Source organism: Idiotropiscis lumnitzeri, chromosome 13, assembly GCF_059441095.1.
Source record: "Idiotropiscis lumnitzeri isolate Australia: NSW breed Sydney's pygmy pipehorse chromosome 13, RoL_Ilum_1.0, whole genome shotgun sequence".
Classification (NCBI taxonomy): domain Eukaryota; kingdom Metazoa; phylum Chordata; class Actinopteri; order Syngnathiformes; family Syngnathidae; genus Idiotropiscis; species Idiotropiscis lumnitzeri.
This window is the reverse complement of record NC_142403.1, coordinates 18,033,856-18,277,573: the sequence shown is the minus strand read 5'-3', so window position 1 is coordinate 18,277,573 and position 243,718 is coordinate 18,033,856. Positions and strand designations below refer to the sequence as shown.

Below are 243,718 nucleotides of genomic sequence, written 5' to 3'. Positions count from 1 at the left end.
ACCTGACTGGATTTAATGTTCGTCATTATGTGATACTTGCGGTGAGCTAAGTATCTTTTCAAGGTGTCACTTGGTGTAGAGTTTGAGAACACTTGTTGTTGGTTATTATTATTTTTCATTATTATTCATGCATTGTGAAACACTGCAAGTGGTGGGAAACCCCATCTCTTCCCTCACTCTGCTGGAGCTTTGTGGGATTTCAAACAAAAAATGGTACATTTGAGTAAGACAGTTTTGTTAAAAAATCCCAATGAAATATTTTGGTGCAGAAGGAACTGGTCAGCCACAAATGTAACCGCGTGCAGATTTAATTTCCACCGATTAAACTGCTTTGTCAGCTCTGTTTTATTTATGGCCACAGTTATGGCTCATTTGGGAAGATAATACAGTATGTTGTGTTTTTATGCAGATGAACAGAAGACACTTGTGAGTTTCAGCAATCTTCAAGTTTTTATTTGTTTACAAAGATTGCAATTTCATATAGTCCTTCCTTTAATAAGTAGAAAACCACTTTTTTGTTGTCATTTTGTTTTTTAAAAGAATTAGTCAAAAGGCACAAATTTTACAATATATACATTTGGATCTAAATTATAAATATATAGAAAACAAAAGCAAAAAACCCAGAATAAAAGTGCTGAACACAGTTTCTTTTTTACTCGTATTTTTTACAGAAAAAATAGACTTTGTTTAAAAATACATACAATCAGTAGCATGTTTTTGTGTTATTTTTTTTTGTTGATGTTAGCAATAAATTATTTGAGTGATTTGTAGAATATGCAAACAGTGGAGAAACATGGAAGGATGGTGACAGTATACAAATCCATCAAACAAAGACCAGAAGAAACACAACACGCCAAAGCTTGACGAAGTGGGACGGTCACGTGACGCCATTCTCAATGCAACGTGACAACCTACGGGTAAAACCACGTAAAAAGCAAGGGGGCCCGAGAAAGGTCCACATGCGGTGTAACGCTGCAAGCTAGTTTTGTTTGACGTAGACAATTCATGATCTCTGTGTCCTTTATCACTGGATTAAATACAGTCAAATTCCACATTGCGTGACGTATTTTCGAGAAGTAGTAAGAGAAAACCCTTGGAAAAAGCTTACGGAATGTTCCCACTTTGGAATATTTGGAAAAATTAAGTATTTGGGATGCTATTTAACCCTCCTGTTGTGTCACGGCGCAAATCTTTCCATGAAAAAATATGTTGTTTTCAAACACAACTTGCTCAGTTTGTCTTTTTCGGGTATTTTATTAGTTTTAAGATTTTTTTTTTAATTAGCAAAAAAAAAAAAAAAAAAAAAAACTCATGTTGCAGAAACCTCACTCCCTTGCATTAGATGTGCACATTAAATCCATTTCTTTTCTCCGGCATGTCGTCATTAGACATTACGGAACACCACGGACTACTTGCCAGCCAACTACAAGCGACCATTCAACGGACAATTTCGAGTCTTCAGTGAACCTATCATGCATGTTTGTGGAATGTGAGACGGGAAAAGCAAAGTGAGAAGAGGCAAACTCCAGAGATAGGAACCCAGAACCTCTCCACTTTGAGGCAGAAATGCTAACTACGAGTCCAATAAATTAAGTGCGGATCATCATTTCGGCTCCAATTTTTACATAACAGGAGGGTTAAAAATGAAAGTGTGACATGTTGACAAACCACTGGAAATAACGACACGCTGACCTAAGAAGGCTTGAACATTGTCCAATCACAAAACAGCCTCACGCAGCGGATGGAGAATCTACAGCCCGCCGGCCCAAATCTTGTCATTGCCTCCTATGTTTTCAGAAATGTAATACATGGTTCAAAATAGAGAAATCATAAAGCAGAAAGTTTCCCCAGCCCTTAAACATAAAACCACCAATATGAACAAATGGTACATACAAGTCCAAACGCGTTGGTTTAAGCACTGCTATACGGGGGAAAAATATTTCTCGTGTAACCCTCGCCCGTCCACCGACCTTTTTTATTTATTTCTTCCTGAGATTGTTGAATGGTAACTTTAGGGCAACAAAACACTTTGGTATCTCTCTGAGGAAGGGGGGGGGGGGAACCAACCAGCTCCATGAAGGACAATGAACAGAAATCAATCCAAACACAAGACAGTGCAAACATATTTGGTGGTGGATTTGAATAGAATTTGTCTTCCCTGACCAAACGTTTTGACTCTTCTGAAAGGACAAGCAGAAGAACACAGTTAAATATCCCTTAAATATAAATAACAATATTCTTATCACGACTACGATATAAAGGTGGTATGCAACCAAACGACAGCGAGGAGATTCGCACGTCCGCACGAGAGTAAACAATACTTGGTCCGCCGCGTTCACGGCCGACTTTTCTTTCCTGTTTTTATTGCTTCGACCGAGCCATGTGCACCAGCAGACATCAACGGCAAAGCCGAGCAAAGCGACACCATTCAAACACACGCAATTTCAAACGAAAAGATGCTGGGGGCGGGCGGCCACACGGAATTACACCCGTTTGTGATAATCAAGAAACTTTGACTTGACGCAACCTGACAAGACAGGATTAGCCGCACTTGTCGCTCATTTTCCACTGCCTGTGAAAGCTCCCATTTTGTTGGATGGATACCAGGCTTAAAAGTCAAAATCTTTCTTTACAATTTTTGATTCTTGGCGCTCCCACTACACTAAACACGGCATTATGGTAAATATTAAGTTTGTGTCATATTAATTAAGCAGAACAATTCACCCATTTTATCCATCTCAGAGGCCGGCCATATTGTCATTGATTCCCAGTTGTCAAGTCAAGTCAATTTTATTTGTATAGCCCTTAATCACAGACAGTCTCAAAGGGCTTTACATAGCCACAATCGACATCCCCGATCTTAACCCCCAGGAGGGCAAGGAAAAACTCACAAAACCTCATTAGGGGAAAAGTGAGAAACCTTGAGAAGGGACCACAGATGGGGGAATCCCCCTTCCAGGATGACCAGGCTGCAATGGATGCCACCTGGGCAACATTTGACACATACAATGATGCTATGCAATAATAGATGAGATAATAGAAGAGTCAATTGAATGAAGTGCTGCAGGAAGATGACTTCAGTGGAGTGGGTCCTCATCCAGGGCCGTAATATCCATGGCAGCATATCCGAAGATGAGCCTTCGATCTTGTAGATCTTGTTGCTCAGGGCTCAGGTAAGGACCAATCACAGCTAACTTGTTTTCTGGCTTTGCTCATGTGACAATCGGCACTCTGATATCATTTTCAGCAAGTGGCAGTTCAATGCAAACTGGCTGCCCTGAGATGGATAAAAACGGGGATCTTTCGGTTTCATTCATATTCCTCAAATGCAATATTGTTCAGAATGTCGTGTTTAGATGAGTGGGGCCGCATAAAACTTTTTGCGGTGATTTTTGGACCTGACTAACCCTCTGGGATGTTAAATTGGTGCAAAATTCAGCATTTTCCCACTTTCTTAAACGGACCTCATGCCAAACGGACGCAACCGGAATATTCTCTCTACTGAAGTACTGTCCGCAAATTCTTGGCCTACGGTGCAGCTCGGAAGCAAGGATGCCGTCACTGATACTAACAAATGGAGCGACTTTAGTCACTGTAATTTTGCGACGCCTGGACGAGGGTGCATTTACAGATACTGAAATACAGGAGGGGGGGTGCTATTCGACTAATTTCACAGAAATATGAATTCAAGTCTACAATTTTGTTTTAAGTTTGACCAGAGCGGTGTTTCGTTTGAGACAACAACAAAAAAAAGGACACGTTTACTTAATGACCCAAACTAACTGACATTGCCGCACATACACACATATGGAATTATACAACAAGACCAAAAGCACTTGAGACTTTCCTGAGCAATTTAAAGTCTAACCAGGAGTCAAATCTCTCTGTATCGTCAGTTTAAAAATTTAAAAAAAAAAAAAAAAAAAAGGATATTTTTGGATACCTTCTGCTCACACTGCTTGTTGGTGTTGTTGCAAGCCACACACACGCACACACACAAAAACGCACACACAATTGAGGCTTCACGGACGCCTCTCCTTGGAACCCGCCACCAGCATAGTGTAACACGAAGGGACGAAAAAGGTTAAATACAAATATACCATATTTAAATTAAAATACAAATCTATACATTAGGCTACATGGATTTTTTTTTTTTCGTTTTTGTTTTTAAAGACTGCATTTATAGATTTTCAGAAAGGCACTGTTTTGCAGACTGCTGCTTTCCCTCTCCACTTCTTCCTCGAACTCAAACAAACGAAAGGAGAGAGGAACGTGACGTCGGGGGGGGAATAAACGGACAAAAAGGAGGCATTTCACGGTTTTGTCAGCTTTGATTTCTTCCTCTTGTATATTCCAGTTTGTTGCCACTTAGTGCCTCGCTCGAATGAAGCAATTATCATGATAATAATAAAAAAAAAGATTCCAGCGTCGAATCAGTTAAAGGACCTTTTTTCCGTTTTGTTTCGACAGCTCCAGAAGAGTTCCGTAAAGTCACGTTTGCGTTACAGCTGCCGTGGAGGACACACGATGGAGTGCGTGAATCCGAGACTGGGAGCAGGCGATGGCTACGGGTGGGTCGAGAGAAGACTGTGACCAGGACAGGCAGTGACGTTGACTAGAAGGTCCCCGAACAGAAGCGGAGGACGCGTGCTAAAAAAAAAAATCTGCTTCCGCACACAAAAACTGAGAGGACGTTAAAGCGTCAGTCTTGCTGGCGGTAGTGAATGACGGACTTGCGGTCGGGCCCGGCCGCCTGGAGCATGCTGTTCAGAGCCTCGCGCACGTCCAGAGCCCCTGAGCTGCAGTGGCCGTTGGGCAGGGGGAGCGAGTCCGACTGGGGCAGGAGATAGTTGGGGAAGCGAGAGGGGGCGAAGTGAGAGGAAGAGGACGAAGATGCGGGGTGGGAGAAGAGCGAGCTTTGGACGAGCGAGGAGGTGGACGTGGAGCTGGATGATGTGGAGGACGAAGGGCTGGCTTTCTGCGTGGGCATCTGCGGCGAGAGGGGCAGGTCGAAGAGATCCAGCAAGTCCTGGTGGTTGTTTCTCAGGTGGTTGTGGTTCAGAGACGAAGGAGGAGGCGGTGGCGGCGGTAGCTGAGCGGCCGTCTGCGAGATGAGCGCCTCCAAGTTGAAGTCGTCGGCGAACGCTCCGGCCGGTGCCGTCAGGCCGTCCAGAGCCAGCCCGGCCTCGGTGCTGTCCGGAGAGGGCGACGGCGAGCTGACGGTCAGGTCCAAGATCTCCTCTTGGGCCTTCTGGGAAGACATGCGAGCCGTCTGGTGGACGGGGAGGGGCTGCGGGAAGTGGGATAAGAAGGACTGAGGGTAAAACTGGGAGAAGTTGGAGCCGTGGACGATCGCGTTGCGCGCCGCCGCCTGCTTGGATGCGTTGGACTTGCCAGCCCAGCCGCTCGGTGTCACTTGAGGAGTTGTCCTCGGTAAAGACCGCAGACCCTGACCTTGTGGGTGCTGCTGTTGCAAGACGGCCTGCATCCCCTGCAGCTGAGACATGCCTGACACCTGCGTCTTTTGCAGCGGGTTCAGTTTCTGCTTAAAGAGCAGCGAATGGGCCAGGGATTGGTTGGGCATGGCTTTCTGGCTGAACAAATTGGCCAGCAGGTGCTTGTGGTCCTGCTCCATCTTACGCTTATGCTCCTCGGCCAGGCGCTGCTCCATGGCTTGCTTCTCGCGCTCCTTGCGCCTCCGCTTCACCTCCTCGTCCATTTGCAAGAGCTCCTCGCGCACCCGGGCCACACAGTTCTCTGGGATCTTGATGCCTGTGACAGTGAGGATTTGTTAAAGCGGGGGATTTTGAACTTTGAACAACAAAATAACGGGACAATAAGTGTCTGGATTCTGGAGAGAATATCATACGCATTAAACAGAACAAGAAACAGGAAATGAATAAACCTGCTGTAAGGTGTACACCAGTTGGAGGGAGTGGCTTATTTATGGTTATAAGGATATTAATACGTTATGAAATATTTATAATTCATCAGCCATGAGTTTTAACTTTGACGTCTGCACAAGAAATTTTCTCTCTTTGCTTTGAGACAAGAAAATAGTTGCGATACACAATACAAATTTAAGACAAAAAATTGTTTCGATAAAAAGAAAATTCATTATTAATTATTTTGTCATGTTTTTATTGTTTAAAAACAATGCTTGAAGTCCATGTGATTAAAAAAAATCTCCACAATATTAGAAAGTTGCTCCTCAAATGAAGTCATGCATTTGCAAAACAACGCTAATATTCATGGTCTTATTTCAGCCTGGGGGAAAAAAAAAAAAATCCCCAAATTGTTCAGAGCTCCCAAACATCAGAAGAATGCAATTTGTAACTATCACTCGCACTCACCGACTTGCTTGTTGTGCTGCTTGGTTTTGAGGCGAACAATCTGCAGGATGCTGGAGCTGGTGATGTCCGACACCACGTCGGACACACGCTTCCAAACCCGCAGCAGAGCGCCGCACAACATGTGGTACTGGCGGAGGCGCATGCCCTGGAAGCACTCCTGGCCTTCCTCCACCTTCTTGCATTTGCCGTTCCTGCGCAGAGGCCACGGGGACCGTTACGTGCACGCAACCATCCGTCTCTCAAGCCAGTCACTCCTGACCTTTTTGCATTTTTAACCTCCAATGGAAAAAAACTGTTTACACTTGCATGGATTATATTTGAGCTTGCATTATTGTTGTTTTTAAGTGAACTCCAAAATGTTGGTCCTCATTTCTTAATGACTAATGTTTAGAGTGTGTCTTAAAATCCTAAAGGAAGACACCTGCCAGGACAAACTCCACCATGGGATCCCATTAAGTGTCAGTCTACATCAAGAGTATTCCCAAAGGTAGTGTATCTGTGTTCCTAGTTACCAGTTGGCATGGCTACACTTCTTCAAGGAGAAGCTGAACTGGCTTTCCCAACAGTCCTTGGCCTCGTCTGGAGTCACCTGGAGAAGGGAAGAGATCCACATTGTCATATCATCATTGCACAATTTCTAAAAATAAAAACCCAAAGAAAACAATTAGATTTTTCTAAATTTGTATCACATTGGAATCCTATGTCTGTATTGCAATGTGCCTCCCTGACCACAAGGGGGCAACTAGGAGCAATAAAAATATAATTTGGCTGTGCACAATGTGGAAAGTTGAAATCCAGATTTACTTTGGAGTACTCTGATACCAAGTACTGATACTTGATAATGTCATTGTGTCTTGCAATTGTGATGAAAATATGTTTAATTCAAATGTTGGTCAAAATACACAAAACAAATTTCTCATTGCAGAACACAATAAAAAAAAAAACATTTTAAAATGCGCACACTTCACCCTGTGTAGCCAGTATCAGCATTTTAGTGCACGCCATTTCACTAAGGCCAACTAGGCTTCTCATTAGTCCCCTGAATGCTGTGTCAAATGTAGAATATTGAGGAAATGTTATGGAGATTTACAGTCCCACAAAAAGGGAGGTTTCCAGGTTATTTAGTTGATGTTTTGTACCTGAGGTGTGCGTCTGCAAAGGTTTTGTGTGATCTCTGTAAATGAGTGTCATTCATAAAAATATCATAAAAATCACACACACCTTCCGATAGCGTTGCTGTAGGTTTTCAAGACTTTCGGGGTGTGTCTGTTTGCCGATGTTGGGCTTGTAGACGATAAAGTTCTTGCCTCTCCCTTGCTCGGCGAGCAGCACGCATGGCTGGCTACCTCGTAGCTGAAAAGCAACACAAGTGGTCAATTTTACAAGTCGAGACATCTTCTTTGGCATTTTATGATATACAAGCTCACCTTCTGGGACAAGTAGAAGCCCTCGTCAGCACCAGTGAGACCGAGAAATCTGTTGTTAGCTTCATCCCAAGGCATACCTCGGTCCACACTGATCTGTAGTGAAAAAAAAAATAGACTTGCATTGAGTTAATAGCGCCCCACTCTTTAATTGCTGAACAATCTGCTTGTCACGTGGGTCACTCTCTCTATTCCCCCTCGCTTGAGCGCAACGCCAAGACGCTTAGTGCCGTTTAGCGCTGATAACTAACAGTTTTGCCTGCAACCCAAAGCAAAGCAGTTGTCAAAAACCTCAGAGATCACGTCGTTCATAAGTCGACGAACTACTGTATCCATATCTCACTCCCCCCCCCCAAAAAAAACAATCGCTCGGCTCAGATGGAAAATCAGCATCAAGACATATCGACAACGACAATCCACTCGTTGTGCGGCTCCTACCTTGTAAAGAACCACCTGGCCATCCTGAGGGTTTCCCACTGTCATAAAAATCTCCTGCTTCTCCTCGTAAATCTCATCATTACCTGGAGCCAGATCTGTTGGCGACATGAAAGAAAGGAACCAAAATATGAGACGAGGACTTTTTATTATTATTATTTTTTTTTTAGTATTTAGAAGCTCAAGAGCGCACCCAAGATGCCCATGTCATATTTGCCCTCCTTCTTGTCCTTCTCAATTAGGTAGTCAAAATTGTCCGTGAAGTACTGGAAGAGATGGTTCTGTTTGTGGACCTCGAGGCCCAGTATGCGGTTTAGGAATTTGGTAATGCTGCAGTCTGGAAATAATCCAAAACAGAAAATCAAAGTCAAATGACAAGCTTGAATGAAGGTGGCTCCTTCAGCGTGCCTACGACTGACCTTTCTCTGTGCTGATGCCAAAGCGTGACTCCCGACAGAAAATGCCCACATCCATCATTCCGTGCTTCATATCTAACAAAGGGAAAAATAGTTAAAACATGTTGAGCTTTGTGTTGTGTTGCATGTTGATGAACACCGACCACATACCTCTGAAGAACATGGCATCACCTCCAGGGTAACCTTTGGGTACAGGCACCTTGTTCTCTATGTGCCCCAGGATTGCTTTGGTGATTTTATCCAGAGCCTTGGTACCATACTACAATCAAAGAGCGCATATTGATTGATCCTATGTGCTACATTACAATGAATGTGACAAAACAAGATTATAGGACAGGAGACATACTTAACTCATTCACTACTAGCTGAGTTAAAAAAGCAAAAAAATGGATCTGTGACGTCTTTCGCCGTCAATGGTATAAATAATAAATATAATAAATGAAATTTGCCTCTGCATGATGGGAAAATGAAGACCGAACAAATCCACATGACATGATTTCCAATGGGAAAAGTGTTGGGCCACGAGAACAATTTGGAAGCCAAAAAACCTCACGGAAGGAATACTGTTCCACTTTGGAGGTTCGACTCTACTGTAATGTGACGTGAACTAAGCAATAAAAATCGTGTTCCCACTTGAGTATGAGATTATAACTTCCACGCATCCTGAACCTACCTTGTTTTCAAAGTTGTACTTGCTCAAGTCTCTGGTTTCAGTCGCTCTTCTGTCTCCATGCGTTAACGCACCCTGCAAAGAGGCCGAGCGTTAACTTTTTTTTGCTAGCATTAGCATTCTCCAACAAATTACAGGAAGACCATCAGGATTTGGAAGTACAAGCGCACCACAAAATGATCTCAGGCCACAATTTGAAGTGAGATCACAACTTTCATGGGACACAGTTACCGAAAAAGTATTTTTACTGTGTCGCATTATCTTGTGGTTTACGTCTTGTGACATTTATGAGTGTTATGATAGTGACTTGACATAGTTGTTTTTAGTCGCTATGCACCCACAGAACATTTTTCTTTTGTTATGATACGATTCATAATTTTAAAGCATGTTAAAGATAACAGTCAGAAGTGAGACAGAGAGTCCTCTAATGTCGTTTTTCCATTCCGCGTTCATATCCACTGTGCAGGAGGTGACGGTCGGCAACGACAGTCTGCTATTATCCAAATAATGGATGTCTTCATTGCTGATCTGGAATCGGCAAAGAGTGGTCGGTTGTAGACTGTGTGCTTGTGAGTAAACATTTCACCAACTGAGCGCAAGGAACGTGGGATGTGACCCACGGATTTACCGAACACGCTTGGCAAACACAGCTGTGGCTTCCTGGAAGGGACGTTCCCGCAAGCCCACCCCCTTGTGTGTCTTTGCATGCTGGAAATAAATGGCTTGTCGCTCAAGTGCATCATGGAAAGTGAACATCGCTTCGTGAATTATCCCGACAAGGGAAATGAGAAAAAAAAAAACCTTGAGAGTCGAAGTCTGGATTTACATTGCCAGGTGATTATTTTCTCCGACTGATTTGGTCTAATGACGTGCATGCTCCAGTGACCCACATTTGATAACACAACGTTGATAGTTACTCAACACCGAAAACATCCTGCCTGGGCCAAATATAGCAGTTGTTTACATACGGCATCATGCACAGACAACACAAAAGGAAAATTATAAGTAATACATACAGGCTGTCCTCGGGTTACGAATGAGTTCCATCCCTGCGCTGGTGACCTAATCCAAATTTCGGCTAAATCAAAATAAACACTTTAATTGTTCTGACCCCCATAGGCAGGTATACACTTTCTTTTTTTTTTTTTTTTTAAATGAAACAATATAATTTATTACAAATTATTTTGTGGCCTTCCAAGCTCCTTCCAACCGCTTATCTAATGTGTCAATTTACATGTCACTTTGACCCGTCTGATTAAAATCTGACCTTTATCCATATTTGTAAGAGGCCTGATTTTATCAACGTTATCCAATGCCATGATGCCTATCTAAATTGCTCCGCATGGGAGCAAAAAATTGGAATTGTGACTTGTTGTGTAAATTCAGCCCCAAGCAAGGAACAGAAAGCACAGGCGACAAGGCTCAAGTGGCACACTGCAATCGCAAACCTCTCTTGCGCAATGAGACGACAAGGAGGAAACATAGGATTTTCCAATGACGCAGCTGAATATGTATCAGTGCAACACATGCACATGCACATGCGCACACACACACACACACACACGCACGCACGCACGCACGCAACCAGAAAATTTACCAGGCTTTCGAGTCTCTTTGCCACGATGGAGGCAAAACGTCTCTCGCCGGCTAGCTCTGAGATGAGGAAGATGTACTCTGGAGCTGTCACTTGATTGGACCGATGGGTACGGCCTGAAAAACAAAATCCAACCATGAGGAATTACCAGACTATTTCCAAGAACTGTGCAGAGTCACCGTTTACTGACTTGGAATTTACCAAACGTCCATGTTTGTGGAGTGTGGGAGCTTCTCTTTCCGAAGGCCATTGTACTCGTGTTCTTTTTATTATTATTATTATGATTTTTGTTTCAGATTATGTAACTTCTGATCATTTGTGGGCTTTTAATAACATTTCTTCTAAGGTTTCATTTGTTTTTAGAACTGCATGGTCAAATGGTCCCAAAAGCCACATGGCCCCCCCGTCCCTGTTTTAAACCAAGACCATCTGCTTTATTGACGTTTTCTGGAGTCAGATTTTCAGTCAAAGGCTCGTCATACACACACACACACACACCCCCACAATCATAGAAGCTCAGAGACAGATAAGCGCTGCTCATGGAAATAATTAATTGAGCCGTTTGCACAACAATGGCTGCACACAATAAATCCATTAGAGACTTACAACACACAATGATGCACAATGGACAGAGCGGGCAGATCTTCTGTCTGTCTAATTGAACCACTTCATGTCCCTAATAAACAGTTAAATGAAAAATGAACAGTCCTGCAGCGTGAGATAAATGAAAGCATTTATCTTGCATTGTGTTAGCCAACAAAAACACAGCCGGCTCAAGCAGAAGAGGCCAGTGGTGGCCACAATTGAAGTCAACTTGGACTCACCAAACTGCTGAATGGCCCTGTCTGCGCTCCAAGGTAGCTCCAATGTCATGTGGACGCGCCGCCGCTGGTTTTTCACCCTCTTGTCCGCCTGCAGGGAAATTCCCGAGCTGGCTGCCTCGGAGATGATGGCCACCAACTTGGGTGAGAGAAAGACTTGGATTACATCGTGTAAAGTATAACATCGTTGACCCCCCCGACTAGGAAGAGCAATGGTATACCAGTTTGAGTTTGAGTGCGAGTCACTCTATTCTAACTTAATGGACAGTTCACACAACAATGGAGATATCGTAAATACGAAGAGTGCATCAACTAGAAATGTTAGTATTGGATTGCAACATGAAAACAGGGCTCAGAATATGCACGCCGCTGTATATGAACACCCTCTTTCCTCAAATAGAAGCACTCACTCTCAATAGACACGATGCCACAAGTATCCTTGTAGCTTTGTGAGTCATCCAATTAAATACAAACACCTCCTGCAAATAGATCATCACTTTTCCCATCAAGAAAATAAACTTCTGTTCACACAAAGACACAAGAGTCACTTTGAACCCGTTTGCTAACAAAAACGGCAGCACCTACACACTCAAAGATTTCACATTTCCGGTGCAGTTGTAAAGATGACTTTAAGACACACCGTAGCCTGTCATGTTTGGCCCACAGTATTGTGCGATTAACTTGTTCTGCTCATGCTGCCTCCATTCTTGCTGTTTCAATGCGCTTCCTACAGCTACAGTGTAATACATTCCTTCCGGCTTCGATAAAAGTAGTTTTAAAAAATTTCAAGAATAAGCGCAAATGAAACTGACCTTCTCCCCACTCATGAAGCGGTCCTTCTCCTTGATGTTGATGTGGTCGATGGTGAGGCCCTGCTCAGCGCGTGACTCGTAACGGACGCTGCCGTCAGGACGCCGCACCACGCGACCCTTACGCCCGGTCATCTGTTTGACGAGGATTAAAAAGACATGTTAAACGGAATTATTTTCATTCTAAATTTGCTACATGTTTCAGGCTCCCACCTCTGAGACTTCACTGGGCCCGCCGAACTTGTCGATGAGCTCGTCCAGGGTGTTGAGAGGTAGTTCTTTTCCCAGTTGTGATATCTTGTTGAGAAGATCCTGCTTCATCTCCTCTATCCTGACTGCAAATCCACAGGGGAGAATGTGAGACATTGTGCCGAGTGTCATTTCACCACAACAACAACAACAAAAACACTCACCAGTGTGGCAGCTCGTGTGGTTGACAAAGATGACATCATCGTTATCCAGCAGAGAGTCCGGAGACGAGTTGGAATCGGTGTCCATGCCGTCTGAGTCAGTGCTGCTGTCGTCGCTGTTGATGCTGATGATGCCGCCGCTGTCCACCGTGTGCTTGGGTACCTTTGGATGGCGACCTCGAGGTTTACCTGAAGATTACACGAGTGGGATATTATAGCAAGGGAATGCTTTTAAATAAGGTGATTTTCAGAGGCTAAGCAGATACAAACTGAACACTTTTGCAGACTTTGGAGGTCAATTACATCATGAATTTTGACCAAATTATCCATTTTGGGCATTTGGCTTTACTGGTTCCCCTCGAACACATTCACATCATTCATCATTTACACAGTTGACTGTCTTCCGCGATACAATTGTGGGAACAAAAGTGGGCTTACGTTTTCTCTTATTCCCCGGCGCCTTCTCTCTCCGCTGCTTCTCAGAAGGGAAATGTTTGGTAACAAGAGACTGGAATACTCCCCTAAAGGGAAGACAGTGAGGCTATTAGAGGCCACAAAGCAGATCAAGATTCATTCCTCGTTTGTCAGGTGCTGGCAGGTAGATGAACATATCGTGTGGTATTTGGATACAATCTGCTCAAGGGGGTGAGAGGTTGGTGACACATGTAAAAATATATTTAATAAACAAATCATATGGGCTCACTCACTCTGCAGCAGAGACAAATCTGTCAAGATGACCATCGTTCTCGTCCAGAACTTCCCTGGTGCGCGACTCCCCAGTAGACTGCAGGCCAATAACGATGCACTGTCGGCGAGTAACAAACATGCATCAACAAAAATTTAAAACATCCATTTTCTGAAGACTTATACCAGCTTAATTTGAGCAAGACTGGGTCCATCTCTGACTGGTCATCGATCGGGTACGTTTTAAAATATGCACGTTCACAACTATGGGCGATTTAGAGTCTTCACTGAATCTAACATGCATGTTTTTTGGAATGTGTGAGGGAGCCAGAGTGAGAGGAAATACAGGCAAAAATGGAAAACCTTTTTTTTTTTTTTTTTTAAATCGGCCAGCGCCAATATGTGCATTTTTTCCTCTTGTCTGAATCTCATCTGGTCATTTCCACACTGTGCGCAAACTTGATGACTCGGCGTTCCACTGCGATTTATGCTGACCTTTCCTGCCTCCAGCTCTTTCTTGGCCAACTCCACCAGGCAGCGGACCTTGGCAGCTATACAGAGGTATTTGAAAAAGCGCTGGTGAGACGACCAGAACTGGCCCCACAGGGACTTCCTGCTGACCAGCCCCAGCTCGTCGGCGGCGCGCATGAAGACTTGCAGTGCCTCCGCCCACTAAAGGAAGAAATACCGTTAAGTCAAATCGGCATTCATGGACGTGATGACGACATTGGGCTGTGACGCTCACCAGTTTGGCGGCTTTATTGTAGACCAGCTTGAAGTCGCTGTCCAGTTCGATCTCTTCAATGCGGAACGACACCCCTGAGAAGCTCAGCTGCCTGGCTATGTACATCCCGCTCACTTTCATATCCATGGCAACAATCTCCATGGCGCCCACACCTCTGTGTATGAATAGCATATATAAGTGCATCGGAAAAATTTTTACATTATTAAAATCAAGTTATTTCAGTAGTACTATTCAAAACGAAAACTCATATTGAGTCACTGCACACAGAGTCAAATAGTTTACGCTGCACAAAAAAATCCAAAATTCAACGTAAAAAAAGAAAAAAATGAACATGACAGAAAAAAATGAAGAAATGTAGAAATGAGGTAAGAATTTGCCATCTGAGAAGTGTTCCTGTAAGTGTTTAATGAATCTTTATGTTCCTAAACATTAAAATATTGAACTTCTCTACGGTATTCTAATTTACTGAGAACTCCGTTGCTAATCAAAACAGCACCACCTACAGGGCAACCAAACGATGGACAGCATCGTGGCTAACCGCACATCCTTACGTGTGAATTTGAACACGCAAACTATGAACAGGGCGCAGTTGACTAAATAAAAGAACACCCCCGCCTCGGCCACAACATGAGGAAATAGACGGTATTTTACAAGAACAGAAAACCCTCATGATTTATGAGTCATTTCAAGACGTCAGACACCGCAAACCTCTTCTCGATGGCGTGCAGGAAGTCGTCAAAGGCCCTGAAAGGCGTGCCCTCACCCCAGATACCCAAGCGGCTCATGTAGATCATGTTCTTTGGCTCAGAGGCACCTGCGGTGAGCAGATAGTACAAAACAAAAAAAAAAAGTCTTGTTTTGAGTTGTGACATTGGATCATCCAAAGTCAAATGCCAGAAAAGGGGACAAACTTTATGGGAAAAAAAATTGATAACCACAGAAAATGAAAGTGACTGTGACATTGGAAAGGGTGCGATATAATGCTGCTACGATTAATCAAATATCAATTACACAAATACGTGACCTGCCTGTGCAGCATGAGCGTTATGTCCACATAGTTGACCGATCATGTTTTCATTTTTAATTTGAATATCTTGAAAATGCTCGTTATCGATACGTTACCCAGGCCTAATGCCAAGTACGCATTTAAACCACAAACCACAAAAGTGTGACGCAGACAGAGGAACCACAAGGACACCATTCTGCTCATTTAACATTATTTCTTACGGCAAAATTTGCCACTTGGAAATCAAGCAATGTCACGGAACATATTGTGTTCCACTGTGCCATTGTATTGCCTGTGTGCTTATGTACCTGTGGCACTGGCATAAACCACTCTGGCCCGTGGCAGCTCGTTTTGCAGATCAAGCACCGCCTTGCCCATCTTTGTTGACGTGGCATTCTTGGCTTTGTGGCATTCATCAAAAATAATCTGTGAGGAGGGGAATGCAGGTCAAGGGAAACAACACAGGGAAGCACAGGGGTGTGTGTGTGTGTGTGTGTGTCAACCGCACACTGGAAGTGGAAGAGGAATGTGTGTGTCATCTGGAAAATGAAAGGATACAACTCCGTCAAAATCCGACTTGCACCAGTCCAGGATCTGTTTAATCCGCGTGCGGTGCTGCCCTCCCGCCTGGCTCTCGCCAATCAGCGCAGAGTAGGTCGCAAAGAGGACTCCTTCTGAGGTAGCTGTGTCTCCATACTTTGTCTGCAAACACAGTCACACGCTTTTGCTCGGTTCCATTCCACTGCATGGACTTTCTTCTCCATGAACACCTGCACTCACTTTGTTTAAGGCATGCACAGGAATAGTCGGTGCATCTATGTCTTTGAGATCTCGCTCTGCATCAAATTTCAGGTCATTGGATATGCTGAACCTGCGGGCAGGAACAGTAGCATTAGTTATTCAGTGTGTATAGCTGGACAGAACAAGCACAAGCGCATGCAAATCAGGTGATGTCCGTGTGCATGAATTTCATGCCGGCCGGCCGAACGGCTGACTGAGTGGTGAGCTCACATCCTGTTGGGGCTGCGCTGCATGCAAAGGCTACAATTAAGATGGCATTAGACTGAGTCACGGCTCATCTTGGAGATTTCACTACAAGCAAACAGTAGCAAAGAAGGCCAAAAACAAAATGTATGCCCATCTGAGATGCTCGTCAGAGGAGCCATCCCTTTAAATCGTGATTTCAAATAGTTCTTATCTCATTTTAAACTCCAGCTTCACGTGGCATGAATTGAAACATGTACTAATTGCGATTGCGCCAAAAATGCATTTGTGCAAATGAAGACCTGCCCCACATTTGAAGGCAAACATCCCAAGACCACACATGGGGAGTTTACGACTCTATACGCTATGCTAATGCGGTAGTAAAGTCATTACAGTAACTATTTGCATGGAAAGCATTTGCAGGCTCTAAATGTACACCAATCAAATGGAAAAACAGTAAATCTTTCATTTCATTTTTCCTATCCTGCATCAAAAACAGTGGCAAAAAAAAAAAAAACACACATTCGAGTTTCTCATGTGGGCCCTAGGGGAGAATTAATGTCTGACCCCGTTCTGCATTAATAGCCAGCTAATCGACAGTCGTTAATTCTAGGTAGTCTACCATTACTAATAAACCTCATCAGAGAGCGGTTACTCACCAGAGTGATTTTTTCCTTCCCTTAAGGTAGTTTTCCAGGATGATTCCCGCAACAGTACGTCCCTTTCCCACACCGGCCCCATCTCCAATCAGGAAGCCTGCTCGCTGGTTGTTTTGTAGGATGACCTCGTGTTGCTGACCATACAAAAAGAGAGACAGGTCGCTCATTGCTGTGAAAGGGAAGACTGCCGTGTGTGTGTGTGTGTGTGTGTGTGTGTGTACCTGACAGGCGTAGATGATGGCTTCTAGCTGCAGGGCGGACAGCAGGCCGCTGTTAATGGTCGACTGGGGTATTGACAGAGTGTAGGTGATGTCCGGAGGAGGGACACTGGACAGCGTGTTGGTCTCCACCACTATGTCGGGATGCGAAATTCCGATAGTGGCTGAAGAGGAGAAAGGAAGAAATGCACTTTGACTGAACACAGTGTACGGTCACATTTTGCCGTCGAGCGCAGTGAGTGACCTACATTTGGAAGGTCTGTACTCAGCATACGTGTCGACATGGCCCAGTTCCTCTGAATCCTCTTCCTCTGCTTCTTCCTCCTCCTCCGGGGGTGACTGGGTTCTTTGAGTCTGGCAACACCAAAGATAACATTCAACAGAAGCCAAATGTGGCACACTTTAGGCAGTTCCGTTTATTGCCTACGTGAGGTTAGAAAAAGGAAGGTTAGTAGCCAAACAGGTAAGCACGCCACAATCAAGAGAGTCACAGAGATAACGTGACAACACAGCAATGGAAATTGGAGTAAAAAAATAAAATCAATAAATGAATTTTTTTGCTGGGGATGCAGTATTTGTTATGTATGGTAAAGTATTAAGGAGACACTGAAAATAAAAAAAATTTAGAAATAAAGAAAAATAAGTTATATTTCAAAAATTATGTTATGTTCAGGCAAAAGACAAAATTACGCATATAAAGTGGCAAGTTTATCCAGATGGGATGAGGAAAAAAGTCAAAAGTCAATAGTGCAGTTATTTTACGACCAAAAATATATACTAGCAAGAGAAAGAAGGCGCAAAATCAACGCGATGAAAATAAAATTGCAATGTCTACTGTTACTATAATAAAGCTGTGAAGTTACTAAATTGTGAGAGTAAAGTTATTTTATGACCAAAAATACATCAAAGAATAAAGCTGTACTGTTGAGCAAAAAAAAGTCATCCAGCTACAAGTATATAGACACGTTGGGCCAACAAAATAAACAGGAAAAGTAAGCATCATACGAATCTAATTGTAATGTTTAAATTTTTTCCCCTTATAAAATTCAGATTTTTCCCAAATATCTACTTAAAATTTCAACCAATTATTCTAATCGTATTTTGTCTTTATTCTTACAATAGGACGACTTTATTCTTAACCGCATCATTTTTCCTTTTCAATTTGTGGCAGTCGGTGTATTTGCAAAGAGTATGCAATGCTTACATCATCTGTGCTAATACAAAATGCTAAAATGAAAAAAACGATGGATGAGAGTCATCCTGTTGGCCTCCCACAAGAAGACTAAAATCGTCTGATATTGATACTTGGCTGGCAATTTTGTGCTCAAATAAAACCACTCATGGTACGGCGGACACTGCGTCACACTTAATCTGCATGGGTGCACATTTGAGAGCAGCCACTCAAAGAGGTGCACACTCAGAGAAAGAGAGCATTAGTTGAAGGGGATACATCGGATTGGTTGCGGCTACCTGAAATCCTCCTAACGGTGGCGTGCTGATTATAGCCGTTATATCATCCAAACTGGCCAAACCCTGAAACCTGCTGGAGCCTTTTAGCTGTCAACAAAAACATTTAAATAAAGAAACACAAACTCAATTGGATGGGGGAAAAAAACAAATGAAAACCATGGCAGGCTACTTATGAAGGCGTTCACTTAGGAAAAATGCAATTTGTGGTGTGCCTGGCAGGTGATTGGCAGGAATAACAAAGGCACGTCAAACATGAGCAATGAAATGAAGACGCAAAGCACAAATCAACGACTACAATCTACTGACCTCCAGCTGGCTCTGTGCTGGTGTGGTGGTGGCAGTGGTGCTCGTGCTGACGTCCCAGAGCGTGGGCACCGTGTCCAGGTGGTCGGTGCTGATGAAGGACTGGGCGTCGGCATACTCTGACAGTGAGTCGGCCGGGGAGGAGAACAGGGAATTGGTGGAGAGGTCATCGATGCAGGACAGATCCTGTGCGTGGAGAAGAGGATTTCTTGAGTTTGCGCATTAATTAACGGAACACCCTCTTCATATGTCATAGGCGTGAATACAAAATGATGGACCTCAGCAGAGGACAACGAGCACGATTAGGGAGTTTGAACAACATTTCAGAAGACGAGCACAATATACATTATACAACTTGTTTGCAACGATCTAAGAGAGTAAGCGTGCCTACAACCGGTGAAATGAATATTATTGATTTGCTCTGGTGGCAGATTCCAAGATTTACTCGCATGACTAACGTTAGCTTGTCCTGCTTTGATGTGACTTCAAAAAGTGGCGGAAATCAGAGAAGTAGCCACTCATTTTCTGACAAATAAGTATTTTCTTTGCAATACATTTTGATATTATTCGTAAAAAAACGGATTACTCAAAATGTTTACAAATAAATATATTGAGTTCAATGGAAAAAGTTGGCTTCACCAAAAATTTGAATATTTTTGCTCACATTATCGAAACAGCATTGAAAATGAGAATCTTCTCTCAATTGCCTTATCTGAATAAATAAAGGACAAATAACACAACAGGCAAGCCCATGTCATTATCAAGAGCTTCCTGTTGTCTGTGTCTTCAAAGGATAAGCGGTTTTGTTTTGATTAATTTCTATCCACACACTGGTTAACCTTTCACAGTTGTAGGACATGTTGGAATGCTGAAATTTTTATTAATACACTGCATGCATAGTAAATTAAAGATCGTTGTAGTTCCTTTTGTACACTTCTGGGAAATGACAACAGGAATGTGTTTGAAAGCAGCTTCTTAAAAGGTTACGCTTGCAGTAATCTAGTGTCCTACATTTCACGGCGACGCAGTCCAGATTATAAACGTGATCTCCGCCGTCCAAGAAACCTACGGGCATCATTGTGACGCTCTTTCAACAATATGCTCGACTAATTACCACCGCGCATTACTCAACAGTTCCGCAGAAGATGTCTGACAGGCGAGAGAGGACGAGACGCAGGGGGCTATTCATGCCAACATGACTACATGAGGAGGGAATGGGCACAGGCGAGGGTGGTAAACACACAAACACACGGGTGTTATTTTTGTGCTCTGATGTTGCAGAAGTGACTTGCTGACCGCAGCGTGGAAGCACCGCCATCGTTGTTCGCTCTCTTTGTAAGAGTATATTCACATCTTGGGGGCAAGATCGGGCATGCAAAACAGGCTCAACTGAGTTGTACTCGTTTGTGGCTGGCTGCCTTAAGGGGGATGGAGGGGTGCATGTTCCTGCACAGGGGTGGGGGATCGGCACTTTACTTTCTACAACCTCTCTCATCAGCTTTGAGTCTTCATTATCCCATTTCATTCCTGAGCTGGTCTGGCTGCAACAAATGAGTAAAAACAAAACAAAACAAAAAAAACACCTCACCACCAAAGGTTTCATTTTGCAGAGGCGCCATGGTGGAAGCACACAGATAAGAAGCACTTTAAAAGGAGGAAAACAGGACACATTTTTCTTAAACAGCGGCGAGAAGGCCTTTGTTTACCGCAGGCGCAGTTACTGGAGGGGCTCTTCTGTCAATGTCACAGGATGATAAACGGTGGGGCGCAAGATACATTTTGGTATTTCCTCCCACTCGAATGACTCCAGTTTTAAAGTCAAATAATTTGTAGCTTCACTCCCATTTTCGGGATAAACGTGCCTCAAAAGTCAACAATTCAAAGCTGTCAAACAATTCTTAATAGCGTCGCCTGCAACTTCAAGGAGGAAGTCGTCTGGATGCTCCGTATACGAGGCGTGGGCAAACTACGGCCCGGGGGCCACATGCGGCCCATTAAATGTTTTAATCCGGCCCGCTGAATTGAAAAGAATTAAATGAATAAATCTTGCTAATGTTTTATTTTCTAAATACTGTGGTGTGTCAAAGACATATATTTTGTTGAAATGCTTTTGTTCACTTTCATTTAAAATGAAATTTTCTCAGATGAGGTGAGGTCACCAATTTGTGTTGGCAATGCTTTCACAGTTCACTTTACATTGTTTGAGGGAATTCAGAATAACTAGAAGCAATTTTTCATCTGAGTTATAACTAAAAATGTGAAATGTGGGTTGGAGCAACCATCCTGCGTAAGCAATGCGAGAAAAGTGTGTCGGGCTCGTGCTAAAGCGAGACACCTCCGAGCTCAGCGCCATGCTAATCGAGTTGTCAAGCGGAGCGGAACAGAGGCTGCAGTGTTAGTTGTCCAGCGGCAGACGTGTACCCGGAGCCGGTTCATCTATTCCCAAAACTGGGCCCTGCCGCACAGAGATAAGGCTCGAATTCCAACCGCTCTGATGCTAATCTGGCTCCTTCTGCAGCACACAGCCAACGCATCCATGCAACCGCTAATCCTGCCTCACTCTGTCTTCTTAATCCAAATTACATTTTTTTTTTTAAAGCCACACATCATGCATGTTTCTGCAAGTGTCTCTTTCCAAAATGGCTTCCAGGAGATGACGTACATCTTCACAGAAGGGCATGTGAAGGCTTATGCTTTTCCTGTCATTTCTCCACCCATGTGCTATTCAACAAAAGTAGCCTTTCACATCCTTCACTTTTGCCCCGCTTTCCCAACGCAGTCACACGTCTTCTTTTCCCCTCAGCGCTTGGGCAATCTTTTGATCAAATGAACGTAATGTGACAAGCAAGTTGCTGTGCTGCACGCAGAGGCTGTAAATTACAGCACTTGTGTGCCTTGGGATGAATGAGAGGAGGCGCATATCATTAGCAAGCAATCTGTCCAATGCTGTGGATACCAGCGGAATTAATTCATGGAAAAATGTTTCAAGCAAACTTAACACACTTTGCTAATGCAACATGAAAATGCAATAATGTGCGACTGTCAGGAAGCTGTCCAGCTGTTCTGCATATAAAAACAGCAAAGTCATTGCTTATCACATGACCGTAATGATACGGACCAGCACGAGCATACGAGGAAGTCCACACATACAAATATAAGCACGTCTGCAGCTAAACTTTTTCTAAGCAGGGATCCTGCTAAGTAGCCATAGCAGAAGATGCAGAATTTATTCACCTTTGCTTTTTACACCAAACTCAAATACACATTGGGCCAAAAAGTAAAACTTGCCCAAAGCCACAGGCCAGCATTTATTTTTTTTTAAATAAACAATATAAATGTTATTTTTTATTGAATTTTTTTTATTAGTGGTTTTATCAATGTAATACAAAGTTTAGTTTTTAAAATTACTTTTATCATTTTGAATGTTACTATTATCATATAGAACGTAAAATGATATCGTAGTCACTTGTTGTCGGACCAAAACAAATAAGATTTTGTTCTGGTCCAATGAACCAAGGTTGAGCGTTTTGGCCATAATTTGCAACAAAACACCATGACCACAGTGGTGGCCGCATCATGTCTTAGGACTGTTGTTTTTTAGCTGGACCTGGGGCCTTAGACCCAATGGAGGGAATTATGAATAGTCTGAAAATGCAGTTAGTGTACGAGCCAGCTCGCAACTACTGTCGGTTCGAACCCAGGTCACCACTGGGTCACTGTCTTGGAAGTTGAGCTAAAAGCCCGAGTGGCCAACTCAGCAGCCAGCGCCGTCAATGAAGTGATGTTTTTCTAACACAAACCCATGCAGTGCAAGGCAAGCTCACGTCAGTTCCACTCCCATTTAAGGCGAGAAGAAATGTGATTGGTTAATTCTGACTCCAGACACATGCCAGTCATAAGAAGATGGTGTGCACACTTTTGCAGCCACATTTGGTGCGATTGTGAGTGTGAATGGTTGTCTGACTATGTGTGCCTTTGCGATTGGCTGGTAACCAGTTCAGAGTGTGCCCCACTTACTGTCTGAAATAAAATAAAATAAAAATGGAGAAGTGGAGAAGTCATTTATTTCTACGGCCCCTCTCATAACAACCTGACATTTGAACAGGGATGTGTATACTTTTTTCTTTGATATCCACTATATAGAAAACAGTGACCGAGGAAAAATTGACCAGACTAATTAAACCTTTCAAACTGGTTGTAATCCCCCCCTGCCTTTGGGGGTTCTATCAAATTCTAGGGATGACACCTGTGTGTAAGAGAATGCCAAGTGTGAAATTTAACACCTGACACTCACTCTTTCTGTGTGGTTGCGTTAAAAGCAATTTGTCACTACTCAGCAAGCGTGCGAGATGCCATGTCGCTGTGTAAAGGCAAACACCCCAGTTGTGTACATATTCCGCTTTCGCTGAGTTCTGTGCAAAAAAAGTCATGAGGATCAATACCAGGTCGAAGAGCTATTAGACATGCTTTAAAGCAACAAGACTTTTGAGCGACACTAGGTAAACAAAGAAGTTGACAGAACAGTCAGGATCGAAATATAACAAAAACTAGACACAAATCAAAGCTGGGAGGACGGAGAGTCAAAAGAGGTAAGAGGGCGGGATTGTTCGAGATTAAAACGTGCACCGTTGGTTGAGGCATCCAAAGTAAATTAGGTTTGCTTTCCTGCCAGCTACATTTGAGATACGCCGACTACGTTGAAAATGCAAGGAGGCAAGAACTCTGGTATTTGTTCACTGGCCACATTGCGGTGAATTTCAGAGCGCATACAAGACGGGCCACGCTCAGGGCTTCCCCCGCCTACGCGTTGCACGCTTGCTTGCATTTTCCAAGGCAGAGAACTCAAACAAGAGACGTCACCAGTCCAAAGTCTTCCCATTTTCCCCATCCCTAAACTTCACATGTGTGCCTTTCTGTTGATCTTGGATTTGGCTTCCAGCCCAGTTCCTCAGCAGGACGAGGAGCAAATACTTGAGCTGTCAGTGAGAACGATGTCACTGTTGTTTGCAGTGTAAGCAGCCGTCCTGCATGTCAATATCTAAATGGTGTGTGAGTGAAGCGGACAAACTGAGGGTTATGACTTCAGCTTCTCCTAACGCTCAGCTGAGTGAAACAAGCCGTATTCCGCGCTCAGCTGTTGACCTCGTCACCGCAGTCAACATAATGGAGCGGGAGCGTCCCCGTGGAAGTTCACGGGGTACGTCTGGGGACACCAACTGTGCAAATGTGTTTCAGCTTATTTTCTGATCAAGAAAATGATAAATATGGCTGTGTCTTTTTTTCTGTAAAATACAATATAAACTATATAGTACTGTATGACAAATCAGTCGATTTCGACAGTGCCGCTTGGAGTGCGGTGGACATAAAGCTGACACCATAAATATAAGAAATGTAAATGAAAAGTAGGGACAAAAAGGATCGCGCTATGAAACAAGAAAGAAAGGATGGCCGTGCATCTGAGTTGTGGCCATGAGGAAGTCCACAAATGCCGTGACCATTAGTTGGCAATCACGGGGGTTTTGTTTTCAGTTTGAATCATGTGTGCAAAGTCGTCACATGCGTCTAGACAAGCTCTTGTAAAACGTAAGGGAATAAAAAATATAAAGTGTCACAGTTCACATGGGCCATTTGCTTCACATGGGAGGCAAGCTGGAATTGATCATGAGAAGAAAGAAGTAATAAACCTCAACATTCACATTTTAGGTGGACTGAATGAGGCGCATCAACCATTTGAATTCTTAAACAATTTGCGACACTTAATGCGTTTTATCAGCAGTACACAAATAATCCCGCTCCTTTATACTCTCCCCCCTATTGGATTGGCCACCGGTGCACGACTCATCAATTGTTGTCTATTCACTTCCAGTAAGCTGCATGAAGAGGTCACGGTTGACGTTTAACCAGAAAACCAGGAAACTGACAATCGTGCTACGTCTCCAGCTTTCGGGACTTCCTGCTAATATGAAATACAGCAGAGATGACTCAAGGCTAAATCCAGGTAATTAATGATGCTGACAGTGCAAAGGGAAATCAGAACACACAAGCGAGTGCTACTTCAAATGACATGATATCGGGTTCTCGCTTTTCCTGGAATAGAATGCGTGAGACAAGCAGCCATTTGTCATGAGTGGAGCACTGGACTACGTGTGGACTCAGTCCCGAGTCCAGGGTCAACCCGAAAACTGTTTTTCAATACCGAAACGGACAAGTGAGTGCTACTTAGCTTGACATAATATCAGGTTGTTGCTTTTACTGGAATGGAATACATGACAAGTGGGTGAAGTGTGGAGTATGACTTCCCTCAATGGTCAACTTAGAAAAATTGCGTTACCATCTTTCTTTATATGACTTTTTTGTGATCAAAGGTGACATACTACAGTCAGTTTCCCGTGCAAACACATCCTAAATAAGCAATCAAATGCAATTGGCGGGCTGACAGACGTGTGGGATGACCGCAGCTGTGACAAGAGCATTTTCACCCTTACGAAGTAGTCGAAGACGTGCCCCCATCAAACAGCAGACAATGTTCCGCGTTGAATCTCAAATTTTCTTGAGAGAGCAGCTCTCTCACAACTTGAATTTATTGAAATATGTCACATACGCACAAGAATCTGTGAAGCGCGCTGAGTTACCTTGTGTGTGTGTGAAACGCGCTATATAAACAAAGCCTTGCCTTAATAAAGAACAAAGATGACACAACTCCCAAAAACTTTTTTTTTTGCCAAGGATTTGGGTCTGCTTGACTGATGATCAATACAAATTCCATCCATCAATTTTCGACAAAGTTTTTCCCGTTCGTAGCTGGGACCTATCAAAACTGACTCGTGGCAAAAGGCGAACGACACTCTGGACTGGTCACAGTGTGGCAAATCAACCCACGCAACTTGCAAAGAGGTCAGGCGTGTATACCAATCATAAATTAAACTATATCCTTAGTGACTTTCACCAATAAAATACATTACCGCGTTTTCTCAGGCAAGCCGATAAACCCACTTTGGGTCCCGACCCGCAATTTGCAAAACTCTGCTAACGATTAATTGAAGACAAAACAAGTAAATCGTACAAATACCTTGGGAAGTGGCCGTCCCAGCTGTGAATACAATTTAGTCCAGAACTGCATGAGCGACATGGGTCCAAAATCGGCTTGAAGGGGAGGGGGATAGACACACACTCAGACACACACTCCTGCTTCACCTTGGAGCGCTGAGACCAAGAGCCTGATCCATGGGCTTCTAATCACCTTACAGCCTTTGGGACCCGCTCAGTCCTTTCACGGCTCCTCTCCGTTTGAACACAACACATCTGCCTACGCTGGAGGTGACGCTCTGGTCAATGAGCACCACCCAGGTCTAGAAAAAGGCCGCTAGGGTATTGACGCTGAGTGATATGTCATGGTGGTTGTGCACTAATAGTTCCTCAAAGAGGTGGCCTGAGAGCCAGTGAGGGAGCAGAGGAGGGGAGGGCCGAGGGAGGGAGTAAAGGAGGAGGAGTTTTCAGGAAATGATGCTTTTGTTGGTAAGTGACTACAGTTACCGGCAGTCAGACCCATTTTACTGTACATGGTGTAACTCAACCGCATTTGTAGTGTAAACAGAATTGCGCTCTAAAACCGGCCACTCCTTGCACACCACCGTGAACTGCAATATTTAATTGGCCTGCAACACACATTTTTATAACAGTTATTATATTTAGAAAACTAATGCGCTTGCCCCCCCCCCTTTTTTCCCCCCGTTACAGCTCACTATTGAGACCTCGACAGCTTCTAAAGTTAAATCCCTTGGGCTTTGAACCATAATCAAACCCAAGTGTGATAACCAGAGAACCAAAAATTGTACCCTTTGACCGAAAAGTACCTGGCTGCTCAGCAAAATATCAGCAATGCAATTATTTAGACAAAATGTATTTTACCCTGCAGATAACATAAATACAGACACTATACACGACCCAACCTATCAACATTAACTCCAGACAATATTTTTTTAAAATGCCTTTTGCCATCGACGGGTGAGGAATTTTATTCAGTAAATAGCTGAATTAGTATGGTGATTTATTTCTGTTCAATCTTGTCAGTCAGTTGAGCGCGTTAAAATGTTCCCGACTACAATGCCTGCAGTGATGCACATTTATTTGTAGATTTGTCCTGACGGGAAAAACTGGTTTGAAATTTAACTCATTCTCTGCCAGCTATTTTGAAAGCAGAGCTCCCAATGTTGCCATCTGATCTTCTAAGACCCACAGATTATTGCGTTTGGGGACAATATTAGCACCAAAGCTATCAAAATGAAATCGAGACTTTTTTCTTTCACTTTCAGTTCTTTAGTAAACAGTAATCACCAACATGATTGAGTTTAACTGAAAACACCCGGCTTTTGCAGACACTTTTTTTGTGGAAAGAAACAAGTGAATTTGACGCTAATATTCTTCCTTTGGTGACGCCTCAAAGTAAAACAAAAAAAGACTGCGAAAGCGTTTTGATGGCAAAATATTAATTAATTTACAGACAGGCACCGTGTGGCTTTTTTCCACGGTGGTTATCCTTCACTCCAAGAACTGAGTCATCTTTTCTCACAATGGTGAACATGTTCCACGACCTACCGCAACACCTACTGTTATACCACACATCTACTGTACATACTTCAAGCGTGAGGTACCTAAACTTGTCCAAGTTCCAATGTATTGTCATTTCTCTCTCTTGTAACAGACACGACTAGCCAAGACTCGCCTCCCAATCTTAACCTTCGACTCAAAAGTGGTGCTGTTGTCAAATCCAAAGCGATACAAGGCTGGCTTCGACAGTGGTCTGTTAGTCTCTGTTCGAGTAGATATACAAGGTTGCAGATGCAGCAGTTTAAACTCGTCTGTTCATTTTGCACTAGAGGTGAGAATATCAAATGTTTTGGCAACAAAAAGTAAAACCGCAAAAGATGACAACATTTCACCGCATGCAGGTGGAACACCAGGTAAATACGGATATCTTGATGTGCTTTTCTGAGTCAAAACATTTATTTGTGCATGAAGAACATGCACATTTTTATCCAGAGGGAGGTTCTTTTACTTGAATCCAAGGCTGTCATGCCAAAAAAAAAAGAAGCATGATCATCTGTTGGTAAAAGTATTCCACAACAAGCAGCTCAAAAACCACACTAACTCTTCTGGTTTGTGAAAACAGAACATTGAGATATATTAAGAAAAAAAAAACAATTTGTTTCCATTGCTAGTGAGACAAATGGGGTCCATTTGCACCCCCAGCTTCCAGGAATCCATGATATCACATCAGGATAATAAACAGTAATATCCATCTTTGTGAGACTGAAACGGAGAAAAGACTCTCATAGACAGAGCGGCGCCTGTCCATGGTGTCATCATATAAGTGGGAATCCTCTGCCGAATGTGTGTGCGTGCGCCTGTAGTAATCAAAGTGGCACCAGAGAGGCTTGGGTATGAATCATGAGCACTCAAACGCAAACTTTTAGCTTAGAAGGCTAACGGAAGAAACAAACTTGGCTTGGTCATTGCTGCAAAAGAACCTCCTTGCTCCAGCCATTCGAATGATCAGACATGCATAGCGAGATGTCAAACGCTTTTGTGGCCCCCCCCATTCCTCCACCCCTCGTGGGTTTGCCGTGCTACATTTGACCAAATAAAATGTTCTCCAAATTGCCCCACCTGTGGGGTGTTTGTCTGCACAGTATTTAAATCCCAGTGGTCAACTTTATTCCTCCTCATTTTTTATTAATGTGCTCTAGTTCACATTTTTTGACATTTTTGCGTCGGACACTAGAATCGACAATTCCTGTCATTCGACATTACATGAATGCAAATGCAAACGTCACGTGCCATGGTTGAGTCAGGTCTGTGCATCGATCAAAGCTTGTCACGTTGACTGCCGCCACTCTATCCGTAAACGAGATAGCATTAGACAGCGGCAGAAGCTGATGTTTATCAGTACATCTGAAATAAAGATGTCAAACGTGATCGAGCGCCCCGCTTTCGGCAAAATGTATTTTTAAGGAGAGTTGGGGAACCTTTTTCCCTGTAAGTGCCCAGCACGCAAGCAGTCTACCGGCTACAGTAGCACTCAACCTCGTTGCACTGATAGTTTGACGGGCGAGATTTATGAAGTTCGGTTAGCAAAAAAGGATCTTATTTTGCCTTGCAACAATAATAAATGTTAATTGTATTCAGATTACAAACTGTAATACACTAGCAGAGACAGCAGCGGAATTACAGATTCCTGTCATCCTCTGTCACAATTCCAGGTCAAACCACTTGAGACTTCTCGGTTTTTAAACGTTTAAAATGATCTTGATTTCTGGCTGAGTTTAAGTGTAGAAGAATGTCAAATTACAGTGTTGACATGTGTGGACATGCGCTGTGGTTGTCTAGACAACACAAGGCTTTAATCAGTGGGCTCTATGGTACATTAGGCAAGGTGAATGATTACACACATACACACAGAGGAGGAAGACAGGATGAAAAGCCGAGATCCCTCCCTCTGATAAGTGCGGGAGACGCTGTTTTTTTTTTTTTTGTACTTCTTGCCATTCACCAACCTGGGAGAAATCGCCATTTCTGGGGAGGTTGAGGCAGGAGAAATCCATGTCTGAGAACGTAGAGTACATGTCAAGGTGGACATCCGGGGTAGTGGCGGTGGTAGCGCTGCTGCTGTTCAAGTGGTATTGCCTGAAGTGAGAGAAAAAGAGAGAGAGAGATGTAATGCATATTTATCCATTTTTTTACTGCTCCATACTGGAAAAGTCTGTGAAAATGTAGAGAGGAACCTAGAATCAAACACGGAATTCAATTTCAAATTTGTAACCACATTTTTCTGGCCAAGTGAGCCTTAAATTCAGACCAACAGATCTCAGCAGAGCTTTTATTTTTGTTTAAAATTTTTCACAGCTAAGCTGCAGTTATTTTTCTCAAAGTTTTTTTTTTTAATTAATTCCTCCACACGTCTTGACATCTATGAGCCTGATGCTTGATGAAAGTTTTAGGTTTTCTTCCTAAGTATGATTTCAGTCACCATATCAAGTTGTTTTTGAGACGGATTATAGAAAATTAATGTACAGACATTCTTAGCAAATAACGTCCTGTTCCCTATTCCTGTTCTAGCATGGCTAAAATGTTTCGAAAAATTAGGGAATTAAAAAATGCACAGAACATTATTTCCTCAGTGAAAATCTGTTCTGAAATAAACTTGGAAGTCAACTGGCATGCATTCTAGACGTTTCACTTCTATAATTCTCCTGTGAACCGGCCACCAACCCAAGATAATTCTACTTCATTGCGTGAGTGCAGCTCATTATATCGTTATGAGCCTCAGTGCTTTGAAAAAGGCAAATACCGCACACACCCAAACACCAAAAGCAAACCTTTGTTCAGGTGGAACCGTTGTAGCGCACAGCTACTTTGCTTGTCTGCCAGAGCTCAGAGCTCAGTAGGGCTGAGCTCTGCCAATGCTATTTGTAGGATTTGTCTTGTTGTCCCCAAGTAAGGGTCAGAGATCACGTGAAAGTTTAACACATTCGAACAGTGGAAGATAAGAAAAAAAAATACAAATGTGTTGATGATTGTGCATGTCGCTGCTGATTCGGTACAAAAAGGTCAGGGCCGACCAAAACTACGGATTGGGTTGAAAAGATCAATGGACGAGCAACCCACAAATGTCCTGACAAGTGTTTGCTTTCAAGCAATTGATGAAATAAAATAAATGGAAACATTTTCCCAAATTGGAGATCCCCTTCCTGGCCCTTAAAGCCATCACATGACATACAGTACAATTTGACAAGTCATTCTGGCCCAACGCATGCAACTTGGCAATCCGAGGAGTCCTCAGTGAGTGGCACATAACATTTTTTGCACCAATTTGCACAGTCAAAGTGGGGACTCGTTGTGCCAAAATTACTTTGCGAGGCATTTGTTTTCAGCGTGGCGTGCAGGCGCTTACAAACTCCACTTGGTTATTTGTGGCGCCCGCCATAAGCTGCAGGGACAACGGCAGGATGGTGCAAACGTTCCGAGCAGCTGGTTTGGCCATGAACAAGCTTTTGGAGGGGGCATCGCGGCAGTACATTAGATTCCGTTGGTCGATGGCTTACTGTCCTTTGCTAAGTGCAGTGCGAAAACAGCTTAGGACTTCAAACATTTCACTTCATCCTCACATTTCAGTGCATGGTGCTTACCAAAATGTTATCACACACTAAAACGGTCAGACATGCTTAACTGGTTTGGCTGCTGGTAAACAAGTTAGCCAAGAGACTGGTCTGCCGTAGCATGTCTAGACACAGTCAATTTTGATACTATTTTCCTTATGGTGTTGTGGCACTGCACCGGGACAGAACTGGAAGTGGCCTGGTAACTTTTCCCCTTGTTTGGAAGCCAAGTAGGCTGCACATCAGCAATACGGATTTGTCACCGATTAAAATGAAACATTCTGCTTAGAATATGTTCACGAGCAGAACAGATTAGACTGTGGGGGACTTTTAGGTACGAGTGTACTAAGAACACCTTTAGTACTGCAAAATATTCATTTACTCATTTCTGCATGGCACGACGGGGTTACACTTCACTGGAGGTCTACAGTAACAATGTCGCTTGATATTATGTAACTGTGAGCCGTCTCTTCCTTCCAGCCAGCACAATTATGAAATGCGAAACCCGCATGTTATCAACAGGTTGCAATTATCCATCGAGTCTGGCTGCGGGCAGTGTCAACAAGTGAGACGAGTATCCGGCATACCTTGATTCACTTCCATCAAACATGGGCTGTTACAAAACCGTGTTTTGTTAACAAACCCCTTCAGAACGGAGTACAAAAAGTTAGTGTTTGGAAGCACTGAGGGGGGAAATAAAATTCTAAAAAGATTCATTTATCCTCCTGTGAGATTATCTAATGCACAATAGATATATCGATATTGCAATAATGGTGGATGGAAATGTATGCTTCAGTCTGAATTTGACCATTCAGATGCAAATTAAAATACACATCGCCGCCCAATAGTTGAAGATTATCGAGGTAAGAACACATTGAGCTTGCTTATTTTGCGGCATGAAGAAAAAATGTACGTCTTTCATGAAATAATAAAAATGTCATTTTCTTAGCTATGTGTTAAATATCGCAGTAATATTAATATCGCTATAGTCAACATCCATATCGCATGTTTTTCCAATATCGTGCCGCCCTAAACATTCTTCTAGTAAGCTATCTTTAATTTCTGTACTTATTTTTTTTTAAATGTTGTATTTGTAACCATGAAAAGCACACTGAGTTACCTCGAGTATGAAATGCACTGTGCAACCAACGCTGCCTTGCCTTGCCTTACAGTGTATGGATTACTTTCAAGTCACCTGTCCTGACAAGTCGCATCCACCTGATCAGCAGAGTTGTGATGCGTACGGAGAGAGTGCAGCGTACACAGGCTGTCTTGTGCTCACGCACATACATCCTTTGACAATCACCTCTAATTCAGTTATGAGGTCATAAAGTCCAAAGACATTGTCAGATTAAAGACGGTCTCAAGCAAAACCTGGACAACACCTCTGGTCGCCTGGACTTACTTGGACTGACGAACACGCATTAATGACACAATAACGATCTGAAAATTGTCCTTCATTTAGATTTATTTTTGCGTCACTAAACTAAATCAAAATGAAATAAATGGTGGCCAGTCCAAGAGTGACAACAGTTTTGGGGTACCTTCTGTAAGTGGAAAACTCGAACAGCAAACTAAAACTGTGTTACATGCAGTTTATACACAATTCATGTCTTAAATTAAATCACGTTTCCCGTTCCATTGGTTGTGGTTGCCATGGCAACAACAACATTCACAGAATATTCACATGTCCAAGGTCTGGCCGACAGCTTGGTGGCATATTCTAAAAAGCTTTTGACACGACATTCGCATCGGTAACAGATTTAAACTCGCTAAACTGCTTGGAAACACATTTCATTTGAGAGGAGAAAAAAAAACCAAATGGGCTGGTGCAGCAACGTGGAGACTACGGCATAAAAACACAGCAGCATCCAGAGCCAAGACGCGTCACCGGGACAAGTAGTGCGTGGACATGTTTGTCATTTCTAGCCTTGCCTTGTCAAGTTTTAAGGATGCGGCCATGGCAAACTACCTGGGCCAATAGGCGAGCAGACAAAATGGCATGAATAAAAAAAAAAAAACTTACTGGTTTCCAGATTGCATAGGGCAGTGCACGCTGTATCCAGCCTGCTGAGAGAAGGACCTCCAAGAGCCAGAGGAAGCAAAGAGGGAACTCTAAAAATAAATAAATAAAGAAGCTCATGTACAGAAACAACAGGCGATGACGAGGGGCATATAAGATGTACCTCCATGTTTGAGGAGGCTAAAGAGAACAAGCTGGTGTCCAGCTGAGGGCCTTCCGGATGCAGGTAGTTCTCCCCGTCCATGGCCAGCGCTGAGGGGAGGGTTGGCATCAGACTGGAGTTGCAAACATGACCACGAGATGCTTTCTGTAACGGCCCAAACTGCCAACCCTGCTGCTGGCTGTATCCCAGATCGCACCTCTAGCACGGAAAAACACTCTCCATGACCTGTAAAAAGACAAAAACGGAGTTCCACATGTTTCCAGCGTTTCAGAGCATTTTGGCTGAACTACAGACTATTTAAGTTCTGTGACAAGTTGTTTGATTCTAGCGTTTTCCTTTCTTCGGTAATAACATGAGAGAACAGTGACTTTGACGTTAATATATATATTTTTTTTAAATGTGTGACACTTTCAAAAAGTGCATGAGTTAAGTCTATTTCATTAATATGACATAAAAATGGCAAAATAATTTCTTCAGAAATACAACTAAAAAATGCGCCGAGAGCAACGCTGACTCACCGCATGGCTTGAGTTGAATGTCTTTTTTTTTGTTTTACATGCGAATTACTTTTTCACTCCATGAACTATATTTTCTTCTCACAATTGTCACACATACTTTCAACTCCTGAATGTGACACATACTCCTTATCCCATAAATGTACACACACTGTTCAAGTGTCATGTGCCGAAACTCCTCCGACCTCAACAGTGTTGGCATTTCTCTCCCTCGTAATCGACGTGACAAGCCAACATCCTCCCATTTTAGCCCCTCGTCTTTTTCTTCTACTCAAAACCTGTGCACATTTCAGATCCAAAGTGATGCAATGCCCATCAACGGGGATCTGGTAGTCATCACAGTGGTTTACAAACCTACCTGATGAAAAACGCACTTGAACAATGCAGCACATTGGACAAAATAATTAGTGCATGTGCGTCACAGTTGAAATGTTCTCGGTTCAGGCACTCCTGTGTTAAGTTTACATGTCCTCCCGCACTCCAAGAACACGTATGTTCGGTTCTATGAAGACAATGCGTGCGGACGTCAGTATGTGCCCTGCGATTGGCTGGTGACCGATCCAGAGTGGATAAGTGCTACAAATAGACACAAAGCATATAAAGTTCTATACATGACTGTTCAAATGGCAGGTTTTTGCAATTTTCAATCCAAAGGTAGCCATTTAACAACAAAAAATTCTCTTCAACTCAAAATGTGGTCATCCGGCGTATGAATAATTTTGAGCTAAAGTGTGTGTCGACTCAGAGCAGTCTTCTGGTTTATATTCAGAGTCGCTTCTTAAAACAGCCTGAAGCATAACAGACTCCTTTTGATCCCCCTCAGCAATGACAGCCTACAAATCTCAACCAGTTTGACAGATGAATCAATCCAATCTCGCCGTACTCTCCAATGTCTACGGTTTGGCTACACCCCCCCCGCCACCACCCTCATCACGCGTGTCACCGTACACCCTCCCCCATCTTGCTACTTTACTTTGCGCTCTTGCAACGGTGTGTCCCATGCGTCTGGGTGTTCACTGGGGACAAAGCTAGGGTAATAAACCTTAATAGAGTTCACGAGGGTAGAAATAAGAGGGCCTTTGTCTGTCTTAGAGCGTGTGTGTGTGCGTGCATGAGAGAGACCCAAAATGTTCACCGTGCACACAGGGAGGCCATTTTACTTTCAGGTTTGCAAAGGCCAAAAATGGAAACAAGGTAACATAAGTGAGCAATATTCCCTTTTTTTTTTTTTTTTAGCGAATCATTCATTTAATACAGAAATATATGATATGTATCTCACCGGGCATCTATTAGATATCCTCATGCATTCTGTTATTCAATATAAAATCAGGTGCACACATTTTTGGACATTGACACACTTTTCAGTATTTTATTAGTCATTATTCAACAAATTAAAATGAGTCCAAAACAAATGATTGAATTCTTTTTTCAATCATTAATTTGACCAATAGCTTTTATAAGTCAATTTATTAATTAAGGGGGATCTTTTTGAGAAGTTAATATGTTAAAAAAAAAAAAGACACACTTGAAATAATGTGGTTGCACAATTTCTTCTATAACTGGCACGAAGCCGTGTTAATAATTAACCAATCACATTCAAACTCATGATAAATGGGAGTCAGGACACACCTGCCAGTGTTTAAAGTACCTCTGATTAATCCCAAATTAATTTCAGATGTTCTAGTGGGCATTTCCTGACATTTCTTTTTGTAGAGAAAGCCTGAAGGTGATTGTGCTAATGTAACAGATGCCAGCTTGCGATAGGGACCAGGGTGGCCTGCAACTACAACAAATCTGCGTAGAATTGATGGCCATTAAAATGCAAAAGGGGAAGGCGTTATTACAAATAATAAGAAAAAAATGCGACTACGTAAATTTCTTTATTTTGAAACTAATCCAGTGGACCGCCACGCACCATGGCGGTGCGACTTTAGTATTTGAGCTACAGTGAGTTTGCTCACCTTTGAAAAATGAATAGTGGTGAATTACAGCGCCTCATTCTGCCTTTGTGCAAACAGTACTGTCATTGCCAGTAAACGCCAAGCTTTTTCCGCCTTAACGGGAGGAAAAATGCGGAAACGAGGTCAAATTTGGGATGCAAGAGACAGTGAGAGTGCGTAAGGCATTTAAATGCTGGGTCTTCTGCTCCAACTTGAGTCGCTGGAATCTCAGCGTTAAACGAAGCTAGCAACGTGATCAATATTGATCATTTAAAGACTGACCCCAGATATTCTGGTCCCATAAACCCCCCACAGCTGTTGACCTCCGCATGCACGCATAGAAGGAAGAGGGAGGCGGTGGGGAGCGTTATCAGTAGGAGGATGGGCGCTGGCGCTAGGGCGGATAGACCAACAGAAAATGAAACATTAATAACGAAAACACGGCCACGGAGGCACAGAGGAGTCAAGGAGCTCATTCAACCAAAAACTAGCAAGCTCATTATTCATTTCAGAACCTGTAGGGTTATTTTTAAACGGGACAACGGAAACCAGTTACACGACCTATCTTTTAAATCTGTTTATTACCACAGTTCTGTATAACCCTCTCCCGAGTCCGACCCCCCCCCTCCCCTCAACTCTCAATCCCTCGCTCTCTCTGGGTGGCCTGAATCTAAGATGCGTTCAGGGAGATTAGGTGAATAACACCACTGTAAAATCTTTCGACACTATAATACAAAGAATTGCTGAAATGAATCGCAGCCACATTTGAGACCATTTGCTGCATGTTCGATAGAGAGAAGCCGCTTCTGCCACTTCCAAAACACGAGACGCATATTGTGTGTCTTTATAGCATCCAAAATGTGCTTGTGCGCTGGTGGTCCGAGTCAGCGTCAAAGGCTGCCAGTGCACATGGAGATCATCCGGGGAAGTGTGACTTCCTTAAGCTGCTAAATGTGTGTTCGTGTGTGTGCGTGTTTGAGACTGCGCTTGTCCGTGTGCATGTGTGTGATTAATCAGTCTATCGTTACTGCACATTAACTGATAGCAGAGCTAACATTTGAGCCACAAGGAATTTTCCCCAAAGGCCCATGTCATATCCTCTCTGGTTTTAACTTCACACACATTCAGTCGACTTGCATGAAAACTGAAACGCTGGTTCTTGTGTAATCCAGATAGACAGAGAAAGCCATGATGACAAAATGACCCCCTTTCGCAGGGGTAAAAATAAAAGTGCAGGCTGTCTCGCGGCCGTGCCTCTAGAAAAGGCACCACAAAGGATTCGTAATGTGCAAAAGAAAAGAGTGGAACCACCAGACATTTGTCACGATCATTGTCAACCAAATATAAGTCAAAGTAACATCTACCTTTGTTGACTTTAAACATTGTTGCAGAAAAATCAAATGTACTTAACCACTAATTAGATGAGCGCTAACCATTTCATGGCAAGCGTGCAAGCAGTTTACATCGTTACTCTTTCTTGACAAACAACACAGGGACTCAAATGCATTACACAACAAAAAGTTGTTAACGTCGCCTGAGACTCTCGTCTATTCAAAAGAAATGGGACCAAAATAAGTAGAAAGCTACCATGAAATAAATCTTTAACAGTACTTTCAACACCAAATAAAGACCATCTTTTATCTTTATCTGCTTAGTCATCCACATGACGACTGACGACCATCTCCAACGATTATGAAACACTCACCAACCCTGGGCAAAATTAGTTCTCTTCCATTTTTAAAGAGTTCACATAATCAGTGGTAACTTTTGGTGGTGTGGCAAAAAGAATCAATTCTTTAATACTTTCACCTCCAGGATCCCTTGCCATACTCTAGCCAACAGCAGAACCCAGAATGATCTTTTGGATCCATTTTAAATCCATCCAGTTGCACAGTACCAGTAAAAATGGAACACCATCATAAACCGAGTACCCCCTGTATTTCCTCCAAGACACAATTGGCTTCCGTCACATTCCAGCATCTTTCTTCACTGACAAAAAAAAAACTATTTACCGCTAAACACATTGGCCATTCATCACTAATCTGCATGTCCGTCAGCATCGGTGGTAATCAGGTTAGAATTTATCAGGGACCCAGCTGTCTTCCTGCGCGGCTGCAAGAGGGCCATTAGCTGGTTATGATGGGCCCGTACCCGATGGATTCATTAGCTGCTGTGATGAAATATTCATAAAAGGAACCGGTGACTTCCCAGGAAGACGCAGGGCTCCGTCATGCAAAAACACTCTACATTATTCATCGACACAAAAGGCATCTATTTGCCTCGGAGCAAACACGCATGCACGTGCTATTAGGCGGAACGGCATCGGCAGCCCAACTACAGGAACCACCTTCACGAGGTGTTGGGCCCATAGAAGAGTTCCTGGCAACAACGAGATGCAATTGGCCCGAATTATCTCGTTGCTCAACAACAACAGCATCGGCGGGAGAACAGGTACGATCAAAAACTCATCTGTCCGGGATTGAATAGTTCCACAACGGTATTGGCCACAGATGAGCATATCACACAGTGAAGTATAAATAATTGATCACGGCAGCGACTTACCCCCATTAGATTGTCGTCAATTACACCGAGTGGCACTTCCGCCAAGCTGATGAACCCACCAACACACGGGAACGAGTGAGCTATTGCAGTGATTCAGATCCTTGAGAGGGCTCTTAATTTACCTCTTGTGGTGCATAAAACTGAGTTGCATGTGATCCAAGATGGCTGCACAGCGCTGGGTCAATAGAGAGACCAAGGGTGAATGAGAAAAGTAAATAATGGTTTGTAGTGGATCAATGGCGTGTTTTTTACGTCTACAACTATCGCCCCACAACGTGTAGATGAAAGCCTTGCGGGATCAAAAGGGAAAAGCGTCCAATTAGCAGTCACTTTGTTCCGTTTTTGTAACGCCCAAAAGGTAAACACAGGCCAGTCTGCTTAGGAATTTAGCAACAGCATGACAGCTTGCTTCATGGACAACACAAAATTACATTTGTCAATTCTGAAAAGTGGAAAATAATCTGCACTTTATGATCTTCTCTGAGGTTGACCGATCAATTGATCGGGATCGGTCGGGATCAGCGCCGATCTCCCTAATTTTGGGTGATCATTGATTGGCTGATCCCTTTGAATAAAACCAATCTTTTCACCGATCTCATTTCCCTTGTCCCCATGTTAGGCTTTTTGAAGCTCGCGGATCGGACAGAAAATTGTGCAAATTTAAGTTGCATAATTCAATTTAAGTTAGGGGGCTACCATGCGCCTTCATAAAAAAATGTTTCTGATTTAATTTTGACTTCTTTCTACACATTGGTGTATGCAACTGCAGTATATTAGTCTGTGTGGGAAAAAGGAATCACATTTCAGTCCTAAATTATACTTACAGAACAGGAAATGGTCATGACAAAGCAAAGACACAAAATTCTTCGGCAAAATCAAAAGTAAAACAAAAGGTTCTCTGCCAAATCAGCTGCGCTTTCTTAAGTGAATAGTCTCCAAGGCACAGACCAGAATCACCTTCTGGGCATTTAATCATTTAAAACTTTGTTAATACGTTGCCTATAAAGTTAAGAGAAGGCTTTATATCCACAGATTATGTCTAATTTAATTAGTGCCAAAGGGAAATTGGAGGCGCTGGACTGGAATGTGTCCAACCTCAGAACTTCCAAAGTGTGTGCTACAAAATGCACATGCGTGAAGTCAGTCACCTTTGGCGGGTTGTAACGTAAACAGAGTTAAAAAGGTCGGCATGGCGGGCGTTAACGTGTTCCAAACGTGAGCACAATTACAGGTATGTAAAAATTGCCTGGCCTATATTTTTCCACTTGAGCGACGACAGTCAGCAGAGGCGTGTTAACGACATAAAATATTGGGAATGCTAATGACGGAAATTTGGCTTGTCGGGAACAAATGAAATCACAAGCGCATTATTCTTCCATCAGGACTAAAGACTGGAATGTCATGATTCTGTTTGACGCGTTCTTTAAATAAAAATGACAGAAGATGCCACTGGAGATATTCTGACATTGTTGGACCACTCAAGACGCATGTCTCAGCAGACACTTTTCTTTTCACAACCCAACCCCGCGTCTACGCCACAATCCCCACCCCTCTTCCATTCATCGCTACGGAGCCTGACGAGCTATTACGAGTCTATTTTTATCCCGTCCGTTCCCGCTTGTTGATCCAGGCGTGTATTGCTGGTTGTTGCCGCTCAACCCGTGAGACACTGACACCTTCGCAGAGATTGTCGTTGACTGAGGGCTGCGTGGCTTCTCACACTCACTATTCACCCTCTCTCAGCTGTTTTTTTTTTCTTCCGCAGGGGCTCCTTCTCAAGACTACTAGCATAGCATGAGAGTTAATGCCCTGCTTTGGAATTCATGTCTAGGTCAGTAGTTCGCAAACTATTTAAACCTGGAATCGCCTCAAAAAATACTTAGCTCTCCAAGTATCACCATAATGAACAAGATTAAAATACAGTAGCATAGTGTTTTTCAAAAAATGGTCAGTGGTTTTATGGCTAAAATGTACATGTAATATTATTGTGCGCAAACTGTTACATTGGTCACAGTTAGACTATTATAAAAAAGTTGATTTGGTGTGAGTACCCCTTTAAGTCAAAGCCCTGACTACTTTAAAATGACTGGTTTGGTGCCAAGAAACGATGTGCGTTGAAGTGGGGGGTCACACATAGACGCTCGATCGGGGTACAAGGCGCTCTCCAATTGATGTTATTTTGAGACCTATCATTGTACACAACTCTACGGCTCAAAATAGAGCTAACAAACACAAATATACTTCTGATATTATAAATGTGTAAGATATCAATTATTTTACTTTTGACCTTATGAGCGCCTCATTCTGGCTGACATAACTGAATCATTTGCGGCTTTAGGGATGTGAGCAAACCGTGTAGCTCTTCACTGTACTATTATTTTCTCACTTGACACTTCATAATTTATCTGTTAGTTAGTTCATTTTTCGGCTTTAACGTAGTTCCAGACAGAACTCTTTGAAAACTACTGCATCTAGCGTTTGGCAACGCAATATTAGCTTAGCAGTTAGCATCAACTGCTCGTGCTCTCTCTCTCTCTCTCTCTGTCTCTCTCTCTCTCTCTCTCTCACTCGTAGCTTGTGCCTCAGTGTGTGTTAGTTGCCAAGTATTCCCCCCAGCTTGCGATTAGCAGCTCGGAGCTGATTGCTTTGCATGACCTGTCGCGGGTACCTCGCCCTGTCTGACTGGTGAGCTTGGCTGGATTTTGATTTTAAAACTAAATAAATTGTTCAGCTCTAGGATGCCGTATGGAACCTAAACACCAAGCATGGCCGACAACAGTGCGGATATTTTACAGCTTGACTTTTACGGAAGACAACAAATAATTCATTCACTTCCCATGCCCTAATATACACAAAGGGATGATAACTGAGGAGAAGGAACACAGTGTGCACTCATCCACTAACGTAGATGCAATATTAATCTCGAGATTTCCTTTGTGGGTGACTCATTGCTGTCTTTTCATGGAAGGATCTTGACACTTTTGTTCCCAGGAAAGCCTTGGCTGATACGCCGGTGAACGCCAATGTCATAGCAGAGAGTCGGGTCGTTCTAAAATGCTATCATAAAGACCACTTTGTTTTGCCTAAAACAGAGCAACTTCATTTTCCACCAACAACCGCTGGTCCTTTCACAGTTTTCTAACCATTCAATAATCCATTATATGCTTGCTTGCTTATGAGTTTCCCGGAAAGCAGGAATGCATTTCCAATCGCTGTGTTACACTAGACCACATTTGTTTCACCCACCCACTAATCAAACCAGAGGTCATCAATGAGATTTATCACTGCTAACAATTGGCTGGCTGGCGTAAGAAAGGGGGGGGGGCGGATGGCTGGATCACAATAGTCAAAAGAGGGGCATGAGCCAAACCTAAACCATGGATCACCACAGATTGTTTTGCCAAAAAAGTGAGCTCCATAACAAACAGACGCTCCTGTGGATTCTCTCTGAGTGCTGAACATCATTTGAATATAAAATTTGGATTTATGCGATCAGGGTTTTTGGGGTTGATCAGCGGGTTAGAGAAAGCCGATAAATCACTGATTTGATCAGAGTATCTTTTCAAACAACTTGTATATTTCCATTTGGCTTATTCATGAATACCAGTTTGAAAAAAAAACAAAAAAACTGCCTGGGTGAAGAGAATCTTAACAAGTGTCATAAAGATCATCAAGCTGAAGAATCAACGTCAACAAACGAGCATTCCGAGAAAACTTTTTGGCGCGGTCAAAGAACAATTACAGGTTCTCTTTTTTGCAATAATTATCGTAAATGTAAACTGCATTTTCTTGTTTAGAAACAATGCAGTGTGTTTCACAAAGCCTGGTTTGTTAAAAATGAATCAGTACGAATTTCAACTTTGTCAACTTCAAAATAAAAGCCCGCCAAGGCAATTGCATTGATGTCCACGTATTATTTGGAAGGCTTTTATTTTGAAGTTGGCCGTCACAGCGCGTTGTCAGTGTTTCCGTATGAGCAAGTGTTGCTGCAGCTGGCTTGACTTGCCTTTCTGCCGGTGCAAAACAAACGGTCTCCCAAGGCAGAAAAAAAAAATCTTGGAGCATTTCTTTTTTTAATCGAGGTACCCGAGCTACTCGAGAACTAGTTTCATCCCTGGTAGTAACACACTATTAATGCACTAAGTATTAGTATGATTATAAGCATGCTACCTAAGCCATCGCCGGAGGGGTAAATAAAAGTTGCTTGATGTTAGCATTTGACCATGCAATGTAGTATTTCTATTTCCAATATTCCCCATGGGAAATTTGTTATTTTGCACTATCAATAGCTCTATGTGGAGGCCCCTCAAGAGTTCCTATAAAAAAAAAAAAAAAAATGCAGATCATTTCCGTGTGTCAAGGCATCATTTTTTTCATCCTCCAGCTGAGGGACAAAAGGTATAAACAAAAGCACTTTGCAAGCATGCAACTTGTATTACATATTTAAAACGACATGAAGATGAAATTTGCTTCACACGACTTTGCATCAGTGCGCTAGTGGACTCGACAAAAAAAAAGAAAAGTCAAAGAACTATTGGTGAAATGTGGTTTTCGCCAGCAAGATGAAAAGGTAGATGTGGTTCAAACGGGGTGTGACAGCAAGTGACACAAAGGCCATTGACCAAGTCACCCGGGTTAATTCAAAAGAAACATTCTCAATATAATGCACACAGACAAGGGAAATGGATATGACAACTCCCAGTAAGACTCTGCCAAGACTTGCATGAATCTTGCCTGGATTGGGAAAAAAATAAGTAGACGAGAGTTTTCGGTTCAATGATGTATTACTGCCAAAATTCCAATGTGCTTTTCTCGCAACAGGATCGAGGAATAGTCTTACCAATTTGAGATTCACATACTCAGTATTTTTTTCTGTACAACCCAACTAACAAGATACCGTTCAAACTCGCGGGTCCTTCCAATGTGCCTTTAAGCCGCAGTAATATTAGTCGTTTGAGGCAAGCGACTTCAATAGAAAAGAAGCTGGCGGAGTAATTTCAAGTTATTTTGGCAGCCTTATTTACAGGCTAGGGCACGATAAATTAAACCATCCAATATTTTTTTTTCTCAGCTGCTTGTCTCCTCCGCCTTCTTCTTAAAATGAGAAGAGTCAGTGATTTCTTTTGCAGCAATGTAAGATACTTATTGTCGAGCTGCGGTCTAAGAAGAGGCAATCGCTTTTTTTTTTCCCGGTAGGCTGCTACGTCAGCATTCAAAACATAGGAACGCAACCAAACAGTCATTTCATGTTACCGCGCGAATCTTTTACAGTGAGTGCAGTGTGAAAAAGGTTTTACGCTGGTTGACTTGTGAAACAACATACATGCCGGCGTCCTTGCACTCCTGTTGCATTTTTTTCCCTACATCAAACAGGTATTTGTCTTTAAGGTAAAGTTAGATGAGTTGGAATGACATTATTTGGGGATTGTAGTTTGGAGTGTATTCAGTGTTTGAACTATTAATATGTTTAAAATAGGACTGGCAAAATTAAAGCGTTAACTCAAGATTATTCTTTTTTTTTTAATTCAAGTGATTAAATATTTAAATTCAGTTAACTCTGGTTTTTTTACTCCAAAAATAACTTGCTTATCTTGCAAAGCGAAATTCAAACACGGTACCATATTAGCTGTACATCTTTGGCATGTCATATCAGAACAAAACACCCTGTTTAAGTTACCACTAGGATCTTGCAAACCAATCGTGCTGGAGTGTGGCGCTTACAACTCAAAGTACTGTATAAGTTTTGACAAATGTTTCTATGAAAAATTCCCGTTAAGATTACCTTGAATTCAAAGATCACAGTTCATGTTTCGTAATTTTACATTAATTACGATAGTATTCAAGTAATTACCGGTTAAAAGCTTCCCAAAAAATAGTAGAAAAAAATGCGATTAATCGCAATGATTTACGAAATTGTTTGCGATTAATTAATTAAAAAAATAATCGATTGACAGCACGAGTTAAAAATACAGGCTGAAGTGGCGTCAACTACTCACGAATTTGCGCTATTCGCGTCCGGGCTAGGTTCCGAACACCAACGAAAAAAAGCAAGGTGTCCGCCTTACTTTTCAGCCATTTAAAGTCATTTCAACTATGTTTGATCACAACTCGAAAAGCAAGTGTGTTGATGGAAAAATGTGTTGAAATGTCCTACAAGTCCCTCGAAGTCATTTTCACTCGATCGTCGTCGGAGTGAACCGAAAATGAAGACATCTGTGAGAAGTGAGCCACATCTGTTTCCACACAGCACAAAGGAAGGCAGCTCGAGCTATACATTACAGTGTCACTCTATCGGCGCTGCTAGCTTGCCGAACGACAGAATCAGCCACTTAAATATACGTCAATACTCGTGACTATACGTCACGGCAAGTACATTTGTTTAGAATTTTCACGGTGCGGCCGGCAAAACGTCGAATAATGTCTTTTGGATGCGACTAATACAAACCGAACCAGTGCTAATTACTAGCTTGTGTTAGCATAGCTTGTAGCCGAATTGAGTAGCCTACGTTAGATTGTGTACGGAGATTAACACAATAAAATAACGATAATGTTCGTCATAATGTGCAGGATTTGGATTGGTCTTTATTTGTTTTCTCCAGTTGTCATTTTAGTGTAAGTTAGTGGGGGAAAAGCTTGTCCAAAAATAGCATTTATTTAGCAAATCGGCGTTATGCGCGGCTGTTACGACGTAGTAAGCGGAGCTAACGTATTAGACAGCCACCGCTCGATGTCAGGTCACAAGTAACGCGAAGAGTGTGAATACATCCCACTGATAAGACAATGTATCGTTATATTAGATACATAACTCGATGTCAATAACATGCGCACCAAGAAGAGGCTACCGAGGACTCATCTTGATCCAAGGCAGCTGCCGATGTGTCGCCTGCGCTTTCAGGCATAATTCTCGCATTCTACTCACCTTTTCGTCGCCTTTGCTTCGTCCCAGTCCGAACTCCGACCAAGTGGGCAAATGCCAAGCCGCGACCGACGTCAAATCGAAGAAAATGGGGAATTTTATCCAACTTATTCGCCGCTACTTGTGTTCTCTACTTCCTGATTGAGAGCCATTTTGAATGGGGGGGGGATATAATTCCGTTCGTGACGTCACGATAATGCCAAAACTGTGAACAGCTCGGGGGAAAGTCAAATGGAGTACAAATAAGAAAAAAGACTTCATAATTTATATAAACTACACACAACTGTGAGATATTAAAACCAAAAAAGAAAGAAATGGGAGAAAATGTTTAAAAGAAACGATGATAGGAGTGCACCATGACATTTTGGGCAATCAATTCAATTAAATTAAAATTACAACATAGTGGAAGAGTTTATTATAAATTTAATAAAAAAAAAACCACACCAGTTTGTCTTCATTTTCCCGTTATCAGACAAGTGGTTATTTCCCTTCTACTTGCATGACAGTGAATGACATTATCCATCCATTTTCTTTACATATCTTGCCCTCTTATGATTGTTGTTCCAGACTCCCGTTTAACGTCATCAGTCGCAGGGCACAATCAAAAGATAACCGAGACTTACAACAATTCATAGTCACATTTATGGTCAACTTTGAATCTCCTATTAACCCAATGATATGTTTTTTAAAATGTGGGAAGAAACAGGAGAAACTGCATGGAGAAAACCAATGCAAGCAACGGGAGAACATGCAAACTACATAAGCGAGCGGAGTGGAGAGAAAAGAGTATTAATACTTAAATGACTTCTTATGAGCAATTGTTTTGGAGTCTGAATTTTTCGCAACTTCCGCAGGACGTTTGGCATGCACTTTTTATTCCTAACAACATGGCTGCTGAGAGGTATTAGCAGTATTGCGACATTGTCTAAAAAACAGATAACGTTAGTAGAATAATTTTTCACATTGTTTTCAAGACTGTTGGAGGCAGTCACAAAGTCAACTGCACAAAATACTGCCAAATATAGACCTATGTTGGAAATCTTTGTCCCAAGGTATGTGTTTACAAGCAGGAACTATTTTGTCAAACTTGCCTTGCCTCACCTTTACAACTCTACATTAGAAAAGGAGGAGAGAGCTGGAGGATGAGCTACGATACTCGTCGACAAAAGCCAATATCAGCCTACAGCCATGCAGTTTGATGACTCACTTTATATTATTGAATCACAAAAATAAGTAAAACGATAATTATGGATACATTTATCAACCAAAGCGATTTTCTAGTATTTTTTTTTTTTCAAAAGAAAGCCCTTCTTTTCACGATGACCGTATATTAAATAAAGATGCGCTGTCCCGATTTGGCATCATTGGTCCGTCCCACATTATTGAACAGTGCTGGAAGAGCTCCAGTTGTTTCCAGCAAACACACACACACCCCCGCACACGCACACGCACACCCCTACACGCGCACGCACACACACACACACATGAACACACGCACAGCTTTCCTGGTAGCCCCCCCTTTTCTCAGAGAAAAGAGACTGGTGGGAAGCACACCCACAAACAAATTATGAGAGTTTGTGTTTTTCCAAAAAAATGACTAATGTTCTTTGTTGTTATTGTTGATTAAAAAAGACATCACCAATTAGAGGCTTCTTTGCACAGGTGGTCAATCATTCCCTACTTAAAAACGTAATTAATTCTACAAGGTTTCTATTATTACAATTCTTTTCAGAAGACTTAGGCACATTTTTTTTTATAACTATTGACTATTTTTGCAAACCTCTTCACACAAGAATTTTTTTTCCAAAGCGGCAAAACAATGCAGTTTTCTTGCAAAAGTAAAAAAAAAATTGCTTTCTTTGTGCACAACGTAGGCTGTGTAAGTTTGAAACTTTGTTTGTCTGTGTCAAAGCAACCCACCCCTCCGAATTAAAATAATTACAAATTCACCTCCTCCTTCTCTCCCTTTTGCATCTTCATCATTTGAGAGATAATAGTACAAATTATGCAATAAGAATCATTGTTCGAGTTTGAGCGTTCAGGAAAAAAAAAGTTTTAATTCGCAGGTGGAATCACAAAAAACAATGTGACGTCTCCAACAACTTGACTGATTTCTATGACGTTTGCTGCCATCTAGTGTTCCATTTGAGTACTAACACGTGCGCCTTTACTTTCCTTCTCTCCTTAAATCAAATTGAACTGAAAAAGGAAAGTTCTCCTTGTCAAGGTCATTTAAATGTCAGTTACGGTATGTATTGGAAACGTTAGCATCTGCTCAGTCAAATTAATTTCTCTCTGCAAATGATGTGGTAGCACAGTGGCTGGTGGTTCGCATGTCTTGTCGAGCCACTACTCTACTACTCACAGAGGAAGTACTGCTCAAAGTCAGGCTTTTGCGGGGAAACAGCTTAGATAAACCTTTAAGCAACTGATATCCGAACACAAACGAAGCAGCAACACATTTAGACATTCAATAAAACAGCACTCAGTCACTTATTCTTTTTCCTCAGCAATGAGATGAGGCATCCGTACTGTATAGATATCCACATATTGGGTATCTGGCTGTGTGTCTTATGCTGCCCCCAAGTGGCCAAGGTGAGAAGCATCACAATGAAGCAAATTGTGACAAAAAGCATTTCATCATTTTTACTTCTATTCAATTATGTTAATGTTTTTTTTTATAAAGGTAGAATATTATGGACTGCTATTTTGTATTTTTTTTTATTATCAGGATTGTCTGCAAAAGATCAATGGCGTTTCCAATAATTTCAACGGGGAAAGATGATTTGAGAAACTTGCACAGTATCACCAGGCACAGCAGTTCTAAGAGTTCAGTAACTTCTCAGTTTTATGGGACTCGTTTTTCATCTCATTTTCCTATTTGCTATTGCCTTTACCCTTCTGTGGTGGCATCACATTAAAAAAAAAAGAGAAAGAAAAACGAAAATGTGATTACTTTGAGAGCGATTCCAATTTTGGTTGACCGTTCCACTGTGAAGAACTTAAGTATGGAGTCAGCCTCTTTGCTGAAACGACTTATGCAAAACTCTGACCTGATCAAAATTGCACAAGTTTTGTCCACCAAAGCCTCTTTGTCTTTTTTTTTCTCCAGTAAAGGCCAAGCCAGTCTGAAGTTTCATTAATCCTCACCGAGAGCAGCCACGCGGTAAGAGCCTACACAGCTTTAACTCATTTTAATATTCTGCTCTGTGATTTTTCTCTAAATACAGTGCACGCAAATTGATCGGCATTGTTGTCAAATTGGTCAACTCTTTGTTTCTCTATCGATCTTGTACAGTTCATTTCCACGCCGCTGCGGGTTGCGCCTGGGAGTCAGAGCCGTGCGGCTTTTTGAACTTGAAGCAATGGAGACGTTTGTCTTTTTGTTTTCCTTTTCCGCCCTTGGCATTCTGTACTGCATGAACGCCGTTCCTGCGCTCCAAGAGTAAGTCGTGTTCTCTATCGATTTTCTGCTCGTGATTGGCACCGAGTATAGTTACTTATTTTATGGTATACAACGGTAAAATTATATACAATTTGAAGGAAATAAAAATAGGAAATAAAAAAAAACAGTACATAAATAATAATTTCATTTAAAATGTAGACCGAAATATTTTTTTAATCAAACAGTTTTGAAAGATTAACAACTTATTTATTGGACGAAGAATAAAATATCTAATAATTAAATCCATTTATTATACAATTATAATTCCAGCAATACCCATAAAAGACCGCTCTGTAAGATTTTTGGTACTTTTTATTTTACTATTATTGTATTCATCAAGGCGGCACGGTGGCCGACTGGTGAGAGACAGCATCGGGCGTGGGTTCGATCCCGGCTCCGGCCATCCTGTGTGGAGTTTGCATGTTCTCCCCGTGCTTGTGTGGGTTTCCTCCGGGTACTCCGGTTTCCTCCCACATTCCAAAAACATGCATGGCAGGCCGATTGAACACTCGAAATTGCCCCAAAGGTATGAGTGTGAGCGCGGATGGTTGTTTGTTTTTTTGTGTGCCCTGCAATTGGCTGGCAACCAGTTCAGGGTGTCCCCCGCCTACTGCCCAAAGACAGCTGGGATAGGCTCCAGCACCCCCCGCGACCCGCGTGAGGAGAAGCGGTACAGATGATGGATGGATGGATGAATGTATTCATTAATTTATAAATATGTTAATGCTAATTAAATAGAGCTGAAAGTAGAATTGCGAATTTGAGCTCAAAAGTGATTTATTCACTTTCATTTGGGACAATTTGTTTGGCGCATATTCATTCTTGGAACCGGATCGTGTCAGATTCTGGCTTTCCCGTAGAATTAGAAGAAGGTTTAATACTGTCCTATTTTGTGAAAGTTTGTTTTACCTCCACTAGGGGACACTTTGAGATCAAAACTGGAGCGCTCAGTGCTCTGGCAGACCAGCTTTCCACCCAGGGGTGCGCAGGCAAAGCTTTGTGCTCAAGCACCACATTTGAGTTTGCAAACAGACAGTTGCTCGTAAATGAGGTCAAATGTGAAATTTATTTAAATTCAAACAAAATGTTTTTCGAATTTAAAATTCCCCTTTTTTTCCAATAAATTTCCTTAAAATAATTAACTTTAAATATTTAATAAAAATATGTAAAGAAAATAAAATAAATACATGGAGATAACGTTTGTTTGTTCACGTAAATATGACGAAATTTAATTACTATTCATGGGTGCCCAAACATGATTATGGGTGGGTCACCTGTAAATTACATTTTTACATTTTTATCCCCTCCAAATTGCTAACAAATATCACAAGATTCCTATGTATGCAAAGTACGGCCCAGGGGCCAAAAACGGCCCACTGAATCCTTAAATCAGGACCACCAACATTATCGTGTAAAAGTTGAGCCCTGTTGTTGCATGATAGTCATTTTTCCTTCCTGAAATGTATTCATCAAAATATCCAATGCGTCTGAAATTTTCATTTCAGGTATTAGTCAAACAGCCGCGAGGCAATTAGCATTTGACAGCTTTGACTTTGCTGTTTTTGTCCTCCTATTCCCTTGCCCATGGCTCACCAACTGACTTTGCGGCAGTGTTGCAAAACTGCCACCTGGGGAAAAAAAAAAGTTTGTTTCTCTTCCTGACTGCAGTTGAGTGGCAGTTTGAGAAGCTTTATGCCTATCACACTGCACCAACACGTAACGCAATTTACACTCGTTTCTCGAACCAGGATCTGTTCTTGACAAGCCGGACGACGGAAGGTGCGTTAGTGCCAAAACTTAAGAAAAACGAGCAGATTTACCCGCAAACAAGAGGAAAAGTCTACCAGGAGGGCTGTTCTGGAGCTTTGCAACAACGAAAGCCCGATTCAGCAGATGCTTCAGAGGGTGATGAAGCATTCCCCATGGCGACTTTGGGTTGCTTCAAAGGCTTCAAGCATAAAACATGTGCTGGGCTCTTCTCACTCTCTGCAATGTGCGCATAAAAGTTTCTGTTCCCTGCCGCATTTGTAAAGTTGTACCGGAAGCCAGTTTAGGCACTGATGCAGTTAGCCGTTGCCCGCTCGACTTCCTCTCCCAAGCTCTCAGTTGATTGATTAAGCCCTTCATAAATCAAACGTTTGCGTTAACAAGCAGCGTACTGGTGCAGCGTGGAGCAGGCAGTCATCAAACGATGAAATGCTGCAGAATTTAACGAGGTAGCGACGCTGCGGTGGATGCGAGAGCGCGACAAGGGTCAGCGCTGTGAATCGGATGCTTGTGTGGTGATAGACTGCTTTTATAATGGTAAATGTTGGACTCGATCCTGTTCTCACTCAACATTGCTACGCTCATTATAGACCTTTTTCCTCTGGCATGCCGTGCTTTTCGCACCTGGGCCTTCAGTGAAGTCCTTGAATAAATCCAGCTCATAATACCGTCATTTATGACACCACGGATGGACAAATAATATATAGAAAGACACTTACACACTACTGAGTGAGTGTTGGACTACCAAGCTTCTCTTGAAAGGTCCGACTTGAAAATGTCCTCGCAAGTGCATCTGCAATTAAATCCACACTTTTCCCTCCTTCGGCCAGTGTGGTTTAAAAAAGCAAGCATATATTTTAGATTTTCGAACGGTCACCAGTTACGACTTCTGGCTGTGTAGATTCCGCATAGCGCAGCCGCCTTACGAGTGAGTATCCAATCACAAGCTGCGTCCATCGCCTTCAGCGTAAGGCCAGCGAGAAGGCTCACTGTAACCAAATCGTGATCTGATTGGCTATCGCAACTGTCGGTCACATCTGACTGCCCTTTGAGACACAGAACAGACGCTCGCATGATTGTATCTGGACGAATTGTGCACGCTACTGGAATTGTGAAATCTGCCTGGCAACACGAGCAAGCGGAATTCTGATTGGATAAAAACTCTCACCTAAAAATAAAACACTAGGATATAATATGACATCAGTGTGAAGAACATGATAATTTTTTCTTGATTATGTTAGGCCAGCAGAGAAGGCCTTGACCGCCCACTGCCTATTTTATGCTTGAGCCATATTGGATTGAGCAGCCACAATGGAGTCACATTCTACTTTCCTTACATTTCAATAAGACACATTTCATCAGAAAAAAACAAAGAAAAAGCAAAAATGACTTGGCTCATTCTGAAATGTGCTCTGAGCTGAAGTTTTTGTGTCAGGCAGAACGCATCAACAGTGACCCTTCTGCTATTGACGCGTTATACGGACCGGGCCGATGCCAATTATAATTGCGCCGAGGAGGAAATTATTCTTTTTACGTGTTGGAGGTTTTTCAAGAATTGTGGGGCTTAAACAACAATGATGACATTTGTAATAGGTGTCAATTATACGCAATTTTTCACTGTGCACGGGCAGGGCCCGTTGTATGCAATTATAATGCATAAATATTTGTGTTTCTACAGACCGTACGTGATTCTCGTGATTGGCATTGCCGTACTGGTTCTGGTCTTCATTTTCTACCTCCTCATCACTCGCGGCAACCCACCCAAAGACGCCCTGTTCTTTGGTAATCTCACTGTCGATTATTTCTTGCTTTACTTGCAAATGTGTTTGACTGCAGAAGTTAATTAAATCCTTCGCAATGAGTTTGGGCCAAGCGCCGACGCCAGCGCGAAAAAAAAAAAAAAAAAAAAAAAAAAGCAAGGGATTTTTCAGTTTCGCAACTTTGTGTGAAAACAACGACGGTAATTGCATTCTGTGTGATTGCACCTGATACGCTGAAAGCTGCTTACGCTCGTCTGGCTCGGGCAGCTTAGCGCGACTGTTCTGTGACACGGCTGACCCAAAGTCTCAAGGAATTCACAGTATTTAGAAAATAAAACATTAAAAAGTTTGATTCATTTAATCTTTTTCAAGTTCGGCGGGCCGGATTAAATCGTTTAACGGCCCACATGTGGCCGTAGTTTGCCCACACCTGACCTAGATAAGGTCCATTCACAGTCAAATCTAAGGACAATTTAGAGCATGCCCAAAGGACATAGTTGATTTTCTTTTTTTTTTAAATAGATCAGGTCACTCGTAGAGGAAATCAAAAAAAAAAAAAATAAATAAATAAAATGTGTTTGTATATTGTTTTCAAATAGTAAAATAATTGTCAATATCCCATATTGTTTTTTATTTTAATATAATCAATTAACTCATTGTATTATCGAATAAAATAAGACAGAATCTCCAACGGCACTTTAAGATCATTCATCCCAGGGGTGTTTGATGGGCTTTAAGCCAGGGTTCTTCTACAACAAATTCCTCTAATTGTGCCTTTATTGAGCATTGTGGATATTTCTGGAAACAGACAAGGGTGAAAAGCGATGTTTGTGTCATGTCTGACGCCGTTGTCCAATAATGGAGGCAAAGCCGAGACAGGTTCTCTGTGGCGATAGGGATCCATAATCCCCATATCGTAGTTGTCTGATTGCCAGAGATATAGTGGTTTGCCACAAGGATTACGGGGATGTTTGTACATCTCAACCATGATATGCGTGTTTTTGTCCTGCCATCTTAACTTGTGAGTGCGCCCCGAGGAGGATGTGCTACAGCCGTTTTGTTGTGTGGTATCGAAACCCAGCAGGGCCACGACATAATACCTCAGACAGAGACACTCATGGAGATTCTGTCACCGTTCTATGAATGTACGAGAACTGCAGGCATATTCAGTTTATAAAAAGGTACTATTACTTGGGAAGTGATTAAGTAGTTCACTCCCCACCACCCACATTTTATGCTACAGACATATTTTGAAATATCCACGTTTTGCCCTTATAACGACAACGTGAAAACTGCTTTTTTAATTAAAAAATAAAATAAAATAATATATATATATATATTATTTGAACATTTTTACAGCCTCTCTCTGCATAACCCATGCTCACTCACGGCTGACAATGAGGCGCTCTAAAACAGCTCAAATAAAATTGGGCCTAAAACGGAACCTTGCAGTCCACCACAGGCAAGGGTAGAAGTGGCTGAGCAGTGGTTGCTCATGGTCACTGCAGATGTGAGGAAGAGTAAAACCAACTCCGTGCAGCTTCTCTGATCCCCAGCCAGTGTTTAAGACGATCGATTAAAACGGTGTGGTGAAAACTTTCCAAATGCACTCTACATAATTTGCAGTCCGTGACCCGATGACCGATGACACCGTAATATCCACAGCAACGCGTCATTATCGAGGAACTCTCTAAATTCTGTATTCAAACTTTTGGAGGATGGTGCTTAGTAATATTTCATCAATTGCCAGTCGTTCCTGATTTGTCCCTCGCTCTTTCACGAGTAGCGGTACACACTTTTTGTGTAACGTAACGTGGGGAAAGTGCAACTCATTTGTCATGTTGTGACATGTTGGGAAATTGCTTTCCCGTAGAGGAAGGCATTACGCGTATTCTAGGCCATGGGATGAGACCGACGCTTTGCTCTTATTCTGAAAAAAAAAAAAAAAAGAAAAAAGAATCTGTTCATAAACGATTATTTAATGGCCTTTCTTTCAACTCACTCCAAAAGAGACTAAAGAAGAAGCCCGCGGCCTTTCAGCTGAGGCAAGCTCTTTGGAATGTTTTGTTTACCGCGTTCAGGATGCAAACGCGCCTTCAGCCACGTCTCCGCACTCAAGGCTTAATTTATAATGAACACCTTTGTATAACGCAATCATTAGCCTCTCAGAGATGAAGGCTAGCAGCAAGAATTTCACCCTTTACCAAACTGAAGTTCCTTTTTCATCTGTCATCATAAAATGAAAACGCCTTTAAAGGGGAGGTCAAGTCAAAACATTTCTTTTCAATATGATCTGACCTCGCCGCTAGTCTCAAGCAAACAGTATTGTGATTGATATTGCAGTTGTTTGGTGGCATTGGTGGTTCAGTGGTAGAATTCTCGCCTGCCACGTGGGAGGTCGGGGTTCGATTCCCAGCCAATGCAAAGACGCTTATTTTTGCAAATTTCCCCACTGTGGGACGAATAAAGGCCATATTTATGTTGAGCAAAATTTATTCAATATAAAAGCCTGATGGGAACGCAATAAAGCCCATTCCGATCAAGACTTTATTTCAAGCGAGAGGGGTGGTTTACGTCGACTGATAGTCTAATCGGGGTACATGAAAACACTTATTCCGAAAGATATTATTCAGTGTTATTCACTTTCATTTCATAATATCTGGTCCAATACTTGAAAAGCGGGGGGCTTCAAACAAAAGGTACTTTTTCCTGAGTTGTTTTGACACATTGAGATGAAAAATGTCATCAACAAAAACAAAGGAATTGACCTCGTCGTTACAATACTTCTGGACGGGAGGGTTTAAACGTTAGATATTGTTAACATTGTATCTCTTAGTAATAGTAGTTGCGCGTGTGATTCAGAGACAAAATGCAGCGTTTGCAATCTTCTTACCGTTTGTGTCCTTTTGCAGTTTTTGCAGAATTTTCCTTCACGTGTGTTATTGACCTGACCAGCGCCTTGGAATACGATGGCGTCATCTCCGGCTTTATGGCGTTCTATCGCAAGACAGTAGGTTTCCCCGGTGCCTTGAAAATTATTAAATATATTTGAACAACAAATAATCGATATTGCCTGGGTATGCGTGTGTTTGAGGGGGAGCCTTACCTGGGCACGGCCTTTGGCATCATGATGTGTTACTGGGATGGAATCGCTCATTTTATCATGTATCTTGTCATGATAGGCAAGATCATGGACAGGTGGGTGTCACTTCGGAGCGCAAATGCCGTAACTCTTCACATCTGTTGAAAAAAATATATCGTGTATTAGTGATAGACCGATTATCGGCCGGATCGATTATCGGGGGCGATATTTGCCATTTTGTCTTGTCTCTCTCTCTCGTTCTGCTGTGCTGGTGGCCCTGCCTGCAGAAGCAGATTGGCCCGCCCACAGCACCATCTGATTGGTTCCTTCTTGCAGACAATCAGCATAAATCTGCCTGTTTGCTTCTTCACCTCGAAATTTTAATAAATGTCACTCGACTACATCTCACAATTAATCGAAAACTATTTGCCGTAGTAAACTTTTTGTTGGACTTTTAAAATTAAGTTTTCTATTTTCCACGATCTCAAAAAGCTTTTAACACAAGCTTAAAGGCATTTAAACGAAGTTTGATGACGGGATCTCAAACCTTGGAACGCAGTTTTTTTTTTTTTTATCATGGAGTTGATGTGAGAAGCGTCACAGTTGTGTGTGCTCTCAGGAAAGGGTACCGCACACTGGGCTTGTTCTGGGCCGGCTCGCTGTGCGCCAACATGAGCGTGTTCATCACCGGCATCGTGGCAGGTGAGTCTCAGCCCACGCTCCCTTAATGACACATCTTGGGTCAGTCTCGACATCCCCGCTGTCGCGTACCATCAGCATCTTTGTGACCTCCCGCCAGGGAAATACGGCGCGGAGATCCGTCCGGCCTTCTGGCTCAACTTCCTCTTTCTGGTGATGCCCGCGTGGGGAGCCGTCACACTGTTCACTCGGCCCAAGGACAGGCCGCTGATTGGCGGATATCACGTGAGCGAGGTGAAGCGACGGCTGCTGAGAACTTTCACCCCGTTGTGACGCTGTGCCGGTGTCGCTCGAACCGCAGGCTCAGCATGCGCAGACCATGAAGCTCATCTGGCGTCCGTTGGATCTGATGTTAGTTCTTCTCCTGCTCGCCGCCATCGCCTTTACGGTCCTCCGAGGCCTGGTGAGACAAGTCCAAAGTCACAAAGTAGAGATACTGGTGTTCAAGAAAGACACCGGCAAATAAAGTATTGATTCAACTCCTGTTGTAAGAGTAAAGTGTACAGTTTGTTTTGAAGCTTCGGGTTTAATTGCTGCAAGAGTGCATGTAACCCGTTGGCCTTTGCGTTAATCAGTTGCCGAGACTTAGCTCTCACTTTCAAAAATGCTTTTTGTGGTCGTCGTTGTTCTCCCCTTCCAATGTAGGTGGCGTTGGACTCCCCACTAGGAGCGTGTTCCTTCTACGGGAAACATTACGAGCCCTACTTGCGGGATCCGGTGGGCTACCCCAGAGTGATGGTGAGTCCCAATTAACTGACTAACTTTATTCACCTTTCTTTCAACACGGTGGTATCGTTGTCATTCCATCAGCCTTCCTGTGTGCGATGTTCATATTCTCTTTAGACAACAAACTCGTATAAACCCCAAAATGTACTATTTAATACACAAGCGCCCTTATTGGTTTTGTGCTCCACTGATTAGAGAGACCGTTTTATCAATCCGGATACAACGCACGCATCTGTGTATGCACTGCGTCTTTGCTTTGTTTCGCACAGATAAGCCTTTATTTATGCAACACTTTCCCCCTTTTGATTTCCTCCCAGTGACCCGTTGCGCGGGTTGATTGTGTGTGCATATGTGTCAAAAGGTTATCCAAATAGGTTGTCCTCACGCAATTGATCAGACGCTGCGTGTGCATGCTGAGAGCTTGATAAGCCAATCCTTCACACGAAGACACCCCCCACGCGCCACCCTCTCAACGCCCCCTCCCCGTCAGCGAGGCAAGGGAAGACGTGTGTGCGGCATTTGAACATGGCACGCTCAAATGGAGTCACACGCAAGCCAATCTAATAAAAAAAATAATTCTGTGTGAATTTACTCAAAGTACATTAACCGTTACGAAAACAGAAGGACTAACGAAACGAGCAGTGATAATACGATAGTTGTAAACATTTAATCAACTTATCTCTGAACACAAACAGTGGCAACGTCCGTGAAATCAGACTTAACATTCTGCAGCTTAGTTGCACACAAAAGGTTCTTGTGTGTTTTGTAAAAACTGCGCGTAGTATGTCTTTATGTGTTATACTGCCCCCTGGTGGCTCAGGCGCACAGACGAGAAGGAGAAGCACAATAACCGCATGAAATCATGACCGCCTAATTGTGTCATTTTTTTTACATTCTATTCAATTATTCTGTTTTATAAAGTGTAGTAGTTCAGATAAAAAACATGTTACAAATATTTATTTAGGTTTGTGTTTTTGGGGCGCTGGAACGAATTAATGGCTTTTCCATTCATTTCAACGGGGCTGGACGATTTGAGCTGTAAGAGCTTTGAGTGAAGAGCCTCAAAAAATTGTTAATTACAATGTAATAAAACTCCTCACTAATATGTTTATTATTGATGCGTCAAATGTAATTTTTATTATATGCGACAGCCCTCTGGAAAATTGACCCCGGGCAGCAGTTTGGACACCCCTGTCTTAGCCAGTACCCCTGTTTGTTTTAATAGATGCTGCACATGTTCTTCTACGGACTACCGCTGCTGGCAGCGTTCGTTTACGGTCTCCTCAAGCCAGGCTGCACATGGATGCCTGACTGGGCTGTTTTCTTTTCAGGGGCAATGATCCAGGTACTACCACAAGCTCAATAAGATCACTCTGATGAGGTGAACTCAACTCTACCTTCTGCTGCTTTTTTTTTTTTTTTTTTTACAGTGCCAATGGGCTCACGTTGGGGGGTCCCTCCACCCTCGCACAAAACCCCCATTTCGCATCCAGAGCAACGTGTTCTGGCCGGTGCTGGCAGCCAATTTGCTCTACGCTATCATTCCTCTCCTTTTGGTTTTGCGTGTGCGCAGTAACCCATATTTTTTCCTGAGGGTCGCCCCCTTCCCTGGACAAACAGGCCTGCCAAACAGCGAGGAGAAAGATACCAAGTACAAAAACAAATAGTTCAAATATGGGACGACTTCACTTGAAAGCCAATATAAATAAAATTATTTTCACTACTTCTGGAATGTCTTGGATTTATTAAAAAACTAAATTTCATGTCAACAATCACAGAATGTTTACCTCAGCATCTAGCGACTTAGCTGGCTAGCTCCCAAACAACAAATTATTCATCTAGCGAACTAAATAAAAATATTTAAAAAGCTAGATAGAATGATAGATAGCCCGGTAAATGAGTAGGTTAATTTTAAACACGGTGTGGTACACACACAGTGAGAGAGAGATCCGTTGAGCGGATGACGGAGCGAGTTGCCCGGAGTTGTGATCAGTTTTGGCCAACAGATCTGTTTTGTAAGAATAAAAACAAGAATTGAATGGCAGTCTGATGTGAGTCTTCTGAAGATGCTATGTTATTTTCTAACCACAGATAGCAGATCATAAAGGTCGTACCTTAGTATATAGCTAGCTAGCTTCTGTAACTCTCTAATTAGCTAGCTAGCAAACTTGGTAGGCATGTAGGTAAATTTCATTTAGACGGCTACACAACTCCTGTTTGTCTCTACCCCAAAAAAGAAAATGTCCATGTTTCTTTTTTTTCTTTAGCTAGCTAGCTTAATTCAACTTATAGCTAGCTAGCCAACACACTAACTTTAGCGAACTAGCTACAGATCAATCCTTTGTTACTGTACATCAAAAATCTATGCAAAACACTGAATTTTTTTTAAATACATTGAAAAGAAACTCACAAAATGTGGAGTTTTTTTGTTGGACGGTGTTGACTTGCAAAAGCCTTGATACACATTACAATAGCAGCCAATGTCTGGGTACAAAGCAGCCCCCCCCCCTACTGTGCCTGGTGTCTCATCCAGTATGTGTGCACATTTCATCCTTTCCTCTCCATTTTCTCTTTTCTCCACACTCTTTATGTGGGCGGCTTGCTTAATGATTTCATCATCGCCTTTTGAAAAATGCATCAAACGAGCGACAGTGGATCTCTGGATGTCTTTGTGTGCGCAAACAAACACGCTCAATTGACCAGCAAGCCGAGAGGAAAATGTCGCGTTTGTGTGTTGGAGTATTTCACACTGTGAGCACGACTCATTGTCGCTATGAAAGGCGAAAGAAAAAGGAGATTATGAGCACAACCTGAAATGAGATTGACAAAGCTTTTCCGCAAGGTGAAATGATGACGTCGCTGTGCCTCAAGTTCACACTTTTTAAGTGCAATAAAAGAAACTCTGCTTGACTAAAAGACATCGATCCAAGACTTTCACATTAGCATTACCAGATGGAACAGGTGGCGGTGCATGATTGCTGGAAGGCAGCTCATTTGTTGGATGCAGACACGGAGCATGGCAAGGCTGGTGAAGAAGACGGAAGGAAACCAAAATAAACAATTTACAGAGCAGTGCTTCTCAATTATTTTCTATTACGCCCCCCCCAGCACATAAAAACAACAATTCGTGCCCCCACCCGACCACCCACTCACCGCAGAGTGAAAATATAAATAACAGCATTTTTGTTGCAAAACAAACCTACATCTAAGAGTCAATACTCGTTGCGCACAATTGGCAATGAGAGCGCCACTGCCAACTAGTGGAATGGAGGTGCAATTACACCATTATTGTAGTACGCCGGAAAAAAAGGCACGTTCCCACACACCGTATAGTACAACAAGTGGACGTCTGCGCGACTATACGGCGTGCGAACCCCGAGAAACACCAGCGGACTATCTTAATGATGCAACACGTCTGTTTATTGACTATGATGTGCACATCAAGTAGTCGTGGTTAGTTAACTCGGCCCCCCTGCGGGCCTGTCTTCATATTCAGCAGCTAATGGGCACATAAAGAGCGCAGACCTCCAGCACTGAAGCGCCGCACCGGACGTTCCGACAGCCCGCTTAGCCGCTGAATGTTGTTGTGAAGAGGAGTCTGACCTGGAGTCAAGTGAGACATCAATTTACATGGGAGGCTTATCTCCCCGGCCATCCATCATCAAGAAAACACCAAAGTGAAACCGTACGGCTGCACTCATCTTCAGGAAGTGTCAAGTCTTGATATGCATTGCTAAATAGAATGATCTTAAATGCGTCTCGAGCCATTATGGGTCGGAAATGACTTATTACAAATATATGGGCAAAAACTATGTCATAATATATATATATATTCATTTATTTTTTAATGCCTGAGTCTAGTTGGAGTGAGCACGCACAGTTTGCAGCCATCTTTCATCATGGATAATGACTACAAGACAGTGGATCAATATGAGTGTTCAATCGTGGGAAAGATTACGGTCATGTCTGTGTTCACTTTTGTGATGTCACAGACCGTGAGGCCATTCGGATTCAGATCAGGATGCATTTATTCAGCCCTGAGTGGGCCGCAGTCCCATCTGTGTGCTTTTTTTATCCTCAGGTTCTTTCATTTTCATTCCCACAGAGGGTTTCTTCATGCCGCTCGCCGCCCTCAGGATCGTTAGATCAAACAAATGCGAAATATGGGACGCAAGGACACAGCCCCCTCTTCACTACTGGTAAAGTTTTGTGTCGTCTCCTCTGCTAACAAGTCTTTACACCAACTTTTACTGACTTAACCCTTTTATCTGACAAGGAACCATATTTAACGGAATAAGTGGGTGTCCAAAACTCTTTGAAGGGGGCTTGTTAAAGTTAATATGCGATGGAAAATGCTGTTGTATAATACAGTCAAATAAATCCTTTCGAACGCTGCAGAAAATGAGCCATGTCTTTGCTGGGGAGAGACGGTAAGCAAACCCCGTTGCGACAAACACACTAAACTGGATGGTTGACAATAGAAAAAAAAAAAAAAAAAGCGTCGAAATTAGGCCAAAATGGGCATTGTCTTGACGTTGGCACGGGGGGAAATGGGCGGGGATCTATGAAAGAGGGGGCACGCCAACCTTGTTGTGTATTGAAAGGTGTGTGTGCGTGTGTGTGTTCGTGTGGCTTAAAATGAATGGGGAAAAGCTGGTCGATAATAAAAGGAATCCTTCAAAGCGTTGAAAAAAAAAAAAAAAAAAAGGCATTGTTTGACTTTAGCGTAGAGGACGCTGTGGTGAGAGGGTGCGCCAACCCCCGGTTGGAATTTGCAAGAGAGGGAAACACATGAACACAGCTAAAAAAAAAAAAAAAAAAAAAGCCTTTAAAAAAAAAAAAAGGGTAATGTTTTGACTTTGTGGCGGCAGGAGGGGTGCGTCAATAATGTAGAAAATCGATATACGGCGCCGAGAAATAACAATGATGAAGTATTTGATTTAATCGTTCGACTCGTTAGGATTCAGGTGAGGCACTGCTGCCTCTGTCTTGACTGACCGCACGTTTCTTGTTCACTGCATTCTGGCCTGCTACACCTGCATTTAAGCATCGCTTTAAAAAAAAAACAAAAAAACCTTCAATCGATTGTCTGCACCTTCCCCAGTGTGGTCATTATTGCCATGGCGGTGCGAGTGGGCCAGTAGGTCGTCTTGCTGGAAGGTATTTACACAATATCTTCGGGGGCGGCGCTGAGAAGGGGGCGAAGCCAATACGAGACAATATTATTGTCCCTCCGTGATAGCAAACGGTTTCTTAAACAAGCGTAAAAATAAATATGCTCGCAAACGGGATTTTTTTAGGTTCTGTTCTTCTTAAGGAGACACTGCCGAGCGGTTTGGTTTCCGTCACATCGGACGTTTTAGAAAGCTCACATCGATACATTTTTTTTTGAAAAGCACGTTTGAGCTCCTCTTTTTTGAGCCAGACTGGCAGCACCAGGAGGCCGGCGTTAATGATGGGGTACCCAGTGATCGGCCTGGCGGACTACATGGGAGGGAAAAAGTCCAAAATGCCTGACAGGTTTTGCCAGCGCCAAACGTAATTGGCAGCATCCGGGTTTCTCAACTTTGTGAGCATCCTGTACAATATTTGAACAAGACGCATTATCAGGCATGGCTAGGGGGCGCTAGAGCCACATCAGAAATCTGTTTAGCCCCAGTTAAGGCACTCCAGGATTTTATAACGCTCTGAAATATATTTATGGATTCTTTTCTCAGTTGCACTAAGTATTGGTCAAGCCCACATTTAGCCCCGGGAGTGAAAAATAAAAAGCTGGGGCTGTGCATGCTCATTTTTCTAATTGACACAAACCTGTAATACTATTCATGAGGAGGAAGCAGCAAACACTTCTTAAAAGTGAGCAGTGAGATGAAGACATTTAGGTTGGACTTGACAAAATTGTTACTATTTCCCTCACATACTCCTAAACGACATTGCTGGTCTGGTGATTGTGCTACAAATGTCACGTGCGGTGACATTTAACACAAGAGTGTGTGTTTGCAATAGCGCAAACAATTTCCTTGCAAAAAAAACAAGCACTCGTTTGTCAACAAGGTGCTCGCTGTGAGCTATGAAACAAAACAAAAGCAGGTGCACAAATTGCTTCGCTGAAATCCACGGCAAATGCAAAAATCACTCAAGGTATGGTTTGCCCCCCCCCCCCCCAATCGAGATGTGAGGCTTCAAAATCAAGGAAATAAGAAAAAAAAAATTAAGAGATAATCAAGCTTTCTCTTCTTCGTTGTTTTCCATGCTGGCGCTCAGGTTCGTGTACGGTGGGGGAGGAGCTACTCACGTGCATCACCAGGCTTCGATGTAACCCCCCCACCTCCGCCCCACACCCTCCTAAAAAAATAAATAAAAAATAGGAAATGGTGGAGAAAATAAAAAGTTCTACGCTACAGTATGTCTCCGCAATTCAGTACTAAATAGTTCTCAGACTTTGCACGTTTTCATGGCCTATAAAAGAAAAGATTCCATTGTTAAAATCCTCCCCCAAAATAATAAAAATATTTGCGTTTGCTACGCCAGCGCACAGCAGCGTGTGAGCAAGCTGAGTCACAAAAACTCCGGGATGACCTCGGTGATCAAAGTTGTCGGCTTTCAATGATTTGTCTTGACTGTGTGAACTTGGATTCGCTGCCACTAAATTAGTCAGCAAAGTCCTTCTTGGTGCACTTTGTCATGCATAATTTAAGGAGGCTGTCTGCACTTCAAATAATTTGGATGTTTTTTTTGTTTTTTTTTGCAAATGCTGATTTAATGTGCCGGTTAAAAGGCAAAGTCCATCTTCTGAGAGAGCAACATGTCGCCCCCTCATTATTTTCGATATTTAAATAAGTGCAAGCCCATGCTGACAATTTTAACAAGCAAGAAAAAAAAGCACTCTTTTATTTATTGATTGATATGCAAACTCCGCCTTCAATTCCCTGCACACGATTAGATGACAACCACAAGCAGACTAAAATTTGCGTCAACATTTATTTTTTTCTGTTAGCTAAATTTCTCCAGAGAATTTTCCGATCAATCCAGTTTCTCCTGACATGCAGTACACTGTGTTGACATCCAACAGTGACATTGTTTATTATACTTTGAAAAACATGCACAAATAAAAGAACTGGAGATGGGAAAATGAAGCTTCAAAATTTGCTTCATGAACCAGTTGTTGTATTTTTGAGTCCTCTAGATGGCACTGTTGTTTTAAATAACGGGTTTAAAAAATGGCAAGTCAGTGCGCTTTCAGCCCAATGTTGATCCAAGAGTGCCATCTAGAGGAGTCCAAAAATACTACAACTGGTTCATGAAGCAGATTTGAAGCTTCATTTATCCATCACTGAACAAAACCTCAGGTCACCAAGTTTTCAGCTTAAGGAGGTTCTGCTTGGTCTGACCGCAATGACATTTCTCCTCCATCCTGCCTTGCTGCTCCTTCTCCATGCGACCAGAGAAGCCTAAAATGACTGTTTAAAGTAAAAAAAAATGAGACTGGGGGTGGACCTGAAGCACGGAAGCACCTGGAGGCATTCACGCTCGGGTGGACAAGGGAAAGCGCCACTCACATCTTTGGTCGTGAGCAAAGTTGGACACGTTATGAAGCGCTCAGGCGTGCGCGTTGACCACACGTGCTGGAGGCAACAGCCATCAATGTGCAAAATTGTTTTCATTATGCACCTCACAGAGGCAGGCTGCCGTTTTATTATTTTTTTTTTTGCATTTTCCTACTGCACTGGATATCAATGCAGCCACATTATTTAATACCAGCAACCCTAATTGCGACAGAAAATGGCTGGGTGTCTACTTCAAGAAATAAATGCCCCCGCAACAAATTGACACTTTTCTTTTGACACACAAGTATAAAGAATAACAGGCTAGGTCACTCCAGAAAATAGTGAGGGGGATGATAGTTGCAATGAGTGACAGTGTACCTAATTGCAGCAATCCACTGCCTTCGCTTGCGTCGGTCTTAAAAGTCACCAGGGGATAAATTCAAGTTTCGGTTACTGCTCTGAGGCGGCCATTTTGCTGGATCGCTCAAACGTCTGCAAAATGATCAGAGAAGAAGAAAAGCCTGTGCATAAATATGTTAAAATTCAACTCAGTGATTGCATGCGATCTCACCATTACCGCAACTGCGCAAACAAACAGATGCCATATCTATACAACATTAGCTGGCGGGAAATAGCTTTTGAAATTGCCCCATCTCCCCGAATGATCCTTTCTGATGTGCTCTGTAATTGGCCCGGCCGGGAATGCTGCTGGTGACACATTTCATGCATGCGAAGCAGTTGGTTTGAGGAGAGAGCTAATTGGCTAAATTGCAAGCGCTTCCCCCAGCAGGGGGCAAGGACGTTTGCCGTAGAAGACTTTAACTTTTGTGTCGCACGCTCGCTCTCACTGACGTTGTCATGTTGACCGCCGGGCCTGTTCAACCGATTCCAGATTGGATCAGGAGAGGATAAAAGAGAGGTTAATGAAACTTGACGCGTTTGTGTTTGGAGGGGATGAGGTGGACAAAGTGCAAGAAGCACACAACACACAAGTGGAAGGCAGCAAAGGTGTTATTGGATCAACAAAGAACAAGAACCATTGTGGAAAGGGAGAGGGGGACGGCTAGAATCTTAGAATCTAGACATCTGCATGACAAATGTATTGAAGTACTTTTTTTTTCAGAGTGTAAAAAAGACCAGGACAGCACAAAATGTATTAAAAAAAAGTTTATATGAATTTACCTTGTTGGAGGTAGGTTAATGGTGTGAATCCGGTTATCAGCCACGATGTTAGCAACTCCTTTTTTCACCTAAAAAAAACAAAACAAAACAATCGTGTACCGTACGAAAAATAGTTGAGTCCACTCATCATTCCAGTCAAATCAGACGTAGATGTAAATATGTCGATACAACACACTGCTTTGGAGCTGTGTACGGTGGATTCTAACGTCTACGCCGTGCGACCTTTGAACGAAATCTCTCCCTTGTAACGCGACTGCCACATTGACATAGGGCTCTGCTGCTGATAATTCGATATCGATATGTATTGCGATAGTTAGGTGATCGATATCAATAGGAAATGGTATCGATAAATTATTAATCCCCCCCCCCCAGAAAAAGCAGGTTCGACCCATCACGGCCCAACTCGTCATCAAAACTCCCCCTCCCTGAGCCTCAAACAAGGCGGCTTGTTTAAATAAAGGTGTATTTAATTTATACTGAACAGAGTGTTTGACTTTTTTTCTAGTTCATTTTAAAGGTTAAATTTTACATTTTAAAATAAAACAAATCGGAATTCAGGCCTTTTCCCTTTTTTATTTTCAATAGTCACAAAATAATAATAATAATAAAAAAAAACCAAATAATAATAATAATTTGATATATTATCGATATCAACCGATAAAGTTTCCAGCCATATCACCCAGCCTTGCATTGACACACTTTTTAGCCTGCTCTAGTCTACTGTTACTTTATCTATAACGAAAAAGCAGCCCATGCCGGAAACACATGACAGGTTTCTGGCTGTCAACGCCAGGCTTAGTGCAAGGACGCCAAATACTGTGTCCTCTCTTTTTTTTTTTTTTTTTTTTTTTTTATAAATCTCGTTGAACTTTGACGGCATCATTAGCAGATAATGCAGGAGATCCCCATTGATTTGCAGACGCTGTCAAAAGGAGTCGACAATCGACTGCAGAACAAGGTTACAAACAAGGAGCCAATGAAATGATCTGTTCATTCACATCACCTCATCTTTTAACCACTTGAGTGCTGATTTAATCAAGAAATTCATTTACAATCTTCGCAGCGCTGACTTGTGCCTGTCTGGCGTTCCTGCCAACAAAAAGACTTTGGCTCACAAATGGATTCTTTCTAGCAGCAACAAGAATGAGAATCTGAGAATAACATTTCTTACTGCTTCCTGCTAGTGAGCTCAAATTGGATTTTTGTCCATAAGACGAAAAAACAGCATCGAGTGAATATGATTAGTGCACACGATTGAAGTCATGATTCAACTGCCAGCCATTTTCAAAACAGATTTTCCCATATTGCCAGTCGCTGTCGCGCATTTTGACTGCTCATTCGTGTTTTATGGCAAAAAAAAAACACATGTGAGCAATACTTTGAATAGTATTTTCTTAAAAAGGCAATGAGAAGAATATAGGAGCAGATTTCAATTTTTTTTCATCTCTATACAAAACTCATCTCTGGCTGATGGCATGAAGGCCGCCGAGGTTGCAACCGTGGGCGTAAACTCACAAAACAACCATTTGTCTAGTCCTTCCTCTCACCTTAAGACCCCGCTCCTCTTTCTGCATTACCATGGCAACATGGGAACTGCCCCCCTTCCGTCCGTAACCTCTCTTTAAGCCTGCAGCCACAAGCAACTGAAAGAAACTTGTTTGTATTATTTATATCTGGCTGGCAGTGAATATTTTCACTCAATCCAGCACGTAGAGGTCAAAACAGGCCAGGGATTGATACACGACACCTGAAAAGTATTTGTAGCGCTTCACTTTTTCCACATTTCAAGTTACAGCCTCATTTTGAAATGGATTCAGTAATGTTTTTCTCATAATTGTACTCCAAGCTGGGTGCCCAACTCCCTCACGTCCCAAGCCGCCACCAAAACATGTTATTCTGTAATGAGTGATTTTGTTATACTATTTACAAGTAGAGTTTTACCATTGCCCCCAAAAAACTAACAAAACATTTCTTACTGGGAAATTTAAATCACACTGAATTATAGTTGCACCTTCCTCGCAAACAAAAACAAGAGAAATAAACAAAGCAGTTTCTGACTACTTCACGTTGAGAGTATGTTACAAACATTTCAGAAAGGTGTGACCGGTTGGAAGGAGAAAGAGCTTTATCCTGGTGCCCTGCTTTTGCCATGAAGCTTAAATTTGAGCTCAGGTGCATTTTGTTCATACATGAAACGTTTCTCCAGCTTTATTGTATATGATTTACAAAAGGGCACATATTTATATTAAGCTCCCAACGTTTACGCTGCATTTCAGAGCACAACCTGCCATGGCGTTAAATGAATTTCCAGATGCATTTTCCAGTGAAAGAAAAACAAATCGCAACACATTTTTCCCCGCAAAGGAATCTATTTAAAATGTTGCTTTCATAAAGCCTTCATAGTCCTCAGTCCTTATGGTTTCGATAAAAATGTATTTATGCAGTTGATTATTCATAGCGTACTAAGCAACAAGAAATAATACTACTCACCTGATGACCGCCGAACGGCTTTTGTTGTCAAGCTTCTCGTCATTTCCCCGATAGTCGTGAGCATGACACGTTTGGCTACATGCTAACTGTGTTAGCATCTGCTTGGCGAATGTTTTTTTTTTTTTGAATGGTGATTAATTGTATCGCATCCAACAATTTCCTTCAGATCTTGTCACACTTTCAAAAATACCCGACTGACATAATGGAGGTGTGCTGGATAAAAATGTGAAGTTTGTTGCGAGGCATCTCAGGTCATTTCTTGCTAGCCGTCGGCCATTATCCTTTCGAGCATCGACGTTAGCAACCACGTGACAAAATTAGCGATACCATTTTCTGATCTCAAAACACTTTGAACAGGACTAAAATTTAAGTAAAAGTACTCGCCCTGTAAATACAGAACTGGAGGAAATAGTTTGAACGTAGTTTGATAGTATGCAATTTAAGAAATTCTTGGTCACCATTGTTGACGCCGATGCAAGTTTAAATACTGTTCGTTTTCCATTATCCTTTGAGCTAGAAGCTATTTACGTTATCATCTCTTAATTGAAATTAACTACTAGTAAATGTGATTTATTTCTGTTTATTGAAAGGTATTGCTCATATTGCATTGAGAAGCGCAATCTTTTCCATCTCACTATGTTTTAAAAGCAAAACATTGGATGCTCTGTATCATCCACTAGACTGGCCGTGAATACACTTTTCAGCTTGCATTAGTTTACAAGCTTGCAAATGTTCTTGTTTCCAGTGGCCTCGGGCTTAAAAAGTTGGAGCGTGTTAAGATTTTTCTTCAGAGTGTAAACATAAAATCACGACGACAACAACACTGCCAGAGCCAAGTAACAGATCCAAAGAAGGGTTTTCTTTAATGATTGTTTGGCTGGAAAAGAAGAAAATACAATGGTAGGACTGCAATTCATGAGGACACGCCAATAAATATGAATAAATACTCACACAAACACACTTAACGGGCTCCACTCTTGCATTTTCAGCTTGTTTCTTAAAAAAAATAAAATAAATGGAGGCTGATGAGCCACATACGGTTTTAAAAAACAAGTATATTTACATGGCAAAAATTATTTTACCCCTTCGCACAAATGTATTTATTCAATGCTGTTATTTCATCAAATTAATGATATAGTCTGTAAATGAATGTCATTTTCTTACACAAATTGTAATGTAACGACTTTGCCTTCATAACCTTAAAAAAACTTTTGTGTTTTGTTAAAAAAAAAGCCATTTTCCTCCTAATAGGGATCAATTCTCATCACATTTATGACTATTACTGTCAAACTAAATTCTTGAAAGTAAATTCATGGTGTAGTTTTCATAGATTTGACTCATTTTTCCTCTTTATCATGGTGACTGTACTCACATCAATTTCCCTCCGAATTATACAAACGAATTCTTTGCAGTTACTAATCCTAATTTGGAACTATTATAATTAACATGCCCCTCTCTGCGTGTGGGCAAAAAAAAAAAAAAGATGTAAAAAGATACACGATTTCACCATAATTGTAATCTTCTCATGCCTCCTCTCTGACTCACAATCAGCTCTTTATGTTGAATTGCACGAAGAAGGCTTGTCTTCTCAGAAATCAACTTGGCTTGAATAAAAAAAATGCTTGTGGTGGCCCAACAACGAGTGGCTGGATTGACTTGGGCGGCCTTTCAGCCGCCGCACGTCTGTCAAACGGTCACGCCGCACGGTGCTTGCAGATAATCCGCCTTGTTAATTAAACACGTAGAGATTAATTAAAATGATAGGAGGTGAGAGGGAGCAGCCAGGATTCTCGGTGCACATTCTCTGAACTTCTCGCTGCCAAGGTGAGAAGAGATGGAGCAACCTTTTGGTCGTGTACCCGGGCGGCACAAAGTAGGGCGGAGCTAAAGCTGCTGCGAGTTGATTGGCCGACAGAGAATTGAGAAATAATACGATGGAAATTAATTGGGAGTATTTCATCTACCAAAGGTGTATTGCTTAGTTGACAGTTTTTGTTAACTGGACGGAACATGCCTTTTGGTACTCTTTGGAACCAAAATTTGAAGCTTGGTGGAAACAAACTTTTGGTATCCGCGGAAACATTTTTGGCGCACTTCCTCCTCTTGACATCCAAACCAAACTGTAACCCTTGGTGGAAAACAGGCTCCAAGCGATGTCACAGCGTGCTCAAGTGTATTCTTGTGTCTGCTGAGCACCAGAGATTAAAAATAAGTGAAAGGTGGGTAAAAAAAAGAGACTATGAGAAGAGGATAAGAAGCAAGAAAGGGAAAAAAAAAAAGAGTTAACTGTCAGGAACGGGGGGAGCAAAATGCTTCTTGTATCTTTGCCTTTAGAGTCAGCTGAGTGAGTAGTCTACATCTACGCGCACGCGCGCACACACACACACACACACACACCAACACACGCAGTCGCTTCTTTCACACTGGAACAAACTGCAAAATTGCCATGGCAGAGCTTTCACACAGAGATGGCATCCCGCAAAACGACAATTAGATGAGGTCAGACCCACTGCTTGGCGTGACGTCAAAAATACTTATCGGGATGGAGACATTAAAACACAAGAACATGTGATGGGGGGAAACTGCGACTTTCACAGGAAGAAGTTTGTAGCTTAACGTCCGGATTTTTGCATTTCATCACTGTCCTGTGCAAAACACATAAACCCAATTTAAGATTTTTTTTACATTTTCACGTTAATGTGATGTCTGTAATGCGGAAATCCCATTCACGGAAAAATAAGAAAAATTAGGAAAAAAATGGACAGTTTTTCACAGGACAGCGACAATTTCCTAATTTCATCTGAAAATGTCACAGGACAGTAGTGCCAAGGACATGTCTAAAAAGGAAAGCGAATAGTCAAAAGCCGCTAGTAATCATCACTCAATGTTAAAAGGTTTGTAATTGTCCATAAATGCCAAAAGACGGCAGCAAGTCACTACATGAAGCCCTTCAATTCACTTCAACATAGTTCATTGGCACCAAAATGCCACAAGATGGCGCCAAAGCCCTGATGCAAGCAGCAAAAATCAGATTATCACACTCCTAAAGGTTTGCAATTCCCAAAAGATGCAACAAGATGGCGGCAAAGCACTACATGAAGTCCCTCAAATGACTTCAACATCGTACCTTGGCACAAGGATGCCAGAAAATGGAATACAATGTTTAGATACTTCACAGGGCTTTGGCCTGAGCATAAAAAGAGAGAATTAGTGAATTTGAGGCGAAACCGTCGTTTGCGAATATGCGAGGAAAACAATGCACAGTAATTGTTCCAAGCAAGTATTTTATGATGATATGACTTAGAGATGATCTTTGTATTTAGGGGAGGAGCTAAATTTAGCATGGCTTGTTACGGACAGTCTTCTTCGGATATACGTTGTTTTTTTTCCCCATTTATATCAAAGTGGATTATTGTAAGATGCATTTGGAATTCTGTTGAACAAGTTGACAATCATAGTTTGCAGTAACTTTTCTGCAATTTTCCCGCCTTGGACAATATGGATGACAAACATGTGATGGACCTGAATCACACACAAGAAAACACCAAATAGTAAACCTAGAAAGCCAAGAAAAAAAAAAAAAGGAATCCTATTTACAATTTGTTCTCAAGCGAGTGTGAGTGACAAGAAAATCGGGAGAAAAGGAACGTAAAAAGAGATACGAATGGAGCGGCTATCGTCCCGGCTATTGTCCCGGAATTTCTGATGATACAGTGGGATTCCAGTGTCGGCATAGGCTGAGGGAGAAGGGGGAGTAAGAAATAGGAAGAAGACACATGAAGGAATGAGAGGAGGAGAGAACGACAGATGTTTCTTTTTTTTTTTTTTTGCTCCTCTTTTGGTTCAGAAGTGGCCTTGCGCAAGGCCGTGATCGGCGCCGTGGTGGCCGCCAATTCGGTGGCCGTGCCGCTTGTGCTTTCTGCGCTCCCGTCTGCCCTTGTGGTGGTGGTTGTGGTGGTGGCGCCGGTACCGGTGGGCCTGTCGGGCTGCTGGGGGGGAGAACAGAGACACCGAAGTCGGGATCAACTTTCAAATGGAAAACAAATGCAGTGTACATAAAAATATATTTTAACGTATTGTATACTGGACACACAGTCCCCTCCAAAAGTATTGGAACGGCAAATTCAATTCCTTTGTAATCTATTTTGGGGGATACTGAATTGTACACTGGATTTAAGGTCAAAGGATGACAATGAGACAAAAGTAAAAAATTCCAGCTTTTAATTACCATAATTTTCGGACTATAAAACCAATATATGAAACGCAACAGCTCAATAAATAAATTTTAAAAAATTAAAAAATTGTGAATGCACATAAAGGTGCATACACAAATTCTTAAAACAGTGCCTTTTAACACGGCAATAACTTTGCGGATTAAAACAGAACTGACCTAAGAGAATTTTTCCCCCCGCGTATTTTCAGAACTATAGAGCGCCCCTAGTGGTGAAAGAAAAATCCACGGAAAATCTGCACCGTTGTATTAGCCGCATGGTTCAAAATCGAGGAAAAAAAGTAGTGGCTTATAGTCTGGAAAATACAATAATTTTATTTATAAAACATAGAAATTAATACCAAGCCTAGTTGGGAATCCTAACTGAGTTTTTTCAAAAGCCTGAAAAAACACATTAGGGGGCAACAAGTTTTAAGTCGAGCAGTGTTGTGTAAAGGTCAAAAGAAACGTTTTTTTTTTGTTTTTTGTTTTCCCGCAGTGCACTCAGGGAACATTTGTTTCATTAACGGTGCTAGTCAAGAGCTACCCACTCATAAGCTTCCTCCCAAGCTGGACTGCCAAATGTCCTCCTTGTTCCTTCCTGGATGCTGCCAACAAACAAATGCTGTCTGCAATCAATGATAAGAACATTATAACTCTGGGCCGTAGAATTAAAAAAAAAAAAAGATAAAGTGCCACTGGAAAAGCAATCTTATTCACTTTTCGTGTTTTTTTCATCAGAGAAATGACATTCGGGTGGAATAGTTATGCACGTATCAAGCCTTTATCTCTCCTCTGAAGAGCAATCATTGTTATGCTGAAAGGTTATGAAGTGAAGAATGTCATTTAGAAACATATTTGGAACAACATTGTTTATTTGAAAAGAAATAAGGTGCATGGAATATGTTCCATTGAGATGAAATCTTTTGATGACTGTTTCTACGGGCAACCACTAATAAAAATGTACGTTTTTTTTTCCCCCTCCCTGAGATGGAGGAGCAAAACGACGCTTACTGTAGCTCTGACCTTAAAGCGTTTTATATAGCGGTCTATTTTACAGTACACGCTTCATTTTTATTTGGTCGCAATCAGAAAGAACTGCCAGTAGTAGTTTGCCTTTGATGGACCACAAAATATTCCTAAACGGCTGCTTCAAACCAAAACGACACTTGTTTGTTTTACAGCGTGACCTTTTTTTTGACACATTTGGCCAACTCACGATAGAGATACCGACAAAATTTCACGTTGCTCGGTAGAACTGCCTTCGGGGGATATTTTAGTATTTTATTTTTAAGGAAAATGATTGAGTGGTGCCTTCTGGAAAAGTACAAACACAAACAAGTTTGAACGATGAACACGAAATCAGGTGGACACGTCTTTGATGACAGGACGTGTGAAGAAATGTCTTCTAATCATTAAGTTCAGAGGTTGCGGCGAGACTGGAGTTGCACAAGCAAAATGAAAGTCAAAGTCAATAAATGTTACGCAATAGCCCCCCCCCCCAAAAAAAAATAAAAACTCACATTTTGTGCAGATAATTTTTGGTTCGTCCCACTTGCCGTTGGCACGACACTTTGTGGTTGGTACGTGGCGCTGCTGGAAGCCGTCGGCACACTGGTAGCGCACCGTGGAGTGGATGTCATAGTGAGAGCGCTTCCGGCCAATCACGAAAGCATTATCCACTTGCGGTGGGGCACCGCACAGCACTGGAGAAGCAAAAAAAAAAAAAAAAAAAAAAAACTGATGACGTGAAAGCCACGCCCACTTGTGCCAATCGTTTTAACCAGACAAGTAAAAAAAAAAAAGGGATCTTTGACGTCTTTAGCCGTCAATGGCAGTAAATGAGTTCATGGTACAATGGCATTTACTGTCATGTTTGTAAATGTCACATTGTGAAGAAAATCGCTAATCAAATCGAAAAATCGTAAAACAATCGTTCATCCCGACTACACAATTTACCAAATCCCACCAATACGTCTTTTGCATCTAGACGTTCAGAGGTTCCAGAAGTCAGTCCAGTAATACTGGTCCAAACAGGACTTCTAAACACGTCCAATTAACAATTTTGTTAAACAAAAATAGGCAGCGACAGCACAAACTCTTACCTGGAATAGTCGAATGCCGATCCTAATGATTATTCTTCATCATTTCACAATTCACTCGAAATATCGACTTTGCACCAGTCTCCGCCTAATTTTATGAGAGAATCTCCAGCTGTCGTCGTCTGAAAACCTCGTTAAGAGACGTGGCAAGGGGAAACCAATAAGTCTGATTAAATGTGCGGCTCGACGTTTGAAGTTTAAACGCGTTACATAGAGAAAAGAGCGCGACGGCTCACCCGCTCGCGACGCAAATAAAAATGCTGAAGAGTTGGCTTTCGATAAAGCTCACCTTGTTGCATTCTTGAAAGATTTCGAACAGCGTAGGGAAAAGTATTGAGGTGCGGATAAGGGGAAATGTCATTTAAATGACTTATGACGGGACTTGTGTAATAGCGAATCTTGCCCGAAGGGTGGAAGCGCGCTCGAGTGTATCTTGATTTCTCAAAGAGGGATCATAACAATTTATTTTCTAAAATACTCGGGAGGACTCTGCTTGATCTTCGCAGGCGTTCCAGACGCTCTCGAGACAGGCTCACTTGTTTAAAACTGCGCAGGAGCGGAACATATGCTAACATTTAATTGCACACTCGAGATGCTTTTCAGTTCCTTGACAGTTTCCTTGAGGGTTTTTTTTTTGTTCCTATTCATGTTGCGTTTACACCGAAATGTGAATGGTGCTCTCATACTTTTTGTGACCTTGACTATAATGACGTCATAATTCCGACAGAGTTTGTTTCAACAAACACACCCGTTTCCGCGTTCCCTCCTGGGGGGTTAAGATGAGGGGATGGCGTTGATATTTGCTAACTGTGAAGCCAATTGATACTTTTTTGCCGATAAAAGACTTTCTAAATAAATTTGACTTGACTTGGCGTTGAGTGAATAATGGCTTTCCCCTCCGCGTACGCGAACAAAAACACGAGCGATATCATCAGTCTTATCCGCCTGTTGTTGCTATGATACAACTGCGGCTTGAGAGAGGTGGCTACATTTCTCATGAAATATCAGATTATTTTTCTTATCTTTCCTTGTGCAGTGTTGACGAAGCTGTCACGTCGTGTGCTTCCGCATTCAACGTAACCTCGACGATATCCGTTGGAAAGACTTGACATGATTTAGAAAGTGAACAGTTGACAGTCGTTCTTTTGGGTCTTCCTTTACAACCCGTGCAATGGTTTATCGCTGTTGTGGTGGCTACAGACCATGGGTGTCAAACATAGGGCCCGCGGGCCAGATCTGGCTCGCAAACGGGTCTAATCTGGTCCGCGGGCAGATTTGTTAAAGTATAAAAATAAGTACGGCCCCACTGAATAAACAGCCGCCAAACTCACCAAATGGACAATTTTAGTAAGTAAGATGCATCTGTAAATTGAATTCAATGGATTTTCACCATCACCTCAGATCTTTTTAATATGTAACGTACAATTCAATGAGGCGGTCAATCCGTAAACCTTTCTTTCAAAGTGTTATTCTTGATATTTACAAGAAATCCTCAATTGAGTAGAGAAAGTTGAAAGTGGAATTGTTTCAAGTAACTTTAAAAAATTCTGTGTTCTTACCACAAACATTTACAGACCTCTCCACTTTCATCCTAAATATAAAATATCTGGATAACACGCTTCTGTTTCTTCGTGACCGACAGAGAATGTGCCCTTGGAGTACTTTAACGAGAGGATGCTCAGCATGGAGCCGGCGAGCGGCGCCATTAATTCAACATGTTGGCGCAGGCTTAGTGGGAGCGAAGAGAAGCTTTGTGGGAAGATCAAATTAATTGATTACTGTCTACTCGAATCAAAGCCTCGTGGACGGAGAACGAGGCCGCCACTTTCTGTTCTGCTTCTCACCTGTTCCCTTTTTGCAGACGTAGGGCAGATTGTAGTTGCACGGCACGTCGTTCCATTTGCCGTTCTCGTGAGCGATCATCACCACGCAGTCCTCGCCGCCCGCGAAGAAGTTGTCAGGCTGGTTCGAGCGCCAGTTCTCGTATTGCTGCAAAGAAATGTTGACGCTTCGACTTGATAATGCAACTTAATTTGGCTGATTGTGTGACTAACAACGGCAAAGAGCATACCAGGTCCATCTTGTCGGTCCACTGAAAGTCATCTTCCACTGTGCGATCATTTAAGCCGATCCAGGTGTTGTCGTGACTGATACCTGAGCAAGAAAAGCAAAAACAAAAACATTCGTTTTCTTAATCTTATTTAGAAGATTTATTATTAGATATTGGTTTTACTTTGGTAAATACACGGCGTCTGTGTATTTAAGACTTTTTAAAGCCACTTTCATTAAATTTATGATGATTGAGAGTCGGCGAGCTTGGATCTTAAAATAATTCAATTCGATCATTTTAGACTAAGCAGAATTCTATGGAGCCTTTTTATGTTATGGCGCTTTGATTTTATTCGGGACACATTTCATCTGAGTATACTTGGCATCTGTCCCCAAAGCACTTTTTGGCCTTCGACTGTGAAGGATGCAATAAAAATGAATTTGATTCCTTACTTATACTACATGCAGCTTGCAGGTCGCAGCAAGGTATTAAAACTGCAATTTGCAGTATTTTGCCCCCAAATATCTTTACGATACAAATGACATACACGCCGACCTCTCATAACACCCCCCCATTAGCAAATTTGTCTTCAGTGCGATGCTGAGGGGGGCACCTGTGACCCTGGGAAACATGTTTTTCCCCCCGCCCTACTACAATAAAGTGTAATTGCACATCCACCCCACTAGTTGGCAGTGGCGCTCTCCTTGTGAGTATTAACTCTTCTGTGTAGGTTTGTTTTGAAACAAAAATGCTATTATTTATAGTTCAGAATCAGAATCAGAAATCCCTTTATTGTCATTGTACTCAAATTTTCTTCTTGCTGGGGGGGTGTCATATAAAATAATTGAGAAGCACTGAGTTACAATAAACCTTGATTATGAATATGTTCCGCTTTAATTTATTATTATTTTTTTTTTTGCAAGCGTCATCTTGTTCAGTGTCGTAAAGCTGGCTTAGCATTGCTAATGCTGTTTTGTTGAAGCTGAATATGCGTTCGCGGAGACTATTTACCATGAATACCCACTTTCAGAGTCACGTGACATCATGAATGGCCACAGCAAACTTTCCCTTTAAGATCCCGTGGGCCATCTTAAATGATGCGGTGGGCCAAATTCGGCCCAATTGCCTTGAGTTTGACAAATTGCAAAGAACCCATCAGGCCGCGTAGCATAGTGCTCACACGTTCCTTCTTTATTCATAATCCCCCACCCCCGAGTGCCATGACTTTTTTTTTTTTGTTTACGCGTGAAAGCAAAAATGTCAGCGGTGACGTTCCATGCGGGCGGAGGGTTAATCCCATTGTGCGCCGTCTCCACATCACGCTGCATCTGATTAGCATCATCAGCGGGCGCATTAATCTTCCTAATGACGCTGATCTCCTTATTGCAGGGGTGGAGACGTCTCGTCTTGAGGCGATTAAATGCTTTTTATTTTGTTTGTGTCGAAGAACTCGCGAGGGAGATTGGCCCACGACACGTACGGGGACTTTTCTTTCGGTTTGGAAAACGGAGCGAAAAATGTGCCGGTTGCGCTTGTATTGTAGCCGATGTGCAAACAATATCGATTTGCTTTGCACAAAGGAAATCAGCTCACCTGTTCCCAGGCCAATCGCGCTGACACCGAACATGACGGCAGATTACACGCCGTGTCATAAACGCTTACATCGGCGCCAAAGGGGCTGCGAGCACGCCGCTCGAGATGTTTATTCAAGAATGATTGAAGATGGGAGCAAAGAAAAAGGACATGGGCAAACAACAAACTGTAGACGATAAGACATTTTGTTCATGTATCAATTAGGAGAGGAGATGTTAATGTCATTAGGATTGCTCTGAGGGGGACGCGGTGCAGAAATTTCTGGTGAATTTCCAAAAGGTTTGGAATAAATTTCCATGGGAATTTAAGAAAGGTACTTTGGGAAGGAATATTGTAAATTGGGAATTATTAATTAGTGTTCCATTCAAGATACAGTTTAAGTCAAGTTAATTCAAGATTTTTTAAGAATTTTTCCATTTTAAATAAAATTTAAGATTAATTTTACAATGTTCCCAATGACCGTTTTATTTTTAATATTAATTTATTTGGCCGTTTAACTCATTTTATCCCAGCTATTTTCACGAGAGGAAACACAATTTTGACTGATTTTGCAAGGTCTACAGAATATTGTGTTCTAAAGATGGAGCTAAGACACAAAAAAAAAAAAAAAAAAAGGACAAGGACGTATAAATGCGTCTTTGGGAGGCGGGGACTACAATTTTGAAAACGTATATATACGTCTTATGTGTCATGATACGCGTCGGGCATGACAGCCTTTTGTTATTGTTTTCGTCACCTCCCTGCCATGTGTCTTTTGTTATTGTTTTCGTCACCTCCCTGCCATGTGCTTTGTGTTATTGTTTTCATTCTCACCAGCCACGCACCTGTTCCCAGTTCACGATCACACACCTGCTCCCCATCTGCTCCCCTGATTACCGGACTATTTATACCTCCCATGCCCTCAACCCAGTGTCGGGTCATTATCCTGTTTGGCTCCCTGTTGCTGCACCACGGACTCTCACAACTCGCGTTTCGTTCCTGTTATTGCTCGTGTCATCATTCCCTGTCCGCCTGGTTCGTTCCCGTCTCGTTTTTGTTGCCTTTTGTTGTTGATTTGTCCACGCCCCGTTGTTTGTCCCTGCTGAGAGTGGCAATAAATTCCCTTAACCCTATCCACCTCCTGCCTCCTCGCCTTTTGGGTCCACCTCCTCATCGCCGCAAGGCGATATCTTGACAGAATGACCCGACCACGAAAAAAGGACCCAGCGAGGGGCTCGCGGCGGCGTCATGGACACCGCCGCACGGACCCCCCCCACCAACCCGCCGAACAGCTCAGCGCCACGTCTGCCTCGTTACCAGCTTACCCCGCTTACGAGGACGAGCTCGCAAGGGTCGCCTACCTGATGGACTCCCGCCGCACTGAGCTGAGTGAAAAACTGGCCCAGATAGCGGAGCGGGTGGCCTCAATAGCGGGGAAGGGCGCCGCCGAGGCACCACCCCGGGAGACTCTCCAGGAGCTGACCGCTCAGATCGCGGCGCTGGAGGATCAGACGGTGGAGAGCATGAGGCAGTATTATTCGCTGCAGGCACAGCTGGCTGACCTAAAGCAGGCTGAAAAGGTTCACGCCTCCATGCCAGCTGCAACCACCCACGTAGCCTCCCCGTCAGCTGCCCACACCATGCAGCCTCCAGTGCCGGTCCCTCATCAGACGCTGCCTCCAGAGCCCCACTCCGACTCCCCGCCAGCTGCTGAGCCCCGTCCCGGCTCCTCGACAGCTGATGAGCCCCGTTCCGGCTCCCCGCCAGCTGTTGAGTCCCGTCCCGACTCCCTGCCAGCTGCTGAGACCCGTCCCGGTTCCCCGCCAGCTGCTGAGCCCTGTCCCGGCTCTCCGCCAGCTGTTGAGTCCCGTCCCGACTCCCTGCCAGCTGCTGAGCCCTGCCACGGCTCCCCGCCAGCTGCTGAGTCCCTTCCCGGCTCCCCGCCAGCCGCAGCGTCCCTTCCCGGCTGCCCGCCAGCCGCAGCGTCCCTTCCCGGCTGCCCGCCAGCGGCTGAGTCCCTTCCCGGCTCCCCGCCAGCCGCAGCGTCCCTTCCCGGCTGCCCCCCAGCCGCAGCGTCCCATCCCGGCTCCTCGCCAGCTGCTGAACCCTTTCCCGGCTCCCCGCCAGCTGCCGAGCCCCTTCCCGGCTCCCCGCCAGCTGCCGAGCCCCTTCCCGGCTCCCCGCCAGCTGCCGAGCCCCGTCCCGGCGCTCTGCCCGCTGCTGAGCCCCGTCTCGGCTCCCCGCTAGCTGCCGAGCCCCGTTCCGGCTCCCCGCTAGCTGCCGAGCCCCGTTCCGGCTCCCCGCCAGCTGCCGAGCCCCTTCCCGGCTCCCCGCCAGCTGCCGAGCCCCGTTCCGGCTCCACGCCAGCGGATGAGTCAAGTGCCGGCTCCCCGCCAGCAGATGAGTCCTGTTCCGGCTCCTCCCCAGCTGTTGAGTCCCGTCCGGACTTCCTGCCAGCTGCTGAACCCCGTTCCGGCTCCCCGCCAGTTGATACGCCCCGTCCCGGCTCACCCCAAGCTGGGGGGGCCCGTTCTGGCCTCCCGAGAGCTGCTGACCCCCCCTCCGGCGCCTCGCCAGCGTCACAAGTCCCTGTTCCGGCGGAGCACGTCGTGCGTCCGCTACAAGTCCCTGTTCCGGCGGAGCACGCCGTGCGTCCGCCACAAGTCCCTGTTCTGGCGGAGCACGTCCTGCGTCCGCCACCAGCCCCTGTTCCGGCGGAGCACGCCCTGCGTCCGCCACAAGTCCCTGTTCCGGCGGAGCACGCCCTGCGCCCGCCACCAGTCCCTATTCCGGCGGAGCACGCCCTGCGTCCGCCACAAGTTCCTGTTCTGGCGGAGCACGTCCTGCGTCCGCCACAAGTCCCTGTTCCGGCGGAGCACGCCCTGCGCCCGCCACAAGTCCCTGGTCCGGCGGAGCACGCCCTGCGTCCGCCACCAGTCCCTGTTCCGGCGGAGCACGTCCTGCGTCCGCCACAAGTCCCTGTTCTGGCGGGGCACGTCCTGCGTCCGCCACCAGCCCCTGTTCCGGCGGAGCACTCCAGGCGTCCGCCACAGGTCCCTGTTCCGGCGGAGCACGCCCTGCGTCCGCCACAAGTCTCTGTTCCGGCGGAGCACGCCACGCGTCCGCCACAAGTCCCTGTTCTGGCGGAGCACGTTCTGCGTCCGCCACCAGTCCGGGCTCCGGCGGAGCATGCTCTGCGTCCGCCACCAGTCCCTGTTCCGGCGGAGCACGTCCTGCGTCCGCTACCAGTCACTGTCCCCGCTGCACCTGGCCCGCCGCTGCTCCAAGTCCCGGCCTCTGGTGCGGCCGGCCCCCGGCCGCTCCAAATCCCTCCATTGGCGGCGCCAGATGGTCCGCCGCCACCCCAATTCCCTGTCCCGGCGGCGCCCGAGGACACGCCATCGCTTCCCGTCGCTGCCTCGGCGGTGCTCGACGATCCCCCGTCGCCCCAAGCTCCTGCACCGGTGGTGGAGGACGACACGCCGCCGCCTCTCGCCTCTGCCCCGGCGGTGCCAGATGAACCACCGTCCCTTCTCGCCTCCGTGTCGGCGGCGTCCGACGATCCACTACAGATCCAGATTCCTGCCTCGGCGGTGGACGATGACCAGCCGCCGCCTGCCGCCCTTGCCTCGGCGGCATCCGACGAACCGCCACCACTCCACGTTCCTGTCCCGGCGGGGCTTGACAACCAGCCGCCGCTCCACTTTCCTGTCTCTGCAGGGTTCGAGGACCAGCCGCCATGCCACGTTCCTGTCTCGGCGGGGTTCGACGACCAGCCGCCGCTCCACGTTCCGGTCTCGGCGGGGTTCGAGGACCAGCCGCCGCTCCACGTTCCTGTCTCGGCGGGGTTCGAGGACCAGCCGCCGCTCCACGTTCCTGTCTCGGCGGGGTTCGAGGACCAGCCGCCGCTCCACGTTCCTGTCTCGGCGGGGTTCGAGGACCAGCCGCCGCTCCACGTTCCTGTCTCGGCGGGGTTCGAGGACCAGCCGCCGCTCCACGTTCCTGTCTCGGAGTGGTTCGACGACCAGCCGCCGCCGCCGCTCCACGTTCCTGTCTCGGCGGGGTTCGACAACCAGCCGCCGCTCCATGTTCCGGTCTCGGCGGGGTTCGACGACCAGCCGCCGCACCAAGTGCCTGCCTCGACGGCGGTCGACGTCCCACCGCCACGTCTCGTCCCGGCTCCGGCGGGGTCCGGCGTTCCACCATGCCTCGTCTCCGTCTCGGCGGCGTCCGACGTCCCGCCATCGCTCCAAGTTCCTGCCTCGGCTGCGCCCGCCTCAACGCCGGTCCAAGCTCCGTCCTCTGCAGCACCCAGCGTCCCGCCGCCGCCCCTCGTCTCAGCCCCATCAGCGGACTCAAGGTGGAGTTCGGGTCGTCCCGGACGTCCGCCTGAATGGCCCCATCGGGACGCACTGGTCTGGCCACCCGCACGGCCCCCTGAAGGGCCACGAAAGGACTCGCTGGTCTGGCCCCCCGGGCATCCGCCAGACCGGCCTCGATCACGGGTCGTTGACCCACCTCCCGACCCCTTCCGCCCACCCTTGTTTTTGGGACATGGTTTTTTCTTTTTTGTTATTCTTGGGGACGGCTGGAATCCATCCCTTGAGGGGGGGTACTGTCATGATACGCGTCGGGCATGACAGCCTTTTGTTATTGTTTTCGTCACCTCCCTGCCATGTGTCTTTTGTTATTGTTTTCGTCACCTCCCTGCCATGTGCTTTGTGTTATTGTTTTCATTCTCACCAGCCACGCACCTGTTCCCAGTTCACGATCACACACCTGCTCCCCATCTGCTCCCCTGATTACCGGACTATTTATACCTCCCATGCCCTCAACCCAGTGTCGGGTCATTATCCTGTTTGGCTCCCTGTTGCTGCACCACGGACTCTCACAACTCGCGTTTCGTTCCTGTTATTGCTCGTGTCATCATTCCCTGTCCGCCTGGTTCGTTCCCGTCTCGTTTTTGTTGCCTTTTGTTGTTGATTTGTCCACGCCCCGTTGTTTGTCCCTGCTGAGAGTGGCAATAAATTCCCTTAACCCTATCCACCTCCTGCCTCCTCGCCTTTTGGGTCCACCTCCTCATCGCCGCAAGGCGATATCTTGACAGAATGGATTGAATGGGTTAAAACTATTTCGAATCATAAAATCCTTTAACATTTTATAAGGCTTTTGAAAGAGTGATGTAAGACATTTTACTGCCAGTTGCCCTCAACATCGCACCGCGCCCTCCCAGGGCCCCCCCCCCCACTTTTTGAGAAGCACTGGGTTAAAAGCAACTGTCACTGTCAAACAAGTATTTTGTATGTGTTGATGTCTGCTCATTATCTAATGGCTAGATGCCGTTTCACTGAGGCACGCGGAGGAGCGCGCTGCCAAGTGGCCGCATTAGATTCCGCTCACTAGTTTCGTCCTGATGATTCCAATCAGTGACATTTAGAGGGCAGCGGCACTTGAAAGCGGCCCAACTACCCTGGAATGCAAAGCAGCTTTCGCCAAACCGATCCGACTCAATTTGGACTCTCGCGCTCACCTCCGATGAAGTTCTGCTCGACCGGGCTGTGGATGCTGGCCAGGTGGCCGCTGTGTTCTCTGCAGTCTTTCTCGGCGTCCTCCCACGTGTGCCGCCGGCTGAAGTAACGGTAGCAGTGGCCGTGGAACTTCCGCCACGCGTGCTCGCAGCCTTCCGTGTCTGCCGGGGGGGGGCACACGACGAGAAAATCATTTCAAAATCATTTCTGCCATGAATCTGACCGAATGAATTACCTCACACACCTGCTAAAAAAAACCCAAAAATACAAAACAAGACTTGTTAAAATGCAAACAAAGGACAAAGGGTGAATGTCGCCATGTGGGGACTCTTGTGTCCAACTCTCACGGCATTTTAAAGGAATGAACTTTTGACTGAAGTCCATGATTGAAGTCGGTTATGACCACTCCCACAACAACGCAGCCTTCCCTCTCACAATTCTGTTGGCCGGCGCTCGTCAGTGAATTGACCAACATCGGATTTAACGCTTCCACACAGAAATACGCCATGGAGCGCAAAATGTTATCACGTTGAAGTGCTATTTTTGCAAGGCTGTGAAAAAAATGATTCTCCCTCTGATTGTTTATTTCTTTGACGCGGTGGTGTCAAATCTATCAAATAAGAGGCGCAAGATGGGACCAGAGACAGGTGATTTTTTTTTTTCATTCATCATAATTAAAATGTTCTATTGTTGATACAAAAACAAAAACATGTGTATTTTTTTTTTAAAATAGCAAACTGACCCTTTTCAAGATTACCTTCCACTTGTAATACTTTGATCTCTCTGGTGGCCTGTTGACGCAGAAAACTAGACGGGCCTGAAGAATCAATGCCTCACACGCTTCTCGACATGACCAAATGGTAGCAAAAGCAAGCAAATATAGCAAGAAGACAGGAAAAGAAAAAAAAAGAGACGAGAAAAGAGGAAAAGGAAGATCAAGCAGCATGTTTCCTTCCCCCTCAGATCTCTGGCTTAGTCTCCGCTGATTTCTTCTCTCTCTCGTTGACAAGAGGCAGCCTCAGAGCTCCACATCACATCAACCTCTTCAAATATTTAGACATTATTCAACTTGTCTTCTTTTTTTTCCCTGTCTTCTCTGTCACGCTGCGAGGAGAAGCCAGCTCATCAATAATATTCACAAAAAATTTAAACCACCCCCCCAAAAAAATTGATGGGCTCATTTATCTGCACCACTTGTAGGACCGTTTTTTTTTTTTTTTTTTTTAAAGGAACGTACAATTCAAAATTAATTTATTTTCATTCTATTAGGGAGTGCATAAAACATTAAAGGGATAAATATAAATGGTATCCGACTCCCTGAAAAATAAGTTTTTGAAGAATTATGTTACCAGAAATCAGTCAGTGTTGGTGCCGATATCAGCCACCGATACTTTCATCGAGTCAGGTTGCTTCAGCAGTAGTTAGCGCTATACTATGTCGGTGAATTATCATTTGCAATAGAAAGAAAGGCTCTATGTTCAATTTTTTTGTCATTGTGTTCAATTAAATTTTATATGGCAAAAGTACGAGAGGAATCAGCATTTTATTTGACTTGAACGGGACAAGTGATGCATTTGTTTCACGATTTCAAAGTTCCCAAGCGGCCACTTAGACCTTTCCGACCCTTCGAGCAACAAATTTTCAAAATAAAGTGACTAGCAACAAAGCTTGGTAGTTGTCTTTTTGAGTTTTTTTCTTCTTCATGATACATTTTTTTTGACAAGTGAAAATCACGGTTCATCTTCCTGCCCACCCATGCCACCTGGGCAGCATCACATTTTTTATCTTTCCAACGGATTTCCCCACTCCAAAGCCATTTTAAAGCCTCTTGAATGAAATCTGTCAAAAGTTGATGACTTGGCGCTAAATGCTAAAGCGTTTGTTTGCCTTTGGTTTTGTAGTCCGTGCTCTCGCGACCAAAACAAACGCAGACTCGTTAGCATGGGGCAAACAGGAAAAGCGAGCTGACGTTCACGGGAACATTCCAAATTTGAATGGGATGTACGTGCGGGAATTATTTGTGAAGTTGAGAGCCTGGGAAGAGTTTTCAGACAGCTGGATAAATTCTCACATCATCTGTGTCCGTCCAGAGGCATCGAGCGGCACTCGAAAGTGAAACATTCCATTGCACGCTTTGATTCAGTTAACTGCTTCCGTAAAATATTTAGCACACAAATTAATCGGTTGATTAATTAAAAAATGTATAATGCATAAAATAACATTTACGCCTGCCATAATGCATTTCAATGGGTCTTAATTACCATTGGCGGGCCGACGTGGTCCAAATATACTGACTGGGAGGGGAGTGACAAAAAAAATAAAAATAAAAAACTCATTTATATCTATGCAATTTTAACATATTTTCGACTCATGTGTCTATTTTGAGGAATGGAATGCATTTATTTAAGACTTATAAGGAACACTGTCACACAGGATTATCATATTGGGGAGACCACCCGACGCCGCATAATTCCTGCTTCATTAAAATCGGTGTGACGGCATACTTGATGGCTTCTCTGCCAACTTCGCCAATACATGCTCGCTTCAGGCTACAGTCAAAATGGAAAAAAATGAAAAATAAACCTCACATGCTAGAAAATATGGAGTTGGGATTTATAAGAAATGTTGGCAAGGAGGAGCAGCATCGATAGGGACATTGCGTTGATTCCATACCTCCAGATTAATGAGACAAATCTTTTGAACGCAGCCTTTTTCGTTACAGCTAAAAAAAAGAAAGAAAAGAAATGCAACGATTTGCTCTGTTGCCATTGTTACCTTTCTCACACGTGGCGCCGCTGTAGCTGGGCAAACACAAACACACAAAAGAGTTGATCTCGTCGATGCAGGTTCCTCCATTGCGGCAAGGGTTCGACTGGCAGTCATCAACATCTGGAGGACGGACACACAGAGAGAAGGAGGTCAAGTTGAGGTGAAGTAACAGGATACATACGAAAGCACCAGCACGATTCCGACAGTGACTTTTCAAACGACCTGCCGACCAGAGGAAAAAAACAAACACGAGATAAAGTGCGCAAAAGATTAGTGAAAGCGTCCGGAAAGAAACAACTTCTAATTAAAGCCAATCGATTGCACGTCATCAGGAATGCATTCAAGCGCGTCGTGATAATTGCAAGAGCAAAGGGAAGAGTAGACAACGTGAAGAGGTAGTGCCAGCTGGACGTCCGTGGATTTCTCATCTGGCACATATAACAGCACCAATGTGCGCCATGAAAGGCAGCAAGCATTGGTGGTTCAGTGGTAGAATTCTCGCCTGCCACGCGGGAGGCCCGGGTTCGATTCCCGGCCAATGCAAGAACATTTTTTTTTGTTACTTTTCTGGTTCAATTATGCAAAACCCGCTGTAACATCTGCCAAAATCCTACTTGTGGCGTCTCAAAAGAAGTTACGCACATAGTCGTTTCTTGGTGAGAGAGAATAAGGTGGTTACTGCTCCCTGGTGCACTAGCAGTGACGGCCCTAGTTCTTACTACATCTGGCCATATAATTATGTATTTATGATTTCCAGCATGCATTGGTGGTTCAGTGGTAGAATTCTCGCCTGCCACGCGGTTCGATTCCCAGCCAATGCAATAGTAGTTTTTTTTTGTTTTATACTTTTTGGTCAACATTTTAGGTTGCTGAGTCAGCTGTGAAACTAATCTCTTTTTTTTATTTGTATTTGTATATATTGAATATCTTATCTGTGAGCCTGTCTCCCATCCATGCTAATTCTCATCTTGTCAAAACTTGCGCATCGGTACTAGGCTGTCGGGACTTGCATACAGATGTGCAAACAGATTTGTGAGCATTGGTGGTTCAGTGGTAGAATTCTCGCCTGCCACGCGGGAGGCCCGGTTTCGATTCCCGGCCAATGCAACAATTGTTTTGTTAAGGGTATTTTTTTGTACATACTTTTTGGCCACATGTTAGATTCCCGAGTCGTCTGTGAAACTATTATTTATGTAATTGTATGAATTGAATAGCACCCCTGTGGGCTTGTTTCATGCCATGCCATTTTTAAATCGGTACTAGGCTGTACAGAGTCGTACACATATGCAGATGCAGATGTGTGAGCATTGGTGGTTCAGTGGTAGAATTCTCGCCTGCCACGCGGGAGGCCCGGGTTCGATTCCCGGCCAATGCAAAAGTCCTTTTAATTTTTTTGGGCGCCGCTTTCGGTTACTGGAATTTCAGCTGCGAAACTATTCTTTATTTGTATGTATTAAATTGGTCGAGTGTGGGTCTGTACATGTAGCTTTCATCAATCTGTCGCTCAACCCGCCTGCTACCCGGAGACTGCTGGGATAGGCTCTTCTTAAAAAAAAACTCTTGCAAATAAACACATTTTACAAATAGCATCGCTGCAAGGAAGTCGCCAGCTCTTCCATTCCTCCCACCAAGCCAGCGGAAAAGCAACGCTCGGCGGCCTTGCCCCCAGTCGACAAGCTTGTAAAAAGAGTCTAGAATAAAAAGGTAAACAGCTCCTTCTCCCTTGCCTTCATAAGTGAGACCTCGACCTTAATCAGCAATTTCACAGCTCTGGCTCCTGGTGGCTTTAGCCAGCACTTTCACGGTCCAGGTACAAACTCAGTAAACATTCAAGACAAGCAATCGATGCTTTGGATGAGTACCGCTGTGCATCATGGTACTTTATTTGGCAGTAATAGCTTTTTTTTAATATACATTTCTAAATACAAACCTCTATACAAAAAAAAACAAGCTTTTAAAGAAAGCGGGGGCTGTTGAACAAATGGGCTATTCCCGTGCCATAAATATTCACCCCAATGAAATCTAATTTGTTGTCTGCTTTGACGTGAAAATGGTGGTCATTTCCACTGTGAGTTCTAAGCGGTTCATTCCTTTCAGCAATGTTTCTCCCCATGTTACATGTCAAAACATCTTAAGAAACATCATAGGAAAATTGCTGCCATTTGCCTGCCCCTCAGCAAGGACACTTTTTTGAAAGTGCTCAACTCAAGAAAATGGTCTTCCCATTTCATGATTACATGATTACATGTTATCCAGACATGGGAATTTAGTAGGAATTGATTTATTTAACGTTAGCAGCATTAGACTTATCTGCCCCCGCCCTTTTAAAATCATTTCATGGACTGGCTAATTAATATAAAGAAAAAAAAATGAGCCCATGGAGTTGCTGCCCACACACCAGGTGTGATATTAAACAACCAAGTACAATTTTGTTTGTTGTTTTATGTCTGAAAATGTGTCCATAAGATTGACAGCGATAGTAGATAGCTAACCAGCTAGATAGACAGATGCAGCTTGGTAAAAATAAAAAAAAAATGCCATCGGAATGAAAATACACTCTAATCCAGTGCTTCAATTATTTTTCTGTCACGCACCTCCCTATCAAAAACAAAACAATTCACGCCCCCCCACCCCACCACTCACTCTGCGCCACAACTATAAAAGCATTTTAGCAACAAAACAAACCGACACCGAAGAGTTAATACTCGCTGCGCACAATGGGCAAGGAGAGCGCCACTGCCAACTAGTGGAGTGGAGGTGCAATTACACGTTATAGTAGTACGGCGGGGAAAAAAGTATGTTCCCCAGGGTTACACACCCACCACTCAGAAACGCACTGCGCCCCCCCCAGGGTGGCAGACATTGTCGACGTACATTAAAAAAATAAAAATAAATTAAAAAAAACATTTTCCCCTCATATTTCGCATTCAATAAATACTTCTGGAAAGTCTGCCATGTTAACCACCAGTCTAGCATTACAAAGAGGAGCTTTTTAAGTGAGCAATATAGTGACGTCCTCAAAGGTCCATTCTTTTTTTCTTTCTTTTTTTGGGGGCAAGGGGTGACGGTAAACGTTTGAGTAGACTAAGACAAATGACCAGCACTGAGGTGACAGCTAAGTGACAGCACTTAACGATTGACAGCTCACCAGCCATTTTATAAAAGCGTACGTGTCAGCTTGACATCTCAGTGGACCCTCCGCCGCCCACCTCCCTCGCCGAAAAAAAAAATGGGAGCATTTAAATGGGAAATCTGATACTGTGAATGTTTGAAAGAAAGAAATCAGTTCAAAGAAACTTCTGACTACCGTCTTTGAGTTTTTGAAGGAGACTTCTAAAGCAAGTCTATTTCTGTCCCGGGCGTTAAGTGCTTCGGAAAATAGTGAATAGCCGTCACAAAGAGGGGGGGGGGGGAGCACTTCATTAGGATGAGGAGCATTAAAGGAGTGAGTGGAAAATGAGATAAAGAGGGACATTAATGGGGAAAATGTGGACGTTTAGGCAGGCCACACGTTTGCTGACAAGGACAAAGGGATATATGTTAATAGCAGCTCATTACTGTCTCATTCGGTGTCATGGCGCATCATAATTGTGTTGATTAAGTACTTCGTGGAGTTTGTTCACGTCTTATCCAGCTCGCGTTTATGAAGCTGGAACTGCGAAAATGTACCCGGATACCATGCAGGATGCTTCTGCTTTGAAGGAAGTGCTTCTCAATTATTTTCTGTCTCCCATTCTCAGGTGGTTACTTTTTATTGCATTTTTCATTGACATTTTATGCCATGAAAAAGTGCTACAAATATTGGAAGTAAATGTATTATTATGTTTATATAATATTTTATACATATTTATTATATATTTATTTAAAAAAAAATATTTTAATGCAATGTCTAATTGTAATTCGAAATATGATCGCATGTAGGCAAAAAGCGCATAAATATTATGAGCAATGCTTACCGGCCGACGACCAATCTCGAAACAAGCTGCTTGCCGAAGTGGCAGAGTCACATCAGAACCCATCCGGCTCACGTTATGATCTGGCAAATTTCTTTTGTCTTTGTTATGATGACATTAAAGGCCAACTGAATACTGTAAGTCCAAATTTGGCCAGCAGATGGCAGTATTCAACCTTATACACACCAATCAAGACTAAACATATTTTTGATGAATTCCAAATCTTGTTCTCGTGAATTCTTTCGTTCACCTCAATTGATGATATAATTAAAAAAAAAGTTTTAACCTGTTTGATGTGTAACTGGCTTCATAGTTGATCAAAAATAGCGTTGTAGAGTATGTTGTTGTATGTGAGTAGCGCCTGGTGCCTCCAGCTGTGTCGGGATGCAGGTGGATTAGAAAAGGATGAGGATGGACCAGGAAGAAGAAGACAAAAGGAGCAGCCAAAGGCTTTACGACGCTCTCGTGAGAGCTCAGCGCAATGCCGATCAATCAATGTGAGAAACCCCCCCCCCCCCCAAAAAAAACTCTTTGATGCTTTGTGTGTGTGATGGAAATTGAAGCGGATGTCTCAAGCCTTCAAAGATGAACTGGGACGAACAAGATGTCTCCTCACTGCTATTCTCAACCTCCAAATCGGAATAATATTCTTGCGAGCCAGAAAATGCTCTGCGAAATGACGCCGTCTCACTAATCACATTTATTTTCACATGGACCCCGACACAAAATCAGTTAACAAAAAGGTCATGAAAAAGAATACACAATGTAGCCTTCACTTCTACGGTTTAGAAAAATCTATTTATTGGTTCTGTCAAGCGATTAATTTTTTTAACTAGTTAATCACAAAAAACTCCATGATTAATTACGATAAATTTTATATTTTGTGTGAAGCTTGTAACAGATATTTACTTGACTTTACTTGAAGTATATTTAATTCAAAGACTGTTCTAATAGTTTTCTTTGATTTTTGAATACGATCTAAACGCAGACATCTTTGCATTTTTATTTTCTTAGAAACATTTCTCAAAACTGCCCACAAGCAGCACACTCCAGCAGTGTTTCTTTTTTTTTTTTTTTTAGAAGGCCCAATGGTAACCTGTCACAAACGCATCTCGAAAAGCCTTGCCATGAAATGACAGATTGACTATAAATGTAGAACGTTCGGTTCTGCCATTAGGAGTGAACTCTGAGAATAAAGTGCAGAATTCACAATGAGGCAAAGAATAATCCTCGTGTTTCAGCAAAAGCCTTCAAATCTCCGGCACACTCTCGAGCACCTCCCTTCACAAATCTACAATCAAAAAGAAAACCATGAAGCTGTCATTGGCGGGCACCACCGTGGAGGAAACGGCAGAGGAAGTAATGCGAGAGGAGGCGGGCGGCATGGTTTGGGACTGCTTTGCTACTTCAGGGCCTGGACGCGTTGCAATCATCAACGCAAGAAATAATTCCAAAATGTGAGACCGTCGGACAGCCAATTGAATTTCTGTCAATTTTCTACACAATATCTTCCATTTTTTTTCCTCTCACCATTTCCCTCACGTCTTCTCCAGGCATCGTTCCCTCTCGACAGTATCTCTCTCTCTCTCTATATATATATTCTTTTTGCACTTTCCTCTCTAAATGGGAACCTTATCTGCCATCATCCAGTTTGCCGGCGCTCGCCTTTGAGGGCTCCTGGGTGTCTTTGACGGCACCACCCACCGACCATACCCGACTCTTTGAAAACTTTATCACGCTGATGCACGGCGGTCCGGTCTGATCATCCACATCTTTCAGGCATGCTTTTTCATCTCTATTTTTATCACCTCGCTTTCTATTGCACTTTTTTTTTTTTTTTTTGCTGTTTATTGCGCTTTCCCCTCCATCTTCTTCTCTGAAGACATTCGTACACTTAAAAGTACAACGGCTCCTTACGCTGGCTTGAAGTGGAACGCCTCCCCTGAGGGTTGAGCGACTGGCCACCTGTCACTATAGTTGACGTTCTTGAAGCGTTATAACAGCTTTGCTCGCCTTCGCCGCGTCACAATCAATTAATGGCAATGGAGACCATCGTGACGGTGAATTCTCGTATCTATTTCTGGAGACAAACTAATCTGTAGAAATTCAAGCAATTTTAAATGGTCTCCACTCCTTATAGCCATCTTTGTGTTTTTAAGTATTCAATTTCTGCGGCTTTTTTTGGCTCAAAAATGTTTGAGAGTCAACTAGAGCTGAAAGGCATGATTATTTGTTGATTATTTTAATCAATGAGTCAGATGTATATATTTTTTTTATTTAATACAAAGGTAATCAGTATGCAGTCTGTGATGGGCTGAAATGGTGAGGATTTGGACAGTTAAATCTATGAATCGATGAATCGGATAGTCGATTAGTTGTCGATTAATCGTTGCACCACCGAGGTCAACTGAATGAATGATTAAAAGGCTCAATTTCGTTAACTCACATAACAAATAATGGGAAGTGAATGAAATCGATCATTTTTGAACATTCTTAAAAATTATGCAGCGCCCAATTACATACACATTACTCCTTGACGAATGGTTAAAAAAAACGTGTTAATTAAATAATTCCTTGCTCAAACTGCCTCCGACATAAAAACCCCACACTACGAACGATGTTTTAAGGTAATATTTTAACAAACGTAAAAAATACGCAGAATTTCACTTTTGGTCACATCGGTGAGGGTTTTGTGTCAGTGTGTGTGCGTACGAGGTCACATCGCCATACACAAACAAGTCCCGCCATGTTGACAACTTCACCTAGGTTTAACCAATTTGCCGCTATCACCAACAAAAGAAGACAAAACAATCGTAGAAAGTTCCTCTTTTGTTTTGCTGCCTGTTGAACGAAACTCGAAACGAGTCCGGCAGCATTTGTGCGATTTTAGAGGTGTCGTTTTTAGCAGGTTTGCTTCGAAGGTTCCACTGCACATCATAACTATCCATATTCATCCTTGACGTCTGTGAGTGTGTGCGTGAGAGACCCCTTGTGGACAGCTGATAAGCCACCCCCCCCGCCCCACACACACACACACACACGTTTCTGAGTCTTTACAGGACAATCAATTGAAGTCACTTTTTACGTGCTCAGCTTTTAGAAGCTTCATTTTCACTTTCACCCATCAACCGAGATAAGCGGGTATGCACGCACACCGCACACACACACACGTTCAACACAACCCCACGAACCCACCCCCACTCTCAAACACATGAAATATATCGTGGAGTGGTCGCAAGCCAATTGCAGGATATATAAAGTCCCCTCCAACGATTTCTCCCAGTACATGTTAAATATCGCAACAATATCGATATCGCGATACTTGACATTAGTATCGCATAACGCACGTTTCTCCAATATTGTGCAGCTCTAGTGCAAATGTAAAAATTTCAATTTGGTTTCCTCGTATAAAGAATTATAATGCATCGGAGTTTACTCGCTACTCACGTACAAATTGTCATCAAACTGTTGCAACATTTAAATAAACCGTTTCAAGTGCACATTTTGAACTCAAGTACGCTCACGTTTTAAAACGAATACCATTTTCACAATGTCATACATCTGCAGCCGGAGTTTGAAGCCGCCTAGTTTCCTGAGTGAGTGAGAGTATTAGAGATGACATTTATTAAAAGAATTGAAAGTGAATAACATGGCAAATGAGGCAACCTTTAGGCCACCGTGGCGCTCTCCATTATTTTACACTTTGCTTTAAAAGGCTGACCGAGAGAGATGAGCTCAATCTGCAAACTGGCTTTTTGCAACGAGATAATGGCATACACACACACACACACACACAGAGGCCTCTTTTTTGTGCATGTGCAGCGATAGCGAAGGGCTCAGGTGGTCCCGGCGGAGTTGATTTTTGGCGAGGGCCTGGCTGCTGGTGCACTCAATCATATGCTGATTGAGGAGCGCAGCAGGCTGGATGAATTAATGAGGCATGGGCAGGAGGGGGCGGAGGGGGCAAGAGGCAGCCAATCAGAAAGGCTTCTTAAGGGCCTCCTCAGCTGGTGACAAAGTGTGACAAAGCGCCGCTTATCAATCACGCCAAAGATGCTCTCCGCCACGTGAATCCCCCCCCCCCTCTCCCCCTCACCTCACGGCCTCATCCACACTGGGTTGACGTGCGGTGACGAGCTGACTTGTTTGTCGGCACAGTATCCTTTTTGGAGTAGAACACAAAATATGACTTTCAGCTTTAAGTTTAGCATTAGCTTCATGCTAACACATAACGCCAAACACCGTAGATGGGCTGATGAGATGTAAAGGTGCAGAAGCACTTGTGGACAGACACGGGCATATATTCTTTATCCTTTGCAAAAAAATAAAAACCAGCGACTCTTACTGCAGCTAATGAGTAGTTGTGAAAGTCTTCTTTCTTTTGCATCTCACTTATTGACAAAAAAAATACTACTTTCAGAAAGAAATTAAAGTAGTAATTGGTGTCAAGGAGGTATACAATGAAGCTATTCCAAGAGCCTCATATGTCGGGGAGTCGCTAATTTTAGCTCAGGTTCTTAGCGAGATAACGAAGATGGAGGTCTCATAATTGTTTGCAAGTGTAATTACAAGCACACTACGACATCTTTCGTTTGTTTCCCACGAAATTTGTAGTTTTGTGCATGTGAGTACATGTGTGTGTTCAAGTGTAGGCGTGAGTGTGCGTGTGCTTGCGTGCGTGGGGGTGCGTGTGTGTGTGTGTGTGGAGGTTAAGGGGGGGGTTGGTGCCAGGAAATGAGATGTGTCGAAGAGAAGCGCCGAAGGGAATCGGTAGGCAGCAAGTAAAGAGCAACACGCCGGACGCAGGCACCGCAAGTTGATAAGCCAAGAGGCCGAATGACTCATGCGGGACAATTAGACGGAAAGGACAAATGGGAGAATCATGGAAGAAACGAGGGTGGCGAAAAAAAAAAAAAAGGAAAAAGGGAGTAAGCGCGGGAGGTGGTGAAATGATGGTTGTGGGGGGGTAGGTGGGAGGTGTCGGGGTGCTCCGATCGTAATCGTCAGGATTGAAAAAGTAGCCAGAGAGAGCGGAGAGGGGAGGAAATCAAATGAGTTTGCATCCTGTCGAGCATGGAACCAAATGTGCAGGAGGTCGTGTAGGACGGCGATTCGGCGACCTGCGCCAAGCAGGTCACATTTTCATACATGGAGGTTACGAAAGACTTAGGCGACACCAGAGTCCTTTTTAAAGTAACAAAGTTAGGCAGAGGTGGGTCGTGCGTTCCACATGTAGGCCTTCAGTGAAGTCTGACTTTGTCCGAGTTGAATAAAATCCCCCCTCATTTCTGACACCACGGCTGGAGAAATAATATACAGAAAGATTTTTACGCACAAATGAGCGAGTGTTGGACGACCTCGCTTCTCCTGAAAGGTCCGTCTTGAACATGGCCTCGCAAGCGTATCTGCAATTAAATCCACACATTTCCCTCCTTCGGGCATTGTGGTTTAAAAAAGCAAGAATATATTTTAGATTTTCGAACAATCGGCAGTTACGACTTTCGGGTGTGTTGATTCCGTACAGCGCCGCCCCGTCACGAGTGCGTATCCAATCACAAGACGCGTTCATCACCTTCAACGTAAGGCCAGCGAGAAGACCTTACTGTAACCAACTCGTGATCCGATTGGCTATCGCAACGGTCAATCAACACCAATGTATTGCCGAGCAGTTTCTAGTACAGCGATGGATTATAAGAAAGTAGTAATTGCCAGAAGTACATTGAAGTCACATTTATTGTTTTTTTGCACGTCAGGAGATAAGTTTAAGTGTTAGCGTACGTTTTTTTTTTTTTTTTAGAAAATCAAATCACCACTAAGCGATTTATTTTGAAGGGCAACGTTTTGAGATGAGTTGGACATTCCGTCATATATTTCTGATTATAGGCCGTTCTAAACTTTAAAAAGGGGGCCCCTTTCGGGGGCGACGATCACGCATGCAGCCGAGCCGCATATGTTCATCGCTAAGTTTTAATGCATGTACAGACACAAAGGGGAGCAAATTATGCGTCCGTATGGGTGTGCTTGCACATTAACACCGAGGGAGATCAATCAACACTGGTGCGCTGCGTCAATAACTCACGACAAATGCGCGTTAACTCCATAAATTACACACACAAGCAGTGTCACTGACGATTTGCGGCGTCACGATGAATGCGTGCGTGCGTGTGTGCGGGTCGCGGCCTGAATTGTAAAGCTTGGAGAAGCCTTACGGGGAGAGTGATGTCAAAGCACCCCCATCTGACACCCAAATGGACGTCACATTTCGAAAGCCAAAGCGTGACGAGACGACGGCCTGCTTCCGTTGTTCTCCTTTCCGCAGCGGGAGCGGGACGAGTCCCTTTTGATATTTGCACAGCCGGCGCCCGCACGGCCTGCCTCCTCTCATGATTCACTCGCAGCTCCTCATCCACAACATCCAGCGCGGCTGCGCCGACGCTTTCATCGGCGTCTCCACCCCTCGCTGAGCTCCGAGCTCCCCTGTGATCGCAGTGTCATTGCAAGTCTCCGCCGCACACACGAAACGGCACGTGCACGCACGCCCACTGGGAAGAGCGCACGAAGACGGACATGTTCTCCTTTCACACAGCTGAGCGGAGAGAAGAAGCGGCTCTCTTGGGGTCGCATAAGGTGAGAATATTTGGACACATGCGGGGGAGGACATGGGGGATCGCAGCTGTCCCCCCCCCCCCCCCCAGTGGTCGTCCAAAATGACGATTTATTGATTTTGGTTCATTAAAAAAAATTGATTTGAAGAAAACGGACCGATTTGCTCGTGTGACGTTGGTTGAGTCGTCAATTCGTTTGCGCCAACGTAGATCGTTTATTAACCGTACAGGCGATATCTTGAGTACAATTTTATTAAGGTCCATCACCTCCTATGTGTGTAACTGCTCACCCCTCCCCTCTCTGCTCACCGAGAAAAAGGGGTAATAAAGGTTAACTTTGCAAGCAGCCAATCATATACTCTGTTTAGAAGCCCCTTCAAAAAACAAAAGCTTTATTAAAACTTTTATTTTTCATCTGTTTGACTGTGTGCCTGAAATACAGACGAGAAGCCCCAGATGGACTAAAGCGCTGACGAATGTTCATGTTTATGTTTCTTATCATGTTACGTTCTATTTATTTTTTAATCTGGCACGATGATGATCACCCGCAATTCTAATGACGACGAGCGTAAGGCGTGTCTGGCTCGTCATAACATTCTGATGTGGGTCATGTTTAATTTTATTTTTAGAATATGCTGCAGGGCAAAAAAAAAAAAAAAGCGAGCCCCGGGGCCACTCTGTTCAATGAAGTGTGCAGTGGCGTCCAGCTGCTAAATGTTGCGCCAGCGTACGCCCGCCTACGGTCCCATCTGTTGACCCCGGCCGGCCCCAACCGAGGGGACTTGGACTCACCGATTTCGCAGCTCTCCCCGGAGTATCCCTGCGGGCAGTAACAACTATAGCCATCCCCTTCCTGCAGGCAGCTCCCTCCGTGGAGGCACGGGTTGGTCTGGCACGGGTTGCTCTCGACTGCAAACGGAGAGAGTGCATAATTCATGCGTTGACAAAGAAAGAGCATTACAAAGAGCGCCCGGGAATGTTGACAAACTGTGACGGCAAACGAGGCGAAAGCCCGTCCCGTTTCCGACTCTCCTCCAGATGCTTGATGCGTCACGCCACGATTTGATCGCAACGGATGCTCGGAGTGAGGTCACGTCTGACAGATGCGCCGAAGCCCTCGTAAACGATCGGATCAGCACACGTTTATACGTGCAGTATATACATTTTATGACAGATTACGGCTGTGTGGCGCAAGGTAATAAACATCATTTGCATTAGTGAATATGCTGCACAGAAAAAAGTGATGAATCACAATTTAATGATGGTGGAAACTTTAAAGTTGAACACTCTGCAGGTTAGGCAATTTTGATGTTAAACGAAAAAGAAAAAAAAAATAAATTCCACCCATAAATCAGTTTTGTATAACGTAACTTAAAGTGATGCTGGTGTCAAGGTACAGAAAAAAAACATCATAGAATTTAAAGTCACCTTGCATAATCTTACTATGACTTGAGTAAAAGTAGCTGACATTAAATATACGTATTATAGAAACTGTTTTTAATAGTAGTTTCGTTCTTTTTTGGATTTCATTCATTTTAGTGGTGCAGTTAGCTTATTCACAACCAGCCGAGTAAAAAAAAAAAAAAGCATCTTTGACGTCTTTAGCCGTCAATGGCAGTAAATGTCAAGCGTAATATTTGCAACCAAAATGGCATAAACGTGAAATGTGAATGAAACGGCGGAGGTGTGATGCGAGCGGACAGGCCTCTTGATTGACAAGCAGTCAAATCCGAGTAACCCGTCCTCCAACACTTCATCCGGCGCCCTTTTCAAGCAGTCAGTACAGTCAGCACAATTCATCCACTTCATATTCGGAGTTTCAGGCATTTTGTCGATTTTATTTCGTAGTCGCCAAATGAGTAACAAAGACGGTTTAGAAGAGTTTCAAGATTCCCGCCATTATCAACATTTCGCTAAATGATATTTCATTCGCTGCCATTGACGGATATAGACGCCCCAAAAAAATACATTCATTTTACCTGCCTGGGCTGGCAGTGAATGAGTTAAGATCCATTTCACCAAAAATGGGTCAAGTTTGACTCGCAACAGATCCAGTGGGGGAATAAAATGTCAAAATTCAGTCAGAAACAGTCAAATTTGATCCGAACAATTCGAAAGAGTTCATAATAGAAGCACTTGATGTACACAACAAGCAATGAGGCAACCATGAATGTGAATGGACCCACACACACACACACACACACTCGACCGCATGTGCGCACACAGATATTACCACAGATTATGTTCAATTTCCTGCAAGACGACATGTGAGACTCCCGTGACAGGCTGCCAGCAAGTAAGTCGCACGCTGAATGGCAGAGAGCGTCATCCATCACTGGAAGGTTAATGACATATGTCGGGAGAAGACAGCGTGAACTTCCGCCGAGGGGCGTAAATGTCAGGCGGCGGCGTTGGGCCTCAAATGTTTCCGCAGTCAGGAACATTTGAGGGGCCCCCCGTTCATCCCTCAAATTAGCGAGCGGGAGCGAAGGATGCTTACAAATCACAGAATCGACTCACGGCCGGGAGCCTCGGGGCGGACTTGCAGAAAATGTTTCATTGTCGGAGAAGGCTTAGTGACATCAAAATGCTTTTAATGCAGGTGCTTGCTTTCTTTCCAATTCCGCCGGAGTTGCGAGCTCTTGCAGGGGGGATTAAAATTGCATGTGTGCGACAAAGTAAAAAAAAGGAATGGGAGCCAGCGGAATTAAACCGTTTCGCTCTCAAAGTACAACGAAACCTCGCCCACATCACTCAAAAAAAAAAAATTACATAAAAAACTTCATTTAAGTTGGAAGCATCTTAAAAGCGACCTGAAGTTTTCCAAGCACTTCCCCGGCACAGTTATCTGCACTGCAGTGCTGTTAAAGATAAGTGGTTTATCTCGGCATGCTTGCGCGGAAAAAAGCTCCAAAACACGTTTTAATCACAGCTCAAGTGGACACGCTATTTAGCATCATTCATCCTGAGCATGCTGGCGACCTTACTTCCCTCCAGGACACATTTAAAGCAGAAAACCAGGAACAATTCGGCAGTTGTGTGCTCACCGCTCGTCGGCAGGGTCTCGTTTGCTGCAAATTGGGTTGCAACGAATGACTATTAAATATGTCGATTAATCGATAAATCGAATAAAAAAAAAAGAAGTTTAAATTTCTTTTTTATTCAAAATTAGGACATTATTTCAAATTAAAAGGGCAGAAAACAAATAAATGATGATTCAGTTACCGGCTTGGTCCGTAACATAAAAGCAACAAAAAAGGCAAACACGTTGATTGTCGTTTTCCAAAGTAAAAGCAAATGTTTTATTTTGATTCAACACCAAGATAATCAATCAATTTGCTGCCATGGAGGACAACAGAAATTGGAAAATATTTAATGATAAGGAGGATTGAGACATTTTTGTCATTAAAAAAGGCAATTAAACGATTAATTGATTATCAAAACAATGATCGATTAGTTGTCGATTAAGCAGTGAATCCTTGCCCCTCTAGTTAGCGAGTATATTTCCACTGATGGACTTCGAGTTACTTTCTGCAGCAGTGGTCCACTTGAGGCCCGATATATAAACGACAACGTTTCAGCATCTTCATGTGCATGTACATTTTTTTTTTGAAACAATTCGGTTTTCACAGGACAATGAAAAAGATTTGGATGTGGTTTAAAACTGGTCAAGAAACTCCACAAACTGAAACACTGAAGTCCATTCCCACTGACGGGAACAACAAAAAGAACAAAAGTAAAGACGCAGAATTTCGGACAACCGAACCCGAAATGCGACAAACTGAATTAGAGTCGATAATCAATATGAGCAACAAAATGACTTCAAAATCAATTACACGCATAACGTGAAACAAAAGTGGCGCCTTATTTGTCCGCCGTCAAGCGTGCATGATCACGGGGCTGTATTCGGCACACTTTTTGTATTTGTGGACCAAATTAAGTGAAGAAATAGGAAGGAGAGAGATGCCAGCCAGGCGAGGGATGGAGAAGTCGCCGAGGGAGCCACACGATCATACAACTCTTAAAGCCTCGAGCTTATGATTAATTACTTTGTACACACTGCTTTTAAAATAGGACGGCCAGGCCGTTTCTACCCTTTTTTACTCTTTCTCCGAGCAATGGGCAGGAATAGTGGGCTTAAAAGTATATTCCACAAGAAAAGAAGTGTGTCCGAAAGCTCTAAAGAGGTCGCCAGCCCAAGTTCCTTCAAAGCCGTTCAGTCGGGAGATTAGCGATGAGTCGGCGTGTATATGGAAGCGAAAGCACACAATCAGGATTTAGAAATCGACCGTGAAACCGGATTGCCCGAGAAGGAATGCCGAGCAACGGGAGAGTCTGCGAAAGTGGAACGGCACGGAAGTTGTGGAAACCAATTGGTCGTTCATTAGGAAGTGAAACGTATTATTTTCTCTTCACAATTGTTTTTTAACCAAGCAAAAATATTAGAGCTGTCAAAATTAAAGCATAAACTCAAGATTAATGAAAAAAAATGACGCGATTAAATATTTTAACTCAGTTAACTCAATTTGATCAAAGCCAAATTCACACATGGTACCATATTGGCTGGACATCTTTAGCGCATCATCTCAGAACAAAACACAAAAAAAATTGTTTCTAAGAAAAATTCCCGTAAAGAAAGCTATAAGAACGGGTTATGATTTAAAATACACTTCATATTTGGTGATTTTACAGTAATTCCAAGATATTATTCAAGTAAATACCTGTTAAAAGCGTCATAAAAAATAGTAGAAAAAATGCGATTAATCGCAATTAATTACAGATTGTTTTTTGCGATTAATTAGTTAAAATAATTTAAACAATTGACAGCATTAAAAATTAGACATCTTTAATTTTATCCAAATACTCAATTATTTGATCAAATTTTCAGTAGGATATTTACCTACCAAAAATATTCAACGGCTGCATCTTTAAACCGAATACAAATAAAAACCGCAAAAACATAGACCATGACACACTAAAAACGTGAGCGTTTTTATACCTACGACATTCCCATCATGTTAAAAAAAGTCAAAACAGGGTCAAAAAGTGACCATACATGCTTTTTGGTCATTTCGCAGCGATATGATTTCTTTTTTTTTTTTATCAGTCGCTGTAATCGGACTCAGTGAACCTTGTAATAACTTTGCCGAGACTGAGATCATGCCTCGCCCCGCTCCCTCCGCCTCTGTAGGTTAGAGCCTGATAACCCGAGTCCGGCATTGAGAAGCTAATCCTGAAGTGCGATGCAGCCGAGCGCAGAGGGGGGGGGGGACACTGGCGTGCCGCCGCCACCGTAATAGAGCCCTCACGGCCATCATCATGGCCGCTATGACTCAGCGGCTGAAATATTGATGGAGTAACATGCATGACCGACATGTGTTTGTGCGCTCATGATGACACGAACGCGAGGGGGAATGAGCAAGAGACAAAGAGGGAGGGGTGACGATGAGCCCAGCAAATACATCAGTGGCACGACGTGGGAAAAAAAGAATAGCGGTGTCTTGAGATTAGGGCGGCGCAATTTTGAAAAATAATAAAATTCAGATTTATTTCCCTCAATATGGCAATACGTCCTACTTGAGATACAAGTTTTGCTTGTTCTGTGACTACGCTCTTAACTCAAGACACTTGCATCTCAAATGATTTTACTCAGCCATCCACACTGAAAACAAAATAAAGAAAAGTTTGTCATGTGTTGTTTATATTAATAATAGCACTCCTTATTGTATTGTCTCAGTATTGTATTTTATAAAAAGATAACAATCATGACTATTCAAAATCATTTTTGCTCAAAAATGTTCTTCCATTCAATGGACGTTGTGCTGCTCTTTCTTAAAAGGTGATAACATTCTGACACGGATATCACCGTATTTGTTAGCCTGCCTATGGCATTTCTATGAAATACAAAGTGAAATTGTTTTTGTCTTATGTTAAGTTTGACAGATTTTACTGGTGAGTCAAAGTGAAAAATCATCTTCAAAAATTCAAACGTCGGGTCACTTATATATGAAGTCACGATCTTATGGCGATACATTGAACCCTCACCTACCCGGAGTTTTTCAACATTTTTTTTTTTACATGAATAAATTAAATGCATTTGAAATACAAACAAATGAATCGTAATTTTAACATCCGCGGCCCCTTTTGTAGGATTTCTGACAAGAATTCTGCTGAGAACACAAACGTTCGAAGCCACCCAGTATGGTGTGCAAATATTGTTGTTGTTCGAGAAGAGATGTCTCTGACAGGTTGGGATTGATGAGCGCTGCAGGGGGAGACAGCTTCTATTTCTGTGTGTCTACTTGCGCTCGTGTGCGTGTGTGCGTGTGTGCGTGTGCGTGTGTTTAAGAGACCGCAAACACACTCCTGCGTGTATGTGTTTGTTCAGGCGAGAAACAACAACACTGCATGCAACATCTCCTGGTCCACGTAGCAAAGCATTACAGGGCAAACGCTAGAAAAGAGGAAATGAATGGCACAGTCGCTGTTGACGGTGCTCATCACAGTTTACATTCACGGCTGAATGCTTGACTCATCTTGACATACAGTAATAATAAACATAAAACAAACAACTTGCATCTTTTCTTTGCGTGGATGAAAAAGTTTCATTTGACGTAACTGACACGCTGAACTGAAAAAAAAAAAAAAAATGAAAATGATGTAATGAGCATGCCAGACCAGAAGGTGGCGATACCTTTGAAAGAAAACATGACGCTCACACAAACTAGCTGCTTGTCCTGATGTGAAAAACATCCAACGATTTTCTGTAACGCTTGAGGGTGGCTTAAGACTGGTTGCCAACCAATCACAGAGCACATATAAAAAAGTAAACGTACACACGAAGGACTATTCAGTCAGCAGAGAACATGCAAACACCACAGATGAAATCCCAAACCCACAACCTATTATATTTTCACAAGTCTAATGTTGCCCTGGGACAATAATCATAGCCAAAAGAAAAAAAAGTCAGCCAAGTCAAATACTATGAAAAATAATTAAATCAACTTTTAAAAATTCAATTTAAATTATTTAATTAAACAAAAATTAATAAATGTAATGTGCATTTTTTTTAAAAATCCAAACTTAAATTAAATTACATGCAATTAATGTAATAAACTAAAAACAAATACATTTACATTTAAATACTGAATCTTCAAATTGTCAGGACTCGAAACAGCTCCCTGTTGTACACCACAGATCACATCAAGTGCCACACAAAATGAAGACACCAAACAGCGCCTCTTCTATTTTGCGTATCCCATTTAACGTACTTCAATGCAAGTTCAAGTTCCCTGCATGAATAATTGATGATTCATGATGGACTTCTACACGCACACAAATCTCCTTTCGACCTTCTTCCTGACGTGTGTGCTGAAAATGGTCAGATTATTAAAAATACAACAGCCTGGAATTGAGTGCAAAGGCACACGGAGGCAGAAGAAGTTGGACAGCATGTGAGTGATGACGAGCCAAGATGGATTATATCCTTGGCGCTGTGAAAGCCGAGATAATGCCGTTGATTTAGGGCAACCTGGGACTTGTCAGGCGTAAGAACAGACCTCTTCTTTTTTGCTGTCAGAAACTGCTTTTTCCCCCCAGCTTGCTGTTCTCAATGTAAATAAAAAATAAAAATAAAAAAGCGGAAAAAAAAGACAACTTGCCTATTAAAAGTCCACTAATATTTCAACCAATGAGTCAAGCTCCACCCACACATAAATGGGCTTGATTGTTAGTATCGGCTCAAATGGATTAAACGCCCAAAAATTGGCCCACAGCAGGTGTTCAGGTCGACTTAACTACTTCGAGACCAGCCAAGTAAAAAAAAAAAAAAAAAAAAAAAGGATCTTTGACGTCTTTAGCCGTCAATGGCAGTTAATGTGGCCATTTCGTCTACAAGCCAAAAAGCAGAACTGCAAAATCTTGGAATAAAAAGAAACAATTCAATTAACAATGGCGCAATGTATTAACGTGGTCCAGCAGTGTTTGGATTATCACGTCTTATAAATGTAAGTATTTGTTTTGGCAAAGAAAATGATTTATTCCTCCCCCCCAAAAAAAAAGCATCTTATCCAGCTTTCTGACACATTTGCGCTGTTGTTTATTTGCAGCCTCCACTTTCATAAATGGGATTAACAAAGCCGCTTAAAGGGATGACATCATATGGAAGCGAAAATTCACCACCAAAGTTCTTTTTCTTCATTTCATATCTGCCGAACAAAAGGAACACACGCACTCCTTGAACTTGAGCAAATGCACGCTTTCCCCTGATGTATTATAAAAAAAATAAAATAAAGAAATAAATACAGCCCTACATCCGAATAAAAAAGCACAGATTGGCGATTTTATAGTCCCTCGCCTGTCTGCATGTTTCTCCCGCTGTGAGCAAAAAAAAAAAAAAATCAAGCTTTTTCTTTGACAGGCAAGCGGCATTAATAAGAGGAACAGGCTCGCGGGCGTTTGCTTGGAGACCTGCTTTAAAACTCCACAAAGAACTTTACGCGACCTCTCACGGCTCCCCCTGCCAGCCGGGAGAAACAACCCCGCTTCTCAAAAGTCCCATGAGAACGCCGCCGCAATTTGCAAACATGCCTCTTTTCTCACCGACATGTAATTTACACCTGCGCGGCACACCCCCCCCTCGAGACTTCACCTCCCGCTGGAAACGGATCATGTGGGTGTGCGTCTCTCGCGACCCGCATGAGGAGGGCCCTCACCCGTGCCGCGTGATGCGCCGTGACGGACGCTCGGAGCCGAATGGCGCCGAACGCCGCCGCCAACGCTGGGAAAGCGCAGCGGGACGTGTGTGTGTGTTCATCCCTCGGAAATCCTTGCCGCTAACCTCCAGGGCATTGGGACTCGAGTTGGAGTAGTTTGTGTTTTCAAGTGTGACGAAAGTGTGCGTGTGTGAGACAACCAGAGCTGGGCACCTGACCCTTTTTTGCCCGTCAGTCCCCAGCCCTCCGACCACGAGCTCTCCAGAAAAAATTGCCCCAAACCATGCAACCCATAAATGAGCATCATATGATAATAAACTTGTAATTTTGTTCAATGGTTGCATCATACTTGTTTTCACGAGAAAGGGGTTATTGCGCAATGCCGGAAAAAAAAAAAGAAATGCAATTAAATTCACCGAAATGTTTAACAATATATGCGCATGAGGCACACGTTTCCAACAAGCGATATACATCATTAAAAAGTATGTTGTGCGAGGGGGAAACAGCATGCAGCATCTGCCGTGTTACAGAATTAAACACTGTTTCAGTGTGTGCGTGTGCTCCTGAAAGATCTTTTTGAGAGCTACGTGAGATGAAAATGTCTTCAGAAAACATGATAAAAAAAAATAAAAAAAAGTTTTCCGTTTCAAGCGGCCGGGAGGAAACGAGAGCGCGACGGATCAGGAGAGTCACTCATTTTTCTGCCTTAATAGGACATCTGGGTGGTTGAGCCCGCAAAGTAAAACACAACAGCTTGGACCAACAATCAAGTTGCGGGGCGACGGCAAGAGATGATCGCACACCTTCATGACATCATAAACGTACTCGTTTAAAGACGGCTTTGGCTTTTTGCATTTGTGAATTGACTTTTCGAGGCGGATTTCGCTTTTCCGAAGACACGGCTGGCGAGTGTTTATCGACTAGTCAGGAATAAATGAACATTTTCTTTAACGCGACTGTCAATGATGCCGCTGATTACACTTATTGACGCTGTTGAAAATCCCTGGCTGAATTATTTAGCGGGCGTTAGGTTTTTCTTTGATCCTTTTATCGCATTTTTGCAAATGTTTTCCCTTGTAACTAATCCTCGTGAGTTTGTTTAAGCAGACGAAATTCATTTCATCCACAGAGGACCTTTTTTTTTGCGAAAGTTGCAGAATAGCCAAAGCAGGCTTGTTGACGGATTTAGCATATGAGTTCTATGATGTGTCACATGCATCCACGACTGATGAGTATAAATCAGTGGTGGGTGGTCAAGGCCTGCACAGCCTCCTCTGCTGGCCTAACAAAATCAAGAAATCATATTCTTCACATTGATGTCATATTATATCCTAGTGTTGAATTTTTAGGTTAGAGTTTTTATCCAATCAGAATTCAGCTAGCTCGTGTTGCCAGGCAGATTTCACAATACCAGTGGCACCAATTATTCATCCAAGGCCTTCAGATACAGTCCTGCGGGCGTCTGTTCTGTGTCTCAAGGGGGCTTTTACCGTTGATAGACAGTTGCGATAGCCAATCAGATGACAAGTTGACCTCACGTTGAAGGTGATGAACGCGTTTTGTGATTGGATGCTCACTCACTCGTGAGGGAGCGGCGCAATGCGGAATCAACACACCCGAAAGTCGTAACTGGCAAAAATCTAAAATATATTCTTGCTTTTTTAAACCACAATGGCCAAAGGAGGAAATTTAATTGCAGATACACTTGCTATGCCATTTTCAAGACGGACTTTTCAAGAGAAGCGAGGCCGTCCAACACTCACTCAGTAGTGCGTAAGTGTCTTTCTGATTTTATTATTTCCTCAGCCGTGGTGTCATAAATTATGCTTTTATGAGGGGGATTTATTCAAGTCAGACTAAGTTGGACTTCACTGCAGCCCTACCTATGAAATGACGGCCTGCCACTAAATTAAAGTATTTCAATCAGAATACTAATTGAGTTAATACATTTATTTCGCTTTATTCAGTAATCAGCGGGTGATTCACTTTTACGCCGACATTTTGGCGATGAGCATGGAAACTGTTCAAGACATTGATTGGATGTAAAATCAACACCCCTATCTATCTCACTTGAAAGAAAACAGAACATTTAGCTTGATTCAACCTTTGGGGATTACCATGACCTGAGTGATCGAGAGTCTAGAGACATAAAGAACGAAAAAAAAAAAAAAATCCAAGCAAGGCAAGGGCTTTGGTATTTTTCATTTCTATTGTGACCGTAAGTCAGATGGGCAGTTATGCTATTAGGCCAACAATCAACGACTACTACCGCTTATTTAAGTGATTCCTTTGCCAGATGGTATAAAGCACGGGCGCAAAGTCTTCCGTGCTGACTGCGCATTGACTCTTTTTACGCACGAAAGCAGTGAATTAATGAGGCCAGACAAAGTGTCGCAAACGAGCCTAAGTGCACAGAAGAGAAATCATTCTTATGGGCCTCTAAAACTGCATCAGTGGCTGCCGAAGTTGAACACCGTCACTTTATATGCAGTAGTATAAGATATATATTATTTATCACGTGTGGCTCTTGAACACCAAAGTCAGTGAGCCACCGCGGTTGCACTTGCTGCAGTTTCGACGCGTTGAATTTCTTGTCGGGCCAACAAGGAGGAAAAAAAAAGAAAGCATGGATTGTAATTTCACTCATGGGTGCAGCACTTCATTATGACCAACTCATATTGCCATCATTCATGACACCACGGCTGGACAAATAAAATACAGAAACACACTTACTACCGAGTGTTGGACGACCTAGTTTCTCTTGAAAGGTTCCTCTTGAAAATGACCTCGCAAGTGTATCTGCAATTAAATCCACACTTTGTCTTGAAGGCCTTGACTGCCCACCACTGCTTTGGATTGGATTTAGGTCATAAAGAATTAAAATGGCTCACTTTCAAAAGTGTTTCTCATGGATTTCACTGACATTCACACGTCTCATCTCTTCGGTGTGCATTTGTGCATTCAGTCCCAGTACACACACGGTAGGTGTCTCAGGACAGCAGAATACATCGAGATTTAGAGAGAGGGACGTCTAAAAAAAAATAGACTTAAGCCCAAGCGGGAGAATATAGCCCATAGGGATTGACTGCTGGGTTCAAGAGGCAGATCAAAACACGATCCACACCAAAGACCCAAAGCGCAAAAAAAAAAGACACGGGGTCGTGGCCGACAGCAGTGGCCAGAAAAGAGAAAAATCTGAGTGTCAGAAAGGAACCGGGCAGACAAATCAATTGGCTTCCCTGAGCTGGCGGACAACCTGAAACATCCATCCGCAGAAACACTGGTAATAAGCCACTCTGGCTTGCCCCCGATTCATTTCATCCTCGGCCCTCCGTGCCAAACATCGGCACACTTCAACCTTTCTCTGCTCCTGAATTCAACTCGCCAATTTGTTTGAAGGCCGGATGGAGGGCTATTGATATTGCTGGCCGTCTGGGGTCCCGCTCGGAAAGCGATTAAAGTCGGGAAGGCTATGGGTACAAACGTACCGATTTTTTAACGAGCAGCTGAAATTTTCATTTGATTTTATTTTATTTTTTTTTTTTTTTACACGACGTAACAGACACCATACATGACAAGAAAAATCACATGAAAATTACATGACTGTCATTGTGCCATGAGACACAGTTTGTGTATGGCTTTGAATTACCAAAGTGCTGACAAACAAAGCAAATCGCCAATAGACACACGTGAGGATATATTCTTTATCCTCTTATCATCTACTTATATTACTGCAGCAAAGTAAATCACTCATAGTAGTTGTGAAACTCTTCTTTATTTGTGTCTGCATGTATTACGATGCCGACATGCAGCCACCAGGAGGCAATGCAATAAATTCATCACGATGCATAATCGGCTCAGTTTATTATAGTCTATCTAAAATATGTTCTTCTTATTATTTATGTTATATATTTTTTTTATCTTTACTTTTTTTAAACCACATTACAAAATGCTTAGTACTTTATTCTTGTGCTTGTGGAGACTTAAACGTATTAATAGCGTTGCCATTCATTTCAAAGGCGAAAGATTTGATTTAAGAAACACGTTTTGAGTTACGAGCATGATCACGGAACAAATTAAACTTGTATCCCAAGGCACCACTACATATAATACTGTATGAGGAGTATGGTTCTTGATCAGCTTTTTTTCATTTGGCAGAGTGGTCAAAAAAAAATGCAAAGGTCTAACACCGTAACAAAGCCACGGAAGGAAACACGGGAAAAGAAAAAAAGATGTGCAGACATAAAGTGGCCCTTGGTGCAAAAAGACTTAAGACAAGCTACAATTATTGATCACGGTGAAGTTTATATACTCCCACCTACAGTATAACCCCTTCGAGGACACACTAACCTCTCTCCTATTCTCTTTTCTTCCATCTCGAGCTGCCCACCCCCGTTGCCCTTTCCCTCCCTCTGGTAATCTCCTTTGCAGTACACCTGACAACTACAAAAGGTTAGCACGACGCCGGCGTTTTATTCCTGGAATCATCCGATAAGAGCCGTCCATTCAAATGTCAGACTGGAAGAAACATGAGGATTATGCAAAGGAAGGTGCTAATAAAAAAAAAAGGAAAAAAAAAAAAGGGGGTGTCAAAATAAATTGACAACTAATCAAATACATAAAAAAAAATGTGAATAAAAGCATTACAGCAATATATGTCTTTGAAAAACCACAATATTTAGAAAATAATTTTTTTCAAGTTCGGCGGGCCACATTAAAACGTTTAACGGCCCGCGTGTGGCCCGAGAGCCGTAGTTTGCCCACGCCTGCACAACACAATACCAAATAAACAACAATAATTGGTTAAATAATCAGCCATCGGTGAAAAAGGTTTTGCAAAATACTTTAATGTCGGACAAAATTTGATTTAAGTCGCGGAATAATCGATGAATTAATAGACAGAATAATCAATTGTGAAAATATTGAATATTTAATGCTTTAATGATTTTGTTATTATACATGTTTTCTTTGTATTGTGGATCGTCAAATCTTCTGGTTGCGTACGCAAGTAATTCATTTATGATTATGTCTCACGCTGATTTCGCACAGTCAGTCGTCAAAGAACCCCCAAAAAACAGTTCCAGAGTGCCACGTCATGGGTTGAACTCACAAAAACGGTGGGCAGAAGGCAGTGCTCCAAGAAATTTTCAATTAAAAACACATTGCGGCTGAATATTACACAGACGGCGCCGTGAGAAATGATTTTAATTTTCTCTCCGCTTTGCCGCCACGGTGGCGCGCCCATCAGCTATCAGCCAAATCAATGACAACATGCTGTGACAAACAAGCGCGAGCGCCAGTGGCGCGAAAGAGTGAGAGAGGCGACCCATGTTTGTTTGGCGGCGGCTCAACAAAAGCGAGCGAATGAATGAAAAACAATTAGTAAGGGAGGCGAGAATGCAGTCGATTATGAGGGCCATCTTGTAAGATTGTGTCGACATTGATTTGTTGATGGTGGGCGAGGATCTTTGTTTCGCCCACCGTCCACCTAATTGCACTCACGCCGACCGTCTAATTACTCGACGCGGATCTGGATACTCTCGGCTCATTGCTGTCTGGACTGGGAAAAAAAATAAAGAACGGGTTTACCATGTTGGGGTTCGAATTTTAGCCTCAGAATTTGCTTGGTACAAAATTCCCGTGCTTAATATTTTTGGTAACACTTTATTTGAAGTTGAATCTGATGCGAGCAGGCGGGACAGAAAAGCAATAGATAAATGTTCTCTCAAGTTTAAAAATGGATCTGAGCGTTTGCATTCTGTGGCTGCCTCTGCCGCGGTCGGTTGCTACCTTTACACTTTCCCTTTTCAACAGGTAAATCCAGATCCGGGATTTCGTTCCTGGACAGCCAAAATTTCAAGTGTGTCAAGCCGATATATTTGTTGAGCAGATTTGTTTATCCCTGCACCCCCCCCCCCCCCTAAAAAAAAATCACATAATTGACGATAACGAGCGGGGAACGTACCTGGTGGGATGAACTCAAAAGCCCAGTTGGGTACCAGGATACCAAAAGGGTGTTTCGTGCCTTTGTTGTCGGTCACCGTCGGAGTGTTCCGTTGGTCCGGCTTGGGAGTGGAGCCCTTGGAAGGTATCCAATGACTTCCGAACACAAATGACTCCGACACCGCCAACCTGGACTCCATTTCTGTTCCGGCGACTTTTGAATCTGTCACACTGCTCGTCAGCTGACTGGCGCTTGTTGTTGTTGATTCCACTGAGACGTCGCCCGTCGCGTTGCTCGTGGTCTCCTCCAGCCATGAGATAGAAACAGATGGTTCCTCCGCAGAGGAACTTTTTGAGGAAAGATCAAAGGCGACGGCGGGATTTGTGCTCGGAGCGTCACGGGTGGTCAGAAGCGGTGCCGTGGTGATTTCCGTGGTAGTCAGCACAGCTAGGGAGGACTCCGGTGTGGGAGTGGCCACCTTGGCTGCGCCGCGGCCAGGCTTTCTTCCCGCGCCTTTCCTTTGCTTCTTAAGAACGGGAGTGAAGCCACCACGAGTGCCGCTTTCTCCTCTTTGCGACGAAGAAGAAGAAGCCGACGAGAGTTCGTCAGCAGGTCGGTGGACGTAGATGATCTCACCTCTGGCCTCCTCGGCTGTTTGAGGCAAGGAGGTCGTGGTCGGCTGCGCCACGAGCTGCCACCGGGACGAAGTCGTGACTTCAGCCACAGTCACCAGCTCACTATGGCTTTGACGGAGTGAAGTCTCGGATTCAGGACTGCCGGGAACAGTATTAGCAAAGTCGACAAGAAAACCTGTCCCCTCACCGCTCCCCTCCAGCTCCTTTCTCGGATCCGGCCCAGTTGAGGTAGTTGTTCGTTCCTCATTGCCATCTTGGTCCCTCCCCTCACCGGAATAGTTTTCTACCGGGTCCTGGCGAAAGGAGTCAGGCAGGGTGATCATCTCCAGGGGCCCCGATTTGGCTTCCAGAGGATCCCACGAGCGGCTTCGGTCAACATTCCTGGGAAAGCCGACTCGGAAGCGCCGTGATGACTTGATGGCCCACGCTGGGCCGTTTTGGGGAAACTTGACCCCTTCGCTGGGGCTTGATTTGCCTTCAGGGCCCACTGCAGTTATCCCTACGAGGAAGACAAAGGGAGAGTATTTCAATTGATTGCATTAACAGGAGGAGGGTAGTTGGGGCTTTCTTTAATTTCATGGACGTGGAATTGGCAATTAAACCTCAAGACCGGCTTTTCGGAGAACAGTCCAGGAAGCTCAGTGCTCTTCGTGTGAACATGCGAGCAACTCTTAAGTGAACCACAATCTGGAAACTGGGAAGTAGTGTTTTAGTCAAGACCACACATTATGTTTGTAACGAAAAACAATTCTGCTGTTATTTTTTGAAATACTACAATGAAAGAAATCTCAAATCCAAGCAGAGTTGTTGTTTCACGTCTTCTACAAATTCTGCAATCATATTCTTTCAAACTGAATTGTTCTGACAAGCCATGATAAACGTCAGGCCTGGTCTTGATAAAAAGTCTGTCAGAAGCGGAGATAAGACGGAGTGAAAATGTCTTTGAGTCTCAAGACTACAGGGAAGGACATACGCTTTAAAGATTTGACAATTTATTTTGTCTTTACAAACGTGCAATACACTTCAGGCCATCTCGCAAAAAAAATAAATAAATATTTGAATCACATAAAACCGTCCATCCACATTGGATAGCGCTTCTCCTGCTCAGGGATGCGACGAGTTGGAGCCTCTCCCGGTTGACTTAGAGCAAACGGCAGACGACACCCCGGAGTGGCTGCCAACCATTCCCTCGCACACCATCGCTGACTGGCAACTGAAACCAACGCTGCCCGCACCGAAGCCAGGTGACCGTACCACGGCTCCATTAGTGATCAAAACGGATCTGAGGACTGAGAAATGCGCATGTGATCTCTCGCAACTCCCTCGCCTCCGTTTTCCTAATCCTGGCTGCTTTCTTTTGGATACAAAAACAAACAAAACAAAAAAAATGTTGCGCAATAAAACTGTCCAAAGCTCAGGTGTAATAACCAAAAATGCAACACTGAAGGCTCAGACGGCAGTTTAACTTTGGAAACGGAAACACAAGCTGTGACGTGACTGTCAGCCACTCAACTGAAATAATTTTGGCCCGATCCGAGCCACTTTCAGCAATCTGGATAGCTTTGGCTTCAAGCTATTCATTGCCACTACCAGTTGAAGTTGAATGTCAAACTAATCATCAAATAAAGAGTATTTTTTTACTTTGCTTTTTGCTAAAAATGCAAAAACAAGTTTAAATCTTTACATTGTATTTACCGTATTTTCCGGACTATTAGCGGCTACTTTTTTCCTCGATTTTGACCCATGCGGCTAATACAACGGAGCGGCTTTTCTGTCGATTTTTCTTTCACCACTAGGGGCGCTCTATTGTCCTGAAAATACGCAAAATAAATCTTGATTTTATTTTCTTCTCTAGGCTCTGTTCTGTTTTAATTAGCAAAGTTGTTGCCGTGTTAAAAGACACTGTTTTAAAATCGTTCTGTACATGCAGTAAGCAACACATTTTTTTTCAACATAGAAAATTGCGGCTTATCGTCTGGTGCGGCTTGTATATTGTTCCAGGTTTCTCTCAGTAATAAAAGAGATTCTCATGTACTGAGTTGTCTCTCAAGTGCTCTCTGTAGTCTTTAAACGTGGCTGCACAGGAGCAGTAAAAAAAAAAAAAAAATAAATAAAAAACATTAGCATGCAAGCGGGAAATTATTTTCTTGTATATTTTATCTTAATTCACAAGCGGTCGGCAGGCCCCCGCTGGAGACATTTGACTGTGCGTTTTGGACCGGAGCGTCTCAGCGTAATTGATTGAGCTGTTTGAGCACCGCACATGCACAAAAAAATAAATAAATAAATAGAAAACACGAAAAGCGTGACTGGAGGATGTCATTTCACACGTCTCGGTTTCTCTCCTCCGGATTGTTTGACGGGAACAACTTCTTGTGTTTTTGTCGTTGCGGCGAGAGACGCGATAAGCGAAACCACTCGGTTCGAGTTTATTTAGACCAAGTGGTCCCCCAGTTTCTTATCTGCTCCTGGACTTAAAGCAGACACCGTCTTCAGTCATCAATAATTCATCCCGTCAGAATTTGTGACTCATGGCTGCTTTGTGTTTATTTAGGCCAGTGGTGTTATTGAGCGGACGCGGCGACGCTAACCCCGACGTCATTGCTTATCGACTGTGTAAACGTATACAGAATAGATTATCCACCAGAGGGAGAACATACACAAATAATGTACGCATGAAATATTAAAAGGCAAAATCTATTATTCAAAAGCTATTGCCTGACGATTAAGTGAGGTCTGCGAGCGTGGGAATCATTTCCATAGGAGGCAGGCAAGCCTAATTGCCGCTAAATACTTTTACTACGCCCACTGATGAACAAAAAAAGCATATTAATGGGGATTAATCATGCAGTAATGGCCCACGTCAATCATTCGATAAAGAATACGGTACGTATGGCGTTGTTGTGGAATGCAAGATAAAAAAAAGCTCACCAAGTATTTCGTGATATAAAAGTAAAGTACAATTCCCAAGCAACTGTTCAACCTTCTACAGCTGTGCAGTAACAGCAAAATAAACATTATTTTCCGGAGTATAAGGCGCACCCGCATATAAGCCGCGCCAACTCACTTTGGGGGGAAATTTTTTTTTTTTACCTTTTAACACAGCAACAAATGTGCTAATTAAAACAGAACAACCCCAAGAGAAAAAAAATAAAGATTTATTTAGCATATTTTCTGAACTTTAGAGCGCCCCTAGTGGTGAAAAAAAAAATCCACAGAAAAGCTGCTCCGTTGTATTAGTCGCATGGTTCAAAATCTAGGAAAAAACTTGCGGCTTATAGTCTGGAAAATACGGAAAATTGCGCAGAGAGTCATATCAATACTCCCTCGCACTGACAACAGAAAGCTGTTGACATACTTGGCAAACAACAACACGAACGTGAAACGTTGCAACACAAACTCCCTGCGACTCCGCTTCACTGGCATAAGAATCCCCTCCGGAGTCGGGCAGAGGTAATATTAAACTGCTGGCGGAGGGTGACAATGCGAGAGACACTCGAGAAAGAGAGATGTGCGGTGAACAACACGGCCACCCATCTGCAGGTATGACATTTAATATAAAAAATAAAAAAAAAAAGGTTGCAGGAGAAGTTATTGCAAGGCTGTGTGAATCATGTCAGGAGCACCTGACAGCTCTTCTGTCACATCAATTTGGTTCTCCCGGGGTAGTTGCTGGAAACATTGGGAAGGAGGCATGTATTTCTTTGACGGACACACAGAACTCCACTGCAAAGTTCAAGCCAACTTGTTTATCTGCACAGTACATCTTAAATCTTGAAATGTGACGTTGTCCAGTTAGCTCATAAAAACTGAATTTGGCCAATTGACTTCGGTTGATAAACGAGGACATTTTTTAATCATTTATTAGGGGTTAAACCTCGAAATTGATTGAAACAAGACACTATGTTCATTCTAAATAAATGACAAAAATTATAGAACAAAGTCGGTTTGGGCCTCGTCAAGCTCTCCAGGTTCTTCTCGGTTAAACAGTTTGCCAAATTTGTGGTGTAGGTTTAAATGTCACAATTAAATTTTATGGAAGTAGATGTGTGCCATCTGAGTTTGAACTAAAATTTGAAAAAAAGTCATTTAGTGCCATTGACGGCTTAAGTCGTCAAATGTCCCTTTTTTTTTACCTGGCTGGTAGTGAATGAGTTAAATGTGGATTTTTCAATGTTAGAAAAAAAAATAGAAAATATGTCCCGAATTATTGTTTTTAATTTTTTTTTCATTAACTCAAAAAAATTGTGTCAAAACACAAACTACAAACACAGATGGCACAAAAATACCCTAAACGATAAAGAAATTTGTAGTTCGTTTTGTAACAAATAAATGGGACAAAGTCATGTTCTGACTTCTCACAGTACACAATTTGGAGTAAAGAAATGCAGATGATCGACAATCCTTCGTCCCAGCTGAACACCGAATCAAAGACAAAGTAGAGGTAAATAAATAAATAAAAAGCTCTTACCATTATCAGCAAATTTGCCCTCCAGCTGTGTGGTGGACTCACTTTTCCTTGTGATTTGTACTGCGGGCAATAATGGAAAGAGTGCCACCTCTTCTTTCTCCTGCTCGGACAGACCATCCTCAGCGCTCTGTAATCCACCCGCATTGAGAAACCTGGAGTGCGTAGCGTCACTCTCGTGCTCCGGGATGGCGTTATCACCGCCGCCCTTATTTTCACTGGCTTGTGAGGTCAACGTCTGACTCCCGTTGGAGGTTCCCGCCATCCCAGCACCAGCCCAGTACTTGAAAGGCTTCATGAGCGTGTTGACAAAATCAGCCAGCATGCTTTTCCCAGAGTCAGGTTGGGTGGTGGTCGAGGCCGCTGATGGGAAAGTGTCATAAGAAGCATCTTCCTCCTCTTGGGCCGAACCTCCGTGGATCTCCAGCTCTGCCGGGGCGTTGCTGCTTTGCGGGTCGTCAGATCCTTCCAGGCGCAATGGGCGGGCTGGGTCGCCATCTTGTCGGGTATCCCAACCCTGGTCAGGCCTCAAGTGGATGACCACATGCTCGTCAGAGATGTCAGAGTTGTTCGAGGCTTCTTCATTCAAGTCCGTCAGGCCCGTCTTGGGAAATGGAGCGCTCGGTTGGGTGCGGCTGAGTGGGGAGTCGGGCTGTGCAGCTGGGATGGTGGCGTGGAGTAACTCGAGGGACTTGGCGACTGGCACGTCTGCAGGCTGGTGGGCTAAAAAACACACACAATAGACATTTTTAATCTTTAACAAGTTTTTGATGAAAATTGCATCTTTATTATTTTGTACTTGCGTATTTTCTGAACTCTAGAGCGCCCCCTACCGGTGAAATAAAAATCCACAGAAAAGCCGCACCGTTGTATTTGTCGCCCGGTTCAAAATCGAGGAAAAAAGTAGGTGAATCCCTGCAAAGCTTGCCAGCTCACATCAACATAGTTCCTTGGCACCAAGATGCCACAAGTTGAGCCAAAGTAACGTAATATTGTTTTATGACCGGCAATAAAATAAAAAAATAGAAAACTTTATTTGTTCGGTTTTGCCTTCTTTCACTTCATTCCTTGTCTCAATTTTAATTGCCTGAACTCTCGCTGGTCCCGGACTGCTGCAGGCATGGTGTTGTTGGGGGTAAAATCACCAACATGGGAGTAAGTTGTGTAGCTTGGCCTGCGCTTGTAAAAAGGAAGTCTATTATTAAGGCCAATATTGACATTTTCATCTGCTTTTAGCTTTCGGCAGAACATAATTTCTTTCAATCCTTTGCGTTGTACAGATGATGATCTACGAGCTTTTCTCTAGCTGCTGTTTGTTGTTTTGTTAACTTAAAATCAATTGTTAGTCACAAAGCTTTATGATGCGACACCTTGGAATAGCAAATGTCAATCATTCTTACTTGGTTGCGGAATTATAAATACCAGCATAGGAATGTGCCTTTGAATGTAAATTTGTTTATTTGCCCCTCAAAAGGCAAAAACATGCTGCAAACCTCAAAAAGTTTAGCAAAATGACAAACAAAAACAGCTTTTTGCCATTGTAAATAAACAATAAAAATGTCGAGACACTTCTGAAAAGAAAGACAATGAACCAAGGTGAATATTAAAAAATATTAAAACATATATAAAATATATATATAAAAATAAAATTAAATAAATAATAAAAAAATAAAAATTAAAAATTAAAAATAAACATAAGAATTAAAAATTGTATGTGTCTTTTTATGTATTTATGCTTTTGATTCATTAGATTTTGATTTTAATTAATTTGGTTAAACATTTTTACATAATCCATTTAAAATCAAATTAGAATTCATTTTATTATTTAATTGAACTGTTTTACATATTTCACAACCACATTTGACCTTTTATTATTTTTAACTTCATCTGCAACTGACTTTGCCCATCGGTCCATTTTAATAAAAATGCCCAACCGCTGGATAGGGCCTTTTTTTAGTGTGTTGTTGCAAATTAAAGAGCCATTCGGTTCTACAAGCATGCGGTAGTACTACCTCGGTAGCAGTAAGCGTCAAACATGGCCGTGGTGTCGGGGAAGCCGGTCCGATTGGGGTTGCTGTAGACCGTTCGAACGCCGGGCTCGTTCCCGCCGCAGTTCCTGCGCGGGACGTTGATGGGGTAGCGCACGCTGCCGTCGGCCAGCCAGCCCGGGTCGCACTGGTCCAGGCCGGCCTGCCAGGCCAGGAACAGCTGGCCCACGGTGGCAAGCTGGGCTCCCAGCGAGTGGCAGTGGGTGGAGGCTGTGGTCAGATTCAGTTTCTCTTCCACAGTGGAGTGAAACACTTCACCTGGGAGGGAGAAAAAGACAGCTCAGTTTTGCTTACAGCAGGGATTCACAAAATGTGTGACGTCTCCATCTCATGAGGCTTAATATATATATATATATATAGATATATATATATATCTATATATATATATATATATATATACATATATACATACAAGCCCAAGTTTTCTATGTTGAAAAAAAAAAAGGTTGTTTACTTTTGTTTGTTTTTTATGGGAGGCTTGAATGGAATAATGACATATGAGTATTTTAAGTTACGAACATGGTTACAAAATGAATTTCACTTGAAGGTCACGGCACCACTGGAATGAATAGAGCCCCTTCAAATAATTCACAAAGTCCAAAAATTCTGCAGCATTCTTGATGCGACGCCACGAAAAGAAGCCTCGCCATAAAATGACTCTGACATCATTTCTTGCAAGTTAACAATGATGACTAAGGCATTGCATAACAGAAACAAACCCAACAAACATGTAACGACCGACAACGAAAGTCCAAGGCCTTCACGGGCGCGTACAAAAGTAAACGTCTTATTATGCAAGTGATCGCAGCAATTTCTGCGTTTATTGGCGATAACTGGAGCGCATAATACAAGTAAACAGAATGACTACAAGTAACTCAAATTAAAAAAAAAAAAAAAAAAAAAGTCTGCAGCACTCAAGGGCACATATGTGTGCACAATCCGGATGTCACCTCCACAGTGCAAAATAAAAAAGAACTGATCCACTCCAAATAATCCACATTGTCAGACCGGGACAAATGAGCATTCGGTTCCGGTGGCTGCCGGACTAAAACCCGAAGCAAGGACCCTGTCTCCTCGGGGGGCCTACCTTGTAGCCTCTTGGCAAAGCAGTAGACATCAAACAGCTCGTCCGGGAACCGATTGCCATAGTTACGGATGCCGGGTGAGTCGTCACGATCGCCATAGCAACCGGGCCGAGGCGACTGGATTGGATACCTGCGGAGCGCAGCAAGAGATGGTTGAACAAAAACAGACAGTGAGGCCAATTCTTCAATGTCTACTGTAAACTGATTTTTTTTTTTGCATTTGGAAGTGACAGTGAATAAAGTGATAAAGTGAGTAAGATTAAAGATCTTGAATTTTTATTAGTTTTTGGTATTGACATCAACAAACTTTTACAATTTTCCCCATGCTTTTACCACAGCTTTTTTTCTGTTATTTTTTTATTTTGGTATATGATTTCCTCCAGTTTCATGCGTTGCGATGCTGAGGGAGGCACTGTTTTTTTTCCCGCCGTACTACAATAAAGTGTAATTGCACCTCCACTCCAGTAGTTGGCAGTGGCACTCTCATTGCACATTGTGTGTATTAAATCTCCGGTGTAGGTTTGTTTTGCAACAAAAATGCTATTATTTATAGTTGCGGCGGAGAGATGGTGGTGGTGGTGGTGGTGGGGGGGCACCAATTGTTTTCTTCTTGCAAGGGGGGGGGGCGTAACAGAAAATAATTGAGAGGCACTGCTCTATAAGGTTTAAGTCTGGGGATTTACTTCATGACGTAGGGAATGGATGGCCGGATAAGTATATTTTCTGTCTTTGCCACCACTGGTAACCTTCGCTCAAGACTTAATGATTAATATTTAGTTTGACTTGAGGCGTATTTCTCCAAATTGTCCCACTTTATTGAGGTTCCAATGTTAGGAATAAGTGTCTTCTTCCAAGATAAATTACTCTCATTATCTCTTTGGCTTTAATCATATTTAATTTGAAAATTACCCAAAGAAGGAAAATGAAAACTCCGTGTGATAAAAAAAAAAAAAAAAAAAAACATGCCCCAATGGTGTAATAAAGTGCAAGCATGCCATTCATAACATGTCACAACACGCTCAAGGCAATTAAGAAACAACAAGTCGTTCCCTTCAGTGTTGAATAATTATACATCCATCTCGGTTGGTGATTGTTTCGAAACACAATTCATACTCAAGGGAGGCCAAGCTGGGAAGTCAGTGAAAGGTTAAAAGCATTCGAAATTCCTCCCGGTGCTTTGGTGATCCGTATTCTGGCACCAGCTTTAGCTTTTGTTTCACATGGGGATGATTAAAAACACTCTAAAAATACCGTACATGCGGCAAACACACAATCACGCACTATAGGATTTTTTTTTTTCAGATTCTCTTTTCTTGGGGAGGGGTCTCGCCTCTCAGCCCCCCCCTCCAGCTGACGAATCAATGGCAGCCGAGCTATTAATTGGACACTTGGCTGATGTTCGCTTTGAGCCTCCTCAATCCGGACCAATTAGCCGTGTCCCCAGTGGAAACATGGGGAGTACGAGGGAAGGCAGCGGGAGAGGGAAAAAAAAAACAAAACAAAAACAACCTGCCGGCAAGACAACAGTCAGTCAGTCTCCTTGACGACCGCAGGAAAGTGTAATTAAAATGTAAATATGAGCAACTAATGCTGACGGCCTGGAATGACTGACAGTGGGGAGCTTTTTTCAAGCGTGTGCACAAACGCCATTAAGCGCCATCAAGGAGCGCCTACATACTCTGAAAATAGTCTTTGGCCACCGTCTTCTAGAGTTCATGACTTGCTGTTCTCTAACAAGCGGCTCAACGGTCCACTTCTATTCCAAGCAGTATTTCAGCATTTCTGATTCAACTGGTGATGAGAACATTTCGTTTTAAGCATCGTAATGGTGATGCGCAACACTACACATTAAGTTAAACAAACTAGTAAAGCAAATAAGTCAAACTTAATTCAACTGAAATTTGACATGCATTCACTAAGCATGATTAGAAGGCGCACGGTTGAATTTTGAGAAATTTAAAGGGTGTGCGTTACAGTCAAAAAAATATAACACAATACGGTGTTACATCTGGGCCTGCTATTTCGGTTGCATGATACCTTATGCCAGGGGTGTCAAACACAGTGGGCCGAAAAGTAAAACTTGAACAAAGCCGCGGGCCAGCATTTAATTTTTTTAAAAACAAGATAAATGCTGATTTTTCTGGGAATCTTTTTTTTTAATGCAATACAATTTTTAAATTTATTTTTAAAATTACTATGATCATTTTCAATGTGGCTATTATCATTTTGAGTGTTACTATTATCATATGAAATGTAAAACGGTATAGTAGTCATTTAGTATAGGCCCGCGGGCCAAATATTATTACACATAGGGCCAAAATTGGCCCGCGGGCCAGAGTTTGACACCTATGCCTTATGCAATGTAGTGGAAAGATCACTTTTTTCTACCTGTCAAAATACATTGCTGGCATAAATAAACCAATATGACAATTGACAATTCCCAGTCACACGAGGAAAGAGCCTCACCGTACGGTCTGGTCCGACAGCCACCCGGCGTCACAGTTCTCATATCCGTCGGCGAAGGCAGCCTGCAGCTGACCCGGCGTGGCGATGGAGGCCGAGTTCTCAGTGCACACCCGCTTGGCGTCAGGGAAGGACAGGACGTAACGGTCGGGGGGTGCGCGGTAATGAAACAGCACGCCTGGAGTGGAGAGACACGAGAGACGTCAACTTGGGAGCATTCAAACACGAGCGTGTACAAGCGGTGTGAATTGTAAACAAAAAAAAAAAAAAGCCACATGGACGTCATTGTTACACGCTGACGCGTCCATCTGTGCAGCCACTGGAGGATATTTGCATCAGACAGCGGCTTTCAAAAACAAACAACAAATGTCACCTTCGAACATGGCTCCACTCACTTTTCTATAAAAAAAATAATAAATAAATAAAAAATTGGCACGGTGCATCCAAAACTTTAATGTTTTCCTCTGGACTAAGACTTTTTTTTTTTGTCTCTACAAATCAGCGAACAAGTGTATTCTTCCTTTGTCATCACATCAGCCTCTTTCAGATGCTTGTTTTATTTTTGTCAGGTAAAAATGCGCGCTCTCGCGAGTTAATTTCATCTGGTGACCGACTAGGCCCTGATGAATTGCCCCCGTTGTTTTTGGCAGTCGGTTTAGTCTGTCACGATCCTTCCTGGCTGCTCGCCGACGGCGGTGGAATTTTCCACTCTGCCACCTGGCCACGCTTCAGCTCGTTGGCCAGCCACCTTACATCTGCAACGCCCCGATGAGGATTGTCGTCAGCCAATGGCATGTCTAACTTTACAGTGTTAAAATTCAAGTCCGATCTTGACCTCCGCTTTCTGTTTTGCCTTCACTGGATCCGTCAGCCTGCTTTCAACCTGCCTATCTTTGTCAGCTGGCTCAGAAAAAAAACACTCCACCAGGAGCACAGGATGAGCTTGCGGTCTGTGGAATTTCCACAGCCGTGAAAGGTAGCAAGCCGTATATATTTCCTTGCCAATCACGCAGCTCCGCGTCCAATCGACGATCGTCATGACGATTGACATGAAACCGGCGGGTATCCGGCTACTCACGCGGTTACTTGATCAGAGTGACGCAGATCCATGTGAAATGGAGAGTTGGGTGTCCGTGAGCCCATTCGCACTCCAGGCTATTGGCATTCTATATCCTAACGGGTTGTCCGTTTCCAGAAATATCGAGGCGATCCAAACAGATATGCAAGTCAACTGTGTGCTTGAGTGAGGTAAATTCTCGCTTCTCGCACATCATCATATTCTTGCTGGAGAAGAACAGCAAGGGACCGTTCGAGGGTAGACTCACAGTGCACTATGAATATACAATCGGAACATTTCTTGGCCCTCCAGAGTCATAAAAAATATTCTATATACTGTAGCGCTCATCGGGTATGTAACTTATGTCCCTACGTACACAATTATATTTTCAAGTGAATATTTCCATCGCTGTAATAGACTCTCTCCTGCCAAAAAAGTGGAGCCCCAGCCTGTAAAGTACCTTCCAACGCAACGTTACCTCTAATTGTCAGGCTATTTTAGACTCAGATGCCGGAAGAAAGCAGCAGAAGATACTCTCGAAAATATTTGAGTCCTCATGAAATGAGAAGCTGCTGCTGGCCTTCTACCACTCGTCCATCGAGAGTTGGCTGACTTTCGGTGTCTCTACCTGGTACGGCAGCTGCACTGAGGCAGACAGAGTGAGGCTCCGGAGGACAGTCAAAACAGCTCAGATTATTATTGGCTGCCCTCTCCCCTCCCTGTCGGACAACGACACCACCCGGTGCCTCAGCAGAGCTCACAAGATCGTCGAGGACAATACTCAGCCGAGCTCACAACTCTTCGACCTTTTGCCCTCTTCATGTTGAAAGCCCTAAAAGTAATACATTTCCACACACTTGAGTTTCCAAGCAAATCGCAAGCAGTAAACGGAGACAAGATCAGCATTATTTCAATCGGTATGCTTTTTTTTTTTTTTTGTGACGTTTTTGTTCAGTGCGGTGCTGTGAGAATCTCAAATATGTGCCGCAGCTCAATAAAGGTTGGGAAACAAAGCACTTGTCAATTAGAACACCATTTCAGCCGAGGCTGCCGGTTCTCCGGTTAAACCAGTTCCCCCACATAACCACGAGGGACTCAAACAATCAATAGCGCCATGTCTAAGAGACATACAATTGACTCGAAAATACGTGCGCTGAGAAGCTAAGCGGGTGACTGCGAGAAAAGCGTCGCGTGAGAAATTAACGGACTATCGAAGGAGGAGAGTTATATCATTTTAAATGGAGTCCGGAAGAAGATCCATGGGCGTTAATGTTATTGATTCAGCCAAGCGGTATCAATAATAGATATATTTTAAAACAAGCGTTTGAGCGGCGGAGAGTATAACGTGACGGCCAATTAAGAGCAAACCCCAGAGACGGCAACTCCTCGCTAGCCATGTAATTGGATTCCTTCTGAATTACGAGCGCTCCTCGAAGCTCGCTAATGAACGGTTCCACAGAGGTGGGATGTAAAAAGGAACGCATTCATATTTCCTTAGCAACGTGCACAGCAGCCGACACGCAGGAGAAAAGGAAGGCATGGGAGGCCTGATCGTATTGGGAAATAACATTTTGGCCCTGAAAAGGATTGGGTAGAAAAAGATGAGTTCTGTGTGTAATTCCTCAGTTTTGGTCAAAATAGTCACATTTTTGAAAAAAAAAAAAAAAAGAAAAGAAATCATGATCATATTCTTCACATTGATGTCATATTAGATTTTAGTGTTGAAATTTTACATTAGAGTTCTTATCCAATCAGCATTCAGCTAGCTCGTGTTGCCAGGCAGATTTCATAACACCGGTGGCACAAATTATTCATCCAAGGCCTTCAGATACAGTCCTGCGGGCGTCTGTTCTGTGTCTCAAGGGGGCTTTTACCGTTGATAGAAAGTTGCGATAGCCAATCAGATCACGAGTTGATGACAGGCCTTCTCGCTCACCTTACGTTGGAGCAGATGAACGTGTCTTGTGATTGGATACACACTCGTGAGGGGGCAGCGCTAAGCGGAATCAACACACCCGTAAGTCGCAACTGGCGACCGTTCCAAAATCTGAAACATATTCTTGATTTTTTTAAACCACAATGGTTAAAGGACGGAAAAGTGTGCATTTAATTGCAGATACGCTTGCGATTTTCAAGACCAACCTTTCAAGAGAAGCTAGGTCGTCCAACATTTAAGTGTCTCTCTGTTCATTATTTCTCCAGCTGTGGTGTCATAAATGATGGTAATATGAGGGGGGATTTATTCAAGTCGGACTGAGTAGAACGTCACTGAAGGCCTACGTATGAAATGCACGGCCCGCCACTGTGACCGGCATTCAATTGCAGACATGATGATAATAGCGTACGGTTATCTCGAATAGAGAAGAGTGTAATTATGCTCGCCGTTGCACAAATATGAAATGATGCAATGTTTTTCACCCATTAAGAGCCACCTCGCTCACTGTACACTATTTGACAATAGCCGGTGGCTTTTGGTTTCATTTCATGCATGAACATGGTCGGCTCAAGGGAATGATTTTTAATGGCTTCGCGTTCCCTCACCTTTATTTCCCTCATTGTCGTGTTATTCGGACCGTAAACAAGCTCGAGTGTAATGGCCGGATTAGCACGACCCGTCATTATTATTCATAGTGGCAAACCTCGGGTGCAAAAGGGCCAGCCGCACACAACCAAAGAGCAGAGTGTTAATTTGCAATAATAATTAGTGGAGGCCAAAAAGCGGCGCACTTGAATGACGGTTAAATGGTGTAATTACGGTCACCGCTCATCATATCATCATGACAAAACACGAAAGAAGCCAGTGCGGCGGGCTTTGTGTGTGTTTTTTTTTTTTTTTTCAAAACCATTCCATTATGAGTTATATTTACGACAAAGCAGTGATTAAATTGTGAAATCTATGTTTATAATAGATCTACTTTTTTAAAAAAATATTCTACATGCGTGTTACTGGTATTATGAATTCTGCCTGGCAACACAAGCTAGCGGAATTCTGATTGGATAAAAACTCTCACCGAAAAATATAACACTAGGATATGATATGATATGATAATTTTTTCTTGATTATGTTAGGCCAGCTTGAAGGCCTTGACCGCCCGCCACTGCATCCACTTAAATGGACCTTAAATGCAAACTCCTCACATGAAGCCCTCAAAACTGTGAGGCAAACATCCGACCCAGTACATCACCACGTTGTCGATGAATTACATTCCAATTTCTATCGAGCAGATGCTCGCGTAAATACGTCGCCGGAGAAGCTTGCCAACAATCATTTGACTTTGAGTAATTGAGTATAAATTACTGGAACAGGACACAATGACATGAAAATAATGAAATGAAAAATGATGGCAAGCGCTATAGTACGTTGTTCAGTGGTTGTCTCCCACTTTTACGTTTTCACGAGACACTGACCTGTGACCTCCAGCGGAACAGTGTCTCGCTCATCGTTAATGCCCACCACAACCTCACAGCGGTACAGGCCGGAGTCGCTGGATCGCAAGCCTGTCAGAGCCAGACTGGCATTGTATCGGTTGTCGCTGTAACCAGGCAGCGACACCCGGCCCTGGAAAGCCTTCTTCACCTGGCAGAGGACAGAAAATATGGACAAGTGAAATCTCAAGAACCCGATTGGTTCTTCTACCGTTAAGCATTACCTTGACAACATTGTCTTTGGCCACCAGGACCGACTGCTCCTTCCGCGAGCCGTCCGAGCCTTGCTGACCCCACACCTTGGTCCACTTGACGCGTGGCGGCTCGTGGGACGGGGTGGCGCCGTGGCGCAGGGTGAAGACACATGGGAGTATCACCGTCCTGGAAAGCTCCTCGCTGATGCCCTGATGGGTCACCTTGTGCATGCTCACCACAGGATCGGCGTCACTTAAGCCTGAGGATGAGAGGACATCGGACGCACTTACTTATTTTTTTATCGATAACCAGCAAATTTGCCAACCATAGTGAAGAGAGGACAAATTACCCAGGGAGTACATTTCACAGAGGTGGATGTTAAAAGAGCACCGGAGACAAAGCGGATAAAGCTTTAAGTACCTGGAAGGCATTAAAGAGCTTTACAAGTGAAAGGCCATTCACCATTTTACCATATGAGACAAGGGACCATTACGGAACAAACAAGCCAACAAAATAAGACCAAACAAAAAGGGAGCAGGCTATCGCGCTAATGTCTGCCTGAATGATGTGTTCATTTCATTTTTGATATAATAATTAAAACACGACCAGCCAAGTACAAAAAATGCATCTTGGACGTCTTTCGCCGTCAATGGTAGTAAATGAGTTATAACACGGTGAATTATTGTGTAATGCTGCCAAATGACCGCATTGCGTCATTTGGCTATTTTATTACAAACGTCCTTTGCCTGTAAGGACAAGCATCATTGCTAAGCTCGAACATTGTCTGTCTCACAATGCCGGAGGGAGGAAAGGAGGTCGGGTGTACAAAGCAACATGAGAGCTTATCTAAAGCACAGACTAATGAATGGAGAACAAAAGGAACGGAGTGGGGGAAAAAAACTAAGAGAAAAGGTCGCACAGTAGGAGAAAATGAGCTGTTACAGGCGAGCACAACGGTCGCCGCTGGACATGTCGCAAGGGCTTGGTTGGAAGCGCCAAAAAAAACGGCGTTTTCTCCGCAAACCTCAAAATCAATTTCTAAATCAACATCCCACTTGAGTGAGCTTTTTCACCTCCAGTCACCCAAGTAAACTTTAAAGAGATGTTCTTTTTCATTGCACTATAAGTAGTGATGGGTAAATGAAGCTTCAAATCTGCTTCATGAACCAGTTGTAGTATTTTTGGACTCCAATAGATGGCACTCTCGGATCAACATTGGGTTGAAAGCACACTGACTTGCCATTTTTTTTAAACCCTTTATTTAAACCAACAGTGCCATCTAGAGGACACAAAAATGCAACAATGGTTTCATGAAGCAAATTTGAAGCTTCATTTTCCCATCACTAACTATAAGAGATGAGTCTAGGCGCGGCGTGCACGTTTTGTTCGCCTTTTGAAACTAAGTTGTCTATTTTCTAAGCTCTAAAAAAGCTTTAACATGTTGAAAATCACTAAAGTTGCTTAATAAACATGTACTTAAAGACATTTCAGCTAAGTCAAGTTTTGGAATTTTTTTTATCTTTCCAAATTTTGACTCCGTTTTACCCCTTTTTTCAAGAAATAAATATCGGCTTGAAATATCGGTTATCGGCCTCCATGACTTCTAATAATCGGTATCGGTAACGGCCCTGGAAAAAGCAAATCGGTCTATCACGAGTCGGCAATTACTGTATGATGAGAAAAAAACTTGAAAAACATTCAGAGACTGATGGAAAAAAAAAAAAACGAGAATTGCTCTTATGAAATGCCAGACGGTGTGATAAGAGTGACTTTGCTGCAAATTTCTGCACACACACACACACACACACGCACACGCACGCACATGCATCAAGCACATCTTTAGGAGTATATAACACTGCTGTCTCTCTATTTGCTTCGAGCCCCTTGAGGATGAGCCACTGATCTTTGTTTACCACACACTAACACGTGTACCCCCGTCCTCTTAAACACAGCCATCGACAAACGCGCAATAAAGCGCCGTCCTGGAAGACCGGCTTTTGGAGCCAAACTCGGCGAACAAAGACAGGTGTATTCCTTTTCCAGCTGAGCGGCATCAATAACCTTTAATCCCTCTGCCAGATTCTTGTCAGCTCCCAGAACTTTGTCGCCAGCCAAACTAACTTTACAATGTCACTCACATTCCACTTGTGCGCGCCATACGGGTATTTATCTCCAGCCTGGCAAGCTGTGAGCGGCACAGCCAAAATCCAAGGAAATTAATTTGCAAATTCCCTCTAGAAATCAGTAAATTACATTGCGGGGTGAGGAGAAAACAAAAAAACGCAGCGCTCTTCCTCAGCGGTGATTAACATAAACTAGCGGGGGGTGCTTATTGCGAGTGTTATAAATCTGCATTTAGATGGAAAAGTTATCAGGAGCCTTAATGCCTCGAGAGACCGGCGTGTTGCCTCAGTGACAAAAGAGATTCATAAAAAATACAAATTTAAAAAAAAAAAAAAAAAAAAAAAAAAAAAAAAATCTCCCGCCCGTCTGTGCACTTGAAATGTTAACAGGAGCTCTTTCGCTTCCCTTCAAGTGCACCGGGGTCGTCGCGGTCAAAGTGTGACTCGACTGTTCTTAGTGTGGCGGCGCCGCATGCTTGGGCGAGTCGTCAGCGGCGGCCCATCTGTCTCAGCGTCGGAGGCCTTTGGAATGATTAAGCGACGCGCGGGAGCCCTTACGTGTCTCGTGCAGACGCAAGGTGAGTACAAATGACATTTTAACAGCCGTCGCAGCGCAATTACACCCGATGTCTTGTTTTTCCCCGTCTGTGAATTTCACCCCGGACCAGCCGACTGCATCCTCTCCTGTTGTTTCCGATCCACACCAGGACTCAAAGTGTTTCCGTGTGGTTAATTGTGCAAAGTTAAAGCTGCCTCGCAGCTCTTGGTGGATCGTCAGGAAATGACAGCCGATATGATAAACAAACAAACTTGGAAGGCGGACACATGATGGGGCTCTTAATTGTGCTGTCGTTTATGATCTGCTTGAATGCGCCGTACCCATAATAACACATCATAATAACAGATTGATTGGCATTTATTTATTAATAGCTTAATTATAGAGGATGTTGTTGCAGGTAGGTTAGGAATTTCAAGTGTGTTCTCACGAGAATTTAGGGCAGGGGTGTCAAACTCAAATACACAGTGGTCCTGAAAGTAAAACTTGAACAAAGCCTCAGGCCAGCATTTTTTTTTTTTTATTGAAATGTTTTATTAGAAGTGGTTTTATTAATGCAATACAAGGTTTAGTTTTTAAAATTACGATTATCATTTGGTATGTTACTATTATCATATAGAATGGTATAGTTGTCACTTGGTATAGCCTTGCGGGCCAAATCTAATTACACTGCGGGCCAAACTCAGGGGGGGCAAACTTTTTGATTGGTGGGCCACAATGGGTTCTAAAATTTGACAGAGGGGCCAGACCAGGAGCAGATGGATGGAGTGTTTTGGTAACGTCACCTCATCGGAGGAAAAAAAATACATTTAGTTTTAAATAAAAATGAACAAAAACATTACAACAAAATATCTGTCTTTGACACACCACAGTATTTTGAAAATAAAAAATGAACAAGGTTTATTCATTTAATTTTTTTCAAGTTCGACCGCCCGGGTTAAAACATTTAACGGGTCGCATGTGGCCCCCGGTCCATAGTTTGCCCACACCTGATTTAGGGGGAATTGGTACAAAAAAATAAGATTCAATGTAATCAATATCTCAATATATGGGGGAATTATTATTACATAAGTCAATATATATATATATATATATATATATATATACACTATATATATATATATATATATATACATACTATATATATTTATATATATATACATATTTACATATATATATCCAGCGCGTCGGTGACCTGCGCATCCACATTGACATCGACACGCTCTGCCGGGTGGACGTCATGCAGGGCTTGCGTTTTAAGAAGATGCAGTCGTGCTGACATTGTCTCTTGTTAAAAAAAAAAAAAAAAAAGGAACTTTCATTTCACCTTTCGTAACCTGCCAAGTAGCATATGTTCCCAGAGCATCTTTGCGAGCTTTTCAAGTCCCAGCCACTGATGATTAAAAGGCGCTGTCTGCAGCTCTCGCCTGTGTTGGTGCGTCACAGCGACTCAAAGGGAGGTTGTTGCCATCGTTTGCGCCGTCTCAGGCGAGACGATCAAGTTCAAATCTTGTGCGCTGCGCAGTCAACACTTCTAAATCACAAACACGCAAAAACATCCCAAACATGCCCTCGCAACCTCATCGCAAATGTGGAAAGTCACATTTCCTCCAAGCAGCACCGTTTTCAAAATTATCCACTCACTTTTCTTACATATACGCATATATTTATGTTTCCAAACGGTACTCTGGCAAACTGAGCTGAATCATACAAATGTGTGTCGCAATATCTGGCCTGAGCTGTCTTAATTCGGATGAAAGGCAAAAAGCACATCGCTGCCAATTTTGCAGCCACTCCGTATAGTTCCAAAGTCCCTCATCCCCAAAAAAGGAACAGAGAATGCGTCACTTGGCACATACATCGCCGCTGTTTGTGTTTCACGGTGGCATATACGGAACCACCTGGCAGATGTTCCCGCAGGCTTTCCAAGACTTGTGTTCTCATCACCGCTCTGCTTGGGACTCTCGACTCAGAATGCCATTAAGTCTCTTTCTTTTTCCTTCCTTCCACCAAAAGCATAAACAACACGAGCAAGGAAACAAACACTTTGGAAGCCACGGAGAGCACGGAGGAGTTAAGGCACGCACCCAAAGCAGGTTGTGCGCGGCGAGTCACAGAAAGGTACACATTTCATAGCAGGGCTCAGAGGCAGGCTTTACAAAACATCGGGTGGAGCCATTTTAGAACGGCATCCAGCTTCAAAGTTCGACTCACGGGCGCAGAAAAATCATGAGAGGCACAAATCTCTGTCGTTTCACAACTTAGCGAATGGAAAGAATTAAACAGCTCCTTCTCGTATGCACAACTTGGCCACCAGGGGGCATTGTGTGGCTAAAAACAAAAGAAGAGTTTCACAACTACATCAACTGGCGCAACCAAATCCAGTAAATTTAACACCAGGGAACGCATTTTAAGGCAGTTTTGTGGTTGTTTTAAATACATAATGTGATTTTCTCTTTTTGTGTTTACATTCAACTCTTTATTGTTCACAATTTTCCAAACAGCTGTTTGTTGTCAAGTGAGTTGAATTGGGCTCAGTGCCACGATACAGTACTTGTTTCTCAAAGTCTTACCTGCAAAAAATAAATAAAATAAAAATGGATTGAACGATGGCTAGTATATCGAAAAAACTCCCAAGTTGGGTCCGTCTTTTCTTAAATCACTGCTGTACTTCCATGATATGTACGATACCCAAGCAGAAGGAATCGATAAGGGCTACAATTCCAGTTTAGGGCGTTAAAACGAATTCCAAGCTGCGGAGCAAAGTGTGTCAACAAATATTAAGCTCAGTGAAAGTAAAATCTTTTTTTTTTTTTTTTTAAATCACATATAAATGTATTTCTTCATATTTTAGAGAGGCAACATAAGAATACTCCCAGGCATATGGAAAAACAATTTTTACTGCAGCTTACTGAGTCACTTAGTGGTGAAACACTTCTTAATATATTATGTATGGATGTATACTGGTGGCTGAGTCACGCATATCAGAAAGAGTCATGAAAGTATGGATGTTATACAACACCATACTGTCGAGTCTTATTTATTTATTTAAAAAAAAAAACATGTTAGAAAATTATTTGGGGGGGGGCAGTGGGTGGATAATTATCGCATTTCTATTCATCTCAATAAAGGAATTTGATTTGGGAGCTGCGTGATTTAAGTTAGCGCTTAATATGACAAATTGGTGACAAATGATGTCATTTGCAAGTTTGTACATTTCAAGTTTGGGCATGGAGATGAAAAAGTTTTGTAATCCCCTGCAGTGAATAATAAATGGATAAAACTTGCAAAGAGACAAACAAGCTGACAGGCGGCAAAAAAAAAAAAAATGATCCGACAGCTAAGATAAGTATTGCGGCTCCCCGTCTTAAACTCTGGCTTTATCAAGTGTAAAACAGTGATGTGGAAAAAAAATAACTCTTCCTTGAGTTGCTGACAAAATGAGTGGATTAAGATTGAAAACTTAAACAAAAATAAATAAATAAATCAAAGATTATAAAGCTGGATGAGAGCACGGTGGTTCTCTCTTTGAAGCTCTAAAACCGCCTAAAACCGGAATAACCGACTGAGCGGCGGGAGAGCCGCAATGTTTTTTTTTTTTTTATCATTGGAGCGAAATGGACCAAAAGACAGAAATGTCGAGATTAACTGCAGTTGTTTCCGTGACGCTAATTGCAAAGCCAACGACGGCAACCGAGCGATTACGACTGACGGCTCTGTCGATGCCGTGACTGATGTTGGCTCGCGCGTTCATTCAAGGCGGCTAATTCCCTCTTCCGAGATGAACATGACTCATAAACAATGAACCGAATAAATGAAGGGAAAGGAGTCGAGGACTGAGTGAAGAATGCCGAAAGTTGAGGGGAAAAAAATAAATAAATCCTTTGGGTCCAAAAATTCGGAGTTTAGTGAAGTCGGGTTTGGACTCACCCTGGCTGACCGCAAGAAGCAGCATCAGGAGGGTCAGCAGGTTCTGCAGTCCACACGAAGGCATCGCGTCGCACATCCGGCCCGGCCTGAAGGCGCAAAACAAAAAGATGGATGAGATTGACAGTCTTTAAAAGTGTTGGCCAAATGTCTTTGCGCTGACAGCTGTCACTTCATTCGTCATTGTGATTTACGGCTCTTTGTTCCGCCGTTTTGCGAAGCCCCTTTTCAAGGCTTCATTGGTTATTGTCAGGCTTTAAAATGAGGGACAGTGAGAACAGACTCAACTGGCTGCTACTGTCATGTTTCATCTCTCTCAAGTGTCATTTGAACTATAGGCCATTATCTTTATACTTGAGAGGACAAGTAGCTCCCATTTGGATAGTGACAGCTCACTCTTAATGACTTTTAAAGTCTAATTTGGCTTTTGTCTTTCCCCATGCATTCCGAATCAGATCCATTGGGCGGATTAAAACAACTTCAGCATGCGGTCGGTTATTTATTTATTTATTTTTTTAGTAGAAAGGAGACACCGGGGACTTTGAAAGAATAAATGTATAAAAAAATAACAAATATTTTTGAGAAGGGGGTGGAAATAAGTCTCAATTTTAAAGTATTTAATTCGGAAAAACTGAAGGATTTTGATAAAAAAAAAAAAAAAAAAAAAACTCAATTATTCGGAAAAAAAACTGGAATATTTTGCGGGCTACTTTAAAGGTTTAAATTATTGAAAGGCAAATTCTGTCGGTGGGGAAATCATATCCAAATTTGAAAAAATTGCAAATTCAGAAGAATTTAGTACATTATTGCACAAACGAATAAAGTGCAGCTATAAATTGGAAACTGACAAACTGTATTTGGGGTTATTTTCAAAATCATTTCTTTATTTTGGTTTTGTAATTACAAGAAAAAAGACCATTTAAAATTATTTAAGAGAATACCTAAAAAAAAAAGAAAAAAAAAGGAAAATTTTATTATTATTTTCACGTTTTAAAAATTAAGAAATATTTAATGCATAAAGCTATTGCAAACCTTTTTAGTAGGGGGCATCAACTACTGGCAAATTTTCTCTATTCACAGCAGGGTTCGGATCCCATTTCCCGAGAATATTCCATTGCAGGAAATAAAAGCGTGCAAGGAAATGCAGAATTTGAACGTGTACTTTGTGGTTTTGTTTCCTGGCGTTGAAATATGAAAGATATTCTCCACAGGAATACATTTTTGGTGAGCAATGAGCCAACATAGGATGGTTTGACTACCACATTTTTTTTGGGGGGGTGTCCAGACCATCCCACCAAAACCAACGAGAAAAAAAAATCACGACATTTCTTAACAAAAACACGGTTTACACAACCGCAAGGCGCACATCAACAAGAGTAACAAGCAGATAAGGCCACGGGAGGCAAATCCAACTTGATGTGTGGGTGAGGGTGTGTACGAGCGTCCACGGAGCAGCGAGGGCATGTACTGTCACATTATACAGTAACGCGACACGGCCACTTGCAGGAGCAATTTATCTGGCAGGCTGACAGGAGCAGGATGTGGTGTGTAATTGTAAGTGTAAGTGTAAGTGTAAGTGTAATTGTCTTTTTTTAATTTTTTTATTCCATGTTTAGTTCAACGTAAATTTCAACCGAGAGTGTCAATACACACCTTGAATCTTTTTGAAAGAATTCTTCATTATTTGACAGCTTGTTTTGTGGTGAGTTGATTGGACTTCACTGCCACCATACGGCAGTAGAATCTCACTTATTTGCAAAAAAAAAAAAAAAAAACATAAAATTGTTTGTGTGCTCTGACATTTTGTAAAATATTTGCCTTGGCACAGTCGATGTCTGGATCTTCAAAAAAAATGTAGCTGTATTGTAACTGCTGTAATTTCTTAATTTTCTCATTATTACTCTTTTATAGCATACTTTTAAATATAATTTATATCTTCCGGAAAAAAAAGAATGATAAACTAGCATGGCCCTAAGCCGCAGTTTTCTACGATGAAAAAAATGTAGTTGTTTACTGCATGTACAGAAAAATTTTGCACACAAAAGGTACATAAACAGATTGTTAAAACAGTGCCTTTTAACACGGCAACAACTTTAAACAGAACAGACCCAAGAAAAAAAAATATATATTTCGTGGATTTTCTGAACTCTAGAGCGCCCCTACTGGTGAAAGAAAAATGCACAGAAAATCCACACATTGTATTGGCCGCATCTGGTTTGTGTTATTATCAAGTAGTTAATTTTCTTTTACACAATAATGAAAGTGAAATGCCATTCACATGATTTATTTTTTCAACCGTTGCGTTAACAAAGGTTTTTGAAACGGTTTAATTTAATTAATTTCATTCATTCACCTTCGCAGAACCGTTTGGCGTGGAACAACCCCGCGTTCTTCCTGATGAATCAATAAATAATCATCTTGACACAGTGAAACTGCTGTCGAAAATCATCCAAAAAGAACGGAACTACTGGGAACCAATCACGTCCTTTTTTTTTTTTCATAACAATATCATCCTTATAATCAAATCATATCAAGTCACACGTGGAAATATGAAACAGAGGCGCAAGCAACCTGGCTATCTATTGTGTATATAAGATGATATATGTGTCCCCGTAGCCAAAGGACAACCACCAAATGAGGTGAAATGAAGTCAGGCCTGGACGGCCGAGGGGGCGCTGAGAGTAAATAATGAATGTGGGCTCGCTGGGGAGACGCGGTGGGCCTGAGGGCGGGAGGGGAGAGAGCGAGGGAGGATTTGGCGTGTGGGATGGCGGCGATGCTGGACACTGATAGCCCGTGTCAGTTACAGCTGTGTAGGCCCACTTACATGTGCACGAGAGCACGCAAAACGCTGACATCATCACAAATAGATCTGTAAGTGTGTTAACTCATTCAATGCCATTGACGGATTAAGACGTCAAAGGTTTTTTACTCGGCTGGTAATGAATGAGTTAAAAGGCTGAGCTTTTTTTTTTTTTTTTTTTTGTTAAATAAGTATTTGATCCCCCTTCCACTCATCTCCAATTCTGTCTCCGAAGCAAGCAATTTCCAATATTCCTTATCTCAAATGGTCACGATTTCTTTCGACCGTGCAATCTTGATACCACCGCGGGCAAGACAAAACCAACGGCGAAAGATATCAGGAGCTTGATCGAAGACCTGCACAGCGTTGAAATGATTCACAAAAATCGTCAGCAAAATGCTCGGTAAGAAGGTTCCAATAATTATTGCAAAGTGGACGATGACTAAAATGACCATCGATCTTGCCCCGCAGAGTGACCATGATGAGAACGTTTAGGGAGCAGCAAAGTACACGTAGAAGTGTCAAATGAAAATGATCAATCATCAAAATTAAGGGTCTTGTTCAGACTGCCAGTCAAAACTAAATTTTTAGCCCATCCAGATTGAAACAGGTATCGAGAGTATCGAAACAAGTCCATTTCTGAAAGTATTTAGAGTGACATTCCGACGTCGATTCTACAGCAACCTGTCAGAAGGGTCAAAGATGTGACCCAGTCTGAACTGAGCCAAATCCAATTTGGACACCTGTTAAAAACCGTCAGCCCTATAAATCGGATTTGAGGACGAATCTGGTTTGAATCAGATATGTCTGCAGTCTGAATGCAGCCAAGGATGGGACCAATGTTGCCTCCAAGTTGATCAAATGATCTTCAAGCTGTTGTCAAACGGTTAAATGACAACAATTTGATGCTTCCAAGTCTTTAAAACTCAAATACAAGCACGATAAGCGACCAATCAGGGAGCATGGCAAACTGCTTTGCCGACTGTTCGAAAAGCCAATTATGTAATTACCCTTCAAGTTTTCTCGGTAGTGAAATAACAAGCGCAATTTTGCTACGGGTGCTTTGGACTGCTGTTGTTGTTGTTGTTTTTACTCTTCTTGATGGTTGAGTTTGCACACTGATGACATGTTTTGCCGCCTCGCCGCAAACCCTCGACTGCCTCTGAAACAAATGAGCTGCAACAAATGAACCTGCACTCCACCGCCACTTAATGATTACTTAAAGCCCCAGAGGATAATCAAAACTATTGTGCCTCCCAGATAGGAGTGGTGCACTTAAAAAAAAAAAAAACTCTCATCTGTGTGGGTTCGTGATAATAGCAATCTGTTTTGTTATTCTCTTGCTGTATTACTTTTCGGGCCCAGCTACGATCTCGGTTTAAAAAACTAATAGTTTATTTTTACCTCAAGTCATGTGACGTATGCCATAATGAAACTTTTTCCATTATTATTATTATTATTATTATTATTATTATTACTTCTCTGCTGGCAGAACACAATCAAGAAATCATGATCATATTCTTCACATTCATGTCATTATATCCTAGTGTTGAATTTTTAGCTGAGAGTCTCTATCCAATCATAATTTAGCTAGCTCGTGTTCCCAGGGGCAGATTTCATAATAACAATAGGACGCACAATTCGTCCGAGGCCTTCATATATAATCGTGCGGGCGTCTGTTCTGTGCCTCAAGGGGGATTTTACGGTTCATAGACAGTTGCGATAGCCAATCAGATCGCGAGTTGGTTACAGTAAGGCCTTCTTGCTAGCCTGACGTTAAAAATGATGAACACGGATTGTGATTGGATACTCACTTGTGGGGAGGCGGCGCTATGAGGAATCAACACATCCAAAAGTCGTAAGTGGCGACCGTTTGAAAATCTAAACTATATTCGTGCTTTTTTAAACCACAATGGCCGAAGGAGGGAAAAGTGTGGATTTAATTGCAGATACGCTTGCGAGGCCATTTTAAGACGGAACTTTCAAGAGAAGCTACGTCATCCAATACTCACTCAGTAGTGTCTTGCTGTATATTATTCGTCCAGCCGTGGTGTCAAAAATGATATTATGTGGGGGATTTATTCAAGTCGGACTTCACTGAAGGCCTAGGTGTCAAACTCATGGCGCTTCTTCATATGTGTGGGTGTTTCTACCTGACAGACATTTTTCTGTATGGCGTATGTGTAAATGTACCTCCATTTTTAACCTCGGACATTTCCTTTGACTTCAGAGTCAAACACTGCAAGCAGCGTTGGTATCGTTCCCATGAGGTGAGTGTAAGAACATTTTTGGGCAAGTCCAGATCACAAAGACGCGGGAGTCTTGAGTCTCATGAACTCGGCTGGACAAAATAAAAATTTCAAGTCGATTTAAAACTTTACGCTGCAAACTCCTGGAGGACAAAGCCTTTGTTTGAATAGCAGAAGGTCATTTCCAGGACAATGCCTTCCACGCGGACTGCGCGCGATTAGTATTTTCTGATTCGGTGCTGCTGTGAAGTTTCCAATGCGAAAATGTCAAAAGACTCACAGGAGGTCACAATCATTAAGAGGCGCGAGAACGTTTTGTTTCTGACAGACCGCCAACACGAGCAAAGCCAATTTCAGCTGCGGTGACGTGACAACTCTTACACATCCATACTTCACAATGTTTTGTCGTGTGTGCGCTTGGTTAAGGTCCTTTTAAGGATTCAAATTCATTTCACTGTGACTCATTTTATTTATTTATTTTTTTTCTTGACTTTGCTTTTGAATGCCTTTTGTTTACAAATGCGTTTAATTGTTGTCAAAACAAGTTCGTTTTGATAATTTGCAGCAAACTACTTTTGCTCTCTATGCTTTGCCTTTGAAAGTCTTCAGCTTTTTTTTTGTAAATGCTTTGAGGTGTTGCGCTTTTTGCTGGTGCGGAGCACAATGAGTCGTCGTCGTTCGTGCTTTATGAATAAAACTGCCTCGCTTTGCCTTCACACACACTTCTCCGTTGTTATTGTGTTGAAAGCGACGATCTTTCTCTGGAGAAACATTTCATACGGCGCACCGGAAAGAGGGTCACAGCGTCAGCTCCTGCCGTCGAGGGTAGGTTCTGATCCGAAACCTACCGTTTCACGTAGGTAAATTACGACTTTCGTATTTCCTGTCTTCATCACTGCAGTAAAGTAATGTCGGGGTAAACGCTGCTTTGGCTTGTTTTGGCCCGGCAGATAAATACCGGATCTTAGAGCTCTAATGCGGCATTTTGCAAGGCGTCTTGTTTTAAAGAAGGCATTTGGATGGCTTTTGTGGATGTTTTCCATCAGTATTGTATCGCTTTCCAAGATGATGTTTACGGGATTTGAATGGAAGTGGAAAGCTGCTGTTTGTCGCAATGGGCTGCCTCTCAGCCAAATGTGAAACAGAAAAGGACGCGATGAAAGAGGACCACGCGATGCTGAGCGGGCTTGCTTCCAACAAAAGCCACTTTGCCGAGCATCCTGAGCGCCGAATAAGTTGAAGAGCTGTGCGCATTACTTACAGTTGAATGCCACACAGGTCTCCTTTATTCATTCGCACAAGCGCCCCCCCCCCTTCCGAGCCAGCCAGCAGCCAATGCCATTAAAGGAGGATCAGCCATTACTTTCTGTAAAACATATTACCTCACGCTTGTGTCCAGGAGAGGCGAGCTCACCCCGCATGAGACAGGAAGAAGGTGGAGGGATGTGAATTGATGAAAAGGTGGGGCGGCGAAAAAGAAGACTCATGAAAAATGAGAGGAAAGCGCTTTTCACGCGCGGGGGACGCGGGGCCGGGCCAATTTTCAAATATGTCCGAGAGTTCTCATTTTACACGGTGGCAAATGTTAAACTTGTTCGGGGGCGCATCAAGGTCGCCTCGGCCAGCCGCTCGTCCTCCCGCAGGGGAGGAATACAAATGTGGCAACACGTCAGGGGTCAAGGGTAAGAAAATGTGCGCACTCACCTGTTTAAAAAAAAATCAAAGACAAAAAAGATGTCGCCTTAAGAGGCGTGACGGTGTCGTTGGAAGTTACTCGACAGTGCCTTGCAGACAGATAAATATAAATAATAGCATTTTGGTTGCAAAACAAACCTACACTGCAGAGTTCATACTCGCAAGGAGAGCGCCACTGCCAACTACTGGAGTGGATGTGTAATTACACTTTATTATAGTACGGCGGGGGAAAAAAGTATGTTACCCAGGTTCAAACGCGCCCCCCTCAGATCTCATCGAAATAACACCCCATCTGGATTTTTAAGAACAGAAAAAAAAACGAGAACCCACAGAACACAAACTGTGATTACATATCAATAACAGCACCCTCGTCATCGTTGTCGTACGGGTGACGACTATAAGACATATCGCTGCTGTCTGCCGCACGGTCGGCTTCGCTCGATATGTTTCACACGTTGCTGCGGCACGGCATAAACAAGGCAGCCATTATCGCATCCGCAATCGGTCTAACACAGTCTCGGCACAGGTGAATATTTCAACGGCGGGAGTGAGAGGGATGTCATTTTCCCTCCGCTTTTTCGACTATTATCCTCGTTCTCGCTTTCTTGTTTCTATTCCGCCTGTGTCAACAGCATCCAGAGACATGTAATAAATCCTCGGTGTTGACGGCAGGTCGTAAAGACTGAAGAGCTAATCTAATTCCGCGGCGTGAGGGGAGGGGGGGGGCATCACATCACCCTAGGGGCAAAAGGTCTCAGAAGCAGTCGATAAACCCGCAGCGTCAAACCAGCGGGCTTTCTCCAGATCAGAAGAATAACAGATGTCTTGACCGGGAGCCGCGAAATATGAAGTCGTCCGGAGCTATATTACATTCCAACTGGGCATTTTGTCAGCGAGTCGTGCGGTTAAGACAAAGCCAAAGAGGAAACTGCTCATGGCAAAACTAAAAAGCAAACATGTTGCCAAAAAGTGGTACAGAAATCCCCCAGAAATGGGACGCAGCCTTGGCGGAAAATAGCGAAAATATTTAAGATGACTTTGGGAAAAAGCAAGACGACGCTTTGGACTGGTCGCCGGTCATTTACAGAGCTCATCACAGACCACCACACCACAGTTTTTTTTTTTTTTTTTCATTTCCAAGAAAAAAAATTATTAGGACAGGTCATCTTATAGCATCGAGTCAGTCAGTGACCAGTTTGAGAAACGTTTACAGGTCTAGTAACGTTTCCTTCTTGTCACCACAATGAGTTGTGACTCTTGCCTGTAGCAATTTCACAAAAGGAAAAAGGAGACACAGAAACCGAGCTTAACCAGAGGCAAAACTTCAACTGAATGATCCACACGGAATATTTTTGTCATTTTCAACAATGATTGACAAATACAATACGATGATAGCCACCACACACGTCCGCGGAGCTCAGAATTTGTCTTCCTGCAAGACCGCAACTTAGACCTGCTTTTAGGTGGTCTAAATTCTATTCTACGTTCTGTCACCAACTTGTTAGGTTGCACCGGGCACATGCATTAAAAAAAAAGCCCTCTGTCCAAAGTCTGTCGAATTCCCAAACACGGTAAAATAGACTTAATCCGGCACAAAAATGAAAATGTGCCAGTTTATACGTCGAGCGCGTGTCTCCCAAAAGTCTCACTTTTCCATATTTTCTAAATGTGATGCCTTTAAAAAGCGGCTTCTCACTTACTGCAAGATATAGTTTTTGTTTGCCATTAGACAGGTGCCACCGCTGCAAGACAATCAATGCAAATAAATGCGCATCCCAGAATAACCTTTTTTATCCATCTTTATATGTTGTGAAAAAAAAAGCACTCATTAATACGGGAGACAATTTGAATCGAGGGATGAGTGACATTTTGATATGTAATGACATCTCATGTGGTTCGTCGTGGAGGTTGAGAAGCACATTGGAGGCTGATGAGTGAGAGTGAGATGGGTGGAAGGCATGTTTAAAATTGCACAGAATAAATTCCCCAGTTAGGAGTGCCCAGTTGAGGGTGTGTGCCAGTGTTTTTTTTTTTTTTTTACCCCTATTGGGTATTTCCTCTCTGCCTGATGCCATTTTATATTGGCTATTAAATTAAATGTTTCGGTCGCATGTGTGTGCATAATCTGCGCCTTTGATGTGCCATTAAATCAATCTGCATCTCATCACAATCCAAAGAGAAACACATTTGGAGGACCATGTCTCCAGCGAGATGGAGATGGACTGATGTAGGGCGCTGGATAACGGGAAATTATTTGCAATCTGGGGTGGGCTTTGATTTGGCCCACTGTGTAATTCCAAACGCAAATAAAACCGCTGAGAAACCGTTGGAAAAAGATCACACAACATTGAACCGGAGGTGTGACTCTGAAAAGTCGCAAATCTTAAAGGTCCCGTGCCACAAATTTTTTTTCATTAATAGATTTATTTTAATCATCTTTGATGTCCTATCATCTGGTTTGGAAATGGCCAGGATGTCCTTTTTCAAAAAATTTTCATTGCTTTCATTTTGAACAGGCCATTTTCTCAATAATGTTAAATTTGGAAACAAATATTTCCTCTGATTTGGAGTTGCCGATATGCGGGTATCTTATGTCCTCAACAATAGAGTCTGACATAGATCTCGGTCTTCGTACATGCTTTCAGCAATTATCTTTAAATATTTATACTGCATTTAGAAACAAATCCAAAAATTGCCTTGAAAAGGTCTTTAAAAGAGGTCATAAAGTGTGTCATGGTGGGTGAAAAATGAGATGTGGTGGTGACAAAATACCCGGCGGGAGGAATCCAAACGTGAGCATGAATGACGAGGAAAGAAATCAAACGGAGAAACCGCCAAGAAAAGAAATGCCCAAGGGGGTAAAGCAGGGCGGGGGAACAGATAGCAACTTCAAGACAGCAGCACCTGCTTTCTTGAGCTTTGCGCTTCTTAAATATTCCCTCTTCAGTGAGGTGAACACGAACGAGAATCGGAATGATTTTGAGATTTTTTTTTTTCCGACTTCTGATCAAAGGCCCAATTATCAGATGTTGCTGATCCATTAGCGTATATTCCGGACTATAGGCGCACCTGTATATAAGCCGCAGCGGCTCTTCTTTGAGAAAAAACATAAACAAACAATGAAAAAAAAAACGATATAGCACGGCAACAACTTTGCTCATTAAAACGGAACAGACCCAAGAGAATTTTTTTTCAATTTATTTAGTGTATTTTCCGAACTATAGCGCCCCCCCGCTGGTGTAAGAAAAATCCACAGAAAAGCCGCTCCGTTGTATTAGCCGCATGGTTCAAAATCGAGGAGAAAAAAGTAGCGGCTTATAGTCCGGAAAATATGGTATTCTGATTGCTCATCCCGTGATGTAGCGACTGTTCAGATTGACGTTTTCATTCGACTGTGAGGCACGGAAAAACGGAAGGAGTGACTGCTATGTTCGCTTCGCTAAGTGATAGGTTAGCTAAGCATCGATAGGTTAGCTCAGGTAGCGTGAAAGACGTGTGAATATGTTTTAACATTTTATATCACCGCATTTTCCGGACTATAAGCCGCAACTTTTTTCCTAGATTTCGAACCATGCAGCTAATACGACAACATTTCTGTGGCTTTTTCTTTCACCAGTAGGGGCGCTAAATAGTTCTGAAAAGACACTAAATAAAATTTTATTTTTATTTATTTATTTATTTTTTTATTTATTTTATTTCTAAAACAACTCTTTTTTTTCAACAGTATACAATAGAAAACTGCGGCTTATATGCGGGTGCATCTTATAGTCCTGAAAATGCGTTTCATACTTGGTTGACTTCATGCGATAGCCAACACTACAAATGAGCTCTTCTTTCCTGCCTTGCTTATTTCAGCAGTGCAACCCAAATGTGCGTCCCTACTTTGAGACACAGCGGGATTCCCCCCGGGTGTATCGATTCTCAGGCGCTCTCATTCGGGAGAAACACAATTTATGAGACCTGCCAGCGCACAGGTTTATTTACTTATTTACCCAGCGCCCGCTCTGGGGCCTATATGAGCGAGCCACATTCAAGTAGGACTATTATTTAAGGCTGTGAGTTCACGTGACCTTCATTCAGAGGGTAAATTGATACTCGCCAGGGAGGCATAAAATGGTGTCGGTTAGTTTTTGTTTTGCGTTGTTCTGGAAGAAACCGTCAGAGAGCGACCGCACAGCGATTGATTTGTGTTTTAACCGCTGCTGCAAAGGAGATGGTCTTGAAATTCCACGCTGAATCATATTCGCTCTTAAGTGACAATTGAGATTTCCAGAAGTTTCATTTGGAAAGAAGCCTAGCTCACACTGCACGGAAAAACTAAGCCATCACGAAGCCCGCCGTAACGCAAACTCAAGCAGTTCCCGCTCCGTATGACGGAAAAACTTTGACCGCTACATCGTGATTCGGCGACATGTAAGCGACTTCTTTGGCATGAGTTTTATCGTCTGTGGATCATGGCATCCAAACGAAAACATTGTGTCATCTGAATTACACAAAAAATATTGAAAAAAAACATAAGCCAAGAAGTCACTTTTGGATGTAACCGAAACAAGATTGGTTCTGGCTTAGCAGGAGATCTGACGTTCATTCACAAGTTTCGCGTTTCGCATATTTCTGCAACTGCTGCGATTTTTACACAACCAACACAACAGACCACAATCTGATTTTTTTTTTTTTGGTTGTTGTATGATTATAGTGGCTGGCCGACTGGTTAGCACGATGGCCTCACTGTCTAGAGGTCGTGGGTTTGATTCCGGCTCTGGCTTATCAGAGCGGATAATGTCTCCTTATACGTGTATAAAAGGAATGTTTAAACATACCAGACGTGAACAAAATACCGAAAAAGAGTTCAAGCCCACATTTGTTCACCGTTGAACCTTGATGAAGGGCCGTACTCCAGAGTGCTACTCTCGTTTAATCTGCCATTAAGAACCGACCAGCCTGCTACTAACGGGACCAAATTGCACCTTGCTCTCTGCCGCAGAACTTTACAGCCATCCAATTACACCTCGGCATCATTGTAGGCTTCTTTTTGCTGCCGGATGGTCCGAGCCTTTTCATTGATTTATTTATTTTTTTTTTTAAATATCAATGCCAATAGAACGTGAGAGAGCCCCACCAAATGTGCGCAGCATGTCAAATTAAAGTTGTTTTCTTCCACGCGTGTTTGTGATGAGACGCGCCTTAGTCAAGTATGAAAAAGACGTCGCAAAGCGTCAAATCAACCCCCTTCCTCTTGCTGCCAGCCCCGAAGTAAGGAAGGAAGGAAGACAGAGGCCAGACAACATCAGGCTGCACTTTGATCAACCTTCAGTAATTGACAGCGCTCCAATCCATGAGACTTCTAGAGCGACACACATACACACACACACAGGGCTTGATTTACGAAAGGTCTGAGTGCAAAAAACAGGCGCAAATTTATTTGCTCACGTAAACAGATGTTGACGCTGATCTGCTACCTGATAAACACACATAATCACAGCATTTATTTTTCATTGTCAGGAAGGAGCATAAATGCAAATTGATGATTTAGCACCAGCCATGTGACTGAGCAAATCTGAAATGAATCGCGATGGCTGTATTTGAGTCTTAACGTGCAAGTCAACAACGCAGGTGCAAATCAGGACGTGAAGTAATGCTAGTAGCACAGTAAAAATAAGAGCATGTTGGAAGACCCTTTTTTTTTTTTTTCTAGAGTACATATTTTTAAAATGCCAACAAATATCGGCGATTCAGCGATGCAATTTTGGAGCCTCTAAATGATTTCAAAGCTTAGAGTTCCAAGCCAGTCACAAGAAGGAGTCATGTCATACCGCCGATGACGAAACTCTTTCCAACTCTGCATTTCCTTCTGTCTGGGTTATTTTCAGGACACTGAAGCAATTCTCAGAGCTGTTTCATGTGTGCTGTGACAAGATTCAAACAAGGCGGCCACATACATTACAGCACCCTCGGGAGGAGTTAAACAAAAACTAAACATAGCTTTTATGTGAATGTCGGCTATCCCATAATACTCAGAACATTAGACTTATAATTACCATCAGTCGTACCTCAAGCCAAACATTCTTTTACATACGAGGGCCACCGCCACATTTTACACCTGTTGCAAACAGCGCACGCAATCTGTCAGGGTGCGAAAAGCCAGCAATTTAGCAACAGATTTCAATCTTAGTAGAACATGTGCAACGCGACCACCAAGGTAAGCCCGTTAGCAAACACACGCAATTTAGGAATAAATCAGGGTGCTCTATTTATTTATTACGTGCTATTTGTATTTCATGTAGCCATCAGCCAGCTACTTCAAAACAAGTCCTTGTGGTTGCCCCAAAAAAAAAGGGCGGCATGGAGGGTCTTTTTTTTGTTGTTTGTTTGTCACGCTAGAATTAAAAAAAAAAAAAAAAAAGGATATCTTGGAAACGAATGTGCATTCATTTGAATTGCTGGCATGGACAGGATGATTGATGATGTTGAATGGATGGATTGAAGGAAGAAAGGAAGGAAGGAAGGAAGGATGGATAGAAAAATGAAATTTCATAATTGCCAATGCTCATTTAAAGCAGCAACTTTACATATTGTGCTGGTTTAATACACATTAAGTACCATCATTTCCGGACTATAAAGCGCACCTTGATAGAAGTCACAGTAGCTCTTTTTGAAAAAAAAAAAAAAAAAAAAAAAACGACATACAAGCCGCACCAGGCTATAAGCAACAGATTTCTGTGTTGAAAAAAATGATTTTTTTACTATCTATCTAATTAAAACAGAACAGACCCAAGACAAAAAAAAATAAAATGGATTTGTCACATTTTCTGAACTCTAGAGCGCCCCTACTGGTGAAAGAAAAATCCACCAAAAAGCCGCACCGTTGTATTAGCCGCACGGTTCAAAAATATTAGCGGCTTATCGTCCGGAAAATACGGTATTATATGTACGACTCTCCTACCTTCTCCACAATGTCACATTTAACCTGGTGGCAGTCGCTGTCATTAATCATGGCCAGCCTTACGGATGAGTCAGTCCGCTACGTGTTAATTGCTTCAAAACAGCGAGTCATTAGCATTGACACAGAGGGGCCGGGATGTATGACAGGTTAATAGCGCTGCACACCAACAATAAGAACCATTAGCCTCAGAGATTACAAAAGCAATTGAAGGGATTACATGTGACTGACCGTAAGTAACAAAAACTGCCCCCCCCCCCCCTTTGAATTTTCTATGTTGAGACTTCACATTCCACAGCCGGGCGAAATACGACAAATGCACATTCGCAGCCCATCTCCCCCTGCTGTAAAGCGCGGCTAATTTGCTTCCAATTAGGCGGCTAAGTCGCTTTATTACTCCATACTCAAGGCTGGAGTGCCTTAATGTCGCTTTCCATGATGGTCGACGCGGGTGGAAATGAATAAGCACCTGCACTGCAAGCTGTAATTTTCCCCCGGTCAAGCTCCAGGCGTGGAGGTACTTATCGCTTTCATCACGTTAACTCTAACGCGTGTAGCGCTCTGCTCAGTCCTCCAGCTTTGACGCATCTATTTTAGGTTTTCATTTGGTTAATTCCAAAGCATTTAGGGTGAGAAATAATCTCCCAAGAAATCTTTGGCTGTGGTGGAGATACAACCCACCCCCCACAGCCCCACAGACACACACCATAGGCATATGTGCGAATAATTAGCATCTATGTGGCGTTGTTGCTACCGTCTAAACCAGCTGTGGGCAAACTACGGCCCGGGGGCCCCATGCGGCCCGTTAATCCGGCCCGCCGAATTTGAAAAAAAATACTGTGTAAGTGTGTTTCTGTATATTATTTGTCCAGCCGTGGTGTCATAAATGATGGTATTATGAGGGGGATTGATTCAAGTCGGACTAAGTAGGACCTCACTGAAGGCCCAGGTGTGAAATGCACGGCTCGTCATTGGATTATAGAGTGCTTTTTTTCTCTTTAAAAAAGACCTCTCACACACATCGCAATCCGAATCTCTCGATTGAATGAGGTCCAGTGCAAGACCTATGTGGATCATTTTGCCCGAAGCTAGCGCAGTCCACACATCCAGAACCTGGAGGCGCCGACAGCGCCGCGCTGACGAAGGTTCCCGCGTTAATGAATGAGCCAACCTCTGGGTTGCATACGGCATCTATAATTAATGAAGACCAACATGAAAGCGCAAGCTGCTCCCACGTCGTGAGTCACCTCGATGCAGACAGATGAGCAGGTCGTGAGACGAGGACGGATGAGCTGGAATGGTGGCTGTTTTCTCAATCAGCTGCATTGACATCGACGGCACTTTGTATCCCCTTATAAGAAGGTGTCACCCAAGGCAATTTAACTCGTTGAAAAGGGGAAAGCAAACACCTGGCGCGCCACGAGAATCCCGTGCACGGTTCCGACTCAACCCTGTCGTGAAAAGTGAAATGAGCCTAAATGAGCCCCCCCACACCCCAAAAACGGTATACAATTGCCTATATAGTCTACAAAATAGTGGAAAAGCACTACTTCTATCCAAATAAAATTCCTTAGGGCACTGAAACATAGTTCTACCACAGGATCAGAATCTCTCTCTCTCTCTCTGGATTTCAAAATGTAATGATGATTTCTATTGAAGTTATTTTAAATAAGACTTCACATTTCACATCAAAAACCGATATCATCTCCCGCCAATGAACATAGAAGCAGCCAGCACAAATGATGAGAAAAGGTTCATTTTCACGGAGGAGGAATTGCTTTGCAGTCGCACGAAGTGCGGATGAGTTTTATCTAATGGCCTAATATATCTCAAACTAATGGACCTTTAAAGGGCTGAGCAAGGCAGTATACGTGCTCCCCCCAAAAAAATTAAATAAATAAATAACCCATCACCACTTCTGAGATCCAGACAGCCAGAGTGACCTTCTGAAAGGTGCCAAAGAAAAGCAAACAACTCATTTATCCGCCCATCAGCACAAAGAGCAGACGCGGGCAGGGGGGCGAGGCTATCCGGCAGGAGGCCTCCGACGTCAGACTGCGGGCTTTGCGCTCGGACGTGGCGGCATGGGCGGCGTACGCGGGTGGGCCGCTTTCAACACAAAGCGCACACATGAATCCAACCTGCTAGAGGGGGAGGGACAAACCGCTCACAATAGAAAGCATCCAATGCAAATTGCGGTGGCACAGCAGAATTTTCTCGTGCCAATTTGGACATACATTATAGGGGTGGTTCTCAAACTGGGATCTGCGAGCCGTAACTTCCACAGAATAATCATACCATATCGTATTTTTAAAAAAAAATAATTTTTATCTTTGCTTTGCTGCATTTAAACTTGCAGTTTTAAAAATCAATGACTTTTAAATATTTTTGGCATCTTTGGTACCTGTTGGAGTTTTGTTTCATTGGTATAAAGATAAGACCCAAAAAGTTTGAGAACCCCTGCGCTAAAGGGTGCAATCATAGCAGAAAGAGCAGCCAATTTGCAGGTCACTGATTGTCTGGTGGTGGATTGTGATGGGGTGGCGTCTGAACCAATGAGTAAGAATAAAAAAAAAAAATAAAAAAAAAAAAATAAAAGAAATGTCCTCTCAAAAAGTGCAGCTCTCATTTGGGACCTTCATACTCTGCATCGGCACATTCAAGAAAATTATGAAACACTGGCAATGTCAAATTTGAACTTCAGAATATTATTTTGAGCCGGAAGCCTTTTTTGTTTTTTTTAATTATAGTATTTCCTTGCCCTCCTGTGGGGTTAAGATCAGAGGATGTCGTTTATATCTGTGGGCTTCTGAAGCCCTTGAGACTCTTTTTATCATTAAGTACTATATGAATCAATTTAATTTTGACTTGCACGTCTGCCTCTCAATCAACTGATCCATGTACGAGTCCATTGAAGTATCGTCTGTCGTAAAACACAAACAAAACAAAAAAAACGCACACAAAGGAGTCAAATCCTTTAGATGCTCACAAATCTGAAGTCTCACAAGATTTGTTGGCATCTGGTGTGATGAAGGAAGATGCATGCAAATGAAACGAGTTGTGAGCCGCCCAGCCCTTAATTGTAGTCGTGCATCACTTATTTCATCGAGAAAAATAAATCCGCATAAAAGTGCTTTGAGAATCCTACAAATTTGCTGATGATCTCTAAGAGGGAGCATGTAGAGCAGAAAAGGGATGGGCTCTAAGATTGATCCTTGAGGAACAACTCAGCGATGATACTTACAGCGCCAACAACCATTAACATCTATTTCATAGATCAGTTGGTTATTACCATACTTTTCCTTCACAAATCTAAAGCAAATTAATAAATGCAGTTGCTTGCCGTAAATATTCGGTACAATGAATTAGAGTTCATCAATAATCCACTGAGAAACGCCACTATCCACAAGAAATCCACTTCCAGCTGCACTGCTGCTGCCTCAGCACTATAAGTGTGTGTAAAGCTTTAAATCTATACCTTCTAAAGCAGTGAACTAAAAGGTAGGTGGTTAGGAGCCCCCCCCCCCCTCCCTCGCTCCCACTCTTCTAATAAACCGCCAGGGAGCTTTTAAAAACCGGAGTGAAGTGCAGTACAGCGCGGAGCATCCCTTTCACAACTTCCACTGGGAGCACTTGAAGCATACATGGCGCGACTGCTAACATACAACGAGACCTTACAGCAGGGTATCGTAAATTACCGGACATCGCAGAACGACTGGATATCTGAGGTGATCTTTACGCTCGCTGACATTTATATGGCACAAAAGCGGCAAAAATGTTGTTTTTTGCTTTTTTTTCGCATACAATTGGTTAATTCATATGTATGTTTCGGAGTAGAACTCGTACAATGCAAAAGCAGCGAATTACAAATCTTGCATCTTCCCATTGTCCTTTTCCTGATGTAATGAAAAACATAATCCGAGAATCTTAATGTCACCATCTTTGGAGCGCTACTGATACTAGCTCGTCAAGGTGGCCTCTACGGTTTTGAAAAAAAAAACAAAAAACAAGCCACCTTTACTATATTGAAAAATGCAAATTTTCAATCAAAGCAGTATGACTTGTCAAGTCGTGTCGTTTAGGTCAAAGTCAAGTCGAGTTTTTCAGAAGAAGAGATCTAATAATATATAACATATAATAATCTAGTCGAGGCATCAGACAAGTCATGTGACTCGCTGCGTTTTGAACCTTAGCTCAAAAACGAAAAAAAATGCACTGACACTTTTCTCCCTTTGGCAAAGTTGGGAAACATGAATATTAGTTAACAAGGAAGTACCAGCCAAGAAAATAAACAAACACACAATATTGACCACCAGGCCTTTGGCTAGACGTCCGTTTCTCCTCACAATTTAGCTTTAGCACAAGCTAGCGCCAACATGTTGCCAGCTGGGCGAGTAGCATCGACACGAGCCGGGGAGAAACAAGTAGCGCCTCTTCTTTTCGGCGTCTCGCTCTAATTCCCGCCGCTCTGCCAAAACGATGAAGGTCACACCGAGCTGGTGCCCAATTAAGACGGGGCCTCAAATGTTCTGCCTGCAGCCTTGTCTTGCCCCTTGTTGCATTTGTGTTTGTGTGTGTGAGGGGGCGGGGGCATGAAGGATTGCTTTTGCATGCTTTGTACTCGACAGTCTCAAGGAAGCGAGCGCATGGGGGCCGGCGACAGATGTCCCAGCACTCCGATGACAGCGGAGTCCGTCACTGAACCGCAGACCTCATTTGAGTGAGCTGATCAGACGTTGTAGACGCCACATACTGTACGCACACATCAGGGTTTGAATCCATCACGTCATACTCGGCAATCTCAAAACAACGTGAGGTCCGAGATGGACACTGTGTGGGTCAAGAGTGATTCGTACTGAAGGTGAAAGATTTTAGTTGTGTGCCTTAATCTGAGAGAACCCCAGACTATTCATGGTTTGCTATTCACAATTTTAACCCATTTTCCGCGCTCGCTGTGAAGCACCATTAGACACAGCAGAAATCCCGTCTGAGGAGGAATCGGTGTCAAGGAAGGATGTATGTTCAAGTGATACTTCTCGACTGAGAAACATGCCTGGAAAGCCAAACGTGCAAAGTTTAGCCTGGGTCAGGTGGAAGTTACGTTGAGTCTTCATCGCATGTGCTTTCAGTGCATTTGGGCAAATAATTGTCAAAATCATCAAAAGAACGTTCATTGTTCATGTGGCCTTTTCAGAATCTTGGAGCAGAAAAGGTGACCTTCATGTTCAGCAGAGCCACTAGCGGTGGAGTTTGCTTCCTCATTTGGAAAGCGAGCGGTTCCACGTCTTGCCTGGCATTGACCAAACTCTTAAAGGCTATTTGGATGGAAATAAGTCTTTTCAAATGCAATTTTCTTGTGAATGCTGTGAAAAGGAAAAACAAACACCGCCGGAATAACTTGACGCTCGATGAAGTAAGACGAGGTGCAGCTCCTGAGCAAAAAAAAAAAAAAAGGAAAGTTTGAGGACTTTACACACGCGTCCCACTTGGCTGAAGACTTGGCAGTGCAGTTGGCTCAATTGGCAGAACATTGAACTGGCCACCGGCCGTACAAATCTCCATCTTGAGATCTGTTTGGCATATTAGATGCAGAGCTCTACCAACAAGCCATCAAATTTGCTGTAAAACATACTTCACTGCCGTTTATCGTAAAAGAGCGGCGGATTGAAAAACACTGTGATGCCAATGCCTTTATTTGTGTTGTTTTGTTTCATTTTATTTAGAGTTTATATCAAAAGGATGAACATGAGAGAAGAAGTCAACACGGTGCGATGCTGAGCCTGGTGAACATGCTTTTTTTTCCCACCATACTGCAATAAAGTGTAATTGCACCTCCACTCCACTAGTTGGCCGTGGCGCTCTCCTTGTGAGTATTAACTCTACGGTGTCGGTATGTTTTGCAACAAAATTCCATTAATTATAGTTGCGGCAAAGAGTGGGTGGTGGGGAGGTGAATGGTTTTCTTCTTGCTAGGAGGGGCGTAACAGAAAATAATTGAGAAGCACTGCTAACGCATTATTTCTATTTCCATTATTCCCTATAGGAAAAAATAAGAGTGCGCTAGATTTTCAGAGATTCCGCAATATTCAGAATTTGCCCACATCTCACTAACCTTAAACTTGCTGGACTTCTACCGCTCGTCCATCGAGAGCCTGCTGACTTACTGTGTCTCTACCGGGTACGGCAGCTGCACTGAGGCAGACCGAGTGAGGCTCCCGAGGACAGTCAAAACAGCGCAGAGGATTATTGGCTGCCCTTTCCCTCCCTGTCGGACATCTACACCACCCAGTGCCAGAGCAGAGCTCAAACCTGTTCGACCTTGTTGCCCTCTGGCAGGCGCTACAGGTGCATCAAAACAAAGACTAATAGACTGAAAAACGGTTTCTTCTCGAGAGCCATCTCCATGGTGCACTCTCGCACACAACTACCCTTACCTTGCAGAACAGCCACATAATGTCTTTTTATTGATCCAATTTCGTATTGATTTTAATTTAATGATTTAATCTTGAATTAATCTAATTTATAGATTAAATTCAATTATTGTTGTATTGCACTGTAGAGGGGAGCTCTCTAATCTCGTTGCACACTGAGTACAATGACAATAAAGGGCATTCTGATTCTGATTCTAAATCAATTTCATCCATGCAAAAGGAATTATTTGTTGAGCGTCGCATACCTGTCAGTCATGTTTGTGGAATGCATTGCTGTTTTTCATCAGCCGTTCGACAACCTGAGTGGGTAAAGGGCATCGTTGTCGTTGAAATTCCAAAAGCAAAGCTTGTGTAATGGCCATAAAAGGGTAGCAAAGGCAACCTTAAGGTTGCTGCCGTGAGCTACGACACGTCAAGATTTATGGCCTATCCAAAACCGCCGTCCATGTCGAATTCAATGTGCCTGATTTAGTAAGTCAGCACTTTGCTTCTGACTTTGACAGACATGTTCATTGACTAAATGGGCAAATTCCTTCTACGGTCGCTTCGTGCCAGTCCGGAGACAAAAAGACAAAGACAACTTAATTATTATTTTTTGGGGGGAATCTGTGAGTCATTTCAGGGGCGTTTAAGGTTGATGTATTCCGTAACGGCTAATGAAAGGCCCGGTTTGACATCTTTGGATTTCCATTTATATAACTGTATTTCAACCTCTGAACCTAAACATGCCAATACTGCTTTCATTTGTCAGAAAGTCCAACAAAGCAGAAATCAATGAAATAAAAAACAAGCAAATTCAACGGGGATGTGAGTTTCAGCACGACCAGGGTGATGAAAATGATGACCTTGTTTTGCTCCTTGAATATTATTGCTTTTGCTAACAAGGGTACGCTCACGCCTGCTTGGCAAGTTGTGGGCTTTCTCCGGTCCAAATCAGTTTATGGCTTGTCAACAATGTCCATGTGCCTCCTGATCACACCAGAATAATTTCAAGCGCACCAAAAAGTAACAACACACCAGGTGCCTTGACTCTCTTCTCTTACACATTACAGGAATACAAATAGGAAGGTAAGATCAGGTGTGACAAGCCAATAAAGCAGCACAAATAAACCACAAATGGATCAGAACTGGTGTTTGTTGACTAATTGGATTTGTCAACGATCTGAACAGCACACCAGCAAATATGCAAGCGCACTTTAAAAGAAGAACAATGACAAAACGAAACATGGCAACGAATATGGAGCATCCGTGCTAACGGCTAACATGCTAAACCAAAAGCACGCCAGTGCTTGGTATTGCGCCATCTGCGGGGACATTTTTTGGAGTGCGACTGGCTCTGCGTCAACAAATTGAGTTCCTTACAATTACAAGTAGCCAATCACAGCTTTACTCTGCCAACAACCCGAAAGCCTAATCAGAAACGTCAACCTTCCGTCTTGTTCCTTCACCGAACAGAACTGAAAATATGCAATGCATGGATTCCTTTGTCTCAACAAATGGAATAGATGCTCACACATGCGCACAGCAACAAATGCGCTCATCCTCTTGGGGGTTTGCGGCGCGTGAGTGGGGATGCACTGGCCATCTGTACGCATCTCGACACTCAAATAGCTCATCAGCATTTGCGTTTGGTTAAAGTCTTGTGAAATATGTTGGTGAGTATAAATTCGGAGCATTTGTAGTTTAATTATACTGTTCCTCTCATGTTGTACTTAAATTTAAAGTTCCACGAGAGACTATAGGTTGCATGTTAGGAGTGGAAGCTCACCAAGAGAAGAGCACGGTGCACCCCCCCACCCAAAAAAAAGAAAAAACAGAAGGATGTCGGACATCTGAATGGGAACACTAAGCCTCCGTTCATTGTCAGCTCCCACCAATCACTGCTTGACTTTCATTAATTCAGCACACAAAACAGTTACCAGATGCCATTATTTATTTAGAGTATTTAATAGGCAAAATGCTTCCTTTGAATAAAACATTTGGGGTGTCTTTCGCGGAGGTGTGTGCATGTGTGTGGGTGAACGGGGGGGCTCTCTTGATGAATATTCACATGCAGTAAAGGATGGAGGGGGTGTTGGGGGGGGTTATGATATTTGGCTCAGCTGCACCACTCGTTCGCTCGGCTCCGGCGGTGACGGCGGGATCAATATGGCTCGAGCCATGTGTGTGCGCCATGAGAGGAGCCAAAAGCTGCTGCGAGCCAGTTAGGCTTGTCTCCCTCGGCTGGGAAGGGGCCGGACACTGAGCTGTCAATCAAGCGGATGGAACGCCAGCGTAGTTTTTATGAAGCCAATAAGAATGCTACGAGGTAACTCGTGTGCATAATTTGTATGACATTCCACACAGGGATAATCACGCCGACTCATCGGCAATTCCAATTAATATCTAATTACATTTTGAATATGCTTTTGCGGACAAGTTGCCCCCAAAATGCACATTTTAAAAGAAATGATCTTGAAACAATTCCAATTTTTTTTGGGGGGGGACACGCTATAAATGCGATCCGCTTTCATTTGGATTCCGACAAGCTTTGTTTTGGATTCCCGTGTACCAGAATGTAAAAATTTTAGAGGCAGACATGATTTTAGCGGTGACAACTGTTTGAGACGTGTTGTTGTTGTGCAGCCTCAAGCAGCTCATTTATCTGAAAAGGGCTGGTAAGTTTACATGACATTTGGTTCTCGGAACGACGACGGGCCCGGCATGCATATGCCAACATTATCAGCCGTTTGTGCGGGTCAGAGTGAAGGGATCGTTTTGATGTCTGTGGGGGAAACTTTTTTTTTTTTTTTTTTTGCTTGTTTTGTTGTTGCGCTTGTTCCACTTGATTTATTAGCCATTTATTACCCACAAAAGGCATTGCAACACCAAGCGATCTAGCTGGAGGTCTTCTCCAATGTAAACACCTTCACAATGACAGAGTGGCCTCCTCGATTTGATTTGAGCATACCTTCAGTAATCGTTAACACTTCGCCGATTAAAAAAAATAAATAAATACACGTCTTCGATTCCCGCTCATGTGCTGGCCCATGACTCAAGTGTAAAATTGAACCCCCCGCCCCTGTCTGTGTACAGATTGCGCTGAGCTCAACCAGGCAGAACGTGGCCTCACTGGAAAAAAAAAAAAAAGTGGACAGCCGCAACCTCATGAGAAGAGTAGATAACGATGCTTTCAAGACTCAAGAAGAGGACAGAAAGGCAGGAAGGAACAAGTCCTCTTGAGGTGTCACGACAACACCAAAATCAGTGATTGCTCATCCGGAAAATGTAGAAACGGTGGGAGCGGGATGGCACAAAGGAACAGATCTTGGGAAAACAATGGCGTATAGAGCGGAGCTTGTGATCCACAGCGCGAACAAAAGCCAGACAAACGCAAATGCAGGACCTGCTCCAATATGCATGAGGGATGAAGAAGATGAGACCGATGGGTCACTAACACACAAAGGCCCGCGCACGGCCGCTCAAGCGGGTAAAATTTAAATTAAGTCCTGATCAATGAGCCAGCTGATCTGGACATTGGTCCAGAATAAGGACACGAGCGAGATACATGTGAAAACATCAAAACCTTCAAAGAAAGAAGCCGAGCACCAAATGGGAATTCGTCTTCAAGCAAACAGGGAGTACAGTCCAATACCACGAAAATGTTACAAACAACAAAGTGGAGTTTAACCAATGGATGTGTGGACATTTTTGGCTTATGGTAGTAGAAGATGGTGGACCTTCACTTTGCAACGTGATTCGGTGAGCAAGCTGGTTGAACTGTTGAACAAATATATTTAGAATTTTTTAGATGAATATTTCACGATGACATAGTGTGTTAAGCCAACCACACACACAATATGATGAACATTTAAGAAATAAACAAATGTAAATATTTATTCGTCAACTATCAACTGTTGAAGCCTCCGTTGAAGAAAGACAAAATGTTTGAGGTGATCTCACAGAGAAAAAAAAAATCTGAGGGTTTCTTATAGTGATAATGACATTATCCAATAATGACAGGGTGGACAACAGTTTCAGGGACGCATAAAAAATGTTCACCATATAGCAGGTGTGGGCAAACTACGGCCCGGGAGCCACATGCGGCCCGTTAAATGTTTTGATCCGGCCCGCCAAACTTGAAAAAATAAAATAAAATGAATAAACCTTGTTAATGTTTTATAACATAAATACTGTGGTTTTTCAAAGACATATATATTGTTGTAATGCTGTTTTTCACTTTCATTTAAAATTAAACGTATTTTTTTTCTCAGATGAGGTGAGGTGACCAAAACACTCCATCTATCTGCTCCTGTTCCGGCCCCTCTGTCAAATTTTAGAACCCATTGTGGCCCGCCAATCAAAAAGTTTGCCCACCGCTGTTCTAAAGTAGGCTGGAACATGTACAGATACCAAAAGTGCACACAAAAATAGGAAAAATCTCATAGTTTTAAAGAGATTACTGACATCCTCAATTCATAGCAATTACAGTTGCTAACACCAAACTAAAATACGGTAGGATGAAGGAAAATGTAGGAAATTGAAAAAGGCAAACATACAAAATCATAGTATTAAAACACTATAATGAGAATTCGTTTTTTTGCATCATCATAGCGACTCCGAGTTTATGTGCTATTTCTAACGAGAGCTCTTAAAATGCTAACATGCTAACAGACAGCACGCTAAGCTGACAACGGAAAGCAAATGTCGTGAATGCGCGGGACATTTGGAAGTTTGCTTCAAATTGGTCAAAAAGCGGGAGGTTACATTTGTAACAGTTGGGAAAACACGAAATACAGAAAAATGGGAACGTTGGGAATGTGACTTCCGAAATATCACCTGGATGAGGTGCACATTTGGAAGTTGGCATGGTTTAAATCATTAAGTAAGTAGAGAAATATGGAAGCAGGAGTTCAATTTGGAAAATAGTTACATTCATTTTTGGCGTGATTTGAAAATTCAATTGCAAAATTGATAAATAAATAAATAAATAAATAAATACATAGAGCGTGTCCCAGATGTCCCGAATGAGCTGCTTACTGACATTGGATTGGTTTGAATTGGACACATTTTTCACAAAAATTGTAATTAAAAAAAAAAAAAAATCTAATAAAATCTGCATTCATTTAGGACCTTAGTTTCATAAAATGTGGAATAATGAAACATGTGAATTTGGGGAATGTGACTTTCCAATATGCTGAACAGTTAAAGTTGGTTTGAATCATTAAGTAAGTAGCGAAATATGGAATTTGGGAATTGAAATGTTTGCGTTTTAGTAGGACTACATGAGAAAATGTCAGAATTAAAATAAGCAATAATTGGCACAGAATAACACACTGCATGCCTAGAAAATCTCCACACAACTATTGTATGTAATATACATAATAATGTTAATCCTCTACTCTTTAGAACATCATTTTCTTCAAAGTCAGCATGCTTGAAAATCTCTCAGCATTTGAGGCAAACTCACCTTCCGGCAGAGATGAGGTCCGGTCCAGAGGAATGCGATGCTCGCAGCCTTCCTGGAGCCCTTGGATGCGATGCAAGTGGTAGACAGCCACCGGGCAACCCCCCACCTCCCGAAAAAAAAAAAGTCGATAAAAAACGTGTGTGGAAAATAAAAAAATACAAAAAACTGGGACACTCTCTGTTGGTCTTTATCCGTTAAAGGGGAGCGGCGTCCGTGCGTGACTCCTAGAGGAGGAGGAGGAGGAGAAGGAGAGTGAGCGGACGGTGGTGATGAGGAGCTCTGGAGCGGTGCTCACCTCTCCAGCAGCTGAGCGCTACTGAACAAAAGAGCGAGCTGCAGTATTCTAATGAGCGTTAGCGGCAGCAGGAAGAGGAGGAGGAGGAGGAGGAGGAGGAGGAGATGGGGCGGTGTAAGGGTTCTTACAAGAAAGAGGAGGAGGGGGTTAGAGATCATAAGTTACTGCATGAAAGCTTGAATTTGGTTACAATTTTTCTAACGTTTTTTGTAATAATGCACTTTGCCTGCCTGCGGTCATTTAAATACGCTAGCGTCTTGACTAATGAGTTTAATTTGTTCCATGGCCGCGCTTGTAATGGGAAACGCACACATCTCATATCAGCTTTCCCTATACAAATGCATGGCAACGCCAATCCGGCGGCACAAAAAATAGCGACAAATATTTTTGGAATTTGAATTGATTTACTATTAAAAAAAATGGGCGAAGTCAACCCCAAAAAAATCTTTGCAAAAATATGTTCTACGCAGGCCCACTCGTCTAAACGTGGCATTCTGATTGATATTGCGTTTGCGGAATATGAGTAGAGCAGCAAAATTTATTTTTTTTAGCCATCTCAGTGTGCGTCCATTTCAGCTTCAGAAATCAGGTGAGCTGTGATTGGTCGTTACCTGAGCGCTGAGCAACTGCGATGTCCTTTTCAGGCGACAAAAGTGACAAAAGGTCCGCCCCCTGATATGGCGAAAAACAGATCGATTTTCATGCTTAACTCATACTCCGCATACGCAATATTAATCAGAATGCTGTTTAGACTAGTGACGACAAATTGTTCAACTAGTGAAGGTTGACTTCCCCTTTAAATTATCAAAGTTTGCGCATCATGATTTCATGCGTCAATGCTCGCGTCGCCTCATCCGTGTGCCTTGCCCACCAGGGGGCAGTATAATACCGACACACGCACAGCAAACCAAGAAGAGTTTCACAACTAAACAATTTCTTATCATTCACACGCAATTATTCAGGACATTTGTATTTTAGCCCTGTTTATTTGAAGTGAACACGCAGTCCCTCGCTAAAAATACGTACTCGTTGTTTCTCGTTAAAAAAAGATAGAGTTGTAAAAGCGCTACAGTTAAAAGATCTGGCAAAGGCAGTGTTGTCATACATACAGAGCAAGGCAGCGCTTTGTAGCATAAAAAGTATAATGATCCCCCAGGAGGGCATGCGTGCGTGCGTGCGTGCGTGCGTGCGTGCAGGCAGGCAGGCAGGCAGGCAGGCAGGCAGGCAGGCAGGCAGGCAGGCGGTGGCTTTTGTTTCTCTCCCTTCAAGGAGATTTTGTTCTTATTGCGATATATCTTTTGCTAACTTAACTCTCTCAATGGGGACGTTGCTAAGGCTCCCTTTCACATTGCGGTGGTAAACCAAACATCTGGAGCTGTCCGTGGTGCTGACTGAAAGAGCCCAATAATCTGTCACTTAAAAAGTGTCAGGAAAAAATATTAATTTAATTATATTGAGCTAAGATCGTTTTGATTAATAACATCATAAAGGTTAAGACCCGCAGCTATGTTTTAAAGCTTTTTTTTGTACTTGTCTGCTTTTCCTGAAATGACCTGAATGTTTAAAATATTGATTCCATGGCGTCCCAGCTCTTTGTGTTTGTTTTGTGTACATCACACGCATATTTAATTTGGCGGCTGGAGATTCAAACCCCGCGCATCGTTTAGAAGCATCCTTTGGTTGGAGTTGATTATATTTCCTGAATGCCTTAATTAGGCAAAAATGGAGGGGAATTAATCCCATGGAAAATGGCTTATTAAAAAAAATACTGTCCAGCCATCCCTAAATCCCACCGGAATAATTACTCATGTTTGCCCCTCAGAGGTTTTACTTTGGAGGCGAAGAATAAAGTTTGCTCAGAGTTACACCCGTCTGAGATGGCGGCTTTGTTTACGCAGAGACAACATCCTGACAGTGGGAGAAATCCGCTTATAGATGAGACAACATCCGGCATCGCCTCGCTGAATTCCTGGTAAACACCCCGGAAATATTTTGCAAGAGCAATAAATCGACAACACATGCGTCGTCTCTCTAAAGAATGTGGTGCCCAATTGCAAGATAAGAAATGCCCAACTTTTAAAGCCATACACACCTAAAGTCACAGATACTACAGTGGAACTTTAAGATCAAGACTAGGAGTGGACAAAAATAATGCCGGCACCTCACCTACATCCTTCCCTATGGAATGAGCTTCCATTAAATGTTAGTCAAGCCCGCCCCCTTTCTGTCCACTAACACATTTTTATTCTTTAGCTTTCGACTCAACATGAGACTGTCGCTGTTCTGCTGCTCTTCTGCTGTCTATTGTTTGTCTTTTAATTTGTCTGCTAATTTCCCGCTAATTTATATGAAAAGCGCTTTGTTACAGCTCCAGTTGTTGCGAAATGCGCTATATAAATAAAGTTGTATAGTATCGCAGCAAATATTCTGGAATGACGTGAAAATGTGGCTGGATTGGAGCACTATTCGAGGAAATATGATCAGATTGGATCATCCTTTATGCGGAAATGGAAAACCAGAATCTCAAAGAAGTAAAAACCTTTCCAGGCAATCTAGTCAATAGACGCTGGAATATTTTAGTGGCAGATCCACCAGGATTGACCTGGAGCCAAACCCAGCTGGATATATCATTCATAAGCCGGAGGATAGTCAAGAAATAAATGAATTCAACAGACATTTTCATACGCCGCATATAAGGACGTGCTTATCCATTGAAAAGCCATGATGGAAACGGTACAGACAGATGCGAGACAAGCCGGTGTTGAATGCGCGACCGTCTCCACGTGGCTTGTCTGCCGAGCACCAACAAGGTCAATTAAAGAGCAGTAAAATCAAGTCAACCTTGAACGAAGGGAGCGATAAAACCCGCTTTGCCAAGACATGTCATTGGAATCAATTATAGCGGATAAGAGGTCAATAACAATGTAATTGTCATTGCCAGATTGTGCCCCCAAGGTGTGTGTTGAGCGGGCTAATTGGGCAAAAGTGCAGAAAAAAAAAAGGATGCGCTCTTGGATAATCGCAGGCATGTTTTATTAAATTGGCTTGTGGCTAGAAACACAGCCAAGCAAACCGCAAAGGGGGATGTGTGTGCGAGGGCGGTGGTTGAGTAAAAATAATGCGGTTCGAGGTTTTTGAGGTGAGAAGCCCTGATGGGGACTCCACAGCTGAGTGACCAGCATACGACGGACACAAGAGGCAATCACCAAACACACTCAGTCATTTGTCATCCGCCGCCTGATTGAAGGCCGAGATTACCTGATGGTACAGGGTGACGGGGAGGTGGGCAAGGGGGGCAAGTGGGAGGGACCGAGAAGTCTGGGGAAGCGATGGCCCACAACGGCGATTGATCGTGAACATTTTGAGACTTGCATTAGACGGCGTGGGCGACACCGTATTCATTTTAAGTTTTATGGTTTGTCATGAAATAAACAAAATGTCCGTATTATGTGTGATTCAAATATGGTAGCAGAGACGAGTTAATTTTCTCGGGAAATCGGAAAAAGTTTGCTAAAAATCTCATAATACAGGTAGAGTTGCCTTTTGAAAATCCACTGGAAATGGACAAAATTACCCGAAAATGGCCAATTTGGCCGTGCTACTCCCTAAGTCATTTTCATCCATCCATGAAGTGAGAAACAATCTTTGTTGAACAGATTTAACGGATACTGCGAACGATGAGAAAATGGCTAATTGACTGGCACGTTTTGCACGTTCGGCGGCAACATTCCACCGCAATGTTTCGGCCCATCGCTGGCATGTGTTTTTACTGGCAGTCACAACAGTTCCTCCCTTTTCCGTCTGTCTTGGATACCGACCAAGCAGTGTGAGCAAATAAAATCACACCCGGTGCACCGATCACTTCAACATTCCGCCGTGTTTTCTCCTGAACCCGCCAACATGTTAAATCTTTGCGGGCAAAGTTGTTCTCCGCTCTTGTCAACCTGCTGAAATGTTCATGAGGCTTTAATAGCATTTAGTCACCTGACCAATCCCCCACAAATTTGCCATTTACAGGAAACGCAAGCCGAGGGCACTTTGACGTCAATTCCAGTCAACAGCAGGGGGCAGTATAATGTCAAGATGGCTGCGATGTGAATTATGAATGAAATGCAAAGACATCCACTACACATTTCAGCGAGCAACAGAATCTCTCCGCCAGCGCCTCGATCAAAACCACCAAAATCGAATTTTAGCAGCTGCGCCACAACTTAGACCTGATGTCACCGATTCTAATGTCCCGTCTACTTTCTGTCCCTGCTTTCTGCATCCTTAGTCCGAACTCCAGCAGTTAAGCCCTCTACCCTGCTATTACCGGTATCACTGTCAAAATATTGTCGTCATAATATTGGCGTTTCAGTTATCTATTTTCTGCTAATGTCGCGAGATAATTTAATAAGCACATGTATTTCGAGCAAATATTGGCTTATCGTCATGCGTCGTGCTCCTACGCCCACTCCCAAAGAAAACAGTGATAACCAATTAGCCATTGATGGATTAACTGCACTGCGTTGAGCAAGCATCTCATTAAGAAAGTGCACGAAAATGACGGGGAAAAACGAGAGATGATGGGGAAATTAGAGAATGAGATGTAACGGCTTCGAAGATGGCCAGCAGTGATGTGACTTATAGAGTTAATGATTTTAGAAGCAGAGCAAGAACATTCTAGTTCTTGTTCACGTCCCATGTGTAGGTGCATTTCCGCTTACAACCCGGGCTAGTCTCTCATTCTTCAACATTCTTCACTGACTAATTGCTATTTTGTTATTTACAGGGCCCTGGGGTCATCTTCGAGCATCTTTGGGGGCGGAAGAGCACAAAAATCACAAATATGTTCCACAGAGGGTGGCATGGTGGACGACTGGTGAGCACGATGGCCTCACAGTGCCGGTCGTAGGTTTGATTCCGGCTCCGGCCTTCCTGTGTGGCGTTTACATGTTCTCCCCGTGCCTGGGTGGGTTTTCTCCGGGTATTCCGGTTTCCTCCCACATTCTAAAAACATGCATGGCAGGTTGATTGGACACTTTAAATTGCCCCTAGGTATGAGTGTGAGCGCGGATGGTTGTCCGTCTTTGTGTGCCCTGCGATTGGCTGGCCACCAGTTCAGGGTGTCCCCCACCTACTGCCCAAAGATAGCTGGGATAGGCTCCAGCAACCCCCACGCGACCCATGTGAGGACAAGCGGCACAGATAATGGATGGATAGGACACTTTGAGCAAGCAAATAGAAAATGGAAAAAAATGTCCCGAACATAGAACATAATGCAAGTCAACCAGCATCACTTAACTGATTGTGTCTGACTTTTTCCAACGTAAGAGCGGCAATTCTGAGAGGAGCTACAGTATGTTGAGCCGAGTAGCTAAAAAGGATTAGTTATGCTGTCAACATACCACCGACAATCACGACTGCCTCGCTCCACACCCACTCTTCATTTATTGAGAAGCCGTGTACTGTGTGTAGCTTACAGTCTAAATGGCGCTAGCGCCAGCATGAAGGCAGCAAAGTGATGACAGAAGGAGGCATTATGTATCGCCGCCGCACGCGTTAATGCACTTAATGCACTGCGAGAGGCAGAAATGGACTTTGATGGACGACGCCGATGAAACCGAACAGAAGTCGCCTGTTCCATTCAATCCCATTCGGGCATCAGCCTCCTCCTCTTCTGTAAATGAGCTCAGTCCATTCGAGTTCTGGTTTTGTCAGTAATGGCAGCCGAGCTGGATGACTCGCACACGCACTCCGCAGCCCCCAACCCCCACCACACCTCCCACAGTGATCTGTCTGACACCTCGCTCAGTCTGCCGCAAGGAAAAGTGTATAGCGCACAAAAAAGAATGTGGCACGTCATTTCTAGGCTGAGCTTCATCACACAGACAAACAGTTTCCCCAAGCGGATGCCGGCGTTGGGAGGCCACAAGACTTCGGATTGATGGTAGAATTTGAAACGAGGGAGTTGGTCATCCTTCACTCTCACCATTCTATAAATCATAGTTACAAAACAAACCTACATTGTAGAGTTAATACTCGCTACGCACGATGAGCAAGGTAAGCGCCACTGCCAACTAGTGGAATGGAGGTGCAATTACACTTTTTTGTAGTACGGCGGAAAAAAAGCATGTTCCCCAGGGTCACGCGGTAGTGCGTCATTTTTAACTGTTGTGCGTTTCATTTTTACAAAAGCACACTATTTGATAAGTGAGGCTCCTGTTTGGTAAAAAGGAACCTAACTAAATTAAATTAAATGAACATCGTCACTCGCTTCTTCCATTACCGACATGGTTACAAACAGAGAGGAGCTAGTTGACAAAAGCGCAGTCGCTGTTGCCATCTTAGCAATTTGGTGGCTGGATTTAGACTTTTCTAACCGCCTTGCCGACAAGCGAGTTTAAGCATTAAATGAGTTCACTGGAGGGCAACGGCAGAGTCACCGAACATTGCCAAAGACGCAGTGCCCGTTTATTTGTCACAAAAGCAGTGATTTATCGACACGCTGGAAACTTTTGAAGTATGTGCTTAGAAGTCAACAAATATTATCCAAGTTGGCCTTGAATCCCCAACGCATTACGTGAGAAAAGTGGATGAGAGGGCTTGAAATGCTCGACGCTAGCAGGGATGTCATATTTATGTCTTCTTTTGTTTTCAGCTTAACCCCCGTTCAAGGGTCGCCACAACAAATGCTCCTCTTGCATCTCTGCCTGTCCTGTGCGTCTGCTGCTATAACTCCAGCGACTGCAAGTCTTCCCTCGTCACATCCATAAATCTCATTTTTGGCCTACCTCGCGGCTCCATTTCCAGCATCCTTCTACTGATATGTCCACTGATGCTCCATATCCACTCCGCTCGCTCTACAATGTCTCAATCTGGCCTCTCCAGCTTTGTCTCCAAACCTTCCAGTCACTGCTGTGCCTCTGATGAGCTCATTTCTGCTCACGTCCATTCTCGTGACTTGCCAGAGAGAATTTCAGCATCTTTAACTCTCTCGCCTCCAGCCGTCAGTCACATGTCCCCTGGTCATTGCTACCCTCTCGAAACTACAATGCTACCCTCGGAACCTTTCCTTTCACATTAGCCGGTGCTCTTCTGTCACAGATCACCCTCCACAAGCTTCCTGCCCGCACTCTCTTTCCCATCCGTCTTCCACATCACATTGCGCTGAACGACTGATCCTAAGAACTCCTGCACCGTCTCCGCTTTTGCTCTTTGTAATCTCACCATTTCACCAGTGGCGGGCGGTCAAGGCCTTCTCCGCGAGCTTAAACATAATCAAGAAAAAAATTATCATATTCTTCGCATTGATGTCATATTATATGCTAGTGTTGTATATTTAGGTGAGTTTTTATCCAATCAGAATTCAGCTCGCTCGTGTTGCCAGGCAGGTTTCACGATACCAGTAGCACGCACTATTCGTCCGAGGACTTCAGATACAATCGTGCGGGCATCTCTTCGGTCAAAGTCAAGGGGCTTTCAGATTTGATAGACAGTTGCGATAGCCAATCAGAACCCGAGTTGATGACAGTAACGCCTTCTCGCTGGCCTCACGCTGAAGGCAATGAACGCGTCTTGTGATTGGATACTCACTCGTGAGGGGGCAGCGCTATGCGGAATAAATACACCCGAAAGTCGTAAGTGAATAAAATATATTCTTTTTTAAACCACAATGGCCGAAGGAGGGAAAAAGTGTGGATTTAATTGCAGATACGCTTGCAAGGCCATTTTCAAGACGGACCTTTCAAGAGAAGCCAGGTCGTCTAACACTCACTTAGTACCGTGTAAGTGTGTTTCTGTATATTTGTCCAGCCGGGGTGTCATAAATGATCGTATTATGAGGGGGATTTATTAAAGTCGGATGAAGTCGGACTTCACTGAAGGCCCAGGTGTGAAATGCACAGCCCGCCACTGCATTTCACCAGCGTCATATTCATTCACACACGCACGCATTCTGCCTTCATTCCACATCCCTCCAGTCTACCAACGTTCTACTCTCACAGCAGATTACAACGTCATCTGCAAACATCATAGTCCGCGGAGACTCCTGTCTGACCTCATCTGTCAATCTGTCCATCACTACAGCAAACAAGAAGGATCTCAGAGCCCAGTCTCACCTTCAACTTGTCTTCTGTCACTCCAGTAGCACACCGCACCGCTTCTCATATCGCAAGCGTCAGGCGTGTGGAAGTGCACACAATTTGGCAGTCAGTAAAGTGCGCAAAGTGCAATTTTTGTGTCTTTTGATGTTTCGCTAGTCCAACGCAGATAGAAGAGGCTGTTTGCGCCGTTGTGGGAGTGAACGCAGCGGACTCTGAGCCAATCGAAGTGGCACCATGCTCATTGCCTTTCAATCTGGCCCGGAGAGAAGCGCACAGGCTACATGACGGAAGGACTCACCGGAGACTGGCGCGCCCAAAGTGCATTTACAGTAACAGGAACTGCAAGATTTCCACTTGTGGATTATTTTAAATTAGCCTGCGGGTGGGAAACCGCCGTCAAACGCCGATGGTGCGTCCGTGTGAGACACCATCCCCCAGAAAAAAAGGTTTTATACAGGACATTATGTTGGAACCCTACATTTTTCTTTGGGACTTGACACGTCTTACAGACACACTTAATAAGTCGATGCATTGGCGAGTGAACAATGGTCATGCTTTGTGGCCTTAGAATCATGTATCATACACACACAACCTTTGTCAACACACATAGTGGTTAATTTAAAATATGGATAGAGCAGAACAGCCGTGACGTCCATATGGTTGCCTCCAGCTTTTCCCACTCTAATGATGTCATTGGAGAATAAAAGTCAGGACTCGCAGGGGAGAGAAGAGTCTCACAGAGCTTTGTGCTTTCTTCGAGGATTTTTTCCCCCCCCTCAGCTTCTCCCAACATCATCAATAAACTTGAAGTAAATGTAACAAAGCATGAAGGGAAGCTACTAAATTTCTGCTTTGCAAATGAGGGGAATTACTCATAATCCTTGCAATTATTCTACTTTCCGGACAACTTTGAAGCTGGAAAATCCCAACCTCCGACTCGGAGGAAATACATTTGAACAAATTTTTACGGGGGTTATATGGATTTACTAAGATGTAGACATTTGATGCCACAACATATCACCGACATCCTCCATGCGTGTTCTCTATGAAAATAATGTCACTAATGACTATTAGAAAACTGCAGTTGTTCATTTACATTCAAACTTCAACTCCAGATGCAGGCAGTGATCTTCGGATGGAAGTCTCATCTTCAGCTTCAATTCCTGAAATGCCCTAAAATGCACACACGTTCTGCTTTTGAGCATGTCGATGCTTTTATCCGATTGCATGTTGAGGTTAGATGAGGAATTGACAAGAAAAAAGTCCGTCCTTCTACTTGCTAAACTTTATACTGCCTACGCAGAGGACATTCATTCATCTGTTTTTCTGGCATTTGTAGACAAGATTTTAAAGTTTAAAAGCTGAAATAAAAGCGCCGGGCTTGTTTTGACCAAGTGTGAAAGAACCTCTAGCCTCACTCCGCAAGTCAACCACTGTTACCTCAAACAGCATTATTCCAAATAAGCCATATATTTTTTTTAAAAATACATCTGGCTCTCTTGCCCTCTCAAGACATTTCTTCCAGCGTGCAGGTGCTTGCCTCCAAACTCAATTACCGGCGAAGTTGCACGGGAGTGTTCGCCGCCCAAGTAATATATCAATGTCGCACGGTGGCCATATCTACTGGTGGAATATGATTTTCTCATGTTCTCTTCAAATAAGTTCCCAAACAGGTAAAATGAAAACAAACTGCTACTTCTGCCAGCCACGGCCCATTTAACAGGTGCTGAATAGGAGCACTGATTGAAAAAAAAAAAAAAAGGAGAGAGGAAAACTAATGGTGTGATGCCCAACTGAAGAGATAGATGAAGAAAAAGTGCTTTCTTCAAGTAGGTCTAAGAAGGACTTCACTGAAGGCCCAGGTGTGAAACGCATGGCCCGCCACTGCAATATACACATTTACTGTTCCTGTAAAAAAAAAAAAAAAAAAAAAAGAGCCACATGCTGCTTCACCGCATCTCAAGACAAAGACATTTACATCAGATTCAACGCTTCGAAGGACCCACGGACTGTCGGTTCCTCACGCCTGCTTTAGTTGTCCTTTCTGCCACATGAAAAACTCCACATTACCGCTGTCATGTCAAATCTAAGCAGCAAATTCCGAGCGTTACCAACCAACTGCTTTCCCACCTCTTGAAAGTAATAAATGAGACAAGGGGTGATGCCTACGGACACATTTTCCTGCCAGAAAAAGGGGGTTATTCTTGCTGTGCTGTAAGACTAATGGACTTCTGGCAAACTTTACCGCACGACGGCTGCCAGGTTGTGTAAAAACGTATGGTAATGACAGCAAGCGGGACCACTCTAATGAGCCTTTATCCCCACCCTGTGCCACCTTTCGCTGATTAATTGGCTCCCAGGAAAAAAGGCACTTGACAGCCCACAGTCTATTCATAATGATAGACTTCTTTTAAAGTGAAGAACTTCCAACCTTGGAGAGATTTTTGTCTCCGTTTAAAATCTCCTCATGAAAGCGAGCTAGACACCAGGTTTCCGTTTTTTTTTTTGAGCCGACTCACAACAGGGATTTTCAAGAGCTGAACGCGCTATATTCCATGCTCCTCCTCAAAGCTACAAATGTAGCATTCATGTACTTAAATGAAGCGGGGAGGATAAAAGGCATTGGGGCATAAACAACATATTCCTTGGCTCATTTTAAATGCGGTGGGGCTAACACCTCACGCCAGGCTATTATTCCCGCCCAAAAAAAAATCTGCTAAATGGAGTGAAACACACTGTGAAGAGAGGCCTCAAGTGCATGTGCGATTAAAACAATGTTGATTTGACACAAAGTGCCGGGAGGTTGTCTGGAGTTAACAAGGCAGCAGACACAAACACGCACATGCATATCCCCCCACTGTACTGGACTACAAAGAACAGTGGCGGTCCCGCGTGATTTGCGGATTTGTCTCTGCCAACTTTGTCCGTCTCTTCTCCTTTCACCTTTCGCTCTTCTTCCCCAAACTAAATCCCTCGTGACCTACTCTGTGGTTTTCTTTTCTTTTTTTTTTTTTTGGGCCTGTCAGCCTTCCCCGGGCTTTGTCTCGTCGTCTTCTCTTGCCTGTCTCGTTATGTTGGATTCCATTGTCATCCATTAGCGAACTCGGTTCGTTCCATAAGATAATAGCAAGAACAAATGAAATGTGTTTTTTTTTTTTATTATGCGAACCCTCCATTTTGGGGAACTTTTTTTTTTTTTTTGCAAAAAATATTTTCAATAGACCTTTCCATCCAGTCAATTATCACCATTTTAATACCTTTATGGTAATTTGAAATAATATTAAAAAATTTAATAAAAAAATATATATACATATACATATATACATATATATATATATAAATATATATATGTCGAAATATGATCAAATTCTTTTTTTTTTTTTCACAAATTGGCCTGTTCCCATTTTGTATTGTAGCCAATTTAAAGCAGTGAAAGCTTGAAGAAGCCTGAAAACGAATATACTGCCACTCTTGAACGCATCTCATGTAGTAATAAATAAAAGGCATGCCATATCAAAATAAATATGGCAGCATTTACAATGCATGGAATGTGGGAAGAAACCGGAAACCCCGGAGAAAACCCACACAGCCACGGGGAGAACATGCAAACGCCGCACAGGAATCCAAATCGAACCCTGCACCTCTGCACTGTGAGGCAGGCATGCTAACCAGTCGTCCACAGTTCCACCTACGCGTTAAATTAGCAATTAGCGAATTTGCTCTAGAATTGCTAGTTATCCGAATAACGGCTGCTGTATTATAGAATAGTACAGTATCATATCACAAACTTCGGCATACTTTTTTCATCATCATCATCATCATCAATTGGCTGATCATGATGCGGCCCTCATATGAAATCATTTGTGCTCTCGGGACTATTGAACCTGCTTCGTATTTGAAGCGTAAGCTGGACCATGAAAAGGTTGACAGGAGGCAGGCTGAGGGAGCGTGTGGGGGTTTGTCCGGTATCTGCTGTTGGGCTAACTCAATCCCGGAGAACACAATGAAGCCCCAGGCTGATTTCCAAAAGGCAAATTGTCATTCCGAGCGGCGCGGCACCTGTCTGCTGGAGTTCATCTCCTGTGCAGTGTTCTCAAGAGGTGGGGAGGGAGATGGTCTGCATCAAAAGAACACATGACGGCGGTGGGCTGCACAATGAGGACGAAATGAAAATGAAATATGTTTGAAATGGAAAATCCAGGAAGTTCTTTCATTCAGCCACTCAATATAGAACCTGATCATGGGGGAGGTGGTGCAGCTTTGGGTCAATCCCATCACGTTGTCCGCAAAATAAGCGCTTCTGAGTTTGACAGACGACCTACAGCGAGTCGGCCTTCAAATAGAATCTGAATATATCAACAAATCTTGAGTTGCTCAACCCCTGATTGCCATTCTGTAAAATGGCGTCAACACAAAATGGGCATCGTTCACACTAAGAAAGTACAAAATTGACACGTTAGAGCCGCAACAGAAGACCGACTTTGGCTTTTACAAGGTTGCAATTTAGCTCGCATCTTTCCGTATTGGGGCTGAATGGCAACATGCAAAAAAGGCCAAAAGGGTTTTTTTTGTTTTTTTTTCAGGCTCAACTGCTTCTCCAGATGCATCCTCCTCTTCCTGCATTTCTGCTGGTCGCTGCGCTATCAGGTGCAGCTCGTACCCATCAACAAGCGGTCCAATTACAAAGCTGTCGACACAGATTAACAAGACAGCCCATCTGAAGGGAGCTCAGCGCACCCGTGTGCAGTACATCTCGGCCCATCAAGAATGCCGCTGCAGAAAACAACTAACCTGACACACGAGAACCTCCGCACAGCTGTCAGCACTTATTGACCCTACGAACCCCGGCCCGGAACAATTTCAGGGCGAGGTAAAAGCCATTGATGGAAAAAAGCACTGTGGTGTTTTTAATTGCAGCTGAACATGTAGCATGTCGTCGACACTTGCCAGGTTACAAAAACGCAAGCAGCTCAATAATATATTTTTGTCATTAAATTTGTTCAAAGCGGAAGTGATTATGAAAGTTGCATCTCTAAATTTGGTGAACAGATGGATAAAAAATCTGCACTCAAAACATTTGTGCTTGAAAATTAATTTTCTTTTATATATGATGCCAAAACGACTGGACTTATTTGAATGCAATTTCATGGTTGAATGTTTTGTTGCTGATATTGTGTGTATCACTGACATTTCCATTTAATTTTCTGGAAAAGAATGAGGACATAATAACATCATATCATAACGAATGGTCTAATTTGCAAAAAAAAAAAAAAAAACTGGCTGCAATTCTGACTGATTGGAGGCTTTCAGAGCAAGTATCAATTGATTGTTCAGCCCCTCCCTTGTAGACATTTAGGGGCCCTATTTTTGTGCCCAGCGCAAGTATACTGCAAAGTACCAACTTATCTGATACACACTAAAACATCTTTCCTTTTTTTTCGCAGATGTGTGAAGTTAGAAAGGGCTGTTTGCGCCATTGTGGGTGTGAACACGCCAACTGAAGTGGTGCATTTTATTCCCTTTGAATTCAGCGCAGGAGCGACTCACGGTCTATATGGCCCGAAGCAGAAACTGAGTCGCTGGAGTCCGAGCGGGAGATAGACGAGTCGTAGCAAGTACGAGCAAAGTACGCTGATTAGGAACTACAAGAAAATCTCCACTTGCAGGTGATGTCAAGTTCGCCAGGATGGCGTGATTTGAAAAATAAATTAATGATTATAATTATAATAATGCGTTCGATTCATTAATTTTTACAATGATTCAGAAAGTTGGATGCACGTTGTTTTCATGTCTATGAATGGAATACGACATCTACTAAACGCGTCCGCAGCGCTCCAAATCTGTCTGCCTGTAACTCGATCAAACTCACCAACACCACAACTTAGACCAGCTTTGATCTGGTCTAAATTCAAAGTTTACTTTCTGTCACTAAATTGCTGAATCGCGCCAGGTACGTGTCAAAGAAAACGCCCTCAGTCCACCCGAAAGCCCGGCACAGTCTTCCAAATACCCAAACAAGGCGAGGCTTGCAAAAATCAAGATGTACAAGATTTTCCGCTTGACTCCACACGAGCTGGCTACAAAAATAGAGCTCTTAAAGTGAAAAGAGCAAGGTTGTATTACCAGTGTCTTGATCACCGCAAACTCTGGAGGGAAAAATCTGCCTCTTTAGCTGCTAAATGTTCACCAGTTAGTCGCTAATATACGCAACATCTGCCTGCTACAGCTGCTCATGGATAATAACAATGGATAATATAACGTTCATGACAGTCTTTTATTTTAAAATACTGATCAGTTTTATTTGTGTCTCTGGATTTTTCCTAGAGCAAATCAAGAACAACGTGAACTGCAGGCTCAAAAATCTCAAAATCAAAAAAATGGCAAGATTGTGTTTGGTCAAGAGCAGGCGTGGGCAAACTACGGCCCGAGGGCCACATGCGGCCCGTTAAACGTTTTAATCCGGACCGCCGAACTTGGAAAAAAATGAAATTAATAAACCTTTACTTTCTAAATACTGTGGTGTATATTGTTGTCATGCTTTTGTTCAGTTTTGTTTAAAAATTAAATGTTTTTTTTTTCTCCGATGAGTTGAGGTTACCAAAACACTCCATTATCTGAGAATATGCAAATTCCACACAAGAAAGCTGCACCTCCAAACGGTGAGGCGGACGTGCTAACCCGTCGGCCACCGTGTCATCCGTTATATTTAAAAAACAAAATTAAAAAAAAAAGATTTTGTCGTCCCCTCTTCCTCATGGACTGCTGCCAAGAACTTCTTATCCTGTACAGTCCCAATCCCGCGATTAACGCTGTCTTCCACATGTTACTGACGTTACTCAACCATACATAGGGGACTCGAGTCACGACTTGACTCGTGTCAGACTTCAGTCGCCAATTTTATGACTTGGGATTTGCTTGGAAACTTATGAAGGAATCGACTTTAATTGGACTTGACCAACATGGGCTCCGACAAGCCGTGGCTGTTTACAGATGAAAATATTTTCCAGATAATGTGCCATTGGTGTTGTTTTTGAAAGAAGAGTTATTTTTGTCGAGTGCACTTGGACTTGGCAACCCACGAGAATGTTGTAAAGCGGAGTGCAGAAGCCACTGCATGAAGTCAGAGTCATGGAGGGAGATGCGAAGATTATTCAATTTGGATTCAAGGATCAGGAAAAAGAGAACAAGAAAAGAAAGATAAAAAACAATTCCAAAACACTTTGGTAAAATGAAGATTTAAAAAAAAAAACAAAAAAAAAAACATGAGTGTCTGTGGTTTAACACGGTAGTAGCATGCCTCGCCACCTTTTACAAGTCGAGAAGAAAGTGAGCTCGCAAACAGAGAATCACATCCCTCCCTCACGGTGAGTGAATAAATTACAAGTGATTGTGCTTTGTAATGAAGGCAGCCGTGCATATTGTGCAAACGCGCTGCTTTTTAATGATTTAATTAAACAACCTCGCTCAAACTGGAGCGGAAAATTTCAACACGGAGCCGAGCAAGAGAGAGAGATAGAAAAACAATCACGTGTGAATTTCTGCAGCGGTTTGGCAGATGTGCTTCATGTTTTCTCTCTCTCTCTCTCTCTCTCTCTCTCTCTATTTCCTGCTTTTCCCACTCCACAATTGGCTCATTTACAACCATCGGGACGCACGATGTCCCGCTAATTCTCCCACATACACTTCGGAGCAGATGCCATCTGTGTCTTTAGGCAGCTGAGCTTGTGTTTAACCATTAGACAGATTGCCTAAATCCAATTCAAATATGTGTTGTCGCGTTCCAAACTGCAATCTTTTTTTTTTCTTTTTTTTGGTCCATTATACTACTTTTTAAAGCAACATTGCTGGAAGAAGAACGTTTTGTGTGTGTGCGTCTGTGGGCGAGCTACATATTACTTTTGACAGCAGTTGCTTGATTTAAAACTACAAGCAGGATTTGAATGGAGTCGCACTCTTAACTAATCCCGCCTCTTTGAGTCGATGACCAAAGCCACGCCCACACCTACATCCACGATTGCTATTCTCACATTCATAATGGCACGTGATTACGAAAGCGTGTAGTCGTGTTAAATACATGTTGAATAGTCACAGAGAGTCTAATAGCAATAATCAAATAAATCGTAATCGGTATCGGCAATAATCACGACAAAAGAGTCTCAAAGGGCTTCACGATGGTCAAAATCTCGCCCCACTATTTGAGAAGCACTGGCCAAGGGAGTCGGCGTTCTTTCAAATTTACACAGTATAAAAATAATAGTTTGCCGCCTGGAATGTTTACTGCATACATATTTGTTGTTAGCACTTTTGATTCTCCGGACAAATTTCACCAGAAAAACGTCAAATGCCATATGAGCTCTCCACAATCGAGGTTCCAGTGTAATCAGCTGTCGTACACCCCCAAACTATTTTGTTCACAATGCAGCAACAGAAAGGTCATCCAGACAAGGCCAGAATCTAATTATGTCCAGTAATCAGTACACTAAATGTTGCGCTGCAAGGTCGCAACTTGACTGTGAAACACTCGGATGCTTCTCACTTCTCTCCCAAGGCAAGCACAGTGCAATGTCATTTTCTTCGGGTCTCAGTAGAGTCGGAGCAAAAAAAAGAGGATTTTTTTTTTTTTTAACTCAAGGATCTTGTGAAGAAAACTCTCTAATAAGATTGGAGAAACATTGACCCTGAGAGACAAATTCATTTCCCCAACCGCACAATGCAAGCAAATACAGTCTATAAATAGTCACAGAATCCAGTCATAGAAATCCCTTTAAGCAGAACAACAGCATCGGTTTAATTGTCTGCTATCGTTTAAATCTAAACCATCAATCGGGACAAAATAGATGAGAATTTATCATGTATTAAAGAATATTCCCAGCGACCAAAGATAGAAAGCACAGTAATTTCGTGGAGCATTTCGATGCCTGCTAATCATGCTTACAGTGGAAAGACAGTCCTGCATAAAAAATAATAAATAAAAAAATCAACACTTGTTTCAGTGACCTTCTTCAAAGCAGTCATTGTGACATTTTGCGGCCATGCCATTTATACAGAAGCTCAACACGGGAAAAAAAAAAAAAAAAGAAAATGAAGGCTTTTTCAGGCGGTCTAAAAGGGGCTACGGAACTACCGCTGAAGACGGAAAATTACCGTGTCGAAATTGTCCCTCTTCTCCGTGGTTGTGCTATTTATACAGAACAGTCACCTGGTAAAAGGTGTGAAAATGTAGCTTTTACGAGCAGTGTAAAAAGGGCTTCTTAGGCGAAATAAATTGCGGTGTCATCGTTGTCGCCACATCAGTACAAAGAAAAAAAGGAAAACGGAAGAACATGGAAAAAACAATCAAAAGGGGGATTTCCAACTTTGGAGGTAGAATCAGATCGTCTCCATTCATTTCAATGAGGAAAGTTGATTTGAGGTGAAAGTCTTTTGCGTTATGAGCATAGTCAATTAATAGCAATTAATTAAACTCGTACCTTAAGGCCCCTCATGCTGTTACAAGCTGTGTCTGTTAATTATTTGGAGAACGAATATTTCCAGGTGGCCATCGTCCTGCTGTTCGCCATGTGTGCAGTTTATAAAGAATAGTGACGGGCTATGGAAAGGAGTCGACTCGAGAAATTGGATCTGCATTTGATTGAAATCACGTCAATGAGTCAATTAAGAAGCGGAAAACCTCACAATAAGAGAAGATCACAATTATCTGGATAAAAAGGCCTGAGAGAGTTTATGTTGTTGCCAATCAAAAATAATTCCAGCTGCTACTTACATATATTTGATAAAAATAATAATAATAAATAATATGAAAACACACTCCTGCACCAGCATGACTCTTGCTGATAACATCTTATTTCATTCACACAGTCATAGCAGTGAGCTTTTTTTTTTTAAGTTGAAACGGTTGCCTAGCAACCTACCAAGGTCATAATTTTCCTTTTTAGGGGGCAAAAAGAGAATGAATGATTTTATTGAGAGGACTGCACATGCAAGCTCATCTTGGAATTATTAATGGTCACACACACACACACACGCACACACACACAGACCTTAGCCAGCAGAGCCACTGGAATGCATTAATGCAAGCTCATCACGAGGCAACGCTCAATTAATAAGTAAGCCGGCAGCCTCTCACACACACTATCACACATATAGCACTAAAGACATTAGTGCTGCTCTAAATCAAACCCAAGTGCGACGACTTGACATAAGAACCGGCGTTACGGCCTTGTATGAGCTGCCATATTGGAACTATGAGGCACAACCAGGCATTTTACAGCAAGTCCTCTTCAATTCGCATTTCACCATTCATGATTTTTTTTTTCTTCATGGAATTTAACAACTTTTCTCTTAAAACCACACATAATGGCACCTATTCAAGTATTTTGTACACTTTTTTATAATCCCTCAAGATGCCCTGTTTTTTATAAGTTGTCATGTTTGTGAAGGAGGAGCCAGCTGGCTGCCATGACAGCAGCAAAAAAAAACAGCGGGATGAAAGGTTCCCGGCGAAGTCTGACACGCCGTCAATGCTCGTGGTGGGGGTGATGCCGGAGAAAGCAGGGTGGTAAATACTGCTCAAGATGAGGCAGAGAAAGGTCCGAGTCGCCATTGGTGGTGTTGGACGTCAATTACAGACACATTCACAAAATGCAATTATTGTAATATTAGTCTCTTTTTGGAGATGATAAATAATATATCCCTGTAAGTATTGTTATATTCTATACATGTACTGCTTCAGTGTTCGGAATCACATATCCGTTGTTTAAAGTGGTAAACCTAAGACTCGACTGATTAATCGGTCAGTCTATTATATTTATTTTATTCAAAATAATCAGAATCAGACAGAGTTTTGCTGATTAAACTGCTGATTTATATTCTTACTTTGTCATGAAAAAGTAAATGCTGTTCAGTGTTGAGTCACTCAGAATGATGTCTGTGAAATGCATGCTCTGTTGGGTTAAGGTCCGGTGACTGACGGAGTCGGTCTAAGACCTTTCACTTTTCCCCCTCTGATGAAGTCATTTGTTGTGTTGGGAATGTGTTTGGGGTAATTATCTTGTCGGATGGTGAAGCTCCTTCCAATTATTTTGGATGCACTTTTCTGACAAAATGGTTGCGTAAACATCAGAATTTGTTAAGGAGCTTGATACAGTTATTGCAAGGGCTATGCCGCCAAATAGTAAATGTTATTCACTTTAAGTTATTTCAATAACGTCCATTGCAATACTTTTTCTCATTTGAAAAGTGGGTGGCTGAAAACTAAAAATCCTCTGTACTGAGTCGGTAAACACATCAAGATGTAAATATCATGAAACAAAAGTTGAAATTCTCAACTTATGTCTGAAATTCATTTTTTGATTTGCAACCCAAATGAAAGGAATTAACCTTACTGTTGTAATACTTTGGGAGGGGCCTGTATTTTTAAGAGTAATGTTGAAAAATTAGTCGGAAAGTGTTTTGAGCTCATAGTTTGGGGTGTTATGTAGGGTTGAAACTGTTGAGATAGTCTAGCAAATTTAGGTCATAAATTATTCACTAGGATTCACTGTACATCCCAACTTTATGGCTTATTTCAGTGAGGCTGCAATTTTAGAGATGCCAAAAAGTTGCTCTGTAAGTGTATGCAAAACCGACCAAATAGCTCAGAGAGGATTTTTTTTCACCCTAGCTCAGGATAATTTCTGATAAGAAAAAGTGTTTTACTTCACCCGAGACAAAATCCTAAAAAGTACATTTCAACCTGTATTTATAAAGCACATATCTACAAAAAAAAGCAACACAAAGTGCTTCACAAAAAATGTGATAAGAGAAAAACAATCGCTCCTCCTGACCTCCAATCCTCCAAATGCCAGCCATCCATCCAATGAGCCTATTTTGAAAAAGCAAAGAGAAGACAGTAGGTTTTCAAATATGTGGAGTAAAAGCCGACAGACAATTAAATACTCAAGTACTCTTCCGTCCAAAGTCTACATTAACAAAGTATTTGTACTTCGTTACTTCCATTTTTCACCACTGGTTACATGTACTTCATTCCCAAAAGTTTAAACAAGTTACCTTTTCATTGCTTTTTTTTGCTTCCACCGTCTATTAGGAGAGGACCAAAAAAGTCGCCTCTTTAATATTCTAGCGTTAAACTTTTTACACATAGCCATACGTTCCCAGTATTTTGGGGGGGGGGAAAGCTATACTATTTTTTTTATGACGGCACCTGATACCCATCTAGCGGAAGCTAATTGAAACGGCAACCGTCGGTAACTGTCGTAAATGAACACGGCGACACTGGATCGCTTGACGGCAGAATGCGCTACAATTATCATGGCCGAATCTTTGATATGCGGTGATACACAATACAGGTAGGAAAAGAAAAAAAACACATGTGACGTCCGTATTTGGAAAGTAAGAACTTTGATGAAGGAACGTGAAATTGGGCTATCTTACAGGGTGAGTTCAGTCCTAAACAGAGATGTGAAGCAGTTTGGGAAGAAGTTCATGTTTGACAGCAACGAGGAGACATGCTGGAATTCAGACCAGGCAAGTCGAGCTTGATGATCAATGTTAGTCCGCGTGTGTTCTCAGTCATTAGAGTCATGTTGATGAATGTTTGGATTGTTTTTCCTAGGGTGACTGCCAGTGGTTGCTTTTGGATTTCCCCCAGTCTGTTAGAGTGTCCGAGTTAAAAGTTCAGTTCCAGGGAGGCTTTTCGGCCAAATCATGCAAGCTGGAAGGTAAAAGTAATATCTACATGATCGCATGTGTAGGTGCAATCGTCATATTTGTATTACAATACAGTGGGTACTATAGGCATTTTATTTTGTGTTTTATTACACCCACGTTTTTCCCTTGTATCTTTTTCTCGTTTCTTCTTTCTTTCGCACCTGTTCTTTACATTATAAATCTGCTTGTGTTTTGTTCTCCACTTCCCTCAGTCCTACTTCCTGATTTACTATTTTGCCTTCTTCCATTTTCTCATTTCTTTTTTACCTCATTCTTTTCATCTCAGACCAGCTTGTTTCTTCGTCCCATCCCTCCTTTCCTCAGACCCACTTTTTATATTGCATACTTCCTGACCTTAGCTTGAAACTACTTTTGCCCCTTCCGTCCTTCAGTAACCATCCAAATTTGCTTTAGAATCCAATTTTTTTTCTTGAGTGTCAGCAGTACCAATGTGTGGCTCAGAGTTTCTCTTTCCTCTTGTTCTCTGCAGGTTGTTCAGTTGATGGAGATTTCACAGTGATTAGTCATTTTTACCCTGAGGACAACAACTCACTTCAGATATCCTTCATTATTTCTGTCAATGTCAACTTAGACGACTTTTATTTACCTTTTTTTTTTTTTTTTTTACATATTTTGGGGGGGCGTTTGTAGCAGCGACACGGTTTACGACTGGTTAGCACGTCTGCCTCACCATTCTGAGGTGCAGGAATCAATTCCGGCTCCAGCCTTCCTGTGTGGAGTTTTCATGTTCTCACTGTTCCTGCGTGGGTTTTCTCCGGGTACTCCGGTTTCCTCCCATATTAAAAAAACATGCATGGTTGGTAAATTGAACACCCCAGATTGTCCCAACGAGTGATTGTGGGTGTGAATAGTTGTTCAACTATGTGTGCCTTGCGATTGGCTGGCAACCAGTTCAGGGTGTACCCCGCGTACTGCCTGAAAACAGCTGGGATAAGCTCCAGCACACCCGGACCCTCGTGAGGAGAAGCGGCTTGGATGATGGGGAGGGGGGTCTGTAGCTTGTTACACCCTTTTGTTGTTAAAGCGTTCAATAATAATGAGTGCATTTGTCATCACCCCCGATGATTCACTGATGAGTTTTATGACCGAAACCCAAAGATTATCTTGCCTTAACTGCACACCCACTGCTTTCCCATACAGGAGGCGGCCGCCGTGGACAGAGTAAAAATAACATTTGAGAACAGCGCTGACTTTTTCGGGAGAATTATTGTTTATACTTTGGACATCCTGGGGGAGAAATCATCATGACCCATTCTCCGAAATATGCGAGACATCAGAGATACTGGATGTCTGCGCTGCCACCACGTGAATGGAATGGAATGCTGTTTTTTTTTTATTATGGATGGACACCATAACGGACAAAGGCGCTGATGATTCACTTGCAGATGACCATGACAAGAATCAAAGTTTAAAAATGAATACCATTAACATTCATATGCAGAAGAGTTCCCCTTTTAACGTACTTCCTTGAGACCAATGTCAAGCTTGTGCTGACATAGTATAGCCAATCCTTTTTTTCCCTCTTTGTGCTGGCATGATGCATATCCTAATTGTACCTTTCGAGAGGAAAAAAAAATTAACCATCCAGTGCAAATCCAGCCGGAGTTAATTAATAGAATTTTAGTCAAATGGCCACGAGTATGAAGGATTATTCTGGCAGAGCACTCTATAAAAATACAATATTTATTGCATATTAAAAAAAATACACATTTATTACAACATGTTTACATTCATTGTTGCTGGTCTACAGCCAAATTAAACAATCCTGCTGCACAGTTGGCAATTTTTTTTTTTGTTATATTGCCTTGCATAAAAACTAAATAAACCAAAAAAAAAAAAGCACTTTCTCAGTGTTACTAATTTATCGACATGCTGGCTTGTAGAGTCTGAGAATATGCTCCTCCAGCACCTTCTGAACTACAACACACAGAAAAATAGAAAATACTCGATTGAATTAATTAAGGAAAAGCGTTAAATGCCGTCAAGTTGAAAGATTATAAAAATTACTTTTTTTGTATCCGAGGGCAACAGCCAAGGCCATTGCACTGTAGCCAGAATCGGATTCCGTGGTCATGTCGGCTCCTTTAGCTACAAAAGAACAAAATCGTCAATTAGTATCGCAATCAGAGATTTGTCGCATATGTATTTGATGATCAATGAACGTACCTAAGAGCGCCTCAACACATTTAACATGGTTTCCCCGAACAGCATACAGAAGCGGAGTCCCTCCGTTCTGCAATTAAAACATCCGTTTTCAATCTACAAGCCCTCACATTTTTTTTTCTCAGCGTTTCACTGAAATGGATCGTGATGCTGGATGCTCTCTGACACAAAAAGTCTCAATGGGCTAATAAATGTTGCGACATGAAAATCTTGTGTGCCGCCAGTATGACTTTCATATTTTGTTTATTAATATTTCATCGCTGTCGGGCGGGAATCCTCACATCTCAAAAATGACGACTGTTCAGGAAATGTGGAGAAAAAAAAAAGTCATCTTGCTTGATTTACCAAACGTCACATTGTGCAAGTTGGTATTCTACCTTATATTGCGATATCTTTGTAAATGTAGCGTTAAAGGGGAAGTCAACCCCCACCCCAAAAAAAAAAAATCTCAACAAAAATGTTCCATCTCCCTTCACTAGCCTCGCTTCAGAAAACAGGTGAACCGTAATTGGTCTTTACATTTTCAATCGACAGAAAATGGCCGCCGCCTGAGATATCTAAAAACAGGCGGATTTTCCCCCTTAACTCACATTACTCAAACGCAATATTTGTCCGAATGCCATTTTTGGACTACTAAAGGCACATAGAACATATTACTGTAAAGAATTTGTCTAGGTTGACTTCCCCTTTAACAAATTGTGGTTACATCATCTTCTCAAACTCTTTTACAAAGGTCTGAGGAGCCATAAATGATGAAATAATTGAAAAAATGAGTTAAGACGTTATTGTATTTAACATCTGTTAAAGATTTTAAAAAATTAATAAATTTCAATCTTGAGCTGACATGAAGCTGCACGGCTCCCCGCAGAGCGAAGGTACAGGCGGAGTTTTACACTTCTAATGACAGTGCAATAGAGTAAATGGATTTGCTCTCAAATTATTTTCAAGACTTGGAATTCGTTCAAATGAGTAAAAATAAAAGTCAAATCTGAAATTGACCATAGTTGGACATTTAATGTTTCTGCCCAATAGCAACAATTTGCAGCTCCTCTACGCAAGTGTACCCAGTCATAGGCGTTGACATCAACCCCACGTCTGAGGAGAGCCTCGATGATGTCCACGTAGCCTCCGGAACTGGCCAGAGTCAGCGCACTTTCACGGTCCCTTGCAACTAATTTAGGGTCTGCGCCCTGACACATGAATCACAACAGCATCAGTGAGTGACCGTTCCTGATAAGTCGTCTTCCTCCTGCCCGCCAACCTTTTCCAAAAGCAAGTCCACCACTGTTTTCTCTCCAAACGCCGCCGCCCACATAAGAGGAGTGAAGCCCCGTTCGTCCTGTTTGCTCAGCAATGAGATGTCTGCGAAACAAAGCGAACACGCTTAAACTTTGTGAGCTCACGGGCTCTTTACAGACATAATTTATCTGGGTGAAAAGTCACCATTTTACATGTGGGGAATAAAGATGGATTTTCATGTTAGTTAAGTCACACCCAGATGCCTCACCTTTACTTAGTTGCCCTGCCACTTGCAAAACCTCACCCTGGGCAGCCAGCTGATGTATGGAAAGAGCTTATAACGGGAAAGATAAATAAATACATGAATACATTCAAGCACTGCAAAAGAATATATATATAAAAATTGAAAGATTGTATAAACTCACAGTCTAACTTTGCGGGACGTGCATTAATTTCATTGCCACGTGTCCTGTTGGTGAGCGTGTCTGAATGGTTGAAGAGACCCTCTTCGTCCACATCAGCAATTTCTAAAGACGTGAGACCGTTAGTGAGGAACACAAAAATATAAATATCAGTGCAACTGTTTGGGATGGATATTTGACTAAAATGTCACTGACTTAATATGTGGAAAATGATCAATTGCGGAATTATTTTTAAGGTGAAAGTAGAACCTCTTTCAGAATGTTCTGAACTCCCGTTTCCATGTTAGTGACACCGCTTGCAGCCAACGAACCAACATTAACTCTAATTATCTTGACAGCACAGCACCTTATTGATTTGCAAATCAGCCTCAGTTGAGGGTTCGAATTTGGACTCCAGCCTCACTGTGTCTTATACAATTAAATTGAACGTGAATGGTTGTTTGTCTGCACGTGCCCTGCGATTGACTGGCAACCAGTTAAGATTGTAGCTCGTGTCTGGCCCATGGTAATTCATTTGAGGGGAGAGAAATATCAGTAAAATCACCCATTGCAAACTATATTTACAATAATAAGCATAAAAGATGAAGACATCTAAAAATGATCTTTGTAAAGCTCTATTCGTATTGTAGGTGTGTCCAGTATTGATTAGTTGTAAGTAAGTACTGTATAAGAACGATAGTAAGTAGAAAACTTTTAAAACGAAGTCTACATCTAGGGTGCATGCGTTGATTCTCTCACCTCTGTACTCAAACGATTTTGCACTTGATGTGTTTTTATTTTGGTCGTCCTCTCCCCCTGCATCCATTATCACCGCTGTAAAGGAAAACGTGAGGAAGTGAAGTGCATACACGTGTTAAAAGTAGAAATTGGTTCACGATGTCGTCGACTCACCACATTCAGATTTTTCTGCCTAATTTGCACCAACTTCCTTGTGGCAAAAGTGAAAGTAGGTTATTTCACCTGTTGAGACAGTAAGAAAGGAGTAGCAAAATGCATATAATGTCATCAAATGAAACATTAATTATCGAAAAATATTAAATTAGCCCACGTTAGATTTGAATAAATCCCGTGTTCGTGAGCTTTAATGTTTTGCAAGGCGGAACTTTAATCATTTTGTTTTAATTTCCTGTCCGGAGGCTTTTGACGTTGCACACCAATATTCATAATGCAGAAGTAGTACTCACATCGCCCGAAATCACGTCGAAGACGTAATTATTTCTGTATTCGTGGATGTAATTTTCATATTTTATCATGGAAGACCAAGAGATGCAGCTCAAAGTCAGACGAGGTAAGTGTCACACATTTAACTGTAGGCCCACTCGTTTTTAATGAATGTTTACTTAGCGAGATAGCTCCAGTTAGCCACAATTAAACTGTGTCATTTGACTTTTAGTGTTGCGCCACTATTTTAATGTCTATTATTCGCAGTACAGTACGTAATGATTTTTTTTTACTCTTTTTTTTTAATCTTCAGTGAGTGACAAGTTCACAGAGAGCATGTACGTCCTGGCTAACGAACCGTCCGTGGCGCTGTACAGACTGCAAGAACACGTCAGGAGGTCTTTGCCAGAGCTGGTACAGCATAAGGTATTGTAGAAAGCCACCACAAACAATTGCGCTGCCAGGGATTTTGGGCCCCTTGAAAATACATTTTACTTTGATATTGTTTTACAAAAAAAACTATGCATTTTATTGATATTTTTGACTATTCCCGTATTTGTGAAAACAATGTGACAGTTACTTGGTAGCGTAAGAACTGAAAATATAATGAAATTCATGTCTATTCAATTATTTGCTGCAAGACTGAAACTGCATATCCCAAAATCATCTCCCTTTAAATAATTGAACATTAAATCATCACGGTCTAAATGGTTGATCGAAGTCGGATTTGACAGCAAGCGTGGCCAATTTAGAGTGCCTTGTTGTCAACTGTGTGTATCAAAGGATATGGAAATACATGTTTGGCCAGCGGCGCTACATATTGATCCATACTTCTATCTTACTTGCCATCATGTCTCCCAAAGACAGACATGCAAAGCTGGGAGGAGCAGAGTCAAGGAGCCATCTACTCAGTCGAATATGCATGCAGGTTTGTCATTATGACGGCTAGACATTTCTGCATCTTCCTGGCTCGCCTCAATGCTTCATGAAACCCCTCCACTGATCTGTTGTTGTTGTTTCTGCAGTGCTGTGAGAAGCATGGCCAACAGCAGCGTGTACTTCAAAAACATTGACAGCCTCCTACGACAAGCCATCAGCATGAAGGAGCAGATAAGCCACTCTCAAGGACGCAGGTAAGAAAGCAGCGGGATGTTTTTGTTAAATTATTTTTTAAATTATCCATCCAATCTTTTTTTTTTTTTGGTATCACATTTTCCTGAGTTTTTTTTGTTGTTGTTTGTTTCCCCCATCCACCTGCATTAAGTTTGCATGATGCCAACCCTTCTCCCAGTCCCCTTGTTGCTGCTTCACATGCTTCATCCACCTCGTCCTCCTCGTGACACAGCAATGTCCAAGGTCAGTGCTTGCTCCGAACGACACCCAAGTACAACCGAAGCATATTTTTCAAAGATTCATTTAATTCACGTTGAATTCATAGAGTACATTTTTCTCTAAAAAGTCAATATTTGAGTCAAATTAGAGAGTAAAATATTCAGTGTAAAATTCTCGCAGTATTTGCAAATCTTTCTTGAGTCAAGGCACATATTTTACAGATAAATATCTCACAGCATGCCACTAAACAAAAATATCTCACTTGCGTCAGACCCAAACCTCCTCTGTCACAATTTGGTGAATTTCATCTTTTCAGAAATCTTCCCAATTATTGACCAATCTAAAATGTTGAAAATGGCTTGCTGTCTTTGACGATGAAATGTTGATGGGTGGACAAATGGATCTCCTGAAAAGTGATGATTTTGGAGGTACCGGGATTTCGCCCAAGACCAGCAATATATTGAAATAATTCTGATCTCATCTCAATTTATTTTCAAATGTACTTCCTCTGTCTAAAAGCTGGGCCCGTTTAGTTGATCACAAAGTTAGTTTTCTGTTGTATGAATGGCAACGGGTTGAACACAGGTTAATTGTACCTTCTGCCATTTATTTGTTTTATGTGTGACTATCATCTTGCTGGCATTCACACATGAATAAAAATCCATTTACAGTAAATTCATTTTCAGACAAATTAAGTGAAATTGAATTTAATATTCACAGAAGACTAGGTTGGCAATCATTGTATTTTAGTATAATACAAATAACACAGTAGATCATCACTAGTGATATACGGATTATTGAGGCCAGGTTGTTTTATAAATATGTGCTTAAGACATTTAAACTAAGTGAAGTTTTGCCAATGAATATCGGCTTGAAATATCGGTTATCGGCCTCCATGACTGCTAATAATCGGTATCGGCCCTGAAAAATAAGCATATCACTAATCATCACAATGGGATTAATTTATCAATCAATTAAAAACGTTTTCTAATGTCATCAGAGTGGACTTTTAGCTTAATTTCCGGGTGGGCTGGAATCATTAAAGAGATCACATGTCCGTTGTATATCCAAGCTCACTTATTTAATGCCTCTAGTCACACAAGGGTCGAGTCTTTTGCCGAAATCCCCGACTTGCGCGCCAGGACGCTCCTCATCTCGTTATTGACGCCATTCCAGGGTTTCGCCTTAAGTAAAACCGAGTCTGAAGATAAGCTCCACTGTGAGCGAGGACAGCTGCCGTCACCGCTGTAGCCGTCCACGTTGCTCGAGTAGCCTTGCGACTCCTCTCCGACAGGAGAGTACTCCTCCTGCGGGTGGTGCAGCTGCTGGTGTCTGGGGCTGCTGGAAGGTGTGAGCAACATGTGATTCGGGAGGCGGGACGGTCTGCGGGGCACTCTCAGTTTGTCCACGCCGATTTTGAGCTCGCAGGGCCACGACACGGGGCTGTTGGTGCTGCTTCGGTGCTCGTTGCGAAACAGAGTTTCAAGATGGTCGTCTCGGCCGCGTTTAGCCACTTGGCAAACCTTGACAAGACTGTGGATGACCACCACCAGAAGGATCAAGATGCCGGAGGCCAGGACGCAGGCGCTGGCAATACCCGTCTCTGCCTCGAATATCAGCAGCATAAAAACGGACATAGCTGAAAGAGATGAAGGAAGGTACTTAACTCATTTACTGCCATAGACGGCTAAAGACGGGGGTGCGGTGCGATATTGAGCCTGGGGAACATGCTTTTTTTCCTGCCGTACTACAATAAAGTGTAATTGCACATCCACTCCAGTAGTTGGCAGTGGCGCTCACATTGCCCATTGTGCGCAGCGAGCATTAACTCTACCGTGTAGGTTTGTTTTGCAACTGCTGATTGGCTGCTACCCACTGCACCACAAACAATCAAATTGTGCTGTGGGCTGGCCAATCTGCTTCTGCAGGCAGGGCCACCAGCACAGCAGAGTGCGCGAGAGAAGTGTCCAGCAGCGAGCCAAAATAAACCAGCTTTTAATTTATCGTCCTTGAAAGTTATATAAAAAAAAAGTGCAGATGCTGATTATCGACCCAGCCAATGAATTGTTTTACGTGATGCGAAATGTCCATTTTTGAACAGTTGAATGCTAAACAAAAGCACTTTTTTTCTTGTCTTATTTGATTTACAGAAAAAGAACGGTGGATCCGGCCATGCCGAGGGATGCTGGAGAGAAGCGCAACTCTGGAATGTGACAAACCTTCCCGGCATTTACTCATTTTGTGCTCCTTGATTGAAATTCCGGTGGTAAAGGTCCTAATCCCTTTTGGCCTCCTTGTCCTGCTCCCCTAAGCACAAGCTGCTCAGTGGAACCGAGCAGCCCAGCGCTGCCAGGGTCAAGCTTTAAAAAGCACTTAAGTCATGGACGCCGCTCAAAGGGTGCATTGTTCTCTCGAGCTCGCTGGAGAAGAACAGCGGTGCTCTTTTCTCTCTGCTGTTGACTTCCCTGCCGACATTTTGGACATCCGCTGCTGTTGTTGTTTTGTTTTTTTTAATCGTCGATGTGACGAAAATATCGATATTGTGGTTATAGCTTACTGTATATCAATTACAGCAATGTATCATTTTTATAACTATGGTACAGTGTTGGTGCACCAACGTAATGTATCAATAGTGGGTTTAACGATTTAGAAAAATCTAAAAAAAAAAATGCGATTTAATTTCATCTTCGACCTTTTAACAAGCACTGTATTAGATTATTTTTAACATTCAGAAAAGTTTTAATTGTATAGGTTAGGCTTACACTAAAATAAAGGCAAATAAACCATGAATTCATATGGAAGCGAGTTCATTTACCCCCTTGAATTAAAGTTGTTTTCTTGCAAAACATTTTGACTCATGGGCTTGGAAGCATTCACGACAACAACTTCACAAAATTCAACCAAACGTTTGGTGTAAACGTATCGGTCATGAATCGGATTACAACAATAATGTCTGTTGCGTTATCACGTCAACTTTGGGCTGTGTAATTAATGGAAATTGAGTTACAATTATTACAATATTATAAAATTGGTATGATCGTAAAAAAATATTTATCCAATTTGAAATTAAGTGTATGACAAGTAAACTCCAATGCACTGTTTATTTATACATGGAAACCATACTCGAGTTTATACCTTTGCACTTCTTTTATTTTTAAATAAAATTAATGTCATTTGTTTGAATATTGGTTCCATTCACTTGTAATATTGTTTTTAGTTTTGTACCCGCCCCAAAAAATAATCATTTGAATAATAGTGATTTCAATTATTACTAAAATAATCGTGATTAATATTTTTTTCACTATTGAGCAGCCCTACTTTAACTTTTCATATTTCATTAAAAAAAATGACGTAAATGTGGATTGCACTTCTTAAGCACAGAAAAATGATCTAAACACGATATAAATTAAAAAAGTACAGATAATAAAACCTACCGACTGACCCGAAAAAGACGCCTGGTCCCAAATTGCTGCCTTTGATTTGAAAATTGTTGAGAATTGACAAATATCGATATTGTGATGTATCGTTATTACTACATAAGCAAGCTCACGATATTGCCGCCGTCTCCTGAAAACAACCAATAAAAGCATGTTGAAGGATGGATGTATAAAAATAATACATTTTATTATTGTTACCTTGTTCTATTTGAAAAAAAAAAAAAAATTAATAATAATATTGTGCGTGCGTGCGTCCCACCCTTTGTTCATACCTGCTAAATAGACTGAAATTCCCAGGCAGAACAATCCGATGGCCACATGTCGCACAGCTTTGCTGTCCAGCAGGAACCAGTCTGCTCTGTGGAGACAAACGTCTGCATTTGCAAACAGGCTCCATCATTGCACGTGTACCGTACGTAACTGAATTATCAACAAATTCAGAAGCTAACTATCCAGACTTGTTTCACACGTTTGGGGGCTTGCAGGATTTGTAAGCCGACGTGGGAAAGGGCGAGCAAGAGGCCGTACGCTGACTATGGAATGAAAAGGTTATTGTTTCAACGGGCTTATCAAAATTGGGGGAATGGAGCGTAAGGTGCTCGGCTGTTTAGTCACAACTTTAGAATCTTAAAGAAAATAATCGTAAAAATATCGAATTTTTTTATTTTCTTTATTTCACATAGTCCTTGCCAGTAGCAGGAGCATCGCTGACAGTGTCAGTTGAGGAGGATGCAGTAGAGATAAAGTGGAACGTGACACGAATTACACGATGTGAGTGTGTATGCGGTCTAAGTGGTGTATTAAATGTTGATTAAAATTCTTTTTAATAACAGGAGACATAAGTGTGGGGTTAATTTACTTGCGAGAAAATCTCAAGGACGAAAACGTATTCACTGAAAAAAAAGAATCCTGTTTTTCTGAGTAATTTTTGGGGTAGCCTTTGTCTTTTTATTATTTTCCCGTTTCTGAAATGTTTTCGTTTTTTTCTGAGTATTTAAAAAACTGAAATTTTTTTTATGAAAAACAGAAAATAAATATTTAAAAAAAAGCGAAAAAATATTCTGAGAATGGAAATACATTTTTTCTTCTCCAATTCACACTTTTTGGTTGATGATATCAAAATTTTTCTAGGAATCCTATCGACTAAACGCGCGTATGAATACAGTATTTATTAATTGACTATCATGCGGTCGCGGGTGTGGCACTCCTTCCGCTTTTTAAAACTGACCGGAACTACTTTTTGATTCAATTTTAACCAATATGTCCAAAATGGCGATAAGTAGCCACTATCAACAGGTGCTTTTTCTGGAACCATTACCTTTCGGTGTCTAGTTCTCCTCGACACACCTCGGTGGAAAAGTAGCCATGTAGAAGACAGACCACCACCGAGCTCAGGTTTAGTGTGAGCGACAGCGCCGAGAGCACCGTCGACACCGGCGACAGGAAGATTTGAATGTCAGGAGGTACGAATGACCGTTGGTACAACTTCAATGCCGTGTGTTGTGGCTGCAGATGGAAGATCAGCATGACAGACAAAACAGACACAATAGCCGATAGAATCCCCAGCAGAGACAGGACAACCACGGACCGCTCACTGTAAGAGTGTGTCATCTTCTGATCGGATTTTAAAGGTAAAACGTTATCTTCGGTTGAACTCGTCCATAAAAAAGTGCGCCTTAATCACCGTTGTTTCCGAGGGTACGTGAACGTCCCCCCTCCTCTTCGCTTTATCCCGTTTGCCCATGTGACGTGTCCAATCCCCAGATTACTAATTTCCCAGTCACAATTGATTTTTTTTTCTTTCTTCGGAACAGAAAGCACAGCAAGTTAATGCACGTCATCAAATCTTTATGACAAATCTGTGGGATGCAAACATCTTTATGCATACTTATAGGGGACAACCACAACTCACTATAAAAGAAATATTGGAAGGTTTACTGTCTCTAAATCTACATGTAGAAACTGTTGAACATTAAACTTCCTCCAACTCTCAATTGGTAACTGCACCGTGGACCGTAAATAAACCAATATATTTTTTGTTTCTATTATAATTTTGTATTCAAACAGGGAGCGGAAGAGTCACAGAAAGTGTCGCAAGTTGTGCAAAAAGTACTGAAACAATGAGGAGTTGAATATGTGCATTCAAATGTCTTAGTAAAGGTTAAATTAAGATGTCATCGGCTAATTGCAACAAAGAGACTGGAGGTGTGACAGAAAGGCATAGAAGTCTACAACCTCGGATAGGTAAAATATTAGTTGATTAATGTCTAAGACAAAAGGTACTTAGCGCTGTGGTGTCAGCACAAAATTGGAAAAATTCAAGCAGGGCTATTTCTGAATGCTGTGGCTTGGGCACATGAAGTAACTTGCCGAAAGAAGAAGTGAGAAGTTTCAGTAAAGTGGCAGGATGACCTCACGAGCACCTTTTCACTCTTAAATAGTTCAGACTGAAGCAATTAGGGCACATCAATGCAGGATGGGTCGGGGGTGAATCGGGCATAGGGCTCCGATCAAATATTCTGGAGTGGCAGTGGCCCGTCGGTCCCCCCTCTAGCTCCGCCAGTGATGTCAGCAGACAATGTAGAGAACGATGGATTTAATTACTGCTTCTGTACACCATGGCATACAAGTTTTACTTCATATGACTTGGCCCATATGTCACTTAAAAAAAAATGTAATGTGGCTTTTGACCACAAACGTTCCCATCTCTGATCTTAATTGCTCTTTTGCAAACTTTCCCACCAAGAGACATGTTATTAACTGTATTCAGCGTTGTTTCCACTAGACGGCCCATTGATGCAAAAATGCCGAAAAGGAAGTCCACATTGGATTGGCTTGCATGCACGGCGACAGGAGGAGGAGGAGGAGGAGGAGGAGGAGGGGGGCGTTTTGAGTGAGCCAGCTGTGTGAGGGCAATGCTCTCCTCCTACATCACGTCGTCTTCTCCGCTGACACATTCACACTTCTTCCTCCGGATCGGACGTCTCCTGTGCGTTCATTGATGCCCAAGCGCTGTCAACGAGTGTGAACAGAGAGAGGTGAGATTTCTGCATATTTAAATTTCTGCGGCCAAATAGCTTGCGTTGCTGCGCAAGAAGCAGAATCTTTATTAATAAAAAGAGATGCTCGGCAACTCGAAGCTATTCTTAAACCGACGTCAGCGGTTCAACAGGTTAAATTGTGCGCGGAAATCTTTTTTTGATTCCGTTCTGTTGCCATGCTGACTCTATCAAAAATATCAGCGCAATTCAATTATCTCCTGTTAAAATTAGACAAATATTCGCCGCACATTACTGCACTTGGCAAAGGCCGATTGTTGGACCGCTTGACCCTCCTCCCATGTGCCATGATGAAGTAATCCGGTGAATGTTTCTATCTTTACATCCGCCCTAAAAATGCTCAGTCAGAGGCGGGATTACAAAACATGTTTGTTACTGCGCTTTTGTTGGTATACCGAATTAAAATATCAAAGTTTAACATGTTTAATTGTCCTCTCCCGATGCGATCGCCACTCAATTTGACTGCAACTTGCCATTTGTGCTGTGATGTTTCGACTTTTTACAGCCCCTTTATATTATCGATAATTTTTTTAAAATCGCAATCTCATGAATACAATTCTTTTAAGACATTCCGATTTACGAGGTTTAATCAAAGAAACGGGCATAAAGAATATTAATAATATTATGATATTAATCATGAAATGCACGATGCACACATCACTTTGCTAACTTCCCTGACGTCCGCTTGAGCACAATCCTGTTTCTCCAGGCTTGAAAAAAAACATCTTCCAAAACATGCATTCCTGTTTAAATTCAAAAGTATTTCCAAAATTTGTCAAACTTCAGAAATATTCTGCTCCTGAGCAACTCTACTTGTGACCCCCCCCCAAAAAAAAGAACATTTCTCTCTCTAAAATGACTCATAACGGCTTGAGCACCACTGACGCGGAACAAACATGCAGATGCCCTTATTTGTTTCCTCTCCCATTTCGGCAATCCAATTTACGGCCTCGCCAATAATACGCCAGGAGCCGACAAACTAAGTCATTTCAAAACAATTGTCAACAAAGTAAAGTGAATTTGTCTAAGCTCAACTCTGCGAGTAATGTTTGAATTAAATTAGACTTTTGAAGACAACTGTCAACCATGTAGCAAAGAGGGTACAGGACATGGTTCGTTGGCAAGCTTTTCTGGTCCTTTCCACGGTAGTCGTTGAAAGTTGCGCAATAGCTTTTATTTGGGTGCAATTGCCATTCAATTAATTGTGTTGCTCAGCCGCATTACCGGCAGCCCGATGGTCGACTGGTTAACATGTCAGCCTTACAGTACAGAAGTGGAGGGTTCGATTCCAGTTCCGGCCTTCCTGCGTGGAGTTTGCATGTTCTCCCCCGCGCCTGTGTGGGTTTTTTCCGGGTATTCCGGTTTCTTCCCACGTTCCTAAAACATGCATGGTCGCTTGATTGTCCGGAGGTGTGATTGTAAGCGCGGATAGCTGTTCGTCTTTGCACGTCCGCGACCGTCGTGAGGAGAAGCGGTTCAGATGATGGATGAATGGATGAACTCTGATACCTTTCTCTGGTGGCATCCCCAAAAAAGCCAACGAAAAAGAACTTTTACAGTTATAGTAGACCACCAGTTGTGTTTACCTTTGAAGTTAAGATTTAAACCTTAAGAACTTTTTGTTTTTTAGATTTGCCTCTAGGTCCAGTTTCAATTGCAGTTCTTGTGAATGCATTGGATTTTTTTTTCTCGATTGAAGCACATTGGTGCTTTATGTTGCAGTACAATATTATTCACTTTTTTCTTTTTTATACACTTGAGCCTTCTACAGTTACCGCATTTTAATTACTTGCGACGATGGTAGTACTTGAGCACTTTTTTTTTTGAGGTGGTACCACCGTTTTCCACGTTTCAATTAAGCCTGACTGGAACTGCTTACATCACACATGACGATGATTTCAACTCCAATCTTTATTTGACTTTTCAGGCACATTTTTAAGGAAAAAAAAATCTAATTCTTCCTCCATTTTTAATATGGACTTTATGACAAATATTACGTGTCATAATAATTCCAATTAAAAAAACGACTCCCAATTAATTTCTGCCCCGACCATCGATTCGAATTGAATCTGATTATCTCAGCACTTTATATGGTAATCTGGTGGGCATTTCCTCCTTAAATGCCCGAGATCCGTGTGTACGCAGCACCCGTCAGGGGTCGTGGGAAAACGCTACCGACATATCCGCCAAGGCATCATCAGTCGTGGGGACAAGTTTCTAAATATAGAAATACATGTGCATAATTGAGTGAGGGGGGGGAACAGTGGAAACTCCTGCAGACTAGACAGACAGGTCAAAGGTTCAGACGTGTGCTACTCGATGGAGTGCAGACCTCTGCACAGTTCGGAGGTTGTGGCTTTTGGATCTCTTCAAAGATCTCTTGGCTCTGGTCTGCCTGTGTGAAGTTTGCATGTTCTCGGATTTCTTCCAAGGTCCTCAATGTTCATCGCGTATTCCACAAAGATGCGTTAGCTTCGCTGAAGACTAAATTGTCCTAATCATAACCCCAGTATGAATTATGTGTCCTGTACTTACCTGTGACTTTAATGAGGACAGGTTTGTGTTGAAAATGAAGGACGAAATGGATGGATGGATGGACATTTTAATAATTTTTAAATTTTTTTTTATTTACTGTTACTCGAGGACCAAAACGTAGAAAATGTTAAAGATGAAACTAATGGATGTTTGTCCAGATTTCTGTTTTAAAAATCAACAATCACGACTCGGTTAATTACACTTAATTTCAAATTTGATTGTTAACGGGATTGGAGAACCTGAATGTTTTAAGCTCCCATTTCTGATGCATTGTACGAATAATGTGCGGACAACATTTCTTCGTGGATGTGGCTCTTCCTCCCACATCTTAAAAAAAAAATTAAATAATAATAAATACTTAAAGAAAATGACTAAAAATATCATGAATCAAATTTATTTCACACCCAAAGGTACATAAACAGATTCTTAAAACAGTGCCTTTTAACATGGCAACAACTTTGCTCATTAAAACAGAACAGACCCAAGAGGAAAAAAAAATCAAGATTTAGCTGGCGTATTTTCTGAACTAAAGAGCGCCCCTAGTGGTAAAAGAAAAATCCACAGAAAAGTCGTTGTATTTGCCGCATGGTTCAAAATCAAGGAAAAAGGTAGCGGCTTATAGTCCGGAAAATACGGTATGTACTAACACTGTCTACTTTTGGTCTACTACAAGCATTATCTTGCTTCATCGTCTATGGATTTCTTCTGGGAAACCAACGTTAATTCACTGAAAGTGTCTCCAGTCCCTTCGGCAAGAGCATGGTGTATTTTTACCCCCATGAGGCGATGCAAGCTAAAGTTAGCGTGGCCCCTGAAGTCCGCACAGTCTAACACCCACGCTGTCTGGGCTTACCAGGCCGAGTCGGGCTGGCAGCAGTGCACGACCGCGTTGCTCGTCCCCAAGAGACCTGGTTAAAAATACTGTATATAACGGATGACTTTTTTTTTTTTTTTCATTAAAGGTTGTTCGGCCAATAGCAAGAGGCTAGCAGTTGAAGGAAATCCGTGTTTGGGAGGCAAATGGTGAACCTATATAAGCCACCCACTCTTCTCTCATGCGTGGTCTTGAGAAGTCCTGATGAGAACTGAAGAGGGGCAGCATACGTGTTGACATGGGTGGACTGCGGTGGACACGATGACGTCCATAATTATTTATTTATTTATTTATTTTGGGGTTGTTGGGCTGAAAACCTCAGGAAGACGTACGACTTAAAAACTATTTGAATCTACAAGTATACTTTATTAAATATGCGCTTTGCTTGTTTTCTAACCACAGGAAAGATGGGAAGAAAGAAAATACAAATTTCTCGCATTCTGGACCAAAGAAACCGGCAGGTGAGATGGCAATAAAGGACGACTTTATATTTTTATTTTGACCTCAGAAGTGATTTCCAAACAACAAGGGGCAGCTGCAGGATTTTTTTGATTTTTTTATTTAGAACCAAAACTAAATTGCAGACGGTGCAATTAACTTTTTTTTTTTTTTTTTACATTTTTGTCTGATGGTGTGCTGTAAGAGTTATTTATTTATTTATTTTTGCAACATAGGTGACGTTCACCAAGCGCAAGTTCGGCCTGATGAAGAAGGCGTACGAGCTGAGCGTGCTGTGCGACTGCGAGATCGCCCTCATCATCTTCAACAGCACCAACCGACTGTTCCAGTACGCCAGCACCGACATGGACAAAGTTCTACTCAAGTACACCGAGTACAGCGAGCCGCACGAGAGTCGTACCAACACCGACATACTGGAGGTACGGAGAGTTCACCAACTTTACTTTTGATATTGGGGTTTTGTTTCGCCTCCATCCCTCCTTCTCGGTTCTATTTTGTATTTGCTGTCAGACTCTGAGGAGGAAAGGCCTTGATCTGGATGCATCAGAGCTTGACGGCGAGGAGAGCATGCAGGTGACCAGCCATAAATATCAATATGGCGACGGGGTGGATGCGTCGACGGGTCGCCAGCGACTCTACGTCAGTAAAACGCATGCATGCACACTCACAGTCAATGGCGCAAATTACACCTACTTAAGTCGATTTTTCAGGTATGCATTTTTTTTTTTTTTAGTTCATTTTTCTGGTGATTTTTGCCTTCTACGCGTACATTTAAAGACAGATATCTCAACTTTGTAGTCCTTGCTTTGTTAAATTGTTAAATTTTAACTTCTGGATGTCGAAATGACAAAAGTCGCAATCAGAGTTCAAATAAAGAGAGAAATGTGAGACATGAAGCAATCACGTCAATGATACTACGGAATGGCATTTATAAAAAATAAAAAAAATAAATAAATCTCCATCCAATCTGAAAAAAACACAACTCAAGTGTTTAATTTTTTTTTTTTCTGGCGGTGGTATTCATGTTCTTCGACACATGCTGGATAAGTACCGCAACCAAACATTCAGCATGATAATTTCTGTTAAAAAATTGATTTATTTGAAGTGATAAACTGAGATGCTGAGATCTCTTTATTTTGGGGAGGAGCTAAGTTTAGCCTGGGTTGTAAGTGGAAGTTACCGAGTCTTCGCCGTATGTGAACATTAATGGTAGTTCCGACTTTCAATTCATATTTTTGGAATAAAATGACGTGTAAGCAATTAACTTTAAACGTACGAGTGTACGACTGTCAATCTCCAGGCTCCATCCATGCGCTCCGCTGAAGCGCAGTTCCTCGTGTCGGAAAGCAGCTTCCCCGTCTCATCCGGACCCGGCGTGGCCCCCCAGAGGTCCCCGCCGTTTAAATGCGCCAGCTCGGCTCCACCAGCAGCTCACGCCTCCTCCTTCATGCCGCCGCACTCGGGTATGAAAGCAATATCATCCATTTTGATTGATTTTGTAATTGGCGGGTCGATCCTCACACAAGCTGTTCCCGCAGTCTTGAAAAAGAGTGTGCAGCTGTGCATCACCTGCGCGGTGCATGTTATGAAACGTGACTTTTTCGCTACTTTGGTTTCTGTCTAGTTGTCTACACCTGTCTTTGTCGTTAAATGTGACTCCACTGTGACACTTAATGCAATTTAACGTACAGATTCACCATTTTTCAAAACGTTTTTGCCACTTTGAATTTTGTTTTATTTCTCCCAGTTTTTTCAGCCATTCTTTCTCCCTTCTATCCACTTTTATTTAATTTTTTTATTCAGTCAAAATAGTGAATATGTTTGCTTGTCTTCTCACAATTACTATGTATTATTTTCTTAGAAATGATTGCTTATTTTTTTTATATTAATATCCCTGTTAGGGCTCTCCGATATATCGTGTTTATATGAATATTGAAGAACGGTCAACAATGCATCTGTAACAAAATTAGGCGCTTGACTGTATATACAATTTTTCTTTCCATTCAATCGGGAAAAGGTGGAAGAGAAAGAAGAAGTGTGAAGCAGGTATCACAGTTCCCCTCACATCTTTTTCACTTCTCTCCCCAGGCATCGGCTGCTCCGTCTTCGCCCATGTGAGCCGAGGGCTGCACCCGAAGACCCCGCCTCCTCCGTCCCCTCTGACCCAGGCGGGAGACGCGGCCGATCAGGGCTCACGTACCGGCCCAAACCCCGCCGTCAGCCGGGGGCTCCTGTACCAGACGGGCCTGCACGGCGCCATGGGCAAAGCCGGGCTGCTGGGCCACACTCTGGCTGGTTACGGCCTCGCCTCCCCTGGCGCTTCAGGTAGCGTTCACCTTGTTTCCTCCTCTTATTATTTCACCACGTATAGCTCAGAGATGTTTGTTTTTCTCTGTTAAGAGTACAGCCAACCAAGTTTCTATCACTCTGTGAGTCTGCAGCGAGGAGCAGCCAACTCCTGGCAAACAACGCAGCCTTCACACCAGCTCCTTGGGTCTCATATAAGTCAAGGGTAAGGGTGAATTTGTGGAGGTACGCTCACTGCTTGGTGACTCGTGTTGTTGTTCCCAGGATGTCCACGGGGCTCTGCTCTTTCTCCTCCACCTTGACGCATCCTCCCTCCCTCGGCGTGCACATTAAATCTGAGCGCAGTTCCCCTGAGCAGCATGTGGCCTCTCCCGCCTCCCCACCGCTCCACGGACTCAGGCAAGACCAGTCGTCCGTGAGCAGGCCCGGCTCCTCCCGCCGCAGCCCCCCGGAAGCGGAGCCCGAGACGTTCTTGCGCGACAGAGAGGATGGGGGGATGCAGAGGCAGTCGCACGTGTGTGAGGGATGGCAGAGATAGCTGTGCACTAAGTGGACACTTTATTAGGTACACATGCACAAGCTAATGAAATCTGACAAAAATTTGGTCCAAAAACTAAATCTAAAGAAAAAGATTTTAAATAATTACGGTATATCAAATAAATGCAATTGGAAAAATATTTTTTCTAAATTTTTAAATAAAATGATAGTTAAGATGTATTACTTTTGTAAAAATTCACTTTTATTGGATACTATTGGAGTGCCTGTGTGTAGCTAATGAACTGTCCTGTCTCCTCAGTCAGAGCTGGTCTCTGCTGGGTGATGGACACTTTTTGTCACCCCCTCCCACATCACAATTGTTCCTATTAAAACGACACACACACACAATTCTTTTTGATGGTTTGTTTTGTTTGGCACTATCAAAATATGGATTTGTTAATGTAAATCCCATTAATAAAAACATGTCTAAACAATCTGTCATTTCCATTATAACAAAGGTTGCCAACACTAAAAATTAGAAATGACAAGAATGTTGTTCTCCAAATGTATATGGTAATAAACAAGAGATTGAATTACATTAAAAAACTGTATATTAAGATGAAAAACAAATGGTGAAAGAATATTTTTTTAATGAGGGATGGATTTGAAAAAAAAAAAAAGGATAAACATATACACGAAAGTGATTCATTGCAAACGACACGATTGAAACAATACAGTCTAGTCTACTTGTTCCGGTCTAGAACCTCTTCCCTTTGTGCAATTTGTTGTGACGCCAAATGTTTTCCTTTCGGAGACGCTTCCAGTACTCCCAGCTGTCCTCCTCCAGCTCGTGAAGCTTATACGGCGACTCCAGATTCAACTGAAAGAGCCTGAAATGGGAAAGTACACATTTTACATGTGCTGAGGAAAGCTGCTGTTAAAATGGGTTGCATGGGGGAAAACATACAAGTTGTGATGTTTATTATAGAAGAATGTAGAACACAAGGTCTAGGAATTGCGCTGCCTCATTATTTTAAGGCGGAGTGTTCAAAACCATATGCTGCTTCACCAAGCAATAGCAGAGTTTCTTTTGTGACCAAATGCATTTGACAAAATGACTTTCACTGTAGTTAGCCAGTGTAATTAAGTTGGATGGCCGGCATTGCAGTTAAAGGGGTATAGTTTCTCAAATATGGCAATATTAATGTATACCAAAACGAAAGCGTTATTAAAAGGTTCTCACCACTCTGGATACTCCTCCACAGGTTTGAGTTGGGGGTCTTCTCCCTGTTTGAAGATATTGGCCCCCACTGCATAAGAAGTCAGTCTGGCTGGATCTTTGCACACCTCGGGTCCTTTCATCTCCTCTTTAACCATCCCCTTCCCTTTGCTTTTAGCGGCTGGTGGAGCGAGCGACATTTATTATTGAAAACACGGCGCCCTTGAAGGAAAGGAAATTCACTTTTACTGGAAATGGTACTTTACTCACCCACTTTTTTCGCATATCCGCACGCTTGTAACTTGTTTAACGCGGCAGGCCTGCGGATGGTTAGGAGTGGCGCATTGTTTGCGATGTGTCTGGTTAACAATGCGACGGTAAATATTGTGTGGCCGGTCATTTTTTAGAGTTACTTGGAAACAACAGACGACTTTAGCGAACCATGCTACAACTTGACATTCAGTCTTTTACTTCCGGCCACGCAGTTGTGACACTGCTTCTAAAATCTGCACTGCCCCTCTGTGGACATAAAAATGCACTATCAATATCGCTCTAATAATGTCCTAATACGTGTCAAACTGATTTATCCGAGCATTTTAAATATGAGGATAGCTACGACAGAGTAGAGTTGACGTTTAATATTCTGTTGTTACGTCTTCATTCAGATTGGAAAAGGCTCTGTCCAATTCACCTCTCTCTCTTTTCTCCTACGCTCATAAAATGCACCGTACCAAACCAACAAGAAAGGAACAAACATTTAACTAAGCAGGATAAAAGTAAACATGTACTCAAAACAGAATATTGCCGCATGTTCAAAATAATGAGTACAAAAGAATAAATGTAATCCCCAAATTAATAGACAAAAAACGAAAATAGCAATTGGCAACAAATCAGAGAGAGGGAGAGAGAGAGAGAGAGAGAGAGAGACAGAGTGAGCGAGAGAGGATAGTTTATGATCAACCCGTTTTTTTTATTGTCGATTGCTTGTAATCCTATGATTCGTGTCTAGATGACGCTACGTAGCTCTAATGCTTCTTTGCCAGCTTTCATTAATACCAACGAAGAAGAAGCACAGACAGCTTGAGGTAAACATGTCGGAGTACGAACATGTCCAGAAAAGTGCCCTAAAAATTAAGGGTGTGGGAAGTGTTTCTTCTGGGAAAAAGTAAGTAAACACACACGATTAGTTAGTTAATAGCAATGTTAACGTTTACCCGATAGAGGTGTTACATTCATTTACTAGCATTTAATTGACGTCGCCCTCGCTCACACGTTAGCCTTCGTGCTAACAATAGCGTCAGATGAGATATTTTGGTTTCTTGTTCACTGTGAAGTTTAGAGTGAAGAAATGAAAACACACACCATTTGACTTGGAGTACTGATGAACGAAAAAAATAGAAATAATCAAGAATGTCTTCGCTATATCATAACAATCCAATCTTTGGCATATTCGCTTATTTCACAACACTCACTGACGTTGTATGAAATGTCTTGTTTGTGAGTAATTAGTGTAGAACTGTAGTTTCCTAATGAATGTTATTTATAAAAGAGTGATGTCGAACATACTGACACTACAATACGTGCAGTATTCATCATACATTTAAAAAAATTAAAATAAAGTTCCAATAGATTGAAAATGTGGAAAGAAAATATTGGAGGGATGGTTTTTATATAGTAGCTATCCAATGGAACGTTATTTCCTACAATGAACAAGTGCTTACTGTAATACAGCTTGCATTAAATTAATCCCATCTAAAACAGTCTGAATCAGAACCAAATGTCGATGACATTGTTCCAGGAAGAAGAAGAAGGACAAGGAGAGCAAGCATCGCATGGAACAGGTGGCGACCAGTCAGAACGATGAAGAGATGAAAGCCGAACGGGCGTACATGGACAAAAGAACACCTGCGCAAATTGCCTTTGACAAGATGCAAGAAAAGAGAGTACGTATATTTTGTAATGCTGTGAGAAAGGCATCCCACTGATTAGATAAGGTAATTTCAAAGTATAATGAAATAGTATTTTTCCAAAATGTGTCCATTTTTTTTCCCTAAGAGGTGAAACCCAAGAGCTGGATGGATGAGTTGCATGGTTTTTATTTATTTGTTGTGCAGGCTCTTTCTTCACTTCTAACTTTGTCCTTGTGGTGTCTTTTTTTTTTACAAAATATTCAAACTTTTTCTTGAATAAATTTAGTTTTTGCTTGATTTATTTTTCCTCGAAAAAAATGTTTTCAAAACAGCTGATAGAAAACCTACATTTGTCTTAAATGACTCCTTTTTTGAAAGATTGAAAAGTGATCCATCTATTCCCCTAAAAAAATGTTGCTGTTAAATTCAAGTTGTCCATCGTCATGATTTGAATTCTTTCCTGACAGCAAATGGAGAGAATTTTGAACAAAGCATCCAAGACACACAAGCATAGAGTGGAGGTATGTCTTCACACACGTTTTCGGATTCCATTTTTCTTCGAACGAGACACGTCATGTTTGATAAGAAAAAACATTGGCTAATTTTATTTATTTTGCAGGACTTCAATCGCCACTTGGACAACCTGACAGAACATTACGATATTCCTAAAGTCAGCTGGACCAAATAAATAGTTTACATTTTTTTGTTTTTTAAGTTATCTTATGCTAGTTTCATGTATTTACAATTAAAAGTCGCTTATGATGAGCACATTTTGTTATTTTCTGTTCAAGTCACGAGTGTCTCATGTGCGGTTGAAAGAGTAATGAGAAACGTGTTGGTCTTGCTTTGGAATTTCATGAGCATCACACTGGAAACTATTCAGACCTTTTTTTTTTCTTAAAAAAAGAAAACTTATTAGGGAAAATACAACTTTTAGATCAAAGAAAAAAACGGATGGACAGAACCCCCTCCTACAGACAAAAGAAAAATATGATTTTTTTTTCTCCCCCACACGTGAAAATATTGTTCTTTGGGGGGGGCTATGCCATAAAAACACTATGAAAAAAAAATCTTTCAGTTAAACTGATTAAAATACTTTTCTTTTAAAAGGGGAAGTCAAACATATTTTTGGGGGGGGCTTGATTTTTTTTCCCCCTTAAAAGAATAGAAGTTGTTTTTTGTACTCTCAAAAATACAACTATCAGGAAATAACTCTTTTTTTCTTAAACATTTCTTCCAAAAGTACAACTTAAAAATGAATATGACTGTCTCCACAAAATACACCTTTACCCTTCCCAAAAGAATTAATTTTTTTAATTGAAATACTTCTTTTCGACCCCGATAGATACAACCTTTACAGTCATATATGTCTGGAGCGCTAAAGAAAAAAAATGCTAAACGTTATTCATTGTGACATTGCAACTTTTCATTCCTCCTCACTCATTCTCGTGGATTCAATTAAGCGTCCGTGATGAACTTTGATGGCGTTCACTTGGGTCCCAGCATGTCACTGGGCTTGACCCAGCGGTCAAACTCCTCCTCGGTGAGGTAGCCCAGCTCCACGGCCACCTCCTTGAGGGTGGCGCCTTTCTTGTGCGCCGTCTTGGCGATGGTGGCCGCCTTGTCGTAGCCGATGTGCGGGTTGAGTGCCGTCACCAGCATGAGCGACTCGTTCATCAGCTTGTCGATCCTCTCCGTATTGGCCCGGATGCCCGACACGCAGTTGGCGCTGAAGGAGACGGCGGCGTCACCCAGCAGGCGCGCCGAGTTCAGCACGTTCTTGACCATCATGGGCTTGAAGACGTTAAGCTCAAAATGGCCGTTGCTGCCTCCCACCGTCACCGCCACGTGGTTGCCCATCACCTGGGCGGCCACCATGGTCATGGCCTCGCACTGCGTGGGGTTGACCTTGCCGGGCATGATGCTGCTGCCCGGCTCGTTCTCGGGCAGGATGAGCTCGCCAAAGCCCGAGCGAGGGCCCGAGCCCAGGAAGCGCACGTCGTTGGCGATCTTCATCATGCTCACCGCCACCGTGTTGAGAGCGCCGCTCAGCTCCACCAGGGCGTCGTGCGCCGCCAGCGCTTCGAACTTGTTGGGCGCCGTCACGAAAGGCAGACTGGTCAGGGCGCAAACCGCAGACGCAACCTTCTCGGCGAAGCCCACGCGCGTGTTGAGGCCCGTGCCTACGGCCGTGCCGCCGGCCGCAAGCTCGTACACTCGCGGCATGGAGGCCTTCACCCGCTCGATGCTGTACTTGACCTGCTGCACGTATCCGCTGAACTCCTGGCCCAGCGAAAGTGGCACGGCGTCCTGCGTGTGTGTGCGACCAATCTTGATGATGTCCTTGAAATCCTCTGCCTTGTGTTGTGGTGGGGGTTTAAACAAAATGCAAAATTCATGTTAGAATTTTACAATAAGTTTTTTGAGGGGTAAAAGGGTCACAAGACTTTATAATCTTACAACAAAAATAATTTTTGCGGGAAAAAGTAGAAAAACAGTGTACATGTTACAATTAAGTCATTTTCAGAGATTTTTAAAAAATATTTTAATGAAAAAAATGGGGTATATTTTAGAGAAAAAAAAGGTTTTTATGACAATTGTCTTTTTTTTTTTAAACATTTGACATTTTCTTGAAAGTACAAATTCTCAATTTAAAATTGTAGTATATTGAGTGAACATATATGAACACGTCATAAGACCTGGAAGTAAAATCAAAGATAAATATAAAGTAAGTCAATACATAGTTTAGTTCAAAACAGTTTATGTCGAAGCAGGAAGAAGTAAAGACTTAGTCTTACCCATTATTGTTCAGAAAACAGAAGTCAAAAGTCCTAATCTTACAAGAACAGTTTTTAAAAAGAAAATTTATTAAAATATATATAAAAAGTATAAAGAGTGGACTTTATTTTGAAAAGTTAGAACGTGATCAGTTTCACTTGTGCACTTCGCAAAATGAAACAACTTCCGGTTCAGGTAGGTGGGTCTTTTTTTTCCCTTCTAAATATATAAAAACGCAACGAATTGCTTCGTTTAGTTTTGTTGAACGTGTACCAAACGTGTCACGTTAAAAAGGGAAATATTGCACGTTAAAACGTGAACTTGACCACGTTTAAATGTGAAATTAAACACGTTATAACATTGAACTTTTTTTCTGGCAGAAATATTCTGTTATATTGTATTTCTGTCGTAATTCAAATACGCACTAATTACATTTATTCTAATTGCCAATGCTGTCAAACGGGATTTATATGAGCGTTTACGTTTGTTTGGCTGTCTTTGCTGCTTTCTTGCCAATTAATCAGCATGGGCGTGTTGGCCTTTCAGGATGCGACATTTCCAGATCTTTAATTTGCATTTGTTTATTTCCTCAACTGACTAAAAGGTAGACTTGAGCAGTAGTCTTCAAGTTAGAGAAATAGAGGCGCACACTAATTATATGGTATTGTTTAGTTTTGCAATGCACTATAACAATGAAATCGTAATGCGCAAATAAAGTGTCAAGTGATTTACATTCTGTATAATTATGTTATTACTGGATGTATTTATGCAGTACGTTCTCAAAATGTGATACGTACCTTGGCTGCCAGAGCGTCATGCAAAGTCTGCAGGCCCGGGATGAGAACCTGGTGGACTTCCGTGGCTGCGGCGATGTGCATGGCCGTGGGGAAGGTGTCGTTGGAGCTTTGGCTCTTGTTGACGTGGTCGTTGGGGTGGACCGGATCCTTGGAGCCCAGTTGTCCTCCCAGGATCTCGATGGCTCGGTTGCTGATCACCTCGTTGACGTTCATGTTGGTTTGGGTTCCGGAGCCGGTCTGCCACACCACCAGAGGGAAATGATCGTCTAGCTTCCCGGTCGCCACCTCATCCGCCGCCTGGCAGATGGCGTCGGCGATCTTGGGGTCCAGACCATAGTCTTTATTGACCTGGGCTGCCGCTTTCTTCAAGATTCCGAATGCGTGGATTAGCTGCAGCGGCATTCGCTCGGAAGGTCCCCCGATCTTGAAGTTCATGGTGGATCTGACCGTCTGGGCGCCGTAGTACTTGTCTGCCGGGACCTTGAGCTCGCCGAACGTGTCCCGCTCGATCCTGAAGTCCGAGCTGGCCATCCTGCACGGGTTGATGAGAACGTCGGCGCGGACACTTGCCAAAGTCCGTAAGTTGCACTTTAGCTGCTGGACACGTCGAAAAGAGCGCAACATGGCTGCACATTAGAGGTGAACGTGGAGGAGGTCACGCTGGCGACGCTGTTTTTCACATGGGGCGCTGTCATTGGGCGAATTCGGAACGCGAGCCGATGACAGCCAATCGAAGGTTAATAGAGACGCCGTTTTCGGTATCGGTAGCCAATCAGAGGAGGTGGTCGGAAGAAAGCAGCGAATATATATTTAAAATGTGAAAATACCGTTTCCAGTTCGACGCGGAAACAAACATCATTTAAACAATAAACGTCACTGTCACTAGTGTTAGGACATTTTGACCCTTTAGATTTTTCGAAAGAAAACCATTATCAGCTCACTTTTCCGGTAATATAGGCACACAAACCGAATAATTATTCTTATGCTGGACCTTCGGGCTGCACTGCAAATTTAAATTTTATTTCTGTATTTAAAAAAAAAGAACTTGACTTGTGTGGACCAAGACGTGTATGGATATGTTTAACATTTCCACGTTTAGCTCTTTCGATATCATGTTTTATATTTAGCATTTTCCATTATTCCATACGTTGAATGTTATTTGTAACTCAGCATGCCTGCTGTGGTTTGTGTTGTTAGTTTCCTCTGTGAATGCTAGTTAGCTAGCTAGCTGTCAGTCTTTGCATAAGTACAGACTTACTACATTTTCTGTAAAACCTATTCCTCCACTAAATTTAATTTTTTTCTTGGAACATGTAAAACATTTGTCCTCCCAAGTTAAAAACTGCTTCCCCCACCGCATACGTTTGATTGAGGTCTTCATTTAAAAAAAAAAAAAACTTTTTTTTTTCTTTTAGTAATTTTAGAAACATAATGTTATTGCCTTATTCTGTTTATTGGTTTAAACGTTGTCATCATATGTTCTTTTGTTAATTTGGATTAGCAACTTTTGTTTCCTCTACTTTCGTTCTTGCTGTCATAAACTTCAATGTGTCAAATATTTGTCCTTGTGTGAAGCACATTTAATTTCCTTGTGTATGACATGCGTTGTATAAATAAAGCTGCCAAGCCTTGCCTTTAAAAACATGCACGTTTTTATTTGTATGGGTCGTTTTCTCAAACCTTTTCTACCCAAATACGTTTTTTAATTAAATGTAAATATGCATTTACTTTCCTAACAGGAAGTATTTTATTCTGAAGTGGTGAGAAGAAGCCCAGAACGGAAGTTGTCGCGACTATCTGCGCTTGTATGTTCTCGCGGTAACGCTTAGCTTCGTACACCATTAGCTTCCCTTAGCTAACGCTGTCGTTTTTCAGCTTTTCGTGACGACCTGGCCACCGCGAACCGGGAGAGACACATCGAAGGCCGAGCGGCTTTTACCCCTACTTTTTCCCCCAGGCCGCCGAAGGGAGCGGGACCATGCCGCACAACTTCCAGCCCGGAGACCTGGTCTTCGCTAAAATGAAGGGCTACCCCCATTGGCCAGCCAGGGTAAGTAGTAAGCTAACATCGGCGGCAGGAGGAGGCGGAGGAGGAGGAGGCGAGGCGAAGACGGAGACATCATTGCAGCCGTGCTACCTGGACACGCATACAATATCACCATTATCTGGCTTTAAATTCCCAACTTGGCCTTTTTGTGTGCATGCACGACGGATAGAAGCCCTGTTTGCATGCCATGATATCGGCCTCGTCTTCATACATTACGAGCGAAGCGAACGTTATTTTCTTTCGCAGTGGCGAGCGACGTTTCTTGCCCAAACGACGCAACTTTTCTGCCCTAAATTCCTCGTCACCTCAACGCCAAAATGTTTGACATTTGGTTGCAGTGAGAAGCGGTCGCGATGATGGGATACAATGTCGATATTAGTATGGTTAATGTGATTCACTTTTTATTCTTTAGATTGAAGACGTAGCTGATGGTGCGGTGAAACCTCCACCTAATAAAATTCCAATTTTCTTCTTTGGGACCCATGAAACGTAAGTATGTCACTCATTTGCAGTCAATACTGAAAGTAGTGGATTGAGTATCGAAATTGTCACTGTCCAATGAGAGACTTTGCATGTGTAGCAGTAACGCCAATGACATTTCTTGTGTTGTTTTCCATTGTCGAATGTAGTTTTCTTTCAATGCATTTATTTATTTATATATCGTGATACTAGCGGTATCGTTGGCACAGTGAAGCTTCCACTTGATTAAATTCTAACTTTCTTATTTGGGACTCATGAATTGCAATTTGAGAGAAATAATACCTCTAGTCTACTCAAAAAATGAGGCTGGCTCAGTTTGACACTAGTGCATCAAATTTTAATATCATAAATGTTGCATTTCTTGTGCTCACGCAGTTGTTTATGTTGTTGTTTTTAAAATTCAAATGTTCTTCTTTGGGACTCCCAAAATCAATCATTTTACAAACCTGTCTTGCATAAAACACAAAAATCTGTGTCAGTACTGTCCCATGCTAAAAGTATTTATTAGGCTCTGCGTTATTACACCATTATCATGCACGTTTTTCTTCTAATGCATTGGTTACTACACAATCGTGGTATCACGATACTATCTGCATCGGTGGATTGAGGATATGGGCACCGAACACAGTAGAATAAAAGGGACTCATAAAACTCAAACATTGTTTTCACACATGTTCCAGATTAAAGAATAAAAAATGTATTAATTCTAACAACAGTACAAAATTAAGCAAATTTGATGTGGTTAACATGAACATTTGGTGAACTGCAATTTAGGGTAGAATTAGTTTATCATCATCATTCCAGAACCAGAAATTCTCTGACTGTCCTCATTGCTTTTATATGCTAAGTCGGTTTTAATACATTTTTGTATTTATTACATTGTCATTGTGCAGTGCATTTCTGGCAGCCAAGGACCTTTTTGCCTATGAAAAGTACAGCGATCGCTATGGAAAGCCCAACAAAAGGAAAGGCTTCAATGAAGGCCTATGGGAGATCCAGAACAATCCACATGCCTCCTACAGTGCTCCACCTGTGGTAAGTCGCGTCTACGAGCCTCTTTCCAGAGGGTACAATAAACAGGGGGACCAAGTCACTATGAATACATCGAGGTTTTTACAATTTTGCTAACTGTTTTTTCTTCTTTCCCTTTAGCCCGCCAGCTCATCCGACAGCGAGGACAACAATGCCGGCGGAGGAAGTGACGAGGTCGAAGATGAAGAAGCTCTCGTGCCCAGGAAGGCGGAGTCAGCCAGTGAGGCGGATTCAGATTCCGCCAGTGAAGATCGAGGAAGAGGACGAGGGGGAGGGGTGAAGAGGAAGCCGCCGGCATCTAAGGTTCACATCTGTAGATTATTTTTTTTAAACCGAATATGTAATAATTTAGTTGCAATTAAGTTTGATCTATTGTGCCGGTGTCCTTTCTTAGCGTCCGCCTCCCCCGAAAAAGACTCGCCGCTCATCCAGCGACAGAGACGAAGAAAGTGGATCCCCGTCAGAGTCAGAAGCCACGCCTTCCGAGTCGGAGTCTGGCAAGAACAGCGACCAGGCATTGGACATAAACACACCCAAACCCCCCCCCCCCCCCCACAAAAAAAAAAAAAAACACGTCATCATGCTATGTTTCATGTTTTACAGGATTTTACTCCGGAGAAGAAAGCAGTTGTGCGAGGTGGAAAGAAAGCAGTAACAGCAGGCAGAGGGAAGAAAAAGGTAAAAAAAACAAAATTGGGGGGGGGGGGGGGTAACACTTATCAATCATAGATATAAAACACAGAAACACAACATTTTATTATCATTTCAATTACTTTAAATGTCTTTCAATTAAATTCCCAGACTGTGGAAATACTCAAATATAGAAATCCCTTTATTAAACACTAATAAAAAGTAAAAAGGAGCACTGTGAGGGGGAGCTGTTAGCCGCTGCGTCCATGCGCGCCGCCATCTTGGCCAAAAAGTAGACATATCAAGAGTTTAGTATAAAATTGCTCCTGGAATGGTTAAAAATAAGTCCTTTTCTTTTTCTACGGTTAATTATCAACCCGGAGCCTTATTAAATACTTCTGTCTGGACCTTTTCAGAAAGATTCCTCCAACTCAGATTCAGACTCCGAATCGGGATCCGAGAAGAAAGCGGCGGATAGCGACTCGGAGAACGAGAAACCCCGACCGGCTGCGTCCGGTTCCGAATCTCAGTCCGGTTCTAAGTCGGACTCAGAATCCGATCCACCTCCACGGAAGGTTGCACCGGCGCGCAAGAAAGCTGCGGGCAAGTTTGAAAGATTGTTTCGAGTCACTGACTTTTTTTTTTTTTGCTTTAATTCTCATTTCCAATATTCCGTCCACAGAGAAACCTGCGCCCAAGCCTCGTGCACGCAAACCCAAAGCTCCGCCTCCAAAGCGAGCAGCAGCATCATCATCATCAGACAGCGACAGGTCAGAGCGCTTCCCACCTAACAAACAAGTTAGATCCCAGCACGTTGTTCGAATCTTAAATTGTTCCGGCTCTGTGTCCCGACAGCGACAGCGAGCCGGACCGTATCAGCGAGTGGAAGAAACGAGACGAGGAGCGACGGAGGGAGCTGGAGGAGCGGCGGAAAAGGGAGGAGGCAGAGGAGCTTCGCCGGCTACGGGAGCGCGAAAAGGAGGAGGAGGAGAAGCGGAAAAGAGAGAAGGAGATGAAAAAGGACAGCGACAGCAGCAGTTCGGATGAAGGCGTCGACGATCACCCGCTGAAGCGGTCCAAGAAACCGCCTCCGCCCCCGATCCCGGCACCATCTGACTCCGACTCTCCACCACCGGCGGAGGTAACAAAACTTGACAAAAAACAATAATCCTGTTCATTTGGATACATACTCAAGATCGGTACACTTATTACGTTCTTATGGCACACTTGGAATAGGTCGAGATTAGAAATAAATAATTATTTGCAGTTAAATCTAGGACTGTCACAGTTAAAGAATTAACTATGGAGATTAATTAAAATCATCTAAGGCGCTAAAAATAATTAACTCAGTTGTATTTACTTCCTGTAGGAGCTGACCTCTTCTCACTGTGCAGTCAAACTTAGAAAGTTACTATCGCAAAGACGGACTTTTCAATTTTTCCACATTAAACCCAAGATTTTACTCGAGTAAATATCGGTTTCACGCAGCCTAAAAAAATGATTAAAAATTCGATTTATCGCGATCAATGATGTGCATTTTTGCGATTCATTCGTGACAAAATTTGAATCGCTTGACAGCACTAGCTATAACAAACATACAAATGCATTTATTGGTCCATCATTATCGATAAAATAGTTCTTGGCAAGAGTTCTAAGCAATCATTTGTGAATTTCCCCAAAAATGTTGTTTCCAACGTTTCTGTCAAAGGTGAAGAAACAAGCCAAGAAGTCGGATAACCAAAACAAAGGCCGACTAAAGAAGGCTAAGGAGAGAAAGGAGAAGGAGCTCAAAGAGAAGAAAGCCAAACGGTCTGAGGAGAGATCCAGAACCAGGTGAGAACTCATTTGACATGACACCTCACATGAACTCTGGGAATAAAACCCCACAGATTAACAAATGAATGCGTTTTCGCTCCTTTAGGTCCAAGCCCGAAAAACCCAAATACAAACCAGAGAGGCATCCACAGAAAAAAATAGAAAAGAAAAAAGGTAAGGATGTCTCTTGCCGAGTCGCAAAGAGGCAGAACACGGTTGAGGAAGTTTCCGGAAGCTTTCAGTTTAACACTGGAATTGGAAACGGAGATGAATGCTTGTTCTGTGAATCCTCTGTTAGAACCGTCGCCGGAGGAAAAACTTCAGAAACTCCACACAGACATCAAGTTTGCCCTCAAAGTGGACAACCCCGTAAGTGGCCTCCCTCTAACATGTCTTCATTCATTATTGTCGAATTATTCGAATTGAAATTGTTGGTCAGTGTCGCCAACTTGCTGATTTTGAAGAATTGCCGAAGCCATGAAATTGCACAACACCTCGCGGGCCACAAATGGGCGTGTTAAGGATTTCCCAAAGATGAAGCTCTTTCTGTAAAGAAGAAAAAAACAGTATTGTAGTATTTCTGTGGAGACAGATTTTCATTCATTTCATTTATTCAAATTACCCAACCCACCATTTTTTTTTTTAATAAATACTCTGATGCTATCCCTCCCCTTAACTTCCTACTTGCTGCCTTTGTCTTGTCGGATTTATGGCAAAATTCAAAAGACCGGAGACGTGAACAAGATGGCGGTCCTTTTGGATTTGGTGGGTCTAGCGATCAACGCTCAGACTCAAGCGCCAAGTGAACTCAAGTCGCAGGCTGAATATGACTCTTATAGACACAAGGCGAGGTGGGGGGGAAACGTATAGCTGTTGTCAACCCGTCTTGAAGAGTTGATTCCTAATTTGGCCACTTGACATAATATGCATACACTACCCCAGTGATTCTCAATTCATTTCTATCACGCCCCCCTTAGCAAGAAAAAAACAATTAGTGCCCCCCACCCCACCACGACTATAAATCATAGCATTTCTGTTGCAAAACAAACCGACACCGTAGAGTTAATACTCGCTGCGCACAATGGGCAAGGAGAGCGCCACTGCCAACTAGTGGAGTGGATGTGCAATTACACTTTATTGTAGTACGGCGGGGGGGGGAAGCATGTTCCCCAGGGTCGCACCCCCCCAGCATCTCTTCATTTCAATCATCTGTGTCCCATGCAGGACATCGAGCGGTGTCTACAAGCCCTGGAGGAGCTGGAAGCAGTACCCGTCACCAGCCAGATCCTTCACAAGAACGCCGACGTCATCGCCACGCTTAAAAAGGTGACTGTGGCTCCTTTGCGACAGAAATTCAACTGCAGGGTCCTTCATCAACTATCGTGCAATTATTAATGACTTGCAAGGAACGATCTTGTCATGTGTTGTATTCGCTGTTGTCCAATGTTTGTATGCCTCCATGCAGATTCGGCGGTATAAAGCCAGCTCCGCCGTAATGGAGAAGGCCAGTGAGGTGTACAATAAGTTAAAACTTCGCTTTGTGGGCAAAGCAGAAACAGCAGCGAAGCCGAAAACAGACAAGGAAGGAGAGGACGATGTGAAGGAAACACAAGACACAGGTTAAAAAAAAAGAAATTACACAAGTTACATTCGACAACACGAAGGGAGTAGATGTGATGAAAAAAAAAATTGAATGTGTCTTGCCAGACTCCACTGCTGTGAACGGAGAGTCGCAAGAGAAAAAAGACGAAGATGGAGAAGAAAAAACAGCCGAAGTTGAGAGCAACGACCACGCCGATTCGAGTCCTATCAGGTGAATGCGATGTCCTTGTTTGTTCTTTCGATTCATTTGTCAACGATTCATTGCCATCTCTATTGATTAACAATAAAAAAAAAAAAAACTATAGTTGCATACGATTACATTTTTCTCGAAAGAGTTACTTTATCCTCCTAAGATTTGCACTTTTTTTCTCCTCCACACGAATGTTTACTTTTTTTTTTAAAAACAAATAGGAATTAACACTTACTACTAATTTATTGAAAAATTACCACTTTATTCTCGGAAAATAACCTTTTTTCCCATGGAGAAATCCTACTTTTGTGCCAGATCACGACTCATTTTTTGGAAATGCAATTTTATTTTCATAAGGTAACCACAGAGTGTATTTTTCTCAAAAACATGACTATGCTTCTATTATATTTTGTGACTTTATTCTATTTTTTAACTGGGAAAAATGCTACTCTCATAAGATTACTTAAAAATACAGCATCTTTATCTTGTAAGATAACTTATTTTCTTTTTTTCAGAACTATAGGACTCGGCTTGTAAAATTACTATATTTTAAAATAAGAATATAATAATATATATTTTTTTCTTCTTGGAAAACTTTGAATATTTCCACATTACTACTTTTTTTGTCTTAACACAATAATTTTGTAAGAAATCTACTTTGCTCTTAGAAATCCTTCGTTCCATCATTTATGTGAATTGATAAAAAGGTGTTTTAAAACTGGAGTAACATTGCAAAAATAGTCTTAAAGTAACTGAGTCAAGTAAATCAAGCTAATGAAGCCGAGAAATTACGGAAGATAAACCATAACATTTGGAGGGAACATGTGGTCCATTTAATCACTGAAACAAAACTGCAGAATTGTAAGAATGCTTCCATTAAATTTTACTTTCTGCACAGGCGAAGCCCCAACAGCCCCGAGCAGACGGATGAATACACCCAAGCAAACAACAATAATATTTCGGCGCAGATGGAGGCATCCCCTGCTGAAAGTTAAACAAAAGACGGCCTTCAAACTATCACTGCAGTGGACCAAGTGCTAAAGACGGAAGACAGACAGGAACCAACAACACTGCAAATTTTTTTTTTTACCTTTTTGTCAGCACAGAAAGGAAATATTACTATTGTGATAGTTTTTGCCGCACATCACATCTTTAAGTTGCAGAAATGTCTTCTCTTACATTTTTTTTTTTAAGCTGTCTTGTCATACTGCACACATACGTTTAATACGTGCACTTGTGAACTCAATTTGGGCTGACAAAAATAGGCTTTATGAATTTTGAAACTTGAGGAATTGTTCACTTCAATGCCCGGTTATCTGTTGGCTTCCTTCCGTTTTGTTTAGTTTTTTTAATAATATATAAATATTACAAAACATCACAAAGATCACCTGTTGTTTGTATTTGTCATTTTGACAGTGGTGAACTTGTCTTAAGTTTGTCCGTATTTTTTATGTGTAAGGCAATGAAATGAGTTAACAGGTTCACTGACTTTTTATAGCTTTGTTTTCACATGTTTGCTAAAAACAAATTCTGTGGCATTACACACACGCATACGCGCATTGTTCCGCTGTAAAGTTTGCTTATGATAAACCTGCGTGTTGATGTCATTGCCCTCCGAAAAGTGTGGAGATCTCATGTAGCTGCAGACTTCAATGAAATCCCTCAATAATAAACAGTTGAAATGGCTGCAGGTGTACGTTAGCATTTCTATCCTTTCCTTAGTTGAGCCTTAAATAAAAAAGGGTTGTAGACATGTTCTGTCTCATACTATTATAAAGCGATTTATTGGATATAAAGTTAAAAATCAGGGGTGGGCCTGGGCTACAATTTGCTGGTTAAGTTGTTAAACTCATACAAAACCAAAATTATACAGGACTGCAAAATACAGCCGATAAGCGATGATATTTAAATAAAATCTTTTACATGTACATATAGCATTAAGTTGTAAAATTATATCATGTATTTATAAAAGTGAAATATTTGAAAATGTTAATTGGGTGTTAGTAAAATAAATTATTTTAGTAGAAGAGGGTTATATTAGTAAAGTTATTTCACAGTTATAAATAATTCTAGTTAAATCATCAATAAAAACGAGTAAAAATGTATACATCATTCAGTAGGTAAAATACATATGAGCATGATTTCTGTTTTTAAAATTAAGTACTTTATGTAAACCTATTAATTAAATGAAATTGCATTTTTTTTAATTGGATTCATTAAAAAATAAAATCAAAGCACATTATTCAAATAAACCTACATAAAATACACAAAGTAAACAATTTAATATTTATGTATGAAATAATTGGTTCACAAAATTCTAAAATATTACTAAAATAGACATTTTTAAATTTGGGGTTCACCAACTCCAGTCCTTGAGGGCGCCTATCCTGCATGTCTTAAAATGTTTCCCTCCCACTGCCAACACACCTGATTCAAATGATCGGGATCATTATCAAAGAGCCTGCTGATGAGCTGAAGATATGAATCAGTTGCTAGAGGAGGGGAACATCGAAAACATGCAATATTGGCGTCCTCGAGGACCGGAGTTGGTGAGCACTACTTACTATTTTTGTATTATTTTACAATCTTAACAGCGTATTAAAATGAAATATATATCCAAATGCACGTTTATGTTAAAAATAAAACGTGGACCCCTTGACCACAAAAGTTTGCCCACCCCTGTTCGTGATCGATATTGACTGAGTGTGTGCGTGGACCTTTAATTCCCACATCTCGCATTATACTCCAGTCAGCTGACTTGCGGACGCCATTTTGTCAGCCATTTCCTCCATTGAGCCACTGCCAGCCAGGCGTCTGTTCACACGCAGAAGCCCAGGACGCTTCTTCTCTCTCCGGCCTTCCAGCAGCTTTCCTCGGGCCCCCGCACCCCGGGGCTCACGGTCACAACCCCGACAGCAGCAGCAGCATCAGCAGCAACCCCCGGGTGGATGAGACACCGTCTCCAGGCTCGGTCGACACCCACCGGTACCAGTGACACCGCCGCCAACCACCGAGCATGGCTTTGAAGATTGTCAAAGGGAGCATCGATCGGATGTTCGACAAAAACCTTCAGGATTTAGTACGTGGCATCAGGAACCACAAGGATGACGAGGTAACAGAAATGAAACAAAAAAAAGTGACCTGCGTTACATTTGTCACGTCATCCCCCTCCTACTCTTGCCTGAATGACCGTTATGTTTGGCGACTCGTGTCAGCTGAATTAACATTAACGAAGCCTGGCTAAAATGCTAGCGTCACTGCTAGCTGTCATGTTAGCCGCTTAGCTCGTCTCTGTCCCCCAAACAAGACCTTCTGCTTCACGCTGAATAATTGACGAATAAGAATGGAAATATTTAGCAACACGTAACTTTCACCACAAGGGAGTTTTTTTAAAATTTATTTAAAAAAAACTCGTAAAATCTTAATGACTATAGCCGTAAAGTTAGCTCGAAGATCCATAATAATGTTGACTGAATCGAATCATTTAGCATTCGTCTACTATTTGGTTTTGGACCAATACTTATAATTTTACATTTTGCTGTTCGTATTTTTTTAGTTCGTAGCACACGAATCGTTTTAATGTCTGACTGTGGACGACAAGTTCCCTAAATCAGTGTTTTACAACCAAGGCACATCATAGTTTACATTTGGAAGAGTCTCTCTCTGCACATGCACACCACCCAATATAAACAATGTAAAAAGTCAATATTGTTCCCATACTAAATTAATAGCCTGTCTTTTTTTTTTGCAGCTCAGGATGCTGCTTACCTTCCCGCTTGTTACTTTATGTTGCTAGCATAGATAGTTGAACAAAGATATATTATTTGCAATAAATAAATGACTAAAGACTTTTCAGCACAGTTCATTGTTCACCTAACTTTTATTTTTTTTCTTTATCAATGACCGCTGAATGCCGTACTACGACAACTTTACAACAGTCTCATACTGTTGGTGCTAGTTGTGATATGAATGAAGTTCCTGTTATCACACAGTTGTTGCCCGCACATTGTTGGACACGACCTTTTAATGACAAGGATGGAGCTTCACTTTATACCAGTCCCGTGATCCGAATGGTTTGAATATTTGAAGACTAGCGGCGATATAACATCATTATCAGAAGCTAATTCTATTAAAAACCGGCGTTGACAAGACTCTCATATTTGCCTGTCATATTTACTCCGTTTGACCTTGCCAACTTTGGATTCCAACAAGCTGGTGTGCACACTCATCCAGCTTTGGGCCGGGTGTGAAATTCGCAGTGTTTTCAGAATCTCACACTTTTTGCACAAGCTGTCCTTGTTTGTCTGAAGAGAAGCGACTATCTTTGCCGTATTGTGTCGGCTCACCGGCGCTTGACGATGCGGCTGGTGCTTGTCTTAGTTTTTTTTTTTTGTCAATAGTAACCCAACCTTGCAGGCTCAGATAAGGTGATGGTTGCCCGGCCAACGGGGAACATATTGTTAAATTATTCATGTTTGCGTATATGTGTGAAGGCATCTCAGAGTTCCTCATATAGCAAGGCATATATGTCAAAACACCGGCCCTCAAGTACTGGAGTGTGACACCGATGTAGTCGGGGAACCTCCAAAATGTTGACATTTAGACGATGCTTTGAACTGCCTTCGCTATCAGTTTCATAGACATTTCATCGTGCACAACGTCAGCGTCTGAGGCGGTGACAATGGGATTATTGACAGAAACTCCTCCGTTTGAGGTCGCGTCAAAGGGCAGGATAGGATTTGTGTTGACCATTTTCTGCGGAAAAATCAAATGCCAGAGCCTGACAAACTATTATACGTATCAAGCCCGTCAGTGGCGCTCACTTCATCTCGTTAGCAGATTGCAGGATGCAGCTTTGTTCCGTGAAATCTCACACTTGAATGTGCAGCTTTGCTATATGGCCTTGGCGAGCAGCTCACATTTGTGTCACAAATACGCAATTAAAATGATCTTTTTTTTTTTTGCTTTGTTCATTCACTCCCTTCTTGCAAATTCTCAGAAAATTGAACAACGTCGTTCTAGTTGGCTCAAGTGTGACGTCCGCTGCTGCCGTGTCAGCTATTTTGCTTATTTCAATTGGTTCTGAATCGACCATTGACGGTGCGTGACGTGGAAGCATGGTGTGGGTCTGCTGATGGTGATGTGTGTGTGTGTGTGTGTGTGTGTTGAAATCACACTCACTCACACACACACACACGCACACCTCCCCCCTGTCACTGTGCTGTCTCATGACTGCACACACATGACCAGCACCCATTCTCTCTCTCTTCGGAACTTTAAGTGTTCGTTATTGGTTGCTTTCGCTTGGGCTTCCCCCCCCCCCCCCCCTCTTCAGTGCATGTTTTATTGGACAGAAGACTGTCGGAACATAAATAGTTTAATTGATTCAGCGATATTTGTGCAAACATGATACTAGTCTAGAATTAATTAACATTAAATATGGTCCAGTTTCCTATAAATGTCATTTGTACCGAATTTGAATCCGAATGCCCTTTATTGTGATTGTCGTGCCATTGGATAGGAAACGCGGCATCCAAATTGTGGGCTGCTTTGCTCTGGTTGCCCTGTGGCATATACTGTATCATTCTGCCTAATCTGATCTGGTGTCTGCTTGTCCCGCCTGCCCTTTTGGCTGCCCCAGGCCAAGTACATCTCCACTTGCATTGACGAGATCAAGCAGGAGCTCAAGCAAGACAACATCGCCGTCAAAGCCAATGCCGTGTGCAAGCTCACCTACGTAAGTACACTTGGATCAAGTGTCACGACCACAGGTGGGAAGTCGATTTCCCAGGTATCGGTTATTTATTGGATAATTATATAATATTGTTGAATTTAGATTTTCTGACGTTTTACTTTTACCCTCCAAGTACGGTTGACATCATGATTTTTTTTTTTTTAGATCACAGCTATTAAGCTGTTTGTGTGAAAGCAAGGAAAATGAGCATCTTTGGGATGTCACGGAGCAAAATTTGTCAACCAAAGCAATATTTAAATAAAGAAATAAAATCAGTTTGCTATTGAACCGGGTTTCACGAGGTTCCATCTTTATTTCCGCTTTTTTTTTTTATGTCACTGCAGATGTGGAGACTAAAGATTTCGTTTTGATTTATTTAATAATGTAATAATAAATAATTAATAAATAATAACATGTCATATTTTAATATTATGCAATTTAAGAAGCGATAATTTTGTATGTATTTTAACTGATAAAAGTATTGTTTTGGGGAAATTTGAATAGTTTTGAACCCATGAGTTTGTTTACCCGGTTCAATTCCTTCTATACAATTGTCCTTTTTTAATTTTTTTTTATTATTATTATTTATGAAACGTGGTTATTTTAGTTGCTTTTAGTGTTATTTTTTTGACAATATGTGTTCTTTCCATAATAACGTACATAAAATTGAAATAATACCGATGTATTTTCATGTGACAAACACAAACAGCAAAGAAAAAGTCTTCTAGTAAATGGAACACTGCAAAATGCTGCAAATTCCTTTTTTTTTTCCCATTGTTCCTGCTTGTATAACCTCTGTGATGGTCATTATTATTTAGTCATAACCTCTCTTTTCTGTGAAACAGCTTCAGATGCTGGGCTATGACGTCAGCTGGGCCGCGTTCAACATCGTGGAAGTCATGAGCTCCTCCAAGTTTACTTACAAGGTAAAGCGGCGGCATGCCTGTTGCGATGATGAGCGCCCTGTTCTGACTCGTCGGCGAAATGTATCATTTTTATTCCGCTCCCTCGCAGAGGATCGGCTACTTGGCGGCCTCGCAGTGCTTTCACGAGAGCACTGATGTCATCATGCTGACCACTAATCAGATCCGAAAGGTAAGCAAGCGGCTGCGCTGCTTCCGTGATTGTCTTGTAAAAAAGACTTTAAGTACTTATAGTTTTCACATTTTTTTAAACATGCCATACAGCATAACACCAACAAAATCAATACATGTGGTGCAAAAACAACTGTGATCGTATGGTGTGAATTAACTTGAGCGTTCTCGTACAAATGTAAATTCTTCTCACCCGAAATGAACACAGTCACTTTCATTCACAAAGTGTACCTGAATGCAGGTCACGCAGCGGTCACATGACTGCTTGTTTTCATCTGAATAAACGCAAGCCAATATTAATTACACCACAAAAATACAGTTGAAACAATTTCCATAGGAACTGACACAAATTCACGGAGAGACTTTTTTTCACAGTTTCATCCGCATCATGAACAAAAATGCAAATTAGGTTGATGTTTAAAATAAACATCTGTGTGTCTGTCTGCTAAATTACAATCGCAAGTCACCATACTTTTAGCCGCTTCACTTTCATATTGTCGTTATTTGTATTTTGGTTCCCATATATCGGATGCACTTCATTGCTTGCCGACCCTCAAGTTGCAACTCGCGGCTCTCTGATTCGAGAAGCACTGATCAACAGTATGGCTCTCGTCCGATGCAGGATCTCAGCAGTCCGAACCAGTATGACACTGGCGTTGCCCTCACGGGCCTGTCTTGCTTCGTCACCCCGGACCTAGCTCGAGACCTGGCCAACGACATCATGACACTGGTGAGCAGCCATTCCGTACTGTGGTCCATTTCAGCGCGCTTTCATTTGCTTATTTAAGGTGAAGCCAAACACCCGACGGTCTCTCTTGATTGCTCAAGAATTTACACTCGCATGTTACAATTGATGAATATTACTACAATTTACCGCAACATTACTTGTGGTCGTTTCATTTTATTTACCCAAATTAAGGACCATTCCTACTGTGTGCGCTTGTCTGTGGTGCGTTCCTCTTGTTTAAATGTCATACCTTGATATATTATTTACATCGCCGACACCATCTGCACACCCCGGCAGTGGAAGTGTAACTTATTTTCCATGTTGCCATCATTTTGTCTGCTCCAGATGTCTCACACGAAACCCTACATCAGGAAGAAAGCCGTGCTAATCATGTACAAGGTGTTTCTCAAGTACCCAGAGTCCCTCCGTCCTGCTTTCCCCAGGCTCAAAGAGAAACTTGAAGACCCAGATCCAGGTACGGCCACATTCGAGGTTCCCGCATCGTCATGAAGAACCTAGAGCGAGAAAAAAAAAGTCATTCCATGGTGTTAATCTTTTGGTGTGACGTGAAAGGAGTGTCGATCACCGATTGCGATAAGCCTAAACGTGCGCTTGTCCCCAACTCTAGGCGTGCAGTCGGCCGCGGTCAACGTGATCTGTGAGCTGGCCCGCAGGAATCCCAAAAATTACCTGTCTCTGGCACCACTCTTCTTCAAACTCATGACCTCCTCCACTAACAACTGGGTTCTTATTAAGATTATTAAGCTGGTGAGTCAACAGACACACACACAAAAAATTCGCTGACTGCGCTGAAGCGACAGCGACATAACAGAAGGGCCAAGTTGCCAACAATTTATGACGAATAGAACCGATTGCTGTTGTTCCTGCTTCCTTTGCAATCGGCAAGGATATCATTTGATTCTTAGGAATAATTGGACCCAATCATGGGAAAACGTTTGTTCTCAAGTTCCACATTAGAATTTTAAAACGGAGTCATTTATAGATTTAGGTTAAAAAAATTATATAAAGTAGTTTATTTTAATAATAAAATGAATTCATTCTCGTGTTGCTATCATTCTAATTAGAAAAGTAATTATTTAAAAAAGTAAATAAACATCTACACGTACGTCCATCCGTGGAATTAATTATTTGTAATAACTCCCTTGACCAATTGTTTTCTGTCTGAATAAACAAATAAATTGAATAAACACATTTTAATTAACTAACAATTTGTACATGGTTACAAACAAATAGCAGTATTTACAGAAAAAAAAAGTGCCTAGTGATTGCTCATGTGGGGTTCAGTTGGCCTCTTAATGTGTGAGGAATGTTTGCTCCCTAATTTAAGTACTTTGAGAAAACTTCTCTTGTCAACTCGCTTTAAATATTATTTTTATTTTTTGGGAAAAACTTGACTTGTGACTTAATGCATTTCTTGGCTTTGCCTGCACTTGTGACATTGGCTCTGTTTTTACAGTTCGGTGCGCTCACTCCTCTGGAGCCCCGCTTGGGAAAAAAGTTGATTGAACCTCTCACAAACCTAATTCACAGGTGAGCTCAACAAAAATCGTCCCACTTCAATTGTAAATTCGCCTCAAATGGTCACTCACATATTTATAATCCGTGCTCTTATCTTGCTCTCTCTTTCCCTCGCTCCAATTTGCAGTACATCTGCCATGTCTTTGCTGTACGAGTGTGTGAACACGGTTATTGCAGGTTAGTACTTAACATATCCTAAATGCGGTTGTATAATTAAAAAAATTATAATAAAAAAGAAAGAAATGATGCTTTTTTTTTTTTAGCAGTCTTTCTGTGGAAAATGTGATTGCCGCTCTCTTCTCTTTCGCAGTGTTAATTTCCTTGTCGTCTGGGATGCCCAACCACAGTGCTAGTATCCAGGTACACTTCTCCGGTCCATCCCTGCCTGCGCACTTGTTCTTCCGTTTCTCTTTCCACTCCAGTCATCCACAGCGCATGCTTTTTACTGTTTCCTTTTTTTCCCCCTCCCTTTCCTGAGTCACAGTTGAAATCAAATCTGTTCAGTTTTTCACGTTAATTTTGACAACACGTCCCTATTTTGGCCTCACACGTTCTCTCTGTCTTCCAGCTCTGTGTCCAGAAATTGAGAATCCTGATTGAAGACTCTGACCAGAACTGTGAGCCCTCTGTCAATGCCTGCAGTGTGTCATTTTCTCATTGTCTGCGTGTTTCTCACTCTGGACCACAAGTCCAGCCCCCCCCCCCCCCCCCCCCCCCCGCCACCAACCTTTTAGCGATTCCACAGAGCTCCCACCAGAATCTCGATAACTCGAGCTGCATAAGCTTTTTCTCTTTTCCAGTTGAATCACTTGAAGCCCTCAGAAAAAAGGGCTTATTTACAGTCGTCATAGGATTACATAAAATCCTTTCCTCACACTGAGGATCCATTCGAGTTATCTGGACTGACCCCCCCCCCCCCCCCCCCCCCCCACTCATAGCTAGTTGTCTCTAGAGTAGATTGTCAACTGTCGGTGTGGGCTGCACCGGTCGGGCCTCACTAACCACTGAGTTGTCTTCAAAAAGAACTTCTCATTTTTGGCACTCACCAGTCGTAACATTGGTGGACCGTGGTTATGTTTACCCTACCAATTTGTTGCTTCTTGTACCATATTTCCTCCAAGTACAAGTCCTCTCATGAGTACCAGGATGCGTCTTGCAGTTCAGAGAAATAAATGCCTCCCTCAATTTCACGCCCACAGAGTCTATTTGAACTCTTTTGCCAACCAAAACTGAAGGCTCTAATTTGCCGATATGCGTGAATGTGACTGAGTCATTGTCTATTTGTTCGCTGCTATTGGCTGGTGATGACCAGTCCTTCGTGTATTAAAATTGTTCCAACATTGTTGGCATCAATGAAGAGCTCTCCACGTGACTATTTGCGGAAATATGGTCCAGTACATCAGAAATCTCATTTCAGAGGGTGTAACTACTGGGATCAAATGTCCAGTCGGTCCAGCCCAGAACCCCTGGTGTGATAGAGTAGATTGTGAAACTGTACTTGAAGGTGTTATTTATCCGCGCCTAGCTAAAAATTCAACAACATGAAAACGAGTGATCTCTTTCCCAAATTACAGGAATACCATGAACAGGAATAAGGCCACATAGGCAAACATTCTAGTGATCAATCTTTGAGACGGCCTTCTAGTCTTGAAAAGAGTTTCCCAACCTTTAATTTGATGTTTGAAAAATTGTCCGAGCATTTATACAGTGGTCCGAACACTCATAGTGAAAATCTGTAAACAAGTAAGTCCCTGGCTAAATTGGGTTTGTGGATGCGCCACGCTCATGATGGTTGCAATGTATTCACCGCAGCTGAAGTCACCGCCACTCTTATTGATTTAATGTGGGAAGCTTTTGTCTCGGATAGCAAGAGCGCCACAATTTTGCTGACTCGGCAGGTTTCACATGGCCAATGTGTGTTTTGTCCTGTGTTTGTTTGTCTTTTCCATGGCTCTTTGTGTTTTAATGATCTAACTAACTATCACATGGATGAACTCCGCTACAGCTAACTGTTAAATATATAAATGCAATATGAGCATTTGAATCACTCAGACGTCGATAGTGGTACATTTCTCAACATGGCGTGATAGTATTCTGTCTCTAAGTCTACTCAGCAAGTGTGTGCGTGAATATGTTCCTTCAGTGAAGTATCTGGGCCTTTTGGCAATGTCCAAAATCCTGAAGACCCACCCTAAGTCCGTGCAGAGCCACAAGGATCTCATCCTGCAGTGTCTTGATGACAAGGATGAGTCCATTCGTCTCAGAGCTTTGGATCTACTCTATGGCATGGTATTTGTTCCCTTTCAAGGTTGTGTTGTTTTCGTTTAGTGACGATTACTGTGCAGTGTATCCCAAGGTGCCATTTGTTTTTTCATAGTACGCCAATAAATAATCGTCAAATACAGTGGTGCATTGACTTATGAGTTTAACTTGTAACTCAAAACACTTCAAATCATCTTAAGCCATTGAAGTGAATGGAAATGCTGTTAATCCGTTCCAGCCCCGCGTTGCGCACCCTCTTATGTGTGACCGAGTATAGAGGATAAAGTATGCCTGTATTGGATTTGTCTGTCTACATGTGTTCATGTTGTCATGTTAGTTATTTAAAACATGATGACCTCGTCTCAATTTCGTCACACACTGATTGTCTCTGTGAAATCTGGGCATGTTTAGTTAAACGCAAAGCTTGAATTCTGTTGTATGAATGGCGAAAGGGGGGGTGCACATTTTTTTTTTTTAATACCTTCTTCCATTAAGTGGAAGAGCATTTAATTGTTACGCCAATCAATAAATGCTTGTAGCATTAAAGGGTGAACAATGCCATGTTATTTGTGATGAATATATAATCATATTCAGACCAATTAAGTGAAGTCGAATTACTTCCCTCATGTGTGGTGCGTTAGGCTATTAAATCAAATGGATGGACGGACTTCGTTTCTCTCGTGTAATACTAAGCTGTCTTCCTCTGCAGGTCTCCAAAAAGAACTTAATGGAAATTGTGAAGAAACTGATGCTACATGTGGACAAAGCGGAGGGCACCACGTACAGGGATGAACTGCTCACCAAGATCATTGACATCTGTAGCCAGAGCAACTACCAGTACATCACCAACTTTGAGTGGTCCGTTTGCCTCCGCGCCGTCACCTACACCTTTTTATTTTTTTCAGGATATATTTTTATTTGGCTTATTTATTATTATTTTTAAAATATTTTTCTCACATGCTTGCTTTACAGGTACATCAGTATCCTTGTAGAGCTGACCCGGTTAGAGGGTACGAGGCACGGCCACCTCATCGCCTCTCAGATGCTAGATGTTGCCATCCGGGTGAAGGCCATCCGGGTTTTCGCCGTGGCTCAGATGGCCACCCTGCTGGACAACGCTCACCTTTTGACCGGGAACATGCAGAGAAATGGCATCTGTGAAGTTTTGTATGCGGCAGCCTGGATCTGCGGCGAGTTCTCGGAGTATGTCGCCTTCTCTTTTTTTCATACGTTAATTATGATATGTTTTCCACACCGGTGCATAGTGAAAGTTGTATATCTGCTCCATCTTAGCTCCTCATACTCTTACGTGACAAATTGGTATTTCAAACACTAACTTGAGTCATCCTCTTTAGACATCTGGAGAACCCGTTGCAGACGCTAGAAGCCATGCTGCGGCCAAAGGTGGCCACGCTGCCGGGCCACATCCAGGCCGTGTACGTGCAGAACGCCGCCAAGCTGTTTGCCACCGTGATGCAGAGCCAAAAGAACAACACAGATGGCACAACTGCGCAAGAAACCAGCCAGTTAATGATCGACCGCCTGCCGCTTTTTGTCCAGAGCGCCAACCTGGAAGTGCAGGAGAGGGTAAGATGATGGTAGAAATGCCTCTCGTATTGAGTTACTCATATATCAACCTGCTTCTGACATTTCTGATTCGAAAAATAAATATATAAATAAAAAAATGCTTCCCCTACGCTACCTACATTCGGCAGGCATCTTGCATCCTACAGCTGGTAAAATATATCCAGAAACTTCAGCAGAAGGAAGTAGAGGTTTCAGAGGAAGTGATTGCACTGTTTGCCGGAGAACTCAATCCTGTCGCCCCCAAGGCACAGAAGAAAGTGCCTGTCCCTGAGGGGTGAGTGTCAGCGTGCAGTCACACGAGACCAGGCTGTTTGAGTAGTAGTGTCGTGAGTGTCTTTTTGTTTTTTGTTTTTTTACATGGGTGTGTTTAGTCTGGACCTGGACGCCTGGATCAACGAGCCTCCATCTGAGAGCGAGTCCGAAGACGAGCAACCCAAGGCTATTTTTACAAAGGAGGAACCCAAACATTCCCGGCCGAGACACACAGAGGTGGACGAGAAGGAGCTAGCAAGGGTGCGACCGTCGACTATTCAATAAGCGCCTCAGTTTTCTAGACCTTTTACCAGCACAATGTGTTTGTCGCTTAAGTGGCTTTCTCAGGTAGCTTAATAAAATAACCAAAGTATATGTGACTTTTTTTTTCCTGCACAGAGAAGAGAAGCCAGGAAACAAGAGCAAGCCAACAACCCTTTTTACATCAAGGCCTCGCCATCCTCTCAAAAGGTCTTTTTTTTTTTGTAGTCACTTTGTTGTTTCAATATCTCTTTGTACTCGTTGAATTATTAAATTGAAATGTCTTCAAGTAGTTAACATATGTCCCAAAATTGTCGTTTTCCTTCCAGGTGTACCAGGACACCCCCGGCGTGGAGCACATCCCAGTCGTTCAGATTGATCTGAGTGTGCCTCTTAAAGTACCAGGTGGGATGCCCTTCTCTTTATTCAAAATGAACATTTCTTGCCTCGAGATGTGCATGTATAGAACTAATTATTGAGAAAATGTCCTTTTTAATCTTTTATCAATTAATATCATACATGAGCTTTCGGGGTTCGTTTTAAATGTTTTCATTTCCAAATAAGCAAAAGGAAGGTCATACAGTCGTTTAAGAATTGTAGTTTACTTTATTACACAATACTTAGTGACCGTTTAATTTATTATCTTGCATTGGACAAATACTCCATATATTTGAAAAATTAAAACTAATACTAAAACTAGTAAGAACAACAAAAAAGAAATGAAAATGAAGCATTTTCAAAATTATATATAAAAAAAATGCTCTGAAAATGAATTAAAACGAACGAAATTGGAAAAGCAAAAGTCAATATGAAATAAAAAAAACTATAATGAAAAATGAAATAAAAATGTAAAAAAAAACTTACATTCGCCTCCTCTCCCTCAGGCCTGCCTATGTCCGACCAGTACGTAAAGCTGGAGGAGGAGCGTCGGCAGAAGGCGAGAGCTGACAAGAAAAAGGAGAAGAAGAAAAAGAAAGAGAAGCGCAGCGGGCGAGGGAAGAAACACAACTCGGGTCCGGAGAGCGAGGAGGACATCACACCGGCGCACATGGTCGACATCGTCACCGAGGAGATGCCAGAGGTGATAATGTCGCCTTTTGATCTTGTGCTGGATTTCCTTCCAATGGTAGCCATGACGACTTTCAGATTGTCTCCTTTTCTTTTTCATTTCTTGTCTGTTTCATCAAAATTTTAAGACAGTCACTTCTTAATAAACTTTTCAAAAGTTTATCATCATCAAATGCTGTCTTATGTATTTCCTCAGTGCAGTTGATGCGAGGCCTCCTATGCCAAATATTTTACGCTTCGAAACACATACTTTGAAATCCAACGTTTCAAGCATTTTTATAAATGGCTTCTTCATTATTATTATTTATTATATTGCCCTCCACTGGGCTCCTTTTGTGAATCCCTCTCGTTTTGATTGATCTGCCTCCAGAATGCCTTACCCAGTGATGAGGATGACAAAGATCCCAATGACCCTCACAAAGCCCTCGACATCGACCTGGACAAGTGAGTCTTTGTCCTTGCTCAGGCTAAAGATAGCTTCACTGAATTGTATTTCTTCAGTTGTGTATGAAATTGTTCTAAGAAATCCAAAGTTTTTTTTTTTTTTGTGTGTGTGTCTTGGGCTTCCTGGCCACGGCAACACTGCCGATGTGACGTGGCCTTTCCGCCCCCGCCCCCCCCTCCACATTGACTCTTATGGCTTTTTGCTTCCTCTCTTCTATGCATACACACACCCCATTACTGCCTACTTTTTGCGGGCAGCTTGGTGGAAATGGCTGGGCGCAGGTGAGTAGCACCTCAGCCATGTGACCCCGCCGCTCCGATTGCATCTTTTCTCCCTTTCGCTGTCTTTCCAATTAGCTGGCTTGCTAACATAGCTTTTCGAAATGACTTTGAGTGGTCAGCATTTTTTTTTCCTATATTGACTGAATGTAGCATTTGGCCTGGTATGATATTCAGCGTGCCCTTATCAAGCCTGGTAAAATCAGCATCACGTCGGAGACCTTCCCACAATGGAGATTTCCTCGAAAATTCCCCTTTAAAAGAATACTGCACATCAAATGACTAACTGGATGCTGCTGACGTTCTCAGGCTTTGGTTTTGGTTTAATTGCATCAAAAATAATCTGCCTGATTGTGCCTGTAGGAAACTGCCCTAGTTTTTCAGAGAGCGCTCAATAGATTTCAAACGCGGCCCAACTCTCACTAGTCTTGTCGATGAGTGAGCTTTCCCTTGGTGGCGATAACATGTGCATGTGCATATTCAATAGTGGAAGCTTTTAGCTTCAAGAAAAATCTAATTCTGATATTTAAACAGAAACATGGTCACCTTCAGACTAAATCTGTCCTTTACACTCATGGATTGTGGTTTCGTAGTCTTGCAACACTCACAGAAGAATGTAACGTATTGTATTGTTCTATCCAGGCCTCTTGCAGACAGCGAGAAGCTACCAGTCAGGTCTCACCGTCCGACAGAAGTTCTGAAAAGCCCGGACGGAGATGCCGAAAGCACCTCGCAGGAAGCCAAGAAGAGGAGCAGCAAAGAGAAGAAGGAGAAGAAGAAAGATAAAGACAGGGATAGGAAGGTGAGATTTGCTTTTACACGATGAGCGCGCACAACCGGTACTCCTCTAAAAAAAAAAAAAAAAAACGGATACATGTCTTTTATTTCCTTTTGGCAGAAGAGCAAAGAAGAGAAAAAGAAAAAAAAACACAAACATGAAGAAAAGGGGGTGGATCTTCTCGGGAATCAGTCAGATGAGCCTGTCGTCCAATCAGAAGGACCCAGTGAGGCGGTGGCGCCGTCCACTTCCACAACGGCTGAGGTATGTCATTTTTGGGGAACAAAGTTGGACTTTTTACATTGCAACTGTGTTTATTTTACATTTTGCAAATGTCCTCGTGTCCCTTTCAAGGCTCTCTATAAATCTATGATGTGATTATTTTTGGAATTAGCGTGATTATTCAGTCCTGTCAAATTTCAGTGCGCTCAGAAAATCAGAGTGTAGTTTCCTTTGCATGTAGGAAAAGAATAGTGCATCCTTTCTGTATCCTTTTATGTCGATCAGTCGTAGTAACCTGCCGAGTGCGTTTGGCCCTCCCTCCCTCTCACCTCCTCGCCCTCCTCTCCCTCCCTTGCTCTTCTAGGTTTCAGATCTGGATTTCTGGCTCTCAAATGCTCCAGTGCCCTCTCACGCCCAGGTTGAGTCGCACCCCTCTTGTCTTCCCCCTCATCGCTGTTTTGTACTTGTCTACCCTTCCCATAACTCTGGAATATGTCTTCTTTTTTTTTTTTTTTTTTTTTTTTTTTTAAACGAGTCTTCTCATCATTTACCCGTCGGCTTCCTCTCTCTTTCACAGGTTGCACAACACATTCCTCTTCTTATTTTCCAGCCTTCCTGTTTGTGAGCATGAGTGACTGTACTGTTCGTTGTCATGTTTCTCTGTTTCCTTTTGCTCCGTGAAAGTGGTTCTTCACGTGTTTGTGGATGTTGCCATTGCTACCTGCTGACTGCGATAAGAGCGCGGATATCGTCGTTTAAAGTTCAACAGGAATCTGGCCTGGAGTCAGTTCCTTTCTTCCTTTTCCGCTGCGTTATTGCATTATTTTTCATCTTTTTCTTGGGCCACTAATGTAATTATAAGTGTTGGGGGCGGGTCACATCAAACGAAGGCTGTTTTTTTTTTTGTTGTTTTTTTAATTCTGTTGCCAGCAGTGCCATCTTAAAGATGTCTGACAACTAAACTCGAGTTGGCCAATCCGTTTTTTTTCTGAAGAGAAATGGACAACCAGTGCACATTAGCAGATATCCACTCTTGACTTCTGCTGTTTCTTGTTTGTTCGCTTTGGCTTTTCTTGTGGTTTGGTCTCCCAACTCATTGTGGCTGTTCCCTCTCTTTGCTATGAATCAACTCACTAACTTTTCAGATGTTTGTGTGTGTTTACAGGAAGCGGCAAAGGTAGCAGCAGAAGCAGCCTCCGTGCCAGAGGCGGCATGTGGCACGACGCCAAACTCTGACCCCGACGAGCCCAAGGACGTGGAGACGGAGGAGTCTGTGAGTCACCACCTATGATGTCATCAGTTCCCAGAAAGAAAAAAAAAAAAAAAGGAGAAAGTCGGCTGTTGTGGCCGTTTATTACTCTTTCTCTCGTTTCTTCTCTGTATTAAGAAGTCATCCAAACACAAGAAGAAGAAGCAGAAAAAGGAGAAGGAAGAGAAGGACAAGAAAAAGAAAAAGAAGCATCATCACCACCACAGTGATGGAGTTGGCGAGGGCGCCGTGCAGAACGGGACCGTGGAGGAGGAAGAACCTCTCCCGGTATTTACTGCACACATGGCGTGTTAGTTATCCCACGTTCACCTGCAGCAGCACCTACATTCTAGATTTGGATTTATTTTTTTGCGGAACAAACAGACGATTTGAATTACCGTATTTTTCGGCCTGTAAAGAAAATATTACGGTAAGAAATTCTCATCATTTCCAACTGGGAAGTTGTCTGGCGCTTGAATCACAAATCTGAAAATCACGTAGTCGATGCTTGTTGGGCGCCTGCCCAAAACTTGCAAGTGCGACTTCTGATCTGTTTAGGTTTAAGTGCCTGCAGTGATTGAGAAAGAATTCTCAATCCTAACCTGAACTGGTCTTTCATTTCAGCCCATGTCCAATTACTGCCTCCTCGCAGAGAACACTTACATCAAAATGGTGAGTAACCCGCAATCGAGATACTTCCGAGTCGGGGATAAACGTTGTGCAGCATGTCCGATGAAATGAGTGATCGAGTCTTATGAGACAAAACAAGTCTCATTGTCAAATCTCCCTCTCTTTTAAGATGATGGAAGATGCCGATCAGGTACTCGTCAAAGTTCTGTGACGGGCAGAACCTTTTTACAACTGCCGCCCGAGATGTGTTTGTGTGTTTTGTTTGTTTTTTTCCCCTGCATCGATTGGCCTCCCCGTGCCACCGAGCTGCTCCCTTTTCGCAGATTCTTTCTGTCCATGCTGCCTTGTTCTCGTATTGCTTTCGCGCAAAGAGCCGTGTGTGGTTGATGCTGTGTGCGACAAATTATACAGTGGAACCTCCAAGGTTGATCACAGTCCACTTTCATATGCTGCACATATTGGGAGTATTATCATTTGTTCTGTTACTTCCCTCTCATTGATATATTTTGATACAGTATAAGCGTAAATAATTGTTTAAAATGGATATTTCCTAATTCTAAAAATATATACCATATTTACACAGGTGGCATTTTTTTTTTTTTGAACAAGTCAATATTATTTTTCATTTAAAAAAACATTTTAGCTTGGCCCTCGGCATGCGTTCCAGCTTTTCATGTGGCCCCTCTGCAAAATTTGTCATGGTATTTTGCCACGAAAATATATATATATATATATTTTTTTTTTTTTGCCACAGGCATATTTTTCCGTGAAAATGTAGGAAATGATTTAAAGACGTTTCCAGGTTGACTCTAAAAAAAAATTTTCATCTTTGGTGGTTAACTTTGAAGGTTAAACTGTGTAACTTCTTTTCTTATTGATTTTCCTCCGCTAAGTCAACCGGAATCTCACGTGTTCCGTCTCTTCTTCCACTCAGGTGTATGACATCCAGGGAAACCTGCAAGATGGCAGCCAGGTGGTGGTGTCAGTCATCTTCGAGAACAAATGCGATAGCTTCCTGAAATCCATGGAGTTCAACGTGCTGGACTCTCTCAACTCCAAGCTGCAGAGGCCGGAGGGGGCCGGTGCACACGACGCTCTCAGCGTCCCCTTTCAGCTCCCGCCTGGTCAGTTGCTCTCTGCAATGCAATTTCCTGCTTAAAATGCAAACCGTCAGATTTTATTGAATCAACAAGTATCAAATTATCAAAGGTTTTGCGGCTTTTCCGGAAACAGTTTTTTTTTTTTTTTTTGGGTCATTGTAACTACGGCCCAGTCTATTCTTTATTCTGGCTTACCAAGCATTTATATTAACAACAACATTGTAATATTAGTTGCATTAATTTAGCCCTCTTTTTTAAATTGGACAGTTGGTTATTCAAAGATGTTCATTTTCTTTGTCAAATTGTTTAGTTGCACAGTCTGAATTTGGTCGAATTTTTGACAAATTGACACTATTGTATTGTTAATGGTTCAACAAACTTACCAGTTTTGGTGTTGTTGTTTTTTTTTTTTTTAACCGTTTTAAAAAGCAAATGTGCTTCCAAGCAGGGGTTTAAATTGTTTTAAATTTAAGATGTCATACTGAAACTAACAAGCAAGTCTCTCGGAACTCAGGGGTGTCCAATGAAGCTCGCTTTGTGTTCACCGTGCAAAGCATCGTGATGCCACAGAAACTGAAGGGAACGCTCACTTTCATTGTCAAGGTTAGAAAACCAACACCATATTGTTAAATTGCAGCACCTCCTAAAACGAGGGAATGTATCTGCCAAACGGAGTGATGTACAATAAAAATGTTTTTTCCCTGGCTCAGAATGAAGACTCCTCAACCCATGAGAAACTGGACTTCAAACTGCACTTTACTTGTACCTCCTACCTAATCACCACTCCATGCTACAGGTGAGGACACGTTACCATCTGTGTAGGGAAGCAATCATAATCACAATGTCATTTTTTTTTCATCTTTGTCCATTTATGGCCATTTAAAAATAATAACTATGAAGAACAAGAGTGAACATTTTGTGGCTCGCGTGTATAACTTTGTTCAAGCGAGAATTTATTGTTTTGTGGTTGTTGCTTTGGCTAGCGACGCATTCGCAAAGCTGTTGGAATCTGGGGACCTGAAGGGCAGCGCGATCAAACTGGAAGGCGTCAACATGCCCTTCCACCACCTTCTGGCCAAGATCTGCTTCCATCACCACTTCTCCGGTACGCGCATGCACAACTTGAGCCATTTCATATGATCAATAATCAATCATAAGAATAATAAATATCATCATATAAATATCAATAATTAAAAAAAATGTCACATACTTTCGAAGTTAAATAAAATCCCCAGTGCATATTTACTTACGCACATGCTAGAAGTTAAGTATAAAGTTGTGGTCTGAAATTCACGTGCCCATCAGGGGCATAAATGACATTTTTGACTTTTAATAAGAATGATTGTTTGAATTGTTGAATTTGGAATGTGCAGTTGCTTAGAAATGTGAATATTGGTCAACGCAACGAGTGATTGCAAACAAATTAGTTTTTATTCTGGTAAAAAGAAGCGTTGACCAGCCGCAGTCAATCATGATCAGAGTAATTCATGGATATGCTAAATGTCATTTGAGCCTGCCTGTATACTTCTGTGCGGGGAAAACAATCCATGATAATTTGAAGATATTTATTTCACTCTCAATGGAGCATTAATTGAACTTTCATGCCCGTGAAGTGTACTTGATTATCATATGCTGTTTGATGATACGAATGATTTGTTGTTTTCATCTAGTTGTGGAGAGGGTCGATTCCTGTGCCTCCATGTATAGCAGGTCTATCCAGGGTCATCATGTTTGTCTGCTCGTCAAAACCGTGAGTGAATCCCAAATGTTCTTACTTAGCCCTCTTGTTCCTTTCAATAGCCACTCTGGAAGAAATTTGCAATGGAAATATTTTGTTGATATTTCCTTAAGTACATCAGCCTGGAATATACGTTGAAATAGGATAACACGCACAACATTCGGCAACATCAAAATAGTATTTTGGCGATACATTTGTGGTCCAAAGGAGCAAATGGCTTACGTGTAGCTTTGCCTTGTTCGGCCATTTTAAAGAATATAAATGTTCATCCAAGAGTGAATTTGCCAAATTTCATTTAACACGGCCACAAAGCCACAAAATCAAAAACTGAGTCACAGAAAATCCAACCAGGATATTTTAACGCATTTACTGCCATTGACGGCTAAAGACGTCAAATATCCTTTTTATTTTATTTTTATTTAATTTTTTTTTTTACTCGGATGGTATTAAATGAGTCAAGGGTTACTCCAAACGGGTGAGTGTTGATGAGTGACACCTTGACCCTCCTTGTCTCGCAGTCCGACCAGACGGTGTCCATCGACGCCAAATGTGATGAACCCGCACTGCTTGGGAACTTGCTGGATGAGATCAAACAAACCTTCTCTCAGTGCTGATCGTGTCCCGGGCAGCCCAACCTCCTCCATCCTCACTAAAACACATCATGATCACATTAAAAACACTGCGGCCGGCACTTCCCGCCGTTGCCCTATTTATTTATCCGCCCTCCTCCTCTTCTTTGCTCTTCTGTCCGCTACACTTTTGAGCAAACTCACTTGATGTCGTTTTACAGACTCGCAGCGTACTCGCACCGTCTTCTCCTGTTACCCACTTTTCAATTTCCTCTCTCCTGAGCTCTTGGATGTCCCTCCTTCTCGGCTTCCTCCTCCTCCTCCCCTTCGCTGTCAATCTGACAGTCATGTGGCGTAATGTTGACAACTGGACTTTTGCTGTTGATGGTTGAATTGCGTTTTTACTGTTTTGGAATTATTGTCATTGATGTGTATTTTTTTTTTTTTTTGTCTGAACGCCTGTTTGCGCCTTCTGTGTGTTTGTGCGCGTGTGTAAACATCCGACTGCTGTTTCAGCCTTGGAATCAAGTGACTGTCTCTTTCTCAAAATTAAAAAAAAAAAGAAGGGACTCGTACTCCCTACCTGGTCTCTTCTGACCCGGAGGATCAGATCAGACGTTGAAGCGATTTCCGCCACTCACAAAAAGTTTCTGGATGACCCTAAATGACTTTCTCAAAACTTCTTGTGAGTAGTGCATAAAGCAGTTATGAGTCTTGGGATCATCTAATCCCTCTTGATTCGCCTGCTTATCCCCAACGGACCAAAATGGAGACTCACTTGAACACAAGCACCACCAGTCACCGGAACAGACGCGCAAATTTGTTTAGTTGCATCGCTGTTGCGATGGATTACCATATTTCCTCAAAAGGTGACCATGTGTGACATGCAAATAAATGCCTCCCTTTTCCCATCAGGAAAATAAAAAAAAAAAAAAAACGGGTTCTGTCTTACTTTGTAGATGCTGTTGTTCCCACGCAGGCAATTAATTCCAAAGCCCATTTGAGCTGTGTTGCTAACCAAAACAGCAGCACATTTTAAACTCCCAGCTGGTCTTTACTTTATGGAGGTGACGTCTTAAGCTTTGCAGTAGGCATGTATTCGCCTGTGCCTTTTACACAGAACTTCTAGAAGCGTGACACACTCAGCCGTTGCGGATACCCGCATTCAGATAATTAGATGCGGGCCACAATTCAACACAAAAGTGGTGTGGATGCCGCGTCTCGGTATTCATAATTGATTCTGGCTGACAAATTCACTGGTCGGACTCAGATTCATGAAATTGACTGCTGAGCCAATTAAGATTCATCGCTAACCAAAACAGCAGCACATAGTGACGCCCATAAACGATCGTGTATGGATCACGAGTTGTTCTTCTACGTTGTTGTTGTGTGTCATCCCACTTGTCTGCATTTGTCCATAATTGAGTTTTAAAGTCCAGTTTCACTTGCAACCATCTGCAGTTGAGTGATTAAAGGTCTCTGGCCTATTTTGGGTGGAAATATGTACGACATTTTAGGTCGAGTAATACACCAAACTCTGATTAATGCGCCCCCAAATTTCTTTGTGAATAGCTCAAAGTGTATATGAACCATAAACTATGATCTCCTGAAACATTATATATTTTCAAACTCATTTTACGGCATTAGCATTCGGAGTGCACATGTACACGTACTTGCAGCAAAAAAAAAAACGCTCAGTAACTTCCGGCAACAACCCAGGCGAAAACTTCGCTCTTGACATGTCGCATAACTTCGTCTCTTTCATTTCACTTCAATGTTTGGCATCAAGATGACGTTTCTATAAAATGGGATTTTGACTGTTCAAAATGGGTGATTTTTAGAAATAACTAAATGTTTCCCAGCAAAGAACAGGCTGAAAATAACATTTCCGAGTAGCAAGCCACGAATGGGCAAGAGAACACCGGAGACACGTTTGAGGTCCCTATGGTGGCCAATGTGTCTCAACAGAGGCATCCACGATCCATCATTTTAGTAAAATGATTTTACCAAGTTAGTGTCATTTTTCCATTTGCATCCCGGCAGGCCAACGCGCCCTCTACCTAAATCTCTGAAGTAGCAAGCTCAAGACTAACCGTTACCGTCTGTCTGTTTCGTTCCCTCACAAGTCTGACTCCATGTGTGGTCTGCTGTCAGTTGCAGGAATGTCCATAGGAAATAAGAAATGTTTACCAGTTCCCGACAATGACTTAGCAGTGGAGTTTTTCTCCTTTGAATGTCACATATTTTGCATCACGATATTATTGCATTACAATTTGTATATTGCATGATTTAGGAATGTACACTTTTTTTATCCTTTTTTCTTCCATGGACATTTTCATCTGAATTGTCATTCCGTTTTTTCCTTTTGTTTTCTTTATATAGTTTTTTTTATGAAGTATACTTGGACCATGATGGACATGTTTTTATGCATCTAAGCAATGATGGAGTTTTTATGCATTCGAAGTTTTGGAGGGGAGTAAATTTGATTGCGTTGAATGATTTAAATTATTAATACGCAGGTGGGAAGAATTGGTGTTGAATAGAAATCCGGATGCTGAGGGCATTGAGGGGTCCCAGTGAAGAACGGGGCAGCACAGAGGGACGACCCTTCTTAATTCTCTCTCGGTTCGGCCATAGTGTTGTTTTTTTTAACATTCTTGGCTCGTGATATTGAAAGTCTATTCGCCACGCCAGATTTCCAAAGGTACTGTCATCATCTTGTTTCTCCATGCTCTCCAGCTGTACAATGTCATGTTTTCAACGGGGGATGCGAATGAGCTTCATTCCCTGAAGATGACCCTACTTAAAAAGTGAAAATAAAAACTATAAGATGCTACAGTGTATGTTTTTTGTCTAAGCACTTTCCAGATTTTTTTAATGTGTTTTTTATAATCAAATTTGTAAATGTTCGTCTTGTTTTTAATAATAATAATGTAATGTTTGTCTTTTATATATTTGTTGTTATTGTGCGACCGCCAGGTGGTTCAGTAAGAGCTAGTGCACGCTAATGTAGAAAAACAACTTCCTTGTAGACTTCCAAAATAAGGGTAATAGTACTGCTTTTAGAATTAAAAAAAAAAAAAAAGTCTAACCAGCCGACCTCGTATCGTATTTGACGAAACAATTCATCCCTTCGATTCTAAAGAGGATATAAATCCAAATGAAACAGATAACCACGTTTTCCATCGCGTTACGAGTCGCCCTTCGTTTGGGACATGAGGCCGTGACGCGAGTTTTAAACAAAGGCGTCACGCCAAAGCTGAGCTCTCTTGCGCACTTTACAGCTCACGATAGTCACGTGTGTAAGTTTCATATTGAATGTTTTCCAGTTGCAATCTCTAGCTTTTACTTCGAAAACTCACTAGCGGAAGTGTGTGTGCCTTTGAAGGTTTGCATGTGGCGCTCAGAGGGGCTTCTTGGATAAAAACAACCGGGCGGCTTTTTCCTCTAATAAAGCCGCTTTTTAACTTTTCCTCACACGAACTCAAAAGTTGAAATCATTCTGTTGTTCGGGACTCTCTTTAAAAAAATTTTTTATTTTAGCTGGGTTCTCGGGTAGTTTTTGTGGTTGCGCTGGGAACTTGTCCTAGTCGGGGTTTTTTGTGCGTGTTTGTTTGGAATATGGCTCAGGTTGGAAATCTTATAGCCAGTTCCCAAAAAGCACTCATGCTGGAGATGAAAAGTCTCCAGGACGAGCCGGTGGAGGGCTTCAAAATCACTCTGGTCAACGAGTCGGACATGTACAACTGGGAAGTGGCGATCTTCGGTCCGCCGAACACGCACTACGAGGGCGGTTATTTTAAGGTGAGTGGCTAACTTTGGCTAGCACTACAGCTACTATTGTTCTTTTCGTCAGCTTTTAAATGAACTTTTCTGTTGTTTCGCTGACTTTAACGTCTCTTTTGACGATGACAAGGGTTAATTGAAATCCTAGTTGACCCCTTGGTGCACCTTGAGACCAAAAATAGACATTTTTATTTATTTTTAAAAAAATCCACAAATTTTTCATTTTAAAGGTTTTGTGGCGTTATGTTGTACGCGCGAATCAGAGTTACAATAGTAACAATGAGGCTCGACTCCCGTTAGCAGTGCAAACACGGTTAGCCTTTATTTAACGTCTGCCATGCACACATCGCGACAGTTCCCATACGCGCTCTCACGCACGCAAAGCATCATGGTCAATGTAGGCTGAACAATTCACCATTCGTGACAGGTTTAAAGGGTGAATTTTTGCCACAGCTCTTAACAAACTAGTCTTCACAAAATGATTTCACGTCTTCTATCACAATCGTATAAGTAGATTTTCATCGACTATACACTCCAATCTCATGGACTATTTACGCCTCCACTAACATTTTTTTTTTCAATCCTGATATGTTATAATGTTTTTCGTACAAAACCGAATCGATTAATAATCCTTTCGAGAAAATTGATTTTAAGTGTATTGCCCCCCCAAACCACAAGCTGGCGCCACAAAAACATGTTTTCTCAGTATGTTACTCTGCCAAAAGCTATTCTGATAAAATAAAAATAAAAAAAAACTTGAATTCAATGAAAACTATCTTTATTATTTATCGACATAACATTTCATTGTCATTATTGGATGCTATGAAAAGTTGATTCAAAAAATGGTGAAATAGTGTTTATTTCTGTTTGTTTTTATTGTTGAGTGAGTGAGAGAGAGAGAGAGAGAGAGAGATTTCATGAACAAGCCTTGCATGTGTATCTATCTGTGTTGCCTGCGACTTATGATAAGTTTTTCTTCCCAAATCATTCGATAACAATTCAGGTCTTGAGCGCTGATTTCCATTGCATGCCTTAATGTCCAATTTGATTTCTCGCAGGCCCTTCTCAAGTTCCCGGTGGACTACCCATACTCGCCGCCTTCCTTCCGCTTCCTCACCCAAATGTGGCATCCTAACATTTATGAGGTAGCTCTCTTCATCTGGGTTCTGTCGATCCATCCGAATTGATCGTTTGATTTCTTCATTGCGTCCCTCGGCTAGAACGGAGAAGTGTGCATTTCGATCCTGCACCCGCCGGTGGACGACCCCCATAGTGGCGAGCTGCCATCAGAGCGGTGGAACCCCACGCAGAATGTCAGGTGAGATGCTGGATGATGCGCAGCCAATCTACTCGCGGGATAAATCTTCTGACGCTCTCATTGGCCGAGCTCGCGCTGATTATCGTCGTGCGACTTTGAGGTCTTTCCTTTGGCGCCGTCACTCTCCAATGCCCTTCGTCTTGCCTTCATCCCTCGCTTCTGATTTCTCTCTCGCCGCTCAGGACCATCCTGCTTAGCGTCATCTCGCTGCTCAGCGAGCCCAACACCTTCTCCCCGGCCAATGTGGACGCCTCCGTCATGTACCGCAGGTGGAGGGAGAGCAAGGGTGACGACAAGGAGTACATTGAAATCATTAGGTACCGCTGTTGGAAAAAAAAAAAAAAAAGTTCATGCTCTCAGATGTGTGGAAAAAAAACAATCTATTTTTACCACCAGCTGTTTTCTAAGACTATTAGCATACTTATAAATGGATGATGGCAAGCAATAGGTCTTGTGTATTGAACTGTCTTAAAAATTATTATATCTAATAATATAGAAGTGCTTTGTTGCAGCTCCAGCTGTTGTGAAATGCGCTAAATAAAGTTGTATTGTATAATACGGTTTAAGGTTGTGATGTCATGTTTCTAAATGTTACTATACATCGTGAAGCTTTGATTTAATTGAAATGATGAAATGCTCTGTCTGAAAACGCAAAGTGGCTCAGCTCTCATTTCTTTACAGGAAGCAGGTGCAGGCCACCAAAAGCGAAGCGGACCTCGACGGCGTCAAGGTTCCCGTCACGCTGGAGGAGTACTGCATCCCCACCAAAGTGCCGACCACGGACGACAGTTCCAACCTGCTTTACGACAACGACGATGACGACGACGACGACGATGACAACTATCACGACTTTATGTCCCGGACCAACTACAGGGACTGCTGCTTTGACTCAAACGACAGCGGCTCGGAAAACGAGTATTACCACCAATGGTAGAGATCAAGACCTCCCTTGATATGCATTTGGATAGTTTCAATGATCATTTAATTAGTTTTTTTTTTCTTATAGTTTGTATACTTAAATAAAATAAAATACATTATTAATAATAAACTGAACGTGAAATGCATTATAACCTTGATTTGATCGCTTTGATTGTTCGCAAACAAGGTACTCGATGGCAAAATTTGCAACAAGCCTTTGAGCCATAAAATTGCCAAGCATTAAAACAATAATTACAAAGTTTAAATACAAATACCAAGCCACGCTTGAAGACTGTACAAAAGTTAGTTTGCATGTAAACATTGGACTAGTTTTATTATGTTTTTAAATTATATTTTTAAATTTTATTTTAATTCGTTTAGGTGTATTTAACTTTTTTGTGTGATACTAAATCATCAGAAACTGATAGTTTTCAAACTTTCATTTGGGTACAATTAAAATATATGCAATGCACTTTAATTGAAACCGCCTCCCTTTCACTTTTGGGCTTGAACTGTCATTTGTGTAGAGCAAGAGGCCAATTGGGGGAGTAATTCCCCTTACAAGCAATAAGGAGCATTTTTATTTTTTTTTAATGGTGTACAATACCAATATTAACTGTAGAAAAGCAGTAAAAATCCGAAAGGGATACCTGCCTAAAAAGCTTTGTAATTTCCTATAAATGCCACAAGATAGCAGCAAAAAACTTTTTTTTTTCTGTTCATGTGTCCATGGCCTGACAAAAAGAAGCTCCTCCCCTTAATTCAACATCTTGGCCACAAGATGGCACCATAGCAACATTTTTTTAATATTAGACATTGCTCTTCTATGAGCCCAAAACAAGCCAATAGATGTGTTTTTGAATGTCCACAGGTTCGCCGTACTTCTTGTCAGAAACCTGGAAAATGACGTGGCCAGTGCTGGACACAAAGTACACGCACTAAGTCGTTTCTCATGAAATGATTGACACATGGCAGGATCCATTTATAGCTTGGCTACATCATATTGCGCTCGCCCTCGTTTATTTCCGCGTCGACCCGGCTTCCACCCAGCCTGCCGCTTGTGCTTGCGTTGCCGTGGCGACGTCTCCATTCCAGACATTTCGTGTCCGACCTCCTCTATTCTTTCTTCTGTTAACCGTGCTCTGACCCAGATGCCCCGGTTCGCTCCTCAGCTTCCAGTCGTGGAACATCTGAATTCATCGAGGCTCTCCTCGGTCGCACTTGGAGATCAATTAGTCTCGCGGCCAATTTACTCACCAATAAAAATAAGTCGACCAAGTGATGACTTGTAATTTGAAAAGAATTGGGGCAACTTTGTGGGTGCCGCCATTGTTGTGCGCACGTGTGGGTACTTGGAAACTCGCATTTCAAATGTTGCATTTTTATTTATTGGAGTCGATTTTTCAGCTATCTCTTTCTGTGTCTGCTGATGAAGGGGAGGGAAAAGTTGCTAAAAACTGAAATTAGACAGCATGTGAATGTTGCGCCCATTCCAAGAATATGCTCACAGGACACTTAATATGATCTAATATTCAATAAAATGTTTGTCTGCAAGATATTCGTTTTACAATACGTTTATTATTTTGCTTGGAATTTAGAATTCATTGAATGTTAGAGGTCGTGAGAATTGTTTGCCGATTGACGTTCACAATGTGACACATTTTCCCTCATTCAATGACAGGTTTTTAAATTGCTTTAAAAATTATACATATATTTAAAAAAGTGCCCTTTGGTAAGTTTTTTTCCCCCCAGTTTACTTTTATCTTTTAAAAAGGCTGCAAAATCCGCCCGACCTGTCTGTCGAGCTTCTTTCTTTTTTCCTATGTCACGTGAACGCAACACAACTGTGTCGAGACTGGAAGTCGCGGGTCGCGTTCAGGGACACACCAAAACATCTCCACCCTGCTCCACCAGCCAGGTAACTTTGTTACGAACACACGCATCAAGTGAAATTCTATTCTTTGCTCTACCTGTAATTATTTTTGTTGCAAAGTGCTGCACAAACTACTGAGCATAAATTAGCCGACCGGCCAACTGATTAGCTAGTTTAACGCTACTGAACACCACGTGCAACTAATGACGGTGAAACGAAAATTTTTTTTTTTTTTAATGCACAC

General features: G+C 42.5%; 15 protein-coding genes, 1 long non-coding RNA gene and 4 other non-coding genes across 37 annotated transcripts in view; 13 read left to right on the top strand and 7 right to left on the bottom strand.

Moving 5' to 3' along the window:
* Positions 1–3,685: 3,685 nt before the first annotated feature.
* Positions 3,686–45,422, bottom strand: sbno2b (strawberry notch homolog 2b). Of its 5 annotated transcripts, XM_088312952.1 has the most exons (32): positions 45,279–45,422; positions 33,343–33,567; positions 33,183–33,271; positions 29,555–29,684; positions 19,005–19,187; positions 18,699–18,785; positions 17,477–17,582; positions 17,232–17,392; positions 17,011–17,144; positions 16,148–16,238; positions 15,926–16,069; positions 15,676–15,793; positions 15,070–15,175; positions 14,362–14,515; positions 14,112–14,288; positions 13,640–13,737; positions 13,371–13,453; positions 12,936–13,121; positions 12,736–12,857; positions 12,526–12,657; positions 11,717–11,852; positions 10,896–11,008; positions 9,302–9,373; positions 8,779–8,887; positions 8,632–8,703; positions 8,406–8,549; positions 8,216–8,310; positions 7,781–7,873; positions 7,575–7,706; positions 6,866–6,942; positions 6,354–6,544; positions 3,686–5,772 (listed from the first exon to the last, which is right to left on the bottom strand). In XM_088312952.1, exons 2-32 carry the CDS (start codon positions 33,448–33,450, stop codon positions 4,703–4,705), a joined length of 4,713 nt encoding a protein of 1,570 aa, XP_088169078.1. In that variant the 5' UTR covers positions 33,451–33,567; positions 45,279–45,422; the 3' UTR covers positions 3,686–4,702. The 5 variants fall into 5 exon arrangements, with proteins under 5 accessions (XP_088169078.1, XP_088169077.1, XP_088169080.1 ...); XM_088312951.1 differs by having other exon boundaries at positions 12,736–13,121; XM_088312954.1 differs by lacking the exon at positions 18,699–18,785 and having other exon boundaries at positions 12,736–13,121.
* A 2,951-nt stretch (positions 45,423–48,373) lies between these two features.
* Positions 48,374–58,477, top strand: tm6sf2b (transmembrane 6 superfamily member 2b). Of its 2 annotated transcripts, none has more exons than XM_088312958.1 (11): positions 48,374–48,441; positions 48,574–48,720; positions 52,166–52,269; positions 55,160–55,257; positions 55,342–55,445; positions 55,949–56,031; positions 56,129–56,253; positions 56,330–56,431; positions 56,674–56,766; positions 57,980–58,099; positions 58,185–58,477. In XM_088312958.1, exons 2-11 carry the CDS (start codon positions 48,641–48,643, stop codon positions 58,419–58,421), a joined length of 1,146 nt encoding a protein of 381 aa, XP_088169084.1. In that variant the 5' UTR covers positions 48,374–48,441; positions 48,574–48,640; the 3' UTR covers positions 58,422–58,477. The 2 variants fall into 2 exon arrangements, with proteins under 2 accessions (XP_088169084.1, XP_088169083.1); XM_088312957.1 differs by having other exon boundaries at positions 56,129–56,262.
* On the top strand, positions 54,601–54,671 carry trnag-gcc (transfer RNA glycine (anticodon GCC)). The gene has a single exon. It is a non-coding gene; the product is annotated as a tRNA-Gly (tRNA).
* Positions 55,875–68,449, bottom strand: LOC148324863 (uncharacterized). Of its 3 annotated transcripts, none has more exons than XR_015846298.1 (4): positions 67,974–68,449; positions 65,484–65,551; positions 64,680–64,793; positions 55,875–56,428 (listed from the first exon to the last, which is right to left on the bottom strand). It is a non-coding gene; the product is annotated as an uncharacterized LOC148324863 (long non-coding RNA). The 3 variants fall into 3 exon arrangements; XR_015846297.1 differs by lacking the exon at positions 55,875–56,428 and adding an exon at positions 63,773–64,214; XR_015846296.1 differs by lacking the exon at positions 55,875–56,428 and having other exon boundaries at positions 64,234–64,793.
* A 361-nt stretch (positions 68,450–68,810) lies between these two features.
* Positions 68,811–159,272, bottom strand: ncanb (neurocan b). Of its 4 annotated transcripts, none has more exons than XM_088313158.1 (17): positions 158,971–159,272; positions 133,407–133,492; positions 126,827–127,056; positions 126,585–126,753; positions 122,123–122,297; positions 119,659–119,786; positions 118,536–118,829; positions 116,527–117,246; positions 111,442–112,554; positions 97,555–97,671; positions 86,211–86,324; positions 83,438–83,596; positions 76,357–76,439; positions 76,130–76,274; positions 73,707–73,889; positions 72,735–72,812; positions 68,811–71,962 (listed from the first exon to the last, which is right to left on the bottom strand). In XM_088313158.1, exons 2-17 carry the CDS (start codon positions 133,480–133,482, stop codon positions 71,817–71,819), a joined length of 3,930 nt encoding a protein of 1,309 aa, XP_088169284.1. In that variant the 5' UTR covers positions 133,483–133,492; positions 158,971–159,272; the 3' UTR covers positions 68,811–71,816. The 4 variants fall into 4 exon arrangements, with proteins under 4 accessions (XP_088169284.1, XP_088169285.1, XP_088169286.1 ...); XM_088313159.1 differs by having other exon boundaries at positions 72,735–72,791; XM_088313160.1 differs by lacking the exon at positions 72,735–72,812.
* On the top strand, positions 86,677–86,747 carry trnag-gcc (transfer RNA glycine (anticodon GCC)). Its single transcript has one exon. It is a non-coding gene; the product is annotated as a tRNA-Gly (tRNA).
* On the top strand, positions 87,241–87,311 carry trnag-gcc (transfer RNA glycine (anticodon GCC)). Its single transcript has one exon. It is a non-coding gene; the product is annotated as a tRNA-Gly (tRNA).
* trnag-gcc (transfer RNA glycine (anticodon GCC)) lies at positions 87,509–87,579 on the top strand. The gene has a single exon. It is a non-coding gene; the product is annotated as a tRNA-Gly (tRNA).
* A 20,261-nt stretch (positions 159,273–179,533) lies between the features above and the next one.
* nr2c2ap (nuclear receptor 2C2-associated protein) lies at positions 179,534–182,452 on the top strand. Its single transcript, XM_088312644.1, has 4 exons — positions 179,534–179,699; positions 179,787–179,877; positions 179,966–180,071; positions 180,551–182,452. Exons 1-4 carry the CDS (start codon positions 179,611–179,613, stop codon positions 180,709–180,711), a joined length of 447 nt encoding a protein of 148 aa, XP_088168770.1. The 5' UTR covers positions 179,534–179,610; the 3' UTR covers positions 180,712–182,452.
* On the bottom strand, positions 181,694–185,009 carry rfxank (regulatory factor X-associated ankyrin-containing protein). Its single transcript, XM_088312643.1, has 9 exons — positions 184,797–185,009; positions 184,644–184,718; positions 183,909–184,010; positions 183,752–183,817; positions 183,506–183,606; positions 183,309–183,434; positions 182,248–182,314; positions 182,089–182,169; positions 181,694–181,998 (listed from the first exon to the last, which is right to left on the bottom strand). Exons 2-9 carry the CDS (start codon positions 184,708–184,710, stop codon positions 181,943–181,945), a joined length of 666 nt encoding a protein of 221 aa, XP_088168769.1. The 5' UTR covers positions 184,711–184,718; positions 184,797–185,009; the 3' UTR covers positions 181,694–181,942.
* On the top strand, positions 184,951–189,188 carry borcs8 (BLOC-1 related complex subunit 8). Of its 4 annotated transcripts, XM_088312648.1 has the most exons (6): positions 184,951–185,193; positions 185,380–185,492; positions 185,930–186,027; positions 186,139–186,199; positions 186,358–186,422; positions 188,549–189,188. In XM_088312648.1, the coding sequence occupies exons 1-6, from the start codon at positions 185,157–185,159 to the stop codon at positions 188,610–188,612; spliced, it is 438 nt and encodes a 145-aa protein (XP_088168774.1). In that variant the 5' UTR covers positions 184,951–185,156; the 3' UTR covers positions 188,613–189,188. The 4 variants fall into 4 exon arrangements, with proteins under 4 accessions (XP_088168774.1, XP_088168773.1, XP_088168772.1 ...); XM_088312647.1 differs by lacking the exon at positions 188,549–189,188 and having other exon boundaries at positions 184,990–185,193; positions 185,930–185,994; positions 186,092–186,199; XM_088312646.1 differs by lacking the exon at positions 186,358–186,422 and having other exon boundaries at positions 184,992–185,193; positions 185,930–185,994; positions 186,092–186,199.
* On the bottom strand, positions 186,868–191,555 carry tmem221 (transmembrane protein 221). Its single transcript, XM_088312642.1, has 3 exons — positions 191,154–191,555; positions 190,108–190,193; positions 186,868–188,037 (listed from the first exon to the last, which is right to left on the bottom strand). The coding sequence occupies exons 1-3, from the start codon at positions 191,444–191,446 to the stop codon at positions 187,493–187,495; spliced, it is 924 nt and encodes a 307-aa protein (XP_088168768.1). The 5' UTR covers positions 191,447–191,555; the 3' UTR covers positions 186,868–187,492.
* Positions 191,556–192,723: 1,168 nt separating this feature from the next.
* On the top strand, positions 192,724–200,139 carry mef2b (myocyte enhancer factor 2b). Its single transcript, XM_088312637.1, has 8 exons — positions 192,724–192,873; positions 196,706–196,764; positions 196,978–197,181; positions 197,273–197,401; positions 198,063–198,225; positions 198,851–199,087; positions 199,163–199,274; positions 199,334–200,139. Exons 2-8 carry the CDS (start codon positions 196,711–196,713, stop codon positions 199,605–199,607), a joined length of 1,173 nt encoding a protein of 390 aa, XP_088168763.1. The 5' UTR covers positions 192,724–192,873; positions 196,706–196,710; the 3' UTR covers positions 199,608–200,139.
* Positions 200,140–200,176: 37 nt separating this feature from the next.
* On the bottom strand, positions 200,177–201,278 carry mrpl54 (mitochondrial ribosomal protein L54). The gene is made up of 3 exons (XM_088312639.1): positions 201,036–201,278; positions 200,790–200,946; positions 200,177–200,436 (listed from the first exon to the last, which is right to left on the bottom strand). The coding sequence occupies exons 1-3, from the start codon at positions 201,163–201,165 to the stop codon at positions 200,304–200,306; spliced, it is 420 nt and encodes a 139-aa protein (XP_088168765.1). The 5' UTR covers positions 201,166–201,278; the 3' UTR covers positions 200,177–200,303.
* A 530-nt stretch (positions 201,279–201,808) lies between these two features.
* Positions 201,809–203,443, top strand: fam32a (family with sequence similarity 32 member A). Its single transcript, XM_088312641.1, has 4 exons — positions 201,809–201,930; positions 202,564–202,708; positions 203,143–203,196; positions 203,295–203,443. Exons 1-4 carry the CDS (start codon positions 201,857–201,859, stop codon positions 203,361–203,363), a joined length of 342 nt encoding a protein of 113 aa, XP_088168767.1. The 5' UTR covers positions 201,809–201,856; the 3' UTR covers positions 203,364–203,443.
* A 524-nt stretch (positions 203,444–203,967) lies between these two features.
* On the bottom strand, positions 203,968–206,938 carry fh (fumarate hydratase). The gene is made up of 2 exons (XM_088312636.1): positions 206,251–206,938; positions 203,968–205,033 (listed from the first exon to the last, which is right to left on the bottom strand). The coding sequence occupies exons 1-2, from the start codon at positions 206,872–206,874 to the stop codon at positions 204,164–204,166; spliced, it is 1,494 nt and encodes a 497-aa protein (XP_088168762.1). The 5' UTR covers positions 206,875–206,938; the 3' UTR covers positions 203,968–204,163.
* On the top strand, positions 205,631–215,732 carry hdgfl2 (HDGF like 2). Its single transcript, XM_088312635.1, has 17 exons — positions 205,631–205,648; positions 208,208–208,300; positions 208,710–208,786; positions 209,671–209,812; positions 209,930–210,112; positions 210,204–210,323; positions 210,413–210,487; positions 210,856–211,042; positions 211,122–211,209; positions 211,295–211,580; positions 212,148–212,272; positions 212,361–212,428; positions 212,553–212,623; positions 213,479–213,580; positions 213,720–213,873; positions 213,962–214,067; positions 214,945–215,732. The coding sequence occupies exons 2-17, from the start codon at positions 208,229–208,231 to the stop codon at positions 215,039–215,041; spliced, it is 1,953 nt and encodes a 650-aa protein (XP_088168761.1). The 5' UTR covers positions 205,631–205,648; positions 208,208–208,228; the 3' UTR covers positions 215,042–215,732.
* A 1,037-nt stretch (positions 215,733–216,769) lies between these two features.
* Positions 216,770–238,415, top strand: ap3d1 (adaptor related protein complex 3 subunit delta 1). Of its 5 annotated transcripts, XM_088312629.1 has the most exons (35): positions 216,770–217,158; positions 219,688–219,783; positions 220,626–220,706; positions 220,795–220,875; positions 221,497–221,604; positions 221,947–222,076; positions 222,230–222,369; positions 223,079–223,152; positions 223,268–223,317; positions 223,451–223,500; positions 223,709–223,757; positions 225,284–225,429; positions 226,112–226,260; positions 226,375–226,605; positions 226,758–226,989; positions 227,118–227,263; positions 227,361–227,502; positions 227,641–227,712; positions 227,832–227,907; positions 228,387–228,583; positions 228,941–229,014; positions 229,273–229,296; positions 229,936–230,095; positions 230,192–230,335; positions 230,658–230,711; positions 231,459–231,566; positions 231,681–231,830; positions 232,167–232,214; positions 232,342–232,362; positions 233,107–233,296; positions 233,787–233,875; positions 233,983–234,068; positions 234,256–234,377; positions 234,943–235,022; positions 235,529–238,415. In XM_088312629.1, exons 1-35 carry the CDS (start codon positions 217,063–217,065, stop codon positions 235,622–235,624), a joined length of 3,792 nt encoding a protein of 1,263 aa, XP_088168755.1. In that variant the 5' UTR covers positions 216,770–217,062; the 3' UTR covers positions 235,625–238,415. The 5 variants fall into 5 exon arrangements, with proteins under 5 accessions (XP_088168755.1, XP_088168760.1, XP_088168757.1 ...); XM_088312631.1 differs by lacking the exon at positions 229,273–229,296 and having other exon boundaries at positions 216,796–217,158; XM_088312633.1 differs by lacking the exon at positions 230,658–230,711 and having other exon boundaries at positions 216,796–217,158.
* Positions 238,416–238,764: 349 nt separating this feature from the next.
* Positions 238,765–241,747, top strand: LOC148324848 (ubiquitin-conjugating enzyme E2 R2-like). The gene is made up of 5 exons (XM_088312638.1): positions 238,765–239,383; positions 240,424–240,510; positions 240,586–240,683; positions 240,866–241,000; positions 241,365–241,747. Exons 1-5 carry the CDS (start codon positions 239,201–239,203, stop codon positions 241,615–241,617), a joined length of 756 nt encoding a protein of 251 aa, XP_088168764.1. The 5' UTR covers positions 238,765–239,200; the 3' UTR covers positions 241,618–241,747.
* Positions 241,748–243,414: 1,667 nt separating this feature from the next.
* LOC148324847 (C2 calcium-dependent domain-containing protein 4C) overlaps positions 243,415–243,718 on the top strand; it is a 5,384-nt gene continuing 5,080 nt past the window's right edge. Inside the window, exon 1 of the mRNA XM_088313239.1 lies at positions 243,415–243,519. The gene's annotated coding sequence lies outside the window, so the exon portion shown is untranslated. The remainder of the gene's footprint in view (positions 243,520–243,718) is intronic.

Coding starts and splice junctions, on each gene's coding strand:
- sbno2b (XM_088312951.1), bottom strand. CDS start 33,450: ATGCCAACCCTCCCCTCAGCGCTGGCCATGGACGGGGAGAACTACCTG. Junction 12,658..12,735: donor GGCCCAGTGAAGTCTCAGAG/GTGGGAGCCTGA, acceptor CTCGTCAAACAG/ATGACCGGGCGTAAGGGTCG. Junction 8,888..9,301: donor AGTACAACTTTGAAAACAAG/GTAGGTTCAGGA, acceptor CTTTGATTGTAG/TATGGTACCAAGGCTCTGGA.
- tm6sf2b (XM_088312957.1), top strand. CDS start 48,641: ATGGAGACGTTTGTCTTTTTGTTTTCCTTTTCCGCCCTTGGCATTCTG. Junction 56,432..56,673: donor TTACGGTCCTCCGAGGCCTG/GTGAGACAAGTC, acceptor CTTCCAATGTAG/GTGGCGTTGGACTCCCCACT. Junction 58,100..58,184: donor TTTCAGGGGCAATGATCCAG/GTACTACCACAA, acceptor TTTTTTTTACAG/TGCCAATGGGCTCACGTTGG.
- ncanb (XM_088313158.1), bottom strand. CDS start 133,482: ATGTGCGACGCGATGCCTTCGTGTGGACTGCAGAACCTGCTGACCCTC. Junction 119,787..122,122: donor CTGTCGGACCAGACCGTACG/GTGAGGCTCTTT, acceptor TGCGCTCCGCAG/GTATCCAATCCAGTCGCCTC. Junction 76,440..83,437: donor CGAGCAGAACTTCATCGGAG/GTGAGCGCGAGA, acceptor TTTCTTGCTCAG/GTATCAGTCACGACAACACC.
- nr2c2ap (XM_088312644.1), top strand. CDS start 179,611: ATGAACACGGCGACACTGGATCGCTTGACGGCAGAATGCGCTACAATT. Junction 179,878..179,965: donor CATGCTGGAATTCAGACCAG/GCAAGTCGAGCT, acceptor TGTTTTTCCTAG/GGTGACTGCCAGTGGTTGCT. Junction 180,072..180,550: donor CAAATCATGCAAGCTGGAAG/GTAAAAGTAATA, acceptor TGTTCTCTGCAG/GTTGTTCAGTTGATGGAGAT.
- rfxank (XM_088312643.1), bottom strand. CDS start 184,710: ATGGATGCAGGGGGAGAGGACGACCAAAATAAAAACACATCAAGTGCA. Junction 183,607..183,751: donor GGCAGGGCAACTAAGTAAAG/GTGAGGCATCTG, acceptor TTTGTTTCGCAG/ACATCTCATTGCTGAGCAAA. Junction 182,315..183,308: donor ATGTCAACGCCTATGACTGG/GTACACTTGCGT, acceptor TTTTAATTGCAG/AACGGAGGGACTCCGCTTCT.
- borcs8 (XM_088312648.1), top strand. CDS start 185,157: ATGGAAGACCAAGAGATGCAGCTCAAAGTCAGACGAG. Junction 185,493..185,929: donor CAGAGCTGGTACAGCATAAG/GTATTGTAGAAA, acceptor TGTCTCCCAAAG/ACAGACATGCAAAGCTGGGA. Junction 186,423..188,548: donor GTGACACAGCAATGTCCAAG/GTCAGTGCTTGC, acceptor TTTGATTTACAG/AAAAAGAACGGTGGATCCGG.
- tmem221 (XM_088312642.1), bottom strand. CDS start 191,446: ATGACACACTCTTACAGTGAGCGGTCCGTGGTTGTCCTGTCTCTGCTG. Junction 190,194..191,153: donor GGAGAACTAGACACCGAAAG/GTAATGGTTCCA, acceptor TTGTCTCCACAG/AGCAGACTGGTTCCTGCTGG. Junction 188,038..190,107: donor AATTTCAGTCTATTTAGCAG/GTATGAACAAAG, acceptor CATCTCTTTCAG/CTATGTCCGTTTTTATGCTG.
- mef2b (XM_088312637.1), top strand. CDS start 196,711: ATGGGAAGAAAGAAAATACAAATTTCTCGCATTCTGGACCAAAGAAAC. Junction 196,765..196,977: donor TGGACCAAAGAAACCGGCAG/GTGAGATGGCAA, acceptor TTTGCAACATAG/GTGACGTTCACCAAGCGCAA. Junction 197,182..197,272: donor CCAACACCGACATACTGGAG/GTACGGAGAGTT, acceptor ATTTGCTGTCAG/ACTCTGAGGAGGAAAGGCCT.
- mrpl54 (XM_088312639.1), bottom strand. CDS start 201,165: ATGACCGGCCACACAATATTTACCGTCGCATTGTTAACCAGACACATC. Junction 200,947..201,035: donor CGGATATGCGAAAAAAGTGG/GTGAGTAAAGTA, acceptor TCGCTCCACCAG/CCGCTAAAAGCAAAGGGAAG. Junction 200,437..200,789: donor GTGGAGGAGTATCCAGAGTG/GTGAGAACCTTT, acceptor TTCCCATTTCAG/GCTCTTTCAGTTGAATCTGG.
- fam32a (XM_088312641.1), top strand. CDS start 201,857: ATGTCGGAGTACGAACATGTCCAGAAAAGTGCCCTAAAAATTAAGGGT. Junction 202,709..203,142: donor ACAAGATGCAAGAAAAGAGA/GTACGTATATTT, acceptor CTTTCCTGACAG/CAAATGGAGAGAATTTTGAA. Junction 203,197..203,294: donor CACACAAGCATAGAGTGGAG/GTATGTCTTCAC, acceptor TTTATTTTGCAG/GACTTCAATCGCCACTTGGA.
- fh (XM_088312636.1), bottom strand. CDS start 206,874: ATGTTGCGCTCTTTTCGACGTGTCCAGCAGCTAAAGTGCAACTTACGG. Junction 205,034..206,250: donor ATGACGCTCTGGCAGCCAAG/GTACGTATCACA, acceptor CCACAACACAAG/GCAGAGGATTTCAAGGACAT.
- hdgfl2 (XM_088312635.1), top strand. CDS start 208,229: ATGCCGCACAACTTCCAGCCCGGAGACCTGGTCTTCGCTAAAATGAAG. Junction 211,043..211,121: donor GGCGCGCAAGAAAGCTGCGG/GCAAGTTTGAAA, acceptor TTCCGTCCACAG/AGAAACCTGCGCCCAAGCCT. Junction 211,581..212,147: donor ACTCTCCACCACCGGCGGAG/GTAACAAAACTT, acceptor TTTCTGTCAAAG/GTGAAGAAACAAGCCAAGAA.
- ap3d1 (XM_088312629.1), top strand. CDS start 217,063: ATGGCTTTGAAGATTGTCAAAGGGAGCATCGATCGGATGTTCGACAAA. Junction 220,707..220,794: donor CCTCCAAGTTTACTTACAAG/GTAAAGCGGCGG, acceptor GCTCCCTCGCAG/AGGATCGGCTACTTGGCGGC. Junction 230,712..231,458: donor CAGTGCCCTCTCACGCCCAG/GTTGAGTCGCAC, acceptor GTGTGTTTACAG/GAAGCGGCAAAGGTAGCAGC.
- LOC148324848 (XM_088312638.1), top strand. CDS start 239,201: ATGGCTCAGGTTGGAAATCTTATAGCCAGTTCCCAAAAAGCACTCATG. Junction 239,384..240,423: donor ACGAGGGCGGTTATTTTAAG/GTGAGTGGCTAA, acceptor GATTTCTCGCAG/GCCCTTCTCAAGTTCCCGGT. Junction 241,001..241,364: donor GAGTACATTGAAATCATTAG/GTACCGCTGTTG, acceptor ATTTCTTTACAG/GAAGCAGGTGCAGGCCACCA.